Source organism: Corvus moneduloides, chromosome 5 (assembly GCF_009650955.1).
Source record: "Corvus moneduloides isolate bCorMon1 chromosome 5, bCorMon1.pri, whole genome shotgun sequence".
Lineage (NCBI taxonomy): Eukaryota > Metazoa > Chordata > Aves > Passeriformes > Corvidae > Corvus > Corvus moneduloides.
In genome coordinates, this window is record NC_045480.1 from 47,129,664 (window position 1) to 47,416,416 (window position 286,753).

A 286,753-nucleotide genomic window follows, 5' to 3' on the forward strand; every position below is an offset into this window, starting at 1 on the left:
CATATTCAGTAGGTTTGTAAATAAAAGTATGTAAGTAAAGGTCAAGTAAGGGAAGAACAGCAAACTCATCTGCTTTGGATGATATTCTTCACTGATGCCTTAATACTCCGCTGGGAGTCTTAGCGCTGTTCTGTTTTCCACCATAGAGACGTGCAAACAGATGGAAAGAAGGTGAGACAGCTCAAGCAGAATGCTATTCATTCACACATACTTTACACCAGTAAGGTAAACAAACAGTGCTGGGCCCATTTCAAAGGATGGCTGTCAGGAAAAATTACTAATAAAAACACCTTTTATTACTGGTTAGTAGCATTACACCAAAGACAAATTCTGGGAACAAGCTTTGTTTCACAAGAAGGAGGCAAAGTTATATACACATATAAACGCTAGAACCAATTCTACGTTTTCCGCTAATAAAAACCTCCAGAAGAAACGCCTTTAGAAAACAGACATCATAACCAGCAGCATGAACATTTCACTGTTGAGGAAACCATACAGGAACCAACACTGGTTTTTTGCACTATACCCAAAACAAGGCAAAACCCTGCACACTTGCCAAACCACAGTGGTTTCAATAGGGTCCTGCTAAACCTGCACCTGCCCAGATAGGCATTGACATAACCTGAGTCACTGAAGGCCACAGGGCCTGCCTGTTGCAAGTTTTCCTCTAAGATCCCTTATGTTGCTGTGCTTTTGTCAACTACAAAGGGACACTCAATTTCTTGCTGCTGAAATGATGTAAACTCACATGAATTGCAGAAGGTGCTATATTGTTACAGTTGTATCAGAATTATTAAAAGCCAGAACATTTGGAATTCAACTTCAGCATGGCTGAGATTTTACCTGGAAACAGACCTTAGGAAAATGATTAATTTTGGAAGGGATTTTACACTGACAGAAAAAGAAATGCTGCATTCACACCTCAGTGACTACAGGACAGTGACATACACGTTGACCCTCAATTAACAATGATGTCTGAATTAAATACTTTCAACTGCTGCCAGGGTCCACTTGAATTCATCATTTCAGACAAAAGCTTGTTGTTACATCCAGGTCTCTCAACAAAGACACATCAATCTGCTCACTCCCAAGCTCCATTCCTTCTCACATGCACTGGTTCTTGCCTCTTCACCAGGGCCTGCTGTCCATACCTACATAGAAATGGCTAAATGTGGACAGCTTGCTATCCAGATGTTCCTCTGCCTTGGTACTTTGAAGAAAAACAGGCATTTAACTTCCTCATAGGTCACCTTATACACCTGGACATGTCTGTGGTGGGTCAGCACATGCCCACGTTAGCATCAGCGTGGTGAAACACTGGAGCAGGTTGCCCAGAGAAGTTGTGGATGCACTGTCCCTGGAGGTGCTCAAGGACAGGTCGGACGGAACACCGAGCAACCTGGTCTAGTTGAAGGTGTCCTTGTCCATGGCAGGGGGGTTGGAACCAGATGACCCTTAAGTCCCCTTCTAACTTAAACCACTGGATGACTACGATCAGCTAGGAGCACGAGCAGGCTCTGGGGGCGGCCCGCGGGCACACACCTGCGGCTCGGATGCACCTGAGCTGCACCTGAGCTGAACCGAGCTGCCCCGGGGCGAGGCCGTCGGGGCCGGCACACCTCGGGGCGGCACCGCCAACGCCGCCCTGCCCCCGACAGGAATCCAGACGCGGGGAGCGGGCCGGGGCCAGCCCAAAGGAAGCGACGCCACGGTCCGCCGCGCCCTAACCGCTCACCTGCCGCCGAGCTCAGCGCGACCCTCCGGTGCCTCCTGCCGAGCTCCCGCAGCTCCTCCTCGTCCTCCTCCAGCCTCCAGGCTTCGGCCATCGGCGGCGGAGGGGCGGCTTGTAGCATTCAAGAAGCGGGGGCTGCCATGGCCGGCGCCCTCTTCTCGGCGCGGCCGCCCGACCCTCGCGGCCGCCGGGCCCGCCCCGCACCTGCGCCCTCTCCGCCGCGCTTCTCCCGGAGACCGCTCCGCGCTCCTGCCGGCGGGGCGAGGCGGGAGGAGAGGCGGCCTTTCCTGCCCATCCGCGGCTCTCCGGCGTCAGCAGGAAACCCGGCGGCCGCCTGGCACCGCCACAAAAGGGGGCGGAGGAGGCGGCGGCGGGGGGAGGTACCTGGCTGCCGCCGCTGGGCAGCCGCGCTCCATCGGGCAGCTCCGCCGGGCAGCAGCTCCGCGGCCGCGGGCGCCGCGCGGGGATGGGCCGGCGAGCGAGGCCCGGGGCCGCCATCGCCGGCAGCAAGCGGGGTGTGCGGGCGGCCTCCTGCTAAAGGGGAGAAGGAGCTTGCGGCGAGAGAGTGCGAGGTCTGCCTCGCCTCATGACGAGGGCGAGGAGATGCGAAGAGGAGGATGGTGCCGGAACTCTTTTCATTGGTACCCAGCGACAGAACAAGGAGCAACGGCCATAAACTAAACCACAAGAAGTTCCACCTCCGCATGAGGAAGAACTTCTTTATGTTGAGGGTGGCAGAGCACTGAAACAGGCTGCCCAGGGAGGCCGTGGAGTCTCTCTCTCTGGAGACACTCAAAACCCACCTGGACACGGTCCTGTGTCACCTGCTGTAGGTGACCCTGCCTTGGCAGGGGGGTTGGACCAGATGACCTCCTAACAATTATGTGATTCTGTGAGGTGAGAAGGGCGGTTACTGTGGGGGGCCAGAAAGTCGGGAGCCCCGGGAGCTGAGGGAATTGTGGGTGCAGCAGATTGTGGCCCCGATTTTGGCTGAGGGCTAGGGGCAGGCAGGCTTTTGACTGGCAGCCATTGTGGTTCATGGCTTGGAGGATGTGTGTCTTGGCCTGAGTTCATTACTGTGGTTTGAACTACTTAAGAAGTCATCTTAGGACCTACTTGAAACCAGTGAGGTACACCCTTAACACCACTGAAGCGATATGAAAAATATGGCCACGTTTCAAGTCAGACGCTTGTGTAGTTTTACCTCTAATTTTCGTTTTGTTTTTGTTCCCTGGGCCCGAGCTGCCTGTATCTAAATAGAAATTATATTGCTTCTTCACTTTATATGGTAACTGTAAAACTAAATCATAAATGTTTTTACATATTATTCCATTGTAGGTACTACTAAAAAAGGATGTAAGGAAGATAAATTCAGCTTCAGAGCAAGTGAATAAGGGACAGTAAATCAATAAAGTATATGACCACAAATTAGAGCAGGAAGATACAACTAAACAGTGAGTAATCCTAATGTTGAGCAATAGCTGTGCTGACACTGAGCACTTTCTATGCTCACAGTGAATAAAATATATTGTACAGGTTGAAAAAAAAGTCATCACAAAACTGAAAAATATATAATACATGAATACAAATGATTGCTTGTGCATTTCTTAGTGTTTCAGTGGTTGACTTTACAATCATTGTTCCTTAAGAGAGGCTTTTTTCCACTGGAGCTCTTAGTGTTCAAGTGGTATAATAGTTATGCTTTGAAGGACATAAGGCTTTATACTGTAAAAAGATGTAAGGCCAGGAATAAAACTGAATGTACAGCAGGACTATATAACAGACAAATGAAACCTTCCACTACAGGTATGTGTTCTCAAAGGCCTCATGCTTTGGATGACCTCTGCATGGATAGATTTCATGGTAGTCCAAGGAAATCACCTTACAAATTTCAGTGCAAGATCAACATGCCTTGCACATGATCTAGAGCAGGTACAAAACTCTTCAGTGAAGCACTGGTGTCACAGGTACATGCTGTTGGTATGTGCATGTGTGAGAGACAAAAGAGACTCTCCCGTGTTAAACAAACTATGTGTTGTTTGTATTCTGGTTCTCTACTGTGAAGCCAAAATGCAGCACCTCTATTCAGCTCCTAAACTCCACTAACCACAAAGAATGACAAGGACCATCCATTTTCCACTTCCTGAATATCTCCTTTTTATGCTTTGTGTTTCACTGCTGTTTGGAGGAAAGAAAGGAAACTTGGTCTCATTTACTAATTACTAAGGAAGGAAAAACCAGAAATAAACCATAGAACATAACACAAATTCAAAGAGCCCTCAAAAACTGGATTAAACCTTCTTTTGTTGCTGTTGATGAAATTGACACAGAGGCTTCCAAGCACATAGAATTGAAAAATCCATTTGGACAGATCTTAGGCCTAAGAAAATCATGCTGAACAGAGTACCTCCAGCTATAACTAAGAAAACATTCCCCAAATATCACATAATACAGTATAGAGCGATCATGAGTTCCTTAGTGATCACCGGAAAAGTCCAATTTAAAAATGGAAGTGCAATAACCAAATTACAGAAAGTGATGAAGTCCCTGAAGTAACTGCTTGACCATGTACCAAGCTCTGCCAGCTGGAAATGCACACGGGACAGTGACTGTATTTAGGGCTAGAGGAGCCATTCAATAAATGCCTGTAACTGCTTGAAGATGGATTTCACCAGAAAGGAAGAGATCAAACTAAGATACAATTCCTATGTGGATACAACATTCAGGTAGCAATAACCAACATATTACTGTAAACAGTACTGGAAATAATTTCCAACCAATACTACTGGAAACAAGAAAATTTCACAACATTTAAACAAAACTAAAATGCAAGGCAGCATTCAATGAAATACTTGAATCATATTTCTGAAATTTTTGTTGCAAAAAATATTCAATAATACTCAATCCCTCCAAAAGGAGGCTGATTATTAGTGTATAGAATTCTTAAGGGTAGGCATGCTCACACTGCCAGTGTACCAGTAATAGAACCAAAGAACAGTTTGGGTTGGAAAGGACCTTAAAAATCATCCAGTTCCAAGCCAGCTGCCATGGGCAAGGACACCTTCCTTCCACTGGACCAGGTTATTCAGATCGCCATCCAGCCTGGCCTTAAACTCTTCCAGAGACGGAGCATTCACAACCTCTCTGGACAACCTGTTGCAGTGCCTCACCACCCTCACATAAAGGAATTTCTTTCTAGTATCTATCCAAACCCACCCTCTTTCAGCTTAAAGCCTTTTCCTCATGTCCTGTCACTATCTGCCCATGTAAAAAGGCCTGCTTCATCCTTTTTGTAATCCTCTTTAAAGTAGTGGAAGGCCAGAGTGAGGTCTCCCCAAAGCCTGCTTTTCGTCAGGCTGAACAACCTCAGCTCTCTCAACTGTCTTCATAGGAGAAGTCTTTCAGCCTTCGGGTCATCTTTGTGGCCCTCCTCTGGATGCTCTCTAATAGGTCCATGTCTTTCTTGTGCTGAGGACCCCAGAGCCAGATGCAGCACTCTAGGTGGGGTCTCACCAGAGTGAGGTACTGGGGGAGAATCACCTTCCTCGACCTGTTGGCCATTTCTCTTTTGATGCATCCCAGGATATGGTCAGGTTTCTGGGCTGCAAGTGCACATTGCTGAGACATGTCAAGCTTCTCCTCCAAGAACACTCCCAAGTCCTTCTCCCCAGGGGTAGTCTTGATCCATTCTCTGCCCATCCTGTACTTGTGCTTGGGATTGTCCCAGATTAGGTGCAGGACCTCCCACTTGGCCTTGTTTAACTTCACGAAGTTTGCACAGGCCCACCTCCCAAGTCTGTCCAGGTGCTTCTGGATGGCATCCCTGCCCTCCAGCATGTCAACCACACCACAGAGCTTGGTGTCACTGGTAAACTCACTGGGTGCACTCAGTGCCACTGTCCATGTCAGTGATGTTAAACAGCACCGGTCCCAATACAGACCCCTGAGGAATGTCAGAAGCATTCAAGCTTAGAAGTGGTTTTTAGGCTTTAAATGCCTCAATTTCTTGCAAGTAATTATTTCCTAGTGAGTGCTTGCCAGACACATTCATCCATGCTCTGTCTGTGAGCTTTGACTCACTTTTAGTTTATGTTGGTATTTTCAAGCGATAAACAGCTTTAGGGGTTTTTTGTCAAATGCCACACATCACTGGGTCAATACCTGATAAAGGTGTGTAAATAATGGAGGTACCTAGGAAGGAGGTAGGCTTTAACAAGTCTGCAGGAGGTAGATTGAGCTCTGACAGAGAGCTTCTGAGCAGCAATGGTAGATACACCTCAGAAGTCTTGGAACAGACCCTGACACAGCCCTTAATCTGGGTAAGCAGTTTCTGCGGGGAGGAGAGAGCCATGCTTTTTTGTCTTTAGACAAGCAACAAAACCAGCTGTTGAAATAATCAAAAGAGCCACAGTTGCTGGCAAGTTTAATAATAACGTAGGCCAGACAGAGTAATTCACAATCATTTGGCTCAGATCAGTACACACACACACACACACACACAAAGACTTTCTGCTGCTTGGTTGATGGACCCAAGGGAAGAAGGAAACAAAGAGGAGGGGAGAATGAATTGCACCAAATAATTTAAAGTGCAGAAGGAATTAAAGTCATGTGGGAAATTCTCTTCAGAAAGTCAAGGAACCAAGCTCCTCTTTTACTTTTCAGTAAATAAACTGGTAGAAATTATAAAAAGAAACAAAATGGGAAGAAAAAGTACATATAGATGCAAGTTGCAGAAGTTGAATTAAAAAAAACAACTGAAAAAGAAGGAAAGCACTTGCTGTAGTCTAAGGTAGTTGAGAGGAAAGCATCAGCATGTGGCATATGTTGCTCTAAGGCATTTCATGAAGTACAATGTATTTGTGTCTTACAAGCAGGATGAAGGAAAAATAATTGCGTTCTTGTACTTCAGTGAGAATCTCTGCTGCATACATGTGCGTAGGAATAAAAGGCTTTTGTATATTTTCATAGCTACGCTTCTCCAGGAAAAAGAACTTTACTGTCTCAAAAAGTCTGCAATTTGGTTAATAAAATCTGGACATTTCTCACTGAAATTTTACTTTAGCATATGCATCTTTGCTGTAATGTACATACTTGTAATTTCACAATGGTAGAGTAAAAGAAGGAAATAACTGAGTCTTTGTACTCTCTGCTGAATGCTTACAATTAGTTGCCTTGGCAGTTATTATTTTATAAGTATTTTGTTCTGATTTGCATCTTTGGAATTGCCACTTTGTTTGGCCCTGCAAAAAGACACTGTTTTTCAACAAAAAATGTCAATTCTATAGAATTGCTTAATTGAAGTCACCCGTGTAGCCTCAATGTCTATTTAGGCTCTGCAAAGCAGCTGAAGCCTGCAATGAATGTATCAGTGTTTGGCTGAGATACAGGAGCCTCAGACCACAAAAGGATGCAGACAAAAGATTTTTTAAAAATGCAAAGGATGAAAAAGAGGGGAAAATGTAGCCTTTGGACATGACAACATTATTTTTATTCTGAGTAAAAATAGCAAGGGTCTCATTCAATAGACGAATGACGTTAGTGATACAGCCAGTGTAGGAAGCTGACATTGGTGAGGGCCAAGATCTGATAATTTGATCTCCATTTGTGTTCAGCTGATCCAATGAGTTTTAGTGTAGATGGAGAATGACATATCAGGAGCCTGCAGGCTTCCTGAAATATCTTCAGCTAAATGCAGGTTCTCCTTGCATTTTTACAACTACTTGTGGCTTCTAGCATACCAGCATGATGACAGTCTAAAGGTAAGTGGTTTTGTGATGAATGAAGATAATTAAAATAGAAGACTATTGGTTTCCTTGAATAATGACCTTTCTTATTGAAACCCTGGAAAATCACCTTGATGCAAAACTAGGAATTTTGAGACTGCTCTCAAAAAATTAGAGGGATTTCTCTGCATAAAAGCAGCAAATCAAATAATTTCAAAAGAGCAAAAAATGGCAGCTAAGGGGGGAAAACCTATTCAGAGAGAGATTCTTACAGTTTTTAGTTTTTAAAGTTACTTTTACAAGTAATTTTTGTTACTTTTGCTGTTTTCCAACTTTCGTGGGCTAAAAGCATCCTTTCCTTTCCTGTCCTGTTAACAAACATCTTTCTAAAGTATTATTCTCCTTTATTAGTCTTGTCATTTGTGGAGTAATAAATAAATAAATTTGTTTCTACTGCCTTCATGATTAGAGAGAATAAGAAAAAGAAGTAGAAAAAAGTTAGAAAATACGGAAGGTTAAAGAGCTGGTACAGAGCTAAATACTTCTTAGAATGAGAGGCTGTCAAAGCCAAATTGATTCATAGCTTGAGTGCTGAAGTATGCTCATGTTTGCTCTGTAACCACGGAGTTATCAGAGGACAAAGTTGATGTTGTGCTAAGCGAGCTGGCAGCAGCATGATGTAAGAAGTATTATCACATTGGACACACGTGAGTCTAATACCTAAGAATGTACAATGCTAGCCCCAGGAGAGAGGCCAGCAGCTTTCCTGCAGTTTGCACTTCAGTGCAAAGAGCTGACACGGGAAAAACTTATGGAAGAGAGCAGAGTCCTAAAAAAAATTTCAAGAGGGTCATAAATTTGTCAACTGCAGTAAATTGAGGAGTTGGCAGTAAGTTTAGGAGTCACAGTAATTTGTCAATTGAGGTAAATTTAGTCGTTTCTCACAGTACTGAAATGGGCTAAAGGTATGAGTAGCTCTGATTTTGTTTTCTTCTGTTCCTCTGTCATTAAATGCATCTAAACTGCCTTTCACTGGAAATATATGACGTACAGGTAGAGAATCTTCACAGTTCAATACAAAAATTTACAGTCTCCTGGTTTTGGTTGTTTTTCTTTATTTGGAGGTGTGTGTGTGTGTTTAGTTGGTTGGGTTGGGGTTTTTTCCCCTCCACAGTACCACCTGTGAGCACTCAGGCATTCTGTAATATTCTTCTTGTGCTGAACACTGACAGAGTTCACACTTAACAGAAGTTTTCATAAAGCTATGTTAATATACAGCAAAAGAATAATTTTTCAATTAAATATTTGTATGATAATTACTAATGCAGTGCTCAGAAGTTTAATATTAATGAGGTTGTAACAGTTTAGCTGCATTAATGTGTGTTTACTAATGGAAAAACACTTTTCTAATGTGGACGTTTAAAAAAAATTCAAAATACACGATGATAAATAGAATATTATGAGTTTCCAACTTTAAAAATAAATTACTTTGATCTGTTCCAGACATTACGTTTCAGTCATAGATCCAACAACACACAACTTCTTAAAACAATTTTTTTTATTAGAAGTTGAGTGAAAAAAAGTTTGACGGTTTTGATTGAGTACTTGGCTAGGACGCCTGACAAATTGTGGATGACACCTGCTTATTTCAAGCCAGACAGCCAAACATGATGCAAGATACAACAGTGTTTATTTTTCAATTTCTTTGGTAAGAAGGGAGGACCTGCATACCTCAGTAGCAATTAAGGAGAAAAGAAAAATAATCCTACCAGATAGTGTCACTCCTGTCTTTTTCAGTTTTACACCACAACCCTTACTCTAATCACCAAATGTCAGTAGAGGAATAGATGATGACAAGCATCCTCATCATCAGGGCCTCCATAGTGGCTTTAAAGAGGCTTAAGACTTGACATCAACTAAGGGGTTTATGTATTTAACACTCATGCTTGCAAGAATCTGTTTTGCTAGGCTTTTAGGGGTCCTTCACTCCAGTTAAAAATACTTGTTTCAATAACTGTAGTTTCTGAGCTGACAGCTCCCAGAGGCATATCTATACTATTTAGATAGACGAAGAAATGAACTCCAGAACCATTCCTTTTTCTGATTCCCAGAAACAGTTTCGTGTTATTCATACATTGCTACTACAAAGCAATCTGGTGTTTTTCGTATCAATGACCTCTTGCTAATTTCTTCAGTGTTGAGTTTTATTAGCAGTATAGCAAGAAAGGAGGCCTTATCCTATTTTTTTCTACCTCCTAATTACTTTGCATATACATATACACATTCACTGGGTTCAGCGTTTTTTCTGTGTTCACAAAGTGTGATCATAGGATTGCATCATTCAAAAGAAAAGGGTTCATATGATTAAAAAAATACAAAGCCAAAGTTTATAATGTGATAGTAGAACAGTAACCAAATTTCCCATTTTAGTTATGGAACTGGATGGTGCCAGACTCTTTTCAGTGGTGTGCAGTGACAGGATGAGGAGCAATGGCCATAAACTAAACCACAAGAAGTTCCACCTCCACATGAGGAAGAACTTCTTTATGTTGAGGGTGGCAGAGCACTGAAACAGGCTGCCCAGGGAGGCTGTGGAGTCTCCCTCTCTGCTCTAGGTGGCCTTGCCTTGGCAGGGGGGTTGGACTAGATGATCTCCAGAGGTCCCTTCCAACCCTTCTGCGATTCAGTGAAGTGAAATCCAAATATGTGCCAAATGTCTGGAGCTCCTAGTGAGGTCTGGACTAATGAAGCAGCACTTTTGCAAGATGCTGTTGGCAAAATCCTGACAAGGATGGAAAATTTCTCACAGCAAGCTCACACCTTGTATCAGAGCTTCACAGCAGCTGGTTTCTGGGTGAGATCTGTATACAACAGTTCTCAACTGAAAACTGAAGCAACTTGGATTTTCCCTAAGGCATCATTTTCAAACCTTTATAGACTCCCCTCACATCTTCTTTTCTGTGGCATTTTATGTCTCTCCTATTCTTCCCCAACGTGCATATATCGTAACTCCTCTAGCCTGTCCCAAAACTCTGTCTTCCTCAGACTACAGCTACTCATACTGTTTTTTTCTTCACAATGTTTATTCCTTTACCCATAAAGAAAATGTACTCTTTCCTCATAGAAAAACAGCTCATACAGTCCAGATCTTACTGTTGCTTATAGCAATTTTATTAGCTCAAAGGAAATGCCACATTCTTCAAGGGGCTGCTGAGCAGAAAGCTTTAGAAGTGTGGAAAGCATGAAAGGCAGAGAAAAGCCTGGGTAGAATTTCCTGGGGTTTTATACCATGGAAGGAGGTACCGGCTATTCCTCTCTCCAAAAAAGGCCTCACTCCTTTACCTGGGTTTTTCTTGTTTCTAAGGACAGGAAGTGGTATCCAGTAATTAGTAGGGCAAAAAGAATTCTAGACACACTCACCTGTGCTTTCTACACTCTTCTGGTTTTCCCATTGACTAGCTAAATTGTCTTCATTGACAAAATTCTCTAAATGCTTATCTCAGGATGACTTTATCAATTCAGGAACTGCTTCACAGAAAAAAATCTTTTATGTCTACTGTGAACTCCCCTCCTCCCAATGCTGTCTAAATGCCAGAAGTTGTTTAAAGTATCTCTACAGTGTTCAATTCCCGATCAGTAAGAGTTCAATGGTCTGGAAAATAAGGAAGAGAGTGTCAGAAGGAGTTTCTGGGATGCTTTTACAAAAGCCATGTGTTCAGCACTGTGCTGGAGCCAGGAACAACCTATCAGTCCTGAAGCAGCTTTCTCAGATACAACTTTATTCCACAAAACCTTCAGGATTCTAACAAAGCCTTTGTATTCTGAAAGACTATGATGTGGTCATGCCCCATATTTGTACCTGGACAAACAACGTCAGACTTCCTTCAAGATGAGAGAAAACAAGTGAGATGTTCTGATTTAACTGAACATATAATTAAAACACAGTTTTTGATCTAGAATTCAGCTATGAAATCTACCCTCTCTTTTGCTCAGGTTGGAGGGGTGCATATAAAGAAGGTAGGTTTGAGTTACTCTCTTGTCTATATTTTATCTGTGCAGCAGCACATGGAATTTTCTACTGTTGATAGCTCTGGCATACACAATTGCTATTGGCAGAGCAATGATTTAAAACTGAGAAAGGAATACAGAAATTTACAAAAGGGTAATATAAAATATGCAGATAAAACCTCGGCCCCATCTCAATTACAATTACAATAAGTACAACCTTCCAAGGGAATGAATATGGGTTTATCATCCAGTCCCAGGGCAAAACATAGGAAATGTTCAAAGCAAAAAAATATATTGAGAACTTTTGGACTAAACTGTGTCTTGTTTTACTCTGGTGCTTACACTGGCTGAATGTTGATATACTGCTTCAGCACTAGGGCTCATCCATCTTTGGATTAGCACTAAAGAAAATGCCTTAGTTTGACAGTTGTAAGTGAGCCTTGTGCTCTTTCTTTTTTATTCACAGCTGGTTAGGTGTACAGGTCACGTTTCAGCCTCATTAGCGAATGGTGGCAACTGAAGTCTAGTTATTAATTCTCCAGCTTGCAAGTTGTTAGCAACTGAAGCCAAATAATATTGACATAATGTTGGCTCAGAGATTTCTGAATCTAGTAGAATCTTTATTTTTATTCCTTGATGGAAAATACCTTGTTGAAAAGAAAAAAGTGACTGCTTAGTGCTAGAAAGGTTCACAGATGCCAACATTACATCTGGTATGTTAACAACTGGAAAAGTTATATGCCTAAATGTTTCTATTCTGATTCTTTTCTTGGAATTTGTTCAAGGCTTCTGAAAATTTACAGGCCTGACTACACTTCCTGTTCTCCCTGGGAAGTGAATTTTTTAGTGAGTACAAAGGTTCTTGTTAGCTTAAAATGCAAAAATATCTTCCATTTTTAAGATGTAATCTCCATCTTAGATACTCTGAAATACTTCAACATTCTTAGTCTTCTACCAGCAGATGTATTGTATTCATTCTCCATCATTACTTGGTCAAGAATTTCAGGGAACAAGTACGAAATTTCATATTTTCCTAATGTATGACAAAATATATATTTGAAGAGGGCATGAGAGATGGAAAATCATCCCTGTTAAGATATCTCTAATGTGCTCATGATCACAATACCCTGGCATGTTAATTAAATTAACTGAAGCCTAATTCAATTAATACACTTTTTTCATCCTTCTCATTACAATATCATGACTTTTATTTGTGTTTTTTGCATCTGTTTGTGTACACATAATCATTCCTGTTTCTGTCAGTAATGAAGATATAATTTATAGAAATAAGCTAAGATTGTCTTTTGTCCCTAGTAATGCAATTAAACCCCAGAACTAAATGAAGTAAAACATTATGTTGCATGACAGGACAGCATCTGTTTTCTCCTGTAGTTACTACTAAAATGTAAAGGGAATTTTGTGTGCCATTTTTCCAATCTCTTCATTATCTTATGAATGCTATTCATATGTCTTTTTTTTTATTCTAAAATTCGACCTCTCCTTTTCAAAAGTCTGTAAAATTAGCATTGTGGCTTACCTTTCAATTCTTGGAAAAGCCAGTGAAATGAATCTCTGGCTATTCGTGGGTACACATGTTGCTTTTCTTGCTGTGACTGTACTCTGAACTGTTGAGTTGAAGGAATATTGCAATGTCAGCATGCTTCTTGCCTATAAATAAAGAACAGGCATGTAGAATGAGTGGTGTCAAGAAGGGAATGACAACTCATGTGACATATAAACCTATATTTCTTGTGTGTAGCCCCCCTACAGCTCTATCCAATATTGATACATAATTTCTGCAATGTAATCCAAATCACATTCAAAGGATGGACAATTTTTATTACCATTCATCTTTGTCAGGATCACTCAAACAGCACATGTAGCTGAACTCTGCAAGAGGCAATCTTTTTCTGTGCAAAGTGATATCAGAATACAAACAGTGAGCCAAGAAGAAATAGGAAAAACAGAAGTTCACAGTACTCCTAAGAAAGAAAATTGAAGAGATTCTATTGAACAAAGTAAAAGCCTTTTAAAATTATGCCTATTGGACTTAATTTTTGATTTGTCTAATGTCTTGTTTCCAGAGTCCTGTCAAATGAATCCTTTTATACTGAAAATATTCATTAAAAGGCCTCCCAGTTGTCATAGTTCCTCTAATATACACATGCTACTTGAAAGCTTATTTCAAGCAGGAAATTCTGAGGCTGCCAGAAATATCACTTTTATTAAAGGCTAGTGAGAAATCAGGCAAAATGGTAGAATCAGAAATGAGGATTCAGGAGAAATTATACAATCAGAAACCATCTAGAGGAACTGTCTTGTATAATCGGTGAAGGACTGTGATGATCACAATGAGGAAAAGCAGTTTTAAGGAACAATGAGTTGGAAGTGAGAGACAGAAGGCAAGGAGTGGCAGTAGAAAAGTGAGGATCAGAACAAACTGCTATACATTTTAGTTTATTTCTGGCTTCTAAATGCCCCAAGCATCCCCTGATCATTTGCATCTTAATCCAGGAAATTAAATTAATTAATAAACACACTGAGATGTTACTTCACAGAAATTCTGGCCTTACATTTGGTATCATATCTTCTGTTTGTTCCATCAACTATGATTAATTTCTTACTTTTCTCCTGGTTACATTACTCTTTTTGTTGGCTATAATAAAAAGTTGTGTTTATATATTTGTTCTTTGTGTAATAAATATTCTTGCATATTTATGATGAGCCTGCATGGTCCACAATAACCCAGACCCTGATCAAAAGAAGCTCTGTGTAGGTTTCACCACAGTGAAACCTACACAGTGTCATGTTTTCTCCATTTCTCCTGTTACTCTTGGGAGCAAGTTCAGTGATGAACAGGCACAGTGACAACAGAGATGTATCAACACAGTGCTTCCAGGTGTGTAAGCCTCACTGAAATACCTTAGGGCATTGCAATAGTATTGAAGTAGTTCTTCTGTACTTTGAATGTCTTCAACTGTGCTCTACTCACTTCATGCTCATTAAGACAGTTGGAGTGTTCTGCAAAGGGGGGAGTCCTTCTTGGTGGTGGTATAAGGAATATAAAGGCTGTTTATCCAAAGGCCTCTTGCAGAACATGGCAAACAAGAGCTGTCAGAGCCAGAATCTCAGCACCAGTTGGAAGCCAGTTCAGATTGCTGAGCAACCCAGAATCCAAGGAGTACAAAGATGGTTTAAGGGCAGTCTTACTTATCCTCCCCTAAGGCTGTGAATTCAGTTCTCCTTCTTCTGCATATGCAGTGTAAAATTTCTCCTGTAGCCCTGCTGCATTGTTTACTTAATTTGGCAGGCTCCTTTCTACATCAGGATTGGGTTTCCTCACTTAAAAAAACCAGTACAAATAGGAATGCTTTCCCTGTGTTGTAAACAGGCACAGGAGCCTGGCACAGGTATTTCTGTACACCTATTTTAATCCCTGTCAACAGATGAGGACACACACTCCAAAGAGTTACAATCAGTCTTTCTGCAAACTTCAGCTGGTTTTGGGTCAGGCATGTAAATCCTCACATTATCCACAACATATGTACAATGTTGAAGTAACTCAATGGAAAACTACGTATTTTCCAGGCCTGCAGATTGATTTGATGTGATCATAGTTGTGGGGCAATAGTGCCATTCCATTTCAGTCCTTTGCCTCTCTTCTAGCAAACCACAGGGCTGCCAATTTCTGCCAGCTGAGAAATTCTGAGATATGAATGTTTATCCATTGGGATGTGAAATGAGAATAATAAAGGGCGATGTTTCAAAAAGCTGTATTTTGAAGGGAAAGAAAAGAACACCCGCATAATTTTGTGGCAATTTGTTAAATGTAAGACCGAAGAGAAATCAAGCCAACTTCTTGAAGCTGGTACTGTGAAAGAGGCTAGCTTTTTGAGCCTTATATTTAATATACTGCTCACAGAATTTATCATATCCAATTCTTTTATGACAGTCAGTATAACTTCATGTTTGTGTGTGATTGAGAGTTATATCAAAATGTGTTCCTGAAGTGTTGCATTGTATTGAGCCATTTTTCTCTTTACACTTCAATAAATCTACTACAGTGTGTATAGTGTCCCAAAAAAATCTCTTTTATAAATAACAGTATTGGAGATTCACCACTGCCTGAAGGTTGTGCTAGATTCCATGCATTTTCAGGATAAGACTTTTGCAGTCAAGCCAACAGGAAAAGAAATTGTAACCTTATAGGCGTAACATGAAAAGAAATAGTACAAACAGTACAGATAATTAAACAAAGCAGAAGAATCAAGACAGAAGATTATTTCAATGCAAAACTTGATTTGAGGTGAGACAGAGCAGAGCACTGGGCAGCTCAAGGGGATACTTCAGTATCTCTTAGGGTTGTGTTCTTAATTGGATTGGACCATGACTTCCACTGTTTTGCAAGGGTGGTAGCAGGTGTCCGACATGCTCATTTTAATCTGCTCATCCCCACTAAAACAGAATATTAGTGAGGAGGAAGTGCTGTGAGGAAGTATGTCTAGTGAAATAAAGTGAGCTAGAGTAGCCAAGCTGAAAAATTTATTAGTGTGATTATACTGACACAAAGATATTCCAACTCATATTGGACAGTTTTGATGCACTGTTCCTACATTGAATAGCTTACTGTCCAAACAAATATTTTAAAAAGACCAACAAAACCCAAAGCAACGACACCAAAAAGCAAGCAAGCAAACAAACAAAAGCCAAAAAAGACAAGAGGAAGGAAATATAAGGCATGAGGAAAGTGAAATACAGAAAAATAAAACAGCATTTCACTAGGAATGGGAGAAATGGGTAATTAACTCAGCCTCTCTAAGGCTCTCCCCTTGCTAGTTCAATGATACTACCCAATGTCTTTAGTGGCAAAGGTCAGGAAGACTGGGAAAACTACTTTTGGGTACCTCTAGGCACTTTCTGTTTCGCCACAACAGGATTCTGGATATAATTAAATCACCTGGAAACTATGATAAGATAAATGCACTGAATCTGTTTGACTGACTATTTCCTAGTAAACAGAACAAGAGAAAAGAAATGTAAGGTAAAAGCTGTTATTTATATTTTCATGTCTTGACAATAAGGTTAATTTGGTTTTATAGGCCTTTTCTCCTTTTGATTAATTTAGATGCACAGGGGAAAAAAGGCCCCTTTCTAAGACATTTTTACATTTCCAAAATACTGAGGGCGTATTATTTTGTTTTAAAAAAACATGCCAGTTTTGGCCACCTATGGTCTCAGAACCCAATCCAGACAGGTGAAAAGTATGCAGTTAAATACAAGTCTGTTATGTGATGCCATTGTAAAACCAAAGAGACAGTGGCATTCTGAAAATAGCCATGGCTCATATTTGGAGCTCAGCAGAATAGATAATATTCTATACAGTCCTGTTGCAGCCCTATTGCAGCCATATCTAAAATACACTGGCATTTACAACCATTTAGGAATAATGCAGAAGAAGTATGGTAAATGGTGACAAAGTTTTCCAAAAGTTTCAGGGGAAAAAAATACAACACTTTGTACAAGATGGACATTTTTAGGAGCTCCATGTGCAGGAAATAATTCAGTTTATTACAGCAGCTCAAAACCAGTGTTGACTGTTACAGGACCAGGTTTGGTTTGCAGTTCAATTCACCTTCATAAACCAACAGTTAAATTAATTCTTGCAAATGACAGCTAACCTGGCTTTTGCTAGCTCTGTGTCTCGGCATATATATTTTGATGTGCATCTACCTGACAGTGCCACAGAAAATGTGTTGATATTTTTTCACTGTCTACTGCTCTAATTCTCACTCTTTAGCCTTGCTGGTAGATTTGAGTGTTCAGCTGCATGTGTTAGATGTCAAAGACTGCAGCAACTGCAGCACTTGGTAGATTTGTACGTGGCACTGATGGTAGCTTCTGCTGCAACAAATAAACTACAGAGAGAGATCTTGCGCTGTCTGCATCGTGCTTCAGGCAAACTCACTCTCTTTTGCATTCCAGCCTCTAGCTATTTGGTCAGCATCCCTGTTCTTTGAAAATGCTTTAATTATCTTTCAATATTGTCACTTGGAACTTCAGCGTATGGTTTTAAGTCACGCCACTTATGTTGCTCTTGCTTGCCTGACTGCTGTAGAAATACTTTAGAAAATCAGGTAGTCCTATATCTCCTTTTATACTGGTTTATTTCCTATACCCAAGATGTTTCTTGTCCAACTTCTTTCTGAGATCTTTAATTATATTGTTCTATGATTTCCCCTTCTTTCTTAATCTCCTGTTCATAGTAAAATTTTCTTGTAATATTCCTAAATGGGGGGATATAACTGTGGCATTGAGAGCCTCTTAATATATATAAGAGTTCAGATTATTAGGACATGGGCACTGTTACCTTCTTGGCAGAACTAATTAGCACTTTTAACAGCTGGCTCTGTTTAGAAACCTAGGTTGCCTTATGGCTGAGCATCCTGGAAAATACTATTCTAAGAAGATTTGTCCCTTCTTATATATTAACCTACATTAACAACATATATTAAAATGCTGAAGAGAGTGTCTGGAACAACGTTACTAACATGGCCAAAGGTCAGCACCTCAGTTTTTAGTTTAAATCAATGAAAACTGTACAATGGATTTTTATTTAATAAGAGCAAGCTGTTTAATTTTTAGCAATCCTTCTTCCTCTCTGCCCTCCAGAAAATCTAGGAGTGCATACAGGAGAATATTCAAAGCAAAACACATATTAAAAATTCTGAGTTTCTTTTCCCTCTACTGGGCTTCTCTGGCCAATAAGACCTCTTTTATTCACTCAAATGTATTTTCTTTGGACTCAGTCTTTCAGATTGCTTTCAAACAGTGGGTATTATTTATACAGAAAATAGTAAAATTTTGAAGCCCTTACAATATTTTAGGTAGTAACTGATGGTCACTGACAAGTCATAACCAGGGACTGTGTTCTTTAGAAGTTAACATCTACAAGAAATTAGATCTCCATCAGCCTTGGAGTTTTCCTCTTAACTTGGGTGTGGTAAAAATGATGGCAGGAACACATCTCAAGTTTGCTTTTGTTCCACTTTCTGAATGGAAACATGCAAAATTGCCCAAGGATGAGGACTATTAGTACATATGGAGTGCCATTCTCACACTCTCGAACATTACTTTTGGCTATGAAAGGTCTTGAAACTGTAGAACTCAAGTAAAAGTGCTTACAGGCAGACAAATCTACAACTTGCTCACAGCACTCCAGAAGGCAGATCCGCTAAATTTCAATAGTCTCCATTTTCAGATGCAGATATGAAAACAGTGCCTTATATAATAACTTACTAGGCAGCATACTCTAACCTTGCATAAGTGAAAACATTCTTAACAGATGTTTAATGCCCCTTTAGCCCATTTATACACCACTGTATATGGCTACATATAAACATCGAAACATTATATAAAACACTTCACTTCCTTGACTTAGTTATTGCACAGATTCAAAATCATCAAAACTTCATACTTATGAAGGATACCAGGCATGGATCAATCTAAGTGTTTACTTGATTTCCTGGCCACAGTATTTTGAAGGCATTATCCTTGTGCTTTCCTTTGAAAATCCAATTCAAATTAGCATTATTTTAGACAGCCAGGACAAGCAGGGTCTATATTAGGGTACTACAGTATGCACATTATTAATGATCAAAAAATTCTTGGTAACGTATTTAAGATATCAGTCTGGTAGATGCCTACACGTGATATGGTAGATTTTCCCTTCATCCTCTTTTAAGGTATTCGTACTTACCTTGTAGGACATGAAGCCCAGATGTTCTCTTACTCATTGCCAGAAACTCCTGCAGTACAACTTAGTCCAGTGGAACTAAAGCTGTAGTTTATGTGCACGGCCATAGAGCGGCAGCCTAGTAACAAAAAAAAAAGATGCACTTGGTGTTACAAGAAGTGGGTGTTTCCTAATGGTTTAACATTTCAGAGTGGTTTCTAAACAGTAGAGAGAAAAATGCAGGAGGCGTGACTACTCCCTGGTGGCGGAGGTGGAGGGGCGGGGGGGGGGGGGGCAGGGTGGGGGGGAAATCTGATCTTGATAAAAGCTCAATACTAAGGGGAAGGAAGGGGAAAGAGGTTGAAAATTGGCTGGCAAAGGGGGTCAGATTACGTGCCTGTATAAGCAAAGCTGATCAAAGAGTAAGACACAAAGTACTTGACTTATATCTTAAAAATCAAATGCTTTTTCTTCCCTTTGATACAGGCAGTTAAGCACTTCCATCATCTGTGGAAACTAGTGGACAAGCTAACGTTAATGCAAGCTAATTTTTTAGCTAAGCAGTTTCACAGACTTTTCATTGATCAAAATACAGCTCAAAAAGCCTCCGAATGTTCACCCAGCATTGCAAATCTAAAATGTCAAAGAACAGTATTTCATTGTTCCGTTGTTTGCCATCGAGTTTTATGTGTGAAATAAGAACAATTAGATCTCTCTGCATTACGCTTTATTTTTATGTGGAATTAAGTGGGTTTAGCAATTTCAAGCACCTATGAAACAGTATGTAAAAAATCACTGAGGCTGAGTTTTCTTTGCATTTATGTAAATGAAAACTAGGATTAACTCCATTAATGCTGGTGGAGTTTCAACAGCATGAAATTAGTGTGAGAAAAGCATCAGCCACAGCAACTTTTAAAGAAGTTAGTTCCCAATGCTACTAAATCATACAGCTCATTATCCTTAAAACCAAAATTATTTTATATGAACCATTTATAATTTTACTTCAAATGGCTGCAATTATCAAATTTAGTTATTACACAATAAATATCTTCATGCTGCAATTCTTGAGTTTTGTATCTGTGATGTCCACATATTACTTATGTCCTTTGGAAACCAGGAGTAATACAAAATTGAGAAAAGTGGAGAGATAAATGCCAACCAATTAGTAATCAAATATTGGCTGCACTATACTTTAAAGTGAACAACTTTGACTTCAGCAAGCCTGAAGATTACCTATCAGACTGAGAAACAAATTGAAAACTAAAGAGTACACTCACACAAAGTTGAGGAAACCTCTGCTGGCAAACTCATGTTCCTTCAAATTACCACATATCCCTTTTACCCACACATACCCATCTGACTTACTTGGCTGACATTCAATGACTAAATTTCAGAGAATTTCAATACTTCCCAGAACTGTAACAGTTACTTGCAATAAATGGATGTTTCTAAAGAATTAAAAAAATAGTGGGAACCTCCAACCTTCTCAGTATCTTCCTGGTTATCAAAACAAAGTCAACATCTTCTTTTCTTCAACTTCTATATCACTACCACTTAGCCTGTTGATACTTTCATGTTTTTAATGTGAAAAGAGATGAAAGTCAAGTACACAGTAATGGCTCACAAAGTGAGCCGCAGTTGGGTCTGTCCAGCCTGATATCCTATCTTCTACAATAGCAAAAAGTCCATACTTCCAGGAAAAGTATGAAAATAGCTTGAGTAACCTCTGTCTCCAGCAGCAAGCTGTTCAGAAACTTTCTGAGCCAAGGAAGTGCCAGAAGTACTTTTTTCCATATCAATTATAATCAGTGAGACTAGTCCTCCACTTTATTTACTCCCCTTTGATCCTGAGACCTCCTCCTAAGCTTCAGTTACTATCCCTCACACTACCACTACCTGCTTCTTACTTGCTTTAAACCTGCAACCAGATCTCTCCATTGGCAGCACTCTAGTGCTTATGTTATGAGAATAATGGTGCCACAGATTCTACTGACTGAAATTAAGGGAATAAACATCAAAAGGCTTCAGAAAACTATCTAGGACCAAGGGTACAGAATCCAGCTAGCTGTCACTTATTAGTAGGGCCTTCAGTTAGAGTTGCATATTAAGGTCAATACTGTATAACATCTTTAATAAAGACCCAGATGATGGGATGGATTGTATGTATAACACGTTTGTGAGTGATACCAAACTGGAGAGCATGGCTAGAGAGCAGAGTGGCTATTCAGAAGGACCTCTGTATCCTGGATGAGTGGGCTGATAGGGACCTCATAAAGTTTAACTAGGGCAAATGCAAAGTCCTGTGTCAGGGATGGAGTAACTTAATGCAATAGGACAGGCTAGAAGCCAGATGGGTAAAGAGCAGCTCTGCATAAAAGGATTGGGAGATACTGCTGGAGTTTGTTTGAGATTGAGTTGAATGTAGCTGGCAGCATGCCCTTATCTTTTATTGAAGGTGCAGAGCGATAGGGCAAGAGGCCATGGGAGTTAAGTTAGAAAACAGAAATTCCCACTAGGTATCAGAAACAACTTTGTTACCATGAGGGCAGTCCAATACTGGAATAGTGGCCCAGAAAGGTTGTGGAATTTCCATCCTTAGCAACTTTTGAAGCATTTAAATCTACGCTGGAAAAAGCCCTGAGCAACCTGATTTAATTGGCACTGCTCTGAGCAGGGTGTTGACCAGGGTGGCCTCCAGAGATCTCTGACAACCTGAATGATTCTGTGTTTCTATGCATCTCTGGTTGTTACAATTGAACCAGAAGAAGGTGAGGAATAAGGTGGGGAACCGAAGAAGGATGTGGACCTGTTGGAGTGAGTCCAGAGGAGTGCCATGGAATGATCAGATGGCTGGAACACTACTCCGATGAAGAAAGGCTGAGAGAGAGTTTGGGTTCTTTGACCCGGAGAAGAAAAGGCTCCAGGGAGACTTTATAGCAGCCTTCCAGTACCTAAGGAAGGCCTGCAAGAAAGCTGGAGAGGAATGTTTTATATGGGCACTTATTGGACAAGGGGAAAAGGCTTTAAAATGAGAGATGGTAGATTTAGATTAGATTAGATTAGATACTAGGAAGAAATTCTTTACTGGGAGGGTGTGAGGCACTGGAAGAGGTCACCCAGAGCAGCTGTGGCTGCCCCCTCCCTCAAAGTGTTCAAGACCATTGGATGGGGCTTTCAGCAACCTGGTCTAGTGGAAGGTGTCCCTGCTCATGGCAGAGCGGTTGGAACTGGATGATTTTTTAAGGTCCCTTCCAACACAAACCATTCCTTGGTTCCATGATTCCCAGAGAGAGCAATTTCTATCAAAGAAGCCTGCTTGTGAGTTCCAGCTAGGAACAGATTAACTACCATAAATTATTTTCTGAAGTGCTTAGGATTCATACAGAATTGGTTTCAAAGAAATCTGGTTTTGCCATGTGAAACAACCGTGCACTGTATAACTATAGCCCTTCAGCAGCACAGTCATCTTTGGAAGAAGTCTATAAACCTCAATTCTGTTTTCATTCCAATTTTAGTATTTCTTATTCTCATATATTCCTGGATACAGTTGCAAACCCAGTAAGCAACTTCCATTTAACTTTCCACATTCCAATAAAAAAGTGAAACATTCTAGTTCATTCTGCCACTTTTTTCCTACAGATATATGCAACTTTCCCAGGTTATTTTCATGAAATTGGCAAGTTACGCATGTCCAGCTGATGAAGAATTTAATTTGCATCTTTTTAAAAATTGTGCCAGAGTTTTGATTAATTTATCATGTAAGAATACCAGCATTGGAATACTTGCAGAGGAATACCTATTTTGTCTGCTCTCTCAGGTTTATTGAGATATTCATGGAGTTGGAATCCTGAGGCATCATTAGGTTGCCTTTTCTTACTTTCTGTGCATCACAACTATCCAATGTGTTTATTGCTTAGTTTCTCAAAACAAAATAGGGAGGTGCCTTGACTACAGCAAGTATGGTCATACGTGTGTTTTTCAGTTGCACTCACACCCACATACACACAATTATGTGTATGGTCATACATATATATACACACACACATTTATACTCTTCATACACATATATGGAGTAAGGTATCCTGGATCCAATAATAATAAACTAAAAGAAAAAATTTACAGGCTTAGGTTTTCAACTATGCCACAGATTTTCCTTTTAATAACATACAGACTGAGACTGTACTAGCTCTTAGAATATAATGGGATTTCTACCCGTATGAATAATGCAGAATAGATACTAGAGGACTTCAAACTTTAACACAAGTTAGCGTCATCATTTGGCAGGTGAGGTATTTCCCACAGGTCACACAATTCTACATATTTATTCCTACTGATTTCACTAATCTCTGCTCTGGAAAGCCAAGCTCCTCTACTAGAGCATCTCATCCCATCTGATGCAGATAACTCCAGCAATAAGCCTCTAGTGACTGGAACAGATGTTGCTGTTTATTTAATTTATTTATTTTACTAATACACAGCTGCCGAGGCCAACAAATAAAAACCATTGAATTCTATCAGGATTGTGATTTCCAGTGACTACATCTTAAATGACAGAGTCCCTAAAATTGATATTTTTTTAAAACAAGTATGTCAAGCTTGAACTTAAATAATTATTATGATAAGGAATCTAAAGGTGCTAGTATCTGGCAGCTTACATTCTAAATATATGAGTTCTTCATTGTGAAACTGGTTTCCCAGAGACAAGTATATACAACTCATGCCCTACATTTAGGCCACATTTCTTGGACTGTAACAGTCCACGTTCAAAGTTAAAAACATTTTAATATATCATCCAAATTATTTAGGATAGTAACTATGCATTGTTTTCTTTTCATTTGTCTTAGTAAATGGCAACAATATGCAAGTTTCCCTTAATGCAGGTAAAATACTACAAAATCTCATTTTGGTGAGAGAAATATAAGGAAAAATAGCAAAAGTGAAAAAAATTAACAGAAATACCAAAAAAAGGCAGCTGAAAGACAAATTCCCTTGAATTACAATTCTGACTATTTCTGGTTTTCTATTTTGCCTTCAGCAAAACAGTTAATGGCCAGATTTCCAACAGTGGTGGCAGCGCCTAACTTTGAGGTGCATGGAGTGAGATTCACACCTGAGTTACGTGTCCTTCTCGGCGTGCATGGGGAGAGCCAAGACCCTACACAGGCCATCCAGCAAGTGCCTGTGAGCAGGGAGCTGTGCTGGGCCAGCTAAAGGGCTGTGTCATACAGAACACTGTAACTGCAATTCTGTACTCCCTGGAGATTAAGGGTATGAATTAGGGCTGCAAATGAAGGTTTTTTATTTAGAAAGCACCCAGAGCCTAGAAACTGCTCTTAGAAAGAACAGAAGGGAGCTTTCTTCAGAACATATCTGCTGAGGAGCTGCTGTTGGCTCTAGATATAGTATATTAATAGATCATTTGCCTGCAATATAAAAGATCAGGACTTAATTTTAACTCAGCCAAAAAAATTAAAACTCACCTTCCCTTCCTTGCACCAATATTTCTTACCCATCACTTTATGCAAAGTGGGAAATTAGGGAGTCTTTTGGAACTGGAATTCTACGCTGCAAAGAGCACAAGCCTGGAAGAGCAAGCAAAGGGAGGATGATTGTATCAGCTGGCAGCTGGGAACTAACTCTCAAAGGGTGAGAAAGAGACTTGGAGCTTAGTCTTTGAATTTTATCCAATGATTTTAAAATGCAAAGGGTTGTGAGTGCTTCTCACATGCTAGATGCTCTTGAAAAAATCCTAATAAGATTTTATTTCAAATAATTTAGGCACCTATCAATGCAGATATTTGACCCCAAATTTCCAACAGCCATTGAACTCTAGTTCAGCAAATTTATGAGAATTTCAGTAAAACTTCCTATTGAATAGCTTGCAAAACAAGGAGGGACCTTAAAACACGGGGCTTTATGTCTGTGATTTGACTGGTAGTCATACTGGAGGTTTTGTCTCTCTCCAGCTGCCTACTCTGAAAGTTTGAAGTGTCTAATTGCACACAAAGATAGGTGCTCAGCTTTTTGCTTGAACTAAGTATTTATTTGGCATAGATCAAATTATTGGCAAAAAGCTTAAAACAAATTTTCAAAAGATTAAGTAAAAACTTCTATCAATTAAGTACTTTATACTTAAGACTCTTAACAGCCACCCACAAACTCTGAAGAGAAGTTCAGCTACAATGCAAAACATTAAAAACCAGCTCAGTTTCCAGGAAATAAACTTTTATCTTCTGTACATCCTATCCAAGAAATGCAAAGCAAAGCTTTCTTCCTTGGCAAGTCTTACTTCTGTCTCTTATTTTCTCTGTAGAATGTAACAGCTACTGGCTATGCAAAATATCTGAAAATGGTGAAGAATCACTTTATTCCAGACCAAAGCAAGGAACAAAAAAATCCTTGCAGAGAAACAAAACATTACTAACAATTACTCTCTGATTTTTAGATTTTTTTTGCCTTGCAGCTGAATGGTTCATCTCCTGTCTAGCATTGGTCTATTCATAGAGAAAATCAGCATTCATATACTCACACAAGAATGCTACTTAATAATATTTCATTGTATTTCAAGTAATATAAGAGAGACATGCCAGCTTATATGAACTTCCATTGCCTGTTTGTCTCTGCATCTTCCCAGGCATGCAGCTGGACAGTCATTGTATTCAGAGAGTGGGCAGCTTGTACAGTATGACATTTTATTTTTCCTTCCCTCAGCTTCCAGCAGACGAAAATTTGTATTAGCTCAGGAGAAAAAAAAAAAATTCCAAAATTCCAGCATGTCTGATTTCACATTTGGTAGATAGGCTTTGTGTAACTCGGACTGTGGGATTTTCTCATATCACAGGTAACCTATTCCCCATTGTCATTAGCTCAGTAGCTCAGTGATTAGAGTCCACCACCAAAAGGGTAGTCTATCAGCAGGACAAAGTAGAAAGTTTTATGAAAGCAGAGGGAGGTGTGACTTTGGAAGGGCAATATGATGGTGAAAACTAAGGGAAATGTTATGGCAACAGAGAATACTATGTAGGTATTAATAAGCAAGTGCTTCTCTAGGGAATTTTCATTGGCTGCATTGCAATTAGCTAGGCAGAGGCCTTGTATTTGACCCAGTGTGCAGCACTGCTGTTGTGGTCTACTAAAATTTTCTCTGCTGGTGAACTGTCAACATTATTTTTTTTTTTAAATCTAAGACAATTAAATAATTTAATTCAGGTTTTCAGGGATGACTTTTGAGGGGGTAGCATTAGAAAACATGGATGTTTTTCACTGTTGACTATGATGTGATACAGATAGCTATAGAAGAGTAGCTTTGGCTCTAGTTGCTCAAATACCATGTTTGCTAGAATCACAGTTTTTATAACCAGAAGAACCGAGTAATGCTGATAACCTAATTTTCACTAAGAAATCTGTTATGTACTTCTTGGCCAAATCTCCCACTGGACCTTGGAGCACAACTTGTACTTAGAAAAGGAGGACTGTCTACTGCTACTCAGCCTCCAGGGATATATTTTTGTTAAATATCCTCCAGCTGTATTCTTAAGGTAAGGGGTTTGCAATGGTCCAGACATAAATGTTGTCTGGCAACGATGGTTTAGCAAATCTGAAAGAAATCTATAAGAGACAGAAAAAATTTCTATCCTGCAAAACTAGCAGCCTGTGGAGAAGGAAGGAAGTCTTGTCTTGTTTCTGCCAGAAGGAAAGATTTTTTTCTAAGTTGTCAGTTACTTTCCTCCTCTCCAAAGACACAGCTTGCAGGATTTAAAGCACAAGTCCAGGGTTCAGCTCTGTGTCTTTAAAGCACAAAGAGAAAAGGCGAGCACCTAAAGAGAACACAAGCAAGTTCTCAGATAATGCAGTGGCAGTATTATATTCATATGCTTTGGGCACATAATCTCAAACAAAAAAAAGCCCTCACAAGCAATAGAATAGAGCACAATTGTTTCTAGATGCCTATCTGTTAAAGCCATTTTTTGAATTATACTTTCAGCTTCATATATTCTCTACGCTAATTTATGGTGCCCCAGTTCATTCTTGCCCTCATGCTGCTCCCTCTCTTGTGCCAGAGTAAGGATTTATGCAGTGGCAGGTGAAGCAGATCAAAAAACTGACCCATGTTAAGCACAAAAAAGGGGGGGTTAATTTTAATCTGGATCGTGGAACTGATCTCATTTATTAAACAGCTGCATGGATCAGGGAAGATGGAAATGTAGGGAGGAGCAGAATGGGTGGAGGAAGGCAAGATTACTTCTTTTGATAGCAGTGCTGACCTGTGACATTTTACAGGGCATAAGAAATGACAGACTGTGAATGGACTGACTTTTGGAGCACAGTGAATTAACTTATCCTCAAAATTACTGTCAGGCCCTTACAATGTATCACAGATAACCAAATCTGGTTTTAAAGAGGAAAAATAATTTTATTAAAGGGGCAGTGAACTTACTTTGGTTTGTCTCATAAATCACCAACTTATAATAGTCACAGGTAAGTCCTTTTAACTCAATCCTGTCATACAACTTTTTAAACAAATTTTCTTTTATTTAAAGAGTTGTCTTGAAACAGGTAAATCAATACATACCAATTAAGATAGTTTACGAAATCTTTACCATTTTTTCTGTCATCAAAGTACAAACACTTAAAGATAATGTAGTAATTTCCAATCTATATACATATTTGTATTAGTTACCAGCCTAGCCAAGTGTCTGGATTCTATCCATGTAAATGCAACATTTATCTTTCCTGTACTAATGATTTTAGAATGGTGCTACATTGCAAATTGTGTGTTGCAGCAAAATATCTACAAAACCGGATCTCAAAAAAAGCTTGGGGACATCTTTGAACATTAAGGGATGAATGTGGCTTGTACCATTCAGATGAAATATGATTTAGGCAGAAGTAACCAAAGGTTTTTCATAGGCATTTAGAGTGCTTTCCTTTCTTAGTATGAAGGTTTTAAGGTATGTGTAGAGAAAATTCTGAAGTACCTTTCTGAAGATTTAAAGCAAACTTTCTTTTTTCCTGTTGCTCAGAGAAAATAAGGAAGAATGGCTGTAGCAAAGCATATAACGGGACTTGGAAAATGCCTGTATTTCTCTTAATTCTTAAATGGGAAATGTTTCTCTTCTAACACCTTTCCTGGAAATCAGATCTCTTGCTAAGAAGCAAATGTGGTATAGGTTTGTTTTACTGAAGTGGTATCTAGATCACATCTAACAAAAATCTGTGTTCAATGGGGCAGTTCAGGGCTCACTTAATTTACAGTGAGCATTCTGGTTTGTTGACAGTAACTTGGGTTTCTTTTAATGAAACTATTTCTATCTTGGGGATTTTCTCTTTGTAGTACACCTGTGACTAGTAATTGGAGAGTGTAATTCAATTCTTTGCATAAAGCACAGTTCTTTATGGACAAATGGATAAAATATGTAACTTGAAAAAATGGCAAAGAAATCTACAGTAAGAGAGCTCTTCTAAAAGCTGTCTGGTTTACCCATGTAGATACACTTGGTCATTTTTATCTGCAACAGTAAATATCTTTCTGATGCTGCAGGCATGCCCTGGGTCACAGAAAGCAGAAATTTTCTGGAATTTCATTAGAAAGCCTGAGCTTTCTGTGGAGTAAAACTGGTGACCAAAAGTATGAGCATACATGCTGTTGTGTTCTCTACTGTAAATACAAAGTTAGTTGTAATTATTAGTAACTTCACTAGAGGTACTGCACAATTGTACCAATGACACAACATTCAAGACTGGCAAGTGCCGGTCATGAAATCTCATGTTACCTTTACAACTTGCAATTATGCTGCCAGTCAGTTGTGTTTGGGTTCAAGTGTTATGCCTCTAACTCTTACACCTGGGTGAAGTATTTCTCAGTAGCTAAGAATGCCTTCAGAACAAAGAAGGTGAGTAGGAGGATTAGTGTGAGCTTGTGATAAGCCATCTTTACACTTCCATCTCATCTAACTCTGTGTGATAGAACAGCTTATCAAATGATTAAGAGATAGGGATGCAAAAGGACAGCTATCTTGGATTCGACCTAATTATCACAGCAAAAATAATTATAGAGTGCTTTTAAAATGCTTAGAGCAGCAATAGAAAGAAGTGAAACAGATTCTATCAGCATCCATAACAGGCACTGCTTCAGAGGCTCACTCCTTAATGATCTGCTTATGATGAGAGGTTTCACACAAAGGGCATCTTTCATCTGTGTGCTGGCTGATGGTTCCTGTGCTTCTGAGACCAAACAATTTAAACAGAAGCGTCCTCTCACTTTCTCCTAAGTCCTCCAGACAATTTTACCAAATTCCTAAGCTGGCCCCTGCTCTGCCATCCTAGACAGCAGCCAAATGCCATCCATCTCCACACCCAGGCTCAACATCAGCACTTGGAAGCTGCTCCCTGAATTTATGTAAAGAAATACCAGATGTAACATTGGAAAACAGCTCTCCAAAGAGAGACATGCATGCTCAGACATCCAGGCAATAGATTCTGGATTCAGACTGTGAGGGGGATGATGTTAGTAGCTCTGCTGAGCACCGAGCACCTCTGCCATAGCATTTGCAATAAAGAATTATATGGCCTTAATATTTCATCTTGCAGTTCCAAAACCAATAAACAACAGCATGTGAGGGAGGAATTATAGTTTCTGGAAATGGCTGTACTCCCTGCTCCTTAAAGTTTAGATTTAGTTTCAATGTGTGCCAAGATATAGTACAAGAGCCAATGATTCTTCCAGTCTTCCTAAGTGGAGGAGTGGAGGAACCTCAGTTATGTTAGATCAGTTTTATTTCTTTGTGGGTTTTTAGAAGATGGTTTCATCCTGGGTTGGGAAATCTTAACTCTGGCATACCTAGGTGTGTGTTAGTTTGTGTGAGTCTAATTAGTTAGAAATCTCAGTAAATTACCCTTTAACTACATAGAGCTTTGGAAAGAATGCTTCCTGAGCTCAAACACAATGCCGTTACACTTGATAGATTATACTATACATTTCTTTAAATGAGCTGTAACCCTAATAGGCCAGCATCTATTCCTATTTTGAGTCTTTAGTGAAACCATAATCAAAACCCTAACAGTCTAATTAATTTATCTGAAGCCTTAAAAAAAAAAAAAAAAAGAAAGGAAACATAGTGGCATATTGAACTATGCTTAACTATTCACCACAGCAGTCTATCACAGTTACAGTGAGGTATTTAAGAACTATATAGTATCACAGAATCACAGAAAATTTTGGGTTGGAAGAGACCTTAAAGATTATCCAGTTCTGACTCCTTGTCATGGCCATACACTAGACCAGGTTGATCAAAGCCACATCCAACCTAGCCTTGAACACTTCCAGGGATGGAACATCCAGAGCTTCTCAGAGCAGCCTGTTGCAGTGCCTTACCACCCTCTGAATATGGCATTTTCCCTAACACCTCATCTAAAGCTCTCTTCTTTTAGTTTAAAACCATTACCACTTGTCCTGTTACTATCTGCCCATACAAAAGGTTTTGAAGGTCTTCAGAGATGGAGACTCCCTGACCTCTGTTCCAGTGCCCTGCCACCCTCAACATAAAGAAGTTCTTCCTCATGTGGAGGTGGAACTTCTTGTGGTTTAGTTTATGGCCATTGCTCCTCGTCCTGTCACTGCACACCACTGAAAAGAGTCTGGCACCACCCCCTTGGCACGTGCCTTTGACACATTTATATGCATTAATGAGATTTCCCCCTAGTCTTCTGTTCTCTGGAATAAACAGGCCCAGCTTCTGCAGTCTCTCCGCATGAGAGATGCTCCCAAGTACTGGAAGGCCACAATAAGGTCTCCCCAGAGCTTTCTCTTCTCCAGGCTGAACAACCTCAGCTCTCTCAGCCTCTCTTCAGAGGAAAGGTGCTCCAGCCCACTGATCACCTTGCAGCTTGTATCATTAGGGAGTTACCTCTAATTTTCATTCGTAAGATCGGGATAGATTTAAAATGGTACTTTTGGCTTGCGGGTTTTCCATGTAGGAAGGCAGAGATGCCAGGAAGCTTTCTTAATTGCAGGCTCATCGTTTCTGAAGTCAGGGTCGATTCCCCGCACCGTCTCCCGGCGGGCGCCTGCCCGGCAGGGGCCGCCTTGGGCCAGGCCTCACCCGGCAGGTCGCCGCTCCTCCCTGCCGCTCTGACTCACAGCCCGGCCCCACTTACACAAACTCGGCGGCCGGTGCCGAGCTGGGGCCGCCCGCTGTAAGGGAGCGGGGGGAGCGTGGGGCAAGATGCCCGCCCTAAGGGGACGGAGCCTTCAGGGCGGGCGGGCGTGAGGGCGCTCCCGTCCGAGGGATTAACAGTGGCCCCGCTGTCCTGTCACGGACGGCGATTCACCTGGGTGGCCACCGCCCTCCCTTTCCTTTCTTTCTTCCTTCCCGGAGCTGGTGGTTTCGGCAGAGAGGGAGTGGAGCCCGCCTGGCCCCTCCCCGGAGAAACTTTCCGCCGCCGCCCGCGCCAGGTAGGGGCTGATCCCCCCGGGGCGGGAGCTGTGAGGGCGCGGCGGTGGCTGGGACGGGCCCCGGACCGAGTTTCAGGGCTGTCGCGCCGCCTCTCGGCCTCATCGGCAGGCGGGGAGGGCTGTCAGGCCAGTGTCCCCCCCGGCCGAGCAGCTGCCGTCTGCCGCAGGGCTGCCGTGGGCAGTATATAGGTCAGTGGAAGTAATGCTCGCCTAATCCCCTTTATCTTTTTGGCTCGGCTTTTTTGCTGCTGCTTTGTAGGGCGACCCGTGGGCAGCTTTGGTCGCAAACTTCTGGGAGAGAGAGGACCCGAGCTTCGCGCAGGGCTGTATGAGCGGGCGAGTGCCGAGGTGAGAGCATGGGATACGCGCTTTTATTTTCCGGAAGGTTTTTTCCTCACAAGTGTGGCGCCTCACAGAGTGCCAGGTATTCCTGCGTAGGGCTGTCACTCACGTGACCCTGTGCATGAGTGCTCAGTTTGGGTTCGGACTTCTGTTTTAACAGGTTAATTAACATTGATTATTGCTTTGTCGTTGCGTCACTCACCGAATCACTGGAGGCTGTTTTGGTATTTACTTTGGATGCCAAAGGAAAGTAGAGGTCTCGGCAACTTAGGGGCTCTGGTAACTGGAGAAGGCAGCGTGCCCTGACAAAGTGATTGCTGTGCTGCTTTCTCTGGTTTTTGAGGAGCTGTTAGCAAGGTCATGTGAACCATTCTGTCACTCAAGGGTGTTGGTAGCAACTCGGCATGCTTGAACTGCTCCATATGGACAAGTACATAGGTGCTGGCAGATGCCCGCTGTCTGCTAGGACATTGTGCATAGGGCCAGCCTGCCAGTATAGGAGTTTGCCAGGTTGAGGCATATGTGGTCTCTTGTAACTGAGAAAGGCTAAGGCACACTTGACAGTATTTGGAGATTTCTGGTTTACTCTGATTTTTCTCTTCCCTGGCCTGTTTGAGTGGTTTTCTGATTAGCATTAACATATCTCATACGATGGCGATAAGAAGAAAAAATGCGTAAAAATGATTGTGTAATTTTATATGCCACCCTATTACTTCTAATTGAACTGAATGTGACCTCAGAATCTGCCAGTGCCCTCTCTGCCTAGGTATTTTCTGTTGATCAGTGTGAAATTGATGCTGTGCAAGAGTTTATAGTTGCATTTTCCTTCAGTACAACAGTGTTTTTATTCTCTCTTATAGTAGTAAGAAGGATCTAGGGCCTCATCTTCTTAGCGGGAAAGCATTACGTTTTAATTTTGTTTTCGTTTTCAGAGAGAAGAGGAAGTGATAATAAAGCCTCTATTCAAAGAGATCTCTCATACACCAATAGGTAGTAGTGTTAGGTCATGCAGTACAGACCCGTGTTTCTGCCTTGTGCTAGTTTTATATCATAATTTCTAGAAGTAAACCTTTTAGAAAAAATGTTAATTGAAAGGGTTTGTAATACCTGAAGGAGTGACGTCAAATTAGGGTTTTCACATTATTTGTAGTGCTTCACTTCTGCTAGGGTGTGTGTGTACAAGAGTCCTCCTGATTTGAAACTAATTTAAGAATTAGGACCTAATGCTGTAATTTGTTTATTCCTCGCTGGCTCTGCTTTAATGAACATGGAAGGTCAAAGGGAGAAGGGAAAGACAGAAAAACTTACAATCTACAAGGTAAACTATAAATAACTGTAGAGGGTGAGATTGTACCAGTGAGATATTGATGTGTGATGGCACTTGGGAAACTTGTGGAACATCCAGATGCCTTTTCCTCTTATCTGTCTCAATCAAAACAAATGTTTGCAACTGACTTTTGCTAACAGCTGTTTTAGTCTGTTTATTGACCCATGGTGATTGACGATGTGTGCTTTGAAAAAGAAGTGAATCCTATCAGAATGATGAAAAATGTGTGGACAAAGCCCATGGAAGAAACTTAGCTTTATGTACACAGTTTCCTTTTTTTTTTTTCTTGAAACTTTAGTGTGTCTAAACGATATGGTGATGCTGGTAAAAACTGGATTGTCCTCCGTAAGGGTTTTGGCTTTGAGTTGTTTTTCTTGTTTTATTTTTTTGGGTTTTTATTCCTCTAAATGGGTTACAAACATTCATAAAATCTGAAGCCAAGAGAACCAAAATTGGTGAAACTGCTGCTAATGTGATTTTATTTGATCCTGGCATGAGACTGAGTATTAGAAATCTATAGCTGTGTTTTCTCTTCAAAAAGATGCATTGATGCTTGTCAGGCTTAAGTCTTCAGATTTACAGACTCTCAAACTCTGAAGCATGTTTCTCTGTTAAACTGTACATTGAAGGATTATTGAGATTACTTTGATATACATCAGTTTAAGACTTCTTTTTAACAAAGAATTTATTCACAAGTGCTGCTGTTCCTCCCTTGAATAACTTAATTTATTATATATAAATGCTGCTTTTTGATGCCTGAAGATGGTTTCATTGCAAAAGACCTCCAAATTTTAATTAGTCTGATGGGAATCTTGTTTAGTTCTATAATGTTTGAGTAGCATACTTGACTTTTTGAGGATGCAGTTCTCCACATCGTGATCCGATGTTACTGTGAGCAGTAGTTTCCCTCAAACATGAGAGAGATATGTTCTCTCTCTCTCTCTTTCTCTCATGGCATATTTAGTGTAGTTGGTATGTTTGTGGTGTTTGTTATATGCTGCTGAGAACAAGGCTTTTTTGACCTCTTGTTCCAGTTATCATTTTTAGTAACAATTTTATAGCTATATTTTGGTTTACAGACACTTAAACTCTCAGACTCTTCTACTCAGACATGCTGGCTTGGCATTGTTACCTTACTTGTGGTCTCTTAGCCTAATGGGATAGATGAGTTTTATACTAAATAGCTGCAACCCCAACAAAACAGTCATATGCTGTATCCCCATATGAATAATTGCTAGGAAAGAGGGCAGTCAAGGAAGGCTGTTGACAAAATAGTGCTTTTTGTGACCTACTTTTGGGTGTGTTTCAGGTAATTCAGTACACAACAGCAGATGCCTGTACTTTTGGTATGTTATGGTTGCACTTTTAATGCTCTGATAGTATTGAGTAAAGACATACAGTCTTGGGGTGCTTCCAGAAGAGGCTACAAAGGTCTGCACTGGTTAAAAGTTTGGGCATGAGTTACTTAGAAATCCTGAATTTTTTTTCAGTCCTTTTTGCAATACAGCGTAGTGGCCAAATGAAGACTTGTAAGTGGATGCTGGTATGGCTGTTCTGTAAGAATGTCTGTGTCTTTAAAAACTCAGGCAAACAGCTTACAAGAAACAGTGCCATTTCCTGATCTGATTAATTTATTTGGAAAGTAGAGCTAGGACTTCATTGTGTCATGGGTAGCAGGTCAGTTGGACCTGGATCGAGTTGGTGAGGCTGCACCTCAAGTCCTGGATCCAGTTCTGAGCCCCTCACTACAAGGACATTGTGGTTCTGGAACATGTCCAGAGAAGGACAGTGAAGCTGGTGAAAAGTTTAGAGAGTGAGTCCTGTGAGGAGTGGCTGAGGGATCTGGGGGTGTGTAGCCTGGAGAAGAGGCTCGGGGGAGACCTTACACTCTCTGCAACTGCCTGAAAGGAGCTTGTAACCAGATGGGTGTTGGTCTCTTCTCCCAGGCAACCAGCGACAGAATCAGAGGAAATGGCCTCAAGCTGTGCCAGGGGAGGTTCGGGCTGGACATAGGAAGAATATCTTCACTGAAGAGGTGGTTAAGCACTAGCAGGGGCTGCCTAGGGAAGGGGTGGAGTCACCATCCCTGGGAGTGTTCAAGAAATGACTGGATGTGGCACTTGGTGCTATGGTTTAGTTGACGTGGTGGTGTTCAGTCACAGGCTGGACTTGATGATCTTGAAGGTCTTTTCCAACCTTAATGATTCCGTGAATCTAATGAATTAAAAGAACAGTTTTGAATGGACTTCTGAATGTGTACAACAATAAGTGCTTCTGGCTTAATATCACTCCACTGTAATACATGTATACACATGCCAGTACATTTTAAAGTGTCAGCTTAACTGTGGAGGTGCTGTGATGATAACAAAGCATTCACCAGCTGAAGTTAGTGTTATGAACACCGAGGAGCTTTGGGAATGCATCTTCCCTTACTTTCGGTTGTAGGCATTGATCATAAGACTTCCTATTATTACAGGTAGGTATCTCTCAGTCAAGGACTCACTGATGGTATGATAAGAATGCTTTGCATGTTAAACCATGTGGCCAAAAAATTCTTGTCAAAGGTGATCCTGAAGGACATATCCAGGTCAGGCAATTCCATGTGGAATTGAAACAGGGCAAGTAAGATAAGAGCTGATAAGAGTGGTGATATAGGCTTAAGGCATGTGAAGACATAATCTATGAATGTGTTGCCTATGATATCAAGTGGGATTACCTTTAATTAATGGGAAGATTTGGAAACATGACACAAGCATAGCTATCTGCATGCAGGAGGCCCAACATGTAGTTGGGACTTTGACTCAGATTGTCTCTGAACCAAATGTAGCGCCTTTTTCTAGCAGTAGGAGAATTTGCCCTGAAATTTATTCTGTTTCAAATGCTGGTGGCTTCCCATGGGTGGTGAGTTACTGGGAAATCAGTGACTTCTTTATCTTTTTTTTTTTTCGTTTAAAAAAGGTCAAATTTTGATGCAATACTGAATTGCCTACATGTACAGTAACTTTAGACCATGACAGTTAATTCTGGTCTAATCATAATGAGCATGGTGTTATCTACTTTTTGTGTGAGAACATACATAGCATGGCTAGATTAGCTCTAAAAGTATGAGGCAAATTCTTATCATGTAGTTTTTGCCATTTAGCTTTAGAAGCACAGTCAATTGTCTTCTCCCCTTGTACCTCTACTGTAGTCTCCAAGCATATGACAGACACTTTTTTTTATTATTTAAACATTTGCGTGCCTTAGAAGATCTTGTCCGTTGTTTTTTGTTTTTAAAGACGGGAAAGCTGTGTGGTAATAAAAATGTGCTAGATTCTTTGCATAAATTACTGAAAGGCAGTTGTGCCCATTATCATTCTGTTTCTAGCTCATTTTTGGAAGTTGCCTGTATTGTATATTGGTGAAGGGTAGGATTTCTTTCTGTGAAAATTTTTATGTAGAAAGACTATTCTCGCAATAGTGGAGTTTGCCTGGGGAACTGATCAAATGATGCCCTCGAAGTTGGAAGGATTTCCTAATGCATGTGAAAAAAATAAAATCTGTAAAGTATTGACAGTCCTTATATTCCAGTAAACCTTTAGATTGTAACTTAAATTTGGCTGTTGGCTAACAGTTGAAGAGTTAAACTGCTGAAGAATAAATCCCACTTGCATTCACAAAATCTTCTGTAAAACCTCAGATACTCTTGAGCAGGAGGGAAGAGAGTATTATACTTTTGAGTTAGTTTTATTAACAATTAGCAGTTAATATAATTGTAATAACTAAATTATTTTCAGATGTTTAGGTTTTTTACACACGAGTGAGAGTGCTGTGGTTAAAAAGTTGCTGTAGTGCAGCCAAGTCCAAAAAGTAGCATGGGTTTTTATTGAATTGCGTTAACTCATTTTGCTGTGGCAGGCTCCTGCCCTAACACAGCAAACCTGAGAGGGAGAGATAGTTTGGCTTTCTGCTTCATCACTGTACTGGCATTACATGAAGAGTAGTGCTTCTGTAAGCATGTATACCTTAAACATATAGGGGAAGAAGGGAGCCTGAGAAGGGAGGTGTGCCTCTCGTAATTACAAGTTGAAGATGAAACATCAGTACACTGTTACACTGGACCCATGGCTCTTACTAAACAGAACTGTGCTGTTTCTTCCTTGCATGTTTGCGGCACTTTTACACTTCATTTATGCCATAAATGTGTTTTAGTTCAGTGTTATAAATTCAATATTCATGTAAGGAAACCTATGGAGGTCAAAAGTTTAGCTCCCCTTTTGAGGAACGCATTGATTTCCAATGCTAGACTTTGCAAGAAGTGCATGCCCCCAACCACAGCACAATATGGATTTGTTTTGCAGTGTGATCTCATCTGTTCCTCTCCGTGAATGGAATTAGAATTGTGCTGCTTTCTCTGCCTTGTGTGCCTGACCAAGGTACAGTGACAACAGGTGCTAAGCAGCCAAAAATTTTACAGCAAACCATAAAGATCTTCAGAAAAGTGTATGTTGCTCTTGCTGCTTTTTCTTTTGGCTCCGATGATGTTCTGAAACCACCCAAGTGTTCTTGGAATGCCTTTGGTATGGATTGGGAATACCAGTCATATTGGGACTCTGAGTTTCAAGGAAGTAGTGGATTTAGCTACCCTGTTACTTTGACATGGTCTTCTTTTTTTTTTTTTCTTGGCCATTTTGCCATTCAGTACACGGAAGCAGAGAACACATAAGAACACAGTCAGCAATAGGTGTAACAGGATAATTTCCTTTCTGAATTGCTGACTTGCAGTAAGATTAATTATGCTTGCCTGCTTGGAGTGGTTTCAGGTAAACAGTTAAAAAGTTCTTTATCAGCTTCTTGAAACATATTCATAGGATGAGAAGCCTGTGAAGTGAGAGTATATTCTGAATGGGGGAAAAACATGGAGGAAGGAAACTGATTTGCCTTCACAATGATTCTGTTCTTAGTATTTTGGTCCCACCAGTGTGAACAACACTGAAAGATATTTCCATAAACTGGCTACCAGATAACACAGAGGTATTTATGGCTGTCAGTGGTTGCATCTGCTTTCAGCATAGTTTGCTGGCATGATTTTTACAGGGGTGATGTTTGCCAGCAGCAGCCCAGAGCTTATGGGTTCCTGACTTGCTAGTGTTGTTAAAGTGGAGCATACAGTAGTATTGAGATGCTTTTGCAAAATTTCATTTAGCTAGATCGGGCTAGGTTTGTTTTTCTTGGATATCAGTGGAATCCTTGGACTTGGAGAACTTTTTTTTCTTCTCACAAGAATCTTTATTGTTAGAAAAAATAAAATTAAATATTCAGAGAGCAACAACTAAGGTAGTTTAGCAAAGACTGCATTTATAATGCATGCTTATTGGAAACATATCTTTTGCTAGTAGTGTTTTTAGCAACTTAACACTATGTGTTAGTGACATAGAGTAAATCAGAAATATTAACCCAACATTAAGGATTTAGGGATAAAGGTCAAAGGAAGTGATAATGCTCTTTGTTCGATCAGCCTCTGTAGCTGAGGGAGTAGACAAAGTTTGGGCACACAGCCTTTGTTTCTCCTGACATTCAAATCAGCTTAGTTAAATCAACTGAATTATTTGACTTTTGGTGTCTGTCGAAGCTATCTGAACACTTTTCCAGGTATTAATGTTTCTTTTAGCCTTTACTTATAAGGAAAAATAAATTGTTAGCAGACTTTGGGGCTTGTATTTGCATGAACTTTTCCCATTAGCCTTCAGTGAAATTCAGCAGCATTTGAATTAATTTGTGTGCAGATACATCTTAAAAAGTTAAATGAATTAAAGGTGAATGACATGTTACCTGATTCATCCTCTTGATAATTTAAAATTCTAACATGATAGCAATACCTCCCATTTCACGTATGTTGTATTAGTTTAGGAAGTCAAAAACTATGCATGGCTTAAATTTAGTACTTTGTGTGCATTGCATCATTACCATAGCAGGTACATGGATCACGATTCAGTAGGTGAAACATTACTGTTTGATTTTAAAGTAGCAGCAAGTGAGGGGGATAAAATTTTGTTGTATTGGCAGCAAGGCATATTCTGTTACTAGTGTACATTTGTTTTGCAAACATGTAAAGTAACAACAGTTCAGATTTAAAAGAGGCATCAAGTCAACAGCAGCATTTCAGGAGCACTTGGCATTGGGCTCGGTGGAAGGAGACAGTGTGATCTCATCAGTTATAATGTCAAAGTACATTCAAATATTCGGAGATAAAAATATTGTTTATTCAGGAACAGGAATATTGGAGTCTGTGGCATATATTAATGGCAGAAATTGAAACTATTCTTCTATAGAGGAAAATATGAAAAGTAGTGAAAGACTGGCTTGGCTACTAGTGAGCTATTCAGCATCAAACACAAGGAGGGAAAGGAGTTCCCAGCTGGACTGCCAAGGACAGGTGTGGAAATAAAGCACACACACATATAGTTAGAATGCAACATTCAGAATGGCCAACTCAGAATAATGAGAAATCATTATAGAAATATAAATTTAGTAAAAAGAAAGAGGAAGTTTGCTCCTGTTTGATGAGTGGAACTGTGGACAGATAATAAAAAGCAGGCTGAGGTCTTTTTTTGTTTGTTCACCTCAGCTCTAATAAAATATACTGGGACTTGGAGGTGAACATGATGTCCAAGGCAAGTGTTAAAACCTTAAGCTGGTGTGTGGAAAGAGTGAGTTTTAGAGCAGTTAGGTAAGTTTAAGTTTGAAGTGTTTAAAGAAACACTGTTGAAAGGGTAAGGGCTGGCTGATGTAATCCTTGAGCTGTTGCAGTTACTTAGCTCGTGGAGGGTATGTGTAACACTGTGTCACTGAGAAGAGCGATTGTAGTGTCTGTACAGGTGTCGGGGCAAGGGGCAAGTGGAAATGAGCAACTGTAGACCCAGTTGTTTATCTTTATTTGTTCTTGTATTTTTCTTGGGAATTAAACCCTCCCAAAGCAGTAGAAGATTACAAAGAAGTAAGCAGTAGCCCATATGATTTTAAGATTAAGCCATTAGACTAATAGAATTTATTTTTCCAAAATGCTAACAGAAGAGGAGCTGTAGGTCTCTCTGGTAGAAACTCTATGATAGAAACTGTCAAAACTTCATTCTTCTTAAAGAATGTCTGGATGAATTGACTGTGGGCAAATGCTAAACTGCTTGAAAAACATTGTTTTCCCTAGAAATGGACTCATGAGATAGTGTGCTTGTTTAGGGGTGAGAGGCTTTTTTTAGATATATATATATGTATATGAAGGATTTATGTATTTGAGTGGACGACAAGAATAACAGGAGCCAGTATTGCTATAGAATTGTAAAATTAGAGAATATCATACCAAGATACTGTCACAAAATGATTGAATTCTGCTCTTAGAAAAGGTTTGGGTTATTTAGAATAGAGCTGGTTCTTAGGTTGGGACTGAAGTTTGTATTGCAAAACCCTGTAACACAGTTTCTTACTTCAAACACATCAAGGCTGCTTTAAAGTAATTTCTGCCTTCTGGTTGCTGGGAGCAATCGGAGAAGGCCACAAGGACCAAATGCTTCTCCCTGAGGCATGCTTCAGTTAACCTTAAGGACCTTTCCAGTTTTTGTTGTGGGATCCTGTGTCTGCATCACATATGTGTAAATAGAATTATGTTCTGCAAGTTAAATGAAGTAATCTTCCCAGCCAATATTGTTGCAGTGTTGTATTTTGAAGCTGGAATTAATTAAAAAGTAATTAAAACAGAAAAAAAGAAAAAAAAAGGTAATTTGAGGTGATTTTTTTATCCTTTGAGTGCACAATGGAGATGGTTACTGTGGTGCAGCATGATGTGTAAAATCCAGGGAGAGCACAGTACTGAGAATTCATTTTCTTGGTACCTCTACGCTTATATTTCAACTGACAAGGAGGATCCAGAAGATATCGACACATTATGCTTCTTTCTCTGTTGTGGCTTTTTTTTTTTTTTTTTTTTTTCACTTTCCATCTGCATGGAGTAGATGGGGGAGACTTGTAGCTTCCCAGTGCTGTGGCTGTTGAAAAGTACTCTCTGTTAGAGATAACAACATGAAAAAATGACTGTGAACATGCCTATAGCCACACTGGCTCTGCAGGAGCAAATCCTAGAACAGGGAGTGCAAGGAATTGGGGTGTGAAGATCCTGGATTAGCTTTGAAAACAATTCTGTCATATTTGTATGGCGTTGCATCCAAGGCATTGGGGTTTTACTGCTTCCAGACCTGTGCTAGCCTGCTCTCTGCCGTGCAGACTTAATCAGCTTGTGCTAGTGAAAATTTGGAAAACTCTTTCATGTAATCTGCTGTATGTTGTAAACAACCCTCTGTTGTGCTGCCCTTGTAGCCTGTGTTTATTTGAGTACGCTAATTCTTTTTCTTTAATTGTCCAGTAACAGCCCAGAACAGGAGGGGCTCTTCACTGCATGAGATTTCTTGTCCAAATGATAGGGATAAAAACAGTGACATTAAACAAAGGTTTTAATTTCAGTTGCATGTTACTGGGCGAAACTGTGTGTGGGCGAAGGAAAATAAAGATTTGCAGAAGTCCTGTGGTGTCAGGTGATCTTTGAATCAAAAGCAAATAGGCACATCTTTATGTGAAATTAGCAGTTTAGAAGATTTCTGCTTTATTATTCACCGAGGGAAATTTTCCAGGAGGTATCACCTCTATGATGTGTTTGTTATCTTAATTCATGCATGTATGAAACCGGAACGTACTTCTCTCTTAGTATTTTAAAGTCCATCTGCTGTTTTGAATGGCATCTATTGCTACTGGGAGTGTTTGTATTGATTCATATATCTGTGGACTATGGTTTCTAGGATTATTTTCTTGGGCTTTCACGTGAAGGGGAAAGATAAGGAAAGCAATTTGAATTTCCCAAACCACAAAGCTATGCATCTTTCATAGTATCTAGCCTGGGTAGTGGTGTAGGTTAAGATGCATGGGATGTGATACAGTCTCTAAGGACAACTTTCATCTCAAATAAAATGCAGTATAACCCTGAGCTCAAAATTAATTGTGTTAAAAAAAAAAAAAAAGAGGGGAGAGAGAGAGAGAGAATGTACAAATCATTGAAAAGGGTTTTGCTGTTCTGAGAATGTCCTGGTAGCCTGCCTGTTAAAAGAAAGTTTGACAGTCTTCTCTGTGGTGGCCTGAAGAAACATTGAAAACTGCTGTGTGTTATGATTTGATGATCTCAAGATACAAAGTAGAGCATCTTAATTCATGAAGGGTACTGATAAGAATTGATTATGTTCTAAAGCTTTTTGATATACATGCCTTGCCACACCCATTTTAGGACAGAATTTCAGGCTATCCGAGCAATGTGAGCTGAGATATATATTTTTTCTTATATTCCTATAATTATCAATCATACGATTCATACGAATAGTGTGATCCAAAAAATACTATATAAAATTCATAATCACATGAGACAGAGAATATTAGATAAAATATAATGTTTTCATATCTGGTTCAAAGTTTTTGAGCAGTTTTTCTACCATTTCAAATTTTCCTTACCGGTCTCAATTTTCAGAAATGAGAAGGCAGAACCTTTTTTTATTTTCTCTCTCTCCCTCTGTTCCCCTCCTTACCATCCAGGATACAGATTGCAGATGTGTATTATTTTTTACATGGTGCCTATGTTGCCTGCTTTTAAAAAGCTGTGTATTTGATGCAAAAGCAGAATATTTGCTCTTCCAAGAATCTTACATAAGGCAAGACTGTGCTTGGCAGTAATGGTTTGTCAGTGCCTAGAAAGAGATTCCAGTGTCAATGCTCTCTGGAGATAAGGATGTATTATTTCCTATCTGGCAATACTGAACTGGTGATACTGTGTGATTAATATGACTCTCCTGGGCCACAACTACAGGAAGCTCTCTGTTCAATTATCACTATGCTTCTTTAATTTAATTACAGCTTTAAAAATAATATTTAAAAAGATGATTCAAAATTGGAACTTGCTAAATTATTCAAATTTTTGTTCTTTCCTGTACTAGACTGAGTCTTCTTTTGCACTCTAACCTAAGGGGTGTCTGTGTGGGTTTTAGGGGGTTTTTCCAAATTATTTGGGAAACTAAACACACTTAGGTTCTGGAAATTTTCTGTAGCTTGGTGCTAAGGTTTCAGATTCAGAATTTTTTACATATTTTTGATCAGGGAATTGTTCCATGTTCTGAATGCCTTCTCTCTAAAACCTGCACATTAACTGCATATCATAGAGAAATCTTTTGTAGACTGCAAAAGAACTTTGTAGCCTACAAAAGAACAGACCTTTGTGATTTTCTTTACTGCCTCAGTAGTAGTGACAAAGATTCAGTGAGTCAGTCTTGCAGGACTTTGAAGCTGAAACACTGAATAAGTTTGGATAATATGGCACCACTGTGTAATTTTTTATTAAGCATTTATTTGAAAACATGCACTAGCCATGTCAGAAATGGGATTGTTCCTCATGTGACTGTTCTTCATTGGCTCTGGTTTCAGTCTCTTATACCAGTTTTCAATTTCAGGCTTGTGGTTCTAGATAAAAGATTATTTTTAGATGGAAGCAGGCTGGAATTTTTAAACCAAATGTGCTGAGAGGTTTTTCCCTCCCCCCATGCCCCCTTAATTCTGTTCACTTGAAGCCCCTCCATAGATGCTTATTGCATAGTCCTTTCCCACATCTGCTGAAAAGAATGATTTCTAGAGAGGCTGTGGGTTACATTTAGTGCTGGACTTTAGTTTTGACTCTGGGTAGGGGCAATTTCTCTTCTAAATTTTTTTTTCCCTGTTCCTCTTTTCTGTTCCCTCTGATGGATTATTTCATGTGTAGTAAAAGGAAATAAAAATACCAGGCAACTTGCAAACCTCAAAGAGGAGTACATCATTTAGACTATACCTGTTTTGTTATGCGTATGACAGTAGTTTTTAAGCTGTGCTGCAAATTAAAGAGGATAATCCAAGGGAGAAAATAATTGTTTAAGCTAAAGGACAGTCTGGTCAAGAACATAATTATAGGCTCCACTTGAAAATTTACCCAGATAAATGATACAGCAAAACAAAAATAGAGAGACTGTGTTTAACAAATGAAACTTGTTATTTTTATGACCAGATGTGATGGATGTATGAAACAGACAGGAGAGAAGTTAGTATTAATTACAAATTATGAAGAAATCTCCTTCCTTTAGGGCCCTCACTTGCAATTATTTTGAGTAATAAGAAAATATATTAAAAATAGCATGGTTTAGTGAGGTAGAATTCTGTGAACAGTATTTTACTACAAGAAACATTTTAGAGATGATCTGGAGGATAGCTTGACCCTGTTATCCTTTCACTTGGAAATTGGCTAATTTTTAGGACAACCTCTTTGTTTTAATAGAGGGGGAAATTACGCTAAAAGTCTCCTATGAAATTTCTAGTTGCATCTGTGGAGGAACCTGATATAATCATTCCTAAAATTCAGGAGCATGAAATGACAAGGGACCTGTGGGGTCATCTAGTCTAGCATGTACCAAAACCATGTTATATTTGCAATATAAAAACAGTGTCTTCCCATAAGCCCTTAATTTTTGGCTGTTTTGTTCATGCTCCCCTGACGGGAAAGCTGTTTAAGAACCTGTTATAAACTATGGGTTCTTGGTCAAAAACTATGTTTATATAAAAAATTACTTTTTCCCTTGCTGTATATACTTTTTTAACTTTTGCAGGATTCCTTTCAGCATAATGAAAACTTTCAGAGTTTTACCTCCCTGCTTAAAAGACACAAAAAAATAACAGCCTCTTTATTTTGAATTAATTTGTGTAGTCTGGAGGAATTTCTGTCAGACAGGTTAGCAGGATGTCTGTGAAATCAATTTTGAATGCTAAGCACTGTGTAAATGAATAGACACCCTTTTCATTCTTGCATTTTTTTGTATGTGTGCAGCCTTGTTACATGTCAAATATAAATTTAATATAAACTACTTCAGTGTTGACAGAAAGGTGTGGGTTTCTCCTTCTCCCTTGCATGTGTTTAGCTTGTTTAACAAGATGCTGTTATGATGCATTTCTTGTCTGAAGAGTGAGTTTTGTAATCAGCTTTTTGGCAGCATAGCCTGCTTTAATATTCGGTGTAATACCACTTTTTTCTGCTTCTGTGTTTTGTTTTTCCTCAGAGGTTACTTTTTAGCCAGAACAGTTTCTTAATTGCTTCAGACTTATTCAGTGTGTTATGCATGAGTGTTTTTGGGTTGCAGCGTGGATGCAAGTGTTTTTGAGTTGCAGCAGTGAACAGAAGGCAGCAGTGAAGGCAAATATGGATTGCTTCTGCAGTGGTGTGGGCTCTTAGCTGATGATGATGCCCTTTGATGTTTTCAAGGGCTTCTCAGTAAGGTATTGGTGAAAGGCCTGGAGGCTCTGAGCTTGTCTGTGTGGACGTGTCTCGTGCTGTGAAATATGCTGTGTTACTGCTTCTCCTGAGTATTTGAGATTTTATCAGCTTGTTCTCTTTAAGATGGAGGTTTTTCCTTCTCGGTTCTTAAACTGCCAGATTTCTGTTAATAGAGAATGATAATTTTCTACTTTCTCTGCCTTTCCTTGTCTGTAGTGGAAAGCTGAATGCTGCTGAAAGCTGAAGAAACTTTAAGTCTAGATTTTTGACCAAATGGAAGAGCTGCCAGAGCCGATTTTTCCTTGCTGACCTGTTGACATGCTTTAATTGCAGGTAAGATAAGAGTGTGTGTGTGTAATAGGTAGTTCAGAACAGAAGTCTCTTTGCTGAGCCATGAGCTTTCTATTTGGAGTGCTGGGTGTCACAATCAGTTTTTGTGGTACAAACACCCATCCTATGAAGAGTAAGCTTGAGACTTCGGTCTTATTTCAGTTGCCTGATGGAGTCTCCAGTAGCACTCAGCTGCCTTTAGACACCGTGGGCTCTGGAGCATCCTTGTCAGTGTTTCATGTTTCAATTCTGTTTGTGTTCACACCTGTACAGTGTAACTATTGTGTAATACTCCTGTGGCAACCACAGTAATTGCTTACATGTGACATGAATATACAGCAGTTACCAAAGGTGCTTTAGCTGTCTTTCGGTGCCCCATAACTTCTGGAGAACAAAAAATGTATTGTGACCTATATACCCTGTAAATCAGAGGCAGGCTACCAGTAGCACACTGATGAGGATCCGACAGCCTGTACAGCAGGATTTTCTCAAGTTGGCAAGACTCCTCTTCTTTTTTGTTTGTTGCAGAATATCTCCAAATTGTTTGGCTTATGGGATATGAAATAATTGAAATGCTTGTCATCTGAAGAATGTATGTTTTCTTTCTTTTCTCCTGACTCTTAAGAGGAACAATGTAGGATAGAAAAAGAGTTGAAGTAGGAAACACTTGTATTCTCTATCTGATATTAAGACTTGAGCACAGAAACTTTAGAAAACCTTTTACAACGAAAGCTGAATAAGGGCTAGAAGTCCTAGGCTTTGGCTTGTCATTGGATCATCTTCCTTCATCTTACTCTGCATTGAAACTAGTTAGCTGACAGATGAAAATGCAGATCAGTCTTTTCCCCAGCCTGATCTACAAGCATGAATATAATTTGGTTCTTGATGCAACGTCGTACATGTGCTTTGTTTTATTAGATGTTTTACAACGTGAAAAGGGATGAACACTTATGAGTCACCTCCCCAAGAGATGCTTATTCTCAGTTTGCAAAAGGGGCTGATGAAAGAGCATGAAAGGGGAGTGTGGTTTTCATAGCCTGAATGTTTCATAGAAGAGTTGGCATCATTTGGGGAGGAGATGTGGGTGTTAATTGCAGGACTGTCATAAGGAAGTTGTGTACAGAAGAGAAGCCCAAGCTAGCTAGGGAGGGAGCCTGATGTGTGGGTGTGAAATGAGACTGGGATTAGTACAGACAGGCTTGAAATCAACAGGAAACCTGACAGTGTGTTTGGTTTCCCAAGTTGTGTTTGTTGTATCACGTAGAGCATTTATACCAATCAAACAACATTAGAAAGGGGAAGAAATATGAAATGATACTTCATAATAACCACTAGTTCCTGGTTTTTATATACCCAGGTGTTCTTTCAAATTGATTAGAAAGAATACAAATAGCTGGTAGATTATAATTAAATATTAACTGTCTGGTAAACTCTTGTGCTTTGTTGTTTTTGAACCACCAAACTCTTGCTTTATGAAAATGAACACTATCTTTCAGCAGTTTGTTGCAATTCTTGATGCTGATGGGAGACTGTTTTGTGAAGTGGGAAGCAAGGATATTATTCTTCTCATAATAACCTGCACTGCTCTGTAAAGATTAGGGAGGCGCCTGGTTTCTCTGTAATAGTTTGTACAAGTTCCCAAAGTATCATATCAAAGTATCTTTAGGAAAATGAGGGGCTATACATAGGCTGATGCTTGACAAGTTAAGTATTCAGTATATTATTGATTCCACTATCAGAATGAATCCATTGGCAACTCTGACAGTGTTGCAATCCTGTTTTATTAAATGCAGATCATTCAAATGTTTCTGAATATCAAGCCTTGTCTAAAAGCTCAGCTAGCAGGGTGTTTGTCTGGAAGAACTACATATTCCCAAGACTAATGGCACGTTATCCAAAATTTATTGAGTATAAGCTTTTACATGTACTGACCCTACAGCTAATCCATGATTCTGTGGCTGTATGGAAGCAGCTTTGGTTGCCAAAGTGACTATTTGTCACTCAGTTGCTGTAGGTAAGAGTTCTTCAGATGGTTTGTAGAAATAGAATTTAATATCTTGCACAATGAAGAGAATTCTATTTCTTTCTCCAAAGAGAAAACAAAAGAACAATTGTTAATTTAAACTAGAGTCTGGTCTTACTCTTTATTTCTAGCAGTGTAAAGCTTTCACTTGGCTGTTTCTTCTTTCCCTGACTTAAAATCTAGTTATGCTAATGGAAAGGCAGTACAGTCACCAATGGTAGGACATGACATGAACCAACACAATGATGTGAAGTCTTTCTTTAGTTCTCATTTCTTCCTAATCCGTGTTTGTGTAACTCCTCAATTTTACTAGTGTGTTTGAATTCCTATTGGTTTAGCTAACAGCAGTAATGAAAAAAAAACCCTAATTCCTTAACATAAAAGCTTTAGTATCTAGTCTAAGATTGTTAAGTCTCTGTGATTATCAACTCTAGTCCCAACTGTTCTTAAATCCTGAGTGGTTTTTGTTGGAAAATATTAATGCATCGGAAGCAAATATGTTCCCATAAATTTTAGTTTTCAATTAAACTTTTCTGCATAAGACTTTAATATATTCAGGTTGGAATGTTAGAATGACCAAAGACACAAAGTGAAAAAACTCCATTAGTTTATGTGCAGTATCTTAGGATCGTGTTTCCTTTCAGCTGTATTCTTTTTGAGTTGTGGTGTTGGGGTTTTTTTGTTTATTTGTGGTTTTTTGGTTGTTGTTTTTTTTTCCTGGTGTCAGTTTGTAGAGTTTTGAGTTTGTTCTCATTAAAAAAATTACAAAAATTATGAAGACTCAGACTTGTGAGGAGAAAAATGTCTTTTTCATTCAGCAGTGAGTTTGATATTAGGAGCAAGCCAGTAAAAGCTTGATTACTGACAGTTATCTGAAATGAATATTATAGAGCATGATCCCGTTTTACTGATGTAAGTAATTTTTAAACTGCCTTGAGTTTCACAAAATGTTAATAGAAAATAGCTATTACATTATTTTGCTCTTTCATAGGATTCCTTGGGCCAGTTACAGGCTACTTTGCATGGCCTTCTTGAGGAACCAGTGATGTTCTATAAATAATTCAAATGGTTCTGATTTCTAATCTTTCATCACTATACACTAGCATACAAATTTGCTCTCCCTGTGATGCTGAGGGAGAGGTCTGTAAAGGACACATCCACCTGTCAATTCACAGAATATAAAGATGTATACGTGGCTTTCATAATGCATAAGACATTTTTTCTTTCTCAGCTCAAGATAAATAAGGAAAAAACTCATGTATGTATCACACAATGTGAGCTATTCATTGTTAAGTTTCAGGGTAAGTCATAAAGAATGTTTTGTCCAACCATCTTGATTTACTTGTCATTGCTTGTGTCTTGAGTTTAATTAGGTAAGTTCATATTTTGCCGTGAAGAACTAAGCACAGTGCAGGGAAGTTAGCAGTGTGTAATGGTGGATAGAGGCCACTGGCATGAGGAGATAGAAAAGTACAACTGGTTTTCTGATCATAGTGACAACAGTTTTTCTTAACTTTGGTCTTGTGGAAATAAACATGGTAAGTAGGTATTGTTTCAAAATTGGCTACACCTTAGTACTAAATCAGTGTAAATTGTCCTTGGTAGCAGCCCTATAAAACCTAAGGGAATTTGTAACCATTCTGAATAAAGGATATTTGGTTAATGTGATGTTAGAAATTCAGAGATTTTATGATAGACATAAAGAAACCACAAAAAGAAAACCAGGAAAAAACTGATTATGTTTTTCATAATAAAACTGATTATTATCAACATAGCAGTTTTATGTTTTATTTGGAGGAAAAGCCCACCATTGTGGTTACAGCTATCTTAGAAGGAAAAAGATTCATACCAAATAAGATTGTAGAACAAAATCTCGAAGGATCAAATTTTCAATTGACACGTTTTCCTGTGCATCACTGTTCTTTAGATCCTGATATTTTTTAAAACAAAGAGGGTTTTCAGGTAAAGCTAGTGTCAATTAGTTAAATGGTTTTAGAGTGTGCATTATTATTTCAAAATATAAACTTAGAAGAAATGAAAGAGAAGAAGAGTAAGATACGCTGTTAATATATAGGCCTGCAAGAACAGATTGAATTGGAAGGCTAAATGTTCATTAGATTTTGATTTTGGTTTTGCAGCGCTAGAATCCGTTGGGTTGAATAGAAACATATCATGGAAACCTCTCTGTAGCTGTTGTCAGACAAGCTTCTTGTTCATCAGACAAGCTTCTTGTTCATCAGACAAGCAATGGAGATGTTTGATGTGTTTGTTGTATATGGAGCAGTGGGGATCACTGAGGGTTTTGAAGTTGAGCTGTCCTCACAGTAGGAGTTGATGGGAGAGAAGGGGGCAGGAGAATATGTGCGTAGTCCCAGCATATGGTAGTGTCCTTGGCCACCTGCAGTCCATGGTCTTATTTAGTAGTCTTTCAATTCTATAAATTCAGTGGGTTTTGTCTTTTTATTTCAAAATTGTTTTAAAAATCATCAGTGCTTTTGGTAACTCTTACGGCCTGTAACAATGAGTTCTGTAATTTGTCACAAATTGTCACTTGAGCAGGAACAGAGATGGAGAGATGGGAAGAAGAGCTATCCAGAGGAGGGAGAATGCAAGATCCAAGTTCCGGGTGTCTAAATTGTGTATCACATACTAATTTTAATTTTTTTAAGGACTCTGTGTATTGTATGTTTCAGAGCTATGAAGGTATATTGTCATTCAATTTTCTGATTAATCGGAATTTTTTAAAACTCTGGTTTGCTACAAATAGAACTGGATTAATGAAAAATTAATTGCATCTACTGCAAGTGTACTGTTGGGCTTTTTAAAGCATTGTTTGTGGCCTTTGTTTCATATAAAGTTCAATGTTCTGAAATGCACATTGAATATTTCTATTGTAAGTCTTTTAAAACAAGGATTTGTACACTGTAAGTATAACATTATTGAAAAGGAATTTTGGATAAACCTTTTTGCTACCCAGATTAGATTAATGAGATTTTCTGGCAGTGCTTGAGGTTTAAAGTGAAGAAATGGGCTGGGAGTAAAGTAATTTATTCCATTGCCACACACATGCTCAAGTTTGCAAAATGCAAGATAAGCAGAATACTTGTTTCATCTACTTTGTGGGTCTATTAACGGAAATAAACTGTAGCTTATCTTAACCAACAAAAGGTGGAAGTGATTATTTAAATATAATGCATGCCTGATATAATGCATATAATGCATTGCTTACTGAAACTAGCATGTAGTTTGCAATATGATTTATTGTAGTATTCTTTTTATGTCCATTCAGTTTGAAAGCTTCCCCTTTCTTCCAGTAAAGTGCTGCAGTGCATTTTATACACAAGCTGTTCTGTTGTAGGCTGTTTCCACATATTGCAAAGGTGTGTAGCTAACTGCTAGTCTCATTTGAAGATTTTTTTTTTTGAAGCTTGCACAGAAACTGCTTTATGAAACACATGGGATTTTTGCCTCTCTCCTAGTAGGAACGTAATATGCAAGAGGAAGGGAAAATCTCTCGCTGTATTCTAGATGTGGCACAGAGTCAGTGTGTGACAATATGTGAATGTCTTTGCTTGAATCTTTTGCTAAAGGGACTAACCTACTACAGAAGGAGGCTAACCTGAAATGATATTGAAACTTTGACCGAGAGTCAGTATTCTTCTAGATAAAATTCCTGTAACTCCTTGACTTGATTGGCACTACTCTGGGATTTACTTTACCAACATCAATATTTTGTTCCAATGAAGAGCTGTTGGTGTTAGTCAGTTTAATCACTGTATCAATTGAAATCTGAGAGCTTTCTGAAGAAGTTTGGGATCCTTCAGATATAAAAAGGCGTACTAGAAACTAACTTGGTGTAAGTACCACTTAATATTGATTTTGTTCAACAGCATTTTTTTCACTTTATAGTTGTTGTTCACTTAATAGCTGCCCAGTTATACTGGGAAGACATGTAACATCATTAAAAAAAAAAACCCTACCCCGCAACTCTATCTCAGGATGTTGCTATTTAATCAGTTTTGCTGATTTTTTTTGCATCCTAATGGGCTTTGCTTGAGTTGAGAGTTTGTTCTCTCTGTGTTGAAATTACATTGATGATCTCTAAAATGTTGTGGATTATCAAGTGACCTATGCAAAATATGCTTTCTACACTCTGGCAGCTGAGTATTACTGTTGCAGGATGTGCTGGAGAGAGGAACCTTCATTTCAGCCTCGTGATATAATTGCTCAGGTACACCCTTGAACAACCAGTTGCAACGGAAAAAATGAATCTTTTGAAGAGGCTTTGGTAATGAAGTTTTTACAGTGAATTCGGTAACCTTAACATTTAAGTTGCAGTACAGTCATTAAAGATCTAATTACTTATCTTCTAATTTCAAAAACAGACTCGTAAAACACTCTGACTATAATGTCATTCTGTGGGTGATTCTAGTGAGTAAGTAGGCTATAATATGATACTGGGCAAAAAGTGTGTGGACTAATAGTTCACTGCTTTGGAAATGTCATAGTATCGTCAGTGAATGCAAGAGAACATTAAAAAGCTGGAGCCTCATCAATTTATGAAGGATTATAAATTATGATAACAGATGAGGGGGACTTGATAACCAAGGAAATCTTTCAGTTCCAAGTCCTAATGAAGGTCATGACACAGGGAAAATCTTTCAAAAGCCAAAGTAATTGAAGTATTTATCTTCTGAAAACAACTTAGAAACTTCAGCATAACTTTTTGCAATTTATGGATGGCAAGACAGAAACTTTATTTTGCTGGGATTAAGGAAGTAATGGTAGGCATCATCCCAGGAGCAAGTCAGAAAAGTATTATGCCTTAGAGGGACAACTTACTTTCCTGTTCCTCTCCTTATTTTAAGACTGCAATATTATCCGTCTGTTTTCCTTTTCAAAACTGTGTCACCTCTACACCAAAGTGCATTTTAAGGTGGGAACTAGTTTATTTACTGGTGCCGTAGTAGATGCATTTTGGAATTGATTCCCTCCGTGCCAAGAATCTTTGAGGGTGGGATAGAATAGATGAGAAGTTGCTGTCTCCATGGTTATTTTTCTTTTTGGCCAGGTAGGGAGAGTCACAGTCCTACTTTTAGCTGTGTGAGATGCAAGATGATCTGCTGGCCTCCAAGGGTCGTGCTTAGCTTGGAATTGGCTAAATGCAGAATTGAAGGTTTAATTTTGGAGAAATAAAACAGTAGAGCAATCTTTGAGAAACCAGATGACTTTCAATTCCAGAGGAAAGGGTGCGAAAAGTTTACTCTAGAAAAATAATGATTTTTTTATTAATTTATTTGCAAAAAGAGATTAATCTCTGGAAATGTTTTCCCTAGTGGTCATATTCAGTATACCTAATGAATTTTTGTCCAGTTCTGCAAGTGTTTCATATAGTATTTCTTTACATCTCTTTTATCAGTTTGTGTCCCTTACCAGAGGTACAGTGGCTGCTAGGGCAGAGAATATTGTTCTTACATTAGTCGGTTCAGAATTAGGTGAGACCTGGAATCTGGTGTTTCTGGTGATATTTTGAACATGTTTGCTGCTGGTAAGTTTGAATTATTCTAAGATTATTGCTGAAGAACTAACACAGCATTAATTACTGTCTCTAAATCTTCAGAATCTGGCTTGTTGACTCTAAATATGCAGTTATGGTAATAAAAATCAGGGAATAATTCTAGGAGCAGCAGAGCTGATGGAGTCTCTGTCCAGGGTGGACGCTGCACAGCCTTCCCAGGCTCTGTTCCCAGTTTGCAGTGACATGGGCTTACTCCCTTCTGTTTTACTCTTCCTAGAGCTGCTGCTGAACTGACTTGCTTGTGAACTGAGCAGTAAGTACTGTGTAAGTGTGCCAGGGATGTGGGACATGGGATAGGACCTCGTTCCTGTGGGAGCCGTGAACTGTTCTGCTCCTTCACCGCATCTTTTGGAGCAATGCTTTTAGTAAAAAACCTATCAGGGATTCTCTAGGTAACTGTTTTGTCCTAGAAGGATACAACTGAAACGAAGATGAATTGCTAATCTTTGGGTATTAAAATTCATAGCCTAGAAAGCTTTGTTGCATCTTAAACTTTAAGACCATGCAACTGCATTCTGTTTTCCTTTTATTGGTGTAAATCTACCTTCATTTCACTGAAAGTCAGCCTAGCATGCAGCTGGAAAGAAAAATTCAGGCTATTTAATGAGATGCAGTTGAAGAAATCCAGTGAGACAAACTAAGATGAATGAATATGTGGGAAGCAACTACAGTCAAAGTGAATCATATCTTGCATTTTAAGAAATACAAACTAGTAGGAGGGTAGGAATAAAGGGCTTGCAGCGAGTAAGCCAGTTGCCTAGAGCTGGGTATCTAACAATAGTTAATTTGGGAGATGAAGTTATTGTCCCATTGCATTGCTTTCCTAAAAGAAATGAGGTAAAACTGGTCTGGCACTTTTGAAAGGCAATACAGCAGCTGAATCAGTATTGTGAATGAGCCTGTTCAGAACTTGTGGCTTTTCCTGAAACCCTTCCTGAGTGTGGCGGGGGGAACAAAACAAAAAAACCCTCAACCAAATGATAAAAAACCACCTCAAACAAACAAAAAGCAAAACCAAACCAAAACCAAAAAATCTGGAGCAGAGTTACTTATTCTCTTTTATGAATACTTTGGTTTTTCCTATTATTATGGAAATTTTTTTAGTGTTTGCATGATTATCTTACAAATATGTACTCCAGAAAAACATCTGAACTGTTATAGGGCAGTGTGTCTTATATCTGTATCTTCTAAAATGCAAAGTGGGGAGGTCATGTAGGTGCAGTTTTCAGATGTATGTGTTGTTCTTTTTGTATTGCCTAGCATGTTACTAATAGTAAGACAACGTGCTCTGTCATCATGTTTCGTTTACCATGTCACTATTAGCTTCCACAGAAGTTCTTAAGTATTCTGAAACAATATGGGCTTTGAATCTAATTGAGACAAGCCTGGTGCTGGATACTTTTGGAGGACATAGATCCCATTCCCCTTCTCCTGTCAAGTTAGAGAATTTGTGTTGGGTGATACTTTTTTACATCTTACATTTTAAACCTGTATGGTATATTATCTTAGTTGAGCCTCTTAACAAAATTCTCTGTAGTAGCATACAAAAGCTGTAAGCATCTCATGATGTAGAATAATTGTCTTTAAATTATCCATAGGGGATTTGTTGGAACAACTGATCCCTGCAAGTGGGATTCCCACTTACGTTCATCAGGAGTGAGAAGATGCCACCATCTTCCCTCCCCTCAGCATGCTTGCAGCCTGAGCAGAGAATGCAAAGATAGGGTCTTACTTGTGGAAGTGACCAGGTGACAGCCTCTGTGCCTCTAAATTGCTGCCCAGGTGGAGTAGCCCAATCTGTGATCTTCCAATCACATCCTTTTGAAAGGAGATCAGTGTGTGTACATTTTCCATCTTCTAGACTGCTTAAGTCCTAAGAGGTTTTCAGAGACCTTTTTTGTGTGAGGCAGGAGAGCAGTGGTTAGGTAAATGCACATCTCTTGTGGTTAAATATTTTAGTTGCCACAAGTTGACTCTACATCCTTTCCTGACTCCTGCACAATTAGCATGAGAGTGTTCACAGAAAAGGAATCTATCCCCGGGGATGTGCTGTGTTTGTCTGTGGAGTACAGGTAGTTATTTTCTTGCTCATACACTTAGGTTTATACTCAAAGTACTCTTTAAGCTGCTTGTATTCCTAAGTGGGACTGTTTTTCATCTATCACCATTCTATTTCCGTTCGCTTATCACCATTTATCTTTGTGATGCATAGCATGGATAGATGACAAAAAGGTTGAAAGTGTATCTTGGGTTTCTAGAAAGAAAAAATTATTTTTTCATTTTGATAAAAATACCACTGACTTACTATGCTTATACTAGTATCTCTGTATATTTCAATTTTTATTTTGGTTTCTTGCTTATTAGCTTCGGTGAGAATCACTCACAGCTCATCCCATCTGTATCTGGTATTCAAGGACTTATGCACTTTTCATTAAACTGCATACATGATTTTGACTTGTGGATGATAGAAAATGAAAGGTGAAAATGGAATGGCTACAGAGTTTTTAGAACTGAATAATTCCCCAACCAAGTTATGCAGTTACTTCAAGTGAAAAATTAACAACCTACTGTGCTTGGCATTTTAATAATGTATAGTAAGCTGGTCCCATGTCTGGGGGTTTTGTTTCTTTATTTGCTTTTTATTCTATGGGGGATTTGTTTTATTTTGGTTTTTTTAATGTTTTGGCACATCAAGAATCAAGGACATTTATGGCATAAGGCTTATTTAATGCATATGTAATTGTTCAATTTTTTTTGAACAGAAAGATGTCTGCATCTCAAACTCTAGTTTTTATGTTCAAGTTGTAGATATCGAGGACTTGATATACTTTAGGTATGGCACTTATGGGATTTGACCATGAATTTAGAAATTCATATTCAGTAAGTCTGCCTCCATATTAAGTATGCAGCAGCTCAACTCCTGACAGCAACGTGTATTGGCTTGGATGTGTATTGCTGTGTATGTGCAGGGTGATGGTAGGGGTTTTAACACTCAGGTACAGTACAGAAGAGGCTGATTAGTGTTTTAAGCACTGTAAATCATATAACTCTATCTTTTGTTTTCCATTTTTGTTTTTCTTTACTTCTTCCCATCACTTTTTGCCTATTAAAAAAAAAAGTTGGTTTTGTTTTCTTCATTAATCCTGTTTGCTGAGTCTGGGTGGGAAGTTTCTGTCAGAGGATGTGACAGTGATACTTCTTTATTGTTGAGGCAGAAGGGAAGGGGAAAGGACACAGTTCACTGCACTAGGGAGTTGTTTGAGTTGTTGTGGTGTGCAGAGTGGAAAAGACTGTATTCCTTTTAAAGTCCTGAGCTTGAGGCAGTAATACTAAGCTTTGTTCTACCTCTTCAGTCTCCCTGCTATGTATAAAAGTAGTTTCCAGCGTGCGAGAGGGCACTGTCTGAGCTAACCCTGGCAAAGGTTTCTATTCCCATCCTGGCTGAGAAGGAGAGGAGAATGTGGAAGTAGTTTTTTTGGGCTTCTAGTAAAAATAAAAGCAGGTCTCAATCCGCAGCTATAGCTAGGGAGTCTGCTGTGGTTGTTTCCTGTGGATTTTGATGAGTCATTTGAACACATAGGATGTTCTTGCAAGTTGTATTTACCCAAATACTGCAACACCTCGAAAACAAACAAAACCTCAGCATCAGCTCTTAACTCTGATTTGTATGAAGTTATTTGGTTCTTTGACAAAGTGCTCTGCAGATCTAGGATTTTTGTACTGTGCTGGTTTTGGACTCAGGTGGAGTTAGTTTTCTTCACAGTGACGAATATGAGGCTGTGTTCTGGATTTGTGCAGAACACACTAATGATAATTGAGATGTTTTAGTTAGTGCTGAGCAGGACTTACACAGAGCCAGGGCCTTCTCTGCTTTTTGTACTGCCACATTGGTAAGGAGACATAATCTAGCAACATGCAGAATCGTAGACTTGGTTTGTGAATGGTACCACATCTGATATATGAAGGACTCCTGTGGAGATGAGTGCTTTGTGTTGCTGCTACTTGAATTGTTCTGTAGAAAACAGTTTGGATTCAGTGGTAGTGATGCTGAGCCAAACCTAATGAAATTCAGCCACGGTGGGCTGCTGTTGCTTTTTGGTTCATCTACTCACTGTTGGCTTGAAAACAAAACACAGGGTTTGTGTTTAGAATTAATTGTGGTTTATGTAGCAGGACTGACCTTCCTAGTGCTCTCAGTTATAAGCTTGAAAGATACAAGTTGTGAGAGAAAATTCAACCTAAGTGGATTTAAAGGTTAGTGTTTGGATACCTCTATTAATTGCTTAGTGTTTCTTATCTAGAATTGTCAAGGCTTATCTCAGCCACTTTAATTGGGTGCTCAATTGTCATAGATGCATTTTGAGTATTAGTGCACATTTAAAATAATTCCAACAACTAAGCAGATATCCCCCTGGCTCCATTACAAATATGCCTTAAGGTGCAGAATACTTGAAGGTGACTTCCTATTTCCAGCTTGCACTTCATCAGCAAGGTGATTTGTAACATGTAAATGTAATTGATAGCTCTGCCTGGAATCTGGAGGCTTTGCATAATTCTATTCCTTACTGTTAATTAGTCCACTAGTCAGTTGCTTCTCATATGATCCTTTATATTTTGACAGTCCTAAGAGCAGTATTCATCTTTCACAGACATTTCTCTAAAACCAGCAGACATTCTGTTAAACTCAGAGTCTCAAGTGGGATACTGAGTGAAGGCTCCAAACAGAGGTTCACAACCGAAATATTTTAGGGAGGTGACCTGACCTCTGTCAGCACTAAACTTTTTGGTGTTCTTCACCACACCTGTGCCCTCCAGCACCAATATTTGAGGTGCCCTCACTGGTCTGGCTATTGGGTTCCATGAGGCTGCTTTCTAAAACTGCTTTCAAAGCAAGGTGCCGTTCTCTATACTTTCCAGACATTCTGTGGAGGATCAAGTCAGTTCTTGATCAAGTCTTAGTTAAAGTAAATTGCTTAAGAAAAGCAGACTCTTGTTATTTAAGCAGTATTCTCTCTGGAGAACCGCATGTTCCAAACACTTCGTTATTTTGAAAATTCTGTTTCTGAAGATTAAATTCTACATGAGTCTCTGTTACAGTAATCTATTGGTTTGAGATTGGATTTGCTTGTTGCTAGTGCCATGAAAATGTATTTAAGTAGGACTTTGTGGCATTTCAGTGCAAATGAATAATAAGAGATGGGTGTATGCCAGACTTATTTTCATAAAAATGTAGTAGAAGAAATTATTTAAAGCTTTCTCTTGCATTGACATACTGAAAATTAAGCCTATGAAGCACTAAAAAAATCAGAGAGAACAGGAGTTGGTTGGATTGGAGCTGGGTTGGATTAATTTTGTGCCTGGATCTTTGTGCTGTGCTTCTTAGGTGGTTTTTTTTTTTTGTTATTTTGAATTCAAAGAGAAATGTGAACAAAACGTGATTTGTGTCCAACAAAAGAAGGGGCTATAGCTGATAAAAATTATTAAGAAATCCATCTGGTTGCAAGGGTTGACCTGAAGTCTCTCTTTGTTTTCTCCACCTGTCATTGATTCTGCCACTGCAGATGATGAGGATATGCATACATATTCGTAGTGCAGAAAGTGCTTGAGGTTTCCAACAGTGTTAACTCAGGATGAGGATAGTGGCTTACACAAACCACTCAGATCCCTGCCATCATCTACTGCTTGGAGGAAGTGGCAGACCATCATCCAAAGTACTGCACCTCTCTCCTCACTATAAATCTGTCAACTGTTGAAGATCAACCATGTTCTGAGGGTGTGTCATAGTTATTTCTATTTTCTATGCACTAGCTCTTGGAACCTGACAATGTAGAATAATATTTTGGCAATATAAGATGCAAATTAAACAAATTTATTGACTATCCCAAAAATGTAGTTTGGGAAGTAACTCAAATCTCAGTTTGTTCTGGTCACAGTGGGTCAGCCTTATGTCCCGTAAGTGAGATTATTGTTTGTGTTGCTTTGCGCAGGGGTGCAGATGTGAACATGTTTTTAGATGACGATTTTCAAGGTGTGTTGTTCTGCTACAGGCTGGAACCTTCCTCTATACCTCTTTGGGTTTTTTTTTTTTTCCTAAATACTGGTGCTGGTTTTTTTTTTTTCCCTGGCAGTAAATATGGCTGTCTAACATTCAGTTTTTCAGCACATACTCTGCTCTTAATGAATGTGATCATTTACACAGTGTCACTGTAGTATTGGCATGCTAAATAATTTAGAGAGCTGTGGCAGGTAGATAGCTCTGTGGTGTCTATGTTACTATGGCAATACATTTGCTTAATGTAAATATTAGTCATTCTGACCGTATGAATCTCAGAGCTTCTGACATTATTAGCTGTGTCTGAGAGGTGGGAGTCTGTGTATCTGAAAGAAAAGTTGTTCTAGCAATATTAATAGTTTAAAGATTACTTTCTTTTTCATAATTCCTTCTGCTTTGTGACCGAGCTACATAATCTATTGATTAGAATGAACAGAGCAGAACATTTCTCTTATTTTTTTATCATGGTTGTAATGCAGCTCCATTATAAAGAAATAGATAACTGTATTCTGATCCTCTAAAAATTCAGCTGACTGAAATGATAGGATCTTGAGGGCCATCAACTTTGCTCCTGAACACAGTCAAGGCAGTTTAGATGCACAAGAAATAAAATCAAACTTGGAAGAAAAAATTTCTGGGTATTAGATTCAGTTCCCTGACTTGAAGAGGAAGCTAAGCCTAAGGGACTTTTCCATCCCCTCTATGGGTACCAGCAGGTAGAGAATTACTTAAGAAACACCTAATTTGTCAGAAAATTAATGCATAAACAATATGTTAATGAAGTTTGTTTCTGAAATAGTTTTTTAGATTTTTTTTAGTCCATTTTTATGGACCATTTCCAGGGAAAATGAGCTACCTTCTGCAAAATCTTCTCTTTATTGCCAACTTATTCATGATTGTATGAACTATTCTTTGTTATGATCTGCTAGCACCTTTGAGGCAACTAATAGAAGCAGCAGAAGAATTAGATCACAGTTGATAGTGTATATAAAAGTTTGGTCACTTCAAGCCATGAATACTGAATGTACTCCAGTAGTATTTGTAACATTTTATGTACTTTTTGAAACCTCAGTGTGTTAAACTGCTAAGCTTAAGATCAGTTTTAAAAAGATGATTTGTCTGGAATGTTCTGCCTTTTCCCTGTATTGAGAATTGTCCCCACCCTTCCTGCCAAACATCTGTAATGCAGAAAAGGAGAGCATGGTATGCAGTGAATGATGTCTTTAATTATTTGTAGGGTAGATTATACTGGAGGTTTCTGTGTGCTGCAGTCTGACATCAGTGCTCAGCATCTATCTGTGTTTGGCCCATTATCTGTCAAAGAAGGAAATAATTCAAAAAACAGTAGTAGCCAAGCAAAGACTTCTGGTTTCTTTGAATTTCACAGAAGAGATTTTGCTGGACTTGTATAAGTGTTCCTTACCTTTTCTGTCTCTGAGATGGTAAAACTTTTGCTGTCAGTGCTTGCACCTAAGGCAAAGCTCCTTACTGGACAAGAATACAAACTAGAGTTGTTGCCTTTCCATGGCACTGATGCTCACAGATGCTAGTCTGGAACTCAAGTTAACCTAGGAAAATTAATTATTTACCACATCTTTTCCCGACAAGCCTGCCTGTGGGAATACTGTGCTGTTGGCTGTCTCCTCTTTAAAAATATAGTATGCTTTAGGTGTCTCTGTTGATTTTAGATGCAGAGAAGTATTGAAACATTTAGATTCAGAATGCCTACCTAGCATTAGCATAGTTGAAATAGCAATTGGAGGGGCTTCTCTGTTTATGCTTTTAGTAAACAAACCATACTCATAAAATGGCTTGGGAAAAGCCACATCCAGCACAATGTATTACAGGAAAAAGACTGCAGAGGCACTTTCTACTCTGTGGGAAGAACCTGTGTAGAGAGACTTCCTCCTGTGGAATCAGGCTGGCAGAGTTTTCCCTTAGGGAAAGAGACTTGATGCTTCTGCTGTTCCGAAGTCACAAGTATCCATTTTCAAGACAGATTTCTGTGAGGGATACTTTGAGCTCTCAACAGTCTTTTCTAGGTTTGGCTGCTGGAACTGCTGTGCGCCACAGGAACATGGCAGAGTGGGAGGGAGGGGATAAGGGTGTGTGTTCCCTTGGCATAACTCATACCGAAGGGGTCTGGTGGAGGCTTAGCTGTCTTGGTGAGCTTGTGGCACTAGAATCTACCACTGAAGTAGACTGCTCTCTTTTTTTTCCCCCCATCTGCAGCACAGGTTTGGGGATGCCAGGCAGTGATGCCATGGCCTCCTACAAGCAGGGGTGCAGTGGAATGCTCCACAGAAAGCTGTGTACCAAATCTTCTCTTTCTGACCTCCACAGCATTTCTTTGCTTCTACTGCTGAAACACGGCATGCCCGTATTTTAAAGCTGGGCTGAAGAAAGTGGAATGGGTTGTGTTACAAGCTGAATGTTTAATTCGGGTGATAAATTGAAAGGAACAAAAGTGTGTTCAAAAAAGCAGTTGCATTTAATGTTTCACACATGATTTGCTCTGCTAGTTTCTTTTACTGTCACAGTGCAAATGCCTTTTCACTTTTCCCCACAGAAGAAAAAAATCTAATTGTTCTGCAGTGCCTTTTTTAGTGTGTAATGAATGTCTGCTTTTGAGCATTACCTTACAAATAAAAAGTGGAGATTTTATCTGTAGTGTTTTTATGCTTTGTGTTGTCATTCTTTATATTCTCCTTTGAAAAGATAATGATGGCAGTTGTGCAGTCCTGTGTATGACTCTCCTAGAGGAGGGAGAGCTAGCACCACTCTCGTGTTGGGATGGAGAGATCCCAGAGGAGCTGTGTTTCTCAAGCTTGTGCTGTGACTGTAAGTTGTTTTTGGGCTGGCACATATGAGTCCTCACACTCATATGTGTTACTGTTGATCCATGGATAGCTGGCACTTAATTATCCCATCTCGCCTTCTTTTCACTGCTGTCACAGGACAAATACATTGCGGAGATTAAAATGGAAAGAATATTATGGCCCTTGTCCTCTTACGTATCCTTAAAAATGATTTTTGTCTGTTTAAGTGCTTACATAGATGTGGCATAAAAATATATAGGCTAGTTTAAGGTCTAAAGTATATTTCCAGTATCCTTTTCAGTAAATGGAGGTGCTTTTATAGTTGTAGTTTTGACAGAAGATGGTGAAAAAGGTGATAAAAACCCAACAGCTATGGTTTCCAGGGTTTTGTTGTTAATTTTGTTAGTATCTCGGTGCTTTCTTTTTCTGTTAAGGATTAGAAAGTATATGTCAAGTGTAATTTAATATATTGTAGATACAAAAATATTTGTCACGTAATCTTTATTGTTACTGCAGTAAGAGAGACACTGTTGAAATCATAGTAACATGCGATGTTTACCTGCCTGTTGCATTGTTAGAACATGGCTTTGGGTTCTCAGAAGGATCAGGAAAAAGGCACAGAAGGCTTGCGCTCCCCCACAGCATGAGCTCAACAGGTGCTTATTTCCAGGTGCAGAAGACTTAACTTCAGAGCTACAGTAATACTAAAGGATGTGATTCTAACATCCTGCTTGGTTATTACAGTTTAATGCCACTCAGCATTATAATTAGCTTTACTAGACATTAATAAGTGGGTTTAATATTCAAACCATGGTGTTGGAGTTAAGTGTGCCAATCAACCTTATCAGTGGAGCAAAATGTAAATTTTAACTCATTTATCTCATTAGTCGTTAATAAGGCTGTGCTTCGCAAATCATGGCTGCCTCATCTGCTGATTATACCCTCTGATCTGCTAAGCAAAATAGCAATCTAATAATAGCCCTACGTTGCATGAAATTCTTCCACTGGTGTTCTGAAACACTTCATGTATTTATTTTTTTTCATTTAGGGAGCCTTGATTGTGTCTTACCTCTTCTGCACAATGCCAAAATACAGAAATGAAGGTAAGATGAGAATTCATTGCCCGTAGGCTCTGGGTTTAGAAGTGTTTTGCCAAATAGGAGTTTGTGATGCAGGCTGTAAGTCTAAGTGTGTAGTCTGTGAGTCTAAGAGTGTGGTGCATAGGGATTCTGAGAGTTTTTGGTACAGGTAAATGGCCAGACAATCAACTGAACAATGTTGACTTGCTCCCTTAATAATAATCAGAGCTCTCCAAAAGTCTGTGGCCCTTGTATTAAGGGAGAAACTGAGCTGAGTGATTTGCCTCAGGCCTGTGTACAAAGGAAGAGAATTGGAGGAGAAAGTAAAGTCTAGTGGCTTGAGCTCTTGTGTGCAAGCAGTTACCATTGCAGCTCGTGATGATGATCACTGTGTGCCCTGCATGTTATTCAGACCAAGTAAGAGGAAATTGAACGCATTTGAATTCTTCTAGCAAGTCCAGTTTTGATGCTTTTTCCCAGCAAGTTGCTCATACAGTGTTGTCTAAGTCTAAAGAAATTTGTTCAGTTCTTCTAGAAATTTTTAAGCTTTGAAGGTTTCCCAGTAAATGTTGGTAAGATTCACTGACTGGGAGTGAACAGGGTTGATTCTGGTGTCTGAGGCAACAAAACTCAGTCATTCCACTTGAAAGCTAATTTGGTTCAGGTTTGCTTCCATGTGGTCTTTTATTTTGAAAAATTTATTCATTCTCAGGTTGAATTTTTTAATGTTTGCATCTCTTTCTAGAGCAACATTAAAGCAGTATTTCAGATACATATGGTCTGTCATGAGAGAATCTGTTTAAATGGTTGCTAGAGGTGCAAGGGGAATCTCTTGTCTTACCATACTGTGTTAAATTGATACTCAAATCCCTTTGTAGTTGCTGAGGAATGTGAGATGGGACAGCTGCTAGCAGTGTATTTTAATAGCAATAGCTACTGCCCGCACAGATGCACAGAGCCTGTTGACTACTTTCGGGGGTAGATGGACTATGCTAGTAGTCACCCATCACAGTACTGTGTTGTATTTTCTGCATTGATCTTAGTGATGGTCAAGTCTGTTGGTAGATAACATTGTCACAGAGAAAAGTCAGTTTCTTCCCTATTTAGAGAAAACCGTGGATTTGGCTCCCAGTCCTGCTGAGTTTGATGATGGAGAGGCATTCCATCTGTACACGTGGGATCCAGTGGTTTTCATTTTAAAGTGTTGGCAACTTTGGGGACTGATTCTTTCCAGTTAGGCTGATTGTTGTGCAGCTGTATGTGCCTTTGGTACTGGCACTCCTGAAGAGAGGCTTTCATAGTATCATAGAATGGCTTGGGTTGGAAGGAACCTGAAAGATGATCCAGTTTCAGTCCTGCCACCATGGGCAGGGACACCTTTCACTAGATGAGGTTGCTTGGGACCTCATCTAACTTGGCCTTGAATACTTCGGGGATTGGGCATCCACAACTTCTTTGGGCAACCTGTTCCACTGTCTCACTACCCTTTGAGTAAAGAACTTCTTCCTATTGCCTAATCCAAACCCCTCCTCTTGTAGTTCAAAAACATTTCCCCTTGTCCTATCACTGTCTGTAAAAAATTGCTCTCCCTCCTTTTTGTAAGCCCCCTTAAAGTACTGGAAGGCTGCAGTGAGATCTCCCTGGAGCCTTCTCCGTGCTGAACAACCCTAGCTCTCTCAGCCTGTCTTTGTAGGAGAGGTGCTCCAGCCTTCAGGTCATCTTTGTGGCTCTCCTCTGGACCTGCCCTAACAGGTCTGCATCTTTCTTGTGCTGAGGATTGTGGACCTGGGTGCAGTATTCGAGGTGTGGTCTCACAAGGGCAGGGTTTTCTTCTATCCTTCATTAATTTGTCATTAGTCATATATATTTGGTTTTGTGCTGACTTACTAAAAACTCAGTTTATTTTCAGGTAGTTTTTTCAGCACAGACACTTGGTTGTATGCAAATGCTTCATAAAGTCACTGAAGGGCTTCCTGAGACATTCTGTGACACTCAGGACTGAGGGTGATGTAAAAGTAAAAGAGTAAAAGTCTGCTTGAGAACAGCAGGGATGTCTGAACTGCCTAACAGTTCTGAAACAGCAGGGAAGGACTTTATGATTGCAGTGGCTGTGGCATGAATTACTGTGCAAGTGTAATGTTATCTGTGGGGCAAGGTGAAGATAAAACAGAGAATGGAGACGGCAGTATATGTGGTGATAGTAGAAATACTGTAAGTTTTGTTTTAGCAGAGGGATAGCTGGTGAACGATGTAACAGTTCTGCATATTCTGGAGTACTTTCATAACTGATGCATCAAAACAAAAAATTGGTTTGACATACGCTTTCTACAATTCAGAGGCTGGAAAAATAATCATAAATTTTTCAATTCATTGTCAAGAATCATGTCCTCAGGAATAAAGTAGGAGGTCTCACTTCCAAACATGCTGTGGTTATAGCTGACAGCTGTTCAAGGCCTGTGCATACACAGACTTTCTCATGCTTCTTGGAACTGCTTGTGTCTTCAGCTTGCACTTCTCCTGTGGAGATCTCTGAGGACTGGTGTCAGATCTGACTGTGGGATAATGTAGCTTCTGCAGCTCTGACAGCCTTACGTGGGAGGACAGAAGTGGAGCTGAGAAGCAGCAGGTTTCCCCAAGATATACACAGACACTCCCCACTTTCAGAACTGTGCAGGCAGGAATGAACAACCTGTTGATGGGTGGAAGCTGTGCTTTCCCACGCCGGGGGAAGCCTCTGTAGGTGTTACAAAATTCGGTGGGAGAGGCTGTGGTTTGACTTTTGGTTATCTGTGCTGAGAGGCGTTCCTGCCAGGGCTGACATCCAACTCTTATTTACTAGGCTTTCCGTATTGGTCATTCCAAGTTTATTACTATTTAAAAAGTATAAATAGTAATTTGATTTTATTTTACCTGAATCTGATATTTGCTCCACCTTTTATATTTGTGAGGCTCTGTGTTGTGCAGAACACTCCCTTTGTAGGAAGAATAGTCTTCATTTGCAATTTGTTAGGTTATTTGCCTTCTTTTACTCTCCAGGGTGTGAGAGGTGCTAGTTATCTGCATTCCTTTCTGGACTAGAAAGACACATGTATTTCTGTTCATGTTTTCTCAAAGGTTCAAAGGCAAGACTGAAAAAAATTATACAGAATTGTTATTAAAGTGTCAGATTATCTCAACCTTTTTTTTTTTTTTAAATTGTTCCTTTGATTGTTTATCAGTTTTTATTTTTGCATGGTGGCAATATATCCAAGACAGGTGTTGTATAGACTATATATGTTTCATTTTTGGCCAATGCATTCATATATTTCATTATCCAGGGAAAGGCATTCACAGGAATGGGAGATGCCATAATGATACTCAGTTTTCAGTTGCAGAAGACTAGGTGGTGTAAGAGTTTAAAATATTTTCATAGTAGACTAGCCTTATGTTACGAGATCAGAGATGAAGAACTAATTTGCACTCTGCATAATGGATAACTTAACACTGTTTACATGACACAAATAATTTTATTCCTAGGAAAGCTGGAGAAGCTTCAAGGGAAAGACACCTACCACCTGTATAAAATGCAATGTAACTAAATAGAAATGGAAATATAAACAACATGTAGATTTTTCTTTGATCTGGCTTTTTATGCACTAAACATCATAAAAATGCCAACAATCAATTGTTGTTTATTACCATATGTAATATGGTAATATTACATATGTAATTTATTACCATATGTGTTAAAAGCAAAAAATTTAACTTACATATAGAAGACTCTAGTCTGCCGAAGTCCACCCAACATGCAAATCTGTACTAATATTATTAAAATCTGTACTGCAGGGGGTGAGGTTGTTTTTTCATTGAACTGTGCTCACAGATGTGTTATTTTATTGAAGTTCTTGACTTTGTTACAAGAATTAATATAACATGTGTCTTCAACTTCTGTTTGTCTGCTCTGGGTTGGAATAGAAAGGGAGAGGGAGAGCAGTGCAGTGTCCTATGAGACAAATACCTGGGATTTTGTGCTTTGGGGATAGGGAGCTGGAGGAGTAGGATAGGATTTTGTAAGGAGTGTTCATTTTGCCATTTTCCCCCCGCTTTTTATTCTTCCACCCCTTTGTTCTTCAGTGTACAGTGAGATATAATGATTTTTGTGTCTCATTTTAAACACTTCAGTGGTTTTGCCCAAATTTGACAATTGAAAATCATAAGAAGAATTTTGCAAGTGCTTTTCTCTTTGTCAAACTTGAGCATAATTTAGGACAAAGGAAGTTCACTAGCTTCTGGAGCTTTCTCCGAGCTAAATTGGGAATGTCTGATGCAAACAATATTGCTTCACAGTGTTCTGTTGTTCCTATCCTTCTTTTAATTCTTTTAAAGTAGGGAAGAAAGCTGACAAAAATACATTTATATTTAAAAGTATCAATCCACTAAATATAACATTTTGCCACAAGGCCCTACCTAGTATGAGGCGATAGATGTACACAGGGCAAGATAAGAAAATAACCTTTCAGATTTTAGTAGCTCATTAAATTGAGTAGGTTTGAGGAGTAATTTGTGATAGGCATCTGCCATCCTACAGTGCACTGAGACGGTTGTCCTAAAGCTCTGTAACAATATGCTTTTGCTCAGTCCGTTTGTTCATTAGTTCATCATGTCACTAACATGCTATAATTTCAGAGTGTAGGAAATAATGTTGACTTGGTGGATAAGTAGCTTGGGGTGATAATTCTCCCTAAAATGAGTAGTTTCAGTAACTGTGTACAGAAGATAAATGACAGATTCGAGTTATCTAGTCAATTATTATAGTCCATCTACTATAATGAACATATTGAGAGGTATAAAAGGGTTTTACTGTGTGATAGCTACTTAAATTTAGATAGAGTTATAAACTGATTTTTTCTAGGAAAAAGAGAACTTTGTATTGTGAATGAAGTTTTGGAAGGAGAAATAAATATCCTTATAGATTAAGTATTATGTTAGCAACTATGCAGTAACCATTCTATACATAACAGTTTTGATTTTGTGGAATATTTTGTCCTTTTCTAGTACTTTTAGTTTTAAAGAGAAAGATAAAGAAAAGCATCATGTGCATGTGAACAAGAGAGCAATTCCATCTGCAGAATGGAAGTTCTTTTCTCAGTGAAAACTTGGCAACAATCCTCATGGGAAGCTTGTTGTTAGGTTTGTTTCTTTATTGATCAAATAATCATGATAGTCTTAATGGTGTTTTACTGCTGATTCTTGTGTTTGAACTATATCTAGAACCTGCAAAATAAACTCAGTGTGGAAATTAAAAAAAAAGTTTATGGCTTCTTTATCATGAAACATGGAATGTTTAGAATATGTGTGTATTTGCATTTTATTGTGATTAGTGCTGAAAGCACACACATCTTCTGTAGTGTCACTTCGTAGGCTTGAGAACATTATTCTTGGACTTCTTATGCTTATTATAATGAGTAATTTGACATGTTGTACAAATCACTTGAAAAATTGTCTTACAAATTAGTATAAAACATATAGCTTAATCTTGTTTTCTGTAATCTACACATGATATTTACAGGTATATTGATAACATTTTTCTAGACCATCTTTCTCTTGGGAAGGTAGTATTTCCTGTTCTGTATGCTAGTGTTCTAAAAATAGTTTTAAATCTTCAGGTTATAGAGTCTTCTATTGCTTTGCTGGTCTCATTCATCTTCCTGTCAGGAAGGCTTTCTAGAAAGGCAACTTAATAATTTCCTATGAATTTATTCTATACTTTTAGCTTCAGAAACAGTTTTACCTTTCTCAAAAACAATCTAAACAAGAAAAAATGTTCCATCACTCCAACATCACAACTTCAGGAAACATGTGGTTTTTCTAAATTATGAGCATGTTGGGGCCAGGATTGTGTGTCACAAAGGTGTCAGAATTATCTTGGAAAGCAAAATTGATGCACAGAATGCATGGATCATTTTGATTTCTTTCTTCCACTAGCATTATCAGAACACAAAGTAGGTTTTGTCAAATGTCTGCTTTCTGATGTGTTGCTCCCTCCCACTCCTGGATAGTGATGAGTTTGGAAATAAACCCTCTACAGATCCTCAGTAAAGATGAGGACTTTGGCAACAACTGTTTTTTAGCAATAATTCACTTCAATTATGACAAAAAATTACTAGTCTAGACATAGCATGTGATATTTGCAATTCACCTATAAATGAAGTAATGAAAGGTAGATTCTTTCACTCAGTGACGTGTGCTGTGCCCTTTGGGGTTGTTTTATTTCTCTTTGAAACTTGGTGTGAAAACACACTTACAGTCCGAAATTTTAAACTGAGGTTTATTGTGCTTGTAATGTCTGTCTCACACAGTACACCACCAAATGCTTTGATCTGTGGGCCCTGGACATTTTTGTGACTTGGTTTTCTAAGGAAGCAGTCTTTTCTGGGATCATCAGTTTTGGTGGTGATGTGGAAATGAACCAGCAAAGCAAAGCTTTTAAACTAATTTCAGTTCAATGACATCTGCATTCTTTAGTATGTAGGTAGAAAAGAACTTTTCTAAACTGCTATTTTTAAGGCTTTTTTTTAAAGTTTAGCTTTAATATCCCTTTTGCACCACCTGTCTGCTACTAGCAGACTAGACACCTCAGTCATATTGTGCCAGAATGCTATTGGGAATAGAGAGGTATCTATCTTGGATTTTAAGAACCCTAGCTGCTATTTTATTATTAAGTTTTTAACCAATGTAATCTGTGTTTTGAGCTACTAATTGTTACTGAATTGTTGGCTTTCTGTAGTAGGTTAAATGTGAGGACATCAAATACAACAGAGAAACAGGTTTATTATATTCCTTATCTCTCATAAAAAGGATCAAGTCATACAATTAGAATAACAACCATATTTTTTTGTCTCTCTAGCTTCAGAATTGTGACCTAGGGATATGATTATGTAGTTCATTCGTTCTGGGACAATGTGTGTGGTAGATGAAGATACCCTGTGGTGTAACAGGTAAATCGAGCCTTTCCTGAGCAGGTCAAGGTCTCTGTCAAGTTTTCTATGTTGTTTAATTCCTGTTTTCTTGAGCAATCAGTGCCATTTCTGTACTTTGGTAATGTGACCTTTGATGAACTGTGTTTTCTGGGTAGCTGTTTACCGTCCTAGATACACTGTCTGTAATTTTAGCCTAATCCATCAATGCATTTTGGACCATACTACCTAACTGGCATCTCTGTTCTTTCATTTTGGCTTACCCATGCAGCAGGAGTCTCTGAGGGCTTGGGGTGTGGCTTAGCCTGTGTCCCAGTGGATAGGCTGCCAGCAGGAGTTGATGCTGTTGCTTGCCCTTGAAGCAAGCCTGTTTATGCCAGTGTAGCACTGCTGGGCTGGGGCTGTCAGCTGGGCCCTGGGGTGTCACTGCTGCTTGCTTGCTGTGGGGGAATTGCCTGTTCATGTGTCTGAAGAACCATGTAGTTACTTAGTGCTGGAACCCAGACCTCCTAATGTTATCATACCATAGGATTATACAGATCACATGAAGAGCTTAGTGGTAGCCCAATTGAGCTAATGTGAATCTACAATAAATATGTGAGTAGTGTAGCTCCCCAGACATTTGATAAAAGATGAATTGTGGTTTTTAACTGAAGCAGGCTGACTGTAGATGGGACAGGAAGATTTTTTTCTCATTATAAAATACGTGTGTGTAGTTGCTCTCATGAGAGGGATCGTTAGGCAGTCTCTGTGGGGACAAGGCACAAGACATTCTTACTTTCATGTTAGCAGGTTGGATTAAATTGTGCTTGATGAGAACAGATTGATACTTTGATTAACTACATTGCTTTACAATTTGTGGTGACTTGTTCTCTGTTAGGCTTTTAAGCAGATAGCTTTATCAGTGTAAAACATATCTTGTCCCACCTACACATGGAAGGCTTAGCATCTTTGCAAATACTGAGTAGAAAAGCTGGATTGAGGAAAGCTGCCTAAATGTGAAATGCTTGCTTGAGGTGGACAAAAGACAGGACAAATTGGGACTGCAGCACTGAAACATCAAAGGACAAGTGAAGAAGGAAGATAATTGTTCATGTAGTTTAAATGGTTCCTCTAATAATCTTCCGTTTTCTTGCTAGTAGATCTTCTGAAGGATAGTAGGACTTAATGAAAATGAGGATTCCTTGATGCAGTGACTTTTAACTACTGACAGTTGCTCAGTTGCCCAGAACAGTCCACCTGCTCTCCAGTAAAGAACCTGTAAGCCTTCTGCACCCTTGTGGTGATTGTATAGGATCATTAAGGCTGGGGACGTGGCTGTTCTTCACAGGCTTTGCTTTTGCAGCAAAACTTTGCCACAAGCAGGATGAATCCTTTTTTTTGAAAGGATTGATGTCTTCCTTTGAAACAGTATTGTTAATAAGATTTAAACCCTCTCCCTGATCATAGTCCCTAAAGAAAATCCAACAAATTCATGCAAAAGGCTTTCTTTTCAATCAGAAGTAAACAAATCCTGAACAAGGTCCCTTTTAAGTTGAAACTAAGTTGAGGCATGCTAAAATTTGCCACTCATTTTTCTCCTACCTTCCCTCATTCACTTATCAGAGACTTGCATAGCTAAGAGCAAGACCATATAATTTTCCTCTGCTTCTTTGAAGTGGTGTAATTTCAAGCCCCTTTATGCTACACTGATCCATGAAAAAGTTTTGATATAAGCTGTTTCTTTCACGGCCATCGAGGTTTCTCTGTTGCCTCTTGTGTACCTGAACTGACAGGGTGGAAAGCTTTGGGTGTGTAGTATCTGACAACAGAGGTTCATTTGTGTTTGTGAATTGTTGAGCATGGCATCTTAATGAATCAACAGAAGACAACCTTGATAAATTGCACAGCCTTGCAGCATGTTTTATGCCTTCTTTACTGTATTACTGTATTAGGCTGTGTATCTTTTGTCTTTGTTATACATTGCCTGGGAAATCCCAATCCTGCCAACTTCTGTTCTGTTTTAGTTTTTTTTTAATTCAAAAGTGAAATTTTTGAGAAGAGACACTCCAGTGTGAGAAGACTCCACAAGGGATTCTCTGCTAGGCTGTTCTTCCAGTGTACTTCGCAGTAAAATAAGTACTTCTTTTGATTGGGGTGTTCAGCCCTGTAAAAAGAGCTGATGGTTTCTAGGCTTCTGAAGGAAAACTGAATGCAGATATCCTCCCGTGAGTCCAATGACGGGATCTCATCTCATCTAAAGCTACCCCATGCAGTTCTGGACTGCTGCTTTTCTTCACCTGGAAATAGGCCGAGTTGTAGTAAGGCTTTCTGAAATAGCTCTAGAAGGCATATGTAAGTGGACTTGACCTTCTGATAGGGTTAAGCAACTGATAGATAAGATACGAAAGATTTACCTGCTAAGAAGGTTCTGTTACTGTATGGCACAGTCAAAGTATTAAACTGAGTAGTGACTTTTGGAAGTAGAATTTTGAATGGACTGCATGAGAGGTATATTCACACTTGTCAGGTTATCAAATGGTGGAGTAATAACTTCATCAGGATTTAGCAGAGACAAAAGGCTAAATTACTGTAAAATTTTAATAATGAACTGATTAAAATAATGGTTACTTTTGTTCTTAGTGGCCCCTGAGTTCACTTCTACTTTTTCCTCCATGAATTTGCGTTTTATTAATTAATTTACTTTGTCACCTTTGGACTCATTATGGTCGGGTTATTTGTCTTGTTTAATTGGAGTGAGATTTAATTCACAGGGAATGATGTGATGTTGCAGTTACTGTTCCACATTTAGTCTTGCAATAAAATCAAGAAAACCTAATCCAGTAACAAAATCTGCTTACAATGAATGTAGTCTGTCTGCTACTGCTGTAACTACAGCATGCTGTTAGATTGAAATGTATCTTACAAGATAGTCTCTCTTCCAATTCAATTACCTTTTTTAAATAGGGATGCTGTTTTTAGGATCTACTCTGTGACCACTTAAGTTGTCAAAAGCTTTTTGAAACACTATTACAGAGTTTGAAGTCTTTGAAGCCTACACAGTCTATTAGTGTTTTGTATTAGTAAGGAAATCCCAGCATCCCAAGACGCTTTTGAAACTGGAAATATTTGCTTCCTTAGGGGAATTGATTTGAACTTAGAAATATTGTTGCACATTGCAGTCTGCAATGCTGTCTTGTTACTTTCAGATTAGAGATGATTAAAAAGCCATAGTTGGGCTGCTGTGAGGATAATGTCTGCATTCTTCAACTGCTCTCAGATTTCTGATCCAATAGCTGGGCCAGAGGCAAGTGAACTAAGCCCTTGTCAACGTTTGCTGCAGGCAAGTTGTTTTCCACTAGTAATTTAAATTTGCCATTTTTATTCTTCATTTGATTCTCTATATAGTGTGTTTATGATGACTTTTCTGAAGTAGGAGTAAACATTCAGAGTGAAACATTAGAGATGTTATTGTTTGTCACCACAGGACAAATTATCTTTTTGGTGATTATCTTATTAAAGAGGTAAGCAGCTTTAATGTTGGGATTGTATGTATGTGCAGTATTCTGCTAGGTGCAGGTTTTAGTTATAGGGCATAAATTCTGGAGATGAATTTGCTGTTTTACAGTTTGTTGGTCGCATACTCCTTAAGATCTTTACCAAGCAACAGGGTCTTGGTCTGTTTGTGTCTGTAATAACAAACACAGTCTGTGGACCAGGCAGGATTCATGAAACATCAGCTTGAAGGGACCTTCCTAAAAGGTTTCTGTGATTGGTAGCATAGACATTTCTAGAGTTGGCAACACTGAAAACCCTTGTTCTTCTGATCTAACTCTGACAAAGATGCAATTTGAATCAAAATGTTTTTGATGACTTCTGTATCTGAGAATTCACTGTGTTGCTATTTGAGTGTGCCCGAATTGGGACTTGGAAATAGCAAGAAGCTCTTAAGTATCTTGGATAAATAGGACCTTAGGGGTTGTTATGCTGGAGATGAGGGGGCATCTACTTGTCTTGAAGGCGTCTTTCACCGGGACTGTATCTGTTCTTTGTATGTGGCGGCTGGACTTAGAATATCCTTGTGTGGGAAAAGATGTCCATTCTCCAAGCGCAGGCTGTAGCAGTCATCTGCCTAGGCAGTAAGCTGTTAACAAGGGCAGGACTTGAATGTTCAGCGCCACAGTGATGGCTATAAATTCTTACGTAAACATCAACTAAATAGCACTGTTGTGGAAAGTGAGCTTTCCTGCTGAACACAGAAACATAACAGTGGCTCTGTCACTGGACCTCTTGGCATCTTGGTGTATTTTGAATGGGTGGCAAGGTATGTACCATTTCTATTCACTTGAGGTCTTTTCCTAGCTGCAGAGAAGCAGGCAGTATTTCAGGAATCTGAACTCCAGTATGGAACTTCCACCCCCAAGCAGTCTGTTTAGGGAGCTAAAAGATAGGGTAGGGCCTGTCTGGCGGTGAGGGAAAGAATCCTGTCGTGATGTTTGTGGAGTAGCATCTGAGGCTGGGATAGGAAAGATGCACGAAGAAAAGAAGAAAAAAGATGAAGAAGACAGAAAATTGCAAAGGCTACGAAAGACAGAGAATTAAAACAGATTAGAGGAGAAAGGAGGGTAGTGGGTTAAATAGCTTTGGGTTGCTGTGTGTGGTAACATCCTAGAACTTTGCGTGCATCTGGAGAGTCTTACATCACTGATTTCTATCAGAATTTGTGAAGAAAGCCATAGTCTCCCTTATTGTTGTTTATTATCTTAAGTACTGGAGGCTGATCTGAAGTTTCTGATTCTATGCTGCTAACAGAATTTGTCATATGATAGGTATATGTGTATTATCAGTTTCTTTTATTTAAATTCTCAAACAATATGCAAAGGCTACATTGAAACAACCTCTAAGTTGTCAAGTGAAGAACTCATAAATTCCAGAATGGAGCTTGCCTCTGCATTGTTAATTAAGTTCTCTTGTTGCACCTTCTGATACCATCTTTAATTACATGATCATATTAGTTTTTCCAAAGCTGCTTGCTTCGTGCGCAGGGCAGATCTGCTAAAATGGTGAATTAGGGCTGTAAAGTGAAGGACACATTTGCCCAGAGGAGTCTGCTGGACTTCTACTGACATGGAAAGATCTCTGTTCGAAGGAGAGTGCTGGCAAAGAGGAAACTGGCAGGAAGTGGGCAGGTGATCTGAAGTATACCTCAGTTAAATATTCCTTGGATTATTAGCTATGGTATTAGACAAAGTGCTTAGAGCAGGCTTTTTCTAAATGGTGTGTAAGCATGCATCATGTTTTCCCAGTGTTTCTTGGTAGAAATGCTGAGCACGCAGAGCTGCGAGCACGTTGCCAGGAGTTGTGCATTATAATGGTATCTGCTTAAGTCAGTAATGATAAAAGCACCCAGATCCCGGGTCTCTCAAGTTGGGTTCTCAAATCTACTTGCTACTTTGATTATTTTGGTGTGTGGGTTGTGGGTTTTTGTTTTGTTTTGCTTTGTTTTTTCTGCGCAGGAACATTAGTAATGTAGAAATAGTACAATTCACTTTCACAGGACTTTTTAAGAAGTAGCAGTGTACTGGTAGTTGGCTTCAAGTAAATGAGGACATGAAACAAGCTGTTGGGAAGAAGAATGCTTGGAAGTGTAAGGTCTGTATAAGCGTGGAGGAGATAGACAGGGGAGAAGTGTAGTTGGAGCAGGGGGACAAGGAGTATAGACTTTGATGATATTTTGTAAGTGATTCCCTCTATTTCCAGCATTGGCTGATTCTTGTGAGCTAATTCTTACTGGTTGTGCACAGTCCTCTCCAGTGGATCTGGTTCCAGGTAGTTCATAATCTGGAGAGTAGTTTGTATGGAGTGCGTGCTTCATTCTGGAAGTGGTGTTACCCAAACAGATAAAGTGTACAGGATTTATGCTGGTTATGCTGGCTTCTCCACACATGGGATGTGTTATCTGCAAAAAGGATGGGGTAGATTGTGTTAATTGTATTGCGTGAGAGTGCTTAGCAAATGCACAGGAAATGCATTGTAAGTGCTGAAAGAAGCAGGATTAGGATGGAGGGGAGAGGCTGATCATGCAATTGAATCTTGAACATATGAATATATGTATATATGTACACAGGGGAGTGCATAACGAGTTTTTGCTCTTTGCTTGCCTCAGAAATCTTAAAAGTTGTACCCTGTATGTTTTTGAACTCTTTTAAAATGGCAAAAGTTGCTGCTACTTTTGAGACAGGCTGGATGTTTTCTGTGGTCGAAATTTCAAGAATATAGACAGAGCACACATACAGGGAGCAGAAATGTCCACTACAGAGAAGATTTTCATCTTTTAAGATATGCATGGAGAAATCCCTTCTATACTGGCAAAGAATTGCTGTATGTGATTTGGCAGCTTATGGTACAAAAAAATTCTGTTTGTTGTTGGGCGCTTTTGGTTGGGCTTTTTTTGTTATGGTCCCAAACTGAAATAAATGCCTAGTTGGTTTGCAAAAAGGAGAATAAAAATGTAAACTTTATAAAAAGAAAAAAAAAGGGGGGGGGTGGGGCGAGGGAGAGCTGTGTGGCTTAGGTACTGGTGTGTGAGGGAATATGTTGTCCTAAACCTATCAAAAATCTGTGAGATATCAATCTCTGTTTCATTTTAACTTTCCCCTGCAGGTCTGCAACTACTTTGATACTCAGATATCTAGGATATTAAATAATGGATGAAAAGAATGTTTCAATGTTTGATCCCATTCTCATAGTTTTTATTATGACATCTCAATTTATTTGCCTTTGGATTCACAAAGGTTTTATCTTTTATGTTGTTTGGTTTTGCTTACTTTGATATGGATACAGATGCACCCTTCTATGTGAATATGGTGCTCTACAGATGTTTCCAACTGTTTATGATATGGTTGCTGGCAGAACACTTCTAAGTACTTGTAATTATATCTATTATTGGAAGATACTTTTTTAAAAAAATAGAGAAATAACCTGTACTTTTTTTTTTTACCTATTCAGTCTATGCAGCATTAGTTACTAAGCAACTCTGAAGAGACATGGTCAGATGGCAAAAATGTCATCACGAGAAACTAAAAATGCAGTGACATGCACAAAATGTTTATTGCATAAGCTTCTGCTGTGCTTGTTTATTTAAGTAGCACCTTATTCTTATTTCAGTCACTGATCTCAAAAGTTTGAGCATTATAAGCCATTATCATGAGCAAAAGTCTGAGAAGATGGTCCTATGTAACATGCTTTAACAAATTCTGTCCTCAAACTGAATTAAAAGAAGAAAAGTTTGTGTTTTCTATAAAGATGTTCTTTTTTGTTAGACACTATATTTTGATGTGCACTGGTATATGTGTGGGTTTTTTTTGTTTTGTTTTCTTTTTAACAGATTTCTGTGGGTGCCAGAGCTCAGGACACAGTATCAATCTCATCATGATTCTTCAACATCTGTAGCTCACCAGAGGATTTGAAAAAGAAATTCAGCATGGCCTAATTGGCTTGACCTTTGGAAATTTTATAATGTCCTCTGGAACAAGTATCAGCAGACATAGGCAGGCTCCCAGCCTGCAGGGTGTTGACCCAGAGACATGCATGATAGTGTTTAGAACACACTGGGCACAGGTAATGTTAATTAGTTTTATTGATTGAAGTAAGCTGCGTTAATACAAATTTGCTTCGTTCTTTCTTTTGGGATAATCCTCAGTTGCTCAGGAACAAATGTCTTTCATGCAGAATGTAGTAGATGACACTGAACTATTTTCAAAATGCAAAGATAATTGACCTTTCAAGGTAAGGTTAGCCTTTACTAATAGCACTTTGAACTCCATGTTTGCATCTAAATGGGAAGTGGTAGGACATGGTAATATCTTACTGAAGGCCTAGATCTTCTTACTGGCTCTGCTGTTGATTTGTTGTGACTTGCACCCTGTTGCAAACTTCTGTGCTTCCTTTCCTTGTGCTGGGTAAGTCCTGCCTATCCTTTGTAAAGTAAATTAGATGCACAGTGCAAAACTATATGCACTCTTGTTTATTTTGGATAGATGTAGATGATACACTTCAGCATATTCTAAAAACTGTTTGCATGTCATCAGCATTGTAATTGCTTTTAGGCAAAGGTGTTTTACTCTGAGCACCATAGTATAAGGACTTACTTGCTGCAGTAATATGAATAACAATTTAGATAAAATTTATTTCTATGCTGCTGTTTTTGTTGTTCTCTGGCTATCCCAAGAAACCAGACAGACAAGTGGTGGTGTTTCTGAGATGTTTCCAGAGTCAGAGGAGCTGTTGTTCAAGTGTCACCTTTTCTCACCTAACTAGTGATGCTGTCATGTTAGGAGAGCCGCTGTTCCTTTACGGTTTTGTGGCAATTATCTTCCACAAAAAGTCTAAAGACAATGGGTTTTTTGCAGACAATGAGCTTTATTGTTTGCATACCCAGCAGAATGTAATTCAGGGTTAGAAGTGTTGGGATGACTATCACTACTTTATTGAAAGTTGTAAGGGTATGTGGGTATCAGTGGCCATTTGGTGTCATATAAAAGGTGCCAAGCAAAGAGCAGCACTATGGGCTGCTACTACACTTACAGCTGCAAATCATCCCATGATATTGATACTCCTGGGCACAGTTACTCTGGCTGGAGAGATTTTAATTTCAATCCTCTGTGGCAAACTTGTTTCAAACGTCACTGAAATTCAATTTCTGAACACTTAAGGAAACCTGGTTTATCCCTATTTCAGAGAACCCTTGGTTTTCAGGAATAGGGTAAATAACAAATTTAGGTGCTTATTACAAAAAAGTGAACAAAAGCATTAAAATTTTGCCTTGTACATGCCAAATGTGAAACTTTCAGGTTTTGTCTGTCACACTTTCTGAGTTTGAAAACATAAAAGACTTAACGCTTTTTGTGTTGAAGAATTTTGATTAATTTTTTTCCTTGTAGTGATAAGTGCATGCTTTTTGTGATGCATTCAAGTGCATTAAAACTGATCTGCCTTTGTTTCTCTTTAGGTTCTGAAAATCTTAGAGAAGCATGATCCTTTGAAAAACACTCAGGCAAAGTATGGGACAATCTCACCTGACGAGGCCAGCACTGTCCAGAATTATGTGGAGCACATGCTTTTCTTATTAATTGAGGAGCAAGCAAAGGATGCCTCAATGGGGCCTATTCTGGAGTTTGTGGTCTCAGAGAACATCATGGAGAAGCTTTTCCTTTGGAGCCTACGGCGAGAGTTCACCGATGAGACAAAAATTGAGCAGCTCAAAATGTATGAAATGCTCGTAACGCAGTCTCATCAGCCTTTGCTGCATCACAAGCCCATTTTGAAGCCTTTGATGATGTTGCTGAGTTCCTGCTCAGGAACAACCACTCCAACAGTGGAAACAGAGTTGGTTGTCCTCTTGAACCAGCTCTGCTCTATAATAGCCAAAGATCCCTCCATTTTAGAACTGTTTTTCCACACTAGTGAGGACCAAGGAGCTGCCAATTTCCTCATATTTTCCCTGCTGATCCCCTTCATCCATCGAGAAGGAACAGTAGGCCAACAGGCCCGGGATGCGCTGCTTTTCATAATGTCTCTGTCTGCAGAAAACAACCTTGTTGCAAACCACATAGCAGAAAACACCTATTTTTGCCCAGTAAGTTGTTCTATTTTGCAAGGTCTTAAGTGCCAAACTAACTGTTTTTCCTGCATTCTTTCATCCTTTTCTGTCATTTTTGGTAAAGAAGTGTTGTAACACATTTGTTTCTGCTAACAGCTATTTCACAAATGGTGATGCTGTTTGAAGCATCCCTAATGCCAGACACAGTCTTGCTTCTTGTTTCCATACCAGTGTCTTGTGCTTTTGGGCCAGTGATTTTGCAGTCACACAGTGAATTGGATCAGGAAACTGATGGAAGTTATTGCAGAACTTAGTGGGAGGGAAATCTGTTCTGTGTCACTGTGAGGCCCCTTTGAGATGCTGGGGCTGAAGGAAGTGAGAAAGGGGATTGAGGTGTCCTGAGGTGCTTGTTTCTGGTGGCAGCACAAGCTTAAGCTGGCTGTGCTTCCCACACCGACATCAGTTCAACAGTTCAAAAAACAAGTGTGAGAATAGTGAGAGTGTTATAGAAGTGTAATAATGTTTGCAACATAAAAGGGAGATTTTCTCATTAAAAAATTGGATTTTTCTATTGCTGACTCAGGGTAACCACCATCTTGCTATGTTGTTCTGTGTTATAAAACTTGGTAACACTGTTGCATTGTTACACCTGGCAAATTGATCTTGCTACATGAATAGAAAACCTTTACTTACCTTGCTCTTAAGTAAGTAATCTGATTTAGCTAGCAAAGCCGTCCTACTGCAGTTTTAAAGCTAAAGCAGACTGGAATAACAACACCTGCTTCTTCAGGTCTTATCACAGTCTGAGATCTGCAATGGATGTGTTCAAACCCAAATATCATTCTGTACAAAAGTTGCTCTTTTGGGTCAGTTTTTGGATGGATTCTTTTATATTCTGCATGGCTTGCAATTTAATTTAAAAATGCCAGAAAAATGAAGTGAAGGACAGTCTTACATAGCTACTAAAGCAGAGAGCTGTAGAAGAGAGAACTCTAGAATCCCTGCCACTGCTTGACAGCTGCTCCAGCCTTAGGTTTCCATTTATTCTGAGATTGCTTTGAGCAGTAGGGCAGGCTAGGTGAGACCTACAAATTCCAAAACAAAACTTATAAATGGTTTCTTTTGTCAGTTGTAAATATTGCAGCAATTTGAGACTCCAGTTGACCTTGTTTAATAGATACTGCCAAAGAATATGATATTGATTCTCAAACTGTCCCCAAGACAGATACCATTGCTGGATCCATGCTATAACTTCCATAATTACATTTTCCAATTCATTAAAAAATGAAAAAAAGAACCAGCTTTATTATACTGAAGATTAAAGCCAGCTTTCAACAGCAGGGAGCCATGATTGACAATCATTCCAATTAGGAAGGCTTGTTGTCAAAATGTGCTAAAATCAGACTTTTCTGAACAGTAATGAGGTTGGCCTAAGTCTATAATAAGACTTTAATGTAATGTCATAGATTTAGCTTATTAGCACGATATCATTTTTTTGAATTTAAGTTGTGATGAGCTGAAAACCAGATTTTGTTCTGATGGAGGATTTTGTAGGTGTCAGTGACATTGCTGTATATCACTGAAATCAGTGCAAATGTTGCCTCAGGTACTCTGCAAAACAGTTAATGCAGTCCTGTGTTGATAGCAAAGACATTTGGGTGGCACTGTGTTGATGTTATCTCTGTTTCTGGGGGCAGGTTGGCATGTAGGGTTTTCTTTACCATGCCTTGTTGCATAATATAGGCATCCCCTGGGATGGGGTCTGGCCATAAATCTCTGCTGCCTTATGTACCCAGATCAGTGTTAGATCTGTGCCAAAGCGAACCTGAAGGTTTTCATGGTACTGTTATTTGACATAACTTTGGTTACGAGCTTTTTAAAACCTGGATTGTCCGTAGATCCACACTATTCAAAACTGTAGGTGCAAAAACTATAAAGAAGGAAGGAGACAGGTTGCAGTGGGATACATCACTAACAAATGTTTTTAACATGGAATGTGTGAGCAAACTGTTGGGTAAAGTTTTCTGATTTTACACCAAATAATTATCATGTTTTGACCTGGAAGTTTTCTGGACATGACTGAAGATACTATCTATTCAGTATTATAATAATAAAAAAAAAAACGTTTCCAAAGAATTTTGAGCAGGATAATCACTGAAAGTCCCTCACAAAACTTTGTAAATACCTTGCAGCTTAGGAAAGCAACTATTAAAGCAGGAGGAGGGATGGCTCTGTAGTGCCCTTGAAAAGTTGAGGCTGTATATAGAAAAACTATGGATGTGGGAGGAAAGAGAATTATTAAAAGGAAATAATTGTCCAGGTAGCAACTGACTATGCATTAACAACACATTATGATCACATTAATGTGCCTGGGATTACAAATCGTGTAGTCAGTGTCTTCTGTGAGTCAAGAGAAAGTGAATAGATCAAGGAAACTGGTTTGTAGAGAGACTCATGACTCAATGGTAAGAAAGAAACTGCTGGAGATGATTGTAAAAGTAGGGCATGTAGGGCTGAGATGACAAATGTTGGAAGTATTTTAAAAGGACACTGCTTTGCATAAAACAAAAAATAAAACAGTCTTGCACATCTTTCAGGATGTGAATGCATTCATTTCCTTCCCTTCCAGATTATTTTTTTTCATTAATGTTTCATTACCAGCAGAACAGAATTTTAATCAGTAATTTCAAATGGTAACCCTACTTATACCATATACTTCTGTGAACATTTTAAAATATTTTTTATCTAAAGAGATGAAATTGCTTCCAGTGGCTTCTCTCTCAGTGCTTAAGAAACATAATTTTATAGAGCCATTTGTGTTGTACTTCATAGCAAAAATAAGAGTTTCCTAAACCTTACAGGTTTTAGCAGCTACATCTATCACTTTTTCCTTCAGTAAGTCTGAAAAACGAAAGAATTCACGACATTGACGGATTGTGCATTCACTGCTCCTTTTAGTGGAGACCAGTATGTCTTGTTCAAGGTCAGCTTCTTGCGCTTAAGGGCTAATACCCATATGAAAGAGAAACGTGGATGGGACACAGCTTTGAGAATCAGATTGTGTACTGAGAAGGTGCATTTGTGTTTATGAATAGCAATTAAATTTTAAGCCGACAATGGAAGATCAAGTGTGCATTAATTAAAAGTTCATGAGACAAATGAATCTCAAATTCTCTCATTGTCTGAAGCCTGGGTTTGTGAGAGTAAATGCTTGTGTGGGTTAGGTCTAGGTAGTTCTAGAAGAGCTTTTTTTCTGAGCTCTTCTACTGTGAGAAAGAAAAAACCCCAAAGAGATTCTGGTTACAGAAGAATGGGATTGTAAAAATAATGCTTTACTCAATAGTTTTAGCTTCTTAATGTATGTCCAGCTTTGTCCTTTATCTATCTGCGTATATAGAACTGTGTATATGTCACTGTACTAAAGCAGTGAGTTTCCACAGTATTCTTCCCTCCCCTTTAATATTTGACTTCCTTACCTGTGACAGAATAAATCCATCTTCAAAATTATGGGAATTAGGAATAAAAAGTATTCAGAAAGACACCCTTTGTCTGACTGTATGGATTAACAGTTACAATTGCTTGTGCATGTGTATGATCAAAACCTGATCACCTCGTGTGAGCCCTTGGTCTTTGATCTGGACATTGTCAGCTGTTTGTTTTCTAGTGTTTTTTACTACACAAGAGCTGTATTTCATCTGAGCTTAGACAGTCTAGCTCTGTAGATGCGAAGTAGCCGTTTGTAAGAGGAACTATTCTTAGAAGAGTCTGTTGAATGAAAATTAAAAAGATTTCCATCAGGCCAAATTGTAATGTTCCCATTAAAATGAGAATCATCTTAAAAAATTATCATGAAGTTGTATGAAATCATCTCAGAAGGATGAGTCCTGATTAATATTTAGAAAGTTTCCAGCTTCAAATAACTTTAATAATTAACAGCTGCATGTGAAAATACCATACTCCAGATGCATTCAGCAAAATCTAAGAACTTTTCTGGAAGTGTGCTTTTTAAATTGTAACTAGAAATGCTCTCTTGTTGTTAAGTGATACATTCTATGTAAATCACCTGTAAGGCTTACTATTACTGGAAACATTGTTTAAATAATAACCAATTTCAGACTTTTTAACTTTTTTTGCTTCCCTCTTCCAAATAAATAAGAAAGGAAAAAGAGAAATTCTGAACAGTTAAATTTAAGTGGATTCAGCTGACTTGAAGCGCCTGGCAGTTGAAGTCAGCATGTATCTGTGATCTAAGTGGGGCTGAACTTCATTTTTGTTGATGGGGCACTTTCCCCCTCCATTTCTGATGTTTCATGTTTCCGAGTGAAATGACTTCATACATGTGTGAGCAGTAACATTTGAATCACCAACAAAAGACAAGCTGTAGATATATGGTACCAGTGGCTGTTTTTAAAAGGGACTGAAGGAAAGTGCAAAGTAAGCTTAGAAAAATTTAAAAAGAAATAACTTTGGATTAAAATAAAAAGAAGACAAGACAACTTGATTTTCTCCATCACTTTCTCCTAAATACCAGATCTTGGAAGAAACATATTATATGGAAAGCTCTTTAAAATATTTATGTCTTTCTGCCACAGGACTTTTTTGAAAGGAAATTAAATTAATCTTAACACTCTATTATGTTACTAAAACTAATAGGAGAAACCATTTATGGTACTGCCATTCAAGCAGATGGACAGGTGGAAAGCTAACTTATTTCCTCTTCTGTTTCTGAAATGAAGGTGCTGGCAACAGGACTAAGTGGCCTCTATTCATCTTTGCCTACAAAGCTGGAAGAAAAAGGAGAAGAGTGGCACTGTCTGATGAAAGACGACTGGCTTTTGTCACCAGCCCTTGTACAATTCATGAATTCCCTTGAATTTTGCAATGCTGTGATACAGGTAATTGAACTGAGTTAGCCTATTCTTTAGAAGTAGTGGTGAGTTATATCTCCTGCAGAAGTTTGTTAGTTACAGAGTTTATTTACTTTTAATAATGGCATGAACTATTAGACTAAAACAACCTGCTTGTAAAATGAATGCCTTGTGCTGTCTCTCCTGGTTATAAGGATTAACTAATATACTTGTGGTTTTCAGGTGCCACATGTTTCAAATGAGAGCTTCATATTATCTTATGTAATGGGGAGGATTTTCTGTTAAAAGAAAAGAGATGTTTATTGCATTTTAATACCACTGTTGATCCTAGAAGTAAATTGAATGCCTTTACATGTGGGAAAATGTAGGGTTTATATCTGTGTTTGTTCAAGCTCTCATAATGGTGTGCAAAAGAAAATAGTGAAAATAGTCCGTTTTTCCTGTTGGTGAATACAACATAAAGAAAGCCTTCCAAGCAGAATTATTTAGGTCTTCTCCTAGAAATATAAATTCATTTTAGATTGGCCTGTTTTGAATCTATTTTGTCCTTCCAGGGTTTTTTTTTCAGTGCTTTGCTCCCTTACTGTTTTTTCCAATTTAAATGTTAAATGAAATTTTTGTCTTTACATATTGTTTTTAAGGCTTGAATACTCTATAGAACCCAAATCCAGTATTTCATTAAAACATGATAAAAATTCTGCAGATACTGGGGATTTGTGTTATTTGAAGAAATGTGCTGGGTAGAATTGAAAATTTAGTCACATTTTCTGTTAAATAAAAGATATGTTTCAATTCAATGTGTGCAAAGTACAGTAAAGGAACTGATTGACTATTAAAGCATTGAACAAGCAAAAATAATAGTAGCTGTCATTGTTCAAATGCACTATACAAGATTTTTAGCATGCATGTTTAAACATGAAGAGGAGACAATATTCATTTTGGTGTCTAACCAGTTATTCTACAGATCTGCAGGAGATCATAATTGATACCTTTATTTAAAAAAAAAATTATATAAAGGGCACTGCAGAAAAATTAAAGAATGAATTATTCTAAAACCCCTGTTCGAATAGATGCAAAATGGTTGAGGATTTCAGCTGAAATGCAGAATGAGCAGTTTCTGACTGCTGCTTGATTGTGTCTGTGTAGTCTTCAGCTGACTTGAAAGCTCAGTTACTGTAGGAATTTTTGCTCTGTGCGTGGACTGGTCTGTGTTGACCCAAAAACTTTGGCCAGAGATTAAAAAGGAACTGTGTAGCCAAGACTTCTTGCCATTTACTACTTTTTCCCTGGACCACAGCATAGGAAGGGCCACCCTTTTTCTTCCTCTTACCAAATTAAGGGTTACAAGTTAGAGGAAGTCTGGTAAGAATTGCAGGTGGGAGACTCTATTTGAGGCCACGAGTAGGCTGTGACACTCCAGTCTCAGTGAGCTTCAAACATAATATGTTGGCTTTGAAAGCTTCTGAATGGAATTCTATTTTGCTTTTATATACATGTTTTTACTGCAAAGATAAAATGAATGCTTCATTATAAAAGTAAATTTTTTGGCTTCTAGTAGCAGTTTGGGGGTTTTTGTTTAGTTGGTTGTTTTTTTTTAAAGCTCTCAACCATCCCATTGAGTGAATTATGCAGGTTTTGTTTGTAATTTCTGTTTGTTTTACAGTGGCTGGGAGAAGGGCATGTGAACAGTATGTTCTTACCGCATAGCTTGAGTGCTTTGGTTTACCTACTCTTGAAATAAAGGAAAGCGGCTGCTCTGCTTTTCTTTAATGTAGGAGGACAAGTTAACAATGGCAAATCCACCTTCAAGTGACCCTGACAAGGTTGCGGGGGCTAAATGTAGAATTTCAGCTCTTGCTTTGATACATGGCTATACACACTTCTCTGTCCATCCATTCATCTTTGTCAGCATGCAGGAAGATTGAAAAGCCGTGTCTCTAAGTTTGGCAGACTTACTGTAATTAAACATGGTGTGTGTATTTCTCTGTAGAAGGAACAGTCGTTAAGAACCTAAATCATATCAAATGCTGGTGAGAAGGACAAACGAATGTGTCTTATTAAATGGGAAAGGGTTTTGGTAGTGAATAATAGCATTCTGTGCCCTGTCTTGTTTTAAATCTCACTGGAACTGTTCTGTGTCTTTCTCTCCTCCGCTCTCTTAGGTGGCACATCCCTTGATACGTAACCAGCTTGTGAATTACATTTACAATGGATTTTTGGTGCCAGTAATGGCTCCTGCGCTCCATAAGGTCAGTGACGTTTGCAAGCATGGCACAAAATAATAACGGGCAAAAGTATTATGGAAGATCTCTGTGTAAGGATACTATCAAATGTACTGTCAGACTTCCTTGCAATTCAGTAAGTTTCTAGACTAACTTTCCATTTTTTCATTCTATATACTTTCTTAAGCAACATACAGGTATTTCTGAAAACATTTAAAATTCTTAAGTGTAATGAAGAACCAAAATATTTGCGTTGTTCCAGACTCACATATCGTCCAAAAAGCAGTGACGTTTTAGACATTTTATCATGGCAGACATGTTTCCATGAGCATTTTTTTCCTAAATGAATATTTTTCTAAAGGAAGATGCCCACAAGGAAAATATTTAGTCAAGAAATATTATGCTAGTCTTAGCAAAGGTGTTATTGTTTTGTAGTTCCTTACCATATTTGGTAGAGCTATTTTCCTAAAGTAGAGTTTGGTATCAGTTTTATAATATATTAGTGTGCAGTTTATGTTATTTTGAATAAAAAAAATTGAATTTTTCTTTGAAGTTTAGGGTGTATCCTTTGAAAAATATGTCACCAATGTTAGTGAATTATTTATTTACTTTTTTTTTTTGGTTAGGCTACAAGAAACTACATTTCCAGCTGTTGCAGAATATGTCACTTATGTCAGTTTCCCATCCCTGAAACAAGGCCAGGTTGGATGGGACTTTGAGCAACCTGGTGTAGTGGAAAGTGTCCCTGCCATTGGGAGGGAAGTTGGAAATAGACGGTCTTTAAGGTCCCTTCCAACCAGGTCATTGTATGGTTCTGTGGTTCTATGAATTAAAAGCCTTCATTGCCCTGTGAAAGAACACCTCTTTTGAGGAGAAAATGTAGGAACTGCTGAGGGTAAAAATTCACAAAGACCTTCCAGAAGAGAACTAATAAATTCTGTTTGTAAGATCTCCTAATTTTCACTAAGCCTACCAAGCAGAAAACATTGCAGCTGTTCCATTTTCTGAGAGGACAGGGAAACACCATACCCTGCTTCCTTGTTCACAACTTGTTTTGGTAGCACACAAAATTGTTCATGGTAAATAGTCACCAAGAAAGTCATAAGCAATGTAAAGTCTTTTTTAATGATTTGGCAGACCTCAAACACTTGGGAATTGGGTGAGAGTTGAAGTAAAATTTGGCTGTGATCCAGATCAAGGCTGTAGTCTGTCCTGAGGTAGTTCACCTCCTTACCTGGCAGTAATTTTTTCTATTTCTGTATCTGGACTTAATCCCTTAGCAAGACTGGGAATTAGAAGTGAAAAGCCTAACTGGTTTTAGGTCAAGGTTATGGACAAGGGAGATATTAGAATGGATTCTAGTCTTAGTGAGTACTATTTTATCTCTGAAGTATTCAAGACTAATCTTAGATTGTTTTGAATACTACCATGCTTCTGAAAGCCATTCTAATTGGTCAGTAAATCTGCTAACCTGATATTGGGTTGATTACTTCCCTGTTGATGTTACTTAATTTAAAGATTGCTGTTCTGATTCCCTTTTTCCTTTGATGAAAATTCTGTTTATATACTCTGAAATTGGGTGACATCATATTTCTCTTGAAAATGGGGATGTTAGCTGCTACCATAGGTGACTTTCAAAGCCTAGATCATTCTCAAACCCTCATATTCTGTTTGGTGCCTTGTTCTTCCAGTAATAAACTTTTCCTTGATTAGCATTAAAATTGGCTTCTTCCTCATTAAAAATTAACTTCTTGTGTATAAACTTCAAATGCTTTTACTGGAGAAGATGGATTGCACCATCTAGTGGATCTGATACAAGGCTCTCACATCTGTGAGACCAAAACTTCATAGCAAAAGGAATTACGTAAGTTGAGGCACATTTGTCCTCTTCAGTCTTTCTGTCCTGTACTTCATGTTAATTTAACAAAAAATAAATATTTTACCTTCTTGCTTTTGGGACAGATGTCTGTGCACTCTGATAATTATGCTGCAACAGCTCTTTTATACATTAAAATAATTTCTAATTGCCATTGAAAACATTAATGCTATGTGGAGGAGTGGGCTTTGAAAACTGTATCTCCCATTTGAGGACTTAATGTTGTAATTAGCCTTGAGGTTAATAAAAAATTGGAAAGGGCCAAAATGAGAGGCCAGACATACAATGTTTTTAAAACAGAAGTTCTTTCATTTAACACAATACTAAATGGATTTTGATTTTTTCTTTTAAACTCACTTAAGTAGGTTTGGTGTCATAAAGTCTACTTGTGGCTGAAGATTTTAGTTTTAATTCAGTCATTGAGTTTGGATTATTCTGATTCATTCTGGCTTGAGTTCAAATACAGTGTGTAATGGAGTATGGTATAAATACCTAATTAGGAAGACAGATCAGTGAAAGGTTAAGGGGTGGTAAGAAGAGATGATGATGATTACTGGTACATCTTCTTAAGGTGTTTCTGTACATCTTATTTCTAGAATTTAACTGGTGTGGAACAGCTACTTCTGATAATTCTTGGTGATAGGGTGGGAAACAAGGGAAGGAAGGAAAGAAGAAAGTGAGTAAGGATGGAAGTCAGTCTAGACCTCGTGGGGCATACAGGTCTTAACATCCCATATTCAATCTGGCACTCATGCTTCAATCTTAATGTAAAAATTGGACAGGAGATGAGCTTCTGGCTCTGCTCTTGAATGGCTTGGGTAGCCAGACTACTACAAACCTGGTCTTTCTGTACTAAATTCTAGTTTTTCTTCAAGAAGTATGTTCTGAGGAAAAAAATTACTTTGCAGTAAGACACAGACTCACATTAATTGTTTTTGCAAAGACAGTCCCATTTAAGAATGGGATTGGACTAGGTACCTCCAGAAGTTCCTTCCAACCCTAGCTATTCTGTGATTCTGTGATTGAATACTGTGACATTTTTAATCTATTTTGTCACCAGCTCCCCATCCCCATTCAGCAGTGAGCATGCATTTTTCATGATCTTTCTTTTACTGTTGAAGCTCTTCTTCAGCTCCAATTGGGCTTTGGCTTTCCTAATCCGTTCTCTGCATACTCAGGCACTTTTTCCATATTCCTCTTGGGTCACCTTCCCGTGCTCCCATCTCTTCATGTTTTGGACTTTTTAGGAGCTCCTAATTCATCCACACAGACCTCTTATCTCCTTTCCCTGATTTCCTTTTCTTTTCCCAACTTAAAACATCTGACTATCAAACAAGACTTTTGGTAAAAGTAGCATAAAAATTTCGGTAAGTAGAATTTCATTAAAAATAGTTCAGAGTTTCAGTATGTGGTTCAAAACTTTGAGATATGCTTATGTGTGATCTTGAAATGTTTGTAACATTTATGGAACCATGTAGTAAGCTCTGCTTTTTAAAAATTTTTGCAGATTGTCTCCCTATAAATACTTGCTATGTACACAGTTCACTGTGTGAATGAAACAGTACAGGACTGTTGAGGATGGGGATGTGTTTCTATGAAAAAGTCAGGGGGTGGGGAGACCAATATATTTTTCTTGATGTGATATTTTTTGGTTTTATCTCGGGAAACTAGTATGGAGTTGATAATAAGAGTTCTGTAGTTCAGGTTTTTTTCAGTTAAGGAAGTTTCAAATGGATTGGGCAAGCTAACTAGCTTGAAATAACCTGTTTTTCACAGTGAGCTCTGCGAAGGTTATTTATGTAGCAGATTAACTGTGATGTGCTTAAATCACCCAAACATTCTGAAGCTTATGACTCCCTAACTTCATTTCTCAAAGATAAGTATCCTAAATATAGCATGTTCTTGTAGCCTAATTTATACCTTGTCTGTCCTAGTCTTGTCACTTTGTGTGGGTTATCCCACCTACACGCATAATGGGCGATTGACAAGTATGTTCCTATCTCCAAAGCTGCACATTGCTGAATGGGTAGTCAGAGTCCAGATTTGTATTATGTAGCTGGGGATATGCATTAACTAGCTGTGCTGGAGAGCCCTGCCTTGTCCTTTGTTTGTCTGGATGTTACTGTACTTTTTACAGAAGAGTTACCTCCCATACTTCTGACATACAAGTTGCTTGAGACATCAAAAAAAGTGATTCAATGAAATTGTTTATGGAGGGGGGAGGAAGGCATGTCTTTGTGCAAGGTCACAAATTCATTTGAAAACAGAGGGTGTAAAATGGTTTGTCTGTAAAGATACAGAACTAAAGAAAATGTTAATTTGGTAGGTTTTCTCCATTATTAAAATTTTTGCCCTAACTGTCTTTTATTCTTTCTGGTGTAAGTGTTTGGCATTTAGGAAAATTAAGACTATCTGACAGAAACTGTTCTTAAATTAAGACTGATAACTTTTGATGGCACATCAGTTACAACTTGAAATTATGCATCTCTGTATATTCTTCCCTATATTTTGATACTTAGGAAGAAAATATTTGTGAGAAGGTGTAACTCTGTTCAGAGAATGGTACCATTAAATTCTGTGACATATTTCCGTGGCTATTTCCTGCTGCACTTTCAAAACTAACATTGAGCTCTGTCAATAAAATACAAGGTCTTCTGGGGCCAGATTATACACGGGTCTAAGTAATCGAATAAAGCTAATTTTCTCCTCAGTTGAAATCTAACTGAAATCCCAGAGTGAATCCAGAATAACCCTGTTGAAGTAATTTTTACTGATTCTGCTAGAGGCTCTATTGCCTTATTTTGGTCTTTAAATATTTGTTAGTAGACAGTGTTTATTTACCTTATTCTTTTAGGTGGCTACAGCAATTCTGTAGAAACAGAAGTGAAATCCTTTTCAGAAGGTCTTGAATATGTATATATTTTGCAGTCAAGCCCATGTACTAGATAATTAGGAGCCACACTTTGGTATTTGTAAATATTATGTTTTCTTTGATACAGTTCAGATTGGTTATATACGTCCTTCCACTGTCAAGGCACGTGATTTCATTTTAGTTTGGCATTCAGAGAATTTGGTTGACAAAGGCAGCTATTCAGAACATCTTGAATGTTTATGTAATTTGTGGCACTTCAATTTATTGAAGAAAGCACTAAAATTTGACAAATTATATGATAAAAGCAAATTTTTAATGTCAGCATTTACTGCTCTACTACATGGCATTTAATTGCTAACTATGATCTAATTATTTTTATACTTGGAAGGCTTGTTTCAGTCTGAATAGGCTTGGTTTAGTCTGAATAATGGAAAATTATACCATCTTTTTAGTGTAAAACATTGCTTCTGTTCACTTGTTGGCCAAGTGAACAGAATTGCTCAGTAGAGGTGCTGGCATGTCCTGTCAAATAAGCTCTGTCAAATGGACCTCAAGTCAACTGCACACATAACCCATCCAAACAAAAGCCTCTGACATAGTGTGCTACTGTGATAATTCAATAACATTTGCTTGATGATTACACAGCTCAGCTAGGGGGAAATGACCTGTAAATTACACTGTACAGATTAGAAGGAGCATCTTTATAAATATCCTACAAGACTGTCAGTTCCCATTTAGGATAATGCCATCCTTCACCTTACTGAAAAGTGTTTGGACAGCTGCTGTAAAAACATGTAAACCAAGTGTCGCTGCAAAACTTTGAATAGTCTTGTGCTTTGCAGAAGCCCATTAATAGCTACAAAATTTAATTTTACCAGCTGTGGTGTGGATATATGTAAAATGCCTTTCACCTCTTGCTTCAGACATAAAGTTCAATTGAATTTTAACCTGGTATAAACTGAGGCAGTTTATAAACATAAGCTGAAGGAAGCTGAAACAGCTTGGGTTTTCTGGTTCCCCAAGTGGGCAAATGTCCTCTGTCCCTGGTCCTGCTTGTCTCTCTCTTTTGCCAGGACAGCTGTTCATACTTGAAATTAATTGAGGTTAAAACTCACCTTTACTTCTGGATAGTTTTAATCTGAATCAATTCCCTGATCCAATTCATTGTGCACCAAAGTGAGGCATGAACCCTTCTGCCTGTATAAGCAGGGGGAAAGAAGTTGAAAATTAACAGAAGAGACTGGAAATGGTTGGATTTCTTTTATCAGTGAGGTGAACTTATTCAGGTTAAAACTGCTTGTAGATGGATCTAGAGGATAAATTCAAGTAAGAACATTTGTGGTCTTTTTGTGGGCAATATGAAGTCCTTGTAAGAAGGGGTATGTGATGGAAAGGAGGAATCATGTAGGCAAATTCCTGTAAGTGGGCGTGAAGCTGTAAATTAGAAAATATATTATGTGATTCCCAAGGGAAAATGGCCAGTAGTAAAGAATCCATGCAATTGGTCTAACACAGTGAGTGTAATATATTAAACTGAACTCACAATGACAGTAATTTCTAGCTCTTTGCTATTACTCGGCAGAGTAACTTGTGAAAGCTGGATCTCTTTACAGTGTTCTCCCTCACCATCTGATCACTCATCAGAGGAGGCGAGAAAAGATTTCCTAAAAATTATTACGTAATTATAGAAGGGTATTACATGGCTAAAAGTGGCCTTCTCTTTTCAATGATCTCCAGTCAAGTATCTGTCTGGCTATGAAGACTCTCAGCTAGTCCTTTTCATTGCAGTTTATGTCTCAAAAGAGATCTGTAACAGCTGATTTTGTATAGAAAAACGTGGATGAGGCTTTTTTAATGGTATTTTTAGATAGACACTTCATATGCATACTGAAAAAGAAATCCAGCAACTTCTAATTGTTAAATTTTTGGATAGTCAGAAATGGTAGAGTAGTGATCTGATTATTGCAATCGATGTGAATTTTTTTTTTATTTTATTTTTAATCCTATAATTTTATTTTAACAGCATAGATAACTGTGGTCTCTGCCATTAGCAGAAAGATTCTAATGCAAGGGATGCTACTGATGGGTTTCTATTTTTGCTGTTGGGGAAGTGGTGGATTTTAGTATTGCTGAAATATCTTTATCAAAAAGGTATTATCATAACATAGCTTGAAATTTAATTACTTAACAAAGGGCTTTTCTAGAAAACTACCATGTCTTGATTTTATTAGTCTCCCTTTGTTTTGGTATTTTTCTTGACATCTGAATTATCAAAGGTGAAGAATTTTTAAATTAAATATCAGATTTGTTTAAGTTTTGGCTTGCTATTTATCATCTTTTCAAAGATGTTCAATTCTGAGGGCTAGTAGCTGAAAGCTTACTTGGACAAATGATACTGTAATCAATGTTTACAATAACAGATTTTGTAAAACTGCCTCAGGATTTGACTGTAGTGGACATACTTGACATGGGTAGTACCTGTTTAGTTCTCTGGGAGCATTTGTTCTTTTGTTGTTTATCTGAGTACTGATTTGAATTTATTAGAAATGATTTCCCTCTTCCCCCAAATCTGTCTCACGAGACATTTGTTTAAGAGGAGACAGCCAGCAGGTAGTCTGAATGAAGCTTAATAGCATGGCTTTGGTATCATAGAAAACAGAGATCTTCAATAATAACTGCACAAATTGAACCAGTCTCACTTTCAACACTCCATGTTTTATGTATGATGCAGTCTGTAGAGAAGGTATGCAGAGTTAAAAGGATTTTTGCCAGGGTTGGGTTTAACTTCATCTTACTGATTTCTCCAGCGTCCTTCTCTAGTTAATTGCAAAAAGAGTCAGTTCTCCAGAGGTTCAATCAGAGCAGACTAATGTATCCCACAGAGTAAAAAGAAGATGAGCCTCGTGGAGTTCAAATTGGCTTTCTTGAATACTTCTCTAGGTGCCTTGAATCTTCAGAAGTTACGCTCACCATCAGATATGCTAAAAGGGAGAAGTAAACCCAGAATGCAAGGTGGCAAAATAAGATATAATTGTAAAAGCACAGACGTCTGCTTGCCAGGCTAATCGATCTTTTTCCTAAGCTGCATACCTGGCATTTAAGTGCCCCAAAGCAATATTTTTGTTTGATTTGCCCTGGCAAGGAAGCAGAAGGTTGGTCTCCTTGCTGGTTTATAGGGACAAGTTGCACACAAAGGCACGCTGAGAGAGCACTAGAACTTCTGGAACACTATAGCATTGAAGTTGCTTGTGCAACTTTAACTTGCCTGCTTTGAGTGTTGCACAGTGACCCTGCAAAATAGATCCTGGCTTCATTTATTGAGGAAATTTGAAGGAGTGTTGTGGATAAGGCAATGCATTTTCACTGAAAATTGAAAAAGATTCTGACAAATCCATTTAAATCTTGACAAAACTTAATCATCTTGTCTCTTTCTTGGAAAACGGTTACTCAGATGCACCAACTTTTTTCCCAAGAAGGAATAAAGATTAAGCATAATGTGATACCCTTCACAAAACCCCTCATTTCAAAAAAAACTAAGATTTAACAAGATTTTAAGTAACTCATTTGTGACCTGTTAGGGCTTCATTAATCATTGGTTGGTTCTTCTAGCTCTGCTTAGTGATATCAGTGAAATGTTGGCTATTAAACATGATTTTGTTTTTGTCTAGTGCCCAAGCTGTTAGGAGCACTGAACATGCTCTCAAAACGTAACATTTCTTTTCTAAACTGCTCTCCAGCTGGCTTTCTTCTGCTCCTGCTCTTCATTTCATTCATGATACGCAATTTGAAAAGCGTGTGGGTTTCTCTCACTGATAGACATGTAGGATGAGTTGCCCAAAGAGTGTGGGTTTTAGAAAAGGGTCACTGCCCTTGTGGATCTGCTGGCTTTTCTTGCTTTCATGTACAGCTGCAGTATTTGATACAAGTACATTCTGTCAGCAAACTTGGGTGAAACTTGCAGCCAAGAATGTGCTTACTTTACCCCATAAAGGATGAAGAAGTGACGTGAAGACATAACGATGTATTACTTCTGTCTGGCCTTTCCTTGGCAGAGAGTTTAAACTTGTCCATGAACTGTATGATGTCATAATGATGTCACATGATGGATTTCTTGGGCTTTGCTTTTTACCACTCACTGCTATAAAAAAAAGGGAAAATAAAAAAAAAAAGGCAAAAAAAGGCAAAAAAAGAAAAGCCAGCTCTTAGGACAACAGACACTAACTTTCACCAGAAAGCTATTCCTTTTTACACCACAAGTCCCCAAACCTATTGCAAGAAAAGAAAATTTTCTGATTGGAGCTGGGCTGCTTCTGTTTCCTGATGAAAAATTTGACTGTTGCTACTTCACTGGTGCTTTGTTTCTAATGCTAAAATGAGCTAGTATCCCACTGTATTAATGATGGTGTAGCTGAGTATTAGAATAAAGCCTCAGACTGAGAGTGATTCAATGACCTTAGCTTTAGACCTTCTCTCTCCATAAGGTCTGCAGGCTGCATACCCCATTCCTATGTTCTGTGTAACCACCCAGAAGCAGCTTGTGATCTTAAATGCTTTAAAGAGAATGTTTGCATCATGACATTGCTGTGTACATGGCTAACATGCAGCATAATGGAACAGGGATTTTAATATTTACAGCATGTTACGTAAATGTTGCCCTTCTGAGTATTTTCTAAATCCTCTTAGGTCTTAAGTGACAGCATTGATTTTTTTTTTTTTTTTTTTTTAAATAAAATCAGTCTTTTCATTTATCCAGCTAAGTTTGGTAAACAAAAGATGTTTAATACTTCCTTTCATATAGACAGATTCTTGTATTTAAGGGTTTATCTTCGTGCACCTAAGCTTATTAGATTCCTGGGTAACTATTTGAAAAATGCTGACTTTGCAAGAGCAGTGCATGGTGCAGAGGTGGGCTTTGGAATTTTCTGTGCTTTGCCAGTGTGTTCTGTGAATAGATAATCTCCAAGGGATTGCAATAAGCAGAGCAGCGTGGGTTATGGTATGCAAATGTCACATGGATCATGAATTCTATTTTGATCTACTAATAGTCAGTAGTGAAGATTCTGGGTTGGGCTTTATGTGTGAATATATTTGTACATATACACCTCTTAAAAATTGAGTAAAATGAGAAATTCTGCTGTGGCAAATTAAAAAGAAGGAAAATTATGACAAAATTCTGGACATCTATGGGAATTTTCTCTTTAAAGCTTCATGACCACAACTTTGTAATGTGCTTTGATTCTGCTCTGACATTTATTTTTAATTAAGTGGTAGATGCAGACATTCACAACATCTGAAAATGCTTATAAGGGACAAAAGAAGCATGATGCAAAGGAGGACACGGGCAGAAAGGTGGTGGGGATCTTCTAGCATGATTTGGTCTTTGATTTTCACTGTGAGATCTGGGGCGTCACTTAGAGGGAGGATGTTTTTTCCTGGGGTTGCAAGACAGGTAAGAAATGGGTTCAAAATGCTAGAGAGGCAAATTCAGCAGTGAAGACTCAATGTTTTTGTGGCAGCATTATGGATGGAGAGCTTTGCCAGATACACAGTCACAGAGGATGGATGGATGGATGGATATTTTGTGTGTGCAGTATGTTTGCATTTCCATTACTTTTGCTTACAGGTGACTGTGGAGGAAGTGATGACTACTACTGCATACCTGGATCTCTTCTTGCGCAGCGTTTCGGAACCAGCCCTTCTCAAGATTTTCCTCCGCTTTATTTTGCTGCACCGACATGAGAATGTGCATATCCTGGATACACTTACCAGCAGGATCAACACACCATTCCGGGTAAGACAAGCAGAAAGGAAGTTCAGGTACTCAGCACAGATGTAGGTTCAATAATTAAATGGGAGGTTTCATATATTACAGTTGGGTACTTGTTTAACTAGGAATTTTATCCCCTTCACCCAATGGTGTGACTTCTCCATCCTTATAATTTTTTGTGTGTGTGTTATGACATTTAGCAACCACTATACAAAGCTGATAAACCTGTGAGGTGGTTTCACACATTTAGGAAATTGATAGAGGTAATGAGAGCCTCTGGAAGTCTGAATCCTGTTAGAAGATAACAGGTAAATTTGGAAGCACTTTTATTCTGAACAGTGCTGGATTAATAGTATCATAGATAACTCTCCCTAGGACTTATAAATATACTTGCGGTGAGGAGTGTTTTTGATCTTTGTAGTTTTGCCAAGCAACAAGCATTTTCCAATAGTCCATCTGGGGAAACAATGGGAGCCCCTCTAAGGATGTCTCCAAATGGATCCCAGTTGTTAATCCTGATTTCACTGATTTATTTCTCAGGAATCTATAGTCTGTATTACTGTAGCATGCTTGCTTACCTATGATGTTGCCTGCTTTATTTGATTAAAAGAACACACTTCCTTGCTCGAATGATGAGGCTGCTGCTTCCTTCTCTTTGCCTTCACTCCCTCATGCAGTAGGGTTTATCCCAGATTTGTGCTGAGCCCCTTCTCAGCCTAGGCACAGTCCACCACAGTGGCTGGAGAGCTGCCTGCCAGGGACAGTTGGATCTTCTGGATGAGAAAATGACTACTTGTTGCACTGGACTACCCTTCTGAGCCTTGGCTGGCAGCCTTGGCTGACTCTTCGGTGATGCACAGCTTCATGGATGAAATTAACAATACTGTTTTAGTGCAAGTGAATGCTTAGAATGTGCAGTAATGTTTTAGAGAAGCCAGAACACCAGCATATGCATTAAGTTTGTGTATTAGGGACAGTAGCTTCATCTGAAAATTGTTTTGAAATGTAAGTGCATGCAAATATCGATACATGCTGCTGTTAGTGCATCTCTAAGATGGATTAACTCTGAAAACTGAAAGTTCTGTCAACAAAAATGCAAATGCTGTTGTCTCTGCTAATCATTAATTACTGTTCCATAGGCAAACGAGATGGGAATTGTAAAGAATTCTGCAGCCCTGAGCAACTCAGGATCTCAGCCAAAATGGTTCTGTGATGCTAAAGGAGTTTTCTGCAGTATAGCTCAGCCAAGTGCAAACATAGCACAAAATCTGTGTACATTACTATTGATGAAAATACTGATTAATAATTCACAGAGTTAAACTTATTTACAGACAGGTGCCCAAAAGGACTTGTAGAAATACTATCCTTTTTGTTTCTTGAGTGTATTTTAAATCTTATCTTTTTTTCACAATATAAAAATAGACTTAGATTTATTTGTTCAGAAGATTGTGGATTTGCAAATGGTTGCAAAGACTAATGATTACTGTTTTCTTGTAAACTGAAATTTCTTAAATACAGGATAATTTGAGGCAGCAGCAGGTGTTTTTGAACTTCCATGGCATGAAGAAAAGTTATGCTTGACTCCCTGTAAATTTCACTGAGGAAAAGAGATTTCCTGTTTTTCTCCTATGTCCCTTCCCCAGTTGAAACACACCTTTCATGCAAGAATCTGACTTCTTCCAAAGTTGTTGTGAAGCTCTTCAACCATTCAGCTTCTTAAAGTGCAGAACACTAGTCATTCCTTAACCCTAAAGCAACAGAAACCTGAGGTGATTTATGGCTTTTCTTTCAGAAAAGACCTTTAGTTGGTTCAAATTCTGTGTCAGAGGTAAAAACTAAAACATTATATTGGAAGTTAAAAAGTTCAGTTCATGCTAAATCAAATTAATAAATTTGAATAATATTTAATACTGCTTTTTTAAAATAGCTTATTTGAAGGAAAATTCTGGATTGTGTTTTGTTAAAATATAACATATTACGTGTATAGCTCTAGACAACTTGAAAAAAGGATCTCATGGGGTGCTGACGAAATGAAATATCATTCTAAGAGTGTCTTATAAATCATAATGTTCTGGCAGAGCCATTTTGTAATGTAGGATGCAGGGAAGATTGGAAAGATAGAATTTCTAGATCAAAATCTGACAATGTTTATCATTTTCCAGCTCTGTGTGGTCTCCTTGGCATTGTTCAGAACACTTATTGGCTTGCATTGTGAAGATGTGATGTTACAGCTAGTTTTAAGGTAAAGCCCAAACTCCGTTTCCCATTCTTCATCCTAATTCTGGGACGTATGGTCTCTCTCTGTGGATGCAGAGCTGGGTGGGAGTTCTCCAAGAGAGCAGAAATCCAAGTAACTACAGAGATAAAAGTATTTACGGTCCTCACAAAAGTCTGCCAGACCTGACAAAGTTTGATTTACATCCTGAGATCTCCAGAGCAAGAGATTTTTCTTGTGATTTATTTCTATAAAAGTGAGAGAAGCTAAGAATATATTTATCACCTCCAAACTCCTTATTCCCTGCTTCTAAATGCAAAATTTTTCTCTCCAGCATGTTTTCTCTAGTGTATTATGCACTGTGATACAGACCTATATACTATTTGCAGCTTCCACCCTTCTTGTTGTTTTCCACCTCTTTGATTCCTCTCTCAAAGAGAATACTTCAGGTTCCTGAACTGTTTTAGGTAGATTGTTAAGTGATATACTAAATGCAGTGATTATTTTTGTTTTAACTTGTGATTCTGTACATTGCTTCAAAATACTTATAATTTGGGTGTGTTTATTAGATGAGAACTGGTTATTTATTTGGAAATATTGGCGTAACTGACTTGGGCGTTTAGCATTGAAGATCACATGAATGTTCCAGATACTGTCTGTCCCTCTACACACAGGCACTAAGGTGAAATTCCCTATAGACCTGGCAGTTGTGCCTGGGAATACGGCTAGGATCTCTGTGAACACTAGTACATCACTGCTCTAGCATTAGAGTGCTGTGGATGCTCTTTTTGTTTATTTAGGGAATCCTTTAGAATTTATTTGCATTTTAAATGGCAAATCATTTGTCCAGTTAACACTGGGGCTCTTACAAAAGTGCTTTTAAAAAGTAAAACAAAAGTGCTCTGAAGAAGTTCAACACGAGACTGTGCTTTCTCTGTTCCTTAGCCTCCTCTAGCTTCTTCTCTCCTCTGCCTAAGAGCTTAGTCTTGATCTACTGCAGGAAAACACTTGGATGACCTTCCCTCCTTTTTTTTCTGGCTGCTTGCATGACAAACTGCCTCTCTCTGGATTTCCCAGGAAAACAAATAAACTGAGGATTCTGAGAAGGAATGCATTCATAGTTGGACCAAACCGTTCTGCTGGCCTTTGGCATCTGCCCATGCCACACTCCCTCCATACCTTCTTAAAAAAGCTCTGCTCTGACCTGCAAAGGATTCCCTGTTCTGATGCAACTGGTTTCCTATCTCTACTTGTCTTGACAGCTCCTCATCGAACCAAGCATCACAATATAAAAAGTCATGGTTTCATGCTCTTGAGAGGTTTAGAAAATGGATCACTGTAAATATTATTATTGCTGTTTCTTTCATTTGAGAAAGCAGGAAGGTGGGAAGGGAATTTTGTATGTTGTTGCTTTCTCTAACATGAAAGGACGATCAGTAATGCTGTGGGCACTGCTGTTTCAGGTATCTGATCCCATGCAACCACATGATGCTGAGCCAGCGACGCGCTGTGAAAGAGAGAGACTGTTACTCTGTATCTGCTGCAAAACTGCTGGCCCTGACACCTCTCTGCTGCTCCACTGGAATCACTCTGACACTTGAAAGCCAAGCAAAAGATTATATTCTCTGGACAAAACCAGCACAAACTAAAGGTAATTGGTGCTCAGGGGAAGACCAAATCATTAACTGAGTTTGATCTGGTAGCACCCTGTCGAAGGAATGGGGAAAGAGTAGGAGGGGAAGGAAACGTGGTGGGCAACAACAAACTGGGCAAACCTGGACTAGAAAGTTTAATTCCTTCCATATATCCAGGTCTGTCGAAACCTTATTTTAACAGCTATCCAGCTTGAATATACGTTCATGAAAATAGTGTACAGGTGCATGGCCGCAGCTCTGGCTGCTTCAGAGTGGTTTTCTGCTGCTTCATTGAGGTTTGAATGCAGGCTGCTCTCTAAGAAATCTTGAGTTACAGCTCTGTCTTTGCAATAGGAAGAAATTGTGTGTTTATGAGCAAATCTCAATCATTATGCTTTGGTCTTCTTGCCTTATTGGATGGTTAGGGTTAAAGACTCTACCTGCACTGTTTTAGTGGATTACTTGCTGGAGAAAATTTGATACAATGCTCATGATACGAGTCATCTTCTTTACTTCCAGATCCTGGTAGGCGCTCTTCTGAATCTGCTTGCATTGTGGAATATGGAAGGTCTGTGGACATCAGCTACTTGCAGTACCTGGGGGAAGCTCAAGAAGCCATCATCCAGTGCTTGAAAGATTGTAAGGTTTGGTCTGCCTTGTATGATGGAGTAAATCCTGATCCAGACACCTTTATCCAGACGCTTGCAGAGGAGAACAGTACAGATGTGGAACACCCCATGTTTCGACTCCAGCAACGGACACCTAGCACATGTAGCTCTGCTCAAGCAACTCCATTCAGTGAGAAGATGCAGCTGGATCTAGAATGGGATGATAGCTATGACACAGGGATTTCTCCTGGGTCTAATGTGAGCTCACCACAGACGTATGATGATCTGGGAAGCATAGAAATGCAGCCACCTGCAGAGCCACCAAAACACATTCAAGAAATGAAAAAAAATGCCATTATGCTCATCAAAGGCTCTTACATAGAGGAGTCAGACTTTCAGGATGATGTTATGGTTTACAGGTTATGTGCCCAGAAGGATACTCAAGATGATGACAGCTCCAAGGAGAAAGCTTTAAATGTAGCCAGAGAACACAAGGTCCAGAGCCAGACAGTAGTCAATGGGTCTCTTGCAAAGACCCAGCTGGAAATGGACTTGGATGAGCACAGTAAGAGAAATTCAAGCTCAACTAAAGGTGTAATGAGAGAACAAATAAACCAGAAAATGACTGAGATTGATCCACAGCCAGACTTAGAGTTGAAGACTTCTTCTCAGGAGGCAGATTGTAACTTAAGTGTAAAACTGCTGAGCACAGATGGTGAGGATTTCATTGCACAGTATGACAGAATTATTAAGGAACTGGATCCAAACAGTACAAGCTTGGAGGAGCAGAAGTTGGATACTCCTGACCCTGTCTCTCCAGCAGAAGAAGAGGAGGACTTTGAGAATTTCTCAGCAGATACCCCTTCTGCAGAGAGTATATCATCTCCCTTTGGACCAAAGGAGGATGTCTCTCCAAAGCACTCTCCAAGGAGCCAGAGTGCTCCATTTACAGGTGGAATATCCTGTTAATTACATACATAACAAATATAGGAAGGCATGGGGATTAAAGGTGGCCAAATGAGATCACACTGTGTGGCACACAACACAAGCATAGACCAAGGAAGAGTCCTGGCACTAAACAGGGTATAGCCCAAATAGCTGAAACCACTCCAAGCAGAGTGAGAGATCCAGTGTGAAAATACAGCAGAGTCATCAGTGTTTCAGGGGTTTATTTCTGGCTGCTTTTTCTTGGTAATTGTTTAAAACATTGAGCAGGGGTTAAGTTGTTTGTATGTGAGAGTTCTGTCACTCCAGAGGAAGCTTTTGCAGTTGAAAGGTGTTCAGAGTAGCTGTTTTGATATACAGAGCCCAGGTAAATAATTTGTTTTTCTGGTGACTTTGATGGGATGAATGCAGCATCACAGTGCCATTTTTCCTCTCTTTGCTATTCCACATCGTAGCACGAGGTGTCAGCACTGGTGCCATGTCTGTACGTGCCTGTCTCCATGCTCTGCCCTGGCATCCTGTTCTCCAGTGTCAGGTCTGCCCTCGTTGTTGGCATACTTTTCTGTCTAGTGCCAGGCAGCAATTTAAGATTGGTCTCTGCTGACTGTCCAGACTATTCAGGAATGACATTACTACTGGAGGTCAGAGTGGGCTTTTGATCTGTATTTGTACAGCTCCTTGCACTGCAGGCTCCTGGTCTTTAATTAGGTCTCCTAGATACCGGAGTAATGCAAATAATAAAAAATAGTCATGTACTAGGTTTCCTCACCCAACACAAAACCTCTGTAAGATGGCTTCTTGTTCATTTGGAGGGGGAAAACATGTGTGTTCATTGAAAAGCAGCCCTAGGTCAGCTGTGGCCGAAATACTTGGCACTGTTCCTTAATTGAAAAATTCACTCTGTTTTTCAACTAATTTTCTATTTTTGCTGTGGTGGCAATTACCTTGTACCAGAAGCTAATTGCATCCCCATTTCTGTTTCCCATTATTTGCTGTCAAATGTAGCTCAAAAATGTTCTCTCTGGCTCTCATTCTTCATCTGGTCCCTCTCTCCATTTGTTCTTTTTCAAAAACCCATCCCTTGCCCAAACCCACAAAAACCCCAAAACTGAGGAAAATTAAGACAAAAAGCTAAACACAATAAACCTTGATGTTTGCTACCCATCTACAGTACCCATCTAGACTCCTTACCTTGCTTTAATGGAGATCTTAGTGATTGCATGTAAGGAAGTACTCATAACAACACCTTGGAAATGTTGAAATTGCAGGCCCTTTCAAAGACAGGAACCTGGTCTACTGGAAGGTGTTCCTGCCCAGGGCAGGGAGCTTGGAACTAGGTGGTCTTTGAGGTCTCTTTCAACCCACACCATTCTATGATTCTTTATCTAATTTGGGGTGCTGTATTATGTTTGTAGACGTGTTTGATAAAGGTTTTAGGTTGCTTTTACTGTTTTGGGATGGGGCCTCTCTCTGCAGAATCAAATAACCTGACAGAAGTTTCCTACAGCCAGTAAGTGTCAGCAATGCAAAGATGCTCTCTTCAGGCCTATGTATCTGTGAAGAAAATGTTCTCTCAGTGTCTTATATCCACTGTAAAAGCATTAAACACTCTCCTCCCTATTTTTACCTGTGGTGTTCAGGAACAGGTGTTTATTTTACTCCCTTCCTCTCCATGTATCAATGCTTGACTTCATGGCCCCGAAAGGAGTAATTTTTTGACTTCTCATCTAGTTAATCTGTTTCTTACAAGGCTTCTAAACTCTGCTTTCAATAAATTCTTGGGGGGTAGAAGTCATGCTATTACTGAGAATTTTTTTTATGTATTTGGTAACCTCTCTTGCAGTGCCGAGCAGCAGTTGTTGCAAGTACCTAGCTTCAGCTTTACCTACTCAGCTTTGAAGTGTTACCTAGAGAAGAGAAACAGTGACACATCTCAGCTCCTTCTGCCATCCCTTTTGATACAGTAGGGCTCCTCTCAGGAGCTGTGTGAAAATGTCACCATGAACAGGATAGCTTACGCTGGGACAGAAGAAACTGTATCTCAACAAAAGGGTTTGGGGCTGCTCCACTGGGTACCTGGGCTGTGATGGCTGTTGTGGTGGTTGAAAGGCAGCAGCCACATAAAGCCTTGTCAACACTGGCCCTCCCACCTTTCCTCTTGCAAGTGGAGCTGGGCCAGCATTAGCCCTGAGAGATGAGTCTGGAAGGAGCGCTTGCTTTGTACTCACAGTTGCTGTAAAGCATGACAGATTTCAGCCTTTAGTGGAGCTCTGTTAAGTGGAATGGCAACAGGCGTACTCCTCATTTGATCCTTCCTTTTGCACTGGCCCAGAACTGCCTTAGCCTCTGCTGCAGTTTCCTGCAGGCACTGGGCTGCACTGTGCCCTGCTCAGATGGTAGCCATGTGCAAGCTGAGGGGAGCTGGAACGGGGTTGGATTATGGCCACCTACTTGACCCTAGAATTGCCTATGGCATGCATCTTTTGCCAGGTTCGAGAGTGGGATATTCAAAGTTAGCAGTGCTAATCATCCAGGGATTCTTCTGCATGGTTTTCTTAGCTCTTATGGAACTGGAATAGTGTGGTGGGATTATGGGTGGGACAAGGCACATTTCTAAGACTTTACTTGTGATAGGTCACTCGTACTGGCTGCCTCAAGCATCTCCCCAGCTGTGTGGTCTAACAGCCTAGTATTTGGGTGAAGTTCTCAGCCTTGCAAAGGTTTCTTAAGCTGGAGTCCTAAGGGTTTATGTACTTCATGGTAAATGCTTGTGTATTTCAGTGGCTGTCCTTCAGCATGAATACACAAACTAAAGCTATTATTTATTGGTGACATTTATATGATAATGCCTATGTCTACCAGCAATTATGCTTATAAATCTATTTTAATGTCTTCCCTGCTTTGTGTGACTGTTGCTGTACTGAAAATGCCTTTTCTTGTGATGGGAACTATCACAGCTTGGATTTTATGGTTAGAATAGCATTTTCCTGTTTTCTTTGTACCACCAGTTTTTTGGTAAGACAAGAAAGCTAGCGATAATTTACTTTGCCCAGTCCTTACATAAAAATAAGGCACAGAAAGAGGAAAAAGAGCAGATTCTATTTGCATTAGAACTAGTAGTACCATTCCAATTTATTCAAGGGGAATAGAGTGGTAGACGGTAATGTCCTAGGCTAAATCCTTATTGGCACATGCAAAGTGGAATAGTCACATGTGTTACATATGTGGTTAATGTAAACTGATTGGCTAGGTAGCAAATGTGCTGCTAACCACAAAAGCTTTTAACACCTCTGTTAAGTCTGCTTTTCTGTTCAGCTACCGTTTGAGTTTTCTCCCTGTTGTCTTTAATTAGTGTGTGGGAGGGATAATTTGGTTGGTTGTGGTGGTCAAAATTCCCTTTAAATGCCTTTTTCCTGGATCTTAGGGTTTTTCTTCTGTGAAAACAAAAACATTGGTTCCTTCTTATTTTCTTGCAGGACCATTCATCAGCGTGGTGTTGTCGAAGCTGGAGAACATGCTGGAGAATTCCTTGCATGTAAATTTGCTGCTTATTGGGATTATTACTCAGCTGGCAAGTTATCCACAGCCGCTTCTTCGCTCCTTTCTGCTCAACACCAACATGGTGTTTCAGCCCAGTGTGCGCTCACTCTATCAGGTATTTACCACAGGTGTTAGCCATGCCTACTGGAGCAGTGTCTTTAGTGTCTCCTTAAACCTTACATTAGCTCCTTTCAGTTTCTCATGTAGCTTCCCTACCTGTCTAAGAGCTTCTTATTTCATTTCCATGTTTTAATTACATTTGTGCAAAGAACTGGAAACTCTGTATGACCATAGCTTTTGTCAGAACTCTGTTTTTTAATGCAGGTAGAGAAAGCCTGAATATTCAGTCTGTGGCTGTACTGGGAGCAAAGGAGGAAGAAGTAATTGTTACTGTTGTTTTGGTAGGTGCTGGCATCTGTGAAAAATAAGATTGAACATTTTGCTTCTGTTGAAAAAGACTTTCCAGGTCTTCTCTTGGAGGCCCAACAGTACCTGCTTTTTCGTGTGGACATGTCTGATGCTGCAGAAGAATTGCTCACCAAAGGTAAGTGTTAACCACACTCAGAGGAGGGCTGGATGGAATGACTTACCAGCTACCACTCTCCTTTTCTTCAGATGATTAAAAGAAGGTGTGGTGCATTGTGAATATTATCAGCCAGATGTATCCTTTTGACTTTAAACTGATGATGCCCAGTAGACCACAGTGTATGGGTCTATTTGGATATTCTTTGCTTTTTAGAAGCTTTTACTTGTTACATAAAATATCTATTTAAAGAAGTAACAAAATCAGTTCTTGGCTTGCTGTCAGTAAACAAACTCGCTTTCAAAGCTTGAGGTGAGGTGGCATATGTGCAGGATTTCATTTTATTTTTAGCTTGACCTTCAGCTAGTCATTGGTTCTTTTTTGATAAATGTTAGAGAGGACAGAAGTCCAGGATGAATTGGTTTCTGCAACAATTGAATAAGGCTTGGTATCATGGTTTGGGCTACCACTGAAGGAGATAAGACACTGAAAGTTTTCTGGCTAGTGTCTTTCTTGTATGACAGACAAAGCAAAGCAAACAGAAGAAACCAAAAGTTGTGTGTCTAAGAGCAGTGGGGAATTAGACATCCCACCAAGCCAGCTTTGCAGGGGGCTCTGTAACATCTGCTGCTTCTCAAGCACAGTGCACACTGCACCTGTCTTTACAGTTACCTGTATGTATTTATACTACTGTGGGGCAAGCTAGTAAAAATAAACAAAATGAAGTCTTAGCTGCTAACTAAGAACCTTTCAGACACAGCCAGGCAATGGGTAGAGTTGAAGCCCTGCTGTGAGGACGTGCTTGCTCTCAGCTTGCTGCTGGGTGGGCAGTGTTGGATGCAGGCTTCCCTTAAAAGCCAACTTCCCACATGATGGGAATGTGTCGAATTTGGTGAGTCATTAAGAGCTGACTCCGCAAGAGGGTTCAAGAGAGGCTGCATTTACAGGTGTGTGCTTACTCATCATTGGGAATCATTAATAATCACCCACTCTGCCCACACTTCTGTAAAGATGTTGATCCTTTTCTTGGATTTCCAGAGGTGTGGAAATCAGGATTTTTTATGTACCATTTTAATTGTGTTTTCATTTTTCAAGGCTCTGAAGAATAATCTACCTAGTTTATAGTCAGCATGTCTTTCTAAGGTTTGCAGTACATCTGGTCTGTAAAATTATGATCTTGCTAAGGCTGCTTCTCGAAGAATTAGTCTGTGGAAGATGCCTGCTGTAAAAAGGCTGTGTACTGCAAGTGTCAGTAGTGTTTTAGGCTCTGCATTCTGGTCCATAGATATGAGACACAATTAGACGGTATTGTAGCTACCATGTGGGAGATGAGATTAGGAGGCAACATTCAGAATCCTTTTTTTCTTAGGTGCTGGCAATAAGAACTTTTACATAATGCATTCCTGATGACATTTATTTAAACTTCCTGTTTTACGTCAGTTTTTTTCTGTGGGCTTCAGAATTTTCCAGGTTGACTCATGCTGGTCATTATTTAGGAATTTGGAACAAGGCTGCTTAGTCACCCTGTCTTCTGTATAGTGGCAACTCCCGTGAAGAAAGCTTCTCTTGACAAATAAGTGGAGGGTAAATTAATGTCTGGATAACTGCAGACTTGGTTCCCTACAGGACTGGTGATGCAAGTCATCAAACTATAATCCTGGGGGAGAGTTGACTCAGTAGCCCATCAACAAGTAGTTCATTATATTGATTAAGAAGTGCAAGGTAAGAACTGCTGCAATAACTGTAAATGAAAAAAAAAAACCCAAACGAAACAACAAATTAGGAACTCACCATGGGTGTCTTCGCATTAGCTTGAACACCACCTCTGGCTGTCACACAAACTGGTTGCTCTCTGAGTGATTTTTCCCCTGAACAGAAGCGGTGAATAACCCCAGTGTTCTCTGCAGGTGTGAGTATAGCTGGCCTCCTACAGAATTCACATATGAAAACCTGAAGCCAGAGATAGTGGGGAAGACAAAAGTAAAACCAAAACATTCTAGAGCATTTTCTTTCTCATTTGGGGGTTGGTCTCTAAAGGTGTTTGAGCAGAAATGGTAAAATTTGTTCTTTTTTGCTTGCAGTAGCATGTGGTTCTTCCACAGCAGCTTGGGCTCTGGTTACACATGTAGAGCTGTCATGATGCAGATCTCGTGTACAAGCTGCCCCTCTTTCAATGTGTTGGTAACAATCTTCAGAGTACTCATTTGCTCAATTTTCAATTGTATGACTCAGATTGCATCCTGACCTTAGAAAGAAGGGAACAATCCTGATCAAAGGAAAAAACCCAAATCTCTAGTTCCTATATCAGCTTTCTGTGCTTTTCTGGTGTTTCGGGGGTTTTTTTTCCAAACAAGCAGTTAAATCTAAACCAAAATTATTTTTAGAAATGTATCAATTTTGAGGCTTTTTTAAAGGAAGAGTAAAAACAAAAGCAAAGCTTTGACAGTAGACTAGCATTCTGGTTATATTGCCTAAACTATTTTAAAAACTTGAAATTTTAATTATGAAATGTTTTGACATTAGAAAATCTGAAAAAAAATCTTCAGGGGAAGCTTAAAACTTTATCTTTTCATTGTAATCTATAATTTAAGTTGTTTTTCCTCCCACAGTCAGATTTTCCCACAGAATTGAAATTCCTGTACTCTGTCTCTAGTAGATAGAAATTTGTAGAATAACAACATGAATGATTGATAAGTCTGGAGTTGGAAAGGTGTTTTAAACTCAAGAAAAGTACTAATCTGTTAAATGATTAAGATGATTTTTTTTTTTCAAGTGTTTGGAAGAGTAGCGTAATTCCACAGTGCCTTGGGTGAAGTACAGGCAAGGAACAAAAGTGCAGAGCTGTTGAACAGAGGGATTGCTGTGCAGCATGAGTGAGGCCTTCATCTACAGCTCCCCCTGTTTGCTGCTTGGAGAGGTTTCAGAGCGAGGCTGGCGTCACCTGAGGCTTACTTTAATATAAACTGTGTGCACTTTAAGGGAAACCCCTTCTGAAGGCAGCAGTGCAGTGTTGGGCTTGTCTGCAGTATGTGAGTTAGCATAATAGTCCTTTTATTTCTTTTTAATGATTTACTTACACATCTCAGGAGAACATCCACTTGTTAGTTAGACAGGATCTGTCTCCACTGTTGGCTTCAGTGATACCTTGTAGCAGTGAGTTCTATCTTGTAGCAGTGAGTTCTACAGGTTATTTTTTCTTTGTAGAGTATTTATTTCCATCAGTGTTAAATTTTGTCACCTTTTTAGTTTCACTAAATTAATTATCATCTAATTAAAGGGCAGTTCTGCTTCAGGTTGAAACAAGGAGCAATTGATTAAAATTTAAGTGTTGCTGTCACTGTAATTCCATGCATTCTGATACTTGAGCTCTGATCCTTTGAACTCTGGCAGCAGAGATCATATAGCAGAGCACACAGTGGCTTTCACTTGCTCTCTTTTTAATGTTTACTTGCTTTACAGGGAAGTAAATGTAGTTAGTGGGGCCTATAGCTACAGAAAAATCCAATTTTTAAATGGTTTTTTTCCCTTAGTTTCTAGCTTGCTTCAAACTCGTGGTGATATGACAGCTCGGCCTCAAACCCATTGACATGGTGATTCACAGGGAGAGGATAGAGAAAGAGAAGTAAAATCAAAACAACAGTTTGATCTGGGGGAGGGATAGAGCACAGTATTGTTGAAATGGAGACAACCATGCTGGCTCTAGATGCGTAGATATTATCTACTGTTTCAGAAGGTAAATCCATATTACTCTGCCCCTTGACTCCTCTTCTGCCCACATATTTCTCTCATCAGAGCTGGAACTGAATAATATATAACCTGGGGGAAAGATAGGTAATAAAAAATGCAATAGAACCGGGGCACGTAGAACTTTAAAATGCTGGGTTAGTGAAGTATCTCTCTGCGCAATCTGGGTACTGTGAATCACAGCTCTGACCACAATCCTTGTAAACTGGCTTTGGACACTGTACAGATACTCTGTGTGCTTAATATACAGAGTCTTTTTTTCTTTCCTCTCCCTCTCCTCCTGTCTCTAGGTAATGTCCAGCACATCAGCAATGCGGGGAAAGGAAGGAATCTTTCCGAAGCTTACCCGGCTGTACTGCAGCCTTTCTTGGGACAGAAAGGAAAGAAAGGCCTGGCTCATCCCAGCCTTCCTGCGCACGTGAGGAACGCCGTACTTGCAGCTGCCCTTTTCCCAGAGTTCCTGAAGGAGCTGGCAGCTCTAGCCCAGGAACATTCCATTTTATGTTACAAAATACTGGGGGATTTTGAAGATTATTATTAGTGGGTTTTTTAAATGTGTTTTAAAAAAGCTCTTGGAGTTTAAACAGATTTTTAATGCAAAGCTGCTTTCAAAAGAAGGTTGTACTTCAATATTTCCTGAAAATACTTGATTTGGAGGACGAAGAAGGAGGCAAAATATTATTCCAGTTAGGCCTTATAATTTCCCTTTGTGCTATATAACTTACTTGAGATTTCTGATACTGCTCTTACTGCAACTTCCTTCTTCATCCCTTCCTCTTTACAGAGCCACCCTTCTTTAGTGTCAGTAATTCCTGTTGAATTTCTGCAATAGACACTTGTAGGCTGGCTAAGAGACACAAACATGTTATCTTTTTCTGTTCCAGAAATATTCTTTTGGATAACTTGTTAGGAGACAAGTTTGCTTCAAAAAACATTGCCCCACGGGGAAGGTTCACAGTATAAAAAGACATGCAAAATCTGCACAAAACCCCTTTATGTGAAGGGCTGTGCATCTCGGTGTCATTGTCCTCTTTGCCTCTTCCCTTGCTTCACCCTGAAGCTGGGTTCTTACCAATCCACATCCGAAACCCCCTTTTTAACTACTGGCTCAGGTTTTCTGAATTCAAGTGATCTTATGTGTAGTAAACCCATGAGTAGCTAAAAGCAGGTGCTGGGCCCTACACATACCATATTGCCTTATGTTGCAGACAGATCTGCAGCTATCAGCTGTTGGGCTTTGAAGTCCAATGAACTGTATAAGTGGATGTGGATTGCAGACTGCTTGGAATTTTCCTTGCGGTTTCTCGGCATTCCTTGATAACTCCTGCATTGCTACCTAAGCCCGCGAGCATGCCTTATTTAGTAAGATTTGCACAAAGCACAAAACAAAATGTTTCTATGCAAGCTGTTATTAGTGTCTAGTTTATTTGTGTGCTTGTTTTAATAAGCTCAAGAAAGATACTCAGTATCTTTCTGCAGTGTTCAATGGACAGCAGGCTGTTTTTGTCTTTTTGTGGTCTTTTTTTATTAAATGAAAAAGGTTTGCTTGCTCATGAAAGGTGTACTGTCTTATTGTTAATTTCTTTTGGTTAAAGGAAAGTTAAGTACTGTTTGTTTACTTTTAATTTAGGTGTTTTAGGTGACTTTTCCTAATATTGCACTTCTGGGATGGTGAGGGGAGGACCAGGATGTTCACCAGCTGCAGAAAAGGAAGGAGTAATGGGGAAAGCTGTCTGCTGGTGACTAACTGCCTGAGAAAATTCTCTTCTGTGAGTAATGGGCTTCATTAGGAGAACCCAAACATGATGAATTGGTGCATCACCACTGCATTTTGTCTTATCTTAGCTGCATAATTGTGCTTCCAGGGTGTTGTAGTTGGCTACATAAAGAGAGGCTTAATTCATGAAAGCCATAAGCCCTTTTGTCCAAGATACAAACTAACAGTAACTCCAAAAAATGTGAAGAAACAGAAATCAGAAGTAAGACTTGCATACATTAGTTCTCCTGCTCATTGTAATTCCATAGTGTGAAATTCCAGTTAGTCACATAGTGGTTTTGAAGCACACTTTCTCAGAGATTTCAAGGAAAAAAACAGTTTAAAAGCAAAGGCATTCCAGAAGAGTCTAATTAATTGCAGGTCAAATTCCTCTGGAATGTGCAGTGCAGTTTAAGCTTCCTAAATCCTTTAGATAGTTCTGAAAAGTTCTGCCTTTAATCTACAAGGTATAGCTTAAATTGTCTGCATTCATTGTGTCAGCCTGCTGTAGGCTATTCCAAGGGAAAAAAAAAAAAAAAAATAAAAATCTCAAAGTCTACCTCCAACAAAATCACCTCCAGAACTTCTCTGGGTCCATCTTTACTTTTTGCTGCACAGTCTTCACTTCCATGATGGCTGGGGGTCATGTTGCTTCCTAGCTGACTCTCTCTGGTTTGCTTTCACTTATAACTTGTTTAGTTTTTTCGGTGCCACTGCATCACCATTCTGTAAACCACCTGCTGATCTCCACATGGCCCTCTTTCACCTCAGGCTTTCTTGGAAGCTGAAGCAAAAGCTGTGGGTTTTTTCTTAAGTTTTAAGTTATCCAGTTTGAAGAGAGCTCTTTCTTTTTCAGTTCCTCTCACCCTTGCATTGTTGTTGTAAATGGGTAATGAGATTGATTGATTTTTTGTTTTTTAATGATTCTATTTTTTAAGCTTGCCCTAGGGCATGGTGGGTCCTTTCCCCACTCCCCCATTACTGCTGCCTTCCATGCTGTACTCACAGGCCTGGCCTGAGGGGGTTCAGTGTGTGTGTTGGAAGTGTTTTAGCATTATGGATGTAGGGTCAGTGCTTGCTCTGCTTCTCACCTCTTCTGCAGGAACTGCATTTGAGCAAAAGGAAAGTGTGATCAACTGGCTTCTAGTCGTTCAGAAACAAGTGCTAAAATGCAGAAGCAACCTAATCCTTTTTTTGAAGGACGTCTTAAAAAGAAATTGTAAAGAATTATTTCACTTATTTAAAAATAAAGAACTCTGCAGACCAGTGCTTAAGGCAGTAAGTTCCTACCTGAACACTCCCTTCCTTTGTTTGTATTCTTAACTAAGAATTCTTATTTTCTGTGTGGAAGGGATTTTTTTTGAGATTTGGTGTTTTCAACAAATATCACTGCAGTTTCATCCCAGCAGGTCTGTTAAGCTACATGAGTATTTTAAAATGTGGACTGCTCAAAAAAGCATCTGTAAATTTGAGGAAGGAGAGGATTTTCCTCATAAACTGTAGTAGAGCTTATGCTCTACATCTAGTAGGGTAAAGTCAGCCTTTGAAATCTGGAGTTGTGTGGAAGGCTTCTTGCTGAAAGGTCAGAGCTGTGTTGGTGCACAGTGTCCCCTCACAAACAGGAAATGTTTGTCAGCTCCCCATAAGGAAGAGGTGGATGAGTGCAGTGACCCTGACCTAAAATGTAAACATGGAGATCATACGTGTACCTTTGCATTGCTTGGTTCTGAGTGGAATCAGACTTGCAGCTGTGTCTCAGTTGTGATAGCAGCATGATGTCTGGCAGCCAGCACAAAAACTATTGGTGGGAATTGCCTCTTCCTGCCTTCAAAATGCAGAACCTGTGATTTAGCTTGAAAATGTTGATCTTTTGAGATGAATCACATCTGTGTGCATAAACTCTTCAGCCAAATGCTTGTTTAATAAGCTTCTTCCCTCCTGTTAGATAATGTGTTATCCTGTCTCTCACCAGTGACACATCCTTTCCCCAAAAAAACCTGTGCCTGTGGTCCAAGCTTTAGTCCAGCCTCTAGGGTCCCTGGAGGACAACAGCCTTATGCTGCTCTTTCCAAGAACAAGGAGGTGCTCTGTGATTTGGTTTTCCCCACACTCAGGTGGGTGTGTGAGTGGAGCAGTCCCTCTGGCACACTAGCTCAGCATCAGTCCCAAATGAAGTGCCTTGGCAGATCTGTTCCAAAGAGCGCAGGTGGTGGCTCAGTGATACCAAAGTGAATTTCCAGTCTCCTACTAGATGTTTCAAACCGTGAATGCCACATTTCCAATGGTGTAGCCTTGGAGTGTGTTTTTAAGCTGCTCTGCTATAGCAAGGAATCTTTCCAGCAATTTCAACCTGCTTTTTTGTGCATGTGTGTGTTTTTGGTTTGGTTTTTTTTTTTTGTTTGTTTTGATTTTCAACCTACCTATAAAGTGAGCACTTTGTCTTCAAAAAGTTGTAGTCATTCTCTTTTACCGGCCATTTTTGGATGCTTTCTGGGTTAGTCTCAGTAAACATACATATGGTTTGTATTAATTGGACTAAAGCACTGAGCAATTTCAGTCATGCTTGTGCTGATCTTTGGACATGTATAGTCAGGTGCAGTTCATGTGTTGTGTTGCTGGCTGTGCTCACTACCTTTATTATTGTATTCTAGGCATTTTTCTTTAATTTGATCTTTTCCATGTGTGCCCTAAAGAATATTACGATATTTCAAATGAGATCAAGTTGTTGGTGTTACAGTTCTGGGTGTGAAAAATGCATTGTCTTTTTTTGTCCTGGTAACTTCTGACCTTGGTTTGGAAGAACAGAAATGAGAACTTCTGTTTTCAGCTGTATTCTGTAGACATGAGAAAATTCCAATATCAAGCACGGACTGTCCCTCCCACCAGCACGCCCAGGTACATCCTTCCCAGCATCCAGTTCATAAATTACTTTCTTCCTTTTTTCTTTGGGATTTGTCACTTTGTAAAAAGTCTGAATTCAGTGGTGTCATGCTGTGGTACAGAGCATTTGCCTTTCAGGTGTGATTTGGTATTTTTAGTAAGATTGGTAAATTTCCTAGAATGGGAGAAAACAAAGTGTGATTGAGGTGGACCTCGGACATCAGCAGGGGTCCATGCTTTGGAATCGGAATAGGACTGGATAGACAATAAACCTGAGCAGAATTCCTGCCACTGATGGCCACTCTTTGGCCTGTGCACAAAGCCCAAGTGGTCTGTTCAGACCTTCAGAGAAAAACATTTGCAAACAAACTTGCAGCATCCTGCAGAGTCCAAGGTTTTAAGTTCAACAGGTTAAGTTCTGTTTACCAAGAGAAGTTCACCATCCAGCACAGCATGTGCACACTCACTACCCTTTTGTGCACTCTGCTTAAGCCTCTCAGAAGGTTTTGTGCTTCAGGAAGGTTTTTTAGCTCCCCTAAGACGCTCTAAAACCTCAGGGCTGGAAAGAAAAGGATGGGAGCAGTGTGATTTGTTGCAGTTAAATTATGTCATTGTATCATTTGAATTTGTAGCCACAGCTCCTGTTTGAGGATGGCTTGATTTAATAAGCAATTTACTCTGCTGTATTTACTGAAATTGCTATGTCATGCCTGCAGTTCTTATGACAGCTCCCATTACATTTGTAACATTTAACTTGCGTCTGTGTTTATGAGTAGAATACTGGGATTTTCCTCTTTCTTTTAACTCAGATAGCTCTGGCACTGTACAGTAACAATGCTGCTGTGTCCAGATCTGATTTAGTTAATTAGAGTATGTTCCTCCTTGCACTCTTTGAGCATTATCAGCAGAAATGGAGGGTACATGGCACCTGGGCTGCTTATATTAATGAGCAGACCTAAGGGAAAACCCCACAGATTAGCAGGGGGCACTTCCCTCTGTGTGAAATGCAGAATTTACGTATGTGTTGCTCTGATTTATCAGCGACTAGAAAGAAAAAGCTCAGACTTGAAAAGTGAATATGACCATGTCCTACAGTACCTGCCCATGTCCTATAGTACCTGTCCAAGTGGATAGCACTGCCGTGTGATGTTTTGGGACAGGAATGTGCAAAGGAGCGTAAAAATTGCACCTTGTGAAGGTGGTGTCAGACTTGCATAAATAGGTACTTGGATAAGATGATGGTGGTGCCAGCTGTCTGACAGCAGATAGCCACAGAATGCAGTGCTTTTTCTGTGACTTTGTTGGCGGTCAAAGCCCTGCTCTGAATAAATGCACTTTATTTTTTAGTGGCCCCCAGCTTTCTAAACATGTTGTGGCCCAGCATCAATGTACTTCATTTGTTAAATGCTCAGTTGGAAGCCTCTTATTTATGAAAAGGAGCATTACTTGGATTCTCAAATATGTAGGTGCTTAAAGTGGCGTTTTGTTGCTGACTGTGCAAATCTTCTTTTTGTTCATTGATTATAATGGTTCTTGTGTGGCAGCTGGATTAAATTAAGACTGAAGTCTCTGGGCTAAAAGCCCTGATGGAACTTTTGTGCAAAGGCTGCATTTCTCAACTTTGGCACTTCAGCAGACTGCCCGCATACAATTATGTACTGTGGACTAAATACCTGCAAACCTATGTCTCTGATGAAGCCAATTCCACAGCAGCTGTGTTTTATTGCAGTCTTCTTTAAAAATAACTAGCTTGGATTTAGACCAAAAAATAACATGGATGAGTCAAATCCAAGACAACTAAACTGTGTCCAGCTCAGTGCTGCTGTGTCAGTTTGGCCAGAGCTCAGACGAAATGCCAGCTCGTACTCAAAGGAGAGGGAGTGGCCCTGGGTCTCAGTGTCCCTTGTTGCAGCTTGAGCCAACGACTTATGTCTCTTGGTGTCCAAGCACAGCTTGCTGTTTAGAAACACTGATCAGTGTCTTTTGTAAATCTCCAGGGTCATGACATTGGTTCCTGAGCTTCAGTGTGAAAAAATCTAGCAGCCTCTAAGACCAGCCTGAAAGTGTGGCCTCTTGAGCAGCTGAAATACAGCTTACTGATGGTTATGCCTGCTTACTGGGTTAGACAATTACAGCTGTGGCTGATGCAACCACATGTTGGGAGACCTTTTTCTTTGTGCTTACACAAAATGGCTGTGCATGGAGGGAGCATTCCCTACAGTGAAGCTGTTGGCTCTTGTGAGGATCATGGCAGTACAACTCTGCAGCTCCAAGTACTGGACTCAGATGGAGGCCTTTCTCCAGCGGCTGCAATGGCAAGGCAGGGAATGTTGCACGGATTACTTTGCTGCCTGTGTATGAGGTGGGATAACATGGGGTCTGCCACAGCTGTCACCAGTCTTTTTCTCGGGCAAAGCCAGCAGGCAAGATGGGAATTGTTCAAAGGGTCATGAATTGGACCTTCCCCCCACACAGATAAAGGGGAGGAACCAAAGGTCAGGGTCCCTGACCACTTATATCTGCAGCTGGTCAGCAGATGCTGCAGACAGTTGTGAAATGCCTGTACGCCCTACAGGAGATCTTAAGGATCTGGGACTAGGATGCTTTGCTCCCTCATGGTGGCACCTGAGCATTTCTGCAGTTTGCTTTATTGCAGTTAAGATTCAGGCTGTACAGCCTAATGTGGGATGTGTGCTGGAGTACAGTCAGGAGAGGAGGAGCATTCCCGGTGGTTTTGTGTTTCCACTGCAGTCATCCCTAGTTATTGATGTGGCTTGGCCCAGGGGCTCTTGAAGATGGAGTCTAAATTTGCCATCACAATGGGCAGAAAAAGGCACAGCAAATTACAGGTCATGACAACCTAGGAGTTTGCATTTTGTTGCATTCCTCACACTGTTCAGCAATAGAATCCTCTCTGTCTGTGTATTACCTGCATATTTGAGGCTTCTGAGGGGACAGAGGACAACTTGCACTTGAAGCCAACCCAATGCAGGGAAGCTTCTGAGCCTTTGGGTTGATAAATGTAGACCTCCTGTCGCTGTAACTTGGTTTTAAGCGGCCACTACCTGATTCAGAACCCAATGTATTTGTGTATGAGTATGTGTAAATAGCATTTTAAGGAAGATGCTGGCAACGAGGGCAAACCAACCAGCAGTGTGCTATTCCTTCTTGTCCTTCGTGCAGTTTGAGAAAAGAGACCTGACTGTAAACCCAACTTGTTTTCCTTCATGTGTGAAAAAACAAGCGCTCTCCATGTTGAGCATGCACCCAAGGCCATAAATCCCTGGGAAGGTGCTGCTGAGGTCAGTGGTTGTGAAAGTGTAGGTAGAGAGAGGGTGCTCAGAAGAGAAACGAGTGCATCCCAGAACCCCTACGCCACACCACAAAGCAGGGTGGAAAGGGGCTGCACTGAAATCGCAGCTGAATGCTCTGCTAGAATCTTTTAGTTAAGGTTCCTCTCGTATGCTTCTATTTTTAACACAGTTAAAATTAAACTCTGCAGCCAAGGCTGAGCGCTAGAAATTCTTTCTTCACTACTTACAGCATTGCCAGCATCTTTTTAGACAACTTCAATCTCCTCTTCTGCAGCCTCAGATACAGGATACTTCAGCTATAGGAGTAAGTATCAGCTCTCCACCCTCAGGCCTGACCTCCTAGAAGACTTCCAGCAATGAGTAGATGAGATGGTCACAGTGTCTGGTGTCAGCTTTTAATTTGTGAGCATTTTCCTTGGTCCTCTGTTCGTGGATGGTTACTGCTGAAAATCTGCATGAAACTGTCCTTAATTCACCCTGCCTGATGTTGTTGCACAGATGGCATCTGCAATGATTAGATCAGAGAGCACTGGAGTAGCTAAGTGAGACTTCCAAGTTGGGGTCAAAGCCTCAATCTTCATTCTGGACTTCCAGCCTCGGTACAATGACACTTGGAACAGCTTCCTGGTCTGCAGAATGTTCTACATCCAACACTTCACAGTCAGGCTCTTGCCTTCTTTCCTGCAGACCCACCTGTCCTGTAGGGTTGTTTTATTTGTCTTTACAGTAGCAGACACTAAATTCCTTGAGGCTGTTGCTTCTGCTTTTTTTATGTGCTCAGGGACTACTGCTAAGCAGATATAAACCAAAGCTGTTTGTTTTGCTCAGTAGCGTGTTCACTTGTTGAGTATTTCAAATTTGCCTTGAGCTCCATTTAGGGGAATGGGAAGGAGGTGGTTGTATTTAGGTTGCTGTATCAGGCCCTTGGCAGCCAAAAAGGATCCCATGTTTTGGTTGTATTGGTTCAGTCAAAAGGGTGTGAAGTGACTGATGAGCCCCTTAATGCAGGCTGGGATAGTGGCAGCAACATGAGCTGGCCCTACTGAGCCTTCCCATCACTAGGTCTGAGCACTGCCAGCTACCACTGCTTTGAAGTTTGTACCTGATATCTCCACAAATGTTAAAAAGCTTCATTATCTTGATCTCAATTGACTCAAACCACTTTTTTTCCTATCAAAAGGAAATTTCCATTTTGTGTGTGTCTGCAAAAGAGTTCTTAAAAAATTTCAGAAGTGACTGCTTCATAATACAGTGCAAGATTTATAGACTATGGCTGCTCTTTCCCTTCCCTGGAAGGGAAGAATATTACAATTATCCCTTTTTCATCTTTCTTGTTATCCATCGTGTCTGGCAGGTGGAGGTGAAAACAGATTGAGACTTACAGTAAACCACAGAATGCTTTGGGTTGGAAGGGACCTTAATCTAGTTCTAACCCCCCCCCCCCCACCATGGGCAGGGACACCTCCCACTAGACCAGGGTGCCCAAAGCCCCATCCAACCTGGCCTTGAACACCTCTAATGATGAGGCATCTACAGCTTTTAAGGGCAACCTGTTCCAGTGCTTCACAGTAGAGACTTTTTTCCTAATATCTGATCTAAACCTGCCCTCTCTTATCTTAAAGCCGTTCCTGCTCATCTTATCACTACATGCCCTTGTCCTTCTTCAGCTCTCTTGTTGGCCCATTTTAGGTGCTGGAAGGTGCTCTAAGGTCTCTCCAGAGCCTTCTCCTCCCAATGCCGAACAGCCCCAACTGTCTGAGCCTCTCCTCACAGGTGAGATGTTTCAGCCCTCTGATCACCTTCATGGCCTCTGGACTCACTCCAACAGGTCTGTATCCTTCCTGTGCTGGGAACCCAGAGCTTGATGCAGCACTGCAGGTGGGGTCCCACCACAGTGGAGCAGAGGGGCAGAATCCCCTCCCTCATCCTGCTGCCCACAGTGCTTTGGACGCAGCCCCGGACACAACTGGCTTGCTGGGCTGCGAGTGCACATGGCCAGGTCATGCCGAGTTTGTCATCCCCCAGCACCCCCAAGTTCCACTTCTTTGCGCAGCCGCACTTCTCAAGCCTGTCCAGATCCCTCTGGATGGTATCCCTGTCCTCCAGTGTGTCAACCACACCACACAGCTTGGTGTCATCAGAGAACGTGCTGATGAGGGAACACTCAATCCCACTGTCCTTGTCACCAGCAAAGATGTGAAACAGGGCCAGGTCCAGTGATGACCACTGGAGGACTCCACTCATCATTGGCCTCCACCTGGACATCAAGATACGGACCACAACTCTTTGAGTGCAACCAGACAGCCAGTTCCTTATCCCCTGAGTGGTCCACCCATCAAATCCATGTCTTTCCAGTTTAGAGATAGGATGCTATGCAGGACAGTGTCAAGTGCTTTGCATATGCCCAGCTGCATGATATACTGACACAGACTCTACTCAGAGAGAACCTGGCTGGTGACTTTTAACAGGTTTTGCACCGTACTAGCGAAATATAATTCTACAGTAAAAGATTGGCTAAGAAGAAGTAGCCCATAGAGAGAATTATCAGCAGTAGCCTTGCTACATTGGTTGAGAGCCTTCCTTCTTTTAAATCAGTTTAGCTGATTTACTCTCCCAAATACATTGTTGTTTTGATTTCTCTTTTTTAAAAGGTACCCACTATAGCAGTGGGGAACTCAGCACAGCAGCATCCAGCCGTGCCACAACAAGCACTAACCTTGGGAAACACTTCTGGGAAACAGCTGTGTTTTTCTAAACTGAGGGAGTATTTCTAATATTCAAGATTTCATGCAGAAACCCTTGTGCCTTCTTGTTTCTTGCTGCCATGGCAAGAGTTGAACAGAATTCCAATACTTAGTTTCTTGTATAATCTAAACCTTTATTGACTGAACACTTACCTGAAAATTCACACCACTCTTAAGCAAAAATGGTACTTTTTGCTCATGATGTGAAAAGTGATAGTAGAAGTCTTAGTGTGAAGGTCAAATTACCTGAAAATCCTGGGCGGGGTGTGATTTGGGGGGAGTTTTCGGAGGTTTAGGCTTTTTGTTTGGTTGACTGGTTTTGGAAGGGTCACAGTTTTTGACTGCAGTCATGTTACTGCTTTTTGTAAGCTGTGTGTTGATGCTTGAATTGTAAAGGTACATTTTGTGAATAATGGGTATACATTTTATTCATTAAATGTATTGAAAACCAAAGGGTTTTTTCCTTCTAATGAAAGAGTTCGTACTTGAACCTCAGCCAGTTTGTATAGCAATGTCCTCCTCAAGACATAACATCAGCACTGGCACTCAGGAGGAGGAACTGCCATCAACCTACTTTGAACCAGTGCTGCAAGCATCACATTTGCCAAAGGTGACTGAAGTCCCAGGGCCACACCTGCTGCACTCCTGTGACAATGTCTGCCCTGCAGGCACATCCTAAAGAACAATTCTGAAGCAGCAGCTATGAGGCCTGAGGTAGATGTGATCTTTAAAAAGTATGGCTTAGCAGTCTCCAGGAGGGATTTAAGAACTTCAAGCACCTGGTACTAAATGGGATTTATCTCCCAAATGTAAATTTGACAGGCTCCTTCTTGTTGCATTTCCTGTTAATGGCTTGATCAGCTAAAGTTGGTTGGGATGGGGAAGTTTATTCCACATCCCTGTGTTTCAGTGAGTACTGAAAGCCAGAACTGAAAAAAAAAAGATATAAAAAACCCAAAATAAAAACCACCAGCATAAAACACCTCTTTGGATTAAGTAGTGGAGCAGGACTGGACCCCAGCTGAATCCAGCTCAGTTTTGGTAAGCCAACTGCATGTTCCATTCCTTCCCCGAAGCAGTGCAGTTCCAGGTGACAGCAGAAAACCATGTGCGAGAGAAGCAGCAGCCCTGGGCATTTGTAACACAGGGCCAAATTCTTGCCTGCAGAGAAAAAAAACCAAACTGGAGCAAGCAGTCCCGTTATTGAGCTACTGCATTAGAAAAAGACACCACTTTCTCAGGCACATGGTGTGAGTCCTGGGGCTGTTCTGTGCAGGGCCAGGGGCTGGACTTCAGTGATCCTTGTGGGTCCCTTCCAACTCCAGCTGTTCTACGATTCTACTTGTTCTGCTGTAGATTGTGCAGGGCTGGCAGAAGCACATCTGCTGTTCAGAACCTCTGAGGCCAAAGTGGGATGTGGCCCTCAGAAGGGCTCAGGCACACATCCCTCAGGCACTCCTCAGAACTGAAAGCAGGCAAAGCAGGTATGTGGATGCATAACTGGGAGAAGGAGCAAAAAATCTGACATGGCGAGATGCTGGCACTTCTGTCTATGGCACTACCCTCAGGAACACACTTAAGCAGCTCATTACTTCATCCTTTCCTCAGAAACCAGGAAGAATGATAGCAGTGAACTTTTTTTATCTTGTGTTAGGCATTGAGGCACATGTGGTCTCCTCAATTACTGCTGGGTGTTTTAGTCATTGTTACTGCTGTGCTCAAACTGACAGTGAGCTATGGTGTGCATCCCCAGACAGAGTATTTGAGATTGTGAATCTCCCTTCTCACAAACACACAGCCAAGAAAAGCTAAGTTTGTACCTGCTTTATTAGAAAACTAACGCATGTAGTTTCAGCTCTCTGCATACTCACAGACACCTCTGGGAGCTTGTTTCCCAGGGCTGTGTGGAAATCACATTTCCAAGTGCCACATCAAAGCGAGGGCAATGCAAATGGCTGTATCCTGCTTTTCTGTGGCCCATCTGCCTTTGGCTGACGCATCTAGGGAAGGCTGGGACGTCAGGCTCCTTGAAGTACAACCAACAAGCCCGATGCTGCACGAGGAGACACCATTTGCAGACAGAACGAAGCACGTATTTCTGTAGTTGCTTGTGTGTTTTTTTTCTTGTGGCTACTCTGATAGCTTCTTCTCTAATAACTGCTTCACTAGAACAGGATTGGACCGTCCTTGTGTCTTCCTTTGTACCAGACCAATTAACTTATTTAGAACTTTTTGATTTCCTGCCTTTATCGCCATAACCTTTAAAGAAAAAAAATCCAACAGATAGCATTGTTACAAGAAAAGTCTTCACTCATTCCCAACACCAAGGTAGGAATATCTTTGTCCGTTAGACTATTGTGATAGAAGACTGCATTTGGGGCTAAGGTGTTATTTATAAAAACTGCCTTCAGCCTTGCAATAAGCTCCTCCTCTGCTCCCATGAGAGAACAGCAAGTCTGTACAGCAGCAGGGCCTTACAACTAATAGAAAGAGCTCCTCTTATTTGAAGAGTCACAAAACGCTTTTGGATTTTAACAGCGTTTGCAACTTGAATGGCAACTTCCTGGAAAGAGCCAGAGATGGACTTTCCTTGCTAATAGGATCTACCATTTTACTGAATATAATGTCCTGTTATAACAAGTAATTTGCATCAAATCAAAATCTATTTGATAATATTGGTGAGGTCCTTCAAGCACAGACATAGGTGTTTTTTATTTCCTTCAAGCACATAATCTAATTTGCAACATGACGATTAATTAAACTGGTCATATATGACCTCCTATCAGACAGCCTTTGATGCACAATCACCTGCTGCACTGCAAGGGCCATATCTAAAAGCTGAAAGGATCTGAAATTTCACCTTTGGGCCTTCCTAAAGGAGATGCTACTGCTGAAAGACAAGCATCTGGCCTTCCTACTGTTTGTGTGGCAGGGAAGCCATTCTCGACATTGTCGGAGTTCCTGGGCATAACACAATTGCTGCGAAGAAAGCATGATATATGTGCAGGGATGAATTGTAAACACAGGAACCATGCACTGTGCTAATACCAAATTCAGATACAAATAATGCTTTTCATTACAGTGTCTGAATTACTGTCAGTCAAAAGTCTTCTCTGTTAAGTTGCACTGTGGAAAGGACTCATTACTCTGGATCTGCTAGAAATTACTATGCAGGGCAGAGTGCGGTACAGTCCTGATCCTTCACTGTCATAAAGTGCTCAGTATTGGTTTGAGCAGCTGTTTAGAAGCTATTTCGTTCTGAAAAAAGTTAACTCTCAAAACACATTGAAATGGGAGTGTGGTTATGGACCTTCAGCTCCTGCACTTCCCAGTCAGTTCTAATGTTCTCTCCTCTCCCTCCCATCCTGTGCTTTCATACCAGCCTAGAAATACAGCAGCACTTTTATCAGGCTCTGCAAATGAGTCAAGTTGGATGGAGGTCATGCCGATCTACTGCAAGCTCATTTTATCTAAAGCTCTTGCAGAGCTGTTAGCATCCCCCAGTGAGATCTGGAAGGGGTGGTATTGTTCTCAAAATATATTAATGTTTTTTTCCAAATGGCAAATGTAGCTAGACATTGTTCGTATTAGAAGTAAGCTATTCACTTCTGCTTTTACATTTTTGCTCCAGAGAACATATAAGCACTTGTTTTCTTTTTGCTTTTTATAAAACAGATTATATAGACTCTGTCAAGATCCCTTCCCACTCCTCCCCTTCATGATCAACAAGGGTTTTTTCCCTTTTTTTCCAGCTCAGACCTTGTTAGACTGAGCCACAGTGGCTGCTGTGTGTCTTTCCAAGGAGATGGGGAAGAGCCCATCATCCCCACAGGGGAGCATTTGTGTGGCTGCCATTGCAGAGTGGGCAGAACAGCAGAGTGGGCAGCAGCTCTAGAGCCACTGCTGCTGCTGCCACAGAGCTCTGGCTCCTCCCCACCCCAGAGCCACTGTCAGGCAGGAGAGCCAGCTAGGCTCCTCTCTTTGGCAGTGGACAGAGACATGGACATGGCAGAAAGTCAGATTCAAGTAAAATTTTTGCCTTGCCAGCACTGATACAGTCTCTAATTCCATAACTAATATATGTCTTGCTGGCAGCTAACTTCCATCTCCAGCTTCAGAACAGTTTAACAGTGTTGACCCAATATCACAACAGATGTCATAAAAATCAGAGTTATGTGGCTGGGTGGCAGGGTCAGGTTAATGGCAGTACAGCTGGAGAGGGACAGGGCCCTGCAGTTTTGTTTCCTGCATTAAAGTTTTATGGGCTCTCAGAATGACTTAGCACATTAGCCAGACTGGTAATTTCTTTTGCTGATCATTTTGTGTAAGCTTCAGTTTCAAAAAAACCCACTTAGTAAAATAAGAAAGGAGAAGCAAAGCCTGATAATATCTTGGCAGCAGCTTTACTGTTCTGGCTCTAGAGCTCAAATGCCATCAAAAGAGAAAAAAAGAGAGGCTATTTTAACCCCCTTTCAGTGCCACACACTGCCACCGTGCAGAAGGTTCCTGGCACCATCATAATCACCTCATTTTCTTGTCCATCAATCACTGCCTGGCAGATCTGTTCAAGCTCTTTTTGATCCTGTAACAGTTCAAGTTTCTGTACTTTAACAATTTCAAGAGGAGTCTTCCCTTCTCCCTTCCACAATTCTGCAAGCACCTGAAAATCACAATAAAAGCAGCAAAGGTCAGTGGCTTGACTTACCAACATTGTTTACATGCAGTATTTCAGTTATGGATCCAAGAAGCCCTGTTTTTGCTAGGAGTAGATTGTCTAAATGTGAACAAGCCCAAGATTTAATCCTGTGCCTCTCTGAAAGAGCCCTTGTACCCCCCTCCTTTTCTGCCCCCTGGACTGAGACAAAGCATTGCCACCTCCTGCAGAGTCCAGGGTAATGGTTCACAGCTGGGGCTGTGCAGCCTCTGAAGCCCGGGCCCTGCCTGCTCCCCCAGGGCCGGGCTCTCTCCAGAGGGGTTTGCTGAGCACAGCCCCCTGCTCCTCATGCACGGAGAGGAGCCACCACAGCAGGGATGGCAGGGCTGCAAGGCTGCTCTTTGCCAGTATTCCTGCTCTTCTCACATCATTCACAGAATTGCCTGGGAGCAGCAGGGAAATGCATCTCCATGAGCAATGGCTCTGCCCGGGAACTGATGATTAGTTGACTATTGTACTAAGTCCAATCCCAGGTAACTCATCCCATTACCAGTCCTCGCCAGCAGGCTGTAATGAGGATATGTATGACAAAGCAGAAGAAAAATGCTGCCAAGTAGAATGAATGCAGCAGCTCCAGCCCACCTATGCATCATCTCCAAGTACTGGACTGCTGGGCAAACCCAGGCTTGTGGAATAATCACTTGTTAATGCTAGTGTTTTCCTACACTGCAGCAGGGCTATTGCCCTGGAATACACTTGAGAGGAGAGAACATTTATAAAAAACCAATTTCCTTGGGCAGTCATTTTCTGTATTCCCTTTGCTTTTATTTCAGGGCTGTGGGAGGAGAGTAAGAAAACCCTTATTAAAACAGCTCATTATGCTCCATCCTGAGCTGAAGATATAATTGTAGGTTTGGGCCATTGCTGTGCCCCAATATGGAAATGAATGTCCTGTCAAAAGTTCAGAATTAAATATTCCCTGTAGGATGAAGAAGAGGCCAAGGTGGGGAGACAAGGAGGGGCATTCAAACTGCATGTTGAGTAATTCGCAGGGCAGCAAGAGAACTCTGGTAAAGTGAAGCACATGGGATGCTATCTTAACTACCCCAGCAATTTTTTTCAGCATGACAAATTTTCAGGTACAAAAGACCTTTGGTTAAAGAGTTCTATATCCACAGCAAGTATTTTAAGAACCATGCATTCATAGAATTGCTGCAAGAGGATATTTGTTTGCCAGTGGCACTCTGAAGCTTTTTATGGCATCTTATCACTCTTCTCAAGACCTTGTGAGAGGGTAATGATACACAGCTGTATTGTGGCAGCTACATCTTAATTTTTCCTTGTGAGAGGGCCAAAGGCAGATCACAATACTGAAGTTACTGATAAGCAGCCAGCGTTACAACAGCTATAGGTAAAGATCTTTATACTGAATCTTTATACTGAATAAATCAGTGCTCTATATGACGTCTTCTACAAGATCTTCCTTCTAGTGTGAAATTTAAAAATCATCATGCCAGTGCTACCTGGAATACCCCTAGAAATAAATACATAATATCCAACAGAGATTCAGCCTGTATGCAGCTGCTTGCCTTTTTTGTGGTGGTGTTTTTTCGTGTTTTGGGGATTTGTTGTTGTTGCACTCCATTGCTAGTCCAGGAAGCCCTTTTGCTTCTTCCCTGAGGGATGAAGCAGGAAGGTTTCTCTCCTGGAGGCCTCCCAAGGCACCCATACTGCATGTCACCTCTTAGAATGAGCCCTGTCCTCGCCGCACAACACCTGGCCTCTAGCAAAACACCCTGGAGAGTCTAAAGTGCTGCACAAATCAGGGTGGACAATGAGTAAGCCCTTTCACTCTCCTGGAAAAAGGCAGATGGGATTTTTAGGACTGGTATGTATTAAAACAGGATGCCATGGGCTGCAGGAAGGGGAAATCTGCAAAGAACAAAATCTACGGCGCCAATCATGGCAGAGTCATGCAGGAGCAACTCGTACATCAGGCTGACTTAGATCAGGGGCAGGACAGCTTGACAGTCAGAGATCCAGCTCTGATTCCCTGTTATGCCTGTGCCAAATATTTCCTGGCACTGAGGAAAGCTTGCCCATTAGAAACCTTGAAGGCACCAGATTTTCCCTGTGACAGCTGCATCATGTGTCCCTTCCCATTTGGTAACAAGCACCTCCACTTAGTTAGTAGAGCAACAATGTTATCAAGGCCCTTGCTTGTTTACAGGTATGTAGGAAAGCAGAAAGAGTTGTGGCCAAGGCCTGTCAAAAGATGCACTTTTTAAAAATGTGTTTCTCCACTTGGCAAGGAGTACAAATCTAAAGAAAGCAGTTTAAAAAATGATTTCAACTCATTTACACAAACTGCCTGCACCAGCACAGGAGGATCAAATTATGAAGTCTCCAGAGCCAAAACGTGAATCTCAGGCCTCATTTCCATCACTGAAATCTCAGTGGCTTCTTCTATTGATTCTTGCCTGAGCATGATTAGATTTTAATGATGTTCTGTGGTCTCCACCTATGCAGGCATAGCAGCATTGGTCAAGATGAATTAATTAGGACTTACATGTCTGGCTGCTATGGGCATCATATCAAACATTTTGCAACTGGTGACCGTGCCAGCTGACTGTTGTGCCTAAGAATGCTCCAACTGGAAACTCTATCTGCAGTGATTTGCTGCCAAGGGCGGGAGGAAAGCAGCAGGCAGCACCATTCCAGCAAGTCCTGTGGGCACCTCTCCTTTCCAGTGACGGAAGCCTTCATGTCTGGCAGGTGTCCCTCAGCCTCTCAAGAGAAGCAGGGGGCAGGCTGGGTCCAGTCCTCCAGATGGTGTAGTCATAATTGTCAAAGCAGATGGTTCTGTTTAGATATGTGTACTGTACTCATTTCCCTGCTATCTACTTTAAAGTAGGGGTGCAAAGGAGGTCTGTTGAAGTTACTCCTATTTGAGTACCTATGCAACTGCAGAACCCAGCAAAACCCAAGGTCTGCTCTGCTCCATGGCCTGCTGGGCATGGATCCCCCATGAACTAGTGACAAGGGTGTCCACACGGAGTTGCTCCAGCATGGCTCTTGGCAGTAGGGACAAGTTTCCACTTCCCTGGCCCAGGAACCAGCCTCCTCCCACAATGCCATAACTCACAGGCAGGTCTGTAATGCCAGACATGGATCTGCTGCCTGTCTGGCAACTTGAGGAGCAAGGCCCCATCACAGGCACACTCCCCATCGGACTGGTTTCAGCCCTGCGTGAGCAGCAGTGACACGTCCCACTGTGGGCTTCAAAATGGTGCCTCCGGGCTGGGCCACAAGCAGCGTGCATCCATCTGATCCAGGACACGCTCACCCCACAGCCCCACACGCCAGCGCAGCTGGAAGCTGCTCCCCCCCTTTGCACAGGCACACCAGCCCGGAACTGCTTCAGAGACCTCTGGAGTGGGACGCTGTGTTTGATGGCACATTGGGCATGAGCTCTGTAATTACCTACATGGTAATTACGTGAACACACAGTGCCCTTAGCTTGGCACTGCATCCCACCACACAATGCTCTGTGTGTACAGCCAGTGCTCACGGCTTTTATCTGCCTGTTTTACTGCCTTAGACAGCAGAGCCCAAACACAGAACCTTTTCAATAATTGAAGTGGTTAACAGCTTCCTGCAGCGAGCACATATGTGTACACATGTCTGCGTGCTCACCCCATCGAACTTCTTCCATCCCTTCCCATTGGATCAGTGTCTGCCAGTGCAGATCATGCTCCCCTCCCCAAGAGCTGCAATTCATCTGCTGGTGTGTATATATAGCCCTTTCTGCCCTCAGGCCATCCAGCATCTCTGCCTACTGCTGAGGATTGTTATAAACATTTGTTACTCCTCTGACATCCAGGCAACCAAAATACTTTTCTAAATGTGGCAAGGTTTCTGCAGTTTGATAGCATCATCACTCGGTGAGGGCAAACAGTACTGCGATTTCTGGGTCCAGTTTCAGAACACTGAGGACAACATGCACATTACAAGGAGCTGGTAATTAAACAACAAATGCATTTCTGTAATTCTTGACATTTCACAACCTGTCAGAAGTGCCTGTCACACAAATATATCACAAAGCAGAAAATCCCTTAGATGAGCGTTAGTACCCTGTCCATACCTCCACAAGGAAGAGACTTAAGACTGGAGTTCTGAAGCTTCCCTTTCAAATGCAGACACCAAACTGATGGGTGTGCCACAACCCCGCAGGCACAGAACTGCTCTGCATTCCAGTGCTTTTCCTATTAATACTTACCTCCTTTTTGAAGCTTTTACTTTTCCAATACAAAATTTCCAAACACACATGCCTGAAGCCAGGCACTTAAATCCCTATTTATGACGCCCGTCTTATGCAGCTGGCTATCCACAGACACAGACCAACTTAATTAAGAAACACAAGCATCTCCAAAAAGAGAAAACAAACCAGAAAGTTCATTCACAGTTCATGAACGATTTCACTGATAAACACTGAAACAGTCACCTAATGCACTTATCTAGAGTACAATAATTAATCTGAAAAGACAAATCATTCCATATAAATGAGCTTGCAGCAATTTAAGGTGAATGACTGATTATGGCCCATCACAAAAAAGCCTCTAAATTTTGTCTACAGACACAGCAGTACCATACCCATCATAACCAGTTCACAATTTTAGATATAAATCATCAAGAGCTGATTTTTCAGACTGTCCTAAGGAAGATGATATTTAAAAAAACCCCAGCTTTACTTGCTTGAGAGCTTCATGACAGCACTTGCTCAAAGAAGCAAGGATAAAAGAAAGGCCAAACCTCTCCCACTTTTGACTCAGGTACACCAAAGCAGAACTCTTTTTGTGACTACACTTGGATGAATTCTATCCTTTCCCATGTGCTAATGCTTGGGAACGTAGACCTTACTGTCCCTAAGAATCTAGTAACTGATACTCTCATCTTAACTGCAAGCCATGGATTAGCTCCCACTGACCTTTCACACAGGCCTGACTGGAATAGTGAAATTGAGATCTACTCTCTGCTCTGTTCAGAAGCAGGATTTATTTGAGTTCAGTTCACATCGTTTAAGTCTATTATTTGGCTTCTGCCCCCTTCTAACAGTGAATATGCAGATATATCTCTAAGATTATATACACACATAAGGCATTTGTATGTATTATATGTATATAATATAGATACAGAAGCTATCCTTTATCAACACTCTAAGCAATTTCCCTTTAAAGCAACCATTGTACTGGTACACAATGATTACAAAATTGCTACACAACCAAAGTAAGCAGCCACAGATTCAGAGTAAAGCAAAATCAAAAAGGTACTTACCTGCTTTGCTGCTGTAGAAGAAATTTCTTTTTTTTCTAGAAGGTTCAAGAGGTCAGCCAGGACAAAAGAACTGACTGGGCTACGGAAAAAGTGGGCAGAAGTTACCTCAGAGAATAAGGTGTTGTAATGTATCTATGCTACTGCTGCTTGCCTAAAGATCACAGCATTCAGGATGACAAGCTGTTTTTCCTCATGTTTGGTACTAATGGCCTGACTATGCCTTACCATCATCACACTCTAAAGACTGAAGACTGGTTGCTACTCTTAACTACATGATCCTCGTCTCTGGCACTTATTTGTCTAATTCCATTTAGCAGGACAGAGGCAAGGCCTGTGCAGGACTGCCTGGAGTAACAAACTTCACAGGTAGCAACTAAAGCAGGCACAAGCAATGGAGTGACACAGTACCATTCATGAGAAAAGGATCATTTTGTCTCTAAGAAGACTGACCTTTCCTTTACTGTAAGGGAATGTTGTTTCAAGTAACTGAGCAGGTCATTTAGAATCCAGCCAATCACTTTCTTTGGCTTCATTTGGGTCTGTTTTACCACACTTTCAAAGAATTCTGCCAGTCCATCTTCATTCTGTTTAAGAAAAATTAAATGTGTCAAAGGGATACTGGAGTGCAAACATGACTACAGAATCACAGAATCGCCACGGTTGGAAGGGACCTGTGGAGATCATCCGGTCCAACCCCTCTGCCAAGGCACGGTCACCTGGAGCAGGTGACAAAGGTTACAGGTTGCAATTAATTATACAATTACACTCAGCATATAAATGCTCAGTCCTAAAGTAAACTTCGGTTGTGAATTCACTGCAAAGTCACAAAACTTTGGAGTAATTTTATTAACAGCAAACAATCTTATGCCTAGAACAGGAACGTGCAGTTTATCTGTCAGCCTGTCTGTTTCAGTGGAACTTCCAACAAATGAGCGATCATTTTTCTCTTAATGCCTCCCTAAAATTAGCATTTGGGGAGAAGCTTTCTCATCTTTGCAAGTGTTTTATGTATAATGCTAGAAAATACAATGCTGCCATCTCACAGGCTGTCATGCTACCTTTTACCAAGAAGAGCCTTTTTCTGAAACTGTCTACAGATAATTCACTTGATCTTGCAATCACTTCTATTTATTTTGGATTGAGTGAGTAAGTTTAGCTTGCATTTACCCTTCAGTGATATGGAAAGGTCATATGTAAGAAGCAGGGTTTTATTTTTCCATTTTTTTTCAGAGAAGCTGTGGTAAGCTTTTACACAGCACACTAAATGCTCAGAAGATATCACAGTGGGGGATTCAATTTATAGCCTAAGTGAAATCTGAGATTGTTTTTAGAAAAACAGATACTGCACAGTCTGTTGAATGCTGTGGTGTTTGTCATCAAGGCATTGATGGACCTTTAAATGCAGCACAGAACTCACTGGGTTTACTGAAGGCTGAAGAGGTCTGAAGTGGCAGCTCCACCTTTTCAAGGAGGAATTCAAATCCAGCATGCCACTGGACTTCTGCAGTATGTAGCGTAAGCACACAGGAGGACAAGCCAGCTCTCAGAAGTCAGGAGATAACGGCTTAGAGATAGCCAAGGAGCTATTCTAAGAATATAGTCATCACAGCAAAAAACATTTCTCGAAAACATACTGACTGCAGCCAGATCTCTGAACGGTTATGAGCAAAAAGACTGCAGGGTAACCAAAAAACAAAGCCTGCGTTCTCCACTCACATTCCATCAAAACAATCTCATTTGCCCTTGTTTCTAAAGGCCATTTACTGCCATAGCAATACAGAATTTTAGACTTTCCTTCTCCAAACTTTCACAAGACAAACTTCCAAAAGTTCTGGATACCACATTTTTTGTTGGTAATTATGTATGGCTTTTGAGAAGACTGCAAACTACTGACCTCTGTTCTGTGAAACAGAACAAAATTTATCTAGATTAATGTCTGATGTGCTGTAAAACTGGTGTGACAAAAATCAGACCCATCCCCTTCACCTTGAGACCATGACCAAAGAAACCAAGTTCTGGAAACCACTGAGGTCTTTTGTGAACCAAGATAAACCTTCTAACTCCCACTAGTTATCTACTGAATACACAGACATAATTCTCTTCTTCTCCAGTGTTCTGATTTAACTAACAGTTACTCTCTAATCAAACTATGCAAAACTAAGGCTAAATAGACTGGAGGAACACATTTAACTTAAAAAAAACAGTAAAGGAATTACATGATTACCAAAGCACAGTAAACTTGATTAAAAACTGTATGTGTTAAGCAGAATTCCTACAATGATGCACTGCCAAGTACTGTACTCTTTCTAATTCACCTCAGGATTCAATAGCACAAACAAACACTCATTATTTAAACAGTGGGTTCCTTTACACAGAAACAATTGCCCATTCTAGGTAGGGAAAAGTGAGCGTGCCTGAGTGCTGGTTTCTTTACACATGCTGCAGAAGGTTTATGAATATTCCAGGCAGAGTAGGTCTAGCTACAACATTATGCACAGGCAAATAATGTCTGCAGATGCCACATGTCTGAATGCAGCTACAGAGCTCAGACGCAGCACGTCCAGTGCTTCCATCATGTACAGGCTACAGAGTGTATCCCTCGCAGTGGGCACATCCAGATTTCTGGATACTTACAGCCTGGCTGGAGTTACAGTTCTGATCCTGCTGCCAGACCTTTGAAAAATCAAGGACAAACGTATGCAGCCTTCGCATTTTAATCAGATGATTTCCAGGCAACAAGTGCAGAAAAGCCCAGGAAAACTCAGGGAGACAGACTTATATATGCAAGTCTCTGAACCCCATACTCACTACTTGCGCACACATAACCAGACACATACCCCAAAATTCACTTGCATTTCGTTTTGAGTTTTTTAAAGTGACTGTCATTTTTTGTAGCCAAAGAGAAGAAAAAACCCAGTAATGCTAGACTGAAATGAGTAAGGCAGAATGTCAAAACATCAGAATGACTGACAGAAATGAAACATTTTCCTTATTTTCTTGTCATATTAAAAAAAAAGTAGGCATAACTTGATTAGCTTCAATTTCTACATACTGCAGTACTTGACTTTAATTTGGTTTACATTTTGGTAAACTTTCTTCCTGTTTCAAATTCCCTCCAACTACCAACACACAGACCTGTCCCTTGCGGCAAATCTGAGCTGAAAACCACTGCATGCTCCAACATGCTGGATTTACAGGAATGCTGACTGCCTGTTCTCTCTTCATTCTGAATACTCTATTCTAAACGTCATTAACAGAAAACCAGAAATCTGGAATAGCAGCACCATGTTTGTGATCCAGGCCACTCAGTGCTCCCATCAGAGACCAAATATGCTGTGATTTATTCATGTGAGTTTCACTGGCATGAAACCTGACATACCAACATTTCAATCAAATGCAAATTTCTTTCTTAAACATGGTTTAAAATGATCATTTCATAACACTGAGATGTAAAAACTCCTAGTGGTGTAGTGATTTCAGGTACCTTTTAAACAAGTTTAAAATAATACTTTACAGAACACCATGGGTACAATCTTTAGAGACACTGGGACTGTAATGCAAACTTATTCTTTTTAAAACCAGTAATGTTTCCCAAAGAACTAAAGAAGAAAACTACTTCAATGTTCACAAATAAAATGTCATTTGCGGCTTTGTTATTCCCATTTTCGCCATCACAGTTCCAACAATAACCAACTGTGAGGTAACAACTGCTGCAAAAATGTACAAGACTGTCAGGGGAAAAAACCCCAAAGCATCCAGGAGACAAGCAGACCAGTCAAAGAAAGTTCAAACTTTTTCCTAAAGCTTCTTATAAAATGATCTGAATTCTAAAAATAAGCATAAGCTTTACCTGCACACTAACATGTATGAGAATGGCACGGCATAAAACAAAATGGTCAAAACCAATTTCTCCAGAGACCCACTTCTGACTGTTTGAAGGAGTCACCAATGTGATTGTTCCACCAGGGCAATCAGCCCAAGTGGAACAGCCACTTTTATCAGAGTAAGCAGAAGTACAGTAGATGCACAGGAAGACTTGGAATTCACATGACAAAGGAACCGATCAGACTGTTTTTTTTTCTCGTGCTGTACTGTGACAATTGATGTATTTTCTGGTTGGACCTCCCTGGACCTCAGCACACATTTTGAAAACAAAACGTCACATTAACACATTAATACATTAATATCTATGCCAGTATATCTTATTTTTTTACTCAATAGATAGCAAGATGAAAATACTATAGTACCGTAACTGGCAAAGTTGTCAGAGATCCTTCTCGCTGATGTATTTACCAGATTATCAGTTTGCAGAGCAAAGCAGAAATTGCATGCAGAAGTTGAGTACCCAAATACCATGGAGTCTACATGGCTCAAAGAATTATATCTTTATGAGTAAGAATAGTTCTGCGTGAAGAAAAATCAGAAACATCATTTATTTCTGCAATTTATATAAAACTGCCAAAAATGTAGCTGTTTACACTTAAAGGAATTTCAGTTATGAAGATACTAATAGGGTACTCCTTCCCTTTCAGTACATGTGTCATTAGCAGGAATCTCAGTTTCTCAGCACCACAGTATGTACAGGCGGCTCCTGTGTACGAGGACAAAGCTCTGGAAGCAAGCTCAGAAGCTAGCCTGCGTGCTGGAGTATGTATGTTTTATTGTAACTTGGGCACAAAATGCTTTCTCTAACATGTTGGTGCAGAACAGACTTGGCATTTTAGAGCCATGCCTCTACAACTGCCATTTATTTAATGAGCACTCCTGGGCGCTGTAACCTGAGAGAATGCTCATTAGATGTGTGCATGTGGCCCTATCAGCAATGCCGTGCAGCTTCTGATGCAAGCGGAACGCAGCGACAGACGCAGCGCTTCCCGATGAACTAAGGTGAACGGGTCTCCCCGTGCCCAGGCAGGCAGCTCTGGTGGGGAGTGCACAGGCTGACATTCTAATGCACAGTAAAGGGAGACCTGCAACGAAGAACGTGCTCACTTCATGCATTCAAATGGATGCATTAGCTTATTACAAGCCAAATCCCAAACTTCTGGTTGGAGCTCATTAATTGTCTTACACATTGCAAAAACGATAAAAGCAGAAAGGGGAAAAGCAAAGGCAATAAAGGATTTCAGAGAACAGCTGAAAGAAAGGGCAGTTGATGAGGCAAATATATAGGGCTAGTTGGCAGAGATGACAGAAGCCACCCATACCAGCAACTTGATATGCACAAAAGGTGGGCTGATGCCAAGTGAAAGGAGTGGGTGCCCTGGGTGTGGCTGCCATGGAGTTCATGTTCTAAAGAGGGTGCTGTGTTTTGGATTTGTGACCACAGCAACACTGACAACACACAGGTGTTTTGGCTACTGCTGAGCAGCACTTTCTTTCTCTGCTCTGTTCCCCATAGCAAATAGGCCAAGGATGGGCACAAAGCTTGGTGGGGACACAGTCTAACAGAAAACCCAAACTGGTTATATTCCACACCCTGCTCAACAAGGAAAACTGAGGGAAGGGGATTTTGGGGGATGTAGTCAGTGTCATTGGCTGCAGACTGCCAGCACATCAGTCTACTTGTGGGAGTGGTGAGTGACTGTATTTGCATCATTTTTAGGTTTTCCCCTACTCCATTCCTTCACTGAAGTGTTTCTCTCAAACTGCGAGTCTTACTTGCTTTTCCTAATCTCTTCCCTGTACTGCTGACATGGAAAATGAGCAAGCAGTTGTGGTACTCAGCAGCTGGCAGGGCCAACCCACCACAGAGAGGGAGAAGTAGAAAAATTCAGAGAAAAATTATGCAGGACCTATCTACCCTTTCTACTCCTATGTTTATTTTAATATGTGAGAAATATGTTAATGTGAAAAAATGCATGCATGAACAGGAATACTGGCTGCAAAACATGATTTTGCAGCTTGTGCAATGAAATAGAAAGGTAAGAACTGCTAACACCTCTCAATACTATGACTGCAGCCTTATGACTTTGATGAGACTTATGACTCATCTACCCACCAAACAATCTGCAACTCACTAAAAAGGCACAGCAGCACAAAAGCAGTTTTCCTAATAGCTTTCCTCAGAACACAGAATCGCCTTCTTTCTGTAGAATCAGCCTCTGTACAAGTGTATTAAATTACAGAGATACAAAGAAGGGATATGAGGTAGTTATGTGCACTACTTTCCCTTCATTTATAGTCAAGGGAAAGGATCTCCTCCAGAGGACAATTTAAAGTACTTACAGTTCTGCTCTGAATCTCACTCTGAAAAAATCCTTTGCCTTCTGTCTCCACTAATGACAGTGGTAACCAAAGCAGGACATTCTCCTAGATTCGCTGGGTATGTGAAATGTCTAATCTAGGGTGAGTACACTGACTCCCTCCCCAGAGTCACCACTGGCAAAGAGAGATGAGAGTTTGCACTTAAGAAGCTCAAAGTCCTCTAGAATAATTTTGGGAGTTACAAGATTTTGCTCTCACTTCCTTATTTATAACTGTATTTGCCACATCTTTTCCCTTCTCATCTCCTCTTCTGAACCTACCCCTGGTAAACTGCACTGTGAGGTCAAAGTTGATACTATGCAACCATGTGGTATAATTCCCTAAGAGTAAAGGAGGGGAGGGGGGGTTGCTTCCAATAATGTGGAAGGTAGGTCAGGGAGCACACGAAGCTGAAATATTTAGACTTTGGATTTTGATTCGTGTTCATTAAATATGGTCAATGTGCCCAGCCTTGCAGCAGACCCAAAGCTGAAGAGCAGGCACTTGCAGCCAAGGGTCTGTATCCAGAAGCTGTACATCTGTTGCAGTCAGTCACGTGCATCAATGTGTAGACAGACAAGATCGATATTAAATAGCAGTCATTTGACTGCACTTTGCATGAGAAACGCTTCCGGGCGCACTGAGGTCGTTTTTCCCCACCATTCTGTGTGTATGGCTCCATGGCATGAAGTATGCATTGGACACACTTCCAAATAAGAATATTCATAAGGACTGACAGCTGGTTAATACGACAGTTGTAAATCTTTTCAAGAACCACGCAACTTTGAAGCTTCTAGGCTTATTCTAGCACTTGATCAATAGACCTACCAATAAGGTGAAGCTGTGTTCAGGAAGAATCCCATACTGTTCAACAAGCTTTTCTCTCTTCACACTGGGGAGGTCAGGAAGTCTCTCATGAATCCAATCAATATTTATCACTTGCTGATGGTTCATATTAGCTGGCAAAGATTTTGCATCGTACAGAATCAATGGGGGAAGGTTTGGCTCTGGCATGAACCTAGCAAAAACAAAGAAAAATTCCTTTATAATTATTTTCCCTCAGAAACTAAACAACAAGGAATAAAATTGATACCACAATTTTATACTTCCTGAAAGTTTTATCACCCTTTCAACTAAACAAAATATTAAAAATTAATGACTTGGTGTATCACTGGTAAGTGGAAAGAGACCAGGCCCCAAACTGTTGCAAAGTCTCCATTTTTTTTCTTCAGGTATTTTCCACGAATTGTCAAAGAGTTCATAATACAAAAGGGACAATTCAAACACTTCTGCACCAAAAAGAATAATAAAAAGTCCCAATAGCACCAGTAATAAAAGACATGGAAACAGCCCACTCTTTTTGGCATCAAGCATAAATTACAGACCTGGACAAAAATGGGCCTGCGCTGGCAGGGAAGAACTCGGATTGACAGCCAGCTGCCAGGAGTGATCCGGGCAGGTTGTAACCTTTTCCAGACAAACTTCAAAAATCTTGATGAAATCTCATGCTGTGCTAAAAGCAAAGTTACTGTGCTCAGCAGGGTGCCATCACAGAACAAAAGGCTCCCTTAAAGAGAAGGCCAATTCAAACTACTCAAATAACTGCGATTGAAGCAGAAACTTCACTCTTACATGATCAAATGAGGGGTTCAAAACCACCAGAAAAAAGGGCTTGGGGCTATAATGATTTCTATTTAAAATCTGCCTAAACATAGATTTTAAGTTTAATGTATAATGTGCAGCATTAAGTTACACAAAACCCTAAAAAACATAGTTTACAGTTCAATACTGTTCATAATCTTAGTACTAGTAATAATCTTTATGGTCTTTATTTGAAATATCTTAGACTCATCAGTTCTGTCTAGTTTTCATGAATTTTCGTTTGCATTTTTTCAAATTAGTCTTTTTAAATAAGCCTCATGCTTGCCCCTACCATAACAAGGAATTCACAAAATGATCAGTGCTGCATTTCTACAAAAACATAATCTAAAAAGCAGATTTAAATTAAAAGTTTGTGGGATGCTTTCAAAATTGTTGCTTTGCTGTAGCAAGATCAGTGCTAGAATATAAAATCTAACAGGAACACAGAGCTGACAAAACTAAGAGGCTCTGAAAGTTCTCCTGCAGAATTACAGTTCTCCCACTGGAAAGTGAACTCTGGGAGTAACAGGAAGCTCTCTCTGGGATGCAAAGCTAGGGAACTACTAGGAGGATCAGCTCGAAGATGGCTCTGAGCAGCTGTGCTGCTGCCTTGCAGTGTTGCCTCAGAACTTGTTCCCAGCAGCATTGCTTTCCAACAGGACTCATGCCTTGTCCCCTCAGCCCCACAGCTAAATCCTTCCTGGGTGACTTTATGGTTCAGTGGCTGTCATCTCACTCTTAGGGAAGGCAAAGTACTTAGCAAGGTAACACCTTCATTAGGTCTACAAAGAACTTCAAAGTAGAAACCAGCCCATGAATGCTGACACCTTTCAACAGCAGTTAGGATTTCCAAACAGTGTTTGTGACCTGTGATCAGAGAATCCAAGCATGGAGGAGCAGGGCCTGCTAGCTGAAAACCATTTCCCTTTGTATTTACTTAAAGCAGGAGCAATGTTGAACTCAGAATATTCTGATGTTTTATGTCAGGCATTCTTAAGAATGCACTTATACTGGCCATACAGTAAACCTTCAACTTTCCCACTTTGAGCTGAAGTATTCCCAGCCTAGTCTCTGGGAAAGCTCCAGGGGTTTTACCAGAAATGAGACACAAATCCAGATCTGAACTGTTCAGACCAGCACTGATTTTGTAGGTCTCTGCCCCTTCCAGTGGAAGGTAAACTTCCAACACATACTCACTGCACTGACTAACTTTACATCCTTATTACACTGGCTACACTTCAGAAATTGAGTAAATCCTCAGTTCGTGAAATGTTAAGTCTATTAAAAAAAATACCGATAATCCTGTTTTCCTTCTTTGTCTCTCATTGGTACTGTGCACCTAAAATAAAAACAAAACAAGATGTGAAAAGAGGTACACCACAGAATTAGTTTTATGGCAAAAACACAAACCAAAACCTCTGCCTCATGAAGATTAGGAGAGCCTCTTAAAACCACTTCAAAGAATAAGGGCATGTAAGAGGGCAGTCATTTTCACACAGACACTGCTTGATGCAGCACACAATCTGCTGTGAAAAAGCCTCAGCCTTAAATTACTCCCTATGAGGAGACTATACTTGTGAACATTAGCTCTAGAAGACACAAGTTGAGCAGTACTGTATTACATCTCCTGATCATGTCACTAGGTATATGTGGGCACTCTAAAGTGGCTATTCTGTGTTTCTCCAAAATAAAAACTCACCCAAGCTTGGAATCAAAGGCTCTTGTTTCATTCAAAATTGTCCCTCCATTTTCAAGTTCTTCAATTTGCCTCTGTATTTCATAGTCTGACAGTAATAAAAGAAAAAAGAGTAAGCTTGTTAGACTACACTATTGGCTTTAGTGCACTCCACTATTTCATTTTTCACTGCTATGCAATAATGCAATACTTTGTTGTTTTAACCTTAATGAAATCACCAGCAGTAGTTACGGGCAGAATTATCAGTCACTGTCTCTCTCTCCAGCACTGTTTCTTTCTTTGTGTGTTTTCCTCATCTTCTTTCATTTCCTTTAAATGGAAACCATTTTCTCCCAGGGACTGCAGTCAAGTCATACGATCCTGGTGACCTTGCAGTCACCCAGTTCAGTTTTCTTTTGGAGATGTAGCAATCAGCTTTTTTTGCTCATACCCAAGCTGCATCTGAACTTCACACACATCATGTACCATACTCAGTGGAAAGCAATCATCTCCACTGGAGGACACAAAGCCATCGCTACCATATTTCAGTACATGCTAGGGACCAAATCACCTGCTTCATTCTTCTTGTAGGCAGAGATTTTACTGCAAAAAACCTGCGGACTAACATGCCTGCTCTTCCCAGAGTATCCCATACTAAGATTTATTCTGTCAGGGAGCAGCAAGAGCTGCTCCATAAAGAGGGATAAGCCAGGAGTGAAGGGTGACCAGAGCCCAGGCCATGCCCTCATGGTCTGATGCAGTCCCACCAGTCTGGACAGTGTGAGCAGGGGCAAGTGCTACTAAGAGAGTCCATTCAGGGAGCTCAGGGAGAAGCAGCAGGAGCTAGGTCCTGAGACAGGACTGGGAACAAGACTACAGAACAGGTCCAAGGTCCTTCAGGAGAGAGGACTGAAAACTGGCACACCTGTGACACAGCCACTCAGGCAAGGTCTGAAGGCCCCAGCCTGAGCCTAAATGGAACTCCTGTATCCATAGGCAAGGCACATGAAAGAGACACCCAGGCAAAGCTAGTCAGGGCATTTAAGGCCGATTACTGCACTCAGAAGCCTGACATATTTTATCTCAGACCACATAAAATATCTACAATATTGTAATGAAACAACCACCATTTACCTACTGCTTTTGCCAGAAATCGTATGCTATTGATATTCTTCACTTCAGTCCTCACTCCATAAGGTTCTCCAGGGTGATGTACAGAAACATTGGCATCCACTCTCAGCTGACCCTCTGGAAAAGGAAATTTTATTAACAGAACAGTCTGCCCTGAACAGTAGAGTTAAAAACCGTGGCATGCATTAATAAACTGCATGTTATGTGCAGAGCATTAGTAGCAGATTTCTCTATGTTCAGAAAGGAGTAATGACCACTTCATCATAGCTTTCTGTTTGTCATTCCATCTCAAGCCACTGCCTTGTATCATTCAAAATAGTTTTAAATCATTGCTCGTAATTCCTCTCAGAAAACTGCATGATGCAGTGCAGCACAGATCTTCTAAGCCATACAGTAAAAAGAGCTTCTGATTCACAGCTCTTAAATAAAGGGCAGAATTAGACAAGCAAAGTGGTGGATTGTGAGCCTCCATTCCTCTCAAAGCAGCACAAAAATACCTTTTGGAATTACAATTTGATGGATATATACTACCCTAGCATGGAACACAAGAACTTAAGGTTATGTTGAACAGATTTACTAAGGTGTTCTTGGAAATTTACAGCTCAAGGACAAATGTGAGAAGCAGTGGATTTTTTTGTAATTTTCTTCTTCTCCTTCAGGAAATTGCAATCTTACCCCCCGAAATGTCCCTGGCTGCCAAAAACAGTACAAAGTTTTATATAAAAGCATCATGCACCCTCAGCCCAAAATGGACCAATGTCCTTAAACATTTTTAATGACTCAACCACAAGGAAATCATAATTGTATCTTTCTAAGTATTGTCCCTCTAAAGACATCTCTTCTGAGAAGAAAAGGCTTGCCACAGTTATCAACTGCTGGGAATACACAAACAGGAGAGGCTGTATTACATCCTGGAATGTTAAGAAACATTATTGTCCCCATATTACACAGTGAACATCTGTAGCCTTTCCCTGTGGGTTTTTTTTTTTAAATTCATTTTTAAATTTCAAATACAGATAAAAAGAAACAAATGCCTACTGATTGTATACAACAGCATTATAAATGAGAGTGCAAAATGGCTCACAGTTAACACTGTGAAGATGCTACAGCTTCAGAAGCCATTCCGGTCAATAGATTTAAATTGACCGGCAAGGCCTTGGTACAATTTGTAAAAGCAGGCTGGATGACAGCACACTAATTTCCTCTGCCTTCACAGAGCCCTGCCAGACATGCAAATGAGACAAAGATGCTGGAATGACCCAACATCTCTTTCAAGGGAAGTGTTTTGCATGTGCTCCCTCTTTGGGGTGAAACTTGTACTTGTTCCAAAGGAGGAATAGTCTTGTCCTGCTCTTGCTTCATTTGAGATGTGACCTGTTTCTACTTGGATGTAGGTGTCAGTGTGACCAGACAATGAACTTAATCAGGCATAAGCAAAAGGAGACGCAGGCTGAAAATGTTCTTAAAAAAACAAAACAAAACACTTTTTTTCTTTAAGACCAGCTTATTTTTCTTTCACTTTACAATGAAATCATCTTTTCATTTGTTTGTTGGTAATGAAATAACACCTGATAAAATTGGGCACTTGTCTTCACAGTACATGCAAAAGCCCCTAAAACCTTCACATAGAAAGAAAAAAAAAATCTAAATACTGTTATAGCTAACTATCCTGGAAGAAACATATTTCCAATACTGGGATTCTCCTATAAAGTCAGAAATCTCCCTGCGATAAAAGGTATCATAAAGCAATTCCAATGGCAATCTCAGGACCAAATTCAGTAGTTAAATACTGTATATATTGTACATATGTATGCCCACAAAGGCCCTTGAAGAAGCATCCAAACTGGCTGCTTAATACTGACAACTGTGCCTTATTTGGTATGTGGGACATTTGTGTGAGAAAAGATTCAGAGAAATAGATAATGTCTAGCTATTATTATTTCCCACTACATTAAATTATATTGCATCAGTAGCCAACATTTATTGGATCCCATTTATTGTGCAATGCATGGACCACTCTGACTCAGTTTTTCAGGAGACATCCACTTGTATAATGGACTGAATTTGTTGCCAGACAGTGAGGCCAACTGTCACAGGCAAAAATATAGCTTACACTATGAACACTAATAAGCAGCTGCTAATTGTGGGTATGTGTGGAGAGGATGAATGCCTGAAATCACTTTTAAATTCTTAGGCAGATGTCTGCTACGTGCTACCTGTAACCGTGGGCTGGTTGTAAATTTTGGTAACATTAAGACTGAGGAAAATGGCATGACCTGAATCTTCCAATTAATGAGACAGAATCACCTGCCTGAATGCAGGCTATGCTTCTGCACATCACCTATTACGAAAATTGGGGCCTTAAAATTACAGAAAGAAGAGCTGGTGCCAGAAGCAACGTTTCCTACAAAAGGAAGTGGTCTCAGAAAGATAGGCAATCTTGGCTAAAGTTAACCCCACCACCCATTTCTGTACATGCTGTTGTTTACTCCGTCTCATCCATGACACTGGCACAAGTTTACTGCCTACATCAATTTTATGACTAGCTGAGACCTGACACTTAGAAGATGATCCTTGCTCACACTACTTTGTCCCTTTGTCCTTCCCATACTCTACAATTAAACCTTACTACAGATCTTCTGTGCTGCAGTGCTGTGGCAAGCAAGATGGAGAGAGACTGGGAGAAGCACCACAAGAGCCCTGGGAACATTTCTTCCTGCCTAGCTTTACCCCGTAAAATTACTCTGTGAGGAAACAGAACATCTAGCATGGCAAAGCTCTGCAGACAAAGGCAGGCCTATAGGCATGGCAGACACTAGGACAGACTCTGAGGATTGTAAAAACAACAGCTAGAAAAAGCTATACATTATAAGCAACTGCTGAGCAAAATAACCAGAAGCTGCAAAACCCCTGCAAATGTAGAGAATTACTGGTGACAAGGGAACATGCCTTTCTCCCCTCAGTACCTGCCATGACTGCCTGGCTGCTCCCAAGTGTTTGCAGAATGAGCTGAAGCTCTCTGACTGCTGCAGCTGCTTCCTCCCCACAGCACATATCAGGCTCCATGACAACCTCCATGAGACCGACTCCTATCAGGGGAAGAGACAGGAAATTTCAACAACAGCTTTTGATCTTGGCATATGAGAGTGCAACTGGCTAAACACATGAAAGAACCTGGGCTTTTTTAAAGAAAATACTAAAAATACATAAACCCCCATGTATTATTTAGTAACTGTCACAATGGGCCTAGCTGCGGACTGCTAAAAAACTTTTCCTTCTATTTTTTTAAAGAAACAGACAAACTGCAGACAGCCCTCCACCCTTTGATGACATGCAGATCATAAGGACCCATTCCTCTGAGAACTCTAATTTAAAGCCAATCGGGTTCCACATAAATTTATTTATTTTAAACTAATTTTGGAGCAGGCAGAACTGTAAACAGATGTAGTCTAGTTTTTAGCTTCAGGACCTAACTTTCAAGGAAGCAGAGCAGCCACAGCCCTCAGCTTCAATAGACACCAGAGTGCTTTGCCCCAGTTAGGCTAGGCCAGTTAGGTTGCTGCCCATGTTGTGTGCTCCTTTGGACCACTCCACTTACAATTTCCAAGTTAAAAGAGAAAATCTACATTTCTTCAAAGCTAATAATTAAAAGAAATGTCTGACAAATTCCAACAGCTGCTCTTTCTATACACAAAGTTGATTCACTAGGTCTGTTATATTTTACTTTTTTTAACAACACATACGGTGCAGAGCTTAAATAGCTGAGTGGCTCTATGTGACTGACACAGTTTTGAGCAAACTTGAGCCAAGAGATTTCTAACTTGCTACTGCCAATTGCCATCAACCAACAGCAAATGGGAAAGTTTACTGGCCATTGAAAAAATCAAGTATTCATCTGTTTCAAGCGTAGCAGTCATTTTTATGAATTATTTTTTCAAGGAGAGAGACATAAAGCTGTTCTTATTTTTTGTCTGTCTCCTGTCACCCATTTACCTTTAAAGACTCATCTTACCCCAAAAGGAGGAGAAAAATAGGAAAATAATCCAAGCCTACCAGCCCTATTCAAGTCCACAAGAGTCTGGCTCCTTGTGTCATCATGGAGACTTTTTCCACTGTCTTGCTCCAACTGAATTTGTTTGATCCTCACAGTTTTGGTGACCATCTGGCTCATCTTGTTGTCTATGCAGAGACTGTATGACAGACTTCCATTCACTGCAATAGGAACTCTTTGCTGAGTGATTTGATAGCCAGCCTGTCAACAAAATTAGCTTTATACTCAAATGAAACATTCACTTTTCAGACAGCAGACCAAGTGCAAGTATTATTGACTAAGAACAAAACTGAAAATGCAACATCTTTTATAGTGACCTATATAAGAGGAGAGAATACAAGGACATGTAAATTCAAAAGTTATTTTGGTCAGATGAAGAGGAGGCAAGCTAGAAGATGAGCCTAGAATTCAAGATAACAGTAAGAAGCTGGAAGTCTGGAAAAAATACAAGGACTCCTCAATACAGACAAATATATGATACCCTACTAATGCTGAAGTTATCAATAATCAACTGCACAATCTCTTGCCAAGGATGACAAACTTCTCTGATACTGCCCTGGTGCAGGATATGGACTGGAGGAGGTTCTTCCATGCCTGTGGTTCCACGATGATATTAGATCTTGTTTGAAGCCAGTTACTGTACTTCCATTCCCAAGCTGGGGATATCCCTCATCCTCCCAACAGGCTGAATATCCCTCTCTGTCTGTTCCAAACTATACTCATTAGAGGGGAGGAGAGGGAAGGGGTGCAGGTGTGGAAATCAAAAAAATGAGAAAACTCCATTTCATTAATGTAGCAATTTAAAAGACAAGACACTGCAACCCCACGTAAGGCACACAGCTGATAAATGCCACCTCATGCCTGGGACTCCACTCAAAGGGAAACTGCTGGCCAAAAAAGTGGCTGCCAGTAACAAGGTATTGGAATAATTGCAATGATGTAAAAACACAGAAGCAAATCAATGACAGCTGAGGTGGGGTCCCCTTTGTTTCCCCCTTCCTCACCTGCCTATGGCACTAGTGGTGAAAATTAAAAAAAAATCTGCCACATGCAAATGATTTGGGAGGAGTATCTGCATATTTTGCAGGGATAACGAGCTTACTCTGAAATGCAGAGATGGTGAATCCCAGGGCACTGGAGTGGAGAACAACAGTCTGGCCCTGTCAACACCCCAATTTATATATGCAGTGAAGTGCATGACCTTCTAGACATAATCACTGTAAGAAAAATAAAATAACTGACTCTCTGCAGCCTATGCTAATAACACAGCTCTTCTCATCTCCTAAAACTTAGCATTAAAATGATTTTTTTAAAGCCTGAAATATTGAGTGACAATAAATAATATGAATCCCATTTCCCATCCAAAGCCCCATTTTCAAGAGTAACAATAATCCCATTGTCAAATGACCCTAAGAGCTGGATTTATCTGTTCTATTCAGCTCATTAGCCTAAACTCTGCATCTTATTACAGGGTTCCTCACTAGACTGTTCACTATGAAACGCAGGTCAGGCAGTTTATTGTCAGTGTTTAAACTGCAGAAGTCAGTAAAAAGCCAGAATTACATGTTTCAAGCTAATAAAATGTGTCAGCATTTCCCTGACCAAATTTCCATGCTCATGTGACCAGAGGATCTTGTAACTCATGTCTGCAGAGTCCCACAGTTTCTTCCACCTCAACTGTTCTCTCAGACACACAGATGTGGATTCTTTCCCATGACAACATTCATCCATATAGCTGCTATGCAGCAGACTGATAGCAGCAGACATCACAAGAATATGAGAGTGATTTCAATTCAGTTAAGTAAGCACTAAAGGTAATTTGCAAACAAGTCTGTGATGTTTTTGATGTTTCTTCAAGAAAAGGAATTTCGAAAATCATGTTTATTTCCTGCTATTTCACCTTTTTCCCTTCAGGTCTTGAAATGGGCTTTAAGATAGTTCTACAAGTTTAAGAAAAAGTACTGACAATTCAAACTCCTAAGTTTGTTTTTCACATTCCCAGCAGGTCACTACAGAGCTCCCAATAAAAGGGCCTCTTAATGGCTTACAAATATTTGCAAAGTTATCCCCAGAAACCAAATCAAAATTATAGCAACTTCACGGAAGAGCCACAAGTTCCCAACCTAGAAGAAAATAAACCAGAAATCTCTTCTGAGATCCAGGTCTCCAGCGGACAACTATAATATAATTCTAAGGTGGGAGCAATTGTATTTGAAAATGTTTTGTGTAACTTCAAAATACTTTCAATGTCTGAACAAGAGTGGGAAAGAAAGTGATTTGGTTAATAATACAGCACCTCTACAGATTCATCTGGGATCTGAGAGGTCTCCCACTCTGCTTCTCTGGATCTCTGAGACTCCTCACCCACAGAGAGGATAAGCTAACATGCCTGATCTTTCCCAGATAAAATAAACCCACATACTTTTATTGTAATGTCATCAGATCTTCACCCCCAAAACCAGAGAAACCAAAAATAGCTTCCTCCCTTTGACAGATTAGTGTTAAAGTGAAACATTCAGTACAAATAAGCTGATGCAAAAATAAGTTAAAAATTAGAAGCGTTTAATGTCATTAGAAAGAAAAAGAGGCTCAAACACTGCTGCATCCTGTTGCAAGGACAGAAGTCATGTTCTTAAATTATTTCAGTATTTCAACATCCATATCAAGTGCAGCAAAATGCATTTGACTTCCAGTGGCACCTTCTACCCAATATGAAATCCACCGACAAACCATACTGCAAAGACTCGATTTCTCAGTTGTTTTGGTTTTTTCATTTATTAGAACTATGACTGAGAAAGTTTTGAAGGGAAATTAAATATTTTTAGGTCCCTAAGCACACACAAAGAAGCCACTACTGTGTTTATTCCACTGGAACCTGTGTTTGTTATACATTCACTTTAAATGAAGGACTATTACCAGACTGCTTTTACCCTAACAGACGATTGGTACAAAACACCAGGCACGGACAACTTAAGGGACAAAGCAGCTCCAGCTCCCAATTCAATTACATTAGGCTACTGGAATTGTGCAGCTAAGCAAGGAGTCAGCAATCAGAGCAATCATATTCAATCAGCAAGCACCAGGGTACAGCTGCCTATTCCATCAGGGCACAGTGCAGCATCCTGTTGGGGTGAGCAGAGCACTGACTGAAAACAGAAAAAGCATCTCTTCACTCCTCCCCTGCTGCCATCCGTACTCCAGACTTGTCCTTCCTACAGCCCAGGAGGGACCAGCCATACTGCATACTTACAGGCAGATCTGCATAGAAGTAGTGTTTTCTGTCAAACAAGGACTTCTTGTTTATGCTGCAGTTGAGTGCCAGGCCTGTCATCACTGCTGCTTCTACACATCTCCTGTTGAGAACCTAAGGAAACATGACACATGGTTTTGCTCAGATACTCAGTATGTTACAAATGTGTCTCCCACACACTGCCTTATAAGGAGCATATATTCAATTTCTCTTGTCTTCAGTCATCATTAGATCTCTTTCTTTGCGTGGGTAGCTCTTATTCATCATTAAAGTTGTGGTAGCTATAAATCTGCAAAGCTTTAAGATGAAAAAACAAGCTATTCAGTCATTTTGTCATACCACATATGGAGGTGTGCACTGTTCTGGCTTGCTACTTTTGCAAAAATTCAGTGCTTTTGAATCTTTGAGGGTACAAGAGACAAATCACAGCACATGATAACTGACTTGTAACCAGCTGTCAGCTCATACTGGGAATTTGAAGCACAGGGGATTTGCATTAGGGACTGCAGTGCTGTTACAGTAGAACACTTCAGAACACCTGTAACCAGAGCCACAGTGAATTTAGGAGTGTCTACACATACCACAGATTTTAATACTTTGCTTAACCAGGATGAAATGATGCACACTTACATCTTTGCTAAAACAGAACCCAAAAGACAGCAATTGATCCCATGGCTACAAGTATACACGTTTCCAGTACCCAAGAAACCCATGTGATTAAGGTTTTTGCAGAATGCCATGTGGTCTGAAGACCCAGAAAGGCCTTCACAAAGAAATAAAGGAGTTAAATGCAATTCTTCACCATGGACCCATCACTCTCCACACTACACCCTTCCATCTCCCCAGAAGGGTCAGGATCCAGAGGAGAAAGAAAATTTCACTCCAAAAAGTCCTGACAAATGATGGTTTTTTTCAGATGTGCTCTCATTAATTTAACAGTTCGTTTAACTAACATCAAATGGATGAAACTGAAAAGGAAAAAAGACTGAATTTGTCTTAGTACAATTCTGACATGCTCACACTTACAGCATTTTGAAACAGGAACAGAACTTTATCCATCTTGTTCTGCACTGTACAGCTGCCAAGAAGTCTATTTCCAGAAGGACCATTAAAGGAGCACATTATGTAAAAGAATGTACATGACTTCATCTGCATTGACCAGAACATAAAAGGCTTAAATAATATTTTCTTCCATGTTTCTGACACTATTTACTTTTTATATTCTCCAGCCTGATTTCTGAAAACATATTAAGCAGCTGTACATTTCCCATCATCCCACATCTTCAGCCAGAAAACGAATATTTTACTCATTTAGTTTTTAAAAATCAAAATAGTAAGAGAGGATATGGGCAACTCTTCATGTAACCAAAACTTAAAAATTGCTTATACAGAAAAGAAATTAAATATTTAAGACATTTAACAAGGGAACTTTCAGATCTTTAGTGTAGCTATATATGGCTAACTAGAACACATCATCTGTTCAGGCATATTTTACTTATTAAAAAATTTAAGAGATACATAAAGCAAATTCTAGACAAAAAAAAAGGAAGAACAATCTCCCTTTGAAATACTGATTCACAGAAAAACGAATACAATTAGTCCTGACTCTAATCTAAAGAAAATTGGTAACTACAAAATATTAATTTATTTTAGTAGCATAACTGCAATTCATTATATAGTAGATGCTTCTGTTTTCAATAATTAAATGCCTCCAGACAGTACAGACACTTTTTTTTTTACTGTTTAAGGAATTCTGTAACAGTGCTAGTCAAACTGTTCAATGTTTAAAATATCATCCTATTTCTAAATATGCAGGCAAATTTCCTCCTACTAAAGCCTTATGGCATAATCCTGTTCAGCTTTACAAATTAGTGAGGACCATGCCAGTCAGTCCTTTACAAACTGGCCACCAGAAACCCATTAAGCCTCCATAAGGACTGGTGGACTCAAAACACCACTGCTTCAAAGCAGTGAACCAGTATCCTGCTACAATTCCTGATGGTGCAGGGGCTGTGACTGACAGCAACCAGTGAACAAGACAAAACCCAGCTCCTGGGTCACAACCAGTGAAAGCTTCATAGCACTTCATTGCCCTTCAATTTTTACTTCAAACAGGGTAGTGTGTATCTTACTCATTATCCTAAGGGATAACACTGTTTTGAGGTGAAAAAAATAATCCCCATGTATACTACTTATACCAGAGAGAACCTTTTGCTCAACTGCTGATGAAACATTTTGGTGGCTCTGGGGAAAAACTGGCATAAAAACATGAAGTATTGATTATTTTTTATGTAGTATTACTAAGCATTTAGATGACTCTGATGTGTATGTATCCCCAGCGTACTGGATCATAGTAGCCAAATTGTTGTATATGCACCATTACTCATTCAACTCCCCGTGCTATTCCTTCACCGATCTCAGTGGGGAGAGAAGGCCTTGCAAAGCAGATCTTTCCTGCTATGGCATACTCAGATGGCTACCATGCCAATCTGCTTTCTCTGCCCTGTGTGCCTTTAAAAAAAAACAACCCAAAACCAACCAGATGACCCTCTTCTTCTTCAAAAATCAAAACTTATCTAATACTGCTTCATTTCTGAAGTGACTTTTACTACCCATTCCCATGACCAAGGTTGTAAACACAAAGCAGAATTGTTTAAGCAAACTACTACCTTTCCTTCAAACAAGCCTTGCTTTTCAAATAATCTGCAGTGATAAACATCAATTCAGTATGTGAAACTTCCCATACTAATGACCTAGAGTAAGTCCTCCAGCTTGTTTATGCAGGAAGCTGTTATTAAGTTGACAGCTTTGACTAGCACCAAAGATTTAAATTACTGGCTTGAACTGACAAGCTGCCTGTCTGGTGTGTTAGCAAAGTGCTGGCCTTGAAAGCAAGCTGTGTAGTTCCTGCAGTAGCTATGGACAAAATACAGTAGTCTATAAAGACTTCTTCAATATTTCTGGTCTTCTAAATTGGAAGCATCCCTCCTAGTATTTAAAGAAAATCCTAGAGAGCTGTTACAAAAGGAAATATAAGTTGTTTGTATTGGAAACTCATGAAAAACCTTAACAATGGCATCACAACACCAGCACCATTTCCCTTGTAGCTACGGTCTCCTGCTACAGCACCATGGTAACTGAGCACTAAAGGAATGAAATAACAGTCCAGCCAAGATCTCTCTTTTTCTGCTACTTGTCTATTCTTCACATCTAGTCCACAAGTGGAAAGACTCCTTTAAAAAATTTATCTTTATTTGCAAGTTCAGTTTAGTCAAGACCTTAGTTTCAAATACAATATTCAATAGCTATACAAAACTATATACAGTACCTTTAATGGCACAAATTCCCACCAAAAGCAATTTTCTAACAGCTTTTTCTTTAACAACAGGTTTACTCCTTATATTAATATATTAAAGAAACTTGGCACCCTTTTAAGTAAAGGTATAGGCTTCTATATTTAGTAAATTACCATGTTTATATTTTAAAGAGGGTAGGTATGTTTTGCTAATGAGTATTATATAGGATAATTGGGGAGAAAAAAAAGAAGAAACATCTAGATAACTCTCCTGGAAAAAGTTTATTTTTTCTACCTTTTACAAAAAACCAGTAATCTCTGCAATAACACTTGTACCCAGGAAGCCTATCTTACAGAAGAAAATATTCCTTGTACTAAAACCAGTAAAATCAAAATAATTCCCCAGAAATTTTTAACGTTTTTGATTCTAGGTCACACATTTCAATAAAGTAGATTTAATATTCATTGGCTATCTTAAGACTTTCAGTCCTACTTACAATCATGAAAAAATCAGCATTAATCAGATTAACTGCAGGACTGTTTATCTAAGAAACATTTAATTTTAGCTCCTTTTCATTCAAAATAATATCTGAAAGAAGGAAGTAGTACAAGGTACTCAGCCAGCTCTCTGTAGACCAGACACTAATCTTCAGAAACCTCAACAGATAAATCTAATCACATTTTCAAGTACTCCTATTTCATCTCACTCTGATTTTTATTTGCTTCTACTAATGGATATATACTCAGTCTTACTATTCTAGCTGTGTTAAAAGTACCAAATTGCTGCAATATATGGTTCTTTGAAGTGCAATCATAAGTTAAACTTCAAAATAAAATACCCTTATACGTATTTAGTCCCAGTGTAATTGTGGCTGTTCAGTCTGACACTGTAGATGAGTACTTACTGCTCTGCAGCATTCTGCCTTGGCATCCTCCCACACACAGAGAAGGGACCAACTGTAGCTATGCATGTACACAATGTACATACAATACATCAAGAGCTGACCATTCCCAAATGAGCCATTTATTTCAATAGGTTACAATCAGACTCCATCCCCCGAAGAATACAGTAAAAATTTAAAAAACAAGACAACCTAAGTCCTGTCATTTCTTGGGTATTCAAAGAACCTCTGTTCCAAAACTTAGGTCTCAAATTTCAGGGAAAATTTTAAAAGCCTCAGTTTAGTGTCCTGTGCACTTAGTCCAGCATCTACTTCACGGCATGTTTGCTGCCCCAGTATGAGCATTATGTTCTTATCCCTAAGGAAAGGGACAAGACAGAAGGGGAAGAAGCACCAGACACTTTAAATTGAGATCTTAGCTTTATCAAAAGAGATTCCAGCTTAAGAGAACAAAATGGCAACTCAGAAGCTGAAACAGCAAAGGCGATGAGGGCCATTAAACATACCTAATGCACTTTGTAACTTTACCTTTCCACAGTCTGGGACCAAAGCTATACATTACTATACAAAACATATTACTGCTAACCTTGTCTAATGGCAAAGCTGGCTTACGGTGATGCAGCACGCATTGATTCCAGTCATATCTTAAAACCAGGCAGTTGTGACATCAAGAAGTACCCAGCTCCCAAGCACACTACTTGAGGTGTACTCAAAACAGTAAGAGGGCACACTTTCTCAAAGCTGAAGAGCTAGCCTGAAAGCTTGTATCACAAGGCTTAGGATGGAGGAAGCATCTTCCAGTGTCAGTGATTATGAGAAAAATGCAGCAGCAGTAGGGAGAAATGCTGACCCCTAGGAGCAAGAAAAACAGAAGGTAATACCAGATGCAAAGATATTTCAATAATGACAGACTTTAAGGTTTCTCAGCCCAACAGGAGTTGCTAAAAGAAACGCAGAAGGAAAAATGCATTCAGACTGCTGTGTGGGCAAACCACAGAATAAATCTGTTTTCTGGGAAGCAGCCAATCCAGATCATATCTCTGATCCCATCAGCAGTATCTAAAACCAAATGAAGTTCCACCCTGCAGAACCAGTTCCAAACAGGAGAGCCCACAGGGAAGACAGGACAATACAACGGTGATACAGTGGTTCGTGATATCCATAAGCAAAGGCTGTGCTTGTGTGGTGTTCCCATAAAGAAGTCCAGTACCCCTCTAACATCCATGCTCTCCTCGTTGACATCAGTCTTCTGCATCTGCCACATGGTGTTTTTTGACCTGTCATAAGGATGCTCCCTCTCTTATGCCAGCTGAAATTTAAATCACTGCTAATACTCTCTGATCCAGGGCACGTTTAGTACAGGAAGATCCAGTGATAACATTTGATTGCTGCTGGAGGCAGGAGGCTGAGCAACGGCTAAAACTTAAGTTACAGACTATGATCAAATCCAAAGGCACAAGAGGTTTGAGGAGAATTGTCTCAGACCTTTCTTCTTACACTGAGTTCCAGAAAAAAAAGGCTTTTCAACATGAATATCATCTGCCCTCTTCAACATAACATAGATTGTTTGATTTCTTAAATGGAGACACTTCAGAGCATTTAGGACAAAATAGTTTGTAAACCAACCCCCGCCCTGTTTCTCCTTGCAGATGGTCCTTTGCTTGTAGCCTTGGTGAAAGCCAGCTCTGTGGTTTTCTGAGTTGTAACAAATTCTGACCTTTGATACCCATTTACTGTCATTTTCTATTATTTCTAAGTCTTGGCTATCTGCCATCTACTCCTTCTTGCAATCTTTGTGTATATGAGAGCCCCCACTAAACACACACTAAACACTCAGCCATTTGCTCCAACTCCCTCATTCCTTTTTTCTCCAGCTGCTGTCTCCCAAAACATGGTTATTTGTTCCTCAGCCATCTTTTCCCTGCAGAAAGAGATCCTGACTCAGATCTCTTAAGAGAGCAAAACACACAAATTGGGAGTAAACCAGAAGTGGTCTTTTACACATAGATAAAAGATGATACTAAATCAGGAAAACATTAGGTGACATAATGCAACAAGTCTTGCAAAGAGCTATTAGGAAATTATTTGAGAGAAATTATAAGAGAGCAAACTGAAATTATTCGCTTTTAACAAAGTTGTTCTGGAACAGCAGAACCAACAGAGACTAATTTCCTTTAAATAATATCCCTAGTTTGTTTTACCTAAGCATTGACCCCCAAAACTCTCTCCCCTGTGACTCCCCCATCTTCTCATTTCACCAAACATCCCAAAATGAGTATAAAGTGTCACAAGTATCTGAAGAGCAGAAGCCCAAATAAAGCTGAGATCAGCGGGGAGACTAAATTGATAATTTCCTCTTCATATGCTTGCTAATACATTCATAAAAACCCTCTACAAGCCTAAAACTTTTTTGAGGGAAATTTAGCTGAACTTGGCAGCAAGTGGCAAAACCAGCATTTCTGTATAGAAAACAATGGTCCTTGTGGCAAAATCTGCTTATGTAACTAATAACCATCACTTGCAGAAGTTTACATAATCCTCTCAGAATCAGTCATATTTAAGGTGACAAGGTGACTGATAATCAGAGAGACCACAAAGAAATTAATTTTACCCCAGTAACCAATTACAGCCTAACTGCACCAAGGTAAGTTTCAAACAAAATACATAAACCTGACAGTTATGCAACATTACATACCAGACAGCTAACCATGAAGAGAACAAAGATCCAGTCGAAAATTATTGGTCATTACTGTTGGACAATGCTTCCCTAAACACCTTTTAAAGAAAAACTCTTCAAAGAAACAATTGTTAAGAAGAAGAATGGTAGCAAGATCTCCATTTGCAAAGTTAAAATGCTAAGAAATTGGTAGAACCATGAAACTTTTGCTTTAGAGAGCACTGCTTACATACACATATATACAACACACCACCTTGGATTTCCTCAAATGGAGGCACCTGGAACCAGACTGTCTACATACTGTGAGAAAACTAAATCAAATCAAACACTTAAGGACAGCAGAGCACCTATAGTGACTGATAACAGAGGTAATAGAAATTTGCAACAATAAATCTCCTCTCAGGTCCAACTTAAAGAAATTCCCAGCCCACTCAGAAAAGCTACTGCAAAAAGCTAATGTGCATTTCAGCAGCAATTTCCACCTGAATTCAGAAAGGGGGGACACCAACATGTCATGTAGTGGTTGTGCTGTCCAAAAGAGTCAAAGATGGCACAATAACTGCAGTAACAGGACTGTGTGAAAGAAAGGAAACAAGATACTATCAATTCCTGCTCCCCCACTAAGAAGTGGAAAAATACCTGTGCAAAGCAAAAGGTGAAGTGATTAAAAAGAAACAACACAAAATGAGGAAAGAGAAAACACATAGACAACATCATTGATACATTGAAGGATCTACTGAAATAGGTGATAACAAGATGTTTAATCAACTCAATGTCATTCTAACTGGCAAGTTTGCATCAGCCAGAGGGACTTGTTAAGGATGAACAATAAAGCCAACAAGAAAAGAGAGCTCAACAGTTACTGAGGTGCTAAGGAGACAGCCCTACCTGAATTGTTAACATTGACAAAAAGATTAAAATACCCAGAATGAGTGTCAGAAATACCCACACATATATGAGACATAACAAAAACTGAGAGAAAATGTTACGAGGGACTCCTTCAAAGCTTGAGAGAGGAGCAACAAATGTCACCAAATACTTCAATACACAAGAGCAGAGACTTCTCCAGAAGAAATGGCCTAAGTATGACATAAAGTCAACCTAAGCAACTGCAGTAATGGAGGAACTATTACTTTCTCAGACCCCAATGAAGGAGTTTGGTTCCACAGGTAACCCCGGGGCTGCGAATGATCCTATGGAATGCAAAGAAATAGAATGAGAAACAACCTGTACCATAACCCAGTCCTGAAAGTCACCCAAAGCCAGCATCACTCATCTTTCAAAGGCCTCTTCTGACCAGTACAACAGCTTTGAACTGAATAATAGTTTGAAATTCTGTAGGCAGGCTTTAATTCACCATGAACTTGAACATTTAAGGGTCTATGAACCACAATGGCATCCTCAGGGAGCAATGGTTTAAAAGCCTAATTCACTCCTCTACTCTTTTTCTAAATTATGTGAGATTTTCTTTATAGAAGCTTTCTGGACTGCAAGCCCAGCAAGCTGGGACTATGTGAGCAAGAAAAGACTCTTAAGCACTGACCATACAATGCATGTCACAAACCCAAATATTATCAGGAAAGAAAGGACTGCAACAGAAAGGTACCATCAAATTCTAAAAAAAAAAAAAAAAGTCTTTTTTCTCCTAAGTACAATTACTACAGTTTTAGTGAAATAAGTAATGAGGAGTTTAAGTGAACCTAGACATAGGCAAATGGTTTAAAACAAGCATGAACTCAATTCTTTCATCAGGCATTGCCACTGATTTTAGGAGAGCTCATGGATACAAAACCTAGCCATCATATGGTTTCAAAGAAAAGAAGAAAAATTATGTAATGGAAGCTAAAAAAACATCCATACAATGATCAGAAGATTGTTCAGTTCCCCATGAAATGTGCATGCAATTAAAACTGTAGTTATCAAAAGTCAAGCTGAGAAGCAGGCTTTTTTTCAAAACAAAGTAGTACAAGAAGGGAGTAAATTCACATGCATGCCGGCAGGAATGTCAAAACAAAACTGAAATCACAAGTTGGTAAAGCAGCTGTTGCAATCTCCAGATTTAACAGGCACAGGATATCAAAAAAATCTAGTTTCAAGCTAGTAAAGTATAAATTCTGGTCTCAAATGCTGTCTCTGTTCCAGTACGAATAGCTGACAGACAGATGCACCAAAATCTCACACAAACCTCTCAGAGCCTTTGAAAGAAAACGCATCAGATAAATCCTGTATATTCTGATGAACTGTAGATGTTATTTAAGTCTGATAATCCATCACCCAAAACATCTAGAAGAACACTGGGTACCTGCCACTGCCAAGAACAGATGGAAACACCCTCTCTAATCCCAAACTGGTATTAGCCCTGTCACATGCCTGGGCAGCCCAGCACTGCAAGGCAACAGCCTGACAGACACGCTGTCAGCGACTGCGCAGTGCTGCGCCGGCATCTGCTAGCTCCGGACAAGCCCGAGCTTGGAGCTGAAGGTGCCAGAGCTGCACTGCCAGAAGAGACAAGGGCTAAAGCTGCTCTAGCATTGCACTCTCCCATGAAAAGGAGTGATCTGGTTGCCCAACTGTCACTATACAAGTGAGAGAAGATAAAGCAGAACTAAAACATGCCCCTCTATACTGTTTAACAGATGGAAAAGGAGAAAATTATTTGTTCAGATAAAACCATGCATCTCACATGACATTCTACAGCTCTTACTCTGTTTCTTCTGAGGTCAGAAGGTATTCAACTTTTCTTCATTGGAAAAAGAGCTTGATCATTACCAAGTGTTTCTGAAAAGTCTGTTGTAAAAAAAAGATAAAACAGATGCTGTTCACACTACAAGGAGAATGAAATTCAAATGCATGAGAAGATATCAAAAAGTTCAAAATATTTAAGACTGTAGGGCTAATATTCAAATCTTATTAATTTAAACCTTGGTTATGTAAATCCTAGATTATTTCTTTATATACTTGCCTACAAACGACTGCCTACAAGAGGATCACGGTTTCACTTCACTCATGCAGGAGACAAACGTAAAATGTGCGACAAAGACTAAGCACCGACAAAAAGGTTTCAGCCTTTAGCTGCTAGATCTACTATCTTATTTCTGTGGCTGAGCTATAATTAACTTTTAGTCAGCCACCTCCATCATGAAAATAGATAATCATGGATTCTTTTTCTGTGAGCATAGTTTTAGCTTTAAAAACCTTTATAAAGCCTCTCAGAATTTTCAGAGGCTAAATTGGATTGGGAGGGCAACCACCTTTATGGATCCTCAGAAGAATTTTAGTCCAGTCTGCAGGTATAATGCACTATTTGCTACCATGTATAGAGTAATATTTCCTTTATAATAGGTCTTCTGAAGATACCAAGCCAAGATCATTGCCAAGTCCATTCAGAAGGTAAAAGCCCCAGGCTTTTGCAAATTGCATTACATGAAATGAAATGTATATAGTCAGATGCAGTCCCAAAGAAAGGAGAGCACTGTAGTAATTTGAGTAAGATGCTATCACATCTGGTGGTGAGGGGCTTCATCACCACAGTGCACAAAAAGTGTGCCGATTAGCATGGGATGTGCCATGCAGTCCTGCTATTTCCAAACCCCCTTTATTAATCAAAGGTTTGACACATCAGTCAGTCTCAGCTGGCCCATCTTATTTTAGTGCCTGGCAAGATTATGGAGCAGAAGAAAACTATGCCAAGACACATGTAAAATAATTAGGTGGTTACTGACAGCCAAAAAACTTCACAAAGGCAAATCACACCTGATGAATTTGGTGGCCTTCTACAAAAGGGTTATAGAGTTGGTGGATAAGAAGAGCAACTGACATTGTCTACTCAGACTTGTGCAAAGCATTTGACACTGTCCCACAAGACATCACTGTCTCTAAACTGGAGAGACATGGATTTGGCAGATGGACAACTCAGTGGACAAGGAATTGGCTGGATGGTGGCACTAAAAGAGCTATGGTTAACAGTTCAATGTCCAGGTGGAGACCAGTGACGAGTGGTGTTCAGGGGTTGCTATTGGGACTGGAGCTGTTTGATATCTTTGTCAGTGACAGGGACAGTGGGATCAGGTGCATTCTCAGCAAGTCCACTGCTGACAACAAGCTGTGTGGTGTGGTCAACATGCTGGAGGGCAGGGATGCCATCCAGAGCGATCTGGACAGGCCTGAGAGGTGGGCATGTGCAAACCTCACGAAGTTCAACAAGGTCAAGTGTGAAGTCCTGCACCTGAATCAGGGCAATCCCATGCACCAATATAGGCTGGGCAGAGAATGGATTGAGAACAGCCCCAAGGAGAAGGACTTGGGGGTGTTGGTTGAGAAGATGCTCAGCATGAGCCAGGAAAGCACACCTGTAATCCAGAAAGCCAATTGTGTTCTGGGCTACATCCAAAGCCCCATGGGCAGCAGGTCAAGGGAGGTGATTCTGCCCCTCTACTCCACTCTTGTGAGTTCCCACCTCGTGTGCTGCATCCAGCTCTGGGACGCCCAACATAAGAGGGACACCTATTGGAGAGGGTCCAAGGAGGGCCATGAAGACAACCAGAAGGCTGGAACACCTCTTCTATGAAGACAGGCTGAGAGAGTTGGGGTTGTTCAGCATTGAGAAAGCTCTGGAGAGACCTTACAGCATTTTCCAGTACCTAAACAGGGCCTACAAGAGAGCCACAGGGACATTTTACAAGGACCTGGAATGATAGGACATGGTTTTAAATTGACACACGTCAGGTTTAGATTAGATGTTACAAAGAAATTCTTGACTGTGAAGGTGGTGAGGCACTGGCACAGGCTGCCCAGAGAAGCTATGTGTACCCCATCCCTGGAAGTGTTCAAGGCCAGGCTGGATGGAGCTGTAAGCAACCTGGTCTAGTGGAAGGTGTGCCCATGGTAGCGGGGCTGGAACCAGATGCTCTTTAAGGTCCCATGCACTCAAACCATCTCATAATTCTATTACTCTATAATAATTTTTTTCCATCTCATGCCAAATAGAAGGGCACCTGCATAGCTCTTCTCACCTGTAGCTGTCTCTCAGAGGCACTTTATGAGAACAACACAGTGAAATGGCTATGCCACTTCCACTGTGATGACCCTCCCAAGGCCTACTTGCAGCAGAAGCATAAAATAAGCTGTATTAACCTTACAAGAAGCAAATATAAAGAGGAAAGATGGAGGGCTTAAACACATTCTTCTAGCTTCACCTCTCCTGTGCAGAGCACAGCAAAGGCTCACACCAACACTTACTGGTGACCCAGAAATGCACAGCAACCTGAAAAGCTCCCTTTAGCACCATCATTTCTGGTCCCATTGTGAAGGAACAAATACTAGCATGGCTCTCTATCACAACCACCTCGTAGTCACACAGTAAATTTAAATCCCTGTGACGCTGAAAACTGTCCCTATAGTTCTCAGTTTAAAACAGCAGTCTTTCTCTTCTAGAGACAGCACAACTATTGCATAAAAACTTTGCTGCTATTTTTTTCATTTCTCAACAAAACGGCATCCAAAGGAAAGGCCGAATATTTACCTTCTAAGTAGTCTTATCAGGCAATAACCAAATATTTGTTAAAATGGCTTTTTTTTTTTTTTGTTTGGGTTTATTCTACAAATATTTCCAATTTTCAAAAATGACCTTCCATCTTTCAAAATTTACCAAAATCCAATTCTGCTTCAGATACTATTGCCATGTACAAACTTACATACAGAAAACAAGCCCAACTGATTCCAGAACAAATGCTGGTCTCTCACATTAATTCCTGTGCAGCAAGTACAATGGGAAAGTAAAGCTATGACTACTGACTGGATTTTGCATCACATTCTAACATGCACAAACATGTATTTTGTAACATCCACTTTCAACTCTATTTTCACCACTACTACAGTAAGAAAAATCTTTCTTCTCTTTGTATAGATAAAAGCAGCTGGTAGAACCTAACATAGCATTGCTACTTTAAAATTAACCTAACGATTCTGGATTTTTTCTTCTCAGGTGCAGTTATATTCTCCATCAAAGCCCACATGTACTGAGGTCTTCTCACAAAGGTCATACCAAGCCTTGTTTTAAAGCCTCATTAATAAAGAGAAAAGACAAACACACACACACACACACAGCACCCTTGATAAATAGTAACATACAGAAAAATTCCTCATAAATATTCATTTTTGTTCACTCAAGAACAGCTTTTCTACTTGACTGAATATAAGCAGTAGACAATTCAAGAGAATTTCTGTGCATTAACAGAAGATTAAGTAGAAGGTCTAAAACCAGAATCTTCAACTGTTTGGATTTTGTGACTACCTAACCTAGCCCTGCTCCCAAATGAAAGGAACTAATTTTCTGTCTTTAAGTCTAGCTAGACTCGTCTAAAACCAAATGATTGCATAAGATTCCCATTATCTCCATGAAGTTTTCAGAATTTCCATATAGTCAGATCTGAAACTCAGCTCTGAACTGCCGCTGCAACCAGAGTGAAATCCCAATTTTATTAGCATCTAAACTTCACTTCCTTAGTTTTCAGTACCTTTGCAAACACAGAAATAAAAATAAAATAGTAATTAAAAAATTTCTCTTTTTAATGATAATGACATACATCAAGACCCTAGAAATCCAGCCACAAGTTAGTTCTCAATTTTAGAAGATTATCTGAGGCTGTTTTATGGTGATGAAAAGTTTCAACTAGATTTAAAAATACATTTCTGTAACTGGAATTCAAACCTGCACTTTAATGAATATAGTCAGTGAAACACTTCTGCATTAAATAATTGGACCCCACTACAGTCTCTGCACACTTGTTGCATGTGGCAATGCTAAGCCTATTCAATATTTATTTTCACTGTATTGTAAGAGCTTATGTTATAATTTTTTTTAATTTTTATGTTAAACTTGTTAGATTCTCAGAGAATTTTACAGCAGTACTGTCATAGCCATCACAGTTATAATTAAGCTGTGAATTCAAACACTTATTATGTTTTCACTAATAAACCTTATTGCTAAGTGCTAGCTAGTTATTCTGACCTATTAATCCACAGTGTTTCACACAGATTACTTTTTTTTTAATAATTGCATTGCTCTGGAAATAGGAATGGTTGACACTTTCCTAAATTGGAGACTTTCTACTCAGGAAGCAAAGTAACTCCACAGTGAGACATTCCAAATGGCAAATGACAGCTACATAAACAAACATATGGCAAAATAACATCAAATGGCCACTCAGAAATCAAAGATGTTCTCCTCTCACTGGGCTTTAAGCATCTCTCATATTTAAGGAATTTCCTGTGTGGCATACTAACCAAACACACCCACTCTGGCCTCAAAGAAATACCACGATCCATTCACTATGTTGAAGAGACACTCCTGATTTTTTTCCTTTGCAGGGGATATAAAGTATCTGAGGCAATAACTAGGGAGTGAGGAAATTGAAAAGAAACAGTACTAGGCATCTCATGTTATGAAACAAACAGAAATCAGAACGGTAAAGAAAAGTAGTCATATGTATGACTATTGTCAAATCCTAAGAAGAATAAAATATTAGAAACATACACAAAGTCGTCTGACATTAATCCTGATATAAATGAAATTGTAGCTTAACTTACTGGTAAAGTTCCTGGTAAAGAGGCATCAAAGAAAGATACCAAAGAGTTGGGAGGTGCTGCAAACTGGACTTGGGAACCAGAGAAGAGTTTTGATTTGGAACTGATCTGTGCATGAATTTCCAGACCCACAACTGGTATCCACGGAGCAAGGCTGAAAAGGAAAGAGAAGGGGGAAACAATTTAAATATAGATGACATTAAAAACCATGAACAGCCAGAAACAGAATTAAGAATGCTTAGTTTATTAACAAAAATTAAATTGTGATTGTAAAGACATTGTAAACAATGTTGCAAATGCACCTACACTGTAATGGAAAAGGTTGTGCTGCGATACTGGAGAACAGAGGCTACAGGGACTATATGGCAGTGTTGTACGCAAAAAAGAATGTCATAAAAAAATTTAATGATTTGAAACTTTTAACTTTTCCTTACACGAGAAATCTCTGAGAAATTAATGAGGCACACTTGCATGCTGGATGAACCCTAATTTGCTGCCTCGTGAAAATCCTCAAATCATCATAAATATGAATTACTTCTCAGGTAGTTTGAAAAATCTCCAACAGACAGGTGGCATAATAAATTATGTATTCTTTGTCAGATAGACACTTGCATGCTGGGAAAGGTGGCTCTCCAGAGCAGCATTAGTAGAATATTAGCATAAACATTAGTAATCTGGTAATAGAGAAATCATAATTTCAACTAGAGAGCTAATGTTCTCTGAATGTATTCTGCAGAATAAAGCTTCTCCATATCATCTAAAAAGTAATTGCAATTCTCACATCCATAACCTTTATATGGACAAGAGAAAAAGGTCATCTTTAAAGTATGACTTGCTTGACAGTTTCTGTAAGTAATTATCTGGCCTTGAACAAATGAAGTGGCACAAATAATATTTCATTGATGGAATCACATTTCTATGGCAGAATCCTTCAGCAGTATGAGTACCCAGATAGCTATAGGAGATAGCAAGCTGTGGAAAAACATCAAACAAATATATCAAGTACAGTGTTCCTTCCAAAGGTGAACTTTCTCCATTGCCAAGGTTTTAGTTCTCCATCGGCCCTCCAACAGCGGAGGACATCCCTACTAACAGCAAACTAGTGATGCGGATGCCACTTATATTGATGCTTTAGGAAGAAGAATATTATCGTAGAAGATTTAGGTTCAGATGTTTAAAGAAGCTAGTAATTTTTCTTTTACTGAAATAGCATTATTCTTTGGTATTTTCAACTAATCATACAGATGCCTCAAGTTTTAAGAAATAATGTGGGCTTTCTTTTACATTTTAGAGGCAAATTTATTCTATTGTTTCCTGCATTCTTCAGAAATGCCTTTCTGTCATAACATGGTATTAAAAATTACACCAGGTGCTTTGCTGAATCGGTGCCTTGGCTTACACTCAAGAGAAAAAGGTACATGCGCCAGTCAGTCCTTCAATCCTCCTAACAACACTGATGAGGCACCTGGAACTTCTCGCCGTGTTTGTTCAAGGACTGTGTTTATCTGTGTCTCTAAAGAATCAGCAGCTACTTCCCTGCGCAACTTTCTTGAAGTAATCAGCTGTGTAGAGAGAAACTCCCAGCACACCAGAGAACAGGAGAACTTGTTCAGGTCTTGACTTTCAGTTGCAGCAGAAATAAAATGCTGTTTCAGGCACACTGCCCAAATTTCACAATACTCCACTGGAAGAAAAAGCCTCTTTTGGACTAGAATAACCCTTGAAAACACGCTCATGAAAGCTGGTGCGGCCCTCGCTGTCCATTTTCGGCACACGTGAACGCTCAGGCCTCGTGAGCTGCACGCTCTTATCGCAGCCAAGCGTGTCAGGGGGTCACGGCCCCACTGCCGCAGCAATTACCGTGTGCGCTTTGCGGAAGGTGCGAGATAAACGCGTGCTGAGCAGGCGCTGCCAGCTGCCAGTAAGCTGTGCATGCCTTACACCGCTCAGAACCCGGCATTTACACCGGACCCCGCTGCCGTCACCGCCGCTCCCGTGCCCAAGCCCGGGGCCCCAGAGCCGGCCCGGCGGCTCCGCCCCGACGGCGGGACGCCCCACGACAGAATCAGCTCCACCGACCCTTCTACCCGCGCCGTTCCGGCACCGTACCCGCTCTTCCCCGCCGGCACCTCCCCGCCTTTCGCGTTACAGGCGACAGCCCTCTGCCCGCGGGGGGAAGGACCATGCCCGGCCCCCGGCCTCCCCGCGCCGCGCTGCCACGCCCGGCGCCAGACCCCGCCGCACCCCCGCGCCGCCACGGCCGCCATTGCCCTGCCGGCGGCTGCCAGGCGCCCGCAGCACCCCCTGGGAAATGCAGTCCGGGATGGCTGCGCGGAGCGCGGGCTCTGCGGGCGGACTACAACTCCCGTCAGGCCGCTCGCGGTGGCACCGCCCCCGCCCCGCCCCGCCGGCGGGAACTGGGTCCGCCGGTCCCCTGACTATCCCGGGAATGCGGAAGCGAGGAGCTAGGATTGCTTTTGGCTGTTGTTTAAAACGCCTTAGGTGGTTCAGGCCCCCAAAATGGGTTGTATGTGGTTTTCTTCTGGGCTCACGCTGACATAAAACCAGCTGCTGTTTTATCGGCGGCCCTTTGCAAGCCTTGGGCATCAAATGATGCTGTCCCACGCGGCTGAGGTATTGGAGCTTAACTTCTCATACATAGAGCAGCCAGGTTAAGTCTCAGCAAGGCCTGGGGATGGTATGTGGTAATAAAGAGTCTTGTCCAGGGCACACGCAAACATCTTTAATGTTTACGCAGCTACATTGCACAAATGATAGAATTGGTGACCTTCTATCCCAAGCCCCAGGCCTGTGGAGCTTAAATGGGAATGAACATGAGCTGCTGCTTATGTCATCTTTGCGCTATGTCAGCGACCGCCAAGAGAAGCTGATCAGTCACAAACCCGTCAGTGAGACCGGTTTCTTCCAGCAGGGGACAGTGGTGCACACAAGCACTTGAAAGCGTCTTGGAAGCTTTATGACCTCTTGTCTTTCCAAGCTCTAATATGAGATGCTGACTGGCTCTGAGTCGTGCAGAAAATAATTTACCCAAGTAAGAAAATGTCTTATAACCAATGTTTCATAGCATTAATTGTCTGATGTGTTTATATTTTAAATAAGTTAAATTAACTGGAAGTGCTTTATAAGAAGAACCAGTTGAGAGATCCCTTCCGTAGACACTGATCTGTAGGTACTTGTGCAATATATCTTGTTTTAATTAGTCCGTCACGTTCCTTTTCTTGGAAAATAGCCTTCCCTTGTACAACAAAGAGTGACCAAGTAAAAGTTCCTTTCCAATAGAGAAGAACTGACCACAGGTCATCTTTTACATGTTGTGGAGATGGAAAGAACATTGGAGTGGCCTTCTTCCTTCTCTTCTGTTGGAAACTTTTTCACATATGAGGTAAACTAATATAAAGCCAGTGTAGCAGTCTTTAAACCAATGAAATATTTAAGAACTTTTGATAATTCTGATTTGAGGAAAACCCCATTTTCATTTGGACTTAGCAGGGGCCTTTGCAATGTATAGTGATGAAAAATTCATTTCAGACTGAAGCTTTAGTATGTGGTTTTTATTTCTGTGACAAATTCCTTGTCTTTACAATTGTCCTCCATGAACTCTAGATTCAGTTATTATTTGCTATGAGGTAGGGATTGGCAGGTCATTTCAACCCAGCTATCAGGATAGATTCTAAATATAGTTCTGAAGTGTTTCTGCTGATGTAAAAGTGGTAAGTTTGAGATTATTTGACTTTCTTTTAAGCCTGTTATCCTGATGTAATAGAAGATTTCATAAATAGTCACCAAGAAGTTAAAACCTAATGAATATTAAAATCATGTTACTTAAAGCCTTACTGTGCCTTGATTGCACAGACTTCTGCCCTTTGGTCATATTATTTAGAGGGGAGTAGACAACACAAAAGGGTTGAAATCCATCCCAGACAATTCCTCTGGAACTTCTAGCTGTATTAGGTGTTGTCTTACTTAGAGAGGAAGACTGGGAAGTGCCATTGTTTGTGATTTAAATTGTGTCGATGTTATTTTAATTCCTTTCTCAGAAAAAAATCCCATTAGAAGAACCTTTTCCTTTGCAGCCTTTTGCCGGTAACCACGTAGGTAATAAATGAAAGCTCACACATCCAGATACAGGAAGCTGCTCAATCACAGGGAATAATTGCCTTTCCCAGCAGCTTACTTTGAGGTGGGAGAGGCTACATATTTGTTCCTTATTGCAGTGTGTTTGTAGATCATGCTGTGGCTTGGAATAGGAAAATAGCACTGCATAAAGATTTGTGCTATGATAGTTCAGTACTATGTAGACTCATATCTTAGAGAGGGTAGACCCAGGGGACAGTTTGCTCTGAGTCTCTTGTTACTGTAAGAATTTAACCAATGTTTGAGAGGAAATTGGAATTTTGTAGAGAACAAAAACCCAACAGCATATCATCTAAGCCATAAACAAGCAGTCTCTCCCATTTATTTGAAAGAAGATCCCATTGAATTTTAGTTTCTAGGGTGTGAGGTCTAAAATCTGTTTTCTTGCAAGTCATACTTGGCACGCATAGTTACTCCTTTTGTGGACTGTGAGCTCTCCTTTTGGTATAGCAGGGAATGGGATATTCAGACTGGGGTGTTTGTTAGATACTTCACAGGCTGCCTGCAGTGTCTTATTTCAGCCTGTGAAATGAGGAACAGACAGGAACCTCTGTTAGATTTTGAAGCAGAGGTTGTGACTTTTGGAAGAGTAGATGCATAGTCTATCAAAAAATCAGACATTGCCCAACAGGGAAGAGTAATGAAGCAGATTGCTAAATTTGGAAGCAAACTATGTTAAGGGATGTTTTCAAACTTTTAGGCCCCTAGGATCACTCCTATACCTTGAAAGCTTTTTTTTTTTTTTTTTTTTTCCCTCTACAGGTATAAAGAAAGAAATTTTCTTTTTGTCCTGCAACTTTGAACTAATAGTGACAATGATTTTCAGTCTGGAATATGGATTCAACTTGTCTATCTACCAGTAATAGGACATGGCAAATACAAAAATGTGTACTTGATCCTGAGGATTGGGAAAGGATATTTCTGTTGACCATAGGAAAGAGTATATAGGGAGCTAATAGAGCTGCCTGTATGATCTGCTGACCATGTGTGTATGCATGCATGCAGTGATAGATTGGGTAACGTGAACAGCCTCGTGATTTGAGGGGGTCTTGTAACAAAGTGTATTATTGTACAAAGTGTCATCAATTTCCTAATTGGGACATAGTGCCATTTTATTTTATTTAACAAAATTTTATAACTCATGAGTTGAAAATAAGGACCAGACTTGGCTAGGAAAAAAAAAACCAAACCCACAAAAATTATGTATGCACAAGCAATTTCTATAAACAGTAATGAAAACATGTAAGTTACATATAGGAGTTGATGTAGAAGGTGAATTCACTGTTCCTCAGAGGCTGTGTTGTTGAAGAGAACTGGTATCCTTGGCTCAGCCATGAGGAGCCTGTGTATCACCACCTTTCTGTACTGGTTTTCACCTGGTTGTGTCTTGCCTGGGAGCACTGCACTGAGTATTGGCTACACCTGTGATTTGAATGTTGCTGGCAATCCTGAAAACTCTCACTTAGGTGCACAGTACACTTCTTTGTCTCGGGACCCTGAGCTGGAATTGAAGTGGTTACTGACTTTGTGGTAGCTGAGTTCCACAAAAACCCATTTGGCAGAGGCAGTGTTTGAGGAAGTCCAGTGCCACTAACCTTGTCTGAGGGTGAGTACTATCCTAATCTTCCTGTTTAATAAATTAAACTCTTATTTTTCCTGTGTGAAATTCCACTATTGTAGGCATAAGAGGATTTCCTAGCATATCACTGTGGTCTTGGTATTGCATCTTGATTAAGTTGTTGAAAAATCCACATTATGAGCCTATGCTACCTTTGGTATGATTCCTTGTTTCCTACAGATTCATCTCTTTTAGTTGAAAATCGGTATGATTTACCTCCAGGGTGATCGCTCCATTTGATTTGGACCTGCTATAATGCACAATGTTTTCTAAATGTTTGAGCTGTAATTCAGGAACCCTATCAGGTTTATACTTAGATATAGTTCAGTCTACAAGGAATATGTTATAGTGGTTTGCTTTCATAGTTTATTTTTCAAGCAATGGAAACTGCATTTGGAAACAGCAGAGACTAGGCTAAAGCATCTATATTGAACTCGAATAAACTTATTGGATGAATCTTATGTGTGGGCTGTCTGTGATGATTATGCAGAAGTGGTGGCTAATATTTCAGCTGATCTAAAATTTACTAGTATGTTCTCTCTAATTGTATTGGTATCTGCAAGAAAACCTTTAAAATGTCTTTCTCGATTTTGGTTTTTTACTTTGGTCCATTCAGAACAAGGGAGAATAGAGGAAAAAGCATGTAGAAGTGAGACTAATTTATTCTTGTTTTTCATTTGCATTGCATTTTTGTGTAGTGTTCTTCTGCTTATAATTTTCAACTGAAATTTTCAAAGAGCTGTGTTGTATCTGAGACCTGTTACTTCTCAAATTAACAGCTGTAACTCTTGTTGCAAGCAGTCTATGACTTTATATATATAAACGTCATGGGTCTAACATTTCAGCAGCATATAGCTTCACATAACTGATACTCAAACAGGAACTTTCATATACTCCATTGTAAGATTCCAGCTGACAGCCCAACCTAGGAAAAAATAGACACAAAGATCTATGCTAAATTTGTTAAAGAAGAAAAATTTTAGCTGAACAGTCAAATTGGGAATACACATCAAAGTGTTTCCCCTAAGAGATGGTATTAAAAATCAACAAAGCCTTCAATTATTATTGATTTCTCTGTCATGAATAAAGCGAAAGGATAGTTTGAAGGAGTTGTCAAGCAACATAATGCTGGGAGTAAGCTGGTTATAATAATGTCATTAGTTTAGTGTAAAATTAATTTTTTAAATCAAAACCAATCTAAAGATAGTCTGAAATGTTAAATCCTGTCAAGCTGCTGCTTATAAGAGAAGGATTTCTTTAAGACATGAGATTACTAGTAGGTTGAAGCCAATTTCAAAAAGTGATTATTTAAAAAAAAATGTATTCCACAACTTAGCACGGTGCTTCTAAGGGCTGCCTTTATTGTTCTTAATGCTAAGGATTGATTTTAATTGTCTAAAGTAATAAGGATGTAAACTAAAACTGTTTTCCAGATGGAACTTTGTGATGTATTACTTCACTAAAAGAACAGCAGAAATATAAATGCAGGAAAATACTGCAGAGAAATGTTCAAAAGCTTTGAATAAAGTTGCAGATCCTGAAGTGAGACAGCCCTATCTTTTCCCTATGCAGCAACACAGACCTTTGTTTTACTAGTTTACGATTGATTCAGTAGTTAGCTAGTTATTTTCAAAACTTTTTGTATTCCTTGCCTTCAAGTGTATACATTTATACATTGTGTTATGTATGACCCAGATGGGCTTGAAGAACACATATTGAAGCCTTTGTCCTGCTGGATGTGATGTTTTTACTCTGGAATACAATTTTTTTCTTTTTTTAATTACATAGTTGTACTGCTGTCTTCATCTTCCCACAGTGCCTGTGGCATTCGAAGCAAAATCTGGTTTATGTTCTGCTTTTTAGTATGAGTGACAAGAATGTTTATGATGTGTGTTTGGCTTTTTTTTCCCCTCTGCACTGTATTTATGCCATACCTATGTGCTTGGTACCTTTTCTTATAGTGAAATAAAAAATGTAAACATTGCTTCTCCTGAGAATGAAAAGTGAATGCTAGTGCCCTTGAAATCAAACATCCATCTCACGATGTGATGTAGTTTTGGGGTTTTGGTTTTTTTTTTTCCTTTCCTGCAGACTCACTGCTTTTGCATCTAGATTATGATTTCTCCATGGACCTGGTAAAGATGGTGTGTTAGTCACAGGCATAACTGAGAGCTTGTAAGTGGAGACAGATTGTGACATCCTGGAGAAATGAGAGCCTTTGGGTACAAAACAGGCCAGAACACACAGAAGCAGTACAAACACATTTCCTGGTTTGTTACTTGTGTATCTAGTGTCCTAATGGAAAGTACTGCCAACAGATTTCAATCAAGGGTTTCCTCTTGAGTCGTTTATTCTCTCCTTGGGCTTTCTGTGGTGCCATCAGTTCATGGTGACTGGTGTGAACTGCTACCCACTAGTAGTCACAGCTGATGTGAAATAGGCTGATAACTAACTACAGCCTTTTTATTCCGTTATGAACTTCACCTGGGAGTTATCCCTTCTGTTGAACTTGACCTGAGTTACCCCTTGCTCATGGAATAATGTGGCCCATTGAAGGCTCTTGGAGTGGTGTTTCGTACATATTATATCACAGAGTTTGTTTTCCAACCTGTTTTTTGAAAAAAGTATGAATAATTATGCAGTCTTGAGGACAATAGACATTTTAAAGTCATATGCCAGTATATAAAATACATTGATAGTAGAATACCTGTTTTAACAATATTTTAAAGGTAAGGAAAATAATTAAGTGCTGATATTTGGTTTGGTTTAGTTGGTCAAGAGGTATTTTTTGGAGGGAGAAGTTGGGGCTTAGGGTCTTTTGATTTTGTCTGAAGTTTGTCCTGTATGTTGGATTGTTTTTTGTTTGGGGGATGGGGAGGAAGTTGAGGCGTTTTTTGTGTGTGTGGTTTTTTTTTTTTTTTTTTTATCTATCACCTCAGATTAGATGAGATTAGATTCTTCCATTGCAGAAGTGACATTTTCTCTATAGAAACTTTTATTAACTGGTCAATCACTTTAGGACTGAAGTGCTTCAGCAAGTGATTTCATCGTCTCAGATTAGATGAAATTCTTCCATTATGAAAGTGAAATTCTCTCTGTAGAAATTTTTATTAACCAATCAGTCAGTAACTGCTTTGGGACCGAGGTGCTTCAGCTTCAGTAGCTGATTAGTAAATTGCAGTCTGAAGCCAGAATGTAAGAGGTGTTGTGTGCTGTGCACATATTGGGGCAATGGCTCATTAAGTTTTAATACATTGGATAATCTTTGAAGTTTATATTTCCTCCTTGCCTTGTCCAGCATAGCAGCATGTGCAGGGAATTCACAGCAGCACACGATACTTAGACTGTGTCGGCTGCTTCTACAGGCCTTGTTCAAATAAAACTCTGGGGGATTTGAGTAAGGGTTTGGGTTTGGCTCCCCAAACCATTGCTAAAGCAAACCCAAAGGAGGTAGCATGTGTTAGATAATTGCAATAACAACTTTGCCAAAGCGACTTTGGAGACCAACCTTTCCAGCTTTGCCATATGTCCTTCTCTTTCCTCTCTAGATGTTAGCATTTATTGTATGGTAGCACAGCTTTCTCTCTAGAAATTTTTTCTTTCTGCTGATGCTCATTGTTGTGGCCAAAAGTAGGGGTAATGGCATAAAAATACATTGCTGGCTTTTGTTCCAACAATGCTTTTGATCTCTCTTCTGTCTTTTTCTGCTACTGCGTAGATTAAGGGAATCCATGAGTGCTGACATAGGAAGCCTTTTTCATCAGAGTAGTATGTGTATGAGGAGAAGGGCTACTCTGCTAAGTCACTAGACAATTCTTGTGTTTTTACAGCATGTACAGAAGAACCTTTCTGCTAGGCCAGGCCTGGAGTGATGACTGTGTATCTGAAGGTTACGTGACGTACCTGGCCTCAAAGACACACTTTGGATTACTGCTTCCTGCGTTACTGAGAGGGAAATTCAATGGCAAAATGGTTATTTTGAATAGATATGCAGCTGCCTTATGCATGGCTGGAAGAAATATATCTGTGTATCAACACATTCTATTTTTCCAATTATGATCTTCTATCTCATGGTACTAGATGGGAACTGTGTAGTTCAGGAAGTGTTTTATTACTTCTATATGGGTTATGCAAAGCTTGCTGTTTCTTTTAGGTCCTGAGAGGGAGAGATTTTTACTTCCTCTTGGGCTCTTCTTCCTCGAAGCATGTGTGGTTTTGTGGGTTTTTTTTCTCTTATAGTCTTTTGAAATATGGACACTTGCTTGTGTGTCTTAACTTGTCATTATATTTTCTTGGTCTTTCCCAATATCCAGCTGTTTAATTTAAAATCCATTTTTATTGTTACACACAGAAAACAAACATATACCCTTAGCCAGGATGATTTTACTCTAACAAGGAGAAGAAAGAATTAGAGTTTTCATAAAAAATATAGTCTGTGTATCTGCTGACCTATTTGGAACGGGACAAAAATGAATTTGTTGTCTCTTTTTACCAGAATGCTTGAAAGGTTTGCAAATGCATGATAGTAGCTTAGTAAATAATCAGCATATTGTAAATGTATCTTTTAAAGGCCAAGGAATAGCATAAATACTCTTTCAAATTGTGGTTGATATAAAACATTTCCAGTTGGATCATGTATAGAGTAATTACTTTTGACAAGTTAATTTTGCAAGTGCCCAATTAAGCTATTCATTCACAGCTTATCTCTTCACAGTGTGGCTGTATTCACTTAGCTGTTCAGGCTTGAATTTCTATTGTACATTTAAATATGGATCCAAATTCATGGGATGTGGATTCATTGAAAGGGCAGTTCTTAGCGTTGAGAGTTTGAACCACCCCCCATTCACATCACAAGACTAACTTTAAATCAAGAGGGATGTGAGACTGTATTTTTTCTTTTCTTTTTTAAATAGTAGCAAATGTTTATTACTTGGCTTCTATTTTTTCAGAAGTGTTAAGATTTATATTCTCAGTGTTTCTTTAAACTCACTTTAATTCACAATATAAAGTCACATTTAGGGGTGTGATTTCTCATGAAGCTACCAGACTCCTAAAGCCTGGACTTAAAAATGAAATACCAAATATCAAAAGGTAGCTGAGAATTACAAGATACTGAACTAACTCTTATGAATGTTGTAAAGTAAGGATAATGAGAGTATAGAGAATTGAATCTTTGAGATCCCAGGATGACAGGAGGTATTTTCAGTTGATAATGGAAACTGTTGATTTACTGCTCTTGATAGAAGTGGAAATAAACCAAGTCAGGAGCATAATGTGATTATTCAAAGGGTTCAAGGGCATCTGTAACCTCCTTCAATGGGTCAGGTGTTTGGATTTTAGGAATGAACTAATGAAGTGCATTAAAGATGGACTTGGGCCTCTAGAAGCTTTTAAATAAAGAACCTTAAAAATTTAGTATCTAGTGCTTATCCTCTGAGTGAACAGAGCAGGATTAGGAAACTGCTACATGATTAATCAAGCTAGTGTTTATACCAAACTGTAAACTCAAGGGATCAAATTTACTAGGCCCTGGGCAGGTAATTTACACGATCTGCCCTGGTATTAGTGAGGCACATTCAACAAGATGTATGATAGTGGTGGTAGACAGTGTTTCTTCTCTGCCAGCCATCCTGTTTTTCACTTGCACAGAAATGTATGTCTCTAGTAGTAATGGGATTAGGTCAGAACATAGCTGAACCTTTATAGTTCTTTGCTGCTACACAGAAGTTTGTAGGTTGCTGTTCTAAATCCATCTGAGGGGTGAGAGGGAGAAGCATGATCATCGTAGTAATGATGAAAACCTGGCATAATTGCACTGGACTTCCTGCCTCTTCCATCCATTCTTGCAAGTCAACTGCTCCAAGTTGAGAGCATTGATCGAGCAATACATGCACACACATCCCCACAAATTCCCTTGGCTTAAATTCATGGACACTGAGTACCTGCATGACTCTTTCCAGTCCATACTGTAGTGCTTCTGTGTTCTTTCAATTCCTTTGTCAGTTTTGACACTTAAGCTGTAAATGGATCTTGACAGTGGGTTTCTCACAGGGGTCTTGATATCAGGCTGTATCATCCCACACATATTCGGATTAATTACGTATCTATTCTACACCTCTCACATTGATGCCTGTTTGAACATGAAAAGGTCTAACTTTCCCTTGCAAGGGCTGGAAGCCGCTAACATGAGGTGGAGGGCAGGCCAAGCTAGGCCAGAAAAGCACATGCTGGGATAGATAATGGAAGGCTTTTAATATTACTTGGAATTTTCGGATTGATGGGTGAGCCCAGCAGACTGCAATCACCAAGCTTCATTACTGCCACCCAACAACGCAGTCTGCAAGCAGCAGCAATTTTTTTCCCCAAAATCTGTGTAGCTTCACTTTTTCAGAAGCTCTGCACTTTGGAGGAGACCGTCCACTGTAACTTCCCAAGTGGTTCAGGATGTCAAGAAATGCTGTCTCCTCTAAGACTTCTGAGTCTATCTATTCAACACACTTCTACTTAAGTACTGTTGGCCTACGTTTCCTAAACAAGGATTGTCTAATGCTATTTATCTACCTGCTTATTTAACAACAAAAAAAATTGACCTTCAGTATTTGTCCATTGGGCTATTTCTCTGAGATTAATTCTGTAAGAGATAGCTGAAAATCTCTTTATATATTGACTTTCGTTTCCCACAGTGGAATTATCTAGAGGATAATAGTAATGTAAATCTTCCACCCAGATGTTATGGAATTGTTTCTACTTTTTTTTTTTATTTTCGGCACAGTTACACTAGGTCCGGGTTCAGGCTCACATTGTTTCCTCTTGCATCATTGCCTGTATGTGAAAAAATAACTGCAAAAGGCACAGTGTTGTAGGGTACTTGGCCTTTACTCTTGGCCTCTGTTTTGGTGCAGATAATGTAATAAAATAACTGCTGACCAGTAATGCAAACACATACCAGTTTTAGAGTAATTTTTCTTAGCTGAGGCAAGAAAGCTTCCCTAAGCTCCCTTCCAAGGAGAGCAAAGCATCAAACAAACAAAACTCCAGTGGCCTTAATTTCAGAGGCAGTAGCCTTAACAATGCAAAAGGAATATATTGGGGGCCTAGAGAGGGGCCTTCAGAAAAACACTAAATCTGTGAGGATTTTCCAGTTAGGAAAGCCTGTTCAGATATTGCAGTTGTAAGCAGTTGTCACAAAGTTTGTGTGAGAAAGCTGAAGAGGTGGTATGGTTTTGACTGAAGAAATAAAGCATTATTGTTGTTCATTTGAGTGTTGATAATCCTGGACTTCAGAGAAACTGGTAACGCAATAATACGTAAAGATGTGATTTAAAACGAAACTGATGCTGCTTCTCAACAGTTCTTTGTGCTAGTGAAGTGGCTAAATGTTTTCTTCCCATAATCAGTGGCAGTAAACAGGACTGTGGTGCAGCTGAAGCCAGGTGAATGTAGTCAAGGTTGGAATTCAGACCGGAAAGTTTGTTCATTGGGAAGAGGATTTTATGAATGGACTGCATCTGCTCTGCTGCCTGGAAGTAAACTGTTGAATGCAGTGCCTGATGTCCTATGGCTTGGGCTGATCCTGCTTGGACTACAGACTTGCCTCAGCAATTACTACTGGTGTAGTACGCTAATTGTGTACTACATCTTGCATATTTGGTTTTGATTTGATTTTTGTATATTTAGATTTTGGTCAAGATTCAAAGGTGTTTTAACCTTCAGTGTCACAGTTTGTCCACATGTTTCCTACATATATTGTTAGTAAACCTTAGAACTCTCCCTGTACTTCCTATCTCATGTCACTGCACTAGCACTAGTATTTAATTATTTTCATTTCATTCTTATATATTTATTAGCATAGGCAAATGCCCAGGTCTGGATTCATTGTCCATGTAATAAGTAGAAAAAATATTTAAACACATGAAAAACACCACTCTAGGGAATTAAAGTAAGGGGGGGAAGTCTAATTTACATATTGGGACAAGTCAGGGTTAGCCAAACAGTGACTGACAACCCATTCAACTAGGTTGGAATGGAAATAGAGAGAAAATACAGTCAGCAGAGGAAATGTGGTTTATTGAAATGTGTATCCATATATATATGTATGTACATGGGCCTTTAGGGATATTCCTTATGAGAAGGGAAGTGAGTGCAAGAGAAAAATAATCAGACCCACTCTAAATACAGTCACCAAATGAGTCTCTGCTAGCCAACAGAAACATTGTCACCTCTGCTACCAGCTCCTGTGCGCCAGGTGTAAGCACCACCTTTCCTGCAGCAGGGAACGAGGCACGTGTCTGTGCTTTGCTGTATTGGCACAAGCCATGACAGTGGGTAGGTTTGTGCTGGAGGGCTGGCTGAGATACAGTAGTGGTTTTGCCATCCTGTCTAGGATTCCACTTGTGCTGCTTCTACACTTGCTCCAGCAGTAGAATTAAGCTATTCACTTATTCTGTCCCTCACACTCATCCTTTAAATTGGTGAGACTGAGGTGTAAATTGCTACTCTTTCTGAATATGTTATTTGACCGTATCCTTCACAAAAGTAGATGAAGTTTCATATGCCGATAACAGTATTGGACTCGAATTGTTACCTCATTCTGCAATTTATCTCTAGAATGGAGGAAAAAATATTTTGGGATCAAACCTTCAGTCTTTTCTGCCCTGGATAATTTCTTGACTGCACAAAGAGGCCCATAAGATTTCACACACCTAGAGACTATTTAATCAAGTGGACACATGTATCTTGAAACATTAAACAAAAATATGCTTAAAATGTAGCAGGATTTTATCGTAAAATAAGTGTAAGTAGCAGTCCAGCTATAACATTGATTCACTTGCCAGGTTTGTTGTGTGTAGTTGCCTGAAACTTTGCAGTGTTCATACTCCTGGAGCCTGTAGGAATCCTATTTTTTAGTTCTTACTGAAAAGCAGATAACATACTGGAAGTAAGAGGTTAATCAGTGCAGTGGTGCAACAGCTATTTTTATAGAGACCCCCAGAGACTTCTTGCCTGTGTGCAACGCTCCAAATAATTATTATTTATTACCAAAGTATTTGCACCATCTGCCCCCATACTTACCAGTGCTACCTTGCTACCACTGATAAACCTGTTCCTTAACTCCTGCTTCTCTGCCACCTCCTTCTTCCACAAATAAATGCTAGAGCTGCTACATCATGTGTAAGGGATGAACAAATTCTTAAACGCTTTGAGAAGGGAGTCAGATTATCTGTTTGACGTAGTGATTCATTTGACAAATTAACCCAGAGAAGGATAGGGCATACAAATGTTGCTGTGTTCTTGCTCTGTCATTTTGAAATTTCTCTTTCTTAACTTCCTTTATTTCAGTCCCTAAGTACAATTAGTAAGTGCATGTAAGTGTCAGGTGCCAGATGCTGTGTATGTCTTTCTAGAATTTACATAGCTTTTCAATTTTTTGCAAGAGAAATAAAGCGAAGTATACTACATAAATTGACAAGTCTGATGTATTGCTTCTCAGCCACAGTAATGCATAGGTTTGGTTTAGCAAGAATATTCTCAGCCTTTACTAGCCCTCAAGAAATCTCATAGTGAAATGTACTTCCTAAGTTATTACTTCATTCTTTATATTTATATTTTTTCCCCTCACAAATTCAGGTACTTTCTATAGTTTTTTCCTTAATCCAATAGATTTTATTTCAGCTAAAACTAGACATTGTTTTTTAGTCCTCAAACCTTGCGGTTCACCTTGCTACAGCTTTCAGTGAGTGAATGAACACTTGTACTACCCTAGGCCAAAAAGTGGAGATGGGCTAAAACGTGTAACAGATATTAACATTCTGCAAAACACTTTGAATAGGAAAAAGAGTATGCAGAAAATCGGGAGTTACTGTTGAATCATGTGAAGTCACCTGTGTCTGGGCCTGTACTCCAGTGGTGTTCCTGACAGGTGTTTGTCTAACCTGTTCTCAAGGGCCACGGGCAAAAGTATTTCCTACTTTTTTAGTCCTTCACTATCTTCACTAAATGCAATATTTTGTTTACCACAAGCCTCTCTCTTTTTTGGTTTTTTTTTTTCTCCCTGTGATTAAGACAACTTCTTGTTGTCCTGTCCATAGTGGGTAGGCAGAACAAATGAATCTCTTTCTCTTTGCAGCAGTCCTTTTTAATCCAGTAAGACTCTCACTAGTACATTTCCATTGATCTCTTAAAGCTAAATAGTCCTGTGTCTGTCTTTCTTCAAACCTGGTATTTTTTAGGTTCCTGATCTCTGTTCTTCTCTGAATTCTTTCCATGTGGCCTAAGTTTTCCTTGAAATATACCTTGATGGGAATTCTGGCTTAACTGGTGCTGAATAGAGATACTTCACTTATCTTTCAGCTTAAATTTATTCCTATAAGTGGCACATCTACTTTTTTTTTATTGTATGGTACTAAAACAAAAAAATATTAAATTAATATTTGCGATCCAATGTAACAACCAGATTCTTCCAACGGAAGTGACATCTAGCAAAATGTCCTCCACTGTGTGCTTTGAGCAATTAGTCATTCCTGCCTAAGTGTATAAACCTGTGGTATAAACACTTTCCAACTGCTGTTAGAAGTTATGCACCTTTTCTGAGTGGACTAACTGTTCTGCTTGAGAGAAGGCAAGTTCTGTTAATTTCCATGTAAGAGCAATATTTGCAACACAGGTATAATTTTAATGATGGCAATTAAAAAAAAATTACATGGCGAGTCAGCTGTCTCTAAGGAATTTTCCTGGTATTTAAGTCAAATGGACTTTTCAGTAAGACATTAGGATTTCTTTTTTGAGTGGTGCTTTTTTTTCTTTTTTTCCCCCCTATATTCTGAAATAGTTGAGAGAGGAGACTTGTTCTGAAAATCTGTGGAAGCTTACAATGGACTCGTAGGCAGTGGTAGTGACTGCAAAATTTCCTGGAGCAACCACAACATGGCTTGTCCTGTCAGGTCTAAAACTCTCTGTTAGAATTTCAGAAGCAAATAGAATTTTAGGGATGTGATGACCTTTTCAACTCATTTTTTCTGCCATTTCATTTTCAGAATGTTCCCTTATAGGATTGAAATATAAGTGTAGATTTGAGTGTTAGAAAATGCATGTATTTGAAGAGCTGGTTTTAGAATGAATAAATTCTTTTATGGAAAACAAGAGAGGGATGAAAATGATTAGCAAAGAGGATTGTAATGAACCCAAGTTTTTGTAGCCCACCTGGCTGTGGCACTTGAACTCCATATGATAAATAGATTTTAAGGCCTCCTGTGTCCAAAGTGTTTGAGAAACCATTACAGTGCAACCTCAGTTGATTTGATGGAAAGAATATGACCTCCTCTCTGATTATAGCATACTTAGATTTTGTTCAGAGGCTTGATTTTAAAAAGAGCAGCAGCAAGTTTTAAAGTCCTCTAAGCAGGGAATTTTAAAACAAACCAGAAAAATTAATGAAAAAAGACTGAAGTGGTCCCAGTTGTCACAGGAGTCTAGGAACTGTCAAAAACTTAAAGCACTTTCTCCTCTCTCAGTAACTTGAGTGTTTCCATCAGCATACTTCATCACTAAAAAGATGTTATTTTGAGCCCTCCGTAGAGACCAGGATGTCTGACATCTTGACTTGCACTGTCCAGCTGATCCTCAGATCAGAGGAGGTGATGCAGGAGCAAGAGACAATGATGTGGGTTATTAATCTTTTACTATTATGATTGTGATCCTGTGGATCTTGTGAAAAAGAACTATAGCTGTTGTAACATTCCGTGACTGATTAGCATATATTATTGCATAATTGCAACAATAAAGATTGAGGTGAGATGCAACAAATTGCCCTAGTAATGATTTTTAAAGCACCATCTGTGGGCTGATACTTCTGGCTCTCTAAAAGTGGTGTTGTTCAGATATGTGTTGTGTGGCATACAGGTGGCTCATTCTGTGCTTGCCTGCTATCAGCAGTAGCCTGTGTTTGTGGGGGATACCTCCACAATGACAGACAATGGTATTTATAATATTTTTTGGAGCAGAAGCACTCCCCACAGGCTATAAGTCGGTGTTTTGTTTTGGTTGTCAATTTCCCACAAGACCAAGTTTCCTGAAAAGGACGAACAATAAGCCAAATGCTCATTATTTGGCTTCATGTATTTGAGCACAACACAGCATCTGATATAATTGATTCAATTCCACTAAGTAGCATATGATGATGTTATTTTAGGTGCACTGTACAGGGAAAACAGCGGGAAGAAAAACACTCCAGTGTCATGTCCTTGTCTAGTGACCTTCAAAGCTGACTGATCTGTGTTACTGAATCTTAACTCAAAAAAAACAGCAACAGAATAATCAGACACAAAGAACACCCCTCTCCACTAAACCCCCCAAAACAAACAACCTCGAAGCTTCAATCCCTTAGGAGTAAGTCTTGAATCCCTGAATACATTAGTGAAAGTTGATGTCAGGTAATCCATATGTAATTTGTATAGCTTTCTCCTCTCAGCTCCTTCTGCTAGCTTTTGCTCCTTTATTGGGCCCAAATCAGCATAAATTATGTTGCCTACTCTGTGCCATTTTTACAAACAGAACCTTATAGGGTGGTAGCAGAGTAGAGGGGGAAATAAGTTCTATTCCAGGGAATTCAGAAGAGTTGTTAGCATTTGGCTGGTTATCTTTAAAGGGCATGGTTTAGCATGAGTTTTGCAGTCAGTAGTTGTCCTTGCTGTGGTAGTGAGAAGTGTATGCTTTGCCATCAGCTAAACCTTCCAGCACCTTAAATTATCACGTGCCCCCACAGGAAATCTGTCACTGGGAAGACAGAGATTACCCCATGGGGAAAGCAAACCAAAAATGTTAATTTTACTGCATTGCTGTGAGGTGGCAGGACATGTCAGTCAAGCTGGCATCCTGTTGTACTTCAATGCATTATTTTACATGCACTGAAGTTCCAGACTGGAAAGTGTGATTAGAAGATGGGGGCACAGTGTGGTCAGAGCAGAACTTGCAATTAGTGTGTGTTACAGTGCAGCACATGACTGTATTATCCCTGATAATCCCAGAGCTCAGTATTTTTCAGTTTTGGCATTTTCTGTGGCTTTCACTTAGAAAAGCAATGCTTGCTTCTATTGGTATCTCATTTATTACTGTTGGGCACTAGCTACTCTGTAGTATTAGTTATAACAGTATTTCTGTCACATGGTAATGAGGTGGAATTTTATAGCAATTTACAGAAGATGAGTATTGATATGAGGTTTGAAAAAGCTTCTTCCAGTTTGGATAGGTTTTTTTATTCACAAGGAATGCTTTTTTAAAAAACAAAAAAGCTCATGTATTTGTCCAGTGATTCACCCACCACTTGAAAACTACTTTCAAGGTGCTTCATTAACCTAGTTAGAATCCATGTTGTGTGGTGCTGGTCAGTTAGAACTTGGTCACTGAAGAACTAGACTCTCTCCCCTTCCCCCAGTAAATTCTGACAGTAAATTCTGAGACCTATAAAAAGAAGTATTTTAGTAGAAGGTATTTGTTCACCTATATAATTTGAACTGCATTGTTCTACTTGCAACACCTTTCCTTCAGCCACAAAAGCTAACCCTGTATCAGTTTTATTTTGAAAATATTTCAGATTTCACTGCTTTCTGCCCTCAAGTTACACTTTGACTTGTTTATGCTAAAGCTTGTTTCAGTAGTTTCTGAAATTAGTATGCTGTTAAAAAGAATGGATGAGATTGAAGTCTATAACAAAATCTGATGGAAAAGGTTAAGGATTTGCAAAAGCAGGGTGAAATGTCTTACAGAAATCTTTATTGCTGATAACTTTAGTTCACTGCAGAATAGAAACTAGAGAAAATAGCATTAAATCCTACAAGGATAAGCAGTAAGTGCTGGAGATTCTTTATCATATAAAAATTTGTCTTTAATCTTAAGAATTGGTATCTTATTTCAAGTGTTTTTGCATTGCTTCACTTCATGTCTTTTGCTATAGGCATGAGTCAAAACCCTTTAAAGTCAATGAGAAGATAATATTTCACCTTGACATCAGTCGGCTTTGTATCGGATACTATGACTCATGAAGCTCTGTGGAGTTCTTATTATACTTGACTGATAAGATTGTGACCATTGAAGTAGCCAGGAATTTAAACAGATTTTAAAAAATAAAACCCTTCTCAGCTTGCACACAATAAAAATAAATCTATATTGTTTTCTGAGTGTTTTGCATTTCTTTATAAAGATGTTCTTTGGGCGTGATTTGTACCATTGTGGATAATAGAAATGTGGTCTTGGGCAGCACTTCAGTAGCTGCCTGTATTATTTTATGTGAAGATCAAATCCTTAGCTCACTTGCCCATGCTTGTTTTTGATTTTGGGTTTTTTTAGCTGTCCATAAGTCAAGCGAAATAAAAAGTGGTTGAAGGAGAAAGGGAAGACTTGGAAATACTCAAATGTAAGAGGCATCTTTTCAGATTGATTCTGTCATGTTCGGGAATGGCTGTATCCTGTGAATAGGTTCTTTCATAGACACCTCCACAGCGCATGGCTCCTGTGCCTGAGAGTGTTCTGACATCCAACATATTCAAGCTTCAAGCTCCTATCAGCTGTGATTCAAGCACTAGCATAATCTTGTTCTTCAGGAGCCAATTTGAAATACGTTAATGATTGCAGTGATGGATACAGTGGGTCACTGACCATCACTGCAGCTGGCACGTGAGGTACACCTGAACAGAATGGAAAGTGAAAGCTCCTCTACTTTCTTACTTCTGTTGGAGAGCTGATGTGACCTGCCTTCATGCAGTGTTTTGTATACACTCTAAATCTATGCACCAATTCAGCTTTCAATCTATGGCCCTCAAGTTTAGTACAAATTACACTGGAAATACTGGTTTTTAGAATGCAAAAGGTTATGCTCCGTAAGGTAAAAACCTTAAAAAAAACCTTATAAAAAATGTTGGGATCTTCTGTGTACTTGTATCTGTTTCAGTAGAAACCCACAAAGCTTGAGGAACACAGAAATCCCCACAAGATAAATCCAGCACCTGCACTGTGATTATATCCATTGCATGCAGTGTGAGCCTGCTCAGACATGCTGCACACCCTGCATGTAGCTACAGTCCTGGCTGTTCCCCTTCTAAGCCGCTGTGTAATGCTTGCACCAAGCTCTTCCTTGGTTCTTTGAAGAAAAAATTAATTTTACATTGCTTACTCAAATGAGAAAGTGGTGTTTCAGTCTTATGAAGGAATTTTCCCCACGTGGGTTTATGGTTTAACTTGACCAGCTCTTCAGAAGTAAGAAGAAGAGGTGTTTTGGACAGGTAGATATCACGATGAGTTTACAATACTGATCACAAAGCCATCTCTAGACTGCATCACACCAGCTGCCTAGAAAAGCAATGTTTCTTTTTATGAATACTGTAGTAATTTGAGGGAAACCATTGAATTTTCTTTGTTCCTTTGGCATAAAAGGAACCTGTTGTTGTAAAAGTTGCTTTGTTTAACTAGGAGGAGAGTTGGACTGGAGAGATGCTGAAGTTCCTGCCTGGGTTAGAATTTCATGACAGTATTATGTAAGCAGTTATCTCTCTCCTGAACTGTCAGTAGCTCAGAGTCTTCTACTTTGATTAGATCCGTGACTAAAAAAATTACCATAATCCACTGACAGGCATGAAGAAAGCCATAATAAGACTGATAACAATGTGTCAGTTAAGTGGCTATTATATTTTACTGCCTTACTACAGCAGACTAAAAAACCATTCAAACGTACTATTGATATAACTAAAGCCTTTTAAAAATCTGCTGTCTGCTCTAGTCTTAATAATACTTATTATGCCTGTGGGAGAAAGAATTAAAATATGTGCCTGTTTACACGAGTGTTTAGATGTTGACAGTTTGACTGCAGGCATAGTGTGTAGCTACAAATAGAGGGCCTTGGGTTTTCCTTCTCTAAGTGGGAAACTTACAGATCTGGGCTGGAAGAGAATCACAGAAAGAAGACTGTGGCTTTGAAATGTTATGCCGTGACAGCTCGAGCCTGCAAATCCCTTTTTGTGGTAACTTCACAAGGATATTATGTATGTAGAAAGGGTGACATGCTCCCTATTTCAATGTCTACTCCTTTTTCCTGTCATCCCCTGCACAAAAAATTTTCGGAGTAAGTCAGTACAGGTTTTGAAGGCCTTATGCAGATTGAACTTTTGCTATAATGCCTTTTTTAGAAAGGTATTTCAGTTGGAGATGTTTGGCCTATTGAATCTAACAGGTAGAAGCTCAGTGTTGACAAAAAGGTTGGTGGCACTATTGTCTGCACTTTGGGTACAAGGTGATTGACCAGGACATGTGTTGATCCTCTAGCATAAATTTAGCAGCTCTAGGACACAGATTTGTAATGTGCCTTTCCTCATGGCCAGTTGGAGTCTCCAAAGTTGCAGATTGTGGTCAAGACAGTTTGTTACTTTGTAGCTAAGGTCAAGGAGAATTTGACTCCACTGGCACTGTATTTCTTCTAGCAATTCTTAGCCTCTTCATTGAACTACAGAAGCTCTCTCAACTGATTCTCATGAATCATGTTCTCTAGGCCATGACCACCTTGGTGATCCTCTTCTGGATGTTCTCGCATTCTCCATATCTACCTGGAATTCGGCAGAGATTCCTGATGCTTTGCCAACACCATGTAGAGGAGGGTAATAACTCCCATTGTTTTGCTGGCCACGCTTCTGATACAGTGAAGTATTCAGTTTGCCTTGGTCATTATGAGTGAGTATTTGTAGCTCGGGTTCAGGTTGGTGTCTGCTCTATCTCACAGATTCTTTTCTACTGGGCTGAAACTTATCCATCTGCTTCCCAGCTTGGGTTTACTCTGCCCCAGGTGCAAAACTTTGCACTATTCTGGATGCTCATTGTTACTGCTCAGATGTTATTAAACAATACAGACCTCAGTATCAATCACTGACAAACATTTCTCACTTTTGACTGCCAACCATTGAGCAGTTGGTGCCCAGCAGTATTCTTTGAGCCCAGCAGTCCAGCCTGTTTTCAGCCTACCTAGGAATCTGTTCTTCCAGCCCATACTTGTTCAGCTTCCAAAAACTTTACTAAACTCTAGAGAGATTATTTTCACTACTCTCTCCTGGTAGTTAGTCTGTAGGTTGGCTAAGTGTTGCTTAAGCTCAATAATTCAATGCTGATTTTCCTGTTTGCCTTCTTGGGGGAGTGTGTGTTTAGAATTGTGCTCAAAGAGATGCTCCATGATTTCCAGGACTTCAGGTGAGATTGTTCCTTGGATTCTACTCTTTACTTTTTTTAAGGATCAGCATAGCACACTTTAAAAAAAAAAAATGTTTTATCAGTGGCCTGATCACAGTCAATTTTCACAAATTATATTAACAGTGTTGTGATCAGATTGGCTGGCTCAGGTGCTTCAGGGCTCCAAGTTCTGTCTGACTGTATGGACTTGAAAAAATCCTGCTTCTCTAAATAGTCAGTCTGTTATGGAGATATTATGTCTTCAGCAGCTCTTGCATTGTCCATTGCTACATTCTAAAGGATTTGTCATGCAAAACCCCAAAAATTGCCTGTGATTCTAAAATATGGTCAATTTAGATTAGATGCAATGAAGCAGTTTTTTGCAACAATGGCGGTAAAACATGGAAATAGGTTGCCCAGAGGTGATGAAAGGGCCCATGCCCTTTCATGCAAAGCCATACTGTGATTCTATAAAGCCCATGTAAGGGATACAGGATGTAGGAAACTGGCAAGTGACACTTGAGAATTTTTCTTTTTTTTTTTTTTTTTAATTTTTAATTTTTTTTTTACTACTCTATTTAGAAAACATTTTCAATATTGATAAGCAGGTTACATTAGCCGTGGTCTGGTTTGTTAAAGTTCTTCTGCTTTCCCTATGTTGTTTAGTAGGTTCCTTTTGTCAGTCACGAGTTAGCAGTCTGTTAGCTGAGATTCTACTTTCAGTCTGGTTTTTAATGCATGTACACACAAGCATGCAGAGTAATAGTGCGGCTCACAGAGACCGAGAATTAATAAGGATCAACAACTGATATTTCCTTTAAATTTTTAACTGGTATTTCCTTTAACTGTATTGTCATGGCTCTTATGCAGAATGCACTGAATTATTTTCTTGTACTTCCTGAATCTTCATTTTGTCCTCCTCTCAAAACTATCATAATTCAAATCCATAATCTCCAAAAGCTTCCCTCCTATTAGCCCTCTGTCTTTTAGAATCTCACCTTTTGAAGCTCTGTTTTCAGAATAGAAATGGACACACTTTACTTCTGTGTCTTGTCAGCATCCAAGTTCTACACCTTCCATGATGAAACTAAAACCTTGTTCTGTTTGATCTTTGCTTGGGCCTGTACATGCACCTTTGAAGCTCAATATAGCTGAAACAGAGCCCTTAGCCTTTCCAGCCATCCTCACAGCTTTCTTTTGTATGCCTTGATTATGCCAACAGCACTTCTCCTAGCCTTGGCAATGCAGGTTTGATCCACTTCTGTCAGTGGTAATTGCTGCTCTAAAGATAATTTCCTTAGCTCTCAGTTTGACCTCTGTCACTTCTTTCCTTGACTTCATCATCTAGCTCCACCTAACCTGTCACACTGAATGTAGGATGTTTGTCTCTTGTTTTCAGGGCTCTTTATTCTCTCCTACATATCTCATCTCCTGCATAATTAAAACATTTATTTCTGCCTTCAGTTGTTAATCTCCATAAACCATTTAAGTTTTTAGCATTTTTTTTTAATGCTGTCATTCTGTGATTTCATAAACAGATGCAAAACTGCCTGCAAACTCTCATCCAAAGCCTTTCTAAAAAGTTTCTTTATTTGTGGTGCCTGCAAAAGTTACCTACCATGTAAGCAGCTGGATTATGCCAAGACCACTGTTTTCTTGTGGTTTACCCTTTTTCCATCTGCTGTCTCTTATTCAAGTTGTGGTAATGGACCTATATTTCCTTCTTCATCTTTGTTCATACAGTGCTTAAGAGAATGGCCTTGGTTGCACACACCATGGTAATTGTAGCTATAAGGGACAGTATTTATGACTGTGGCTTTCTTTTCCATCCATAAACTGCCACTTTGTATACTGTGTTTGCAAACCTCCTAGAGGACACAGTCTATGGAAGAGAAGTTCACTTGACTGTTTTTTCTCTCTTAGTATTCCAGCAGTAAATGCATGGCTGTAGCAGAGAAGCATCCTATGTACAAATGGGGCTCCCTGGTCCCGTTAGGAACTTTGCTATAACACTGTCTTCAAACAGGTCAGATTGCTGAAAAAACTTAGAGATTGCTTTTCAAATGATTCTCACTGAGAGGAATACAATTCACTTGTACCTATTTCATTTTGGGCTTTGTCTTTTATTTGCAAGGCAGCACTTCAACATCTCTGTTTCTGTATGAGCCCAAATGAGAAACAGCTAATGATTTGATTGCTGTGTGTCAGTCAGCATTATCCCATTTTGCAGTCCATAAGAGAAAGTGCAAGTGTGGCACGTGTGCCACTCAGTGAAACGCTACGAGATGGGCACTTCCAGAAAGCATATGCCTCAGTTGTTGTCTTCTCGTGCTCTTCTGAAAGCTCAGAATGTTAGATATGTCAGATGCCTTGGTTTCATGGCTATGCATGATGGGAGCTCAGACCTACTCAGTAGAGCCTTAATGGAAGCATAGAAAATTTGAGGCAGATCTCATTTCCTCCATACGCAGTTCTTTAAAGGGGGGCACTTGTGAATATATGATAGATTTTCACCAAGCCTGCGATAATGTGAGTTTTGTACCAGATAGGTGTTATTTTTTTGTCTGGATAGATTGCTGGTGGAAGAAGCCGACACTTGCTTGATATGCTTTAATATTTTCCCATTCCTCTTGTGTATGCTGCTTGCTATTTTAGATTCTGAATCCTCTGAAGCACTGATAGAATCTCTGGAAATTATCCCCTAGACAATGGGTGCAATTGTAATTCAAATGAAATAATGGAAATAATAAGAAGACTTGATATATTCTGACTGTATGTAATGCAGCGGACAATAGCTTGATATGTTTGTTACATTTGGATCTTTGTGCAAATTAAAGATTTCATTTTTTCTGTAGTGGGCTGCATTTTGCTTTAGCTGTGTTTGGAATTTCACATGTATCAAAGCCTAATGTGAACAAATTACTGTGTTTTCAATGAAGTGCAATTTGCAATGCTCTTTATTTTTTTCTACATGGTCTTTTCCTTTGTGCCTCTGAATGAAGGTGTTCTTTCCTTTCTCTCTTACTGATTACTTTGGGATGCAAGCATGAAAACACTTTCTTTCTTTTCCTTTTTAAATGAAAGTACCTGAACTTACCTGGGTCTTTTGTACGCCGTCTGTATCCTTCAGTGGACATTATTCGTGTATTGAAATGAAAATAGAATTCAAAACAGAATTCTGTTTTGGCTGGAATGCACAGTCATTATTACATTCTAGTTTTCATTCTTATGAACTTGTGATTTTTAGGAGCTGTGACAAGCTGCATATTAGCTGCAAGAAATTTATACTGCCATTATCATAACTTTTCTGTGCTTTAAGCTACTACTTTATTCTTCAGATTTTTTCTTGCACCATATGTGCTTCTGGAACAGCTTTTCTTTGTCCTTCTCTCTATCACAGTGTCAAAAAGCTCCCCACATCTTAATATTCTTGACTCTACCATTAGCTAGATCTTGGAAAAGCGGTGGAAATGTCTTATACTGTCCCTAACCCCACCAAAATCACTAAGACTAAACTAATTCAAGTATTGTGTTTTAACTGAACTATGCCATTCGCGACACATGGTGGGAAAGAAGAGATCCCACAAGCAAAAAACAACCATGAGGAAAAATATTACTGTCTGCAAACAGATTAGGTTTTGTTTTCTTGAAATAAATCACAGCCCAGGAGGAGCATATATACTGGCTATGGAGCATGGGTATATTTTTCAGAACGAGATAGGAAATGTGAACCCTTTCTGTGCCATCGTATGACCTCTGGGGTACCAGCTGGGCTCAGCAGTCCCTGTGTGTTTTGCCACTGCACATCCTTTCTTGTTAAGTCCCATAAATTTTCCACGTGTTCATTTCTTTGATAGATTCCTTGAGCCAGCCCTTTGGATTCTTGCAGCTGCCCAATAGCATGCTTGCCATGGCAGATGCTCCTGGCTTCATTCTTTAACACATACTCCACATGTTTTCATCTTCTGCTTTGGAGATAAAAATTGTCAAACACCCTACTAAGCTTCAACTTTTATTGACAGTTAATTCAGTTTGATTGAGTACCTATAATGCTTGCAGTCTAGTCTGTAGATAATACCCAAATTAGGAACAGCTATGAGTTTAGCGGTCTGTTTCTGACTTCATGACATTATTTCCTCTGGTCATTTTCAATGACTTCCTCTATACTTTCACTGGGATAAGTGATCTTGTGTATTCCTTTGTCTCCTACTTTCTGAGAGACAGTAGGACACCTCAGTTTCCGGTGTTGGTTCCATGGTGGTACATGAAGAGAGTAACATGAGCTGCGTGAGGGAAGGGGTGGTGGTGGTAGATTTGACTCTTTTTACTTAAGATTTAATTTTTTTTTTTAATTTCCTTATTTATTTTTGAGATGTTAAGAGGCAGGCATGGTATTAACCTGGGGCATTGAGTGTGATAAATAAGCTTCTGGAATGTGTTTCTGCTGCATTAAGTCAGCTGCCTTCGTGGTGGCCTGCCTGTCAGTACGCTGTCACTTTGCCATTGCATGTGGCTTCCCTGGGTGTTTCAAGCAGACAAATCAAAACTTACTGGCATGTTTTAGTCTCGGAGCTGTGTCTGCAGTGCCCTTCTCTAATGGCTACTTCAGTGTCTGGCCAAGGGTGCATGTTACTGCAAATGGGAATGACATTCCAGACGTGTGTGGTAGCAGCTGGAGCATGCCGCAGCTCTACAGAGGTAAGGCAGCCTGGCATGCACCCGGAGGGAAAAGAGTTTCAAATCCAAGTGCATTTTGAGGTCATTAACTTGTCCCTGGCAGCACTATAGTTAGGGGGGCTGTTTAATTAACACTGATTGCTCTTTGCTTGTTGTGTGGCTCATAAAGGATTTGATGAAAAGCACCTCATAAGATACATGTGGCTTTGAGGGAAGCGCACCTTCTCTCATGTACTCAAGCTCAATTTATGTGCATTTTTCCATGCCTGAGGAGGTGGTATCGATGTTATTTTTATTTGTATAACATTTATGGAATGTTTGAGGTATTTTAAGTACATGGTGTGGCAGAATAAAGAAGAGTCATGGGCAAAAGCCAGGTCTAGCATGCATTGTGTGTTAGTGTTATGGGTTTATTTATTTATTAATTTTAAATGGGAGGAGATTAGAATGTCCTTTGCAGAGAGGGTGAGCAGATTTATCAATCTCTTATCTCTCTCTTTCTTCATCCTCCCTTCTCCTTTGTTCAGGTGCTCCTTTCAGCTCATTTTTGTATGTGTGGCTTTATTCCCTGACAGAGACTGCATTTTTTTCCCTTCATACAGCTTGTTGGCTACAAAGAGGAGGAACTGACAGGTTTGAAATAAAAGTAATGATAGGTAATGGTTCATATAACTCTGCCAGTGCAATCAGAGAAAAGCACTCAAAGCACTTTTATATGATAGCGCCAGTACAAAATAAAGTTAGCAGGTTCAGATGGAAAAGGAAATTAATGGTGTAAGGGAAGAACTTTGCCATTTTATTACAAGAAATAATGATATTTTGGGATTAGAAATGTGGGGTTTAATATTTATTGAGATCTTAATCCCACCTGTCTGCTTTTACAGCCTTTCTGCTGTTTTTCTATTTTGTTTCCTGTTCTGTAACTTCTGAGTTGAATACTGCTCTAGTTCTGTGGACCTGTGAATATGCCTGATGGCACAAACAAGATTGACTTTTTTTTTAATTACATATTTTTACCTTTTACTAGTGTGAAAAAATAACAAACAAAAGGCGGTAGTTGTGACAAAGTAGAGATTTTTTTCATATATTCATGCCATCTTTTTCAGTGAAAATGGGCCATGGCTGCCTGTACTTGGCTGCATAAGTTTTATTGTCCTGAAATGTCAGTGATCATACATAATAGCATCCTTTAAGTGTAGCAGTGCCTATTTGTCAGTGTTCCACAAATCTTTCTTTTTAACTTAGCCTTTCACCTTCACATTTGTATTGTACCCATTTTGAAGAAGACCAGTTTGTACCAGAACTGGCAACCCTGCAATGCTTTTGCATTGCTGCAACCCAGATCTGACTACTTTCTGTTGCTGTCATGGTATGCCTTTTTAGGACAACACAGTGCTTATAACCAAGGTTTTATTCCTGTGTGAATTATTTTTGTGCTGTTGTGATCCACAATGTTTACAGCTAGAGAAACTGGTCGTAAATTTTCCAGGTTTTGTCAAAAATTAAGCTTACAACCTTTGATATGAAATTTGTATGAAGAAAAGGGACCTTTGCTTTAGAACGGAATTGGGAAACTCACTCTGAAACAACTGATAATATGGTCATTAGGACTGTGTTTAGAGTCCTTGGTCTGCCTAGCTTAGATGAGGACCCAGCATTTTTGGTGTCATACACAAACACACTCCTAAGTTATTTCTTCATCGGGATATTGAATATTAATCAGGTAGGTTAGTATTTCTCATTTCATCTTGGCTTGTTTTTGTTTGTGGTTTCAAACTTCAAAAGGTCTTAGTTATATCCTAGTGCACTTGATCTTCAAAGAACTTTACTGACTTTAGATTTAATACTATGTGATGCCAAATATCTCCTGTTAGGTGTTGAATGCTTCTGCTTATACTTGCACTTTCACACTAGTTGGTTCTGTTTCCTAATTAAATAATTTCCTGACTGGATCACTTGATTGTAAAAACTGGTTCACATGCATAATACCTTGTAGTTTCTAATAAACTCCTTAAACCAAATCCTTTTAACTTTTTTTTTTTTTTTTTAATTAGCTAATATATTGATGTCTTGGTTTTGGCTGGGATAAAATTAATTTCTTCTTGGTAGCTGAAGCAGCGCTGTATTTTGGATTCAGTATGAGAATAAAGCTCATGACAAGCTGATGTTTTGGTTGTTGCTGAGTAGTGCTTATCCTAAGACAAGGACTTTTCAGTTTCCCATGCTGTGCTAATGAGGAAGTGGGGGGGCTAGCATGGCCAGGACATCTGACCCAAACTGGCCAAAGGGATATTCCATATTGTTAAATGTCATGCCCATAATCCGGGAGGAGTTGGCTGACAGGGTCAAATTGCTGCTGGGGATGAGCTGGGCATTGGTCAATGGGTGGTGAGCAATTGTATTGTGCATCACTTGTGGGGTTTTGTCCCCTCAGTTTTTGGGTTTTTTGGGGGTGTGGGATATTTTGCTTTGGGTTTGTTTTTTGTTTTGTTTTTTTTTTTCATTACTATTATTATTATTCCTAGAACAGTTTGGGTTTGAGGTGACCTGTAAAGGTCACCTAGTCCAACGCCCCTGCAATGACCAGAGACATTTTCAACAATATCAGGTTGCTCAGAGCCCTGTCCAACCTAACCTTGGATGTAATTTTGCTACAACCTCCTTTCATGTAGTTATAGAGAGTGATAAGGTCCCTCCTTAAGCCTTCTTTTCTCCAGGCTAAACACCCCCAGGTCCTTCAGCTGCTCCTCATGTGATTTAGTCTCTTGAGCAGCTTTCTTGCCTTTCTTTGGACATGCTCCAGCACCATTACCCTTCCTCCCAGGGCAGGTGAGGTGTGGAGTGAGCAAGCGAGTGCATGGTACTGAGTTCCTGGGTGGGGCTAAACTACAACCGTTCTCCCTCTTTCCCTCTTTCTCTGGTTTATTTTTCCCCCCAAAATAATGGTTTTTCTTACATGATTGTTCTGCTTAGCACATACTCCCACACCAATTATTTTACATTTTTCTACACTCAACTGCATTTGCCATCTGCTGGCCTTATTACCAAAATGGTCCAAATCCTTTGAAATCTGATTGTATTACTCTTCATTATTTAATCTAACTCTAATTTTAGTATCATTTGAAAATCTGGAGATCTTACTGTGATTGCTGTTATGTAAAACCAGTGACATACATGATGATTTGACTAATATTAATAAGTATATATAGCACTTCCCTTCTGTACCACTTCCCTTCTAATTTTTGAAGGTAAACTTTGCCCTCAAGTAGATTCCATTTGGTCACTATGTATTTGATCTTCAAGGAGCTGCACAGATCCTGCAAGGTGCTAGCACGTATTGCAAGGTGCTGAATGTCTTCCACTTATATTGATACTCTCTAGATTATATGAGGCATAAATTGATTCAGTTTCACAGCATTTTGTGATGTGAGTAGATATTTTTCTTCTGGGGACACTGAGGCAGAGAGATGTGGCATATCACAGGATGTTGTAGAAAGTAGTAGAAAAACAAAGATCTCCTGTCTAGAGCTTGCATTATCAGTTAAAATCATCCATCATAGCATTAACCATAAAATTTTGTAACAGCGCTTTCCCTCTGACTTGTCAATATTGATAGAAAAGACACATGCCAGCTATCTGTTAAACGAATATAAATGTCAAGTAGGTCAACTTTCATATTGATGAATGTGTTATTTTATGTTTGGTTCATTATTGATTTGAGAATTAATTTTGTGATGGACCTAACTGCAGTTGGCAGTTTTGCAAGTTAAATTAACTGAAGATACCTCACAAGTTGGAGTCATAGAGTCATGGAATATCCTTGGAGGGGACCCACAAGAACCATGCTGGCTATATTGCAATTTTTCCTGTAATGGCACTATCAAGTTGAACAACAGAAAAATTAGCTGTTCTTACCAGTTGTTAGTTTCAAGAGGATGGCTTTTGCAGGCTGTAAACAGGATGTCCAAACAAGTCCTGTTTTTCTCACATAAGCAGGAAGCAGCAATGCAGAGTAGGCGTGCCGGGCATCCCTGTCAACGCAGCGTCTTGGCCGCGGTGGTTTCCTTATGATTAGCAGTGTGTACATGAAGTGGATTCTGGCTTCTGTGTTGATTGACTGCCAAAGGAGGTATTTCTGGCCCTAAATTCAAGGAGCTCACGCTCCACAATCCCACTGCATACTGAAATACAAGGGAATGCTTGTGTATGGGAGAACTAGGGATCATGGCTTATGATCTGGATGTGCACCTCCTCTTAAAAGCAGTGTGATATTTGATACCCCTCCACATTTGTTTTGCTCTATAGAAGAGCAATTTGTAGTTTCTGGGGTGACCTGTAGGCACATAACTGCAGATTTATGGAACAAAGAATGAAAACACAGCCTAGATTGGGCTTTATGGGTGACTTTCTGTTAAGTTTAAGAGCTAAAATGGCTTAATTAAAGAAATACTTCAACTTTATTTGATACTTGAGCATATTCAAATATGTTAATTTAAAAAAAATAATGAAAGTTTGCAGGGTGAAGCACTCACCAATTCTTCTCCTCCTCATTTTCTGAAATTCAATAATGTGATATACATCAGCAAATAAGAAATGAAAAAGAGATCATGATGAAGAGAATTTACATTGTGTTTTCCTCATTCCTGGATATAAGTCATCAAGAAGACAAATGGCTCTTATTAGATTTAAATTTAATTTAAGGTTCTTCTGAATGAACATTTTTGTCATGTTTTATCTATTGATATATAGTAGATTGAAGAACTCTCGAACTGATTTTTGTTTTTTAAAGCAATTTTGCATATAGCTAGTCATTACTGGGCATTAAATAGTTTTTCATTGTTTTGGGTGGTGTTCTTTTTCTAAATCTTTCCTGCTGCATAGAATAAAAATAAAGGAAAGAAGACATTAAACATGCGTAGGAGTTTATTTTCAGAACCATTTCCCCATAAATAATAATGTTCCTGTTAAACAGTGTTTGTTAAGAATGCCAGCTCTGATGCATTGTAGGTTTTGTCCCAATCTTAAATTTCATTTAACTGCTTGAGTACAAACCCCTACTCAACCAAAGAGCCTTATTACAGTCATTAGAGAAAAAAAAAAAGAGTTAAAGGAAATTAAATGTGCTGTAACAGTGGTGTGACAGGCAGTTTCAGGTGCTGTAGTGGCTGTACAAAATGGGGTGAACTGAGGACACTACATGCTTCAGTATCTGGTGGACTAAAGAAGTAAGACTCCATTTACAAGATGCTGAACATCTGCCTCTGCATGATGCAGAGGTGATGTTTTTATTGTTTCCCAGGGAAAACTGAAAGCAGCGACTGTTTCACGGGAGTAATTCCCTCCCCTTTTGAAATGCACACATTTCCTTGTCTCTCAACCATAACCCTTTAAAATGTAATTATGTGCTGTATGTATATGAACTCCTGGCTCTGGGCAAACTGAAGCTGGCATTTTAGAAAGAGAACAAGCCATTATAAACTCTTGACCCTTTGCTGCCCATAGCTGTTGTAGCTGAGGTCATCAAGCCAGTCAAGCAGCAAGTGCACATCCCAGCTGAGGCTAACAGTCAAACAAATTCAGCAAACACATGAAGCTGCTGATGAGGCTCCACTGAAGAAAATAATCACTCTCCTGAAGGCTCTGCCACAATTTTATTAAGGAAGTAAACACTGTTCTTTATTCTTTTTTACTTTCTTCAAGCATTGCTTTTACAAAGAATTCATCCATTTCATCATCTCTCTAACAACACTGCTGAGATTATTTGGATACGTTCAATGGATATTGTACCTGTAGTTTTATTTTACCAAAGGTCAAAGAATGACATGGGCATAGCATGATTCTCTCTGAGCTTAAAGGAAAGGTCTTGGTCTTTTATACAGGAATTTGTTTGATAAAGAAATATGTTTGTCTGGATGACATGCTCATTCCTCTCAGAAAAGAAATAAAGTACGATTTGACTGTGTAGGTACAGGACTATGAGGAAAAAAACCCACATGTTTCTAGCTCTTGCAAGTCAACAAATTTCTACCTACTAGTTTGCAGTAAATGTTAACCCAATTCTTATTTCCCACCCTGATTCTAAGGGTCTTTTTCTTCCCCACAAGTCACCGCAGTGTTCAGTTCTGTTGCATGCAATGCAGAGCTATGTTTGCATGACTAGACTTTCAAAAAATTTCTTCCTGTGAGAACCCAATTTTTTGTCAGGACTCCTTGAACTGTGTGTGGTTACCGCATGTGGCCTCACGAGGTGGGGTTGATATCCAGACATAGTACTGCCTGATCTTAGGAGTATTTTTGGTGAGGACTGACGCAAGTTTTATAGTAGGAGAAGAGGTTTCAGTTATGGTGAGAATAAATGTTTCAATTTTTTTACTTGTCTCATTTGCCTGGCCTGTAAAAGAGCCAATGATCAAAGTTGCTATTGGGGAAAGATGCGGAAAGATGTCTCTTAACAATGTAGTAATGCTTCCTCAGGTGCAGGGAGGGGCAGGTATCTGAGCAGTCAGTTTTCTGTCTTTGCTAATCTCACTGTTTTGATCTCACTCTGGAAGCAACAGGTTGGTTATGTTGCTGCTTTGTGCTTCACTTGCTCAAGGAAACCTGAGTATCATGATCTACAAGGGAGAAGAAATTCTGTAGTGTCTTCCCACCCTGCTCTTCCAGAATTGAAAGAACAGCAAAGACCCAGGTGAAGGTTTCTCAACGATCAAAGAAGCTAAGTTGCTATGGGGTCTGAGTGTAATAATAGTCATCACTTCCTGGGTTGAAAAAGAGACAAGAGAGGGATCTTCAGGAATCACTATCAGTGAATCAGAGGAGATAAACATTGAAGTCCCCAAGAGTGTAGTCACTAAGTTTGTTTCAGAAGTCGAATGTGGTACGCTAAGGGTGAGGAACTCCAGCAGGACCTCAGGAAGTGCTGGGGTGGAGGGAGGGGCAGTGAGGGAGGAAGGCAGCAGATCAAGCTTCAGAACAGGTAAAGGTCATCTAATGGATCTAAGTAAAAGTGACCCAAACCATTCCCACACAATACCAGCTCAGAACAAGCAATTGCAACACAAGAGGAATATCTCAGGGTCAGTTGATACAGATTGCTGAAATTGTTGGCTGAGTGTGCAGCAGCCAAAAGACCCAGCAAAATGGGGTCATTATAATAAGACAGAGGGCAGGATCTTGGCACTATATGAAGCCCTGGTATTTTACACAGCAGGCAGTGAACTTCTACAAGCTCCTTTCAGCATGTTCCAGAAGCAGACAATTGCAGCAGATTTGCAAGAGATTAGATTAAATAACATACAACAGGTCTATAAATGGATACTGAAAGGCTAGGCAGGGATGTATCCTTTAACCTCTCTTATGCAGAGAAATGAGTTGCAGGCAGTGTTAGGCTTTCTTGTGTTTTTCAAATAGCATTCCCTAATGTCACTCTCAGGGACAGGATCGTGGGTTAAATAGACAACTGAGTAGATGTTCCACAGAGAGATGAAAAGGATGAGTACAAGGATGCTGGGAAGCACAAATGTCATGGTGGGCACAGTGGTAGGGAATGAGAGTACTGTTTTGTGAGGTTGGAAGATGGAAGCAGCAAAAGAAGAGGTAGGGCTAAGATGTGAATGTGTGCAGTGGAAAATATGCTGTTAGCAAATTTACTGTCTTCTATAAGCTCTGCCCCGTGAACAGTGCTGATTGTCCCTCTGACACATAGAGGGGGTCCAACAAGGTCCAAAATGAGAGAAAGAATAAAGATGCAATGTAATAAATCTCTAAGCTAATATACAGTTTTTGATACATGGCCATGATAATACTTTGGTTTCTCTAGAAATGAAAAAAAGTGATTTTAAAAGTTGCATTGTTACTGCTAAGATATTATGACTCATAAATTATTCAGTCAGTTACTATAGCTTACAATGTACTTTTTGTGTTAGTAAGTGACAGTTGCTGTGCCATCTGACTGATGCAAAGGTGAGGGAATAGATTAGAGGCTTAAGCTTCCATATAAATGATACGAAAGCTACCATGACTGAAGATTTGTGAGAAACCTAAATGCTACTAAGTGAAGAAAAAAAGGAAACCAAAATCGTAGTCTATTGAGCTTGTTAGAGCTGACTTTTCCATATCTGGTCAACTTTATGTGTGAGGGAAATATTTCAGCATTCAGAAAAGAGGTCCATTAGGCAGAAGAACAGATTGTTCAGAAATGTGATGTAATGAATAAATAGTCTCTCTGCTGGTGAACCGCCTCATAGCACTTGCCTGTGCTGTGTTAACACCTGCAGTGTTACAACTCCCAAGGTCAGTGATGTTCAGTACCACACAACTCGGAATGACTCACAAGTACCTGTCAATAGCAGGATTGTCAGTCCCCCACATTCACAGGCATAGCACTGACTGGCTTGGTGCTTAAGCTGGGTACATGTGCTAACAATATAAAATGGAACTGCCTCCATTTTTGAACTCCCAGCTTTTCCTAAGTTAGCTAATGTTATTGGCTCTCAGATTGATGCTGTGGAGTGCTTTTGATGCTTATAGCAGCCCTCTCTGGACTGTGTAACTAAGTGATAGGACACACACACACGTTCATATGTCCTTGCCATATGCATCTTGCAGCTTCACTTAGGTTCAGGTGGTGTAATTTTCTTTTTATGCCTCTGTTTACTAACTTTAATTTCACAGTCCCCCCTCAATTTAACTGGTTTTCTTTGATCTTGTGTGTTCCTTGCACTATTATACTTGTATAGGCAACTGTACGCCACTGCTTCTCTTGGAGGCCAGAGAGAGAGCAGCAAGAACACCAGAGCATTCTATGTTTTCTGTGGGACAAAGCTGTTCTCAGTTCTTGTGGAAATAGTGTGAACAGCTCCCCAGTCACACCACCTTGTCTGGACAGGCAGAAAGGAGAACATCCTTAATAATTTTATCAGTTCTACCTTGCTGTGTTAACAGCTCTGACTGATTTCTCTGCTTCCAGAGGAAAAGGAGCTGTCAGGAGAGGTTGTACAATCATCTATACACAGTGTTTTCCACTAGGGCTTTAAATTCAAAAGAGCCTGCAGTAGATTTGTCCTTCTCTTCTGAGTCATACCAGAGCTCTACAGGGTCAGCATAATACTTGCTAGATGTTTCAGTCTGAATTCTCTGCTTACCATCAGCATTGGGGAGGAAATTTGTTCCGAGACCTTGGACCAGATCCCCAATATGTGTTGGAGAATTTTGATGTTTGCTCTCACAGTTTTGAGGCCACCTGGAGCAGGGTGTATAAGATCTAGATCATGAATTGAGCTTTGGATGTGTCTCCAGTATCAAATGTAGTATGCCATGACATGCCAGAGCCATGCCATGTCTTGCTAGTAGAAGTATTTTATTTTATTTTATTCTTCTCCAATGGATCTAAAACTCCTGTGTGTTGTAGCAACTAGTGACTGCCAATCAAAGTAGTTGGTATTATTCTAACCACTAGTATTGTTGAGTCTAGATTTGATTGAATTTAGGTGATGCAGTAGCTGAAGTCCTAAAACTCTGCCCTTCACTTCTGCCGATACAGTACAAAGAGCTCTTTTGGGGTTATACTCAGTGGGAGGTTAAAAAATGAAATGTTGAGATATTCTGTGAATAAAACTACAAACTAAGGCTATACATGAAGAAGAGACTGTGCCCTGCCTGTGTCTTATATATGGATTTCAATCATTGCAGAAGTATATGACATGCTAATAAATATAAGTGGGTTCTGTTTAGAAGTATATTAGCTAAAAATGTTGTTGTCATGCTACAAGACAGTATTTTCCAGCTGTATTTTGAGGAAGACTTGAAGAATTAAATGTTCTTATTTCCCCCTTGTCTAGATTCCTAAACATGGTATGGAGAAGATGGCATGCATTTCTCCTGTACAGCATGGGGTCCATACTCTCCTTTTAGAGCAGTGGAGGGAAGAGAGAAAAGCTCCTGCAATGACAGACAATTAAACCTGCTAAAAGTAGAAGGTTGTGTACAAGGGATCCTTTTATTTCTTGGCCTTTTTAAACTGCTAATAGTAGATTCTGTGGGTGTACAAGTACTGACAGCCACATATAAACAGTGCTGCAGAATTTCCCTACCCCTGCTGCAAATTTTAGGCCTGTGCTGTAATTTCAGAGATTCTGTTTTTGTATATCCAATTATAGATCTTATTTTGGTGTTGAAATTTCAGCAGGTGGCTATAGTAAGCACAGATCTAGCTAATTTTTATATACGGAATCATAAAACCAAGTGACAGAGACAAAGCTTGGTTGTAAACATTGTGATTTATTCTGTTTTCCTATTAAAAAGAAAAGGCATACAAATCCTTATAGGTTTGGACCCCTCTGAACAAAGGTTAAAATTATATGCAAACAATCTGTGCTCCACACATAGACAAACATTGCAGGTATGTAAGAAGTGCTAAACAAGTTAATTGTGTTATAACTGTACATAATCTCATGAACTGTTCTCCTCTGAAGTCATAATTAACTGACTGCATGCACAGAGCTGCCCAGTAGTGTTTCCTAGCAGCACTTATCATTAAGGACTTGGCATTAGGTGAGAATGGTTTACACAGAGCCAGTTAGAAATTGTAATTTTCATCAAACAGTACAGTAGTTTTGTCTGTTCTGATTAAGAACCACACTGATTTTCTAGCTTAAGATACAGTGACAAGTGTCAAAGCAATTTTTTCATTTAACAACATATTGAAGTATCAGTGTTACCCTGCACAAACAGGGAAGTCATAATCCTAATGCAGCAAATGGCAATTATATCCAGTCTTTATGTCCATTACCTGGGATTTTTGGACAGTAAATTTGAAAGCTATGTAAATTGAATAGCTGAATGATCTTTTTTCTGCCTCTAATACCACTCCTATTTGAAGGGAAAATGATCCCCAGTTTTGTGTTGCATATTATTTTAGCTAACTAGTCAAGGGAAGTAAATGGTAAGAAATAATATTGAATTTTCCAATGCCACATGCTAATTCAGAGACAGAACAAAGACATTTAAACATTTTTGTAAGTAGTTCAAAGGTAATCTCTCTAGTGATCATGTAAAATTTAGACTTCAGCATGAGTATGCTTATGAAATGCCTTCAGATATCAGCCCACATTACAATCTGCTATTTTGTTTTGAATGAATGTGTCGTGACTAGAAGTTTAAGTGGTAACTACAGATAAGATTGAATTCAGTGCTTTAATGATATCCCTTTTCAAGTTAGCTGCTGGAAATATTTTCATTTAATTTGCTGAAGTCCATTGAGAATATAATTTTATTTTGCTTTACATAAAATTAACAAACTTGTGATGTTCAAAAGCCAGTGCCAAAATCTTAATTAAAACAGGCTTTTTTTTTTTTTTTTTGTAGTCTTAAGCATGTTGTCTGGAAAAGAGGCATCCTGTTTGAAATAATTTTATCTTTGATCTTTAAATACTGAGACAAATTCAGTTGGAATATTTTGCATGTGTTTCAATTGTGTAGAGTATTTGGGTTTCTTGCTACTCTTCTAATATATTGTACTGTAACACCATTAATTTAGAAGAGTGCCCTTGCTGGGTTTTGTCCCAGAACATTCATTCTTATTTTCCCTGGTGGGATGGAATTGGGTTTCATTTGCCCTCAAAAATTTTAGTAAATCTGGTATGGAATACTGTATTTGTCTTGCTACTACTAAGATCAGTTCAGCTTCAGTATTTTAACCTTTATGAAATGCCTGTCGAGCTTCTGGTCTGTAGGAGTGCAAAAGTCTTCTGAGTGGTATTGGCGTGGTTTCACCATGCAGAAATGGTGTGTGTGGGAGGACAGGAACTGAAAGTTAGAATCCAAAGAGATCAAAAGAAGGATATACATATCTTTTTGTCAAATCTGAAATAGCATCTTTTTGATCCCGTAAAGGACAGGAGGAAAGCAGTGAATTGAGATGGGGGGAGCTGGCACAGCATTTCTTCTGATCCTTCCTTTCTTTGCCATCCTCTGGGACAAATGTAACGTACAAACAGACTCAGGTTTGCCCTGCTCATTGTCAGAGCTGGCCACACATGAGCTTGGTTTGGTTTTAATTTAAAGTATCCTGTCTTTCAAACAGTCTTTGTGGAAGAGTTTACATAGATCTATATGGATTTTTTTTGTAAACAGGTCAAAAAAATGGAACCTGCATGTTTGTTTTTTAGCCATGAACAGAGCTACCTATGTATCCAGGAGCAGTGAAAGGGAGCTGAAGCTGAGACACAAACCTTGTAGTTTTTTTGTCAGTGTAGATTTTTTAATCAGATTTTTGTGTATGGTTTTCAGATAAAACCCTTTCAAGAAATCTATCTGTTAGATCTAGCTGCTACATTGGTACAGGCCCATATAGCAGTGGTATTTCCCAAATTTTGTTTCATTTGGTACTTCATACAGTACTCCTAAGTATTTTGAAATGAGGAATAAGGATCCACTAATTCACAGTCCTCACTAGGACTGCTTCTTTGGACTGTTGCCTCCAAATAATCTGAGTAGCAGTTGACATATGAACCTAGTTGGCAAGGATGCCAGTGTAGCTATTTCTTGACTGTGATGCTAAGTAAGACAGTGAAAGCATTTCCTTACTGTCAGCTTTTCATTGTTGTTTGCTCTAGAGTCACATTCAAGTAGCTTTCAAGAAACATGGAAAGTAAATCAATGAATTTTGAAGATAACTGATTATTTCATATGTAGATAGGATTTTATTATATATAATTAATTATTTTCTTTGAGTATTCTATATTAAGTACAAAAGTTTTCTCTTGGGAAAACAAATGACAAAACCCCCGAAAACCCCAAAAGCAAGCCCACCTCAAAAAAACCTCACCTCAAATCCCTAGATATTTTCCAAATTAAATTTCATCCCAAGATCACTAGCAGATAAAAATTTCACTCAATTCTATTGCAGTCAGGACAGAACAGTTCTAGAGACTGGACACAATTTTCTGAGTTATTCAAGAGCATGCTCCAGATATGTTTTTATAACATGAAGATGTTTTATGACTGAAGATGACCCTCTATCCCTCCTTTCCTTTTTCTGCCTTGTTATACATTTCTTCATATGTTCAACGCATTAGGCACGGAATGCTGAACATTGCCTGGTGATAAACTAGAAGAGCAGAGTATTTGCCAGAAGTAGTATTATTCTAGTATAAACTAGAAGGGCAGAGTCTTTGTTTGTGACCCTGTATGAGCAGGAGTCTGAGTTTGGAATAGCAAAGCCCAGACCTTCAGTGTAGAGCAGCCCTTCTACTGTTTGCATGCCTGCGTACATCTCTTTTTGAATGAAGTGCTCAGTGTCAGATCTTTGGGAAGTGTGTGGCCTCAGGAACAAAAAATCCTCAGGGAAAAAGCTGTCTTGGGTTAATCTGACAGGGATTTTGGGATGAAATTGACCCTTCTTGGGATACACCCTTGTGGTATATCATAAAAAGCTTAGATGTTCTTAAACTCATGCCTGTTAGGGCTTTACTGAGCAAGTTGGGTTGATCAGTCTTGATCATTTTGGATCCTAATTAGCTGAGCTGGCTGCCTATCTTCTCGCTTTTAAAGAAAGCTTGGTGAGGTGTCCCAGTTTAATAAAGTGATTACAGCCTTAAATGTACTGTTTATGTAGGGACCTGAGGTTGTGGGAGACCCCCATTCCCTACCTGTCTGCCTGCTGGGAAAGAGAAGTCCTTCATCCAACCAACTTAAGAAAACCAGCATTGTTCTTTGACTCTTGCTTCTCTGAAATTTCCAGAATTTCTGTTGTACTACAATAGGAACACTTAAGCAAGTCTGAAAGCTTGAGTTTTTCTCTCCCCATCCTTACTGGGTAAAAAACAGGTCTGTCCGTCCGATTCTCATTTTTTCCCAGACTTTTCTTCCAGATATGTAACAGTAATCTCTAAAAAGGGAAGTATGTTGATGAAGTTTCACCCATGAAAATCCCATGAAAGTGTAAGACCCCCTGAAACTGCATTTTTCCAGACTTAGAAAAGTAAGATGAGGGTGTGAAAACGGTATTAAAAGCCCGTGTGGGATGAAATGCATGGGGGAAAGCACGAGATCACACCATGAGCAATGAAAGGCAGGGAAGTGGCAATGTTGGTATTGCCTGACTGGAGATAATGGCTGTGGATACAAAACTTTATTGATGAGTGCAGAATTTATATGGGTTTGGCATATGCATGTTACTGTTGAACTGGGGACAAAGGCATGTATTATATTAGGCCAGAGAGGCTGTAGTTAAGATTTTTGGGAAAAAACTGTGAGGGAACGTGTACTCTTCATAGAAATACATGTGCTCTCATCTCCATTGAGATTCATGTCAAGATGGTTGCAGCAAGACTCAAAAATTGCATTACTCAGGCTATAACTGTGAGGGTTCCAGTGCTGTATTTGTTACACATGCTGTGCATGAGGAGGAGACATTAAAAATAACTTCAGACAAACCACAAATAGAAGATAATTCTAAAGGCTTTTTATTTTGTAACAGTCTAGTAATTTTGGAGAGACTATAGCATGTAATAAAACCAGTCTCTCCCCTTTCCACTGTCCTCTGTTAAGGTAGAAAAACCTCCTAAACTACGTGCTGTGGAGTCAATATTGAGATGAGCATTTTCCTCTTTGCTGCAGCCTGAGATGCTCTTATTCAGCACAGCATAGCGAGAGGTAGCTGCTGATGCTGGGATTGTGGAAACAGTGACAAAACCTTGCATCACAGATTGGACGTGCCATGTGGGTGTATTTTGTGGCTTCCCTGGTACATTGCTCACTGAATTTCAAGAGCAGAACACCACATTGATAATTTAGACTAAAGAAGAAAGTATATTTTCTGAAGATAAATTAAAACCAGTAGGTTTACACCTCTGTGATTCTCTTCTATCTGACAAACCCTTTTGTGCAGAAGCAGTCTTTGATCAATGCAGGCCTTATATATAATGTACATACTTCTATTTCTAGCTGTACTATCTTCCAGGAATATTTCTTCAACAACTACTGTGTACAATACTGATTTTGGCTTTAAAATTATGAACATTCCTGTTTTAAATTGTTGAACTGTGATTCATTTTATATAAGCTGCAGTATCTTTGCTAACTGATACTCAAGTGCATATTCAAGTTTCTCAAGAATATCTTGTTTGCTTCAGGGAAATTAAACTCTGTCTTTCTATCAAGTACATGCAATCAAATATCTGACTGAGTTGACATTTTAGCCTGCTTGTACAGCATGTTCTCTGCTGTGACTGTAGGTGAGACATTCTCTGCTTGGGTAGGATGTCTTTGTGTAAAGCTACATACGTGGGGTCAGGAGTAAAAGCGGCACTTGTCTTGCAAAATATGCTATTGAGCTGTATTGATTTCTCATTTAGCAGTATTGGGTGTTCACCCTGGAAATCCAGCTAGGTTTCTAGCTGCTCATGAGAAGGCTGATTGGTATTAGGTTATCTAATGACTGCATATAGATGCTAAGGGCTTATGCATGTTTTATGTGCTCTGAACAAACCAGAAAATACATCTACATGAAATAATAAACTGTCTAACAACCATGGAGGTTTTTAGACCATTCAATTAAGTTATTTGTCAGTTTTTGGAAGGCAGAAATAAACAATGGGTTAGTAGTTTGATTCTTTGTCTGTTTGTGTTTTAAACCAGCTGTGTACTTTGAGATTCTGCAGTGTAAGATGAAACAGCAGAAAGATACGATTTGGAAACCTGATAAATGAGGTTAAGCATATGTGGCTAGAACCTTCAGGTCCACTTGATTTGGTGTCTGATTCGGGTTTTGGAATTACATACCCATCCAGGAGTTCCACATGTCTGCTGAGGATTTTCTGCCTTTTCACTTTCCAAATATTTCTCCAAAGGCAATGTTGGCACATCTTCTTAGGGACACACTGTTGTTGCTAGGTGCCCTGGCTGTGGGACTGGGTCTGTAGGCCAGCACCCTTGCATGTCTCCATTTCCCATGATATAGATAACAATGGTAGGTGTGTGGTGGCTACCTTTTAAGTAAGGTCACACTGTTAGTGGTGACCTTCAAGCTGGACAAAGTGTTTTTTGAAAATCAAACCAACAGTTAGTGTTCTGGATTATAGAAGGTCAAAGTGATTTGTTTTGAGTGCCTAAGTAAAGTGCTTTCAGAAATATAGTGATGGAACACTCATATTTCTCGCTGAAATACTTGAACAATTTTTTTCATTCCATCTCCTGATTTTTTGTTCACATGGTTCCTTTGATCCTTGCTGCAAAGAGTGTTCCTGACTTTGAAAGTTGATGTCCAGTTGTGCATGTGTGGGAAGAGGGGAGTGTTTAATTCACTGCCAAGGTATGCTTTTATGGGTGGGAGAGTTTCATTCTGTTCTGAAGGACAGATTGCATATCACATCAAACAGGACATGCACATTTTCACAAGTTTATCTTAATTTTAATGTAAGAATTTTGACTCAGTCATTTGTCTTAAAAATTATACCAAAACAAGTAGGAAAACTGAGGCATGTGCTATAATCATAACAGCATTGCCAAATGTTTTCACATTCTTTCTTCATGAAGCATACCCAGGAAGATGTTGACAAGGAATATCAGCATTCTAGCCTGGCTGTGCAGTAGTAGTCATGTAATAGCTATAAAAGTAAATCCTTCAGTGGTATTCTTGTCCAGATTGGACATATTATCCATATTTTTTAGGTTCAGATTTGTGTTAATATCTGGGAATTTATAATTTCTTGGGTCATACTTTGCATTCCAGGAATGGGCTTAGACTTGAGCCTGTCTGTGTTACAATGAAAAAGATTTTGTGCTTATTTAATGAGAGCTTTGTTGATGTTTATGAAAGGAGAGCTGTGCTTCAGAATACTTCATGTAAGTGCTGTATTGTAGAACCTTCATCTTCAAGCAATCCAGAGAGAAGGTAAACTACTGAAGCAGAGAAAGTGGTTAAGGGAGAGCTGAGGAAGTCATTTGCAGGGACAGGGAAGAGAGGAAGACAACAGGCATTGAGAGTGAGAGGTGCTGTGAAGAGAGAGATTCTTGGAGTAAACTGGCATGTAAATAATACTGCTACTTCAGAAGGTTTATGTTTGGTTTTATGTAGATTTGAAATACTATACCGTACTTACAACTTCTGCATGCTTTGTATTGATAGAACTTCACATAATCCTGCTGACAACTGAGCATCCTCTTCAATATAGAGAAAATGGGTTAGAGTGCAAGCAGGTTTGAATTTTACTTTTAAATGACAGCTGCTGTTGATGAACTACTGATTTTTACATTGAATTAAGTACAGCTGAGTCAAAGACAATATGCAACAAAGTGCATACTTCTCCTGCTTGTTTTATCATGCTATACTGTCTAATAGGAAAACTCTTCTATTGTTTTCATGGTACTTTGAATCCCTTATAAGAAACTTTGTACATTGTAGCTGCCCCAGGCATCATGACAGCATGGGAAGCAGATGTTTATTCTGTAAATTATTTATTATATAAATAATAATTTATAGAAATTATTATTCTATAATAATATTCAATTATTACCAAAAAAATTGCACAATGAAACTTAATATAAGCATGATGCCAATGTAGAAAAAAGTTGGTCTTGTAAAATGGGGCCTTTATAAGTTGGTGCAATGGAAATAAAATGACAAGAATGAACATCCAAGCCTATCACTTATAAAGCAAATAAATATCTTGAAGAAAAGAAGGATTTATAGAATACTACAGGGAATTTTAAGCAGTCAGAATTGCTATCATGTAATCAGTAAGTCCAGCAGTCAAACCATTCCCAAGCATTGGTTGTTTGATTTCATTTCACACAATCAAACTGAATTTTGCTATCCACTAATGGTGGGGCTTCAATAGCTGGACAGATGACTCTTTGTCCTGCCAAATGTGTTTTCATCTATGCTATCACCATCTGCTACTCTAAATCGGAGAGGCATTCTTAGTGTCTTTAGCCAGATGTGATTTAAATCTCTCGCTTACTCTGTGGTAATAAATGTGCTTTTATAGGCAACTGAAGGTGTGTCAGACTTGGTTTGTGTAGGTGAGATAAGGTTTGCAATGCTGCTACTGTTGAAATGGAGCTGAAAAGGTGACACCTGGACATAGAGTGTACTGTACACTCATAGTGGGGTTATGCCTGCCTGTCAGAATCATAAAATGTTTGCAAAAAATTAAGCTTTAATGGAGAAACTTTTTCAAATAATTGAATGGAGCTTATTGCACTTCAAAAATTAATTCTCAACTTTTTTTATTGTTTAATGCAAGGAACACTCTTAAGCTTCCTTATATTTCAAAGGCAAAAAAGTAAATATCACTTTGTTCATAACAACTTGTAAAAAATTAAATGAATTCTGCATTTTTTTATGCTATTAGATGGAGTAATTTTCAGATTGAAGAGCTCTTAGATTTGATTGGCAGTGCATTCAATCTCTAGAACAAATTGCTCTCTTCCTGGGTTGTTCTTTTTTTTCTTTCTTTCATTTTTTCTTTTCCCCTTTCATTCCACCTCTGAATTTCATGTTGACACAGAGTAGTATTGGTTTTGCTCATTTTCACCTCTGTAACTTGGGGTACCTGCTGAAAAGCCCTAAAATGAGGAAGAAGTTCAAACTTCAGGCAATTTGGAGATATTATTTTAGCTCATTTTATATTTATATGCTCATTAGAGTGCATATCCAACCTGTAGTCTCTCCCTTCAGTTTCCCAAGAGGACCCCACTGTGCTCTAGGTTGAACCAGCGAGCTGACGTAGGTTGTGGTCACAGTGGCCGTGCCCTTCCCTTTTCACCTTCTCTTCAGCGCAGCCCTCAGGTGACGTCTCATCTCTAGGTGAAACAATGCAATTCCCCTCGGGCTGGGTTTAGGCATGGAGAGTAGCCCTTCGCTTAGGCCTTCTGTGCTAAGGGAAATGGCCCACACTTCTACTCCCTTCTTTGGCAGCCAGAGACTGGTGGCTGATTAGAGTGACTGAAATTTTTTCAAAGCAAGTATGTTTTTGGTTTTTTCTTTTTTTTACTTGAGGGTATACAGACTGTTACTATTTAACCCCTATTCCTGATTGTTATTAACATATTTTGACTTCCTTCGCCTTAATCTTTCTTTTAATTCTTAGCAGTATGGAGGCAGGAGAAACCCAAAGGGACTCTGGGGACTTTTCAGTCATTCCTCTTCCTTTTTGTTAGGATGTATTTTCAGTGTCTAAATTTTTTCAAGACAGTAGTGTAACTCTATTTGGCTCAGAGAAAAATGTCTCCTCAGTTATTGGCCTAGCTCTTGTCATTCTCCTCCTGTACAGATTTCTGCTTCAAATAAATGCCTTATTTCTGATTTATTTTTTTTTAATTATCATTTTTCCCACATCGCTCTAGACTAGCAATTTAATGGGGAAGCAAAACTGAAACACTTAGCATACTGTACACTTAAAATACAGATACTGTCCCAGTCTTCACTCTAGTGGGCTGGGCTTTCTGTCCTTGCAGGGGTCTGTTTTGCAAAAGAGAAGAAAATGTGACTGTGCAGCCTAAGCTTGTAATGGGTACAAGTTTTGTGTTATCTATAGGAGAGCCCAACACTGAGTATCAGACAATAAATGGACAATAAATATGATCATTAATTAACACTTTGGTTTATTTACGTATTTAATTTGTCAACTTCTTGTTCCTTTTCTTAGAGGAAAAAAAGTCTGGTCCCATAAATTCAAACCAAATAATGTCCAGGCAAACAAAACCTATTCTGTGGCTGTTGTTTATAAATCAAACTCCCTTCTTGGCATCTCTGAAATCATGGGTGTTTTTCAAACATGCTGATGGTGAAGGCAGTTATTCAATAAACCAATTTCTATTTCATCTCTGTTCCATTGATCATGTGTGTAAATTATAAAATTGCTTGCTTTGGTCTATGCTGTCTGAATCCCAGCTACCCCTATATATGTTTGTTTCTGGTAGTCTTTTCTAGATTGTCTTCATTCTAGCTAGACTAAATTGTTTATTCCAGGTATAACTGGACATTACTTACTTAGCAGCTTGTTTGTAGTACATGCATTTAACTAGTATTTCCCAGGAGACATTTAGTTTCAGTTTGCAAATAAATGTCTGGCTCCTCAGGATAAAGATGGAATGTCTTATGCAAGGTGCTGAATGTCTTAAATCTTTAATTAAATGTATAGGAATAAGCTTAGATAATTCAGTTCAAGCTTTCTTCAGATTTAATTTCCTTTGCACTAACAGATTTATTTCAGTCTAAGAGGAGTTTGGCCCATAGAGACCTACTATCCATGTTACAATTTTTAGTATTTTTTTCTGTAATTCTGAGGATAGGAATTTCTAAAATTGAAGAAATACAATTATACCAAACTTGAGGTGCTTTGGCTTTAAATGCTGTTTGCTCAACTAATATGTCTTCCCATGCAATACTTACAACAGACACCATAAATAAGCACACAAACCCAAAAAGAACAGATTGTAGGTGGAGGGGTTTTTTTAGACAAGGAGTTATTAAAAAACCATTGTTTTGCATTAGTCAGTGCAGTGTTAATGACAGAGCATCCTTTTTCTAGGACTAATATTTGATTATCGTTGGAATTTAGCAGACAGAGCACTACACAGTAAAGCTAGAGTGCTACTGTTATAAGAGATAATAGTTAAGACCTGTCCCAGCATATCCTATTAAGCTTTTCTGAGATGATTTCTGGTATAAAAAGAAGACGTTTATAATATTGAAATGTACAAAAATTATTTTGCTTTGAATAGAGCTGTGAGAAACATACCCATTAAGTGGCTCAGAAAAAAAAAGAGGTTTATGGTCTGGGAAGAAAAAATAATCTCTAGGAAAATTAGTTTTCCATGGTATTTGAAAAGTTAATAGTATATTGGGATATGCAGTCAAGTTATATGCACAGAAACCCAGCATTTTCAGCAGGTGAAGCATCAGACTTGAGGAGGTTATGGCTGTATGTGGGAAAAATCTAACAGGGTTCTGTCACTTATGTCAGTTACAACAGGTACTACTTTCTCTAGCAAAACCAAAAGATGTGATAGGCTTGAGAGTTTAGGAATTTGGAAATGGAGTATGGCTATCTTTCAGCTTCTCAATTAAATTCTGTCTTAGTAGTAGCTTTTAAACTCCAGATGTTTGCTGTTCATGAAAGCTGAGTTTGATGTAAGAATAAAGAGAATTACAGATAGTCAGGTTGTAGCAGTGTATGGCTTTGGAACAGTGTGGCAGGGCAAGCAAAACTGTCTTCAATTGAAACCTGTTAGCATATCCACAAGTGTTCCGTGATTTATAATTTTTTTTTCTTTTTAGTTTTCAGCAGCAATGGCATTTGAAAAGTTTATGTTCTGACTAGTAAAGGAATTACTATGTCTGATGTCAAAACACTGGAAAAATGGTGTTGTGCAAAGTCTATTGCTTAGGCAGTTGATGGGACCTAGCATAACGAAGGGCTGGAGTTGGAAAGTATTTTGGAGACTGCCCAATCCTTTAACCATGTCTTTCACTGCTGGGTATTGGAGGTAAATGTAGTTTTGAATTCTAGCCAGCTCATTTCTCCTCATGTGAGAGACTTATTCTGCTGTCTTTGCAAGGTGTGTGTTCATTCTTTTCACTATTCCTAAGACATATAGAAGGGCTTAATGTGATTTAAAAAGAAATAGGATTAGCCAAACTGTGAAAACTTAAAGGATTTGAACAGCACTGAAAAAGGGCACTATCAGCAATGGAAAATACTCTTAGTTTAACTGTCTGTAGAAACAAGTATACTCGAAGTGCTCAAAGTTCAAAGCATCCTGACTTTGTACAATACTGTTTTGCCTTTTAGCCCCTTTTCACTCTTGTTCAGTTAGAGAAGGCATTCCAGTTTGTGACCTGCCATTATTTCTTTGCCATGTTGTGCCGAGATTCAGGAGAGATCTTTTAGCACCTGACTGACAGTATTCTCATGTGAATTTTGTCTGTCACGGCTTTTCTTAACGTAAAGGGTGAAGGAGGGGAGAGATGCTCGTTTTGCTGACACTTCTTGGGGAATATGCTGAATATTAATATTTTTAAGAATTTTTGCCTGCAACAGAAAAAGGGGTCCTGTATGTATCCTCTGAAATACTGACACTCATTTTGTGGTCCTGAAAGTCATCCTGTTTTGCTTGTGATGTAGCATTCTCTTTTTGTCTCTAATAAACACATAAAGAGTTGCACAGCACTGACATGGTGAATACTAAATGCTATAAATATTGGATAAGAACTGTTCTTTTATGGACTACACCTGCCACATTAGTATATCCCCTGTGCTCAGCAACCTTTCTAGTGAGGGGGAGGCTTCAGGCTGAATGCTCAGATTCACTTATTTTGCAGGTGTCCTTAACTCCATCCACTGGTTCGTTTGTAATATCATAGAATTATATAAAATGGTTTGGGCTGGAAGGGACCTTAAAGACCTTCTAGTACAAGCTACCCCCACCATTGTCAGGGAGCCTTCCACTGGACTTCGGGTTGCTCAAAGCCCGATCCAGCCTGGCCTCGAATGCTTCCAAGGATGGGGCATCTACAATTTCTCTGGATAACCTGTTCCAGTGCCTCACCATCCTCACAGTGAAGAATTTCTTCCCAATATTTAACCTAAACCTACCCTCTTTCAGTGTAAATCCACCCCCTTTGTCCTAGTCCTACAAGCCCTCATGAAAAGCCCTTCTCTGGCTTTCCTGTAGGCCTTCTTTAGGAACTGAAAGGCTGTTACAAGATTTCCCTGGAGCCTTTGCTTCTCCAGACTGAACAACTTCAGTGTGTCTTCATAGGTGAGCTGCTCCAGCCCTCTGATCTTCTTTGTGGCCCTCCTCTGGACTTGCTCCAACAGGTCCATGGAGCCAGCCACTTCCAAGCAGCGTTTATCCTTACAGACACTGGAGTAAGTTTAGCAGTAAATTTTGGTTTTTATAGCATGAGAATGTAGGTGCCTCAGATATTGCAGGCAGAGAGAGTTCTTTTAGCTTCAAGATTAAAAGGCTCAGGCTCAGAAACAGATGACAAACGTGGTCATAAACTCCATTGGTTAAGGCAGTATATTGTGGAGGGAGCATGGAGTTCTTATGTGGAGGACCAGATCCCAAGAATTAACCTTGTCTTCTTTGCCCACTGGAGAATGACAAATATCAACCTCAGCATCTTCTGAACAGTAATGCCATTTGTGCTGATAAATTATTGGTCTGTTGGGAAAGCTTCTGAGGACCATTGTCTTTATTTCAGCTAACCTTGTGTTTGCATAGTGGTGAAGTGCTCAGATACTCAAGCACACCCTACATGTAGTTTATTTTTCCAAATATTCTAGTTCACTATTTTTAGAGCATTCATTTCTGTCTTGTCTGTATTTATACACATATGTACACTATTGGAAAAATGTTCTGCAGTGAGAGCCTTTGTCACTATGCAGTTTTAAACCAGGTCAGTGAGACACTAGCCTTAAAGATTTTATTTTGTGAGCTGCTTATGCTTTTCCTTTTGCTAAAAACCTTAGCTCTACAATATGAGGAATTGTTCAGAATTGCCTTTTAATGCCTGCCTTGTCAGAGAAAGAGGGGGGGAAGAACTTCTCTCTATCACACACACATGGGAAAAAGTCCTGAGAAGGGAACAAGCATCATGAAATTCAGACAGTTCTGTAGTCTTGAGGATTGGTTTTAGTTTCTGAGAAAAGCAAGAAATTATCCCCTGAGAACGAGAGACACAAGCAACTCTGGAAAAGCAGAATTAGCTACATTTCTAAACTAAAGAGTAGTAGGGGGCCATAAATTTCTCCTTTCCTTCTGTCTGTCCTATTGCTGTGACCTCACAGTATGTGTAGTGGTAGGAGTACAATATTTATAGCTGGTACAGCAAAATGAGCTTGGAGTACTGATTTGACAAGAAGTTCGAAATATTTCAGACTAGAAAAGCCATATAAGTTAGGTAGTTTCTAGTAAATAAATAAAAAGACAAAATCTGACCTAAGTTTGAGCATAAATACATAAGGACAATTTAAAAGGATGTTTTTAAGCAAGGATCTTTCATAAAATATTCTTAAACAAAATTCAACACTTCAATTCCTGTTGATATTAGTGGCAATTGCTTTTGCCATAATGGGATGTGGATCTGGCCTGTTACCAGTTTTTGTAATAAAATGTAAGACAAAAAAGGAATTGCCTAAGATGCTGTGCAATAATAAAAGTCTTGTTCACTCTCCCTCATTTGCTTTTACCTTCATAAAACTCTTGCAGAAATATCATGTACTACTATATAATCCTCAGATGTATATAAAAATACTGTACACACAGTAAGGAAAGTGTGTTAATATATTGTTGAGGTTCAAAGAATCCTAATGATGTTGATCTCTCTTTTTCCATTCGTGAGTGCTAGAAGGCAAGTCAACTGAAAAGAGCAAAAGTTTATCTGGGTTCAAAACAAGCAAATGAAAATGTTGGAAATTTAATTAATCACTTGCCAATTTGTCTGAAAAATACCTAAACTTGGTTACCTCTGACTCCAGAATTTTGAGATCATTCAACTGCTGATGCAATTGAATTTAAGCAATTGTATTTTAAACGACAATGTTTTTAAGTACGTGTAATTGGTAGAATTAGAAAATATAAACAGTAATAGTTAAAAGACAGGAACAGGGATGCAGTTTTTAATGCAGTGATTCAGAAATTTGTAGAACGGCCTCTTTTTAATGCTGATAGTAATTTCAGATGTTCCTTAATATGGTTCCTAGCAAAGAATTTTGTTCCTAATGTAGTCTATGCAAAAGTAACCGCTGAGTGTTTATGTGGAGCTCAGTGTAGTATAAGATGTACAACTGCAGTGATTTAAAAGGAGTAGTGAAATAATTGTGCTCCAAGGGCACACTACTCTTGCACTGGAAGAAATGCCAACAAAGATTAGAGGAAGAAGGAAGTGCCTCATATACTTCATAGATCATTCTTATGTTTTTGTCACAGCCAAAGTTCTGGTCTCAGGAGGGAGAACACCTGCAACTACTATTTGATTTATAACTTTTGTTTATATTGGTCATTCAAGAATTAGGTTGTATGCAAGACCTTTCCTCTTTATCCTTAATTCTGTGCAAAATAGAATGAATTGCAGCTGAAGAATCATCATCTTGGGATGTATGCTCTGAAAAAATAAGTACATGTACAAACCTCATAAAAGGAAGAAAAAATATAAGGAAGAAATTCTGCACTTTCAGAATGGTCGGACATCGGCACAGGTTGCCCAGAGAAGTTGTGGATGTCCCATCCCTCAAAATGTTCAAGGCCAGGTTGGATGGGCTTTGAGCAGCCTGACCTAGTGGATGGCATCCCTGCCCATGGGAGCGGGGTTGAAACTGGATGATCTTTAATGTCCCTTTCAACCCAAACCTTTGTGTGATTCTCTGAAGCCTTCAGCCGTGTAATGGCTGAAATGGGGCCGTGGTGTAGGACTTCCATGTTAGTTCCACACAGCTCTCCCAGCCTGATTTTGTAAGGCTTCAGTGAAGTACGGTTTTGAATAGTGACACATAAGTTGATTGTGAATTTATCTGTAGGGTTGGGCAGATGTTTTTCGATTTCAAAGCATGGGAAGATATGATATAAGAGAGTCATACCTTTAAAATCAAAAGGCTAGAATTATCATCTTACTACAAAGATAAATTGATTAGATTATGTGAAGTTTGGAATTAATTGTACGACTGTTGTTTGGTTTTGGTTGTTTGTTTTGGGTTTGCTTTTTTTAAAAAAATTTATTCTATTTTGGTGGTCCTAAACTTTGGCCTTAATTATGCCAATGAAAATTTAGAGAAACTCTACTGGAGTTAATATTATTCTGAAAGTATACACCTGGCACTGAGGTCAGAAGATGTGGTCACATTATTCTTGTCATTTTGCTTGTGTTATACATATACAATATGCTGTCTAAACGGAAAAAAAAAAAAAAAGAAACAAACATACAAACTCCTTCTCCTCAAAACAAAACAAAACTCCCCACAGAAGCCAACCAAAAAACCCAAACATCAGCTTTTGGTAAAAAAACCCAAACCCATCCAAACCTGTATATACCCAAAAAATCCTACTGAAAATATAAATAGTCTGGCATTTGGATCAAAGAGAACAAACTGCAACCCAATAAGTATAGGATGTAGAGGTGCAGTCTGTTTTAATCTGAGATACAGAATTATGGTACATTCCAGTGTCTGTAGCCAAGTTGAGGAGCATTACAATTCACTTCCGTTGTCAGGACAGTATAGACACGTTCTCACACTGGAACTTTTGCCTACATGAGGCAGGTCTGAGGAGCTACTCCTGCTGAACTGTCAATGAGAGAGATTTTAGCAGTAATATGTAATTTTATAAATTAAGCAAAGGTAAAATTAATATTTACAAATCTCAAGGGTGGACACTATCCAATCAAGAGTTTTAAGAGATCTCTCAGTCATGAAATTACTGAGTGAAGAGGTGAAATCTATTACTTAAAGTGGCCTCAGAATATGGAAATGAAAATTTATGCAAATTTTTAAAGACACATGGCAAAAATCCCCCCAGAAGGTCTGACTTCTCCTCTGATCATATTAGTAGAAAAGAAATTAAATTTTGTTTTATAAACATGGCTTAAAGATGCATATAAAAGGAATTTGTTTTATCCCATGTACACCTTGAAGAAAAATTATGCCTCACTAATCAAGTAGCTTTTGTTTTCCTAGAGTTTTAGAATTGTCAATGAGCATGAATGTGTGTGCTCTGCTTAGTGCAGTGTGCTGAGATTCTTCAAAGGTCTTCTGAAAAGAGCCCTCATAAACAACTCTTGAAGAAATTAAGCTTGATGAAGTAAGTGGAAAGGTCTTCCTGTGGATGAATGGTTACTTGACAGAAAATGAAGTTGAGGTAAAAATAGTCAGCTTTCACAATGGAGAGGGGCGACTGAGTATCTTCCTTCTAGCATTTTGAATCTGAGGGCTTGCCATTTAACGTATTTATGAATGAGCTGGAAATGGAATGAAGTAAAAGTGTTCTTAACTATGCTTAACTCTGAAAACCATGTAGTAGAACTGGAGTAGAGAAGAGGTATATGGAATAGTTTTTACATGAGCAGAGACTAAAGCTGCTCTTGCTAGAAAAGACTCAACCTCGGAGAATATGACATAGGCCTGTAAAATTGGAAAAAGAAGATAAAAAGTTGCCTGGGAAAGATCGCTCAATATTTTCCACAGCACACAAATTAGAAAACAGTTGATTTGAACGCTTAAGACAAACAAAAGGAAGTGGGTTTTGTTTGCTTTTTTTTGACACTATGACTAGTTGCATTTTTAGATTTCATCAATTGTCAGAGGATTTTCTAACATTCAGAAAAGCGATAGAACTGTTAAAAAAAAAAGTTGAAAAAATTTTAGTAAAGACTGCCCTTTGAGTGCTATTAAACATGATGATCTGGATAAAATATACTATTCAGAGAAGTCCCATAACTAACTCCTAATTATAATAAATGTTCCAGGGGACCTGTTCTTATATCCTGCTTCTGTTCTTTTCATACTCTGCTTCTGCATGTCTTTCTCCCTCCAAGAGAAGTTCAGATTCTCAGCACTGCTGCAGTGTATGGAAGTTGTCAAGTTACCTCAACTTTCATCTGTTTGGAACTACTACACACTGTAAACAGGCTTTAAAAAATTGTTTAAGCCTATATAAGCAGTTGTTACTGTCATTATTGCTGTATAATATGGTTGATACTTTATGTTGTGTAGTACTTAGGTAATCCCTGCTTATTACATGGATACCAGACTCCACAAAAAGAACATATATTTAAGGAACTAAAAAAATCACAGATGGCAGTAGTATTACTTACTACACATTGATGTTAATATGGTTGACTTTTCCAGACCCTGAAATAATTAACATTTTTCAGAAGGATTAAAATGGCAGTGTGAAGTACCATAGGTTAAACTCGTACTGGCTAAGCTGACTCCTTTAACTTCTTTTCCTGTCCTTAAACACCTGAACAAATGTCCTGGACTTGGAGTAACATGCCTATGGACGTGAATGTTTTAGGGTTGAGTCTAGCCTTAGTGGGGAAAAAAAGCAGAAGCTACTGCATTGAACAAAATGTGCATTTAGGGTAGAGCAAGTAAGAAAACAAATTAGTTTCCTTTTGCCTTAGAGTAATGTCAGTGCAAGGAAACATGAAGAATTACTCTTCTTGACCTTGAGTGATCTAAAAGAATACATTCCACTGTGTCAGGCTTCACACAGTGCAAGGTGTTCTCTCCTGCTCTGTGTTTTGCACATTGGCCCATAAAGGAGATGGTGCTGGGATTGCATCTCAGAGGTGTTTGTTAAAAACAAACAAACAAAAAACCCCAAACCATTAGGTTGTATTGAAATATAATCTCTATCTGATATGGCTCAGGGGCTGTTAGAGAAATGGTGTGGCAACCCAAGCTCTTCTTTTTGAACTTGTAGGGGTGTTATGAGCTCTTATCAGGTAAGAACAGTTGCAAGAAGGGGAGCTTTACAAAATTTTATTTTTGTGGTGCAATCTTGTGACTAGAAATCTTATAGAATGCTTGTATGTCCAAGGCTTGAGATGACTGAGTACTAATCTGGATGGATAAATACTAATCTGGAAGTTAATTCTGTTAGATTCAGGTTGTGTTCTGAGGCATGGTAACAGACCAGTGCTGGGAGTCTATTCATGAGGTTCAACAAATGAAACTTGATTGTTGTATTTTATTCTCCTTGCCCAGGCAAAAGGTGAGGGTGGTCTTTCATGTTGGAAAACATGAAAGTTGGCCACAAAAACAAAAAATGAAAGCAACAAAACAAACAAACAAAAGCTCAATCCACAAAAAAATCCCCATCCAAATAAAAATCCTAAGAGAATGTGCTCCACACAAGAAGCACTAGCCATGGAATACTCCTCCCTGTGCATCTTTACCAAAGTATAATGCTGCCTAGGCTATTCATGACATTTTTGCAGTCATGCCTGTGGTTTCTGGACATGAGCATAGCTGCTGCTTTTAAAGAAAATATGCAACTATGGCTTTCTTACAATAGATGCTGGGTGCTGTAATAATTCCTTAGAAAGCTACTGGAATTTATGGCATGAGCTGGGCTAGTGGTAGTTCAGATGCCAAGCTGTGACAGTCAGGTCAGAGGCATCTTAAACACACACCCACCAGGCTGTCCCCACAGCTTTCATGCTTCCAGAATAGTCCACAGTTCAGAATAAGTCACATTTGCAAAACTTCCCTAATGTAGAAGAGTAAGCTAGGATAGATGAATACTATGGAAAACATTCATTTCCTTGATATGAAGGATACAAATGAAAGGGAGCTATTGGATGTAGTTTGTTTAGTTTTTGTCCCCTCAAATATTCCAGGTTTTATTTCTGAAATAGAAATAAAAGGTCAATTTTGTGTGCCATTAGAATTAAGGATTATAAAATTTGGGATTATTTTATGTGGCTGGTTGCAAAAATATTTGGAATTAAATCCTGTGTTTTGCTGTCTCTCATTTTTGTCTCTCATTTTTCTAAGTAAAAGAAAGTAAAAGCCATAATACCTTCGTTCAGTCAAGGATGAATAGAGAAAGGGAACAGTTTGCAGTTCACAGAAGTAATAGCTTCTTATTAAATCACTTGATTTTGAGAGTGGAATCACTGTTTAAAATAAGGAAGACTGTGTTCCTAGTTTAACAGGGTTCATCGGTTTGAAAATGATTACTGTAGTCTGAAACGTCTCTAATGAATTGAAACTTAAACCTGTCATATATATATTTTTTTTTAATATATTACTAAGGTGGTATTATATTTGTGTTAAAACATCTATCATCTTGTGTATGAATGGTTTTCCCTAATCGTCAGCTTGTCACAGTTAATTAATCTTTAGACATTTGAACAGTCATAAAGCAATGTGACTTTGAAAATTGTTTCTAAACACCCATAACTTTGAACCCTAAACAGACAATGTACTTACTACATATTTGTGCTCCAAAGCAGACTGTAAACTACCTTCAGTTCACAAGGGCTAAGGGAGCGTGCAGTTTTCTGTGTGAAACACTTCTTGCATGTGCTTTCAAATTTGCTGCATGCATGTGCTCAGTTTTGACATCTTCACGGGTTCTTAAAAATTATGTAGAATTGCACAACTGATTTTCTATACTTTTGAAATTTGTTCCTGAGTTTTACATGTCCTATTCGCTAGCAGAAAACCCTGACTGCGCTCTGAAAACAAAAAGAGCATTATACGAACATGACGTTGTCCCCTCAATCACTGACCATCTGTAACAATTTTGAATTATCATGAATTTAGATTTATTTTGATGAATTGGAAAGATATGACAAGTTTAAAAATTTGAACATATATTCAGATTTGAGAGAATCCTGACATTAGGCTTTTCATTCAGACTTTCATTCAGACTTGTTTTTAACTTCCTGGTGTTCCACACAATTATTGAAGTGATGCTGAAAATATACATGGGATTCATCTTGGAAGAATGCAAATGAGCACCAAGATGTGCTGGGCCATTAATCCTTGTTTGCTTTAAGCTGAAGAAAAGCCGAAGGAATTTTGGAAACCTGCAGGATATATGTCATTTTCCAACTGGATTGGGGTCTATGATATAAAAGAGACTGGGGAAAAGAAAATGAAACTGATAAAATAAGTCCATTCATAAAAAATGATAGCAGACACTACATCAGGCATCTTAGTTGCCTGATGATTTTGCAAGAGGCTTTTTCTGCCAAAGGTAATTCATGATGTTGTACATTCTATTCCTTCTTTTGGATAAGGTGATTTCCATTTCACAAGAATTAATGCTTTAGCATATAGAATTCCATTTTTATTAAAACTCTCATTATGGTTTTCTGAAGAAGATGTAATTGCAGGAAGATCAGAAACTAGTGGTTAATGTATGTCTCTAATGAATTCTATTTGGTTTCCAAAAACACAGCAACTTTTATGTCTTAAATTATAAGATGATTCTTCTTTTTTCAGTATAACAGTCTTAGCAGACTTTAAAAAATATTAATAGGGATGGAAGAATTTTGCAAGGGGAGATGGCACAAATAGCTGATGTAAGAAACTGACAAAATGGACTATGGGTACATAGGCAGCATTTTCCTTTTTTAAGAGTATTCTAAATTCCTGTAGACAATGACTGATCTTCCCTTATGCTTGGGAAGAATGAGGAGGTTTCATGCCCCCTTCTCTCACTTTACAACCTAGTAGTTAGCTCTCTTCTGAGTTTGGGATTCTGTATGGGCACCTGACCAAAAGTAGGGGTTACAGATGCCATTTCACGCTTCACATGCTGGTAAGTGCCTAGGAAAAGCAAGATATTCTTTAGCATCATCCCCTGGAGGTGGAGACTATGCTTCCAAAGGTAGTAACAAACTACAGAAGCTACTAGGAGAGTAAGTGAAGTATCTATGTATGCCACTGGGAGGTGGACATCTGAAGTGGTGTGGAATCAAGGACCCTCCAAGCTGATGGACCTTTGTCTAGCAGGTTTTGCAATTGAGCACTTGGGAAAGTTGTGGCGTAAAGGGCTGGCCTTTGAAAGGACCTCTTGTGAAAGACCCAACCTTAAAAAATCTTGAGAAAAAGCAATTAGGGCAGATCTTAGGAGGAAAAAGAGAGAATCAGAGACAATGTCATTAAAACTATCAGGGTTGTTTTCCTAAGGCCATAACACTGCGTGGAGCTGCAGTTTCTCAGCACCTGTCCAGCATTCTACAATATTTTAATGTTTTACAGTTATTCCGTTCTTTGGATCAAGCTCACAGACTGCAGCTTGACAAAATTACAGAACACGCCTAACTAGTTTTAGCAAACCCTGAGCTCTCTTACTGCTCCATATACACACACCCTAACAAGCAATAGCACTAAATGTCTTGCAGATGAGAATAGTTTTCTAAATGCTGTGGTAACAGAATAAACAAACATTAACAAAATTGAGTCCTGCTCTGACAAATATACGGTACATTACATTCTGAAAGCGAGACTCTCGGGACCAGATTCTCCTCATCTGATTTAGACCAGCTCAGCCTCATTAACTGACATGAATTTACACAAGTTCTATAAAAATATGAATCGAAGTTACTGATTTCTTCCCTCCTTAGGGATGATTTTCAAACCATGTTTCTTTTGTGCCATATAGTGTTTTGAGATTATGGTGCAGAATTCAGGCTTGGCCTTGAGAAAAGCAAAGAATCTGCAATTTGGCCAGACCAGATTTTGTCCACAGTCAGGGAAGCTCTGCTGCAACAACATGATGAGTCAGGAAAAGGTAGCTAGCTAGTAAATAGCTAGGAGAGCCTCAGGTGTCTTCTGAATATTAATTTTGCATGGACACATCAGTGCAGATTTTCCTGTAGCCAGTGAAGATTCTTCTCTGAAATCAGAGTTGACAATAAGCATTCTAAGTTGTTCTGACTCTGCAGAGGTAAGATATTAGTAATGTTCATATAATCACTATTAGCTGTAGCTATAGGTTATCCTGTATCTTCTCTACACTCACAAAAATATTCTTTGTACATTGTGGTCTGTTGTGAGCTGTCAGCTATAGAGTACCTGGCAAGGCTCTTAACACACAAAATCTTGACAGAGAATAGAACTAGAGAGTGTGTGAATGCATCTGTGGTCATCCAGCACCATTCAGGTTTGCGCTTATATTTAACGGAGGTTCGTGCATTGAGAAAATGTATCTTAAAAATATTCACATTGGGAGGCACTTCTGGAGGTCAAATGGACAAAGCTCCTGGTCAGTCCAGAGCCAATGCAAAGGCTAGATCGGGTTGGTAAGGGCTTTGTTCAGTCAAGTGTTGAGAATGTCCAGGAAGGGAGGCTCCTCATGTCCCTGTGCAAGCGTGATCTGGTTGTAACTACTATCTGTGAGTGTGCCTTCTTCAGCTGGGGATAGCTGTCAGCTTCAACCTAAATACTGTAGGACATCTTGCTGCTTGTCTCTGTGCAGACATTAACTGATCTCTTGCTTCAGAGGTTTTTAGGTCTTCACTTACAACAACGTATTGTGGGATTCAGTAAGGAATTGCAAGACTCCAATTGTGGGGGCTTTTTTTGGTGTTTTTAGTTGACATGCAGAGGTTGAGGAAAAAGCCAGTTATTTGGCAGAAATTTCAAACTAGATAAATCAGAGATGTCTTCAGGACAAATATCCTTCTTCTGAATCTTCTTGAACTTTAGAAAACTGAGGAACAAGACTTAGAAACTTTGCTCAAACCTACCTCTGCAAGAAATAAGGGAGGGCTAAAGTAAATCTTGTATGGTATATGCTATTTCAGCTTGTGGCGGGTTAAACACTTTTCTGCTGCTAATGCATTGTGCAGTATGTAGTGTACTACAATATATTGTGAGATTTTAAAGGAGAGTGACATAGAGCTAAGAGAAAAAACAAGCTGCAGTCCTCATGTTTTTGTCTTTGCATCTGGTTTAGGGGAAACAGACCTATGAGTTAATCAGCTGCTGGTCTGAACAGTGAGAAAGGATAAATCCATACAAAAGTAACAACCTCTGTTGCTAAAATGATGTTTACCTGTTATAGTGCAGGCTATGGATATAAATCAATATCTTGAATATTTCTCACCAAGGAAAGTGGAGAAGTGCTTGTGTTGCACTGTTTTTATTTTTTCTCAGGGGTTTTGAGGCTATCAGCTTAGGCTTGCAGTGTAATTCAGAGGCTCTTCTTGATTTCATTAAGTGACCACAGTCTCCTGAGCACACTCTGCAGTTTATTCTTGCTTTTGACTATGGAAGTTCCTTTGAGATATTTAAGTGATAATGTGCTCTGACCGGTTCTGTTTTGGAGCTATGTATACTACAACTGGCATTATGCTTTCTCATAGTAGCTAACAGTTGCCTTTTGTACAAGTAAATCTTCCTTATATTGGCTGCAGTTCAGCACAAATCTGAATTCTGAGAGAATTTTCCATCCTTGCTACTGAAGAACATCATTATGTCCTATGAATAAGTAAAAGACCTTTATCAGTTGTCTTTAGCATAAAAATGCTTACACACAGAGGCCATACACCCCTTCCTTCAGAAATATATAGAAACATGCTCCCTGAAAGTGATCTCCTGAGGTCTATATGAATCTACATGGAAGAGGATGATGTGGAAGAAGTACTGTATTGGCTATAGCTCTTCTGCCCTTCTCTCTAGCTGTCCAGACAGTGCATCTGGACACAGACAACATACATTGTGGTATTTTTGTAATAGGTTCAAGTAATACAGTATTTCAGAGATTTCACTGGAGGAGATTCCCCAAAATGCAGCATTTGAATATACCACAAGTTGCTGATTTTGCTTCTAGATTTCTGTTATGAATTCTCTAGCATTTTTGAACAATTTATAGGTTTTTTTAGAATCACATATCTAGAATTTGGAGTTCAACTCTAGCTTTATTAAAACAAACAAAACCAAACAAACCTCCCTCTCCCCCCTCCCTTCCCCTGCAAAAAATCTCCCAACACCCAACTCCCACCCCCAAAAATCAAAACCAACAGCTTAGGTTTTAACATAACATAGATCCTCTCAGAACTGGGTTAAAAGGATTTTGACAGCCCAGACTAGTATTCAAGGTTACTGTAAAATCTGAAATTGTGCAAGTTTTGACAAGGTTTGATATTTTGAAAAGAACATTCTAAGCGCTTCTGAAGATGCACACACTTATATTTGACATAAAGGACTGTATAGGCTGTATTTTCCAAGTCTCAACGGCATGTTGAGAGATTAATGAGAATTTTCACCTTTGTTGCTGTCATATTTGTTTGCTAGAAGCAAATTGATTTTCCTAATTAGCTGAACATTACTGATACTCTTAATAAAACAAAACAAACAAAAAACCCACTGGGTGAAAATACAGGAGAGTAACTGTTGGGAACAGTAGGCTATCCATCTATCTTCATCCTGATTGTATATGGAGGGAATTTTCCCTCTTATTTCACCTGCAAGAGCTCCCTCTCTCTGCAGTCTTCTCCTGGTATCTGTGGAGAAATAAGGGTTTTGTTACTACTACATAGAACATGTGCCATTCTCTGTAGTGGAGGTGATTTCTGGATGCCACATATGACCAAAAACTAAGCAGCCCCTTCAGTTCACCCTGTGTCCAGATTCTGCTTTCCACCCAGGAGAGATTATGAACAACTTCTGTTCTGAGACTGGAACTTCAGAGAATGTTTTAAGTGTTACTTTGCCAGTTCATTCGAGAGAGTTGTAGTTAAACACCCTCACCCAGAAAACCATCTGTGAGATCTGCTGGTGCTTGGGCAGGCTTGGGTGGTCTGGCAGTTCTGGTCATAACCTTAACCATTGGCTAACAATGCTGGATACAGAGCTTTGGGGGTTGCTCTAGCCTAATCAAGGAGTCTTAGTGTATTTATCTACCAATAAAACTTTTACAATATGTCTTTCAGAGTCTTGTAAATAGTCCTGATCTCTATAACATCATTAAATCTCTCAAGAAAACTTTACTTGGGCTCTGATGGAGAGGTCATTTTTGAGATAAGATGGAAAATTCTTGTTTTAACAAACCTCAGTAAAAGAAATTTTTTCTCCCAACTCCCTACTTTAAAAACTCATACAAGATTTCCTTACAGTTTGAATAGAAAAAAGTCTCCAGTATGACCAGAGTCTGTTATAACATCCAAAATCATTGTAGCAATGAAAGATAGTCTATGGAAAATATTTTTAGTTTTCCTGTTTTGTTCTTCTGTTTAAGCTAGTTTGACTACTTTGAGTAATGTTTTTATTAGTCCATTCATGTTTTACTGTCAGGATCTTTCTGATAAAATTACAAGAAGGAAATTATTTTGAGCAAGAATTAAGGTGGGTAGCACACACTGAATTTGAAAGGGAAAATATTCTGACAACAGAAGTCATACAGATTAGCTGAAGGGCTCTGGGAGCCATCATAATACTTCCAAAGCATGTTTTGACTAGGTAGAAAATTTGTTTGTTATTCTTCCTAACTCTGAAGGCATTAGAAATTCTGTGTAGTAAGCCCTAAGGGAAGTTTGCCTTGGAGTGTGCTTCTCCCCTGTGACACTTCCCTGATGCAAATTATAGATGCATGGTTGCAATCTCCAATTGTGACAGCATTTCTATGTTTTAGCTTTAATGAAACTACACGATAGTTATTTGGCAACATTAAGTCTCATTTAAAGCACTGTATTGATGATTAAGTGGCAAATATCACTATATCATTGGGAAATCTGTCAGCAATAGTTACTTGTTTCCATGCCTTCAGCACATTCATCAAAGGGATAACAAACAGATACTTTTTTGAATTTTAATGAAAATATTGTAGTGCAGACATGAGGCTTTAAAATTCAAAGGTCTATAAATAATGAATTTTTTCAGCAATGGTTACTGTTTCCTTATCTTTAGGAAAAATAACAGCTATATGTTGTACTTTTGTTGCTAACAGCATACTTTAATATTTATGAACTGCCAGTTTTCTACAGAGAGAGAAATTTGGTAGTTGTCACCATAATGGTTTGTTATTTATATGCGTCTAAATTTTACAGAAGCAGAATACTATTAGTTTATTAAATTTGCACTAACCAGAAACATCCTCTTTTACTGTTACATTTGACGTAGAGTAACTTGAAAGCTACAGAAGCGCTGCCTTATGGCCTGTCATCAGAAAGCAGCCCACAAGCCTTGGCTCAAGAGAGGTCACTGGTACTCTGTGTGTGTCTGTCTGCAGGACCTCAGCCTGCAGGCAGGAAGCAAATTAAAGAAGCAAGGCTTTCTGTTTGGTATAATTTCGTATCTTGGGATGAATGGAGTCATTGTGGCAATAACTAGATTATCTGATTAGGAGATGGATTTTGCTGCAGTTGTATAGCCCCATTTTCTAAGAGGAGCTAATGTCTTTTGAGTTTTATGGATACTGCTGATGTTTTGAGAGGCCTCTGAACATGTTACAAAAGGACTGTGATTCACTTCCTCTCGAGCTCAGTTTGGACACTGCAACAGTATTACATACAAGCACTTCTGATTTTCTAAATTATTTTAAAACCTTTTAAATCTAAGAATGTCCCAGGCATCTGCAATTATTCTGAAGTTTTAGTTTGCCTCTGAGACTTAAGATTTATTTGATTCGACAAAATGACATCTCAGAGGTGTAACGTGAACCTTCAATATTTATTGAGACAGTATTTTAGCTGTCTCAAGGTGTTTTTGTTTCGTTTTGTTGAATTACCAAAGGGATTGTAGAAGTTTATCATTGCTTGACAGTGGTAGCTGTGTACATGCCCTTTGTGAAACTTGACTGAGTCATTACAAATATATATGCTCACGACGTGAAATGTTACTTCACTTAAGCAGTGTCCAGATTTTTAAATCATTTTTGCCTCTGGATAAAGAGCTAAATCATTGACTCTGGTTTTTTGGTAGATGAAGAACGATGTATTGTCACTTCTAATGTACAAAATGCTGACATATACTGTCTGCTTTATTACTAAATAGCTTTCTTCTCTTCCTCTTCATCTTTCTAAACGTAGCTCCTCTGCTGCCACTTAAAAGGCTGTTTTTACAAAATATGGATTGTTTGAATAAGAGCTTCTGAATTTTGTTCTGAGGGGCCTAATTTTTAGACATCTGGCAGAAGAAACAGAACTTAGAAGAAGGTTGCAGAAAACAGGGAGGAAGAGAGCACCTCTGACAGGCAATGTAAAGAAACTTGCATGCAGTATAAGGATCAATCTAGAGCAAATAGAAGCCACTGTGGTGTCTTCTGTCTTTATTTCCACTTCATCTTAATCTCTGCTCTCCTCTAGAGAATAGCTGCCTCAGCAGCTCCAAGAAAGGTGGTTTGCTGTCTGTTTCTACAAAATAGAATAATTTTTGATGAAAAGCGTCCTGCCAGTTAGTTTTGTTTTATTTCAGAGAGTTTAGGAAAAGTAGCATTTTTTGGTTTTAAGATAGGAATTGGAAATCTGCAGATTCTATTTTTGATTTTAAAAATTTTTGTTTCAGTTGGATGATTATATTTTTAGGTACCTAAAAAGTTTTTGTAGTTCTGGCACAAAATGACACATTAAAAAAGAAAACAAATAAAAACCCAAACAAAAAAGTGAAAAAAGCCCCACCACCCCCCACCCCCGACATTTCTGAACATTATGCTAGGCTTAACTCAGGTAAATGAGTGTACACAAGGTCTGAAAGGTTAATTTTAACATGAATTCATTTAAAGCTTTTCATTTTTACTGTATTTACTTGTTTGATATAAATATATTTACCTTAAAAATCTCTGAAGAACAGTCCATATAATGAAAACAGTTTTATTCTCTTTGAGAATGAATGAAATGTGCATTTACTTCTATTTCTTTCCACAGTTGCAAGACCTTTATCTGTTCTGTAAATTAGTTTTCATACTAGTGCACAATATGTTACAATATGAATTATAATGCACAGGTCTACTCCAATGTACTTTCGTATTCTATAATTCATGCCAAAATTTAATTTCCATGCCTGTGTCCATAAAGACACTATCATTGCAGATTTTGCAGAGCAATGTTTTTAGAGGTTGGTTCCCATGTGTGTTCAGTGATTCTTCCTGTGAATGCTACTCAAAACGAGAGGTAAAAAGAAAACAAGGAGTGGGACAGATGAAAAAAATCCAACCCCCAAAAAATCAAAAACAAAGGAAAAAGAGATTCAAACAAATACAGAGACACTCCATAATAAATGTATTTGAGGTGCTAATTCAGATCATCGCTATCTGAACCAGTGAAGATTGCATCTGTGTAAAGCAGAACCTCACTACTTGATTTTGGCACAGTTCTGTCCTTTATTTTTGTGCAAACTCCTACTTGGATGTGAGTACCTCATCTACAGTTCCCACTATATTCAGTCTGAAACTGTCATTTAATGGCTTTTTGGGAATTTTGAACAAGGTTCATTGGGTCAAATACAAAGACAATTGTTGTTCAGATGCCCAAATTTCTTGCAATATATGGTCACACCTATGATAGATTTCCAAAAAAGAAGGCTTGGTGAATGAAAACATTCAAGAGCACGGTTCCTATGAAGGGGTTCTAAACTGGAGGAAATGTCTGAAGTGAGAGGCAATGGCAGATGTTTTGGTAATAGTAGCAGTAAACACTACCATCAGTTTTAATGGAATTAATTAAAGGAATTAAATTTTCTCCTCCTCTAGCATGGAATAACCAGCACTTTGTTGTGCTGAGGAGCACAGCTGCTCATGACTTTGATACAGACTTGTTAACTGGGTGGTTCTTTATCTTTTTGTTAAGCAGCAGTGACTATAATGCCTTCAAATGAAGGAGACTTTCCTCCAGAGGAATGAAGAATTGTCTAAATGTAGTTATATGGAGATGCCCTGGGTTTTGTGCTTGACTCTGTATAAAGAAATTAGATTTGGCTGAAATTGCACTCCATATCATTCAGTAGAAGTAAGCAGTGAAGTAAGATATTTCAGAGGAAAGGTCTGGATACGGATGGATTTTTTTTTCCACTTAAAGATGTGCCTTGAAGTATTGGAATCTTAAATATGAGGTGCACTTCTTGGCGTCTTATCAGGATTGGAAGTTCTTGTGCTTCCACCCTCCTCAGTGGACCACAGCTACAGCTCTTAAGAGGCAGCGAATACTAGAATTCCCACAAGCATCCCCTAAGAGATCTATCTTTTAAAAAAGTCAGAAACAAAACCCTGTTCCTTGTTTGTTTTGATACTTTTCTCTTAGGAAAAAAGTGTCAGTTACAGCCTATTTCACTTTTCACTGATCACATTTTCTGACAGCAAATGTTCAACTGGGTAACTTCTAGTCAGTCTAATTGTCATCTGTTAAAGCATCCCAGACTATAATGAAGGGTCCCCAAACTGCAGTCTGCAGAGACATTTCTGTGGTGTTTATCTTCTAGTGTAATCCAAGTGTTCAGTAAAAATGAAAGTTGATGGGATTTATGTTTGTTTCCCTTTCATTGACTCTTTATGATCAGCTTTTACTTGCCCATATCCACAGAGCTGGATTCATCATTTCTTAAACACCTTCCAGGTATGAATTTGAGTTTGGATTAGGTTGGGAACATAAGGAGGCAGGCAGCAATGTAAATTATTTCATTCAGGGATTTTTTTGTGGTTTTTTGCTTGTTTGTTTTGTCTTAATAACAAGAACACAGTATTTCAGAGTAGCAATATGGTAATTAATGTCAACCTACTACTGATCAGCCATTACAGACACTTTAATTCATATATTACAGGAGATCAGAGAAAAGAAAAAGCAAAAGTTACCATAGGCATGAAGAACAGGTACTGAACTTCATGGATCTTGAAGGGAATGACTTCAAACTTCCAAAAAATTCTGGTTTTTAATAGCAGCAAGGGCCTCTGTATCAATGCTTTTTAAAGCTGGATGGGGACACACTGCACCATCAGCTTTGTCAGAGGCCCTTAACGATCCTTGGTCTTTATTTGCCAGAGGCTCTTAATCATCCTTGATCTTTATTTGACAGATAAACGGCTCATACCTTGGTTCTTAATGCTTTGTTTCAAACTCTGAGAGAAGAGAGGAAAGTACAGCATGCTCTCTACTTTGCCTAACATACATATAGAATACTTTGATCTGGTAAAAATATATTGTGTCAAACAAATCTCTCTGAGGACCTTAATAAAGAGAGCTGACACGACTCTAAGCGTTGTCCTAAATTTCTCCAATAGAAAAGGTCTCTGTAGCAGCACTGAGCAATGCTGTCAGCTGGGCTGAGCTCAACCTCCCTGCAGTGGCAGCACTCCAAACCTGTGGAAAATGGCTCTTCTCTATTTATTTCTGCATCTGCAGGATGTCTGAATTTTGGTTAGGTCTAATTAGCTGACTTCTATGCGATTTATGTCAAGCAAGTAGTTAAAATTACTGATTGTTTTATCTCAGCTTGGGCACTGGGATCGAAGATGAGCTCCTGTTCTTTTCCAGGCAGGTTCTTAAACACGTCTTTCCATGTTTGAGGTTCTCACCAGAGAGGTGTAGCCTGCATTTATCCTGACATTCGCTTGTTTCTGTGTACCTGTAACCTATTCTTCTGTGTGCAGGTGTTTGTTTGCTGTTTAAAGGGCATATAATCACTATATTTTGATTGCCATAATTAGGTATTTTAGAATATGGAAATTCCTTTCAGCTCAGCATGAGGCAGTGTCTTGCTGAGAAAGCTGGAGCTGGCTGTGAGGCTCCCACCATGAACAATGAATTCTCTGAGTTTACTGGGTTTACTGGTACTGTAATTCTTGTAGGTTGTTACTGTCCTTTGTATACTCTAACAGTGTTTAAGTATTAGTCACAGAAACAATGCTTTCTAGCTTGTAGTTTGACTTCTGCCAGCTCCAGCTTCTTTTTCTTGTTTTTTCTTACTGTGTCATAGTTGATCTCTTTCTGTAATGCTCAGCTCCATCTGAAAGCTGCTGATGATGAGAGATTATTTTTCCACTTCAGAACACAGCGGAAAAAAAGGAGTGTGTGTGTGTGTGTATGTGTGTAGAAAATACATAGTTTAATGACTGCAGGGCTTCAAAAAGGACAAAACTTAAGATCTCCTACTTGGAACAAGTGCATCTGAGTCATGACTGATATTCTTCAGTAAAGCATCTATTTGCACTAGTAAAAAGGCTGCAGTATTTGCCTTGAGTTTTATTCCTGTAGGTTAGTGCCTAGGAATAAATTCTGAAGGCCAGTTAAAAATTGTATTTGTTTGAAAATAGAGGTTTAATAACCATTTTCAACCCAAAGTTAGGTATTGCACCAATGCACAGTGCTATTGTTGATTTAGAGGAGGTGGTGCCTTACTAAAGGGTAAGGTTACTATTGAGAAACCTTTTCACTGTGTATGAAATAGCATCTGTTTCTGTGAAGTAGATTTATTGCAAAAATTTGGTTGAATAAGCTTTGTTTCTCAATTGTAGTGTAGTGGTACAGAAGGAGTATTGTATTTTAGTGATTTGTGTGTTTTTAATGTTACCTTAAGGAGTCGTAAAATGTGAACTTCTGCTGATGTAGTGATGTAGGTTGGGCATGAAAATGGCTGGGTTTGTGTGTTTTGCACAGCGGTGAGACAGGCTACTCTTTTAAATGTGCAGGAGTCAGCCAAGGATTGTGAGTATGGAGATGCATAAGATTGACTATCCCAACTCCTCCCTCAGGATTTGATTGGGACTTTTCACTTTCCTCCTCTGACACTGTTGAGTAATTGTCCTTTTCATGTTAAGTTTTGCTCTGTTGTCTTCTCCTTTCTCTGAACAATGTTACTATTATTTCTTCTCTCTTTTTCTCTGAGAAAAAAGCCACAAAACCTCTGGATCTGACGACCAAGGATTTCCTTTTCCAATAAATGTCCCTGTAGATGATATCTAGCAACTGAAATAGGAAAACAAGCCAAGGATCTGTGTAGCGTGTTCAACCTACACGTAGCAGCTGTACATAGGTGAGAATGGTCACAGTTCTGCTGTGATGTGTGGCAAGAGCTGAACTGCACAAAGCCTGGGTGGATCTGGGAATTTTTACCCACACATTTGGAGAGAGATTTCTGGATACGCTCGTGCAACTGAATTAGACTTTGGGGTTTTTTTGGCCTACTGTTATGACACATTGATCAGATAAGAAAACACTTTTTCCAGAGAGAAGTGTTATAAGAGATTCTTGTACATGCTCTCAGTATTTCCTGGTACAAACTCAATGGCAAGGCTTTCAGTTCGTCTGTGGTAAGTCAGAACAAAATTCATCTGTGGCTTTTGGAAAAAAATTATATAAACTGAAATCTGCTATTCATGGCCTTTCCATCTGATACTCTCCACAATATGGCAGAAAATATAAAAGAATTTAAGAATTTTCAGGGTTTTATTCTGCTGTGCTAATTATTTTTTTCTGTGAGTATTCAGTTTTACACACTGTATGGTTAAGTTACAAGCAATATAGGACTAGGTTATATATAAAAATTTCCTTGTCTTTGCTGAGAAGATACTTAGCCTCTGGTTTGATTATGTAACCAAATCTGGATTTTTTAAATTTTTTTTTATTTTAGATGTAGTGGTATTAAAAAGTATTCCTAAATGAGTGTTTTATGCTTGAAGTGAAACTTAATTCTCTAGGAAAAAAGAACAGGTTTCCAAGAATTGGTTTTCTCCTCTGAAGTCTCTTCACCTTTTCCCTGTGAAGATGTAAGTGTCAAACCTTTGAAAATCAGGTCATAAAGATTCTTAGATGTAATAGAAGTAAGAATGCCTGAAAAGCCTTTGATTAACAGAGAAACAGATTTTAGTTGAAGTTTAGGTGTGTATCTTGAACATGAGTTTACTTGGGTTTGTTATTTGGTATAGCTGTACTAATATGAAGCCATTGGTAAGATCTATACTGCTGCAAACCTTTAAGGTAGGCAAGAAGAGCATCTGTTTGTCCTAGTTATGGTTATTTCAGCCTTATAGTGAAGTAAGTTCAACTAATTTAATACAAAGTGGCAAACTTGCTGCTGCTGAGTTCTTACTAATTCACACCCAAAAAAGCTTAAAGAATGATGAGGTAATTTCAGACTAAGCAGTTCAAACTAATGCAAAACTCTTCAAACTGCACAAGTAGGTCTCAAATATCTTGAAAATAACCAGTTTTTAAGGGATTTGGTTGTTTGGTTTTTTGCAGGTTTTGGGTTTTTTTTATTTTTTTTGAGGGAGGTGAGGAGTTTTGGAGGGGGTTGTAGGTTTTTTGGGGGGGGTGGGGTATTTATTTGGGTTTTTTAGGGCAATTCTTGATTCTTGGCTTCTCAGACCTTAAAAGGTGATGTAAACTGGCACTGATCTTGAATCTTTCTCTATGCATAAATGAATATTTGTGGGGCTATGGAACGGATGAGATCTGGGAGTTGATGGGGATTTAAAAACTTGACAAATATCCTAAGCTGTTTACATTACTTTAGGACAGCTCCCACATCCTGCTCCCTAAATTTATGCGCCAGAAGAGAGGTAGCTATGCAGGAAGGTGACACAAAAGGCTGTGCATGTTCCTTCTGCTGATAGTTGACTTAGGCTCATGTAAGCTTTAAAGTGCCTAAAATGTGCGTTGAACTGGAAATTACCTTCCTGGAAGAAAATGGAAGAATTACAGTTATCTAAAATCAGAAGGGTCTAGAATCCCTGAAGATCAAATCATTCTGTCTAAAGGTTTTCTTCAGCCAAGAAAGCTGAAAAGGTCATGGGGAAGAGCAGCTGAGATTTAAAAACCTGCTTTTTGTGAATCTGAGAGCTTTAGAATGTTGCAGTCACACTTAGCTTTGGATCGTGGGTTTTTCTGAGTCCTTATCCGATAGAAAATACTTCCTTTTGAGATGGATTCAGTGTCAGTATTTTGAGACCGGCGCTGTTGTGTGTGACAGGTCTGCTGCTAAGCGTATAATTGGTAATCCATTTCCTCTCCCTCATCATAAGCAGCTCTCTTTTTATGAAATGTAATAAACATTAGCTTATAAAAAAAGCTTTCCAAAGTTCCTCTATAACAAAGCTTACACATTTTCTGGAGAAGGCTTCATGCACTGAGAATTATAAGAGGACTACTGTATGTAGAGTAGGTAATTTTTTGTTTTTGCTAAGCACTAGATTTGCTAAAAATATGGTTTAAAATTGTTGTAACATGGTGAATTTGACCTAGATTTGTCAATTTTACAAATATTCTCTGTAAGAGAGGAAAAGGTGAGGTGTTTTGATGTTGATATTAGGTAGAGTGCTCCAAGAATTCCCTCACTGATGCTGAGGAAAATACGTGTGTTTTCTTGAGCCTGCAAGTAAATCAGAGGCAGGCATGATGGAAGCAGTGATTTTATTGACCTGTGCAAACTGTGGTGATCAAGAACATGACTGCTTGACAGGTACTGTGGTCAGTTACGACTGGATTATTTTGGTCTCTTAGTCATCTTCCTCCTCTTCCACTTGCCAATTCTCTCTCTACCACTTTTGTCTCCTCCAAGATAAATATTTACTCTTTTCCCACTGGTCCTATTTTTTCTGGGTTTTACACCTTTGGTATTTCAGATATCATTGCCCAGGTAATTTCTGTTAGGGTTAACAATTCCCATAAGCTGGTACCCCTGTTTGGTTGTTATATAGTGTTTATTTCTGCCATTTCTCATCGCGTTAGTGCATCCTCAGGGTTAACTTTGCATGCATAGTACTACCTCTTTGATATGAGGATGCTATGGCAGTGTCATGTTCTTAACTTGTTGGTATAGCTGTACATTCAGGGTAAGCTTATTTATTTGCATCCCTCAACAGTTTCAGTGGCCAGTCTTTGGAGAAAGTGTCCAACGGCAATAATGTCCTTTGTGAACGCAGTGGATAAAACATGGAGCAAGATAACAACCTTGGTTTTTTAATCTATCTTGAGGGAGTTTGTATCTCTAAATGCTGTGGAAAATGTGTTATCTCAATGCAGTAAGGTATTTGGAGTCACCCACACTGTTTTGCTTCTCAGAAACAAGTGCTCAGTGGGATCCAGATGGAATCTAGATGAATGAAATATGTAGATAGGTATTTGGTGTTTTTTTCCCACACCAGTTGTGAAAAGGAAAATCCGCTACAAGCACAATCCTAGGTGTCTCTTGCCAACAGTAATCTTCTGCTACAAAAGAGGAAATTCCAGGAGGCCAGATAGCAGGACTCACAAGTTACAAAAATTACAAAGCAGCTGGAATGTGTCTAATAATTTGGACCAAAAGTGTTTGGTGGTTTGTAGTAATTTAGTAATTTGTATCTACATATCTGTCAAGACCTGAAATGGAGACAACAAAGATATTTGAATCTCATAGTGTGCATTTCAGAACAGTGCAGAAGTGGCAAAAAACTGTGCAAAGAAACACCCAAAGATGAACATGCTGAACATTTATCTTCATCTCGAGTGATAGAAGAAAAGGTCTCAACAAAGCGCAAGTCAATCTCTCTGTGTTTAGTTCTGGCTTATGACGTGTGTTTGGAGATAATCAGTTCCAGCAAAGATAGAAGGTGAATTTAGACTCTCTCATTAAATTAAAATGATTTTATTTATAGAAGCATATCTTCACTATAGAAATCGGGAAATGTGAATGTCAGCCTCAAAATGCCTACGGTTTGGGAATTACCTATGTAAGAATAGGTACAGTGGATATTATTCACCTATCCCACTCTATAGCCATCCGTAATCAGTGTTAAGGGAAGGGAGCTGTTCCAGAGTGGTTTAGTGCTTTCTCAGGTGTTTGGAATTATTCTTTAAACATTTAATGATCATTTTAACTAGCTATGGACCCTGGAAGGTAAATAATTCCCCAAAGACTTATTTCTCCATTTTGGTCTTTTCACTTCTGCTTGTTACACTTAGCAAATGGCTACTGATCAGCACAGCAGAACAGCAAAACTGAACAAACATTTGTTTTGTGGGTTAATTATTGCACATTTATTTAAACCTATATTTTTTAAAGTTTCAAACTATTTTGGTGGGGTGCTTTTTTTTTAGTTGGTTTGGGTTTTTTGAGGGATTTTTAGTCCTTCTCCTTTTGGAAAGTTTGGAGTGAAATGAAAATAATACACACACACACATATCCAGCCATTAAGTGACTCAAGAGTTTGGAACTGCAGTAAAGAGAAATGAAGTTTATAGTACATTTTAAAATTAAATTAGTCCTTTCCTATTTATCAATAACAGTGATCGATCAGTTGTGTCTAGTCCTGCCCATCTGCGCCAAGGAAATTCTGGCAAACTTTTAGGAGCAGTAAGCTTCCAGATCTGTTCTCAGCTTTGAAGCAAAGCAATTAAGACTCCAGCATAGGTGCTTTCACATCGGTCCCATCAATGAACAGTGGAAAACAAGAAACCATTAATACATAAGAAGGGTGCTGCTGTGGGGGCTTCCTTGAGAGCTGATAAGCAAGAGAGAATATTGTGACCACTGGTTTTCACCAGGCTGGCAGTACTGAAACTCATGCTACCTCTTAATTCACTCTGTATACTTGAGAGATAATTAATTCCTTGGAAATATATTTTGTCATTAAATCTTTTGGCATTAATATAAAGAATGTTCTACTGAAAAACAAAAAAGTGTGTGAATTACTGTTATTCCCATCTGGAGGCATTGCTGCTAGACCATTTTCTAAGGGTAGTAAAATAACTTTTCTAAAGAAAAATAAGACCCAAACAAAATAGATGATTTCTGCTAATCCTTTGAAAGTTCTTAAATAATTGGTGTAATTCTGGGGAGGAAACCTCAGAGGTAATCTCATCAATGCATCCTTTTGCAGGTGTCAGGTGCAGAGCATTAGTTGGCAGGGTTTTTAGCTTTCAGATATTGTTCCTCGGACATTATTTCGTGGGAGTGGGTGCACACTGCCATGCCCCATGATGTGTTTGCAGATATATTTAATGCCTGCTTCCTATTCATTTGGATAAGGATTGTGTCTGCTGTTGGTGCCTTGAATCTTGCATCAGTTCCACTGATCTTGAAGAAAACAAAATACAAAACCAGCAATGGCACTTAAATAAAATAATAATTTCAATAAATTTAAAATTATGGAAAACCCCCAACAACCAAAAAAACCCCTTACAAACAAAACCCAAGCAAAAAAACAGCAACCAAAAGACCCCAAAAATCTCTAAAACCACAAAAAGCCAATCCCAAACTTTCCCCCAGACATATCTAAGCTAATTGATTACTGAAGTGCAATTACTTGGTATATTGGAAGGTTTGGTGTGTTAGATACTGTCCCACTGTAGACTTAGACTGTAACTTAGTTGGAATATAGGTAAGATATTAAAAGGTAAAATCTTATTGCAATTTTGTAAGGAGGTCTTTGTATCCTTACAACTCAACACAGTTGAGTTCTGCTGTAACATGTTGTTCTTGTTGCAAGTGTGTGAAAGTGATGGTTGTTGTTGTCTATGCTTTCAACCATAACAGAACTTTAGAGAATTGTCTTGCTAAGCTTTCTCACTGTTGTTTTTTTTTTAAACTCCATATCTTGTCAAACCAGGTGATTGTGGAAGTGCATTTTGGAGGCTGCAGCAACTTGAGCTGTTCAAAAGTCCTAACTGCTGTCATTAGAGGCAGGACAGAATTCTTTACTTTTTGCCTTCTTCCATTTATCTCTCTTTTAAATCAGAAAGATTTGAGTCCAATAAAGAAAGTGAGTGACTCGTGGCTATCTCTCTTTTCTAAGCCTCTTAAAGAAGAGAGATGTGTGGAAAGAAAAAGCTATGTGATACTCTTACGTAATTTTGTACAGCTGAAGTAGTAATTCCCTGAAAAATAACACCTTACTTTCTTGGTAGAACCAACTTAGAGAATCATTTTCCAGATTGTTCCTGAAAGTTGTTGCTTTCAAGACCTTCAGGGCTATCCACTTCCCTATCTACTGTATTTAATTTGGTTTTTGAGGCACCTGTTGTCTGGTGCTGCTGGTCTGCCTTGTCACTCGTTCATTTCTACACAAGCACTTTCTGCTTTCTCTGAGTGTTTCTCGTGATTAGAAGGTACTTCATATAATTATCCATAAAGCCACCTTCTAATCATATTTCAAACCCTGTCTTAAGTTCTGTCAGGATGCCTGTAAAAAAAAGAGGTAACATTTTCTCACAGAACCAAGAGCACTGCATATTAAACTGGTGTCCTACTGATCTTATAACCCCCAATCATCTACTTCTTGTCTTATAGATTGTAATTCTTAAACATGAAAGCTTGGTGCAATATGCAGCATATTTGGTTCTTTGTTTATTAGCAGTGTTTTATAGCAGTATGAGAGTATAGCTGACTAAAAATAACCCAAATTTCTACAGTGTTTCTTGATTTGCCTTGTATGCTAAATGCGCAAGTCCTTTGGAAGCTACAATGTATCATGGTTTCAAACTCCTCCCATGCAAAGTGACAAGCCACCCAGATAGTTAAGAAAGGGGCTTTCATCATTTCAGCCTGATGCTTTTGTAAAGAACAAAGCAATTTGGTATAACTAAGGCTTGAATCAAACTGGTGTTGTATTCATGGTTGCTTTGTGGGCAACAGTATGGCTCCTGTATCTTTACATGTCTGACTGTTTCTGATTTTCTTGCGTAAATATTGCAAATTCCTTATATTGATTAATTCTGACATGTATAGATGAATTCAGCTCTGCCTTTAGAACTTGTGATTCAAAATATGACATTGTTACTTTTCAAAATAAATGCATGTTACATTCACAGCTGAGGCTTGGTTTCTTCTGTGTAAGACTTTATTTTAGAATAACTGCATGTGCAATTATAGACTATAGACAATTTAAATGTCATAAAACTGCGGTTTTGCTAACATGGTGTGTTCTAGATTGGCTTGACACATGGGGTGAAGTATGCACCCAGTTTGCATTTCTCTGTTGTTGGCCTCAACATTAATACCCACACAGCACGTATGAAATACTTCTGAAAGATCACAGACCACAGCTGATCCATAATAAAAGCACACGAAGCAGAAAAATATTATAGAAATTCTCTCTTCTTCCACTGCTAGGGCTAATTCTTTATTTCACTGTTTATGAAGGAGAATTGATACTAATCTGTCTGAAGTGTCTCAGAACATGCTTTTCCCTCCTACTATAATGTGTGACTTTCAGCAAAACACTTAATGTATTAGTGTATAAGTTTGTTAGAACTTGAAGAATAACATATCCAGCAAGTGATAGAAGAACAAGAATCTTTGGTCTTAACTCCATTATTTTGCTCAGGGTTGCTGAGCAATTAGCCAAGTGTGAGGATTCTGTTGTTATATCAGGCTTCTAGTAAAATAATGTGATCACTCTCCTCAGAATTTGGCCAAAATTTGGCCATGGAGATACTTTAAGTTCTTGTGCCAAAGCTGTAGACTCGGCGTAGTCACATCCAGAGTAATGTATGGCCAACTTGCTAAAGACTGTCTGCATTAGAAACAGCCATGGGAAAATTCCTGAGCACAGGAATACCAGATAACTGAAATACCAGGACCTGTAATTTTGTCTTTGGGCTGTAGTAAACAGGATATATGATACAATTCTGTGCTACAGTATCCTCAGCTATTTAGCCAAAACATCCACCAAAGCAGCATTCAGTGTTAGGATAATATTTCATCAGGTTACAAATGGATAGGACAGCTAAATATATAGTAAGGTGAAAGATCAGTTGTAACAGATTAATTAAATTTCCATGATACTAAAGAACTTAGTAAATTATTCTTGTATGTGTTTATCTGTCACCATAAAAGTGTTACTAATCCCTAGAAAATGCTATCTCAAAAGTTACTATTTAAAAAAAAAATAATTGGTAAACAATTTCCTTTCTTAGATTTAAACTAAGAAAAGGAAATCTGTCTGCTTTACCTTTTAGACCATATCACCTGAAATAGGAACTCTCAATTTTTTTGCTGATTAATGTTATTAACAGCTTTAAAAACTGTTAGTTGGTATGGTCAAATGAAATAATTATTACAACACCAATGAAATAATTATTACAATACTGGAATGTTGTGGTCTGGCATATGTTAGGGTGCTGATTGACATGATCATGTGTTTGTGTAGATACCATTCCCAAGAGCACAGTAAATTCTTCAGGTGCAGAGTTCATTAAATGGTAGGGTAACTGAGTCTCAGCAGTATTTAGAGAGTGCGTAGAAGTAAATGCAAAATTTGCACGGCTGTTCACTAGGGCTTTTATTTTTTTGAGTGTGTTCAGTGTCCTGTGTCCTGATGTTCAGCTGAATATTTACAAGGCTCACCAGGGTTACTACTGAATGCAGACAGGTTTCCAGGTGATAGCTTCCCGCTACTTAAAGCACCTTATTATTATAATTAACGTGCTTTTAGCATGACTTTCAAATCCTAAGCTAAATGCATAGGTCTATCAGAAAGCAAGGACTTCTAATATATTTTGAGATATAATGCACCCAGAAACCCCTGAGAGTATATTCAGAATGGGGTATTGCTTTCTGTGCCAGCAAAGGTAGTTTTATGACATGAGCCCTTTGCTAGGACTGCCACTGCAGAGGCAGCAGAGTCCACACCTCCTGTATGGTGCTGGAGTTGCTTTGTGAGTAGTGGAATGTAAGACCTACCAGTGATATGTGTGCAGTGGAGTCTGTGCTCAGCAACTGCGGCCCTCTGGTTGCAACTCTTCATTCTCATTAGGTCTCTTCAATATTTCCTGCTCTTTCCTGTTACTAGACTTTATTCCTTATTCACAGCCTTCGGGGAACAGAGGGAAGGAATAGATTTTTTGTGTATGTGTGACTAAGAAAGGGAGACACCTTTCATTTCCCTACATTTTAACTTCTTTAAAAGGTAAACATTTCAGGGTGGGAGAATACCATGAAAACCATACTTTTTTGCTCAGGAGAGGAGATCACTTATAAGATCTAGTAAATTTTTTTATTTTTTTGCATTCTTCTAGTATTTTAGGTCTCAGGTATAAAACAGAATGCCGTGCCACAGAATACTGGGTGAACCTCAAAGATTTTTTTAAGTATAAGACTGAGGTCTCTTCTCTGAAAGTCTTTTTTGTTAGAGTGCTTCACAGAGGTGGCTACATGCAGCATTCAAAATGTGAAAAGAAATCCTGATGTCATCCTTCTTGAGATCAGCTTGATGCAACTCTAAACATATAGCTACATTAAATTTAAAGAAAGCAACAGTAAAACTGTCAAAGATGCTTCATCCTCTTGAAAAGGACATGGGAGGGGGTAGTAACCTTGGACTTGGGGTTTTATGACAGTATTTTAGATTTGGATTTGAGTTTTGGTTTTCTTTATTTTTGTTTGGGTTTTGTGTGTGTCTTGCTTTCCTCTATGACTTTCAAATGGAAAAAGATTTGGTAAATTTGGGACTGGCAAACTTGGAATTCATTCTGGAATATTAATGAAAGGGTTTCTTGCATATAATACAGCTGGCAGGGCTGCTTCCAAAAAAATAAAGGGCCTTCAATGTCTTCCACTGTGTATGTCAAAAAACGGTGATGAACTCTGTACTAGCAAAACAGGCTACCAAAATTTGTGTCGTTAAACTTAATGCCAGGTGACATAAAAATTATATCTCTTAAACTTATTCTGTTCAGGGAGGACACAGTTGGCATTAAGTCATATGATATTGTTTGGCCATCTCTCTGCATTTCTTTTTGCTCTTCTCCTCCATCCTTCTTGTACCAGTACATGCCAGGGAAACATTGCTGGTCTATTGGATTAGTTTGGTTTTAAAGCAACATAACTGAGAGTAGAATATGTATTCATTATGCATCAGGCAAACCTCACGTTTTGTTTTCTTTGCACTTGCCATTGCAGCAGAAACTTTTAAATGTAATTTTTTTTTTAAATATTAATGCCTTACTGAAAAGGGTTTCATGCCTCAGAGTAGGTCTTAGTAATGTTGCTCACTTTTAAGTTTTTGGCTTCTTTGACCAGAACAGAAGTGAACCTTAAGATTTTTTCAGAAATAAATTCCCATCAAATGTGAATTTTCAAAAGTGCTTCCCAATGAGATGGCATTCATGATGCTATCCAAACAAATATTCCCACCAAAGAGCAAGCTCTGAATTCTGCCATGTGAAACCATAGACCTGCAGCACAGCTCTAACAACAAATATTGTTTATACTCCTTAATACATTGGAATGCATGTAGTCAAGGTTAAGCTCTATGGCCAGTGTTTTGTTTTGTTAGTATGAATTACAAATTCTGGTATCATCATCATCATCATTGTGTTTTCTGTCCCAGACTTGGTTCAGTGCCAGGTTGGCCTTAGCCAGCTGCCCACCCTAATGCTCTCTGTCTTCATTCTCAGCAGCAGCATGAAAATACTCAAGGTTTTGAGATAAAGACAGAGCACCTTGCTATGTCTGTACACCCAGTATGCCACCAGCTGCTCTCTTCATCTTAAATTTAAATGTGAAATCATGCTACAGCTACAGATCTGTTATGGTGAGTACTCATACTAAGTCTAGATATGCAAATCAGATGCTGAAGTCAGGCTCATTATACAGAGAATGAGCTTTTAGGGGGAATGCAGAAGTTAAATGCCCATTACCCATCACACAAAAATACTTGCTAGAAAAGCCCTTTATTCATTTTGTCTAGCAGATGGCAAGGGTGAGTTAATGTAGAAGGTTACTACTGCTAGTGAGATTGCAGTTAGACATAATATTCTTACTGAATTCAGGACAGGTTAGTAGGATTCAGTCCTGTCTGATCAGCTTCCATGACTGAACACGTAAATGTTCTGTCGTGTTTTTCAGTCAATATTATTCAAAATAGAAAAACTAATTTAGAGTATATCCAAACTAAGCCAAATACTTCTGGAACAGCCTTGCTAGGAAGCACCTCAAGGTACAACTGTGCCCTGTGGCAACCTTAGGAAGATATACCTTCTGCCAAGGGAGATGGTGGGAAGGAGGTAGGGACAATGATGAGCAGCCTGGGGAAAGCCTGAAGGTGATCAGTGCTCAGTTAACATATCTTGGTAGATAGTGTTAAGCATTCAATTATTAGTCATTTCTGGTAATAGATTAGAGGCAGATGGACTTCTGTGATAGGAGACAGTGCTCCAGACTACTGGTTTGATTGGCAATAACAGCAGTAAAAATAGGGGCTATTTTAACCCTGATTACAGTACCAATACAAAGAACCAAATTAGTCATAATGGATGCTAGTACACTGTAGCTGATGAAAAACTTCCAGTTGAAGATTGTATATTCTCTGCAGTCAGGAATGGGACCCCACTTTTCGAAGTGTGGAAAAGTGGGATCACAGTGTGTTGTGAGACTCTGAGCGCATCTCTAATAGTCTAAACAGAAGCGAAAAATGAGAAGGAATGAGGAGTATTTTGAGGGCTTTTTGGTGTAGATGTTGTCTTAGCAGTACTCTGTAGCTGTCATAAAAGAAAAAGAAATAGCTGTAACAAACAGATTTTGGAAAGTAAGTAAGCTGCAAGACCTTAGCCGATCATAGCCAGAAGGCAGTCTGTGCTAAGTTGTCCTTGTTCCTTTCTCATGCTGGTGACATGCTCATTCTTCCATCTTCCACCACAGTTTTTTCTCATTTTGTTTCCTCTTCGCATTCTCTTCATAATGTTTTTCCCCAGTACTTCTTTTGCATAAGTAGAGCTGTTGCCCAGCAATGAGTCAGTGTAGTATAATCTCCTAATTGTTTCTTTTACTCTGTGTTTCCTTCCCTTTTGTTGTAGTGACATGCATAAAGCTTTGCAAGGATTCAGGTAAATATTATGGAACAAGCAGACTCTTCCTCAGAATGTATTCTGAGGCCCGTGAAAGGAAATAAAGTTAACCTGAGTGTCTATGTATTCTCCATAGGTTGTTTCTCAATGACTTTTATGATGTAGGTTTTTCAAGATACGTAAGTTTGCCATTCAGCTTCTGACAATTGTTTGTACAGTTTCTATTTTCACCAGCAGATATACAGAGCAGTGTATCACCAGTATCCTGTCTGTGGATGTTCAGGAGTATGGGAAAGTGCATTGCAGTTCCAAGTATTCTCATTCACTGCATCAATAAACAGGTACAATTCCTAAAAGAAACACTTGTTGATACCCCCCAAACAAGTTGGTTTCACTGTTGCAAAAAGAGCTTAGCAGTGATAATGTGCATAATACTGCAGCATTAGGCCCAAACTGAGGCTCTCTTTCATGGATTCCTGGAGCTGGTAGAATCACTTGTACAAATGTTGTCATCAGTGTGCCATGGTAATGTAGCAGCATTATCCACTTGCTTGCACAGTATCATAATTAATGCACTGTAAAATGTTGGTTACTCATCTCTCAACTCCAGAGGCACAACTGGTTTTACCTTCAATAACTATGTTCATGAAACTACCAGATGTACTTTATAAAGCACCATCAAGCCTTAGGAATGATGGTGGGTGAGAGATTTCTGAGCAAAAAAATCCCAGGTAGTTGTCTAGAGCTACAAGGTCTCTCCTGAGCCTCCTTTTCTCCAGGCTAAACAGCCCCAGCTCCCTCAGCCACTCAGGTGATTTACTCTCCAGACCCTTCTCCCACTCTGTTGCCCTTCTCTTACCCTAAGTGAGGTTTTTGACTGTTTCCTCCAACTTCCTTGTGGAAAAGTGGACAAAGTACAGGTTAGATAAATGGGCAGTGAGGTGTAAAACTGGTTGAACAGAGGATTGCAGTCAGCAGCATAAAGGACCCTAGGACATATATGGGGATCAATGCTGTTTAACATCTTCGTTAATGACCTGGGTGATAGGACAGATTTGCACCCTTTCCAAATTAGCAAGTTACACAAAATTGGGAGGAGAGGTTGATACACCAGATGATGGTGCTGTCATTCAGATGAACCTCAGTAGGCTGGTGAAATGGGCTGTGATCAGCAAAGGGAAGTGCCAAGTCCTACATCTGAGAAGGAGCAGCCTTTGGCACGTGCAGGGGCTGACTGGCTGGAAAACAGCTCTGCAGTGGAGTGGACTGTGGGGTCTTGATAGATGGTGGGCTGGCAGCCAGCAATGCACCCTTGGGGCAAAGAAGGCCAACAGAATCCTGGGCTGTGTTAGGAAGACTCTTGCCAGCAAGCCAAGGGTTGCGATGCTTCCCCTCTACAGAGCTGGAGTGCTGTGTCCGGTTCTGGGCTTGCCCACACAAGAAAGATACAGACTTCCAGGAGCAAGTCTAGCAAGAACTGTGAAGATGATTAAGGGACTGGAGCATACCTACTGTGAGGAGAGCCTGAGAAAGCCAGGACTGTTTAGCCTGGGGAAGAGAAGGCTTGGAGGGGATCTCATAAACCTATATACATACCTTTAAGGGAGGGAATACAGATGAGGGAGTTAATCTTCTCAGTGGCACCCAGTGATACAACAAGTGACAATGGGCACAAGAAAACACCTTTTATTGCACATGTGGTCCAACATTGGAATAGGTTGTCCAGAGGGATTGTGGAATCTCTGGCCTTGTTGATACTCAAAATGTGGCTGAGCACCTCTCTGAGCAACCTGCTCCAGGTAACCCTGCTTGAGCAGTGGGTTGGACTAGGTACCTTTAAGAGCTCCCTTCCAACCTAAATGATTCTGTGAACACAAGTAGAAGCAATAATTGGGCTGAGATTTGGGAGAGAATCTTTGGATTTAAATTATGAGATTCATGATACAGTAGGTCAGAATATATCTCTGAACAATGAGCTTAGTGTCTCTTTCACTCTGTATACAGTTAATTTAGTGTAAGTCTTATTTCTTTTATCCTTCATCCCTTATGTCTTTGCTGCATTCTGATTTTTGTGCCAGGAGGGAAAAAACTTAGTATGAAAAAACAGTGCTAGAACTGAACTCCTGCAGTCAAAGAAGGGAAAAAATAGTGAATGGGGGAAGGGAAAGAATGTCTGGCACAGCTGTTCCCAAGAGCTTTTGCTCACCTTGAGCAGAGCTAATAAATATGACAGGAGCATTAAAGGATTATTCATCTTTTGGTTTTAATGTAAGGTTAAATGTATCTAAATGCAAATGTTTTTATCCAAAGACTTTAATGTTTCAGGATAATTCACTGAACTGTGAATTAAAGAAGGTTTTAAGACTCTGGATCTTAGGCAAAATGCAGAAAATCTTCTAGAATCTGTTACAGAGTTTTTCACCTGTACGCCTTGAATTGTTTTGTCAAGGAATTATCGTACTTTTTTTTTTAAAATGGGGCTAAGTCAAAGCAGGCAGAAATTCAAAGAACTTGCCCATATTCCCAGGGTGCATGAAGGTAGAGCCAAAACCAGAAAACTGATTTCTGAGCTCCGGTGTGGCTCATTCTATTTGATGAAAAGGTTTTCCTTTCCTCTTTACATGCTTTGTTCTGAAGTAAACATGAATTGTCTCTGCCCTCGCATGCTATGCTCTTAGAGCCAATATGTCTCCTAGGATTCATCCTCTCAAATGTAAAGGACAATTTGTTTCTGTGCCTTTGGGGTTGGGGACCAAGCACCTTCTTGCTAATACAATTCAGGGATTAATGTTCCTAGCTTTTCTGTGGTAGAAGGGAAGAAAGAAAAGAGTTGTGTTAGCCTGTCAGTGCTGGAGCTGGAATGATGACAAATATTTAATCTCTTTGCAATTTTGAAATCTATCTCACTTATTTAGGGGGTTAAATGAGCCTTTAGTAAATAGTTTTATTTCTCATTTGATTGGTTTTTGATATTTGAAGGTCTTCTTTAATATAAATGGAAGGAAAATTCAAAATAAGTAAATCTGAATAATAATTAAAAAGATATGTAGAAAATGTTGCTCAAACAGTTGAGCTTTTATGATTTTTTTTTAAGATCCTTTTTTCCCCTTAAGCCATTTGATGAAATTGAATTGAAAAATGCCGCAATATTGCTAAATATCACCTGGAATGTACAATTTCACACAGTTCTGCTTAACTTACTGGCAAGCTACTTGGAGGACTGAGTACTTCAGAGAACATCAATTCTGCTGCTTTGCCTGTTCCCTCATAAATTTTTTACTTTTGTGAAGTGATTGTGACAACAAGCACTTCTAGTTTATCTGTGAAGGTGGAATCAGTGGCTCTTTTTTTTTTTTTTTTCCCTTCTTTTTTTTTTTAGTTCCCTTTTGCCTTTTGGAGCAGGCCACACTTGGCTTCTCCCTTGCTCCTTCAGTGGTCTACTTTTTTCTACTACCTGTCTTTTTCTCTGAAGAACAGGAAAGTTGATGCCAGTCTATGAAAGTTACATGCTACAAACACAATCAGTTTCTGTGGAGAGGGGAAATGTTGGTAGAAGTAGCATTTTAAAATTTTTTTTTAATTTCTGCCAAATGAGGAAACTTGCAGCGACTGTGAATCTGATGCTTGGGAGTCCTGTTCAGGGCAGGCTGGCAGGTTTCCCCTTTTGCTCTGAGGTTATGTAAGCCTCCTGTTCCTCTTGCAGAGGGCAGGAACAGTATTGGTTTACTGCTTCAAGTATCTGTGTGTGATTTATGACAAGAAACGTACCATACGGTGTTCAGGATGGGTTTTGATATCCTAGGCCAGACAAAAGAAGTGGAATACATGCAGGGGTAGAACATTCCATTGAATACTCTAGGTATTCATCCAAAATCTGATCTTAGCACTCATTCAGAATTGGAATACTGGAAACAGATATGAAAATCCAGCTTAATATCAGACTGCTGCCTTTATTAAAAACCCCGAAACATAGAAAAGGAAGTTTTATGCCTTTTTCTGCTCCATTCTTTTGCTCACTGTCTTTGGTGCAGTTTTGTGCATGTTCCTATGACAAGTTGTGGTCCCTGCTTTTGCTTTCACCTTGGCTGTGTTCCCAGCTTTTTTCCTTTAATTGGTACATCTCTGACTAAAAGGCACTGAAGATCCTTATTTGTCCTTAGAACTAACCCCCCTCCAAACACACACCCACACATGCACCACCCCTGCCCAGCATATTTTGGCTCGGATCCTGAAAGGCTGGCCAAAAGGAAGGGGCAGAGTGGAGGCTACAACAAGAAGGTGAATCTGGACGAGATGGAAGGAAATACTTTTTTCCTTTGGTTTCTGACAAAATCCCGTTTTATGTTGCATAGCTATGTAGGAGAAAAGCCAAGGTCCCAGTCCTTTACCAAGGAAAGCTACACTATGGAGGAGTGGTAACATATTACTATTGTAGTATAGGATTGAGGTGTACAAAGCCTGATTCTGGGACTCACATGTCGTTATCTAATATGGAGCTGGGGAATCTGGAACTTCCTGTATGTGATACATATGAACCTTTCTCTCTAGTTCTCTCTCTTTCTCTCATCACCCAAAGATGAAATGATGGTTAAGGAATTGTCTTGCACATTAGAGAGAACAACTCAAGTTTTAGAACAGAAGAGGGAGAAAAAGTGTTTCAAGCTGGCTTTAGCTGATCTGTCTAGGAAGGCAGATCGTACTAAAACTGCTACCTGAACTTTCGTATTTCTCTCCCATATTTCCATGCTCCTGGTATTGAATTATTATTCAAAACCTTATCAATCATTAGTCTTCATGTGCAAAGACAGTAAATCAGAATTTGTAGGATAATGTTTTGTCTCATTTTTATTTTTGAGGCTGATGCTGACAGGATAGAGGTATGGGATTAGAAAAGTAAAACAGGGAATACGGCATGTGTATATTTTAGATGAAACATATGTTTTGCATTATATCACATTGTCTTGGAATGTGCCCAAACTCTCCCATTATTTTAAGTAGAGCATGAATGAAATTACCAACTAGCCCTTCCAAAATTGTGGAGGAAGAAATTTGCATAAACCCCTCAAAAATACTTGTGTATCTTGTTCTTTTTTTTCCCATTTGAGCTAGCTGAAATGTTAGAGCCTATTTTTTCTCTCTAACAATTTGTGAGAGGTAGTTGAAAAGCAAAAAATTGGTGGATTTTTTAAAATGGATTTTTCAGTTGGTGTTACTATTTACTCAGTGATTGTCTTCCTACTGACAGCCTACTGGCAACATTTTCTTTCCCCAGCTGTCTTTCCAAGTCAGGGCTCTTTGCTTGATGCAACTTTTGGTCTACCTGATGCCTAAAACTAGCTTCTAAGGGTACTATCAATCTAATGTACACACAACTTGACCTAGAATAGTAATACTGAAATTGCATTTTATGTGTGGCAGGAATCATAAAGTGAAATGTATTATGGTCCAAAGAGAAAACTTATGAAAGTCTGTGTTGACAACTTTAATGTCAAATCTGTGGTCTTAGATTCTTACAGTAAATGTTAGATCTGGTTTTGGTACCAACTCAAGATGATAGGTCCTAGGACATAGGACAAACGAGATTCCTAAAGAAATACCATGTTACGGAAGCACAATAAAAATCTGATATTAAAGAGTTTAATGTGTATGACTATTGGGACAACATGATGTACCCCATCAGCTCATACATTAAAAAAATCCCAAGATTAAAACCTTCCAGATGGCATGAGAAGTGTTTTCATAGCATGGCTATATGTTTAAGAAAACATGTAGTTCATTTTACTCCAATACTGAATTACTGACAATCTCAAGTAACACTAAAAATCATGCCATGGAGGCAGAAAATAAAAATTAAAAAGAATGTCACACAGACCAAAGAGGACTATTTATTATTGATCATCAAAGAGGTATGAACAGGTTTTTCATGTGGAAGCTGAGCAAAGAGAGCCAAACAGAGGGAGTAGTTATGTAAGAGTATTTAACAGCACTTTCAGTTTCCAGAGATAAAATTAGAAGTGCCAGACTGTTCAAAATTTGCCTCTGCTTGTCAACTTTCTATGAGGACCACATTTCAGAGGGTCATTTTAATCAAAATGAAAGACACATCCTATTAGGACAGCTTTGCTGACAGATTATTAAGATGAATTACTAGCATACACTTGTCCCAGATGCCTTGTTGATGTCAGTTAGTAGGAGGCATTGGGAGGACTTACAGTATATGCTTTGCTCTTTAAAAGCAATTTACAATCAAAGTTAGCAATTCTAACTAAGTGAGAAGAGCTTAATCCTAGAGCTGTCACTAGGCATTATTTTCAGATTCCTGACACATCTACATGCAAACAGTTTATATGTAAAAGTTGATAGGGTCTAGGATATTTCATTATGTAAAACAATCAGCTGTTTTTATTAGAACAATCACATTTTCTCTGTGTGGAAGAGGCAGTGTCATAATAAAATAGAACCTCTAGGTTGGGTCCATTTACAAGGTTTTATAATATCTATCAAAATAGTTCTGAGTGACTGTTTTTATCCTGGACAACAGCTGGTGGACTTTTGGTGTGTAGGCTTCGAAGGTTAGTGGCTGTGCCTGCTGTCTTGCTCCCTCTCAGCCCCCAATTCAAATTTATGTTGACATTTTTTTCTCTGAAGGCAGTGAATATTATATTGTAATTAACTGTGGAAGCTGGAATATTTGACAGGTATTTAATGACAAGTTGCCACTTTCAAATATGATCAGTATGCTGCCATGCTTGAGAAAAGATCTCATTTCTGCGTCTCCATTTAGAAACAAGAAAAAAAAAGCTGTTGAATCTGCCTTATGAGAGCTTCAGGTGTTTTACCCATTTCATTTTCCCCAAACACAGACCTTCAGGCTTATTCACTAGAATAGCTATGAGTCAATATTAGAAACTCCTACATTAGGAGAACACTTCTGACTGGTATGTATGTCTCTCTAAATAATACAAAACAAGAGCAGATATTTAATTCAGAACACATCAATTCTCTTCCATTTTAAAACTGACCATGTGAAACTTTTTCTCTTAGAGAACTAGGGAAAAGTACATGTTATGCTGAAAGTACATATGATGATAAGAGAGTAAGTGCTTTTAAAAAAAACAAATCCAAAATGAAGCAAATTAGTTTTTAGGCGTATGTGAAGGAAAGAGGTTCTGGGTAGGAGGCATGCTAATACAGTACCATCATCTTTATCCTGAGTTTTGCATAAGATGTCTTTTTGCAGTGGTATCCCTAGGTTTGCCTGTTAACTTTCTGGAAATGCTGCTGCATCCCATAGCATTAATACTCGCTTTTTCTCTTCAAAGCAGGGCATGAAGACAGGCTGTAGGATCACAACTCCCAGGGAAATTGTGGTGCTGCTAGGTCTGGAATGTGCATCTTAGGTTCTCACCATGGTTTTTACCAGTTCCATGGAGGTCTGTCTGCACATCAGGAACCAAGGGAAGTGTTTGGCAGGTAGGACCCTCCCTTGGAGCAATCTGCTTGCATCTTTCACCTTTTTGCAACGAAGTTGCAGTATGTGTCTTTCTGATTTCTCTTCTAAGTAAGCAAAGTGGTCTGTCAGGAACTGCTCAGTTGTTTCTGATGACTACAACCCTATGCTAATCATAACTCTGGCATGGTGTTTCTCCATCTGTGAGGAAGAAAAGAGCATGGGAGGAGGGGGTGGTGGCGGTGGTGAGGATACGCTAATGCTACAACATTCACCGCAAGCAAGATTTCGTTTCGTAATGCATTGTTATTGTGATTAATTATTCCCCTCCGTGTTCTTCATGGATCCTGATGCAAGAAATAAAATGAATGACAGGCAGTGTTTACCCTGCCTTTCCCTACCACGGTACCTGAGAATTCTTTGGCCTTGTTGTGGCTGCGCTGTCTGTATCTTCGCTAGATGTGTAGCATATTTATTTTCTACAGGGGGCAAACCTCTATCTTCTCTAGAGATGTACTGGGGATCATGCTTCTTCATACAAAAGCTTTTAGCTTCTGTTTTGTTGCCTGTTTTCTTCACAGTGGAGGCTCTAATTTTTGTTGCTGCACTGATGATCATCTTTGGAGAAACCTAAGTCTAATAGCACATAGTAGAAAGAAACAAAAAGGGTAATAAATTCTGTTATATTGTCTTACTTTGTGGCAAACAGAACTTGACTCTTTGATCCCTTCTTCACTGAGGCTCAACACAGGACCTTTCTAAAGTTAGAGTGAAAACAAAGTGTACTTTGCACAAAGGAAATTGTGGAGAAAGGAATCAGCGTGGTAGGAGAGTGATGCTTTTACTGCATTTGTGATGGAATGGAACACAGAGACCAAACATTCGATGATGTGAAAGGCTATGTATGAAGTGCTATTACTGTCACGATGATGACTGAATGCATGTTGAAATTACCTTTACAGGAATAGCAACAAATGATCTCTGTATCTTCCCCTCCTACTCATCCAAAGCTCTCAAGGCTGCATTCCTAATCAACGAAAAGCAGGCATCCCACACCCGTGCCAAGAAGAATAACCTCAGCATGCAAGCTCTGCTTTGGATTAAATGTTAAAGCCATGTACCCTGTATTGTCAGGTAATAAGAATTGAAAAGGTAACGATAAATTCAGTTATAACTCTCTACATCTACCCTCATGTCCTGTTACGCAAATTTCAGTGCTGCAAACAAAAATTCTCATTAAGTGATAATGATTATAATCATACAACTCTTTATAGCATATCGTGGTCAGTAATTACATACACACATTCTTAAGTTGGAATCTTTCTTTATTAAAAATACATTTCCTTTTAGGGGCTTCAGTCACTTGAATGTGGAGTGAAAGTAAATTAGGCTGTAGCAGGCGTTGCAGCTATAGTTACTACTTATTCCATTATTGCAAGTTATTATAAGCTTGTATGATTGCAACTGCTATAGATAAGCATGCAATAATATTTTCACTGTCACCATGATCACTGACTGAGATAAGAACTTGATGTTCTATTTTTGTTCTGGATAGAGAAAAACAAGGAGGGGGAAATAGGGGGGGAAAGGGCTTCAAGTCTTGCAATGATATGCACGGAAAAAAAATTTCCAAGCCTAAAGGAGGCCCACACATACGTCAATGATGACACGCAGCTCTCAGAGGATTTAGTGTTAAAGGGACGTCTGCTAATTTTATTTGCAGGAGAGAAGAGAAAGCATGAACATTCAAGATACTTGTTGTATCATTTTTAAATCAAGGCCATCTTTTTCTCAGTGGTAAACGTGAAATGTTTTTAAAGGCCAGACTTAGCATAAAATCTATTGGTTGCTATGGAGACCACTTGCCACACAGGACTGCACTCTGTGTTCGACTCTGTGATTTTCTCTATTCAAAGGTTCGGCATTGTCAAAAAACAAATTAGTTTTTCAGTTGTTTATTACAAAGTTCATTATGAGAAAGGTAGTAAATAATATGGTATTTTATTCATGTGTGGATAGGTGCCATGTGTGAATTAACCAGGGCACTATTCCTTAAATTTGCCATTTAAAAATAATTATAGCAAAATTTGCTATTGTTAGGAAATAAAACGGATTTTGATCATTCTGTGTAAATGAACATGAAGCAAAGCAGGTAGTTGGAAGTCTGATCCCAACAAAATTACATGGTAATAAGGCTTTTCACACCTACACAGCACTTAGTAACAAAGCACTGAAAGAGAACGAAAGATTAAGCCCTGTTAGAGTAAAACTTTATACCTGAGGTGCATTACTTCTCTCTTTATGAGAGGAAAGGTGGGTTCAGGACCCCACGCTCGCTGAATTATTCATGCTGTCTTGCATCTCTGATCTTTAGGGTTGAAGCTGGTAGAGGTTGTTATTAGCAGAAGCACAAATCTGACTAGGTACAGCAGTTCCTTGAAAACCTATTCAGCTGTTTCTCCTGAAGTGTTTGTCTAATTACAGCAAATGCTTTCTGCCAAACTGCCCAGCACACCCACTCCAAAAAGAATACATTCAGGGAGGATGTGCAAAGTGTTTCATTTGGAATATATTTGAAACTGAGACTAGTTGATAGCCAGCATCTGGGTGAGAGAGACAATTCATAGAAGTATCATGGCAAGCCTTTTATGTTACCTAAAGATATTTCAAGGACAAACTGATGTCAGCAAGTTCTTTCTCACTTCTTTTTTTAAATAACATTTTAGTCTAATTTCTGATTACTTGAGGAATGCATGAATATGTTACTTTCAGCACTTGAGATTTGCTCCTGTCACCTCCCTGGTGCATTCTGTACCTAAGTGAGCCAAACTCAGAGCTGCAGTAAGGTGCAGCTACACTGACTTTAGATTAATGCTGTGCTGCTTTTGGTATGGGGTCTCACTCCCATTGACTGGCCAATGACAGGATTGCACACAGCACAGTAACAGGTCTCAGCTCAGCTCGGAGGTTTCTCTGTGGATTTTTTGCTCTTACCTGTTCATTTGGCTTTTATTTAATGGGTAGATTTTTGTGCAGTGTAGGTTATCTCTAGTGATTTTGTAGGACCACTAGACAAATGAAAGGATATCTTAGACATGGTGGTTTATGATGGTCATTTTTAGAAATTCTGAGTTTGTAGGTAATGCAGTAAAGATTGCTTAATTGCAAATCTGATTTTTTGCCAAGCATTTGTGTGCATATAAGTTATTTAGATGATTTCACTTTCCTAGTCAAATCACTCTTCTACTAAATACCAACTGTACAGTGTCAAGTCCTGATAATTAACATGTTGCAAACTTGCTATTAAGACAAATCAAATTGAAACACATAAGAAAAATGAAAGCATAATTTAATTCCAGCTACTGTCAGTCTCTTCAAGAATTATTATGCAGTTGGCCTCCTCCTGTGCAGCTCTGTTTTAGCAGAGCATGCACTGTTTCGCACTGCATGCAAAGTAACTAAAAAAGAAATGAGTCTTTAAAAAGGAATGCTCCAGTTTAAACAAGACAGTGGGGGCTACTTAGGCAAAACTAACTGGTGACACTATGTTTATAGTAATAGACAAGGGAATCTGACTCACAAATGGTGCAGAAAAAACATGTTTAATAAGCCTTCACTGAAAGTGTCCTATTATTATTTATAATAGAAAACTTTTCCCCCTTAGAATAAGCTTTTCATTTTTCTTTGTAGTCAGGTTTGTGTCTGAGCTCTTCTGCTTAACGTCTTGCCCGTGTTTTTCCTTTGGTTGACTAGGGCTCCTTCAGAGAACTTAGCAGGGACCTGGTTTTCCTTCTGTGTTCTGCCAGAGTTCATTAGGGTGCTATAGACTGTTAATAGAGCAGAATTTTTTTGCCTACCGCATAGAATGGAATAATATTGTCTTTAATCAAAAGGAAAAGTACTAGGAAGCTATCCCTGTCTGAATCAACTCTCCTTCTCTACTTCTAAAGCAACATGACAAGGGGCAGAGTAGGAGACAAGACATTGTTTCTAGAACTATGTTTTCAAGTGAATGAGGCATTCCTCAAAAGCACCGTATGTACAACACAAAAGAAGCAATCCCGACACGCACAAAGAACATTCAAGATTCCCATAAAAATTACTAACCTAATAACATGACCTGAATAAGACATAAAGCAGAAGATTTTTTTCATGTTTTTTGAATGCTATGAAAACTTTTACAGGAATACTCACAAATAGGAGTCTGCTTCTTGCCACATTTTGCAGTTCTCAGTCTCTCTGCTTAAACTGGTAGCTAACTGAAAAACATTGTGGGCTTGGTTTAGTATCACTGAATGTACTCTAGGTTCTGCAGAGCATCTGTGTTGTTGACAAAATAGTGACTGACATCTTAGAAAGAGGCAAGGTTGATATTTTCAGTCCTCATCAAAATTAAAATCAGTGCACAGTTCAAATTGGAAGTTTCATTTGGGTTTTTCTGTGTTTGTGCTTGTTCATAAATCTTACTGAAGCTCAACATTTTTCCTTAAGAGAAATTTAGCAAGAATTTCATGGCTTGCTATCATGTTTATAGTGCATTCTATTTATAATTAATCTCTTCTTCTGACAAAGCATTTATGAAAACTGTGATACCATTTTTAGGCTGGAACTTACCTGTTACTAGTAGTTAGCTCAGTGCAGAGCTCAGCCATGGATTATGTTTCCAACAGATATCAAGAGCAATGTAATTCTTTATGTTATGCAATGTCTTTATTCAAGAAGAAGTGATGGTTTTTCAGTTAAAGCTAGACTGTCCCAGATCACAGTCCTCATTTTAAAGTTCAGCAATTTGAATGAGTTGAAATCAGGGGAGATGCTATGTGCATGAGTTAAATGTATTTATAGAAAACAGCCATCAAATGATAAAGAATGAGTCTGCCAAGGTTTGTTCTGTTATTATGGGCTTTAATACTTTTATATAGAAAAAAATAGTAATGAGAGAGAGGAGAATGTTGAGAAATGTGAGTTGGAAATTTAATGATGGGGAAAATTCCTTAGGAATTTATTTGAAGGACAAGTGATATACAAACCCAAATAGTTGAATTGTCTAGTCCAGGCTCAAAATGGCAAATTACGAAAACTATTCTTCAGTCCTTTACCAACAACTGAGTAATCGACTTATTTGACCCAGTTGTTGTCTTCTATTTTTTCTATTTTTTTTTTTTTTATAGTTAAAAAGTAAACTGGTCTATTAGGATATTTTCTGAGTCTGTAAGACTATAACACTAAACTGTTTGTTTAATAATTTTGATATGTAGCTTTGGACAGTTACTTTAATAACAGAGTGTAACATATTCTTATATGACAATCCTTCCTTAATCTACTCATTGTACTTGGTTAGTAAGGCAGAATAAACTGTAGTGTGTCTCTGTACTCAGCCTTGTATCTTTGTGCTGCCATGCAAACATTTTAGTTACATGAGATTTTCAATAAAAACTCCACACAGGCACATTTGTTTGACCCAATAGTGGGCAAACAAAACATTGGCATTGCGTGTATGGTGCATCATTCTCCTAGCATAGATGAATCAAAGAAAATGTGCACATAACAAAAACGCCCAAAGCTACTGCAAGAAAACTCCTTACATTTTTTCCTGCTTGGGGCGGGTCTTTCTTAAGAGTGATTCCGTTTCTCAGCCCCTGTACTAGTTTGAAAACAAACCAGTGGGAGCTTGCAAGTCAGAATTATAATTTAATAGGAAAATTAAAATAAATGCAATAGTACAAGCACACTGACAGAGGCAGGATACAACCTGACACCCTGTTAGTCAGGGTGGTGGTAGCAGTCCAGATGAAGTGGTCCTGTTGAAGCAGTGATCCTGTAGAAGGGTCTGGGCTTCACCTGTAGGTCCAGTGGTAGCTCTTGTCCTCTGGGAATCCAGTAGGTAAGGGCTGAGTGTGGTGTTCCAAACCTCAGATTATATCCAGGATGGAATGCTTCGTTCCTCCCCCTGGGCGGAGCATCTCACAATGTCAATTATAAGTCATGCAGTGAGGCTTGATAGCCCATTAACAGAAAAATATCTCTCCGGAGGGAGTTATCAGGGACATGTCACAGAAGAGATAAAGAACATTGCCCCACCTGGTTTTAACAGATGGTGATAGAATACATACTTTTGATTGCATCTTGCATTGTAACCTAAGTCAAGTCCTTTGTGCTATCCTTTGTCTATCATGTTTGGAAGAACAGTGTTTGTAGTCAGATTCTTAAGGACTATGAAGACTCTGGGTTTTAGAATACAAGTCTAGGTTGCAACTTTATAACTAAATAATGAGAAATTTTCGCCTGTTTTTCTCCTGTGTATAATGTTCATGAATATCCTTAACTTCAGGACCTTTCTGTCTCTAAAATCTCAGAGTAATATTCATTTAACTGCCCACATGTTCTATAGAAAATACTGACTGGTGCTTTATTGTGAGGAACCCTGGTTGTGTGGGACTTCAACAAAAGATGATATTAATAGTGGAGTAGTGGTAAACATAAATGAATCTGCCAGAAAATGACAAGAGTGGTGTTAGAAGGGAAAGACATAGAAATAACCAGAGTTATTTCTGTGAGACTTCTGAGAGATTTTTACTGTTTTGGGTTGGACTTTGGATCTGAATTTATATCCAGACTGCCCTTGGGAACTGCAATTCAGCTATCAAATATCACTGCCATTTAGCTTGAGTTTGGGGAGTTGATAGGAAAAGAGCCAAAGCTGCAAAGCTGAGAGGATAAAAAAGAAACTGAGCAAAGCAGACAAAGTGGCCAGCCCTAATTTATTAAAAACACAAACCCAGCTGTATGTATTTGTGATGCTTCTTGCAATGTTCAGTGTTTTCTACTTGGTTACAATTTTGCTGCCTTTTTCATTCCATCCTTTGGGATTTTCTGGAGGAATTCTTTCCACAGACTACAGCCCGGTAGTGAGTTCTGGGATACAAAAGCCCCTGAGAGTGCAATATAAGTAAAAATTGGATAACTTCACTTTTTGGAGACCGAATGGGATTTTGTCTTGTCCAGATTAAAACTGGGAAACTGTTTTTCCAGCTTTTATTGTTGTATACACTTCTTATCCACAATATTTTAAGGTTAAATGTACATATTTATAAAAAGTTACTTTTCATCCCAGACCTCGTAGGCAAGGAAATCTTTTGAAATGCTTTAGGTATCAACTTGCATAAGCAAAAAAGTTTCCCTCTATCCAGGGGCCTCTCTTCCTGTGGAATGAAGTGCTAATTTAATATATTGAACAACCAAATCAAAACAGAATTAATTTTTAATTGTTCCAAAGAGCAATGGGATACTGAGATAGGGATCCATTGTTTTATGGTTTTCCAGGTTCAAGATGCAGTGATTTCTAGATAGCTACAATTCACTTAATAAAGGGAAAAAACCTCAAATGTATATAATCAAAACAATTTATTTTAACATGGAAACAGACGTAAACTTGATCAACTGCACTGAAAAGGGACAGGGCAAATTTACTGAATTTTGTGAGCTATAATTATTGAAACTGATTTGCTTCACTTCAAGAATAATTGTTAATCATTGATTTGAGTTCATACAGTCTCTGACCTCACAATGCCAAAAAAATGAAGATGGGTTTAGTTAGATTTGCTTGTACTATAAGGGGCACAGAAAGTACAGAAGAAGGAAGTATTGAATGTGTATTAAAAGATTTACATTAAAAAATTGCATAAATCTGCATTTAAACCGTGACTGCTTGAGAAAGAGACTATGTTGAACTGGCTGGTGTTCAGATGCACCATACTGAACTTTGTGCGCTGGGCCGTCTAAGACAGAGGAGTGTGTGCATTCTGTGCAGATCCCAGAACACTGTACAGTTCAAGCATATCTTCTGTCTATTTAAGGTAGAAGATTTTTTCATTTGTATGTCTTGGGTTCCTTTTTCTGTCAAATGACAGTACTTATTTTAGTTGTTATCAGATTTCTAAGTAGCTCACAGATAAGAATAACTTCTCCCTAACTGAGAAACACGTAGGTTTATGGGCTCTGTTTTGTGTCATGACACATTTAAAAGTCATTTGAATTTTCTAATGAATATGAAAATTAAAAGATGGATTATTTCAGGAAGATATGTCAGTATTGTTGACAACATCTATTACCTTCTTTGTGCCAATGTGTTTGCGAGTTTAATAGCGTGTGACCTTGAAACTTGCAGGCTAAAGAGTACTGCTGTTTGCATGGGAAGAGGCCTCACTCTAGCAAGCACTGTTTGGCACCAAAGTAAACGGGATTTAATTGCTTGAAAGACTTCTAAAGGAATAAAAATATATTAATTTTCCTTCGTGACTGACAAGAGAGACATTAGTCTACAGAGGTTCTCCCTTCCCTTCCTCTTACATCCTTTTGTTTTGGGGCAGTTCCCTGTCCACTGAAGTAAGTGCTACTTTCCAGAAATCACAACACACTGATTAATTCCTCAGTTGAGGCACAGCTTGCTGATTTGTAATGCTGTCTGTTCATACTCATTTCAAATGACTGTTAAATCAGAGCACTGAACACCCACGTCTATGCCGTGTTCCTTCAGCGGTGTTTAACAAATCGGTTCCCTTCACTGAAGAACTGCTGCTCCAGTGAGCACAAGGTCAGTCCTGTGCCACTGCAATAGTGACATTCACCTCAGCAAAGCCTGTTTATAACTGAGTGTTGTAGTATCCTCAGATTTGAGATTAGCCACCTCTGCTTGTAAAAGCTGTCATCACTTTTTTCTACAACTGAGCAAGGCTCTGCTTATGAACATGCAGGTGTCTATGGTATTGCACTTGTCTCCATTTACCAACGAATTTGATGGTGGAGGAATATTTCCTCCCAAAGGTATTGTTGCTCTCTTAGAAACTGTATCTAAACTACCATGCCAAAAATCCTCAATAATTACACAAATGAAGCCTAGCTGTACTTACTGTACCTTCCTGTAATGTGTATGCCTAAAAGAACTGAGTGATGATGATTTCATTGTGTCAGAAGATGTAATCATACAACTAGACCTTAAAATAGCAGCAAATCTGGCTCTAGAAGGAGATGGTAACAGTAACTGTAATCAGTGGCTTGTTACATAAAAATGCATATTTGAGTGCTGAGAAGTTTGAACTAATTCCTGTGTAACAACTTGTTAGGTACAACTTGTAGCCCATAGTAATTTTGTTTACTGCCCAGAGCATGTGTCTGGATGTAGATTCCATATTCTTTCACAGAATAATCATTCTCTCTTAAAGCTGATGGGGCTGGGGAAGGGGAAAGCAGGCTCAATATGTGACAAGAAAAAGTTAACCTCTGCCAAAAATGTTGGATTCTACTAGACAGTGTAATTAATGAAAGGATTTAGAAGAAAGAGCCTGTGGAACTCTTTAAAGCACAAAAAAGGGACATTTATCTGCATTATGTCTCTTGCTGCAGTTCACATTTTCAGCTGGCTCTGTGTCAATAGTAGCTTATGATTCTGTTAGCTTTACACGGAGAGAAATCATACCTAGATGATAGATGTCACTTGTGGATTTTTCTTTGCTGTTTTTTTCCCATGCACTCAGTCTGCAGTGTATTAGCAGGTTATTCTCCTGTAACATTGCGAGATGCCTGGCAAATGTAACAAAAGTAATTGGTAAATAGATGTATATTCAATCTACAAACACTTTTGAGTAGTTCAGTATTCTTAGGGCTTCTGCTTATGGTAAAAAATTGAGGTGAACAACTGAATAGCATGAACTCTAAAAAAAAAAAAACCTACCTGATTTTAATGACTGAGACACAATGGGATATGTAAGACTGGTAACTCCAAGAGTAGCAGATCATACTCTTGTGTCATAGAATGGTGTTAATTCAAAGAATGGGTTTTAAAGGGAAGGTATTTGGTGTTTTATGCTTCAATGAGTTGGTGTTTCATAGATACCGGAACTAAGGAGATAAAATTTGTAAACATTTGATACAAATGGACTTTTCTCTGTTCACCTTTCCACATAATGCCCTTCTGCCAGAGTTTTTGTTGAACAGAGAAACCTGAAATTAAATTATGCCAAAGCACACACTTGCTGTGTCAGTCATGTTTCAGTATTGTAAATTTAGACAGGTAACTTGTGAAAGATCAGGTGGAAAAGAGTTTGTGTGCTGTAGGTGTTGCACCAAGCAACATGGTGGTGTTCACCTAGTTGTGCCTGCTTGGCCTCTTGGGTTGACAGAATTATGGACTCTTCAGTTGCTGATTATCACAGAAAAGAGAATATTTGTAGACGAGTGACATGAAGGGAGAGTGTGCTGGTTTGTAAAGTGCTTGGAAAATACCTCCAAACTTACGTCTCTAGTTCTGATTGCATGTTCTTGTTCTGTGTGATTTTTAAGAGTCTCTGTTTTCATGTTTCAGCACAACTGTCATAATATTCTAGTTGCAGGGACTTCTGCAAAGGATTAATCAAAAATAAAAATCTTCGCTGTGTCTTAGGGGCTTGTTTCAAATTACAAATCCCTTTTTGTCCATTTGTGGGCATGTCTGTTATGTTCCTTGTCTGAAGTCTGTGTACTTGAACTTATTCCTGTAAGTATTAGTTTGTGCTGTTTTCTACTGAATTTTCATCTCACAGAGTAAGCTGATCAACTTGAAGAAGCCCTTTGTATATAATTTTTGCACTGTCTTTATGTACGTAACCTGTACAGAACACAGCTGGGCAACTATTGCACTTTGACAGAATGCACTGAGAATATTGGAGCCTCTCTTCAGTTTTGATGCTGTTTCTCAGATTTTACCTTTTGCAGCAATGATTGGCTTCATTGCTGATTCATATGGAGATGTAGTAGTCTGTTTTGCAATGCTGATTTGAAATTGTAACTGTAATACAGACTGCACACAGTTTCCTGTAAGAAAAATTAATAAAATATCTGTCTTCATTTCCAGGCACTATTTAAAAAAATAATACATCAGTGTAATTCTCTGTAAAGTTATAAGATTTATTAAAGACAGCAGCTTTGCTTGAAACAGCAAAGGTGCATCTCCATTAGTTCTGCTATATGTTGTTCTCAGGCATGATTTTGTTTTCCATCTGAGAGGAGTCCTAAACTTAATCATGTTTATTATGGTTTGTTAGTATTTGAAGCATTTATATTCATATTGCAGAACTCAACACCGAATGTGAATTAACGTTGTCTTATGTATAGAGCAACATACAGACCCTGAGAATAAAGGTGTATTAATCCTCTGAAAAGTGGTTGAAGCTCAGACTTCCTATTTAACTTGCTTAGGCCTTGAGAATGTTAAAATTTCTGGAGTCCTGGAATCAGTTAAACCAGTCTGTCAATTCATGTGATAGAAACTGGTTTACTTATTTATTGAACTTTCCCTGGGCCCTTTTCAACATGTGTCATAGGAAAGGAACTGAACTGTTACCTGGTGTGCATAAATGCAGAATCTCAAAATCACAGAATATGCTGAGTTGGAAGGGACCCACAAGGAACATTGAGTCCAGCTCCTGGCCCTGCACAGAACCATCCCCAAGAGTCACATCATGTGCCTGAGAGCATTGTCCAAACGCTTCTTGAACTCTGTCAGGCTTGGTGCTGTGACCGCTTCCCTGGGGAACCTGTTCACCCTCTGGGTGAAGAACCTTTTCCTGATATCCAGCCTAAACCTCCCCTTACACAGCTTCAGGCCATTCCCTCAGGTCCTGTCACTGGGCACCACAGAGAAGAGATCAGCGCCTTCCCTCATGAGGAAGTTGTAACTGCAATGAGGTCTCCCCTCAGTCTCCTCCAGGCTGAACAGACCAAGTGACCTCAGCTGCTCCTCACACAGCCTCTCCTCCAGACCCTTCACCATTCTTATGGCCCTCCTCTGGACACTCTCTAACAACTTAATGTATTTTTATACTGTGGCACCCAGACCTGCCCCCAGCACTGGAGGGGAGCTGCCCCAGAGCAGAGCAGAGCAGAGTGGGACAATCCCCTCCCCTGCCCGGCTGGCGATGCTGTGCCTGATGCCCCCCAGGGCACGCTTGGCCCTCCTGGCTGCCAGGGCACTGCTGGCTCATGTTCAGCTTGCCATGGACCAGGACCCCCAGGGCCCTTTCTGCAGCGCTGCTCTCCAGCCTCTCGTTCCCCAGTGTGTATGTACATCCGAGGTTGCCCCATTCCAGTTCAGTAGGAGGGAGCTTTGGTATTTTCCAATTGTATCTTCTTACTAATATTATTTTTCCCGTCTTTTTCAATGACAACCCTTAGTTTCTAATGTACCCACTGCATAGAGTTGCAGGTAAGTTTGTGGATTTTCTTTAGTTTTCATGCTGAATTAGATTGAATATTCTGGATTATAGCCAAAAGACACCTGCAAACATTTTTACTATCTGATCTTCTTAGTCCCTCTGTTGTTGTGACAGTTTGTCTCCCATGGTATCTAGATTTTTTCACTTGTGATGATAAAGAGCTTCAGCTCCAGCTCAGTTTCCAGCTGGTTCCTCTTGTCGGGTTCATAACATAGGCAATGCACTTAACCCAGTTATTCAACTATCACATTCGAAAACAGTTTTGCTGAATGAAATAACAGCAATGCTTCAAGCCTCAATTAGGCTGCTGTGTTGTATTGTTCCTGCTAATCAGGCTGGTTCCTAGCAGGCTCTCTTGGGCCAGCCTCACCATGTCTTTTATCTTTTATATTAAATCTAGGACATGGTGTGGTGTCAAGGACAGCTTGTCATAGCTGGACTTTACTGGGTTTAAGATGCCTATGTCTTGGTGGTTACAGAGAAATGTGACCAGGGAGAAGCATGTGGATTTTGGTAGCAATCCTTATTGTTAAATAAGGCAGACAGCAGCTGCTGGTCTAGGGTTTTGTGACATGGCTGGTGGGTTTTTTCAGCATCTGCTATCAAGTCTGGCTTAATCACTGGACCAGGTCATTTGTTTGAAATGGTGAACTGTAGCTTTCAGCAACTTGATCCATGTAAACGATAAAGTTCATGCCTGGGTTTTGTTGTGAAACTTGCCCCTTCATTGTCTGAATTTCTTCTTGGATATTGCAAACTGGAAAAATTGTTTCTGTCAGCTATTACTTTGGCATTTATGAGATGTAAGGATAGGGCCTCGGTGAAATGGGAGAAGCTATTTATTATTGTACCGAGTCTGATATTCTGCTAAATTCTTCTTGAACAGGCTAATTGTATCCATGTTCATTTTCCCAAAGGGAATGAGAATTATATGTGGGATTAGAAGGATTCAGGGAAAGTTTCTAAAGTCAGCCGTTGTCAATTGAGGCTGTACAGGGAGAAACTCTGTATGTTCTTGAAAAATGTTATACTGTTGAAGTAACTGGGGTTTGTTTAATCTCCTGGCATTGCCAGTGTAAATGTTGTCGTATTTCACATGTTCTTGTGATTTCTGGGATTCAAAAAGAACTGTCTATTGGATCCTTTTTTGACTATCAGCAAGACACAGAAGCTAAGGACTTGGCCATTCATCTTTACTGCTCTAAAATTTCTACTGGAAGGTCCTAGAAGATTGATACTCTGATAAGGCTTCCTTTTCTTCATTCTACCTGAAGCCTTATCTCTGCTATCAACAGATTTAGAAGCTTGTCCCTGGCTTCTGGCCTGTTATAACTGAAGTGTTTTTTTTCTTGTGTTTATAAGCATCCACAGGATTTATGTCAGATGGGATTGGGGAAAATACTGCATTGGGAGGGACCTCTGAAATTTTCTAGTCATGGGACCACTCTGCAAATAATTATACTAAACACAGAAGCCTGAGAAGGACGTGTGGATACACCTTACGATAACAGTAAATATTAAAAGGCAAAATAAAATAACCCCTGTGTGTATGCATACACATCTGCATGTGTAATCATCTAAACTCCTCCTCTCCAAAGTGAGCAATTTTGATGATCAAACAGGTTTTCCCTTACCCACATCTTCGCTGTGGTTATAATTAGTCCCTTATGCAAATGGCATATGAAGCCTTGGGAGGAAGTTCCTTAAGAAAATGGCAAGAGATAAAGAGAGGTGTCCAGATTCTTGGACATAACAGATATGTGCCCTGCTGGCAGAGCTCACAGACCTCCTCTGACATGTGGATCCATTTGCTCATGCCTGTGCCTGCACCTGTCACAGACACTTCTCATTCAGAGCAAAAAGGTTCACAGGTTCCCCTGTCAACTCCCCACCCCCCATATTTGCTCACCCTCTTAAAGGCAAACAAACCAACCCAGTGCAGACTCAAGGAGGAATGCAGATTGCTAGGGACCCCTGAAAGCCTCTGCTCAGCCCCCTGCTCAATCAAGTGGCACAGGACCTTTTCCCATGAAGTCTTGAGGGTCTCCAGAGATGGACTTTCTGCAGCCTCAGTTGCAACAGCCTGACTCAAGGCTTATCTTCTCTGGGAAACTTTTTTTTCCCAATTCCCAGCCAACTCTGCCCTTGCTCCAACTTGTTGGCTCCTGTCCTTTTCCTCTTCCTCTGAGAAGAGTCTGTCTTCTCTGTGGCTCCTGGCAGGCATTTGAAGGGAAAAATTCCCTCCCCTCAGCCTGCTCTTTCCTATGCTGCACCACCCTTGGGCCCTGCTCTGGATTTTCTCCTGGCTGTCAAGACTGGTCTTGTCCCAGGAGCTCCCAAATTTAGACACAGGGTGTTCCAGATGAAGCCTCACGAGCTACTGAGCCGAGGGCACAGCCCCTTCCCTGTGCTTGGCAGCCACACTCGTGCTCAGGATGTGGTTGGCCTCCAGCACAACAAGGATCCGCTCCTGACTCGTGCTGTCCCTCTCACCTGCTGAGCTCCAGCCCCATCCCTGCAGGGCTGCCCCTGGCCTGCAGCCCCAGCCTGTGCCTTGAGCTTCCTGGGCATGCTGGCAGGTCACCCCTGCAGCCAGCAGTGACAGGGAGGGACCAGTGCCAGGAGTCCCTCTGTAGGGCTGGGGCCTTCCAGCAGCCATCAGCTTCCTCTGAGTTGGTGTCACCTGAGAAGCTCCTGAGGGGAGGTCCTCTTGTCCTGTTGATCAGGTTGTTGCTGCAGATGAGAGGCAGTGGCAGCCCCAGAAGTGACTCATTTTGAATGGCACTTCTATTTGCCAGTCAGTAGGACTTTGAACTGTTGGCCAGTAGCCTTTGAGCCCACTGGTCCAGACAGTTTTTCAGACACCTTGGGCACTTTTTGGCTCTCATCAGCAAAGACGAAGGCTGTCATCATCAGAATTCCTGGCAGTGTTTCCTCTAAGATCTTTAGTGGGTACCATGTTTTTTTCTGTAGTGTTTAGATTTGTTACTGTGTTCACAGGGATTTCTGGGAAGAGCTTTCTAATGCACTGGATTCTACTTAGACCAGAATCCTGATTATGGGTTCACCTTGCCAATAAGATGATTATGATCAATTGCTGTCCTTTACTTTGCATTTCCAATGGTAGATGAAAGAAAATAATAATGTTTATTTAGGAAACTCAACACAGTTGTAAAGCTTGGAGAGATGACTAAACAGAGAAGAAATTAAAATTATGCCTCTATTTGACTCATATTAGCACCCCAATTTCTTTTTATAGCACAGAGCTATTTATGAGACCCACTTGGACTTACTGTTTCTTAATCAAGGAGAAGTTTTCACCATTCTGCTAGGTTACATTCCCTAGCTTTGGAAAGCCGTATGTCCTTTTGGCATGGCCAGATACAGCTATTACTTGTCGGAAGGTGAACAGGATCAGTTTACTGTTATACTAGCTCAAGGCTAACCTCTGATGCAGGAGTGAGTTATAATGGATGAAGTATAATACCTTGCACTGTTATAATACCTTGCACTGTGTCCCTGACCTCAGGTCCAATCATGAATTGGTGCAGGTCTCTAAGTATGAGTTCATTTTATGGGAACCTGTTTGAGCAGGATCCAGTTGTTTCTGAGGAGCAGCTGCTACTGCTTACTTTGGATAATGCCTCACTCCATTCTGACCCTGCTGTCTCCTCTGTGGGAGAAACTGGCTGGGGCAGTGCCCATGGACCTTTCATAGGACCTTATTTTTCCTGAACAGATTCTGGGATGTCCCCTGCCTCAGTAGTCCTGTTGGTGTTTTGCAGTATGAGAGGCTATGAATGATGTGTTTGCTCAGTTACAGCTCCCAGTACAGTCCATTGGGTGTATACATCATTTTTTATAAAGTCTTTCAGCTGAGGAAAATTGTTTCATCTCTGCAACTGTTGCAGACTTCTGCTTGTTGCTGTTTGTTTGTTTGTAGGTTTTGTTTGGGTTTTTTTTGGTTTTGTTTTTGGGGCTTTTTTGTTACTGTTGTTGGTTGTTTGACCTGTTTTAACAAGACAATCTGCAGGGAAAATCTTGCTTGATGGCTAATTATTTGTTTGCTAATCATCTTTTAATTTTCTTTCATCTGTTAATTCCCTCCTGGTTAAAATTTCAAAGCATCATCTACTAGGATCTTCTAGAAACCCCACTATCTCTTAATTACAGTCTATCTTCAAATCCCTACAAAACAGCTGTAATCAAACTTCTGTTTAATGTCCTGGTGTTTTGGGGCTTTTTATGAGTTAAGGTAGATGTATTGATAGTTATTCCTAGATCTACTTATGATATGAAAAGTTGGCTTCAAAACTTATGTGAAATTTACCCTCACAGTTAACTGCAGAGACAAAATAACTTACTGTAACTTCACTAGGATGTAATTTAAGTTATTTTGAGGTGAACATAACAATTTCACTTGCACTCTTTTTTAGAGTCAGCAATAAAGTAATTTATTTCTCTTAGATTTGATGTTTTACTGGGAGTGGAACCTTTTATTCTGGTGTGACTTTGCTAACATTATGGTGTTCTCTCTCTGGTTTTTTCCTCATTTACATCTTTATTAAATAGCGTATGAATTTACTTAACTGCACTTCATGAATTCCATGAAGAGCAGTTAAGTAAATTCATACGCTATTTAATCATGCCTGGTCATCACTTGTAGGCAGAGCCTTTCTCTAGGGAAGTCTAAAGATGCTTTTGAAGAAACCCAACCAAAACTGGGGCTTTTTTGTGTGCTAGTTTAGTTTAGGTTGATGTTGCTGACTCCAGCTGTCATACCCAGACACACATTCATGTTGCAGAAAGCTTTCTTGGTACCAAACAGTTTCTTGCTGTATATGGACTTCATTTTCTGCAAACAATCACTGTCTCATCATTCCTATGCAGATCTGTAAAGAGTTGAGAGTGATGCATCTCTTTCAGGAGCTCAGGGGTTAATACAGGCAATTCTATCAGAAACTGCTCTTTATTAAACAGTGGTGTGGCTAGGTCCAGGAGAATCAGAAAAAACCAGCTTTCCTTCATAGAAAATGCTAGTTTCATTTAAATCTGATTTGGTTTTATCATTTTTCAGTTCTGTTCTGGACTAAACCTTTCTGGAAATAAACCACAAGAAAGCTCCCTTCAAGCAAGGTTTTGCTACGACTTTCTTTGCAATTTTCAAAAAAGTTTATATAGGCTTTTATACCTTACTCATCACCATAGTTTCTCTGAATGCTTTCCAGAGGATGCCAAGTGATGTGCATGATATCTGACATATGTGGTTTGTTACTTTCTGATTGTCTTCCCAGAAGGAAAATTCTAAGTGCGGTAGTTTGTTTACTTTTGAAGGACTTTGGGGATAAGAGATAGATTGTCTAGCCTTTGACTGAAATTCCTGCTACCTTTCTGACCCTTTAGCAATTCTTCCTGAACTGCTGGGCAGTTGGTGGCTGGTACCTTTTGCTGTTAACTCTAGCAACAGGCAGAAGGCAATAACATTTCATTATTTATTCATGTTCCTTTAAGGAGCCTTAAATGACAACTGTCTGTTAACAGAGGAGCAGTAAAGGAAACAGTGAGATGACAAAAATCCAGCTTTCTGGTATTAAATAGTTCACCTTAAGGTACTTACTGTTTATATGAACTCCTAGTTTCTACTATACTTTCAGTCACGGTGTACGACTGATGCAAGACCTGACTTGTTTCCATTGTATGTGGAGGGTATATAGTCCCAGGGGAGGAGAACCATGGCTCAGGTGAGCCACTGGCGGGACAAATTCCACATGCAGACATGTTTCACTTGCATTGCTCACACTTTTTGGTAACAAGATAGTTTAACTTACCAGTATCAAGTCCTTGCATTTTAAATATTTTTTTGCCATTTTAAGATTAAGGAATTGTTTTCTGTAATGGTTTGTCTAGATGCAGGGAGCTGTATATTTTAGCATAATTAATACTCAGCTATACGTGTTCTGGCATGGCAGTGGCATTTCTTGTTGATGATAATAATCTCTCTCTTCCTTCCCACAAAAAACTGTCACCAATAGCATGGACTCCACCTTTCAGAAAACTAGGAACAAAAGTAAGACCCCGACAGAGCAAAGGCTAGCAAATAATTTCTTATTCTCTTTTTAGATTTTCTTTGGTGTTCATGTACATGCTAACTTTAAAATATGTTAATATTCTTACACGGGATCCTTTTGTTTTTCTCAGTTTTACTTTTTTTTACTTTAAGCCTCTGGTATTCATTACGCTATGGTTTGGTGCAGAGTCAGGCTTTGGAGTCCAAGAAGGCCATTTTGCAAACTATCAAACTAAGAATTAATCTAGTTTTTGTAAAACCACATGCATTTCCCCACTTTCCATTTTGTTTCCAAAATTAGCCTTGCAAATGGAGCATTGGGACTGTAATTGCTGAGATTTCTTCCTCTGCACCTACTTCAAAGGTTGAAGATGAATCATTGTCTTTCCTGGAGAAGCTGGGGGTCTGGCAAGCCTAGTGATTCGAAGTGAAACCTTCACAGACATTACCAGTAGTTTTTAAGCCCCGCTGTCTGACACAGCTCTGGGTTGTTTTCTAGAAGGTTAAGCTGCTTAACTTGTCTCTAAATTGTGACAGCTTGTTTACTTTGGATAATGCCTCACTCACTTAGCCATAACTCACCAGGAGTTATGGCCTAACTAGAAGTACTGATTGTGGGGTGGTCTGGTAGTGAAAAGGGGAGGAAGAGAGAAGATTAACCCAGTGGACAAGAAGAGATTGCACTTTCTGTAGGTGGAGATGCTGCATGGGAATCAGGGATTAGAGAGCACAGAGGAGGCATGGAGTTCAAAAGTCAGGTGAAAGAAGGCATTATGGAGAGTAAGGGGGTGGTCATAGGATGGCAGTATTGGCCAGAAAAGGGAAGAAGAAATAGCACAATCAGGAGAAGGAAAATAGAGATGATAGTCTCAGGTACAGGTAGCAGGTCATGCTGAAATGTGGAAATAAGTTAAATGCCAAATCTGCCTTCCAGTTATTAATTTATTAGAGAAAGAGAATTGTGATTAATTCCTGCTATAAGCATGAAAGTGTTTTTGTAATTGTAGCAGTGTATATATGGATCTGGATTTATTTATTTGGTGGGTTTTTTGTTTAATCTCATGAATATTCTAGGAAGCTCATTCTGGTGATGTACTGCTTGTCTATGAAACTCCCTTCAGTTTTTACAGATGTCTTCTATCATGAGATTCTCTGGAAGGACCTAAAGGAATTAAGTAGATAATCTGTTAATTCAGGTAAATATTTATTATGTTTTTCCTTTCAAGAATGAGAGAGCTGTTTTGGTCCCAACACATCCTCACCAGATTTATTTCACACACACTCTATTGTGAAAGGTCCTAATTTATTCATCTCATCATTGAATTTTATGTCCTTTCTATTAAAGTTATTCTGCAAGTGAGGCAGTGCACTGGATTAAGGGATTGAGAGTGCTGAATAGGATTTGTTACAACATACTGTCAGAAAGGAAGAATTTCTTGATTTATAGCTGATAATCAGATAAGCCCCAACAAAATAGTCCTAGGTGCCTCTTTTTAGTACGGTATGCTTATCACTTACCTGGCTGTGTGTATGTAGAGCTCTTCTCAAAACGGGCATTTTTTTCTTTAAGGGTTTCATCTGACACTGATTTGTACCAAGTAGTACCCTACTGACAATTGATATCATACAGAAGGTTGACAGAATGGGTTTTAAATTAAGATGAGAACAAGAAGGGATCGCAGAAGAGAAAGAAGAACTATTAAAAAAAAAAAAAAGGCAAGAACTAGAAGTTACGATCACACAGTCATTTGGGATTTCAGTCACCTTGAGTTACAAAATGTTCTTTTATTCATTCTGTTTTAATTGGAGTGTTAAACGGTTTAACAAGAACAGTTCGTGCTTAAGTCTTTTTAAAGAAATTAATTTTGAAAGGACATATAATGAAAGAGCTTGCAGTGAGAATGCGAAAGAAACTTTATGAATATGGGACTATGGGAAGCGTTGCGAGACGTGTAAGTTACCACCACAGTGTTTAGGCAGTGGATTTTCCTTTTTCTTTTTTTTTTCCTTTTAAGCTTTTTGTACTGTGTGTTCTTCTTAGACATCAGCTTTCTATGTGCAATTTGAGACTATGGTTCCTGGATCCTGTGCTTGTTTCCTACCACCAAAAAATGTTTTCAGATCAGTTAATTCATTTGTGGTATTTGTATCCTAATGGGTATGAGTATGCAACTTGTGTATGTTACTGTCACTTAGCATTGAAAGGACTTAACACATCAGCCCTGAGGCTAGAAATTCTTCTATATGCCAGCAGTTGTGGGAATCACTGCTCATTTTTTCACTGTGCTATATGCCAGCAATACTGACATAATTCACCTGGGTGGGTTTTTTTGTAGGAATGCTGTTTCTTGCATGTCAACACAATTTACAAGTTAAAATCTGTGTTTCGAACAAAGAGAAATAAATCTTGTGCATATTATATCCACTTTTTTTTACTTTATCCTTATTTCTGGATTCTGGTTCCATGTTTATGAATTCCAGGTCTTCCTAATGCTTCCATAGATAGATCTCTGGCTGAAAAGCTCTGTTCTCCATCTGTCTCTTGTATTTTCGCAGTTGGCATACTTGGATCATTGCTTCCTTCTTGTTTGCTTAATGATTTGAGGTTCTGAAATATTTCTGATTGTTTGTCTTGGGGGAGTTGATGCCAACCCATGACATAGCGTCACTGCAGAAGAGCTTTTGCAGAGAGAAGGTCTTGTGTTTGAGAGAGCTCACCATCAGAGCTTGGTGAATTAGCTCTGATTTCTGCAGCCAAGGGAGTTCTGCAGCTGAAGACTACATCGAGTGGCCTACCTCTAAACCTAAGCTCTACCTTACATTTGGATGGTTCCTGCTGCCTGTGGACCTTGACACCTAAGTGCACATGCTGTTTCACCTAAAAAGCCCAAACACAAAGCAACTCTGCAAAAGTTCATCTGAGCAGACCAGAGAACTCTGCTCAGAACATGGTTAGACACAGACAAATTAATCCCTAGTGTAATTTGACTGACTCAGCTGCAGTTGCAATAGAGGTTAATTTAAGTATATTTTGCTTCCTTTAAAAAGCAACATGAGGAGAGAAAAGAGCCCACAAAGAGCTTTGCAAATAGTTAGGTTCAAAAATTGACCAAGATCTACACAACTGAAGTAGCAGGGAGATGAGGGAATGGGGCATTAGGTAAGAATATTAACTGCACATTTTCTTTGCACTGGGATAATTTTACAAGTATGACCTTAAAAAGTCTGACTCTTATTAACATTTGTATAATTTTCCTTCCTTCTGGCCAAAACACAGGATCTTTGACCATTTGTAATTTTACCCTACCATGTACAGTTAACATTTAAAAATAGCTAGTTGTTTAATGCTGACTAGTGCATATGCTCAGCTACCATGCTTTTAGCAAGAACAAGATATGCAAGTGCAAAACATAGAACATTTTACAAGAGCTTGGATTAATGGGCATGATTTCATAGAGGACCTTTTTTGTTTTCTTAAATGCTTTACTATAATAATCTGAAAATAAGAATGTAAGTGCAACTTCTACTACCCTGAGCCATCGATGTAGCAGTTTTTCTTAAGATGCTGACCCTGATACTAGGGAAGAAAGGAACTTAAATAATGCAAGACCCTGCTGTTAATAAGGCTTTTTCTTTTTCCTTGTATAAGTTTCATCAAACATGTTACATATTCTTGTGCTGGATAAATTGGTGGAGGACTTGGGTTCTATAACCGTGTTATAAATTGTCCAGCTTATACCAATGAACATTTTCATTCCACACACCAGAGTAAGTGTGATTTCTGTGATCTGTTTAGGGTATTCCAAGTTCACACAGGCATGGAGAGATGGTGGTCTTCTGCTCCCCTACCTGTCCTGGTAATAGCACCTAGGGTTAGGGAGCTCATTTCATCAAAATCTAATGGATTTGTTACTGGTTGGGATTGTATTTATTTTATTTTTCCCCCCTTCAGAACTATTTTTTTTTTGTCAGTTCAGTTTTTGAATCTAGATGATGGCATGCCCAAATAAACATTCTGTTACCAGTGATAAGGAGGAAGTGGAATCATGCAGGCAGAGAAGGTAAAGGCTTATTTTTTCAGCAACAGCATTACTGTGGTTAATTTTTCACCCATTTTGATGCTGTACAGATATTTTACATATCTGCCTAATGCAACATATAAAGGCAGCAGTACCATTATTTCAATATTTGTCACAAACTTTACTGCACACAGATCAGATCTTAGATGACATTTCATTAATTTGTACAGCTGTTACATACCTTGCATGTCTGTGGTGCATAGTTAGAAAAAATCCATTTATTTTACATATTTCAAGACATTAAAATCAATACACCATATTCTGTGCTAAAATGACTATATGAAGTGACATTGATACTTTTTGTTCTGTCTACAAGTACGTAACCAATTTTTAGAAACTTGGGGGTTTTTTACAGAGAGTAATATATGTGTGTAGGGAGCTTAGTGACAGTTTCATCAGAAGACTTGGTAATCTCAGGATTATTTTGCCACCAAAGCCCTAGGGAGGAATTAATTTTGTCTAACTTTCAGTAGTCCATTTTGTTGTTTCCCTGCACCTTTGTAAATGGATTTGAGACATGTTTCAAGTTCTAAGACATTTGATAAAATATTTGATAGTACATGATAAAAATTACTATAATGATTCTGGATAAAATCCTGTGAACTATTGAAAAAGCAAAACTTGGAGACATTTGAGACTGGCCTTCTGAATAATAGAATTCTTAAGTTTGGAAAAGGCCTCTAAGATCATCAAGTCCAACCATTAACCTGGCACCACTGTGTTCACCAACAAACTGTGTCCCCAAGTGCCACATCCACATGCCTTTAGTAACACTTGCAGGGAGGATGATTCCACCACTTCCCTGGGCAGCCTGTTCCAAAGCCTGACCACCCTTGCAGTGAAGAAATGCTTCCTGATGTCCAACATAAATCTCCCCTGGCACAACTTGAGGCCATTTCCTCTGGTCCTGCCACTGGTTACCTGGGAGAAGAGGCCGACCCTGACCTGGTTACAAGCTCCTTTCAGGTGATTGTAGAGAGCAATAAGGTCACTCCTTTTCTCCAGGCTAAACAGCCCCAGATCCCTCAGCCAGTCCTCACAAGGCTTGAGCTCCAGACCCTTCATCAGCTCCATTGCCCTTCTCTGGACACGCTCCAGCACCTCAATGTTCTTTTTAAAGCGAAGGGCCCAGAAATGAACACCGAATTTGAGGTGCAGCCTTACCAGTGCCAAGTACAGAGGAACAATCATTGTCCTGGTCCTGTTGGCCACACTATTCCTGATAAAAGCCAGGATGCTTGGGGTTGTTGTGACCCAGGGGCAGGACCTGGCACTTTGCCTTACTGAACCTCATACAATTGGCCTTAGGTCATCGATCCAGTCTGTCTAGATCCATTTGCAGAACCTTCCTGCCCTCCAGCAAATCAACACTTGCACCCAAGTACTGTGAAGGCAAATGTCTTAAATGAGTCTTAATCATCTTATGGAAATATAAGTGTATAACCAAAAGAGAAATTTCTGGCACAAGAAATTTGTTGTGGGTCCCTGCTTATCTGACTTTGTTTGTTTTCCCTTGGAAAACAGGTTATCTTCCTGGATCAAAAGAGGTTATCTTCCTGGATCAAAAGGTTATCTTCCTTGAAAGGAATCTGAATAACTGGAGTTTTGGAGGATTTATGTTTTATTAGCCCTGTGCATCAAGGAACCAGGGGTTCTTGATGTTCTTCTGTGGGTCAGGAGGGATTTCTCCTGCCCCTTTCCCAGTGAGGCACAGGGCTGTTGCAGTGGGTGCCTGTCTTGAGGCTTGTTTGCCTTCTCTTGTCCCCTGAGTCAACTAGAATGGTTTCAGCTAGAGAAGAGTTGGAATCAGGGTATATGGCTGCTCCTCCTGCCACCGAATTATTACTTGGTTGCTGTGGTTTTTTTAGACTGTCATTGTCTTATTTAGGCTCAGCAGGAAATTTGCTCCTAGCATGATACTGCTGTTTGTTATTTGATTTTTGTGGAGTTTTTTTGTTTGGGTTTTTCAGCTGTTTGGTTTGGTTTTTGTGGTGCTCTGTAATGTGAGTCATGAGCTTTTTCAGATTTATTCAAAGCGTTATCTAAACAATCCAGTGCCATTTCATGGACCTTAGTCTCTTCTACTCTGTTCCTTTTGCACATTAAATTTCTGTGTTTTTTTTTTTTGTGTGTGTGTGAAATACATGATTTATGGTGTTGTGTGGAACAGATGTTGTGAATAAGATATCTGTAGTACTCTTGCCCATGATGGTGGGGATCTAGTCTCAGTGGGCTAAGGGATCATTTCCACCCTTGTAAGAGATTTGTCTGGCTAAAATTTACCTGACATCTACCCCCTCTCCTTAGACTTGTACAAGGAAAAAGGATGAGCCTCTTCTGCATGGAGTATGGAGATATTTCCTTCCACCACCTGCCTTCCTCCCCATCCTTTGTTAGTCCCTCCAAAAGGAGTACTGTGTTTCTGGAATCTATGGGGGAGCAAAGGGTAGTAATTTAGAGGCAAATATAGGATCACACTTAACCTGCTTCACATCTTTGATCTGTATGTGCAGAGAATCCTTGCAGAAACAAGTATAAAGTTATGCTGTATGAATTGTTGAGGGGGTCTCCATGACAGCCATAAGAGTTGGAGGTTGTGGGGCAGCCTTGGCCTGAGCTCCCTTCTGGGTTGGGAGTTACCTTGGCATCCTTCATGGCATTTTGAAGAAGGCACAGATACATGAGGAATGCAAGATACATGAGGATTTTTCCAAACAGCTTCCAGAAGTTTTAACTGTGATAGGGGATAATCGGTGGCTGTTAAAGTCTGAATGCAAAAAACTCTGGCTGAGATTTGACATCATCTTTCTGAATGGGGGATAAACAGAGAAATATTAGCTTTGATCTTATGAAAATAGGGAGGCTGGAGGCTGGCTTTAACTGAAGGCATTCAAGCTGTATAATTCCCCAAATATTGTGTAGCAGACACTTGTCACTTTATAAAAGTGGTAAATAATCCTATTATGTGCTACAGTTAAATTTATAAAGGCTGAGTTACGGACCTAATTCAAACCTGTTTATTCAGAAAAGCACAAAATGTATTTTGAAATGAAGTCTGCACAAACTGGAATCTGAATCCATAGAAACAGATACTGCGTCTTGCAGTGAGCAAAGCTTCTGTTGAATCATACTGCATCACGTACTGAACATAATGCATTGGATAAGGAGGTGTGTATTCCGTGGTCACCACTCAGCTTATAGCCCTGCCAGGGGCTTCCTAGAGTAGGTAAACTTTATTTGAGATGCTTGTCTTTTTTTAAAAAACAGTACAGCAAGAATCTTAGAATAATTTGTGGCATAAAATACATTAAAGGTTGGAAAATACTCTAGTCACTTCAAAAATATCTGAGCCATCCTTGCTCTGTAAACTGTTTTCCAGTGATTGATGGCAGGTGGTGTGGGACTTAGCTGATGGAGTCCTTAAATAGAACACCAGACAACTTCAGATATACCTGACATTGGAAGGCAGGGCTTATCAGCAGCTCTGTCTTGTTTTCTGAGGAAAGGGCGTAAGTACTATAGTATAGGAAGTATAGATTTTAGGAAGTGTAACAGTCAGATCTGAACAAACTTTGAACACAGATGGGAATCCAGTCCTAATTGCTTAAACAGAGGCAAATGATAGTCTAAAATTTTGTGTATAGTTAAAAATGTCCTGATAATCAAAGGCATGGAGTGCATACAGTATTAATGTACTCAATTCATCAGTACTTAAAATTACTTCTGATTTAGGAATTCAAATATGAAATCAAACCACTTTTGTTTTGCTAGAATTTATTTTGGGCCATTCTTAGTGCTTTTTTGATTCATCACACTTTTCTTTTTTTTCTCTTTCATTAAGTTTTCATGCTTTGAGGGGTTTTTTGTTTCTTTTTTTTTATTTGGGTGGACCTTCATGTCTTGGCTTTAATGTCTCAGTAGGGTGACACAGCTCTGTTCTTTTCTCTCAGTTGTCACCTGCTGTCAGCTTTCCTGGCTACCATTATCCGTCTCTTCTCTCTTCTCTCCTGGTTCTTTGCAACACCAGGAGCAACAGTTTTGATGCAATGTGGACTAAAATGGCAATGATGGGCAAAAAGCTAACTTGTTTTTATACCCAGAACAAGCAGCAGGCACTGCAAGTTATCCATAGTACTTGAGATGAGCACTTGGCTGAAGATGTACTAAGTGCAAAATGCTGTGCACTTTTTCTACAAGGAAAACTTTAAAAAAACCCATCTGGATTAGTTTCCTTCTTAATGCCCCGTCTATTTAGTTATAGGTTGAATTCAAGTTTTTGGCCCCGCACTTAATTTAAAATGAAATGGATTCATAAGAAATGCCTTGAAGAGTATCATGATGTCAATGGTATTCCACCCGAACAATGGAACTGGTAAGTGTTGAAGTGGAAATCATGTTTGCGGGAGATGGATGAAGTCCTCTGGGGTGTGATAAGAGTATTTATAAACCTTTGTGTTTAAACCTGCATCTCTGTCTGCCTTTCCTGTGATATCAGCAAGTGACATTAGCAAGTGACAGTACTTCACTTACTCCTTAGCCTTGTCCGTGCCAGTCCAGTGTCTGACCATGATCACTTCTTTTTACACATTACAGCTATCCATGGAGGGTCATTCTATTAATAAGCACATTTCCAATTGGGTTAGATTTTGACTAAACACTACTGTGAAGTCTTCTGCTGTGCTTTATAAAGGTGAACAGGTTTCAGTGGTGGAACAACCTATAAGGCAGAGCCAATTTCTGCATTGTTGTAGCAGAACAGAGCAGTTATTCCTGGGGAGGATACTTTTTGTCTGCTTTCTGCAGTCAGCTGAACAGAGGTCAGATTTGTTGGAAGCTGCTTAATTGTACAGGCAGCACTGCTCAGACCATGGAGCACAGCTTCATGCTGTTCTCTCAGCTGTCTGCCCCTTCTGCAATGATTGGCTCTGCTTCTTTTCAACTGCGAACATCTCACTACAGGCCTTCCTTGATCGTGCTGCCTTATGGCTCGAGACCAATGTGTGGGCACTAATCACCATCTGGAGGGAGAGTGAGATTCAGGGCCAGCTGAACTTGGCTGTAAGTAGCATTTGAAATGGGGCATGGGAGGCTCTACACCAGGCCACCGTTCTTCTATCCTGAAAAGCTTCATTCTACCCCTGTTCCCTGGCAGGCGGTGGCTCTGCAAGTACCTACAGGAACTGTGGGAGCCACTGCTGTTGGAGCAGGAGTAGCTTGTACTGATCAGCCATTCCAAGCAGGGCAGCCCTTCCTTCTTCAGCCAGTTCCTGACAGTGCTGGAAGCAAACTGGTGTGGAGTAGGAAGAGCCCCTGCACAGAGGAGCAAGGTAACTTTAAGTAAGCAGGAAGCTTTTGCCTCCGTAGGGCGCCTGGTGGGCTATATTTTGTCTCCGCAAGAGACAGTGTCCCTGCTGAGTTTGGGATTGTGTCTCCATCTAAAATACACACATATCTGCAGACTACAGGTTTCAGGGAACATAGTAATGCATGTCAGAGTATCTCAGTGCCTTTGAGTGGAATGGTGAATTTCCCCATTGCTGTTAGTTGGGATGAGGGCTAGCATCACATTCTTGTGATTTTTTTGTAATCCTACATTGGAGGCTTCCATAACTTAGAAGGGAAAATAAAGTTGTATCGAGTATCATACTACTATTTTCCATTTGTTAAAGACATACTTCTACATCAGAAATAACTTACTGCCCCATGGCTTGTTTTACAATCTGCCTATTTTCCTTTGCTTATCTGGGTCCAAGAGTATTTGCAGGGGAGAGACAGGAAAGGAATGCAACTGCTAAGCTCCCTATGGCCCACATCAATGCCTGGCAGCATTCTCCAGCTGTTAAGATGGATGTTTTATGTACGTGGAAGTAGAGGTAGATTGTTTTCTGTGTGAGATGCATGGTTTTATTAGAAAACAAATGTGTCTCATTACATGAAGTTCTATGCTTTTCTGAACAGAAACATTTGAATTATATTCTAACAATCCCTCATATATCCTGTTTGTTCTGATTTCAGTTAAGTTGTGATAATCTAATATGGTGTTTTTCTGAGTATCAGAGTTAAAATACGGCACCATCCATATTCTTCATGCAGCATAGATATGTACCTGAAGAGTCATTTTTTTGCAAGAGTTAAGAATGCCTATACTCTTCATAAATCTACCCTGAACAGCAATGAATAAGCTGAAGAAATTTTGAATTAATTCTGATATGTTTTATCAGAAGTATGGCCTAGCCTTGCTCCTTTTGCTTTCTTTTTCTCATTTTCTCTCTCTCTCTCAGCAAAATTCTTCTGCACGGTGCTTCATTACTGCTGTCTAGGTTTTCTTCCAAGATCTAAGATGTAGTACTACTTCAGAAACGGAATTAAATCACTTGAATTAAAGCAAAGGTACCTCATGTCATCTCTGTTGAAATCCCAAAGTAACTAAGTCTTGGTACACCAAAACATGCCTCTCTATTTTCCTACACTGGATTTCTGAATTTTTTTAGATTAAGTAGAATGTTTGATCCTTTACAGGTAGTACCGCTGGCAAAATCTGTGATTCTGTTTTCTGTAGGAAGATCTGATATTTTCAATTTTGTGAAAGATGCACTACTCAAGCTGCAATTAACATAAATTAATTCTGCCCCAATGTCCTTGAATACGTGCAGTCCCAGGATTACATTGATTGATCAGAACTTCTCCTCCAATTGCTCCTTGCACATATCATGCATCATGCCAAGTATGAAAGAAAGACTAAAAAGTACAGAAGGAAGCAACAAATTAGAGCATATTCCCCCTGAAACCTGAGACATTTGAAAAATGCTGGAGAGTTCTTAATTTTAGCATCCTCTATTACTAGTAAATGGTTATGAAATCTACTTTAAAGGTCTGTCTTCCAAATACACTTACTACTTAGTCTCCTGAGAAATAATGGCCTGCTACCTCTGTAGCATCATTAATTCAAGCAGCAGAAGCTTGTAGTAAACTGTATCTAGAGCTCTTGCTATTAAGTATTGTTCTGCATAAAGAAATTTATATTAATAGCCTAGGCACTTTTACTGTGATTTCATACATTAAACCAATGCTAATGTTGTAAAACTTAGGAAGCCGAAAGTCAAGAAATATTGCAGTTGGTATTCTCTGCAATCTTAAATTGATATTCATGTGCATAAACACCATAATGCACTATTTTATTACATGCTTCTTTCCTCCAAAAGGCTCTAGCCTCATTAAATACATATAATAAAAATGTTATCATTCATTGTTCCAGAAGTGAGGTGTGTGGTGAAAGAATGAAGGGTTTGTTAGGAGAATGATGTCATGGATAAAGCAAATAAATGCCATTCTTATCCCTTGTAGTCTTTTCCTGCATCTGCCACAAGATAATTTGGGGAAGTTTCTTAAATTTTTATAAGTTGTCACTTAATATAGATCTTACTTTCTAAAAACCTAGCTCAGTGCTATAAAAGTGCTGATCTCTCACAACCACAGCTGATGTCTAGTGGAGTTTTGCTTTGAAATACAAAGTGCTTTAAAAGGCTATATAAGCAGACAAATACAAGTTTGTGCTATCAATTTAGGATACAAATTCTTGTGGTTTTCACTTCTGCTATACCTTGGTTCCTTTGTCTGAAAAATTGGGACAGTAACCAAATTAATAAGAATAGTTGAGGTGTTTAGGGGAGAATACTGTAGAAACAACCAGGGGAAAGTTAACAACTCTATAGTCAGCATAGGAAAGACTGTTGTGAAAGTAATAAGGCTGATGGCCAAAATTAGGGCGAAAGTAACCTAGGGGTTATAACAACTCACTTCCTGAGCTCTGTCTATCCTGAGTGCAAATGAGATAGGAGTCCAATTGAAAAATTCCATGCATGTAATTGATAACAATATCATAGCTCTATGTATAGTGGAATTAAGACTTCTGTTATTGCCTGTTCTGAACTCTTGACTCTTCATCTTGATGGCCTTTTTCACCTTGCATACTTTTTTTTCCTGTAATGAGAACTTCATATATATAAAATATGAGAATATATGAGCTGGTATGCATCTGGATATAATGCTTCTAAATTTTTATGGATACCTCTTACATGTAAAGAATATGCAGTGTGGACATCTAGATAGTCTTTCTCCAAAGGAAGTCCTCATTTGTTAGTGTTAATAAGCAGCTTGCATCCATGCTGAATGAGCAGCTGCAGAGAATCAGGATATTGGAGATGATGCTTCCCTCTGGGTTGCTACAATAAACTCTTGTTTTGGTGCTTTGATTTAAAGCACTGAAAATCTCCAAAGGAATGTGTCAGGACACCGAAGGATTCTTTTCCATTTGCAGTACAATGGAGAAAATATTCTTGGGGTCTCCAGAGAGATAAATATGAGATTGCAATACATTAATTGTATTTAAAATGAAAGTGTGCTGAAAGCGCTGTATTGAATATTAAGTAGATCCTATTATAATATACCTCAGATCAGAGTATAGGATTTTCCCTTAATACTTTGCAAGCTATTGCTTATCTTAACTACAGAAGACATTCTATACTAAGGGTTATTTTGCCTATAGATTCAAGGGTCCTGAGTCTAATATGGCCTGTAGGATGACTGAGCTGCACTAGTACTTGCTGAATGATTCATTGAACAGTGTTTACATCATCTTCAAAGAAAAATACTTTTCCTTTCTGCTCAGTGAACAGAAGCAGCTGCTGTGAATATGGGTATTGACAAGAAGCTAACAGAATCAAGTGAGTAATATGCAAAGGGAAGAGGAAACACACCTATCATGTTCTTGCAGGAGGTAATAAGTAATACTACTGTCGTATTCACTTTTCCAAATGAAAATGGTTTACATCAATATATACCTCATATCCAGATTGAGCCCAAGGTATTTTTTTAATTCATAGACAGTATAGGATCTGTATGTGTAAGCAGGAAAAACATACAGCCGAATCAGGAAACCCAAATGCCAGAAATTGACTCCGCAAATTTGTGTATCGTGTAGCAATCAAAGGAAGCCTGTTTCAAATAATTAAGTACATACAATTTCAGCAAACCATTACAATGCATGGCATGCTATGTAAGGTTTGAATCCAAAGCTTCAGGGCAAGATTTACAACCTTTGTTATTTTGCGTTGATGCAGTAACTATCAGATTGCAACTAGTATTGCTTTTGCTGACAGCAGCAGGGGTAAATCATCACTCTGTGTGAAGAGTCATAATGGAGAGCTGCTCAGCACCGCAGGAGGGACACCTATTCTGGAGGTAGTGTAGAGAAGCTTCTGGATTTGGGAACTGGAAAATCAAGCAACTGGGATTTGAACCTGCCATGGTATCATCAGTGGAGGGGAAGATGTACAATGTAAATGGAATGTAGAAAAACATAAATGCCTTAATAAGAGCTTCAGCATATCTAAAACAGGATGTTTCATGTGTTTAAATTAGGCCAAATTTGGGCATATTTTAATGCGAGCAGAAAATACACATATTCTTTTTTGGGATTGCTAAATGTTAAGGTCCTCTTCTGCCTACATTTCCAGAAAGACCAAGTCACGGACATATGACTGAGGCTGCAGGCTTGAATGTCTCCAGGGTAGTTTCATTAGGCCAGGTGCTCCTGCATGCCATAGAGAAGACATCTGGTATCATTAAATCAATTACAAATTATCCTAACAAATATCAATTTTACAATAACGTTTGTGTTGAATTTTGGTTCGTCTCCATAGTGGTTCTTTTTCTTCTTCTGAGTGGAGATGGGAAAGCTGCAATTTGTGTGACCCCCAGGTCTACCACCAGCACTCAGCTGTAAAAGTGCCAAGCCTTTATCCAGGAATTGGGGCAGTTCAGTGTTTCAAGGCTCTGTAAGTATTTTTTTTCTAGATTAGACTTTCACAGCACTGCTGGCTGTTATTCATTAGCCTTCTCTCAGACACACTAATTTTCACCCTTTATATCAAGCCTTAGTGACCCACTCTGTAGAAGCTCATCCCCTTTATACAGTCTTCCAGTTATTATGCCTGAAGCTAGCAAAGTCAAATGATGTATGTTTCAGACAGGCATCTAATCAGAGTGATTTGTAGGCACTCTGAGAGGAACCAAAGTCCAACCAGTGCCCCAGTGATAAAAGCCCACTGATTAATCCCAAGGCTACACTTTGCTGTGATTTGCCATTTGTGCAGAATAAATAAAACATGATCCATTTCATGGTCATCTGCTGGAAAACAGTTGCTTGTTAAATTCTCTCACTCACAGAAATGAGAGAAAGAGAACTTGTCTGGGATTCTACCCCAGCTTTTTTTCCCCCAAATAAGATTGTTGATGGATGGGTTTGATGTTCCAGGAATGTTTCCTAATGAGTACATGATTTAATATAGTAGATGCTGGTGGATTGATTTAATTTTTTCTAATCGGTTTAGACAGGATTATATATCCATCCATAAATAGCTTTAAATGCATGACAAGCATATCAAAGGCCTGGCTGGCAAAGAGAAAGCAATCTTTCAGAGAGGCCTGAAAACTAAGAAACTCAGAATGTGACCTGCTGCACAAGCTACTGCTTTGTGTCTATGAATGTTCTTTTTTTGCTTGAGAGACCTTTTGCCAAAGGAGGAGCAAAATATTTATTCAAACATAATTTAAATTCCTGGGTTTTTCTTGCTAGTTTATTTATAACCTCACTGTTTTATAAATAGGGCTAAAATATTGTCTCTTAGGAATAGAGGCTCTTTCTTACCTGATGTCCCTTGCGCAGTGTAATTGGTTGTATTCTATAGTTTTAGAATCAGAAGTGATTTTCTCTACCATAACCAGTAAAGAAAGAAGATAATTTGATTAGGTAATTGGAAAAAGAGACTAGTTTGCCTTACTTTGTCTGTTTATTGGGCCTGAACTGTATATAAAACTTTTTATATAGAAAGGAATGGGACAGTACTTACTGCATCCTAAGAGAGAAATATATTGTTGAGGAAAAGCAGACCATTGATTTCTGGGGGGCTTTTATATGCAAACAGTATTTTGAAGAATCTAGTTTGCTGTTAAGCTGCCTTCATGGTTCAGTGAGAGCTGACATCCTGAATCCAGGATGCTGG

The 286,753-nt window shown here is 39.3% G+C and overlaps 2 protein-coding genes across 16 annotated transcripts; one reads left to right on the forward strand and one right to left on the reverse strand.

Moving 5' to 3' along the window:
- Window positions 1–31,346: 31,346 nt before the first annotated feature.
- Window positions 31,347–115,094, forward strand: FAM160A1 (family with sequence similarity 160 member A1). 12 transcript variants are annotated; one of them, XM_032108265.1, is made up of 15 exons: window positions 31,347–31,649; window positions 31,909–31,997; window positions 45,887–46,003; window positions 63,521–63,575; window positions 77,874–78,106; window positions 79,497–80,123; window positions 84,824–84,982; window positions 87,118–87,204; window positions 97,549–97,716; window positions 99,855–99,934; window positions 101,371–101,558; window positions 102,061–103,101; window positions 106,571–106,749; window positions 107,040–107,178; window positions 111,192–115,094. In XM_032108265.1, exons 5-15 carry the CDS (start codon window positions 78,005–78,007, stop codon window positions 111,440–111,442), a joined length of 3,021 nt encoding a protein of 1,006 aa, XP_031964156.1. In that variant the 5' UTR covers window positions 31,347–31,649; window positions 31,909–31,997; window positions 45,887–46,003; window positions 63,521–63,575; window positions 77,874–78,004; the 3' UTR covers window positions 111,443–115,094. The 12 variants fall into 12 exon arrangements, with proteins under 12 accessions (XP_031964156.1, XP_031964162.1, XP_031964165.1 ...); XM_032108271.1 differs by lacking the exon at window positions 31,909–31,997; XM_032108275.1 differs by lacking the exons at window positions 31,347–31,649; window positions 111,192–115,094 and adding an exon at window positions 108,784–109,491 and having other exon boundaries at window positions 31,690–31,997.
- An 8,310-nt stretch (window positions 115,095–123,404) lies between these two features.
- On the reverse strand, window positions 123,405–166,325 carry GATB (glutamyl-tRNA amidotransferase subunit B). 4 transcript variants are annotated; one of them, XM_032108276.1, is made up of 13 exons: window positions 166,280–166,325; window positions 164,039–164,189; window positions 149,578–149,691; window positions 146,330–146,528; window positions 145,243–145,365; window positions 142,280–142,393; window positions 141,170–141,254; window positions 140,765–140,809; window positions 138,658–138,847; window positions 132,034–132,167; window positions 131,584–131,662; window positions 126,121–126,255; window positions 123,405–123,854 (listed from the first exon to the last, which is right to left on the reverse strand). In XM_032108276.1, the coding sequence occupies exons 1-13, from the start codon at window positions 166,300–166,302 to the stop codon at window positions 123,726–123,728; spliced, it is 1,521 nt and encodes a 506-aa protein (XP_031964167.1). In that variant the 5' UTR covers window positions 166,303–166,325; the 3' UTR covers window positions 123,405–123,725. The 4 variants fall into 4 exon arrangements, with proteins under 4 accessions (XP_031964167.1, XP_031964169.1, XP_031964168.1 ...); XM_032108278.1 differs by lacking the exon at window positions 166,280–166,325 and adding an exon at window positions 154,361–154,626 and having other exon boundaries at window positions 164,039–164,162; XM_032108277.1 differs by lacking the exon at window positions 166,280–166,325 and adding an exon at window positions 159,156–159,238 and having other exon boundaries at window positions 164,039–164,161.
- Between the last annotated feature and the right edge of the window lie 120,428 nt (window positions 166,326–286,753).

Coding starts and splice junctions, on each gene's coding strand:
- FAM160A1 (XM_032108265.1), top strand. CDS start 78,005: ATGTCCTCTGGAACAAGTATCAGCAGACATAGGCAGGCTCCCAGCCTG. Junction 78,107..79,496: donor TTAGAACACACTGGGCACAG/GTAATGTTAATT, acceptor GTTTCTCTTTAG/GTTCTGAAAATCTTAGAGAA. Junction 84,983..87,117: donor TTTGCAATGCTGTGATACAG/GTAATTGAACTG, acceptor CCGCTCTCTTAG/GTGGCACATCCCTTGATACG.
- GATB (XM_032108276.1), bottom strand. CDS start 166,302: ATGGCGGCCGTGGCGGCGCGGGG. Junction 140,810..141,169: donor GCCTTTGATTCCAAGCTTGG/GTGAGTTTTTAT, acceptor TTTTTATTTTAG/GTGCACAGTACCAATGAGAG. Junction 123,855..126,120: donor TTGATGGACAAGAAAATGAG/GTGATTATGATG, acceptor TTTTCTTTAAAG/GTTATGGCGATAAAGGCAGG.